This window comes from Lithobates pipiens, unplaced genomic scaffold, assembly GCF_037356315.1.
Source record: "Lithobates pipiens isolate NorthernLeopardFrog02 unplaced genomic scaffold, aLitPip1_a1.2 Scaffold_18, whole genome shotgun sequence".
Lineage (NCBI taxonomy): Eukaryota > Metazoa > Chordata > Amphibia > Anura > Ranidae > Lithobates > Lithobates pipiens.
Window position 1 is genome coordinate 190,337,801 of NW_027507758.1, and position 288,358 is coordinate 190,626,158.

The 288,358-nt window shown below is 45.0% G+C and overlaps 1 protein-coding gene and 1 long non-coding RNA gene across 4 annotated transcripts; one reads left to right on the forward strand and one right to left on the reverse strand.

Annotated features, from left to right (window-relative positions):
- The first annotated feature begins 67,882 nt into the window (after window positions 1-67,882).
- Window positions 67,883-223,479, forward strand: GALM (galactose mutarotase). Of its 3 annotated transcripts, none has more exons than XM_077486464.1 (8): window positions 67,883-67,984; window positions 109,160-109,364; window positions 140,724-140,878; window positions 171,978-172,184; window positions 181,668-181,749; window positions 220,385-220,526; window positions 220,634-220,808; window positions 222,318-223,479. In XM_077486464.1, the coding sequence occupies exons 2-8, from the start codon at window positions 109,178-109,180 to the stop codon at window positions 222,393-222,395; spliced, it is 1,026 nt and encodes a 341-aa protein (XP_077342590.1). In that variant the 5' UTR covers window positions 67,883-67,984; window positions 109,160-109,177; the 3' UTR covers window positions 222,396-223,479. The 3 variants fall into 3 exon arrangements, with proteins under 3 accessions (XP_077342590.1, XP_077342591.1, XP_077342592.1); XM_077486465.1 differs by having other exon boundaries at window positions 67,884-67,984; window positions 109,174-109,364; XM_077486466.1 differs by lacking the exon at window positions 109,160-109,364 and having other exon boundaries at window positions 67,899-67,984.
- Window positions 212,985-218,609, reverse strand: LOC143987605 (uncharacterized). The gene is made up of 3 exons (XR_013276668.1): window positions 218,544-218,609; window positions 213,200-213,798; window positions 212,985-213,096 (listed from the first exon to the last, which is right to left on the reverse strand). It is a non-coding gene; the product is annotated as an uncharacterized LOC143987605 (long non-coding RNA).
- Window positions 223,480-288,358: the final 64,879 nt, after the last annotated feature.

Here is a 288,358-nt window from a genome sequence, read left to right on the forward strand (position 1 = left end):
GCTGTGCTGACTTCCTCCTGGGGCTGCTTATTATGAGGGGCTCCCACCATCCCTGTGCTATGCTGACATCCTCCTGGGGCTGCTTATTATGAGGGGCTCCCACCATCCCTGTGCTGTGCTGACTTCCTCCTGGGGCTGTACCTCTGCTGTGCATATTATGAGGGGCTCCCACCATCCCTGTGCTATGCTCATTATGAGGGGCTCCCACCATCCCTGTGCTATGCTGACTTCCTCCTGGGGCTGCTTACGGTGCAGGTGTCAGTGCTTTATATCACGGTGCTGGTGTCAGTGCTGTATATCACGGTGCTGGTGTCGATGCTTTATGTCACGCTGCTGATGTCAGTGCTCTCTATCACGGTGCTGGTGTCAGATCACTCTATCACGGTGCAGGTGTCATTGCTGTATGTCACGCTGCTGATGTCAGTGCTGTATATCACGGTGCTGGTGTCAGTGCTGTATATCACGGTGCTGGTGTCAGTGCTGTATATCACGGTGCTGGTGTGAGTGCTTTATGTCACGCTGCTGATGTCAGTGCTCTCTATCACGGTGCTGGTGTCAGATCACTCTATCACGGTGCAGGTGTCATTGCTGTATGTCACGCTGCTGATGTCAGTGCTGTATATCACGGTGCTGGTGTGAGTGCTTTATGTCACGCTGCTGATGTCAGTGCTCTCTATCATGGTGCTGGTGTCAGATCACTCTATCACGGTGCAGGTGTCATTTCTGTATGTCACGCTGCTGATGTCAGTGCTCTCTATCACGGTGCTGGTGTCAGATCACTCTATCAAGGTGCAGGTGTCATTGCTGTATGTCACGCTGCTGGTGATCATCTCCTGCACCCTCTTCTTTGCCTACCCTGACCTTCCCTCTCCTCCATTGCCTTCATGCGCTCCACAGTCCTGAATTGTCACAACAATTTCACATATAAAAAAAGAATGCCTGTAGTTGTCGATCCCAGATTCACCTCATACATGTGTTATGTCATAGGCCATGTGGTGGGACTATGTTTGCACAGCTAGCAATTATTTTGTGGCTGCAAATTTGACCTGTAGGTTTGCAAAGTTTGCCTCCCATTGAAGTCAATGGGGCCCGCCGCGAACGTTACGGTTCGCGAACTATTGGCCGCGTTCACGGTCCGCGTTCGAGAAACGTCCCGTCGGAAGTTCGTCCATCACTACTAATCAATCCTCAGATGCATCACTGAGACCCTCTTTAGCCAGAGACAGGATCACCCTTGCGCGCTTCATGGCCTCAGAAAGTTTGTTCGATGTGTGGCGATGCCAGCACTCTACAGAACGTGATTACTCCTACTACTCAAATGTCCACAAAACGTATTCTAGAATCGATATCTTTCTGGTTGATAAATTTTTACTTCAAAAAGTCAGCATGTCATCTATTCACAACATCACGTGGTCGGACCATGCTCCGGTTTCCATTGTGGTGGAGGGGTGGTGCACAGAAACTAGGGCCAATAGATGGAAAAATGATACCTATCTCTTTTCACATCCAAAATTCAATAAGGTAATTATGGCTGAACTGAAAAATTTCTTTGACATTAATGCCCAGTCTGTGTCCGACCCCTTCACCCTTTGGAACTCACATAAGGCCTTTATGAGAGGGATACTCATAAAAATGAGCAGTACGGCCAAAAAGCAGACTAATCTGAAAGTACAAACTCTTACTTCACAAATCGAGCACTTAGAATCCATGAATAAAAAAGCTCCTGACCCAACTAGAAGTTCTAAATTAGATAACATAAGACACGAGCTCAGATTATTACTGATTGCACATCAAGAACGAACGTTTAAAAAATGGAAAGCTCGCTTCTATCAGCAAGGCAACCATGCAGGGAAACTCTTAGGTAGACAAATTAAAGAAAGAACAATTCAGCAGAAAATCCCGTTTATATACCAACTAATGGTTCCAAACTATCTAACCCGAAGGATATCGCTAACGCATTCAAGGATTATTATAATGCCCTTTACAATTTAAAAGATGATTCATCAACTCCACAACCGACCCCGGCTCTGATCCGTGAGTTTCTTGAGAAAATATTGCTTCCTAAAATTAATCAATCACAACTTGACACTCTAAATGACCCCATAAGATTAAGCAAACTATATAAAACAATATTAGCCATGCCATTAAACAAATCACCTGGCCCTGATGGTTTCTCGTCGGAATATTACATTCTACCCCATTTTAGGCCAACATTTACTCAAAACTTTTGAGAAAACTACCGCAGACTCATCTTTCCCTTCAGAAATGTTGACCGCCACAATTATAACGCTACCAAAACCCCGGAAGTCTCCAGATAAGCCACAGAACTTCAGGCCTATCTCTTTATTGAATGTAGACCTGAAGATTTTTGCAAAAATCCTGGCTAACAGATTGTCGAACATTTTACCATCACTGATCAGAAATGATCAGGTGGGCTTTATTCCGGGGCGTCAGGCGCCGGATGCGACTAGGAGGATTATTAACCTGATTCATGCGGCAGAGGCCTCTGGAGCTCCTTCTCTGCTTCTTACATTAGATGCAGAGAAGGCATTTGATAGGGTCCACTGGGGATACCTAAGCCAAGTACTCAACAAATTCGGAATACTGGGGACTATTAACTCAGCTATATCAGCTTTATACACCAATCCCTCGGCCATGGTATATACGGAAGGCATGTTTTCAGACTCTTTTCACATCACTAATGGAACTTGTCAAGGGTGTCCGTTATCTCCCTTGATTTTTGCCCTTCTGATGGAATCCTTAGCGGAAACGATCCATACCCACCCGCATATTTTAGGCATCTCAACACCTAAGCACACCCATTCTATCACATTATTTGCAGATAATGTAATCTTAACCCTAACGCACCCTTCCTCCTCCCTACCGGCAGTACATGACACCCTGGAAAATTTTAATAAGATATCTTACTATAAAGTAAATTCTTCCAAATCTAATTTACTTGCGATCAATGTAAAAGAAAAAACACAATCGATATTGGCCACACGATTCCCATACCCATGGTTGAACCGGCTCATTCAATATTTGGGTATTCACCTAATGTCACCAAGTTCCAATCTTTTCAAAATCAACTCTCTGTCTCTTCTTTCCTCCCTGCAACAGGAGTTAAATAGGCTAAAGAAGTTTTACTTGTCTTGGATGGGAAGACTGGCAGCCTACAAATTATAATCCTCCTGAAGTTTTTATATTATTTTAGGGCCTTACCAATTGCCATTCCTAAGTCGTTCTTTAAATCAGCGCAAGCTCAACTCAATAAATTTGTATGGGGTGATAAAAAGCCAAGATGCTCCCAATCCCTTCTATATAGAAAAAGAGAAATTGGTGGTATGGGGTTGCCTATCTTGAGGGATTACTATATGGCGAGCTTATTAGACCAAATGAAGTACTGGCTTTGCCCTCCGGCGGAGAAGCAGTGGGCTCTGATTGAGATCTCATGGCTTCTACCTACCTTCTACCTCTGTTAGCGTCTTCCTTTGCCAACACGACCTTCAAATCTGAACACCCCATTATACAATTGGTGGTGGACACATGGAGAAATTTTCTCAATACTCTAGAAGTATCTCATACCCTAACTGATATTTCTACTCCTATTTCATCCATGGGTACATATATCGAAAATCTAGATTTGTTCGCATGGGAACAAAAAGGTATCTCAGTGGTTTCAGATTTAATGGAGCATGATAAGTTTATTCCATTTGAATCCTTAGCGCATAAATTCTGCCTTCCCAGGTCAGACTACTATACATATCTAAGACTCGTGTCATTCTTAAAACAACATCGTGGCACCTCCGTTAAAATTCCACATCAAGCATGGGTGTTCTGGTCTGACGTACCTAAAGTTAAAGGGGGAATATAACTTTTCTACAACTTACTACAAGGCAAGAGCCAATTTGTGAAAACATCCCCCTTCCATAAATGGGAGAAAGATTTTTTCTGTGACGTTTATGGACGATCAGTGGAAAACGGCTATAAAAAGTAATTGTAGATACATCAGATCGGTAACGCACTGGGAAGTTTCACAGAAAATATTGCTTAGGTGGTATTATACCCCATTCATCACAGCGAAATTTTTGAAGGGCACCACCAATGACTGTTGGCATGGTTGTGGAAAAGTTGGTACTCTTCTACACATGCTCTGGGAAGGCCCCCACCTCAGGAGTTTCTGGAGGGGGGTATTTACATTGATTTCCAAAGTTACTGGCATCCTTAAGTTAGGATCCCCTGAACTAGCAATATTTTTTTTGAAAATTTATGTTTATTGAAAATTTTGTAACACACATATAACATACAAACGTACAAAAGGGTCCCCAAAACAAAAACCCCAAACCCCCACCCAACAAACTCCTCCTTGTGCAGCCCTCCGCTCAACTTCTTAGCTCATTTTATGAACACAACTGTATCTCCCATACAACAAAAATAACTCATACCGTATCTGATGATTTTAATACCCAAAATAAAGATGTAGACCAACCCAAATATAGCAGCACCCGCCCCACCCCTCCCCCACCCCTCAGGAGGTGCACCTCCCGCCTAGCAATTCATTTACAGTATCTGCAGCATCAAGCCAGCATCTCCACACCCTCTCAAACTTAGTAGGACACCCTCTACTGAGATAAGTGGCTTTGTATAACGGCAAAGCTTTATTAATTAAACCCTTCCAGTAGGAAATCGTAGGAGGTGCAGGTTTCTTCCAGCATAACAGGATAGCTTTACGTGCATAAAATAACGCCAGAGAAATCAGAGTCCTCTGCGCCTTTCGAGGTGCCAACTCCTCCACCAGCCCGAGCAAACACGTCGCGACCGTGACCGGAATCGGCACCGAAAGTACAGACTGTAAGACCTGCGTCACACCCTTCCAGAACTCAACAATCTGCGGACACAGCCAAAACACATGATCAAAGTCAGCTCGGTCAGCTGTGCAACGCCAGCATCCCTCCGCACCCGTACCATAAATTCTGGCCAGTCTAGCCGGGGTGTAATATATTCTATGCAGTATTTTAAACTGAATAAGTCTGTCCCTAGCCGAGACTAGGGTCTGAAACGGGTAGCCCCACATGTCATCCCAATCCTCCCCGTCAAAGTCAGGTACCAAGGCACTCCAAATGTCTCTACATTTTTGGACAGGCTTCGGTCTGTCATGGAACAACAGTCTGTACACTACGGAAAGAGGCTGTCACGTACCTGGTTGGAGAGCCCAAGCGTGCAGGGAGCGGCGCCTCGTAAGCCCCGGCTCGAGAGCCCCTGGAGATGGGAACAGGGATTCAGGAGTCCGGAGGGCACAAGTGCCAGACTGGTCAGCTGGTAGAAGAGACCGGAGCAGAAGGTGGACCGGAGCGGAAGGTGCAACCAGCGCAGGATGCCGGACAAGAACTGCTGGACGGCTGGCACAGGCGAACAGGCAGGAGCTGCGGAAGTAGTAGTCAGTGCAGGTCCGTAGGCAGACTGGCAGAAGTAGTCAGGGACGAGCTGGGTCGGCAACAATCGGGCAGCAGAGGTACAAGGCAGAAGGCAGAAGCGTGGTCAATCAGGCAAAGGGTCGGAGGCAGGCGGCAAACAGGCAAAGTCCAGGAACAGGCCGGGTACAGAATCAGGAACACACACACAGGAACAGATAGCAGGAGTCACAGGAACGCTGCAGACGGGACAGCACAGAGGAGCAGGAGCAGGTCCCTTAAGTAGGCAACTGGGCGCCAAGAACGGTCGCACGGTACGTCTACGTACCCCCGCGGGTGACCGTGCTCCCGTTCGTGACCCCGCGTACCCGCGTACGCCCGTTCGGCTCGTCGCGCACCCGCGTGCGCCCGCTCGTGTCAACGCGCACCCGCGTGCGCCTGTTGGGGACTATGTGCACTCGCGTGCGTTCGTTAGCGCCAACCCGCGTCCGAAGGCACCGACGATCCCCTCGTACAGGGAACCTGCGGGTAAGTCTTACTTGGGTGACCGGGGTGGTGGAACGACCGTGACATTGCCCCCCCCCCCAAGGGGCAACCTCCGGATGCCCAACTGTGCCATCTTATCCGGGTGAGTTCTTTTGAAGGCATGGATTAGTCTTTCAGCATGCAGGTTGGACTCCGGTTCCCATGAATTCTCCTCCGGGCCATATCCCCTCCATTTAACCAGAAACTGGGTCTGGTTACCTCTCCTCCTGCAATCCAAGATAGCTTCAACCTCAAACTCCAATTCCCCATCAATCATCACGGGTTCTGGGGGGTTGGTACTCCGGTCGGCAAAGGGGTCCGTAACCGCAGGCTTGAGCAATGAAACATGAAAAACCGGGTGGATCCGGAATGACCCCGGGAGTTTCAGCTCAAAGGCTACTTCATTTAGTTTCCTCAGAATGGGGAATGGACCCACGAACTTCGGACCCAGCTTCCTGGAAGGGCAGGCCAACTTCAAGTTTAACGTAGACAGCCAGACCTGGTCCCCAACCTGGAGGTTAAGTTCGCCCCTTCTCTTCCTATCGAAGACTTCCTTATAGTGTTCCTGAGTTTTAGCCAGCGTTTCTTGAAGGATCCTGTTGTTATTCCTGAAGAAGTTAAGGTCCTCCTGGACCGCCGGTACTGAACACTCAGGAAGATTACCGGGCAGAAAAAGTGGGTGGAAACCGAAGTTTGCATAGAAGGGGGACTGCTTGGTGGCCGAATGGACGGAATTATTATATGCAAATTCTGCTAAAGGTAGAAGCGATACCCAATCGTCCTGGGAGAAGGAAGAGAAGCAACGCAGATACTGCTCCAGCGTTTGGTTAGTTCTCTCGGTCTGGCCGTTAGTTTGAGGGTGATAGGCCGAAGATAGGCGAAGCTCAATTTTCAGGGCCCCACAGAGAGCCTTCCAAAACCTGGACGTGAATTGAACTCCCCTGTCAGAGGTGATGTCAGCAGGAATGCCGTGGAGCCTTACTACTTCTTTAATAAAAGTCCTGGCCATCTCTGTGGCCGATGGAGTCCCCTTCATGGGTAAGAAGTGAGCCATTTTAGTAAATCTGTCCACCACCACCAGGATCGAGGAAAAGTCTTCAGAGGGGGGCAGTTCCACGATAAAATCCATGGATATCATCTTCCACGGCCTATCCGGGATGGGTAATGGCCTCAGCAAGCCCCAAACCTTCGACTTACTCCCCTTATTCCTAATGCAGGTGGTACACGCTTCTACATATTCCCTGCAGTGTTTCTTCATCTGGGGCCACCAAAACGTGCGTTGAAGTAAGTCTGAGGTTTTGAATGCCCCAAAGTGACCGGCCAATGGGTGGTCGTGGCAGGAGCTGAGGACCGCAGTACGTAACTCCTGGGGGACAAAGATTCTATCCTGGTGCCAGAGAAGACCGTCCTTGGAGGTTAAAGAGGTGTCAGAAGATAGAGCCGGATCACTGGAGGCCTGTTTAATTCGGGACAAGAGATCTTCTTGGAGCAGGAGAAAGTTTCCTGGGGGAAGAATGGTGTCTGGCGTAGGAGATAACACTGGCTCATTGTACATCCGGGAAAGAGCATCGGGCTTCACGTTCTTCGACCCGGGCCTGTACGTGATATGGAACACGAACCTGGAAAAGAAAAGTGCCCACCGGGCCTGTCTTGGCCTCAGTCGCTTGGCAGATTTAAGATACTCCAGGTTCTTGTGGTCCGTATAAACCAGGATCGGGTGGGAAGCACCTTCAAGGAGGTAGCGCCATTCCTCCAACGCCGCCTTGATTGCCAGTAATTCCCGGTCTCCGACGTCGTAGTTCCGCTCAGCTTCTGAGAGTTTACGGGAGAAAAAGGCCACCGGGTACAAAAGTGACTTAGGCCCCTGTCTCTGGGATAATACCGCCCCAACGGCTACTTCCGAAGCATCTACCTCCAGGATATAGGGCAGCGTGGCGTCGGGGTGTCTCAGGATCGAAGCTGAAACAAATAGATTCTTCAGGGTTTCAAAGGCTTCTTGCGCCTTGGGAGTCCACAGGAATCTTTGACCCTGTTTGGTCAGCTCCGTGATGGGGGAGATAATGGATGAAAATCCTCTGATAAACTTTCTATAGAAATTGGCAAATCCCACGAACCGTTGGACCCCTTTCCGGTCCGAGGGAGCGGGCCAGTCTAGGATGGCTGAGACTTTCTGGGGATCCATTTCTATTCCATTTACCGAAATGATCAAGCCCAAGAATTGAATGCTCTGTTGCTCGAAGACGCACTTCTCCGGTTTGGCGTACAGGCCATGGAGACGGAGACGAGCCAGGACAATCTTCACATGCTCCCGGTGTTCGACTAAGGAGGAAGAAAAGATTAGTATATCGTCAAGGTATATAACAACAAACAGGTCTAGGTACTCTCTGAAGACATCATTGACGAAATGCTGGAATGTAGCAGGGGCATTACAGAGTCCAAAGGGCATGACGAGATACTCATAATGCCCGAAGCGGGTACGAAAGGCGGTCTTCCACTCATCGCCTTTGCGGATACGGACCAGGTTGTAGGCGCCCCGCAGATCCAGCTTGGAGAACACCCTAGCCGACCCCAGTCTCTGGAACAATTCAGGCACCAACGGTAGAGGGTAGCGGTTTTTCACAGTAACCTTATTGAGTGCCCGGTAGTCTACACATGGTCGTAGGGAGTGGTCCTTCTTCTGGACGAAGAAAATCCCTGCACCTGCCGGGGAAGTGGAAGGTTGGATAAAGCCCTTCTTTAAATTATCGTCCAGGTAGGTCTTTAGAGCTCCCAGCTCGGTCTCAGATAGGGGAAAGATTCTCCCGAAGGGAATCTCCGCTCCCGGAAGCAAGTCTATCGGGCAATCATATAGTCTGTGGGGAGGTAGAGTCTCTGCGCCCTTCTTACTAAAAACATCCAAAAATTGGTGATAGACTTCGGGCACTGCCAGTCGGATCTCGGTGTCTGTCTCCAAGCAGAGCAGGGAAGGAGGGTCCGTCTTGATGGCTGGAAGGCAATACTGATGACAATAGGCAGATGGAAACTCGATCTTTCCAGTGAACCAATTTATCAGGGGATTGTGGGCCTTCAACCAGGGTATGCCAAGAATTATGGGAAAGAGAGGAGACTCGATAATGTCCAGACACAGGTGCTCCTGGTGGTCCCCCGTGATGGTGACAAGAAGGGGAGATGTTTCCTGGGTTACAGGTCCGGATCTCAGAGAGGAACCGTCGGCCAAATAGATTGGAAGTTCTTTGGCCCTGGGCCGAAGGGGAATGTTGTTTCTCAGGGCGAAGGATAGGTCCATAAAACCGCTACAGGCCCCAGAGTCAATGATCGCGTTGACGCTGATAGTCTTGCCGGAGAACTGTAAAAGAAGAGGCACAGCCAGGTGAGAGATGGTACTGGTACTAGGCGGAGTAGGAGGAGAGGCGGGAGGTATAAGCAGGCACTTACGCGACTTGGCGGGGCAAGTGCGAACATAATGTCCAGATCCTCCGCAGTAGAGGCACAGGTTACCAGATCTTCGGCGTTGGCGCTCTTCGGGGGTCAGAGGTGAACGTAGTAATCCCAGCTGCATGGGTTCCGATAAATCCGGAGAAGAAGGACCAGGAAGAACCGGTGGATTGGCACTTGGAACCCGTGGCATCATCCAGACTGGGCGAGAGGTGGAAGAAGAGCGCTCCAGACGACGCTCTCTTAACCGCCTATCGATCTGGACAGAGAGGTCGATGAGCGCTTCCAGGGTCTCAGGAGTTCCTACACGGGCCAGTTCGTCCTTCAAAGCCTCCGAGAGTCCCATGCGGAACTGGTAACGGAGAGCTGAGCTGTTCCACTCTGTGTCGGCGCTCCAGCGCCTGAACTCAGACACATAGTCCTCTACTGGCCTGCGACCTTGCTGGAGTGCATGCAAAGCCGCTTCTGCGGTGGCTGCGAGCTGGGGGTCCTCATATAGACGAGACATGGCTTGGAAGAAGACATCTAAGGAATCCAGAGAGGGGTCTTTTCGTTCAAGGAGGCGATGTGCCCAGGCCTGGGGTTCGTCGGTAAGCAAGGAGATAACGAACCCTACTTTCGTAGCCTCAAGAGAAAAGGTCCGGGGCTGAAGGGCGAAGAAGAGCTCGCAGGAATTCCGGAAGGCCCTAAACTTATTCCGGTTACCGGAAAAACGGTCTGGTGTAGGGACCCTTGGCTCTGGCGGCAACATGACCACTGAAGGAGGACCTGGAGATCCGGAGGCAACTGGAGCTGCGGCAGATAGGGCTTGAACCCGTTCCTCCAAACGACCGTAACCCTCTTGCAGGTTCTTCACGGCCTGGGTGAGGCCGGCTAGATGGTGGCACAGTTCATCCATCGGAGACGCTCCCTGCGAGGGCTCGGACATGGCTGTCCCGTACTGTCACGTACCTGGTTGGAGAGCCCAAGCGTGCAGGGAGCGGCGCCTCGTAAGCCCCGGCTCGAGAGCCCCTGGAGATGGGAACAGGGATTCAGGAGTCCGGAGGGCACAAGTGCCAGACTGGTCAGCTGGTAGAAGAGACCGGAGCAGAAGGTGGACCGGAGCGGAAGGTGCAACCAGCGCAGGATGCCGGACAAGAACTGCTGGACGGCTGGCACAGGCGAACAGGCAGGAGCTGCGGAAGTAGTAGTCAGTGCAGGTCCGTAGGCAGACTGGCAGAAGTAGTCAGGGACGAGCTGGGTCGGCAACAATCGGGCAGCAGAGGTACAAGGCAGAAGGCAGAAGCGTGGTCAATCAGGCAAAGGGTCGGAGGCAGGCGGCAAACAGGCAAAGTCCAGGAACAGGCCGGGTACAGAATCAGGAACACACACACAGGAACAGATAGCAGGAGTCACAGGAACGCTGCAGACGGGACAGCACAGAGGAGCAGGAGCAGGTCCCTTAAGTAGGCAACTGGGCGCCAAGAACGGTCGCACGGTACGTCTACGTACCCCCGCGGGTGACCGTGCTCCCGTTCGTGACCCCGCGTACCCGCGTACGCCCGTTCGGCTCGTCGCGCACCCGCGTGCGCCCGCTCGTGTCAACGCGCACCCGCGCGCGCCTGTTGGGGACTATGTGCACTCGCGTGCGTTCGTTAGCGCCAACCCGCGTCCGAAGGCACCGACGATCCCCTCGTACAGGGAACCTGCGGGTAAGTCTTACTTGGGTGACCGGGGTGGTGGAACGACCGTGACAGAGGCTTTTTCAGGTCCTCCGTCCGCAGCGTCTTCTCCAGAGGCGACACTCCCATCTCCACAGCCCCAGTACCGAACTGAGAGAGAAAAGCGTGCCGCAACTGCAGGTACCGAAAGAAATACCAATTTGGAAGATCATATTGAACCTTAAGCTGATCAAACGTTAAAAGTTTTCCCCGTCCTACCACATGTTTCAATTGTTTAACACCAACTTTGGCCCATATAATCGGATCTGGGATTTCTCCAAAGTGCGGCAATTTAGGATTAAACCACAGAGGAGTGTCAGGAGACCAACTCCCCTCTGGTTGTTTCAGCAAGGCCTGCACCTTGTCCCAGGCCCGTATTGTTGCTCTCATCGAGGCCGTCAGCTCCAATGAAGCCTTCGGACCTCTATACACCAAATAAGACAGGCTTTCGTACGAGCCCAACAGAGCCGCCTCCAGCACATTTGCCGAATCCCCGTCCTCCCGCGTCAGCCAGCGGCCAGCAACCACCATTTGCCCAGCTAGATAATATTTAAAAAGATCCGGCAGTGCCAAACCACCTTGACCCCATGGCTCCTGCAAAACCCTAAGGCTTATTCTGGGGTGCGTAGTGGCCCATAAAAAGGAGCCAAAAAGACTGTTGACCCGCCGAAAAAACGAACAGGGAACCCAAATTGGAGAATTACGCAGAAAATAGAGAAATACTGGCAGAACCTTCATTTTAAGCAAATTAACCCTACCAATGAGGGACAGTGGCAGATGCTTCCAAGCTTCCAACTGAACCTTAGCCCTGGTCAACAAGGGGGAGAGATTCAGAGACATATAATCGCCCACTCTCGGTGAAACTTTCACTCCCAAGTACTTAAATTCTTGCACCCAGGCAATGGGAACTCTCGTGGTTGCCAGCTCTCGCGCCCCCCCATCTATATCCATCAAGTTGGACTTCTCCCAATTGACCCGGAGTCCAGAGAACTCAGCAAATTTGTCGAGCACCCCGAACACTGCCTCCAAGGAGGGCCCTGCGTCCTTCAAGAAGAGGAGCATGTCATCCGCATAGAGCGCAATGCACTCCCTAATACCCCCCACCTCCAGGGCACCCACCCCAGGCGATTGCCTCAAGGCTATAGCCAGTGGTTCTATAGCCAATGCAAGCAAAAATGGGGATAGTGGACACCCCTGACGCGTGCCCCTACTAACGCTAAACTGCGGCGAGACTGAGTTAGCTATTTTAATACCCGCCTGTGGCGAACTATACAACAAAGTAATCCAGGTGACATAGATCTCCCCAAAGCCCATGCTCCGCAGAACCCTCAACAGGTATTGCCAGTCCACCGAATCAAAGGCCTTGGCCATATCCAGGGAAACCACTACTCTAGATCCTTTTTCAGTGGGTGCAAGTTGTAGGTGGGTAAACAATCTGCGTAAATTAGTGTCAGTAGACTTCTGCGGTATGAACCCCGTCTGATCAATATCCACCAAAGTCGTGATAACCTTAGAGAGTCTTGTAGCCAGCACCTTCGTGAGAATTTTTAAATATTGGTTCAGCAACGAAATTGGTCTATACGAAGAGCACTCAAGAGGGTCCTTGCCCGGCTTCGGTAGCAGGATCACCTGCGCCTCCAGCAGAGATGCTGGGAGACACCTGTGTTCCAAGCAGTAGTCATATAATTGTTTAAGTCTAGGAACCAATGCTTCCATATGTTGTCTATACCACTCGATGCAGAAGCCGTCCGACCCAGGGGATTTACGGGCAGGAAAGGACCTAATAGCCCTTTCAATTTCTTCCGTCGTAATATCAGCCTCCAGATAATCCATATCCGTCTCGGTCAGCCTCGGGATCTGCAATGATGCCAACACCCCGTCCAACTCCGCTATGTCATAGGTCGGTATGGGTGCATATAATGTCTTGTAGTATTCCACAAATGCGTCCAGTATGTCAGTTGGGATCGTCAGTAGGTCACCCTGAGCATTTTTTATACAAGGGATATTAGTCGGGACCCTTTGCTCCGCCACCAGCATGGCTAACAGTTTACCATTCTTGTCCCCTTGTTCAAAAATTGATTCCGCCATTTTCGTCCTAGACGTGTGTGTCAGGTCAGAATAATGGAGTGCTAACACACGCCTTGCCTCCAACAGGCTACCATAAGTGACATCAGACTGATTAGTCGCGTAGTCCATGGCACACACCCTCTCCCTGTCCTGTAATTCTTGCTCTACCTGATTATGGGACCTACGGGCCTGTTTAATGGCTGAAATATAGTGCCCCCGCATACAAGCTTTAAAGGCGTCCCACACAACATCGGGGTCCGCAGACCCCTCGTTGTCTTCTCAATACTGCACCAGAAGTGGTGCCACTTGAGAGGACACCTCTTCCACCTCCAACCACCCCGGGTTTTGAACTAGCAATATTAAGTTTACATATAGACCAATACCCGCCACCCCTCAGAATGATAGTCGTCCAGATACTGTCAATGGCTAGACTTTTGATAGCCAAGAAGTGGAAAACCTCTTGTCCCCCCAATATGGGAGAACTAATTAAAAGAGTAGACGAGACCTTTAAATATGAGCAGATACTAGCCACAATGGAAAGAAAGTCTTAGTTTAGAAAGTTTATATGCACAATGGTCACCTTGGATCGATACCAGGAAAATTGTTTGAGTAGTTGAACTAATTATCTGTCTTATTGGTTATGTTGTTGTAGGAACAATGTTATTTGGCTGAATCTATATGTAACCTAAAAAAAAAAACGTGAGGCTTGAAATCCCTCTGTTACACAGAGGATGGGTATACAAACCATTATTGTTATATTATAGACTAAAACCCACTGTATAAATTTATTTGTCATACGATTGATTGTCTGATGATTTTTGTATCATTTAAGCCTTTCAATAAAAATTATTTTTGAAAAAAAAAAATATATATATATATTTTACTACTAAAAGTTTTGCCAGTTTTCCTTTGATAATAAAAATAAATCAAGAGATATCCATAACCATTTACCACCAAATGAAAGCCCAATTTATCCTTAAATAAACAAGGTATAATTCACCTGGGTCTACAAATAATTTTGATGTATGGTTGTACTAACACATGTCAAAGTTGCAAAATTGTGCTTATAGTGGACCTTCAGTAATTTTTTCAACTTTCCACTATCAAACCGAGTTTCCCCATAAGAAATAATGGAAACTCAGTAATGTATGTGGCCAGAGGTGCAGGGGTGCTGGTGGCTTCCAGCACTTCCTGGAATACTCGGAGACACTTGGGAACTGTTGGCACGTTATGCACGCCCCATCCAGCTTGGAGTGTCAACAAGAATCTCAGAGTTCTCCAGGAAGCACTGGAGCTCCCAGCGCCCCCGGACCACTGGCCACATACAGTAATATATACACCAGCGGCTTTCCTACATGGATGAGTACCAAAGTCCTGCTTGTCTTGCAAGACAGCGCTCGCATATTAAGTCAAAATTTGAAAAAAAATGTAGCTCTTCTTGCAAAACGCTTGCATAGCGCGTTACTCGCAAACTGAGGTATTACTGTACAGCTCACTTCCCGATTCTTGTCTGGTTATTAGCCTAGGTTTATGACATCATGCACAGCTCTCTCTCTCTTACTTCTGTGAGAGTTTCCCAGGAAGGGAGGGAGGTTGAGTCAATGAAAGCTGCAGGGCTGCAGAGCTGGAGGTGTGCCTCTGTGTATTTGTGTAAATCCAGGATGTGAACAGGCAGCAGCTTCAGCTGCCCACAGTTAAAATGGATGCAGCCAGACTTAGTGGAGGGAGATTTCTGCAGCATATTTGGCAAGTACAGAATCACAGTATATATATAAAATAATATGCAAAGTGGTTGGAGGGAAGCTTCAGAATGGCAAAGATGTTTTTATTACAAATTATGTGAGCAGACTGCAGTTCCACTTTAAACATTAAGATTTGTTTTACCCTTAGGCGTGAAGGGGTTAACATACAATGCAGGAGGATGGTTTCTAAATGTTTAATCCTTTATTGGGACAGATGGTGTTTAAAATTAACTTTCAGCTAAAAGTAATGCAAACACAGTACAGACAGGGTTATTTAAGTTAAACATTACACCACGGGGGCGTGTCCAAGATGGCCATCTGAGTGGCTGCTTACTTCAGAGCTCCGATGGCAGGTTCTACTAATATACTTTTCTTGGGCAGAATTACCACCTGCGGATGGGGGATTTTGGCCGGATGAGACGCCGTTCCTCCTGAGCTATGTCTGGTTTCCACAGACTGAGAAGATTAAACCTTCCTCTCCTCCCACACATGTGGAGCCTTGTGCGGCACAGAAATCTAACATGCTGTCGCAGACGGAGCCACCAGAGATGGAAGATTCTCCTCACCTGAGCTTTGTGGCTGATCTACGCTAACTACAAAGATTGACACGGTGCAGCTGGAAATGGGAGTCATGTGGTAGGACGTTGGCAAACTCTGGTCCTGTGTCACCGAGATGGAGCACTGAGTAGGTCTCACGGAGGACACCATCACAGAGAAATCCTCGGCTTTCCGCACCCTACAGACCAAGCTCAAAGCTCTGGAGTATAAGGCGGATGACACAGAGAACTGCAACAGGAGAAACAATCTCCACATTGTGGGGCTGGCGGAGGGGGTCAAAGGTAATAACCCTACAATGTTTGCGCCTAGGCCTGGGCCCCTGGGATCTCCTCCCCGCACCCTCATACCAAGACTCCTCAATTTCTGGGGCAGGGATGAGGTGCTTCGTGCCGCCCAGCCCTAGAAGGACATGGCCTACTCTATTGAAACTCAGAAGCTTAGGAAATCCTTTAACCAGGTGAAGGCGGTGTTGAGGGCTCGCAACATAAAGTATAGTGTCATGTTCCCTGCCTGCCTGCGGGTTCATGATGGGGAATCGTTTTTTTTTTTTAAGTCCCCACGGGAAGCATCAGCCTGGATTGACACCCTGCCTCCACATCGCCGATCCATACATTCCAAATTATTATTCAAATTCTATTTCAGTGTCACAAAGATGAAATATTTTGTTTTTCAGTTTAACTCATGGATGGCATTGTGTCTCAGGGCTCTTTTGATCACTGAAAACAATCTTGGACACCTGTGATAAATAGATTGCCAAGTGAGCCCAATTAAAGGAAAAACTACTAAAGGAGGGTGTTCCACCTTATTAAGCAGAGCACCATTTTCAAGCAGTATGGGGAAGAAAAAGGAAAGGATCTCTCTGCTGCTAAAAAGAGTGAAACAGTTCAATGCCTTGGACGAGGTATGAAAACATTAGATATTTCATGAAAACTTAAGCGTGATCATCGCACTATTAAGAGATTTGTGGCTGATTCAGAGTTTGACGGGATAAAGGCATGTTGAGGAAGATTTCTGCCAGATCCATGCATCTGATCAAGAGAGCAGCTGCTAAAACACCATTACATAGCAGCAAAGAGATATTTGAAGCTGCTGGTGCCTCTGGAGTGCCACGGACATTAAGGTGTAGAGTCCTTCAGTGTCTTGCAACTGTGCATAAACCTTCCATTTGGCCACCACTAAGCAATGTTAACAAGCAGAAACGGCTGCATTGGGCAGAAAAATACATGAAGATTAATTTTCAAACAGTCCTGTTCACTGATGAGTGCCGTGCAACCCTGGTTGGTCCAGATGGATGGAGTAGTGGATGATTGGTGGACGGCAACCCTGTTCCAACAAGGCTGCAACGTCATCAAGGTGGTGGTGGAGTCATGTTTTGGGCCGGAATCATGGGTAGAGAACTGGTCGGCCCCTTTAGAGTCCCTGAAGGTGTAAAGCTGACCTCTGCAAGGTATGTGGAGTTCCTGACTAACCACTTCCTTCCCTGATACAGAAGGAAGAACTATGCTTTCTGTAATAAAATCATCTTCATGCATGACAATGCGCCATCTTATGCTGCAAAGAATACCTCTGCATCAATGGCTGCTATGGTGATAAAAGGAGAGAAAGTCATGGTGTGGCCTCCATCCTCCCCTGACCTCAATCCTATTGAGAACCTTCCTCAAGCAAAAGATCTATGAGGGTGAGAGGCAGTTTACATTCAAATCGCAGCTCTGGGAGGCTATTTTGACATCTTGCAAATAAATTCAAGCAGAAACTGTCCAAAAACTCATAAGTTCAATGGATGCAATACTTGTGAAGCTGCTATCAAATAAGGGGTCCTATGTTAAAATGTAACGTGGCCTGTTAAAATGTTTAAAAAGTTAAAATGTTGTTCAAAGTTTGATTGAAATAGCTTTTGATTTCAGTAAATAAACACAGCAAATGACAATTTTCAGTTCTTTACATAAAGTGTTTTGAAACTTACTGTGCATAATAATTTGGAACAGTGCATTGTAAGTTTTTTATTTAGAAAAAAAACTGTTATCATTAGGAGGTTTGTTCAATAAAATTTGAATTCTACTCTTAATAGTTGAGAATTATCAGGGGTCAAGTCCTGGGGAAAAAAGTGTGGGAACTCCACCCCAGATCCATTCGCCCACCCAAAAAAAAATTATACGCCCATATGCACAAACACTTCAAAAGTGGTATTTTTCATCCAATTTTCGTATTGTGTGTATGAAGCTTAACTGTTGGTACATAAAAAATAAATAAATTGATCCTCAATAAACATAAATACGGTAATTCTCTGGATAATCAGCATTCATTCAATTGTGCTTCTGTGCAAATGTGAACATCATGTTCTGATCTTTATTGGGGAATGTTATTTTGTATATAGAGTGTTTATGTGGTGAGTTTACACTTTTCATTGAACAGAGTTTGGATAACACAGGGTTAAATGGAAAGGTCATAATTAAATGAACTGCACATTATCTGGACAGATTGCTTAGGGAGATAGTGATGTGTTCCTGCTTAGGAGATGTATGTTAGCTTGGGGGGCTGCAAACTTTGCAGGGCTCCAACACACACTCGCTGCTATTCCAACCCTTCACATATTTCCACATAAACTGGCATTAAACTTTGCAAAGTATTGTGCTCATCTTACCACCCCAAAGTGATGTTCCTCCCTCAGCTCACCTCTCTCCCTGCATTTCTTGTGAGCAGAATTGCTGTGCTCCTCCTCTGGGTTCTCTCATCATATGGCACTGAAGATAGAGGAGGGCGGATTCAGCAGGACACACAGAGCTAGTATGCAGTAGACTGGGGGGGAGGATGAGGAGACAGAAAATCAGGAGGGGTCGGCAGGGAGGAGAGTATCACGAGAGGTCTGACTAAATACAATCTCTTAGTAGCAGGGACCTGATCTACCCATCTGCTAGCTGTGATTGACAGGTAGATCGAAGAGGAAGCTGTCATGGGGCCCCCTACTGCCAATGCCTGCCAGTCCACCCCTGGTGTGCGGCACTTACTATTGCGAGCTGTGCTGACGGCTGCTGGTGTAGCACCTGGCACAGAACTCGCATACTTCAAAGTCTTGCAGGACGCGGCTGCTAATGGGAACTGAGTTCCTGTTGTGGAAAAAGTTCAGGAACTCCGTTCCCATGCGTTCCCGCAGGACTTGAGCCCTGAGAATTATGCTGACTGTTGTTTACATCAATTATTTAGGTAAATGAGAAAAATATCATTGGCATAATAATTTGGAACAGGATGCATGTAAGTCTATTTAACCGATTTTAACCCCTTCCTGTCGACAGTACGCTTATATGTGGCCTCACTGGACTAGGCTTTTTTCCGTGGGACCACATATATCCCTATCTGTCTGTGCTGGGAGCGTGCAGACAGTTCCCTGGTCACCTGATCGTTGGGATAGCCTCTGATTGATCAGTGATCAGTGATCAGTCACTGTGAAGCCTGCCCCATGTTTCTCTCTCTGCGAATGGATAGGAAAGATAAATTGTATCTCCCTCTCCATGCAGAGAAATAACAATAAAAAATAAAGAAAAAAATACATAAATCAAGGATTAATCTAGGTCAGTGCCAGGGTTAGTGTTTGGGTCAGGTAAGGGTTGAAGATCAGGGTCAAAGGTCCTGGTCAGTATATTTTTGGCAGGATTTATTTAAAAAAAAACAAAATAATATTTTGTAAATTAGTATAAGGCTCGGTTCACACAGGACGCGGCACGACTTGCAGCGCCGCGACCTGCCGCGACCTCAGCGGCGACTTGCAAAACTACTTCTGTATAGAAGTCAATGCAAGTCGCCCGAAGTCGCCGCAAAAGTAGTACAGGAACCTTTTTTCTAAGTCGGAGCGACTCGAGTCGCTCCTATTAGAACGGTTCCGTAGTACAGAACGGGGGCGACTTGTCAGGCGGCGAAGTCGCCTGGACAAGTCGCCCCTGTGTGAACCGAGCCTTAGTGTCAGTGTGTTTTAGGTAGGATAAATATAGCAAAATGCGCACTACTGTTTCTGGGCTGTACTACAGGTACCACACATATGTGGTATCGCTGCAATTTTTGGGAGCAGGACAATTTATTTTGGGTTGTTCTTTGGTGTCTGGTGTTATAGTAGTAACAAGAAATATACCTAAATTTAAAAATATATATATTTTTTTAGATTTTGGGCCAGTTTACCTTTGATAATAAAAAAAATCAGGAGCTATCAATTACCATTTACCACCATTTACCACCATTTACCACCAAATAAAAACCAAACTTGTCCTGAAAAAAACAATCCACCTTGATGCACAAAGTATTTGTGAAGATATGTACGGTTTTACTAACACACGTCAAAGTTGCAAAATTGTGCTTAGGTAGTCAAATTTGTTTTAGCCTTAGGTGCAAAGAGGTTAATAAATATACCTGTTGCAGTTACACTATTCGGAGCAGTGTTTTGGGTCTTTTACATGTATTATGCCCTAACTTCGACTGAGATGCAGGAGCAAAAAGCTATAGTAACAGCCGAGTCCAGTGGGGATTTACTGCAACAAGCATTGTTTGGCTTTTCTTGCAAGAGTCAAGCCGCTTACACACGGGCGGATGGCCTACTTAGTCCGTCATACAATCCGACGGACAGTCCGTCCTACTTTCGAATGAACGGACTTGACCACACACGGATGCACAAACAGTCCGTCGAAAGCTTGCGCGATGACGTGTACAGCACGTACGACGGGACTAGAAATAGGAAGTCCAATACACAGCAATGCAACCTTTCGCCGTGTAAATCCTTTCTGAGCATGTGCCATTCTTAGTCCGTCGAACTAGCCTACTGACGAGCGGATTGTCCGCTGAAACCAAAGTATGACGGACAGTATTTTGAAAAATCCGAAATACTTAGTACGCCAGACTGCATGCTGAAAAAGTCCGCTGAAGCCCACACACGAGCGGACTGTCCGCTGAAATGTGTTTCGACGGACTAAGTAGGCCATACAGTCCACCCGTGTGTACGCGGCTTCACACACTCTCTGGTAGAGGCATAGCTTGACAATTGTGGGCCCCGATGCAAAAGCTGACCTGGCCCCTCCCCCCGCATTCCTGCTAAATCTAAAAGATAAACCTGTATTGGGGCTCATTCACGTTTGTGTTGTGTCCTGTACAGTGCAAAGAAGATTTTTTTTTCCCCCTAATGTGACTGGAGCTGTGTGTAGGCAGCCTATGTTACGCTATGGGGACGCAGCAGCTGTACGAACAAAGCTACAGGTCTTAATTAGAGAGGTGTGTGCATGCAGATGTATGGCCCCTAAACACAGACAGGGTGCATTCAGGGTCTCTCAGTCACACCTGCTAACTTGTCAAATTAGGATCTGCGGCTGTTTGCGAGCAGCTGCTGCATCCCCATAGACTAACTGGTGGCTCCAGCAGCATGACCAAACTGCTCATTCACACAGCCTGAGTACCTGTGTGAATGAGTCCTTGTTTTTTTTTTTTTTCTTACATTTGATTGATGTTTTTTTTCCGAAAAATAATTTTTTTATTGTTTTCAAAAAACACATATAGAGGGGGCGTGGTTAGCCGGCGCAGAAGATGGATGCATAGATCTATAGCTCCGCTGTGAGGGAGAACACAGGAACGACACAGGCCCGTCCGTCGCAACACAGCTCCGCCATCCACACTCCACAACATTCCCTGGAGTCAGCAGCAATGTCCCGTAAGAGGATGGGAGAGTTCAAACCTAGGAAACTGACATCCTTGATGTTTTCTTCTGAGGACAAGGTCAGTGCTCCCCAAGCGGTGGCCTAGCCACACCGCACAAGGCCTACACGGGCCTTCCCGATGACACCCAGGAAGAAATGGGCCTCTCAGCTCATCCTCCTTTCCCCACACTTGACCCAGGGACAGATCCCCTCATGGGCAGCCCCACTAATGCCCGGATGCGGATGGATGCACCGTACCTGTGGCCGCCATTACCGCTACTCAAGGCCTAGGCCTTCAATCCACTGAGCTCCAACCAGGCCCTGCACAGCTCCATGGCATCCTTTCCCACCACAGGGCAGCCAGTCATAGACACTACCCTCAAAGACATTCTCATGTCCCTGCAGACATCACTGATGACAGATCTGTTCTCCCTCTTCCATAAAATCTCCACTGACATGCTTCACATGGAAAATAGGGTCACTAACATTGAAGCGGGCAAGACTGAATGTACATCTACTGTGAATGTCCTGATTGATACATATGAGGAGGTAGGGGAAGAGCAGGATTGGGTACGGGCCAAGCTAGCTGAATTGGAAGACTGCTCGAAACACAACAACGTCAAATTGCAGGGGGTCCCTGAATCAGTCCCCCCAACAGACCTGCCTAAATATACAAGGGACCTTATGCACGCTATCCTGCCTGACGCATCTCTTAGAGACATTATCATTGACAGGATATACAGAATCGCAAAGCCATCCCATCTAGTGGCGGCTGTCCCAAGAGGTGTCCTCATGCGAGTTCATTTCTTTCAAAGAGAGAATGATGTCAGAAGCTAGGTCTAAAGCACCCCTACCCGACCATATGAGGGAGTCCAGATTTTTCCAGATCTTTCAAAATATACTCTGCAACTCAGGAGAAACCTGAACCCCATCATGAAAGGAGTACACAACAACAAGATTCAGTATAAATGCAGATATCCAGCAACCCTCCTCATCACCAGGAATGGCACCACACATACTGTGAACGTATTACAAAAAGGAATGCACCTACTACATGAATGGGGGATCATCCTAGAACCCCCTAAAGGGGCAGATCCACCATTACAGCAACGCAGAACCTCGCAATCTTGTCGCTCCAAAGGACTGAAGAGTTCCTGAGTGCAGTCTACAACTGCCTGGCCGGGCCCAACACCACAACCAACCTTTCTCCCTCACTGTTTCCCCCCACAGCAGCATAGCTGATCTCAGCTTCTTGTTTTCATACGCCGCCAGGAACTATTTCCTGTTACTTAGGTTCCAATCCTTTTATGCATAGATCCAGCAACAAACAGAACAGTTTGTATACGTTTTTCCTGTATCAATCTAACCTGACTTATTGTTTACACAGCTGCTCCAGCAATACAGCATAGTACCACAACCTTCGACTCCACCGGACCCAAGCTTCTGACGCCATCCACCCAGCCCACTTCGGGACTCTCAGCATGTAACCATAAGTGTTTACCTTTTACTCCACATCCTACTACACATCTGAAAACCAGTCATGCCCACCACAGTCCTATCTCTAAACGCTAAGGGCTTAAATCAAACAGCTAAATGCCACTCGCAAAAAAAAAAAGCGACATTCTATGTGTCCAAGAGACACACTTGCTACCCTCCTCAACAGCCCCCTGTTCCAACACCAAGTACCCCCACATTTATCATGCCACCTTCTGCGCCAAAAAGAGGGGTCTTCTAATTGCCATAAAGAAAGAAGTGGACTTCCACCCACTTTAGGTCATAATTGACCCAAATGGTCGCTACATTATTCTGATATGCACCATTAACAAACTTACCTACACAATACTAAATGTGTACGCCCCCAACACGCAACAGATGAGCTTCCTCAAGAAAGTGCTACACACAACTCAAGAACTTCTCAAAGGCCATCTACTGATCTGCGGGGACTTTAACTGAGTTGCGAACATACACATGGATACCACATTGGCAGCAAAACGAAAAGAATCCCCCTTGAAACATCTCATCACAGCGCAGGACCTCTATGATGTGTGGAGATGTCACCATAGTTCTGAAAAGGAATTCACTTATTTCTCACCACATCATAAGTCATATTCGAGAATAGACATGTTCCTCACTGACAAATGGTTGTTGCAAAAAATTCTGTAATCTACACCATGACGTGGTCTGACCACGTCCCCTCACAATTTCTATTAACGACACTGGGCACCAAAGGACACGTTCCTCTGGAGGGCCAACAATTATGTACTACAATGCCCAAAATACTTTCAATAAATTAGAGACCATCTAAATGAATACTTTGACCTTAATATGGGATCAGTGGTTGACCCCAACATGGTGTGGAACGCGCACAAATCCATTATTAGAGGTATCATAATGAGACTAAGTTCTATATGCAAAAAAAAAAAAAGAGGACGCAGCGTATTGACGATCTTACCTCACAAATAGCTAGCATTGAAACCCAACATAAAAATGGCCCGACCCCTACACAGACGTCACAACTATTGACATTGAGACAGAAATTAAGATCACTTCTCCTTCATTCCTTTGAACATGTACAACGCAAGATGAAGGCCACCTCCTACTCCACATCTAATGCCGCGTACACACGAGCGGACTGTATGGCGTACTTAGTCCGTCATACAATCCGACGGACAGTCCGTCATACTTTCGACTGAACGGACTTGACCACACACGGATACCCAAACAGTCCGTCGAAAGCTTGCGCGATGACGTGTACAGCACGTACGACGGGACTAGAAATAGGAAGTCCAATACACAGCAAAGCACCCTTCCGCCGTGTAAATCCTTTCTGGGCATGCGCCATTCTTAGTCCGTCGAACTAGCCTACTGACGAGCGGATTGTCCGCTGAAACCAAAGTACGACGGACAGAATTTCGAAAAATCCGAAATACTTAGTACGCCAGACTGCACGCTGAAAAAGTCCGCTGAAGCCCACACACGAGCGGACTGTCCGCTGAAATGTGTTTCGACGGACTAAGTACGCCATACAGTCCGCCCGTGTGTACGCGGCATTACAAAGCGGGGAAAAAATTAGCACAACGCCTTAAAGGACAAAGGACCAAAGCCGAAATAAACCACTTACTCCATCCACACACCAAGGCACGCCTGACCAATCCGCAAAACATAGCAAACGCATTTAGTGACCACTACAGTGACTTATATAACATCCACAAAGACCCTTCCACATTCCACCCCACAGATGAGGAAATCCACGCTTTTTTATAACACATTACACTCCCTACTCTGACAGGAACACAACTACAACAACTAAATGAGCCCTTCACAGACCTAGAAATCCTCGCCACAATAAACTCCCTACCCTCGGGGAAAGCATCAGGTCCCGATGGACTAACGGGGGATTCCTATAAAAATGTTGCCACTCAATTGTCCCCACACTTAGCACACCTTTTCAACACTGCTGCCTTCTCGTTTAGCTTTGCTAAGGAATCCTTAAATGCAATAATCATAACTCTCACAAAACAAGACAATGCCTCAACCTCTCCCCAAAATTTTCACCCCATATCCCTGCTGAACTTAGATGTAAAGATCTATGCCAAGACTATTGCCAGACGTCTACTAGACATTATGCCAGACCTCATCCACATGGACCAATCAGGGTTTACCAAAGGGAGACAAGCGCCTGACGCTACCAGATGTATGATTAATTTAATCCACCACACAGAACACCTTCTCTGCTGCTCTCTTTAGACGCAGAGAAGGGGCTCGACAGGGTGCATTGAAACTATCTACAAAAGGTCCTCAAAAAATTTGGTTTCAGGGACCACATCTACAGGGCCATTATGGCACTTTACTCTACACCATTAGCACAAGTTTACTCCACGGACCTGTTACACCAATCATTCAACATTGCGAATGGCACCCGCCAAGGGTGCCCTCTCTCACCAATCATTTTCAACCTACTGATGGAACGCTTGGCTGAACATATATGCTCAATCCCTCTAATCTCGGGCCTAACAATAGGCAGAACCCCACACAAAATCAGCCTCTTTGTGGATGATGTGATCCTGATCCTCACAAACCCAACCTCCTCTCTAGCAGAAGTCCAAAAAACACTGGACTGGTTTAGTAAAGTATCATACTATCGACTGAATATGTCCAAATCACACATACTAGACCTTAAACTTGACGCCACTACTAAACCTAATACAGATCCAGTACCCATTTGCATTATCTGACCACAGTGTATCCTATCTTGGGGTTCAATTTACAAAATCGGTCAAACAACTTTTTATAGCCAACTTTAAACCCCGTCTTGCCAAACTGCATACTGACATCCAGAATATAACACAGCATGAACTATCCTGGTCTGGTAGACTCGCAGCATTTAAAATACTTTACCTCCTGCAAATCCTCTACTTCAGAGATATGCAATTAGCGGACCTCCAGCTGTTGCGAAACTACAAGTCCCATCATGCATCTGCCTCTGGGTGTCAAGCTTGTGGCTGTCAGTGTCTAGCTGTGCCTCATGGGACTTGTAGTTCTGCAACATCTGGAGGTCCGCTAATTGCATATCCCTGCTCTACTTCTTCAGAACACTACCCATCCCCATACCTAGCCATTTCTTCAAATCCCTACAAACCTTACTTAACAGATGTATTTGGAAAGGAGCCAAATCTCGCTTAGGAAACAAAAACTAGCAGGCGGAGCAAGAACCATTGAATTTGAGGACTACCACTTGGTGTACGTAATGGACCAATTGACCGACTGGTTCCAATCCTCTCTGAGCCACATAAACTGTGGGGCAAAATTGAAAGCTAATCGTTACTATGCCCAAGCCTGATGTGGTGGCTGATGAGCGCCCCCTAAGCCTATAAATACTGGCGACATTACCTCCCCCATAAAATCATCAGCGTATGCATGGAAAACATTAGCCCAATCCAACCATAGCTCACCCACCACCCCCTCGATCCCTATCCCGATCGAAACACTACACCACCTCTCACATCTATCTCTGTCCAATTGGTTACACCAGGGGATCAAATCCGTTCAAAACCTACTTCAAGGTTCTCGCCCAAAACCCTTTCCCCTCCTACAACGCAAATTTACGCTTCCACCCATGGAATTGTTCACTTACATTAGGGTCTAACACTGTCTGGAATCACTGCGCCTTCCTCTATACACAATACCCTCAAAAGCATGGAAATTTCTCTCTGGATCATCCCTCAAGCCTAAAGCGATATCATTATTCTACAACTTACTGCATCAAAAACTCAGATTTACAAAAACGCAGATTTACAAAAAAGATCTAGGCCACACTTACACTGAACAACTATGGCAATGGGCACTATAATCCGTATACAAAGCAACTAAATGCTCCACTTTATGGGAACTCACTCAAAAATTCACTCATCCAGGGGATGCTGGGACTGTGACATCATAATGAGCGGGGACATCACCTGGTGATGTCCCTATATAAGTTGCCACACACCGCATCCCTGTCATTGCGGCCAGAGAGAGCTGCAATGACAGGGATGCGGTTCTTTGTTTCAGTTAATGATTTGTATAGGGCCAAGATTATGTCTAATGCCATGTACACATAATCAGACTATCCGGCGGACAACCCGCCGGACTTTGCAGCGGAGGTCCGCCAGACTTTCCGAACAAGCGGACTTGCCCACACACGCCCAGACTTTTCCACTGGACTAGTTGCTGGGACTGTGACATCATAAGGGGTGGGGTCACCATGTGACATCACCCGGTGACCCCTCCCCTTATGCCTATATAAGTCGCCGCACAACACGTCCCTGCCATTATGGCCAGAGAAAGCGTTGTGTCAACATCGGAAGGAAGAAGAAGAAGAAGAAGAGAAGAAGAAAGAAGAAGAAGAAGAAGGCGACAGTGACAAGACCGGGCCAGCGCTAGTAAAAGAGCTGTAAGAAGATAGCGGAGGCCGGCAAGAAGAACCGAAGAGCGGGAGAAGACCCCCAAAATCGGAAGAAGACCCCCGGACGGCTGCGACAACGAAGAAGAAAGCCCGGCGAGAAGACCCCCGGAGCTGTCTAATAAAGTACTTTAAAAACCTGTGTTGTGCTTTTTTATTAACACTTTTTTTCCCCCAGGTGAATGGGTAGGGGTACATAGTACCCCATACTCATTCACATAGGGTGGGGGGCCGGAATCTGGAGGCCCCCTTATTAAAGGGGCTCCCGGATTCCAATAAGTCCCTCGCCGCAGACCCCGACAACCATCGGCCAGGGTTGTGGGGAAGAGGCCCTTGTTCTCATCAACATGGGGACAAGGTGCTTTGGGGTGGGGGGGCACAGGGCCCCCCTTCCCCAAAGCACCCACAATGTTGAGGGCACGCGGCCTGGTATGGCTCAGGAGGGGGGGGTGCTCGCTCGTCCCCACCCCCTTTCCTGACCGGCCAGGCTGCGTGCTCGGATAAGGATCTGGTATGGACTTTGGGGGGACCCCCACACCGTTTTTTCGGCATAGGGGTTCACCTTTAAATCCATACCAGGTGACGGTGCTAGCGTGGTGTCAATCTTGCCGATGGACGAGGCGACATTGACATCCTTCGCTAGTTCCATTTACCTGGAGCCACATTCAAAATGAACGGACTTTACTCCGTGTGTGGGCAAGTCCGTTCATTTCAAAAGTCCGGCAGACTAGCACACAGACGGGCAGATTGTCTGCCGGACTGCCGAGTCCGGCGGACAATTTTGGATCAAGACTTCTTTCTAAGTCCGCCAGACTTTTGGGAAGAAAAAGTCAGCCGGAGCCCACACACGAGCGGATTGTCCAGCGGGCTATAGTCCGATCGTGTGTACACAGCATTACTCTCTTTAGTCTATGCAAAAAAGTATATTGCTTGGTTCAGAGCTGCAGATACATATTGTGTGCTGTTAATATATTTATTATCTAACAGGATTCCTAGTCCCTTCGCCATCATTAATTATGCCAATTTTATTGCCCCTAGATTGTATAATGAAAGCATGTTTTAGCTCTACACATGTTTAACATTACAATTATTAACAATAATTCTCATTATAGTTGCCCAATCAAGCAGTGCATACAGTTCAGCTTGTAAGTATGACTGTGTTCCCTTTTACTTTCAAACTCTCTAGTCCCAAACTGAACCTTGAGGCTTACCGTTATTAACAACCCTAGTCCGTTCAGAGTAAAAACCAACTCTCTAAATGTGATCTTACACAATAACTGTCTGTAAAGAACCACTTCAAAGGCTTCAGCAAAGTACAAAAAAGGCAAATCCACAGCCACTTCTTAGTTACTGCTTACTTTATCATAAAAACTCCAACCCGAGAAACTCTCCAACTTGAACGTGGAGTTGACAACATCAACTTTTGGCTTTACATGACTATGTGACTTCTTGAAAAATCCCAGGCAAAAACATGCTTTTTCCAGACCTCTCACACACTTCGAAAAGACATGCATATTAGGTCAACCCATTCAAAAGGTGACTTCTTTGTCCTATTCACATTTAAACATAGCTGAAACCAAATTGAACTACAAGAACACGTGGGAAACTGACGCACAAATAAACATTTCTGACAAACATTGGAAAAAAGCGTGTGATTTCACACAAAAATGCTCCCTATGCATCCACATGCAGGAAACCTCATTTCAAGTCCTTACAGAATGGTAAGTCACACCAATTAAAGTAAAAAAAGGTTCCTCCACATATCACATTTATGCTGGAGATGTAATCGGGACAAAGGTACCTTTTTACCCATATGGTGGCACTGTCCAGATTAAGAAATCGATAACAAACATTACGGCATCCAAATTGATTCTAGACCCAGCATGCTGTTTATTTTATGTTAACCCATTATCTTTCAAGGAATATATTAAAGGAATTACTAAATGCTGCTAAATCACTTATACCATGCCACTGGAAATCTACCCAAGAAGCAAATGTGAAAGAATGGTTAACAGTAGGTTAACTGTAAAGTTCGGGTTCGTACGGGACTTTTGGGGTTTTGGTACCCAGACCCGAATCCAAACAATTGACTGTATGTTCGGGTTCGAGTTCTGTGTACGGCAATGTAATGGCGCATTTTAAAAAGCTGCAGGGCTACTAATGGCATGGCTGTGATTGGCCAGTGCAGCATGTGACCCAGCCTCTATATAAGTTAGAGAATTGAAACAGGTTTTTTCCTCTCTAGGGGGGACTTTCAAGTAGGATGAATCACCAATGAAATAGAAAGCATATATTAAAAAGTATAATTTTTAATAATAATGTTTCTATATAAGCTAGAGGCACATAGCACAGCACGTCACTCTGCTTTAGGTGTGTAGGGAAAAGTTGCTGTTGCTGCTTTGAGGGAGAGAATTAGATAGGCGTCCTGATTCAGAAATCAAATTACTCAGCGATCGACCTTGATTTTGTTGTGTGGGTGCAGTGCACATTGTTTTTACCCTGCCCTGAGCCCAGTGCCAGAAAAAAGATAACTTTTATCCGTCTGTTAGACACCCTTTAGATACTTTGCACTATTCAGTTATTCTAAAACCACCCATTTAGGGCAAAAACAAATATTTTGCACATGTTTCCTGCATATCTGTACATGTGAGATACACATTTTAGATACTGTTCTATTCTGCTATTCAAAAAACATCCATTTAGAGCAAGATCCTAAATTTGAGAAATACGAGGAGAACGTCAAATAAGGGACGTGGCCCCGGTCATGGTGCTGCTGGCGGAGCTCCTGTTGCAGGGAGAGGACGTGGTCGATCTGTGCCAGCTACACGCACAAGTGGAACACCTTCCTCAGGTGAGAGTAGGCGACAGAGCCTGCAACGGTATTTGGTTGGGCCTAATGCGGCTCTACGAATGTTGAGGCCAGGACAAGTACAGGCGATAGTAGATTGGGTTACTGACAGTGCCTCCAGTTTCTTCACATTGTCTCCCACCCAGTCTCCTGCTGAAAGATCAGAGTTGGCACCTGCAGCTGATGTCCATTAGTCTTTCACCTCACCCCCTTGCAAATCAGCCAAGTAGTCTGAGCCCCAAATCATGCAGCAGTCTCTTCTGCTTTTTGATGACTCTGTTAGCAGGGTTTCCCAGGGCCATCCACCTAGCCCTGCCCCAGAAGTGGAAGAGATTGAGTGCACCGATGTCCAACCACTTATGTTTGAAGATGAGTACATGGGAGGACCATTGCAGCACGTCTCGGATGATGACGAAACACAGGTGCCAACTGCTGCTGCTTTCGCAATTGTACAGACCGACAAGGAGGGCAGGTGTGAAAACTGGGTGGAAGATGATGTAGAGGACGATGAGACCCCACATGGAATAAACGTCATGCAGGTGACCTGTGTAGTTCGGAGGAAGAGGCGGTGGTCTCACAAAGCCACCAGCACAGCAGAAGGGAGAAGGGTGCAAAAGCGTAGCGTCCCTCCCCTAGACAGTACGCCTTCTACTGCCCAACGCAGCAAGGGACCGAGCACACCAAAGCCAGGTCCAAGGAGTTCCCTAGCGTGGCAGTTCTTCAGACAATGTGCTGATGACAAGTCACGAGTGGTTTGCACGCTGTGCAATCAGAGCCTGAAGCGAGGCATAAACGTTCTCAACCTGAGCACAACCTGCATGACCAGGCATCTAAGTGCAAAGCACGAGCTGCAGTGGAGTAGACACCTCAAAAACCAAGAAAGGTCTCTGGCCTCCTGCTTCCTCTTCTGCTGCAGTCTCAGCCTCTTCATCCACCTCTGTAGTGACAGTGGCACCTGCCACCCCGCAAACACAGGATCTGCAAGCAACACTACCACCTGGGTCACCAACCATCTCCACAATGTCCCATGGAAGCGTTCAGCTCTCTATCTCCCAAACACTGGAGCAGAAGAGGAAGTACCCCCCTACCCGCCCGTGATCCCTGGCCCTGAATGACAGCATTTCAAAATCCCTAGCCTTTGAAATACTCTCATTCCATCTGGTGGCGACTCAGAGTTTTAAAAGCCTGATGGCATTGGCTGTCCCACAGTACGCCGTGCCCGGCCACCACTACTTTTAGAGGTGAGCCATCCCTTCCCTGCACAACCAAGTGGGGGACAAAATCAGGTGTGCACTGCGCAACGCCATCTGTGGCAAGGTCCACCTAACTATGGATACATGGACCAGTAAGCATGGTCAGGGACATTATATCTCCCTAACGGCACACTGGGTAAATGCAGTGGCGGCTGGGCCTGAGGTGGATAGTCGTTTGGCGAATGTCCTTCCACCACCGAGGATTGCAGAGCGCTTCAGTTTGCCTCCTGTTGCTAACTCCTCCTACTCCACTTCCTCATCCTCTACCGCCTCCTCATCCGGTCAGCGTAACACCTTCACCACCAACTTCAGCACAGCCAGGGGTAAACGACAGCAGGCAGTTTTAAAACTTTCCTGTTTTTCGGAAAAAAAAACACACCACGCAGGAGTTGTGGAGGGACATGGAACAACAGACTGATGAGTGGTTGGTGGCAGTGAGCCTCAAGCCCTGCCTGGTGGTGTGTGATAATGGGCAAAATCTCATAGCAGCTCTAGGCCTAGCTGGTTTGATGCACATCCCTTGCCTGGCGCATGTGCTGAATTTGGTAGTACAGAGGTTCCTTAAAAATTACCCCCCATATGCCAGAGCTGCTGCAGAAAGTGCGGGCCGTCTGTACGCACTTTCAGCGTTCTCGCCCTGCTGCTGCTTGCCTGTCAGAGCTGCAGCGTAACTTTGGCCTTCCCGCTCACCGCCTCATATGTGACATGCCCACAAGGTGGAACTCCACCTTGCACATGCTGGCCAGACTGTGCGAGCAGCAGCAGGCAATAGTGGAGCTTCAGCTGCAGCACGCACGCGTGAGACGCTCCGTGGAACAGCACCACTTCACCACCAATAACTGGGCCATGCAAGACCTGTGTGCCTTGTTGCGCTGTTTTGGGTACTCCACCAACATGGCCAGTGCCGGTGAAGCCATTCTCAGCGTTACTATCGCAGTTCTATGCCTCCTTGAAAAAACGCTTTGGGTGATGATGGGTGATGATGGAAGAGGATGTGGCACAGGAGGAGGAAGTGGAAGAGGGATTATTTCCAAGGCTTTCAAGGAAGTCATTTACAAGTGGCTCTGAGGGTGGGTTCCTGCACCAACAAACACCAGGTACACAATTGTCCAGCAAGGGCACAGTTCTGGAGGATGACGAGGTAGAGGAGGAGGAACCATGTTCACAGCAGCATGGCACCCAGACCAGCTCATGGCCATCACTGGTGCGTAGCTGGGGGGGATGCAGAGGACACAGACAATACACCTCCTACAGAGGACAGCTTTTCGTTGCCTCTGGGCAGCCTGGCACACATGAGCGATTACATGCTGCAGTGTCTCTGCAACGACCGCCTAGTTGCCCACATTCTAATTGGTGCTGATTACTGGGTGGCCATGCTGCTGGATCCCTGTTAAAAGGACAACGAGTACAAGCATATGCTGGTAGACGCGCTGCTGGTGGCATTCCCACCTGACAGCGGGGGCACAGTGGAAGCACAAGGCAAAGGTGGAGGAAGAGGTCGCCAAGGGGGCGTTATCACAGACAAGCGCTGCCGCCTGTCCAGAGCCAATGTGGACAAGCTCACGTTCATTAAAATGAACAAGGCATGGATCCCACAGGACTTGTCCGTACCTTGTGCAGAATAGACATGTATACCAGCCTTACCCAGCCATTGTTGTATTTTTGATCTTTCTCACTCTTTTGGGGTGTACCCTAATTAAAAAAAAAAAAAAATTTAAAACAAATACTAGTGTTGGCTACGTCGTCCTCCTCTGCCTCCGCTTTCACCTACACCACCACATCCACCGCCACCTCAACCTCCTACTCCATATGGACCTCGTCCTCCTAGGTCAAGATTATTATTTTTTATTTTTATGTTATTTTAAGTTATTTCCCTATCCACATTTGTTTGCAGAGCACTTGCCATGCTCTTAACAACATTTTGCTGTCATTTGCAGCCCTCTAGGCCTTTCCATTACCTTTTTAGAGACATTTTAGTCCTCAAAAGTTCGGGTCCCCATTGACTTCAATGGGGTTCGGGTTAGGGGTCAAGTTCGGGTCCCGAACTCAAACTTTTTTGCAAAGTTCGGCTGAACCCATCGAACTCAAACATCCAGGTGTCCGCTCAACTCTAGTTAACAGAAGTAAACTCCATTTATAGAATGTAAGTACAACCGAAAAGGACCAGATATCAGTCCTGGGTACTTACATGATAAAACTAATTATGGTGTATGTGGGGCCAGGGCCAGAAAGAACGAAGCACGATCTTCTATGTACACATTAAGGTAAATATTATGCAACTCCAGTACATGTTTCTTAGTCCTTCACTCTCCTCTCTACTGTCCTTATTGGTCTTGGTGATTTGGTACTGTGTCACGGTGTTTCTTATGCATTTCACTTACCACTTTCATTCAGTATGGTGTGTGATTCATTATTATTTTTTCACTTCTCACGCTTTCACCAAACTTTACTGGATTTATTTATCCATTACAGACTCCATTGACCAGTCATCACCTCTGTTCATCACTTTGATACACTATGGAGATTGGCAACCTGTGCTTTGGGAATGATGCGCATGCGCCCTGCTTGGTATGGGGCTTTGTACACTTCATGTAAGTGCCCAGGACTGATATTTGGTCCTTTTCGTTTGTACTTAATCAAACATCTGACTTAATTACATTCTGTTTTTTCAGATACACTATATCATCCGCCCCTTGTCAGTAAATCAGGATGTATCTATATGCCCTAATACAGGGATGTCCAAACTTTTTTCAAAGAGGGCCAGATTTGATGAACTGAACATGCGCGAGGGCCGACCATTTTGCCTGACATTCTTTGAACCATTAAAATTCGGTCTAAGTGTGTCCATCCGAGCACTAATACACTTCCCCACAAGAATTCTCTTGATTAGTGATGGACGAACTTCCGACGGGACGTTTCGCGAACGCGAAACGCGAACGGACACAAACGTTCGCGAAAACGACCGTTCGCCGCGGGCTCCATTGACTTCAATGGGAGGCGAATTTCGCAAACCTTTAGGTCGAATTTGCGGCCACGGGGTAATTATTAGGGGGTAGCACGTAGTCCCACCACCTGGACAATAGCATAATACATGTATGAGGTGAATTTGGGATCGATAACTACAAGCATTTTTTTTTTATTTGGGAAATTGTTCTGACAATTCAGGACTATGGAGCTAATGAAGGCAATGGAGGAGAGGGAAGGTCAGGGACCAGGGTAGGCAAACAAGAGGGTGCAGGAGATACAGAGCACTGACAGCAGCACCGTAATACAGAGCACTGACATCAGCACCGTGACATACAGCGCTGACAGCAGCTCCGTGACATACAGCGCTGACAGCAGCTCCGTGACATACAGCGCTGACAGCAGCTCCGTGACATACAGCGCTGACAGCAGCTCCGTGACATACAGCGCTGACAGCAGCTCCGTGACATACAGCGCTGACAGCAGCACCGTGACATACAGCGCTGACAGCAGCTCCGTGACATACAGCGCTGACAGCAGCTCCGTGACATACAGCGCTGACAGCAGCTCCGTGACATACAGCACTGACAGCAGCTCCGTGACATACAGCGCTGACAGCAGCTCCGTGACATACAGCGCTGACAGCAGCACCGTGACATACAGCGCTGACAGCAGCTCCGTGACATACAGCGCTGACAGCAGCTCCGTGACATACAGCGCTGACAGCAGCTCCGTGACATACAGCGCTGACAGCAGCTCCGTGACATACAGCGCTGACAGCAGCTCCGTGACATACAGCGCTGACAGCAGCTCCGTGACATACAGCGCTGACAGCAGCTCCGTGACATACAGCGCTGACAGCAGCTCCGTGACATACAGCGCTGACAGCAGCTCCGTGACATACAGCGCTGACAGCAGCACCGTAAGCAGCCCCAGGAGGAAGTCAGCACAGCACAGGGATGGTGTGATCCCCTCATAATAAGAACCCCCAGGAGGAAGTCAGCACAGCACAGGGATGGTGGGAGCCCCTCATAATAAGAACACCCAGGAGGAAGTCAGCACAGCACAGGGATGGTGGGAACCCCTCATAATAAGCAGCCCCAGTAGAAATATGACACCGCTCAACCTCTTCAAAGAGGAGGGTAGGGGCATATAGTACGGTGTGCTTTTTTGGGTCAGGGAAGTGAGCCAAATGAATTAAGAAGGTCTGTGTGCTTGATTCCAAAAATTGTTTATAGACATATACATGGTCTACTGATCACATGTGTTGAATTCCTCCGAGATCCATGCCTCATTCATTTTTAGAAATGTGAGGTAGTTAACACTGTGGTGAGCTAGGCGAGTACGCTTATCGGTCACAATCCCCCCTGCTGCGCTGAACGTCCTTTCGGACAGGACACTGGATGAGGGGCAAGCCAACAGTTCGATTGCAAATTGGGCAAGCTCTGGCCAGAGGTCAAGCCTGCCCACCCAGTAGTCTAGGGGTTCATCACTCCTCAGAGCGTCCACATCGGCCGTTAACCCAATGTAGTCGGACACCTGACGGTCTAGGCGTTCCCTGATGCTGGATCCGGATGACACCTGTCGATGGGTCGGCTGAAAGAATGACCTCATATCCGAAGTCACCAACACATCTTCAAACCGGCCTCTTCTTGCAGGCGCTGTTGGATTGGTACCCGCAAATCCTTCTCTGGGAGTGGGAATTGCTCCTCTGCCAGCGCACGCAAAAGCAGAATGCAGCATTTCTCGAAGCAAGGCCTGGAAGTGCTGCATTCTGACAGCCCTCTGCGACGGCGGTAACATTTCCGCCATTTTGTGTTTGTACCGGGGGTCTAAGTACGTTGCCACCCAGTACTGGTCCTTGACCCTCATGCTTTTTATACGGGGGTCCCTATTAAAACACTGGAGCATGAAGGCCCCCATTTGCACTAAAGTGGAAGCGGTGTGGTGGCCTGGCTCCTGCTCATCATCCAGGATAATGTCGTCCTCTTCATTCTCCTCTCCCCATCCTCGCACAACAGGGATCCCAGAAAGGTTTAAAGCATGCTCTTCTTGCTCCTGCTCATCCGCCCCGGCACCATCCTCCTCTGACTCCTCATCAGACTCCTGTTGTTGACTTGTCTCAGATAGAGTAGCCCCCCCTGGGAATTCATCCAGCATTGCGACTTCCTCATCTTCCCGCTCCTGCTCCTCCACAGCCTGATCAATGACACGACGCAATGCACGCTCCAGAAAGAAGGCATAAGGTACCATGTCACTGATGGCGCCATGGCTGCGACTGACCAGTTTGGTGATCTCCTCAAATGGCCGCAGAAGTCTGCATGTGTCGCGCATGAGCAGCCACTGGCGCGGTGAAAAAAAACCCAGCTCCCCAGAACCGTTTCTTTCGCAGAGTTCATACAGGTAGACGTTAACTGCACGTTTCTGCTGGAGCAGCCTATCAAGCATATAGAAGGTTGAGTTCCATCGCGTCGGGCAATCGCAAATAAGACGTCTGACCGGCAGATGGTGTCGCCGCTGAATGTCAGCAAGGCGAGCCATGGCCGTGTAAGATCTTCTGAAATGGGCCGAGATTTTCCTTGCCTGCCGCAAGATGTCCTGGACCCCAGGGTATTTGACAAGGAATCGCTGCACGACCAAGTTTAAGACGTGTGCCATGCACGGCACGTGCGTGATTTTGCCCTGTTTCAATGCGCTAAGCAGATTGGCACCGTTGTCACACACCACTTTACCAACTGTCAAATTGAGCGGTGTTAGCCACTCATCTGCCTGTGAACGCAAAGCTGAAAGGAGTGCCGGGCCAGTGTGGCTCTTTGCTTCCAGGCACAACAGACGCAGCACGGCATGGCAACGTCTCACCTGGCATGTGGAATAGGTTCTGGGGAGCTTGGGCGGTGCAGTGGAAGAGACGCTAGCAGCGGAAAAGGAGGAGGCAGCTGAGGAGGAGAGGGAGGAGGATGGAGTAGGAGGAGGAGAAGAAGAGTCAGGCCTGCATGCAATCCGTGGCGGTAAAACCAAATCTACACGGGTGCCACGGGTTACATGCTTGACGGCCGTCAGAAGGTTCACCCAGTGGGCAGTAAAACTGATATACCTTCCCTGCCCGTGTTTGCTAGACCACGTGTCTGTGGTCAGATGTATCTTGGCACCGACACTGTGTGCCAGAGATACATTCACTTGCCGCTGAACATGGCCATATAGCTCTGGGATGCCCTTCTCTGAGAAATACTTCCTTCCTGGGACCTTCCATTGTGGTGTTCCAATGGCCACAAATTTGCGAAAGGCCTCCGAGTCCACCAGTTTATATGGCAGTAGTTGGCGGGCTATGAGTTCTGACAAGCCAGCCGCCAACCGTTGGGCAAGAGGGTTATCCGGCGTCATCATTTTTTTACGCTCAAACATTAGGCCCACGGAAGCCTGCCTTTTTGCAGAAAAATGTGAGCTTGGCGTGATGGAAGGTGGAGTGGAGGACAATTGTGAGGAGAGAGGAGAAGGAGAAGTAGAAGACGAGGCTGGACGGTGAGAGCCTGCAGTGTGGCTTTGTGTGTTCCGTTGCTCCCACTGGGCTCGGTGATGGCTGCTCATGTGCCTTCTTAAGGCGGTCGTCCCTAGGTGAGTATTGGGCTTACCGCGACTAACGCGTTGACTGCAAAGATTGCAGATGGCAACGCTATTGTCAGCAGCGGACACGTTAAAAAAAGCCCACACTGCGGAGCCATGTGCCGGTGTCCTGGGAGCGCCAGATGTGACCGTACATGGTCGATGACTCGCTCCTGATACATTTGCAGTCTGCTTTGTCCCTGCTGTGCAATGTAAGTCATTGCTGCTTCTCCTCCCTATCTGCTGGTCCATATCTCCCTCTGAACTCCCCTCCTCTTCCTCTCTTGTGGGCACCCACGTGACATCACTAGACACGTCATCATCAACGTCACCTTCCCCACCGCTATAAGTAGAGTAGGCAGCAACACCGGGGACCAACCTCCTCCTTGGGCTGATCTGGGTACTGGCGTCAGACTGCTGAGTAGCGCTTGTTGCTACCTCCTCTTCCTGATCCAATACCAAGAGTGGCTGCGCATCAGAAATGTCCTCTTGATATGGATCGGAAAATAATTCCAGTGACTCAAGCGGAAGGTATGTGGTGGTGGTGGTGGTGGTCGTGTTGTTGGTGGTAGTGTCTTTGGGGGTGCACATAGCAGAGAGTGAAGAAGAGGGTGCAGATCGAGAGGATGAGGAGGGTGCAGAAGAGTAAGGCTGAGCGAGCCACTCAACCAAGTCTGGTGCATCCTTTAAAGTAATTGAACGCACCTTCTGCAACTTCCCACTTTGGCTCAAGCCTGTTGCTCCTGCCCTACCCCTACCACCCCTGCGGAAGGGCCTGCCTCTTCCTCTGCATGTCATTTTTTAAATGACCCTGTGACAAAACTCTTAGTCCCTATACCGCTGAAGGACTGCTGCAGTATAGGTGAGCGGTCAGCAGTGGTGCACGTCAACCCTATCTATTGTGGACCGATAGCGGTCCTTACAGAACAGCAGACTGTACCGCACTCAAGCCTATGTACCGTAGCACCCTATACCAAGTTACCAGTCCTTATAAGAACTTTTGTGGACCAAGCAGGTTGTGTATTAGTGTTTAGCAGACTGTACGTCAGTCCCTATACCGCTGAAGGACTGCTGCAGTATAGGGCAGCGGTCAGCAGTGGTGCACGTCAACCCTATCTATTGTGGACCGATAGCGGTCCTTACAGAACAGCAGACTGTACCGCACTCAAGCCTATGTACCGTAGCACCCTATACCAAGTTACCAGTCCTTATAAGAACTTTTGTGGACCAAGCAGGTTGTGTATTAGTGTTTAGCAGACTGTACGTCAGTCCCTATACCGCTGAAGGACTGCTGCAGTATAGGGCAGCGGTCAGCAGTGGTGCACGTCAACCCTATCTATTGTGGACCGATAGCGGTCCTTACAGAACAGCAGACTGTACCGCACTCAAGCCTATGTACCGTAGCACCCTATACCAAGTTACCAGTCCTTATAAGAACTTTTGTGGAACAAGCAGGTTGTGTGTTAGTGATTAGCAGACTGTACGTCAGTCCCTATACCGCTGAAGGACTGCTGCAGTATAGGTGAGCGGTCAGCAGTGGTGCACGTCAACCCTATCTATTGTGGACCGATAGCGGTCCTTACAGAACAGCAGACTGTACCGCACTCAAGCCTATGTACCGTAGCACCCTATACCAAGTTACCAGTCCTTATAAGAACTTTTGTGGACCAAGCAGGTTGTGTATTAGTGTTTAGCAGACTGTACGTCAGTCCCTATACCGCTGAAGGACTGCTGCAGTATAGGGCAGCGGTCAGCAGTGGTGCACGTCAACCCTATCTATTGTGGACCGATAGCGGTCCTTACAGAACAGCAGACTGTACCGCACTCAAGCCTATGTACCGTAGCACCCTATACCAAGTTACCAGTCCTTATAAGAACTTTTGTGGACCAAGCAGGTTGTGTATTAGTGTTTAGCAGACTGTACGTCAGTCCCTATACCGCTGAAGGACTGCTGCAGTATAGGGCAGCGGTCAGCAGTGGTGCACGTCAACCCTATCTATTGTGGACCGATAGCGGTCCTTACAGAACAGCAGACTGTACCGCACTCAAGCCTATGTACCGTAGCACCCTATACCAAGTTACCAGTCCTTATAAGAACTTTTGTGGACCAAGCAGGTTGTGTATTAGTGTTTAGCAGACTGTACGTCAGTCCCTATACCGCTGAAGGACTGCTGCAGTATAGGGCAGCGGTCAGCAGTGGTGCACGTCAACCCTATCTATTGTGGACCGATAGCGGTCCTTACAGAACAGCAGACTGTACCGCACTCAAGCCTATGTACCGTAGCACCCTATACCAAGTTACCAGTCCTTATAAGAACTTTTGTGGAACAAGCAGGTTGTGTGTTAGTGATTAGCAGACTGTACGTCAGTCCCTATACCAATGAAGGACTGCTGCAGTATAGGGCAGCGGTCAGCAGTAGTGCACGGCAACCCTATGTATTGTGGACCGATAGCGGTCCTTACAGAACAGCAGACTGTAACGCACTCAGGCCTATGTACCGTAGCACCCTATACCAAGTTACCAGTCCTTATAAGAACTTTTGTGGACCAAGCAGGTTGTGTGTTAGTGATTAGCAGACTGTACGTCAGTCCCTATACCAATGAAGGACTGCTGCAGTATAGGGCAGCGGTCAGCAGTAGTGCACGGCAACCCTATGTATTGTGGACCGATAGCGGTCCTTACAGAACAGCAGACTGTACTGCACTCAGGCCTATGTACCGTAGCACCCTATACCAAGTTACCAGTCCTTATAAAAACTTTTGTGGACCAAGCAGGTTGTGTGTTAGTGTTTAGCAGACTGTGCGTCAGTCCCTATACCGCTGAAGGACTGCTGCAGTATAGGGCAGCGGTCAGCAGTAGTGCACGGCAACCCTATGTATTGTGGACCGATAGCGGTCCTTACAGAACAGCAGACTGTAACGCACTCAGGCCTATGTACCGTAGCACCCTATACCAAGTTACCAGTCCTTATAAGAACTTTTGTGGACCAAGCAGGTTGTGTGTTAGTGATTAGCAGACTGTACGTCAGTCCCTATACCAATGAAGGACTGCTGCAGTATAGGGCAGCGGTCAGCAGTAGTGCACGGCAACCCTATGTATTGTGGACCGATAGCGGTCCTTACAGAACAGCAGACTGTACTGCACTCAGGCCTATGTACCGTAGCACCCTATACCAAGTTACCAGTCCTTATAAGAACTTTTGTGGACCAAGCAGGTTGTGTGTTAGTGATTAGCAGACTGTACGTCAGTCCCTATACCAATGAAGGACTGCTGCAGTATAGGGCAGCGGTCAGCAGTAGTGCACGGCAACCCTATGTATTGTGGACCGATAGCGGTCCTTACAGAACAGCAGACTGTACTGCACTCAGGCCTATGTACCGTAGCACCCTATACCAAGTTACCAGTCCTTATAAGAACTTTTGTGGACCAAGCAGGTTGTGTATTAGTGTTTAGCAGACTGTGCGTCAGTCCCTATACCGCTGAAGGACTGCTGCAGTATAGGGCAGCGGTCAGCAGTAGTGCACGGCAACCCTATGTATTGTGGACCGATAGCGGTCCTTACAGAACAGCAGACTGTACCGCACCCAAGCCTATGTACCGTAGCACCCTAGACAGACCAAGTTACCAGTCCTGATAAAGAGCTTTGTGGAACAAGTGAGTTGTGAATGATTAGCAGACTGCAGCAGAAGGGCAGCAGTCAAGTATAATATTCTTTCTATATTTGGAAGAAAGAATATTATACGTGTACAAGCCTATTACCGTACCACTGATACCAGTCCTGAAAAGAACCTTTGTGGAACTAATAGTAACAGCAAGTCTTTAAAATTATCCTCACTGCCTGACACACTGCTTCCTGCCTGTCCCTATACAAATTGGCAAAAAAGAGTAGGCTGGAACGATTAGCTGGAACAGCTCTTTTGTGGACCTGATAGTAACAGCTAATGATGATGATGATGATGATGATGAAGAAAGACTAATCTGGCTGAGCTGTCCCTAAAATAGCAGCATACAGCGCTCTGTCCCTTTATCTAAACTGACAAAAGAAACTCAGGCTGCTGACCTAACACCTATACCAGTCCTGAAAAGAACTTTTGTGTACCAAATAGCTAGCGTTTTCTCTGTCCCTACTCCACACAGGATCCTTTCCCTACAGTGACAGAAGAAAGAATGTAAAATGGCCACCGGATCGGGTGTATTTATAGGTTAGGGGGAATGTCCAAGTGTCCATGAGCTGTCATGTCTCAATTGGTTGTCCTGTAACACATGATAAACGTGTCACGAAAGGTTAAAGTTCTTGTATACATTAAACACGTAAGTCCGCCGGGGCGAACGACGGAAAAAGGCGTTCGAACCCGCGGACGGCGAAAGTCGGAAATTCGCCGCGAAACGACCGCCGGGCGAACCGTTCGGCCATCACTACTCTTGATTTGTGGCTGTGTGTGGTGAATAGATGAGCTCAAGTGTCTTATTTGGATACACCATATTTATTGACGTATAACACGCACCTTCACTTTAAGAAAACTTCAGGAAAAAAAAACGTAACATTTTAAATAAAGAACTGTGAAGCAAAACAAGGATCAGTGTCTATCTGCAGACCTACAATTGCTAGGAATGCAGCGCTCACCATTGCTAGGAATGCAGCGGCCACCATTGCCAGGGATGCACCCACCATTGCCAGGGAATTCACCCACCATTGCCGGGAATTCACTCACCATTGCCGGGAATTCACTCACCATTGCAGGGAATGCTGCCACCATTGCCAGGAATGCAGCCACCATTGCCAGGGATTCACCCGCCATTGCCAGGGATTCACTCACCATTGCCGCTAATGCAGCCACCATTGCCGGGAATGCAGCCACCATTGCCAGGAATGCAGCCACCATTGCCAGGAATGCAACCACCATTGCCAGAGAATTCACTCACCATTGCCGGGAATGCAGCCACCATTGCCGGGAATGCAGCCACCATTGCCGGGAATGCAGCCACCATTGCCAGGGATTCACCCGCCATTGCCAGGGATTCACTCACCATTGCCGGGAATGCAGCCACCATTGCCGGGAATGCAGCCACCATTGCCGGGAATGCAGCCACCATTGCCAGGAATGCAGCCACCATTGCCGGGAATGCAGCCACCATTGCCGGGAATGCAGCCACCATTGCCGGGAATGCAGCCACCATTGCCGGGAATGCAGCCACCATTGCCAGGAATGCACCCACCATTGCCAGGAATGCACCCACCATTGCCAGGGATTCACCCGCCATTGCCAGGGATTCACTCCCCATTGCCGGGAATGCAGCCACCATTGCCAGGAATGCAGGCACCATTGCCAGGAATGCACCCACCATTGATAGGAATGCACCCACCATTGCCAGGAATGCACCCACCATTGCCAGGGATTCACCCGCCATTGCCAGGGATTCACTCCCCATTGCCGGGAATGCAGCCACCATTGCCAGGAATGCAGGCACCATTGCCAGGAATGCACCCACCATTGATAGGAATGCACCCACCATTGCCAGGAATGCACCCACCATTGCCAGGGATTCACCCGCCAATGCCAGGAATTCACTCACCATTGCCGGGAATGCTGCCACCATTGCCGGGAATGCTGCCACCATTGCCGGGAATGCTGCCACCATTGCCAGGAATGCATCCACCAATGCCAGAAATGCGGCCACCATTGCTAGGAATGCAGCCACCATTGCCAGGAATTTCACCCACCATTGCCAGGAATTTCACCCACCATTGCCAGGAATGCAGCCACCATTGCCAGGAATTTCACCCACCATTGCCAGGAATTTCACCCACCATTGCCAGGAATTTCACCCACCATTGCCAGGAATGCAGCCACCATTGCTAGTAATTCACTCACCATTGCCAGGAATGCAGCTCCACAATTGCAATTGCCAGGAATGCAGCCACCATTACCATCAGTGCAGCCATGGAGGGCAGGACGAGCGCCAAAGACATCTTACAGGAGAATCTCCTGTTTACACAATGGCCTCTTAAAGAGAAAGTCCCGCCTCCTTTGATGGACAGCACAGTCGTCCAATGGCAGAGACGGGACTTCCTATTACAGCTGCCGTGTAAACAGGAAGTTCTCCTCCTGTGTGCACAGCACTCGTTCCGCCTCCTCCCTCCGAGGCAGCTGGACTATACATCTTTTGTGGCCCCGGCGCTGGGAGATCGCCGGGGGCCACAAAAGATATATATGTTTAAACAACCAGGCGGGCCGTTCAAAACTGGACCGTGGGCCGCAATTGGCCCGCGGGCCGGACTTTGGACATGCCTGCCCTAATAGGATCAATTCTGACACACTATCTGTATTTATTAGATTTTATATCCATTCTTACTATGTTGTTATGTGCCGCTCAGTTTACATGTGTACCCATATGATCTTACACTTGTTAGATAAACATTTTTTCATTTTATATTGCCATGTGTTGCCAAGTTGACATGTATATATATATATATATATATATATATATATATATATATATATATATATACTGTATATATAAATATATAAATATATATAAATATATATATATATATATATATATATATATATATATATATATATAAATAATGTCAGGTCATCTGAGGCCAGGTGACAGATGCACAACGTTGGGGTCAGGAGTGCCCCGCAAAGGTAGTGGATCTTATGGCTGACTGCTGCAGATGGAACTCTGGGTGGTCCAGAAAAGCAGGTCCATTGGAGCACCAACACAGATCCCAGTGGGAGCTAGAGCATAGGATTCCCCAGGGCACAGAGTCTAAGAGCCAGCAGGTGTACAGCAGAGTCTCTAATGGTGAGGATGGACTGCGTTGTAACTGGCTCCAGGTCGTGGCCCACAGAATCTCCCAGATCACGCTCACAGTAGGCTATAGTAGGATAGAGAGGAAGCAGCAGCCCAAGACAACAAGGGATAGTCAAGAGATAAGCCAAAGGTCGGGGCAACTAGCAGACAAGGATAAACGGAGAACACGCCAAAGGTCAGTGTAAAAAGAAGGCAGGGATAGTCAAAGAACAAGCCAAGATTGGTAACAGAAACAGATGTAGAGCACATGGCAAGCAGGAGACAGGAAAGCAAACACACAATATTGCTCGGGTAAGGTAGGCTTGGACAGCACAGTGTTAAATAGTGTATTTTGTAGAGGCTAGGGTGGAGCCACGCTGAGGGAAGATTACTTAACCATGCAGATGTGAAAGTGTAGGCCCAAGGCAGACACACAGACCAGGTAAGCAGACAGACAGGGCATGAAGGTTTGCTGCCGATTCATGACTATATATATATATATATATATATATATATATATATGATATGATGTTGTTTATGCCATGTGTGCATGTATATGATTCAAGTATTATACATGCAACATTTTTATTGTAATGTATTTTTATGCCAATAAGTTTGTTTACATAGTACTTAACCCCAACTTGTCAAAAGCCTCATTTAAAGTCCCAAATCTCCCCTTTATGTACACTTGGCAATGGCCAAACAATCTACTACAAACTTTCACAAAACCTGGTATGCATGGAACCTCTTTTGTACTTTCCAATGAATATAAACAAATTGCTGATACGTAATTTCACGTTACGTTCCTCCCCATATACTCCAATACCCTCATTGACAGTTCTGTACAATCTTCAGAAATGAAAGGGGACTTTTTTTTAAATAACCATATATTTGTTCCATGTACACCGTGCTTTATTCTCTTTTAGATCCGCTTTTGATTCTTATTCCAACATCTCAATAAAACTTGTGTATACTGTATAACTAATGTTGACTTTCAACAATGCTATTGTATACTTATGCTTTTGTAAACACTGCTTTCTTAAGAATTTTTATTATTGTACAAATTATATTACATATCTTTTTGTACATTTTACAATATTGTTCCTTAATAAAAGCTATTGTAAAAAAACAAAACAAACGTGCAATCAGTTGTTAACTGTGGAATTATAATGTTTTATAATGTCCTGGGGAGGGGAAGAGACATCATCCCAAACCAAATAGACTACAAATTGTAAATATAAAGAACTTTGAATATGCAAGAAATTTATAAACAGAAAATGCATTCATAAAAGTAATAGTTTTATATTGTACAATAACATAAAATGTAATACTGGATGTATCCAGCTCCAAAAACATGATTAAAATCAACTACTCATTTAGAGCAAAGGTGAAAGTCAGCGTCCTAACATGAGTGTGCCATATCAACACATTTCGCAGAAGTCGCTTCATCAGGACATTGATGCATGATATAGATGATAATTGGATTCTATAAAAATTTGTAAATGAAGTGAGGATATCATTTTATACAAAATAGATTATATGCAGCATGTACAAATAGTGTACCATTCACCATACACCGTAACAAAATGAAAAACTTTTTAACAAATAAAGGAAAGAATTTAATATGTCCCAGCTCAAACTCTTGAAAAAAACTGTAAATAAAATAAGTCAGTCTACCACACATACCCTCAAACATAAAATACTTGCCTATACATAAGACTCACTACACCAGGGGTATTAAATTAAAAATCACGGAGGTCCAGTCTGTACAATTTTTTTCCAGTAGAGGCTGCATGTTTGTGCTATGAGTGAGATCCTTCACATCACAGCCCTCTGCTCTTAGGCTAGGTTCACATCTCTGTAACTGGGGAAGATGTGTGAAATTGCATGAGCATTAAAATTAATGGGCTGCCTTACCAGCGACATGCACACACATATCTGAATTAGGTCTTATATCAGAATCCCATTCTTATATCAGCATCCTCAGTCCCCCCTTCACATCACAGTCACTCCCCTTCACATCACAATCCCCCCTTCAAATTACTGTCCTCAGCTCCCCCAAATTACTTTCTTCAGCCCCCATTAATGTTATAAACCCCCGCCCATTACTGTCCTCAATTACCCCATTACTGTTGTGAGCCCCTCCTGTTGACTGTTCTCAATGACCCTTTTAATGTCCTCAGCCCCTCATTACTGTCCTGAGCCTTCCATTATGGTCCTCAGTCCCCTCATTACTATCCTGAGCCCATCCATTACTGTCCTCAGCTCCACAATATTGCCCTGAGCCCATCCATTACTGTCCTTCAATCCCTGTATTATTGCCCTGAGCTCCCCCATTACTGTCCTCAATGACCCCATTAATGTCCTCAGCCCCTCATGACTTTCCACCATAAATCGTTGATCACCGCCATTACTAATATAAATAAATAAAAATTCCAGTATATATATTGTGACGTGTGCGAGGTGAGGTCATCGATAATCAATATATTTCACCTCACATTTGTTCTATTGTCAAAGACTGAACCGGAATCCGGCCCAGATTTTTCCAGCCTCTGTGGCAGGCTTGGTTTCGGTCCGGGTTTTGTGGTCCACTTGAGTTCATGCTCAGGTGGACTTTAAATGACCAGGAAGAGAGCACAGCAGTGCTCTGACCTGAAACTCAGAGTCCTGTTTGTTTGGACTGAAAATGAAGGTTTGATTTACCTTATGTTTTGTGGGTGACAGGGATCAGCCCTACACCGTGTAGAGCAGTGTACTGTTTTGTTTAGCGCTGGATTGCACGGATTTGTTTTAGCGTTTTGTTTATTTTTATGACTTTGCAAACCACCTGTTAAAGAAACTGCCTGTACGCTGACCTTCATTCTGAGAAAAGGTGATCCCCCACGACCTAATCCCCACACACGTGGTGAATTCAGCAGGCAATTTCTGAAGATGGAGGAAATGATAAAGGCCCTGCTACAGGCTAACGCAGCTCAGCGGGAAACCACCCGCCAAGTCGCAGAGACCACTGCAGCACAACAGGTGGCCCAGCAAGAGATGCACCGCCAAATTGCAGAGGCCGCTGCAGCACAACAGTCGGTCCTTGCAGCAAAACAGGCAGCCCAGCAGGAGATGAAATGGCAGTTCGCAGAGGCTCTAATGGAACTGTAAAAGGGGTCCGCACCTCCTGTGCCAATGGAACCAAAGATGGTACGTGCCTACTACCACCTACAGAAAATGCTTATGTTGAGGCATATCTTGCGACTTTTGAGAAAGTTGCTGTCTGCGAAGGATGGCCAAAAGAACAGTAGGTGGGTCCGTTGGCTCCATTTCTGACAGGAGAACCACAATAGGACTATTTTGATCTGGATAAGGCCCAGGAATTTGAGACAGAGATACTTGCACGCTTGGGTGTCACTATGGCAGTCTGCGTGCATCAGTGGACCTACTTCAGCAACCAGCCACCCCGGTCTCAAATGTTTGACCTGGTCCACCTCACCACTAAGTGGTTGCAGCCGGAGACCTTGACAGTCCCTCAGATCGTAGCACGTGTGTTAATGGACCGGTACCTGCATGTGCTCCTGCTGCTCTGAGGAAGTGGGTCGGACAGGGGGACCCCAAAACTGCAACCCAGTTGGTGGGCCTAGTGACGAGGTACATTGCTACTGAGAACTTGGTGAACCCATCTACACCCCACTTCAGTATGTTTGGGGTACAAGATTGCCCTGCCATTCTGGTAAGACTGTTCCGGGGTTCAAGAGCATGGGTAAGTTAAATAAGACTGTTGTTACAGCTGATTTGATTGTGGCTTCTAGACCTGGAGACTGACCAAAGAAGCCAGGAAGGTCTTTGAGACTGTTAAGAGGACTGGGGGTAGAGCATATACAGTGTTTTTTTTTTTTTTTTTTTTTGCATTAGGGCATATTGCTGCAAACTGTCCTATAAATGATTAACCTATGCAATGCGATTATGCTTCTATGAAAAGATGCATGTCTCTGTTTGCACAGGTCGCATGTACTGCATCATGTTAGACTCGCATTGAAAAACAAATGTGTGTCATTTCAGTGGATGGGAAGCCACTCACAGCCCTGTTAGACTGTAGTGTGGTAGTGTGGTGACCCTAGTCAGGGATGATTGGGACGATTGTGTAAACCCCACAAAATTACACCCCAGTACTATTGGGGTAATTTGCATCCATGGGGACACTCGGGACTACCAGACAGCGGTGGTTGAGGTTGATATCCCCTGGGGTAGTGTAACACATTCAGTGGGGATGCTACCTTCGCTGCTTCATGCAGCTTTAGCGGGGAGAGATTTTCCCCATATGTGGAATTTTTGGGAGAGCAAGGGGAGGCTGGTAGAAAGTGCTCCCCCTGCTGGGGAAGCACGGAAACTCTCACCAGACCCTTTTTGCCAAAAGGAAGGGGATGCTGTTTGTGGGATCAAGGAAGCCGGAGATCCTCTTCCTTTCCCTGCCATGACTGGGGAGCCAGAGGACCTGGAAGCTAGCTCCCAGCCTGGGGATAATTAACAGAACACCTCTGACCCTGACAATGAGAGAAGCCAGAATGTGGTACCCAACTTAGAGGTCAGGAGAGAGGATTTCTGTACTGATTGATCGACTCCAAGATGCCACCCTAATGAGAGCCAGAGGAAATGTTAAGATGGTGGGTTGGGAACTGGTGGACCCTAATTGGAGGGTGTCTTTCCCCTACATGGCCCTTAAAAAGCATTTACTATCAGGTGGTAAAACGGGGAGAGGACGTGGTAGAACAGCTACTGGTTCCCAAACCCTTCCATAGTGTGATGCTAGACCTGGCCCATAGTCATGTAATGGGGGGACATCTTGGTATCGAAGACCAAGGAGAGAATCGCCAAGGGATTTTTCTGGCCCGGGTTGTATGTAGATGTCAGGAAGTACTGTGAATCATGCCCCGAGTGCCAAATCTCGGCACCGTAACATTTTTGCAGTCCCCTTGTTCCTCTACCAATAATCGAGGCCGCAAATAATGGGGCCAGTAGTGAAGTCTGCCCGGTGTCACCAGCATATTTTGGTCCTGGACTATGGAATATTTTGGTCCTATTCCTGGACTATGCAACTTGCCATTCCCTTGCGTAACACCTCGGCTAAAGGTATTGCCAAGGAGCTAGTCCAGGTGTTTAGTTGAATGGGGATCCCAAAAGAGATCTCAACCAGTCAGGGCACCCAGTTTATGTCCAGGGTTGCCAAGGAACTGTGTAAGCTATACAAAATCTCCCATCTCCGTACCTCTGTCTACCACCCCCAAACAGATGGTCTTGTCAAAAGATATAATAAAACTTTGAAAAGTATACCTAAAAAGGTGGTAGACAAAGATGGGAGAAACTGGGATTTTTTGCAACCTGATCTCATGTTTGCCATACGTGAGGTTCCGCAGGCATCCACAGGCTATTCCCCCTTTGAGCTCTTATATGGTAGACATCCCAAGGGGCTACTAGATGTCGACAAAGAAATGCGGGAAGGAGAGGCCACCCCATATAGAAGCATCATAGAGCATGTCTCCTTGATGCAGGATCGAATCGCAGCTGTCCTTCCCCTGGTACAAGAACATACGGAGCGAGCCCAGGAGGTTTAGGGGAGGGTCTATGATGGGGGTGCCAAGGTCCATACTTTCAGCCCAGGGGACAGAGTGTTGGTACTAGTGCTCAAGGTGGAAAGCAAGTTCTTAGCCAAGTGGCAGGATACCTTTTGAGGTTGTCGAAAGGGTGGGGGAGGTCAACTACAAAGTCTACCAGCCAGGGAAAAGGAAACCACACAGAATTTTTAATGTGAATCTCCTAAAGCCCTGGAAGGACAGAGACTTTACTGGCCACATCCCCGCATCCCTCCTACCGGTGACACCTGACGTCCCCATAACGGATTCCGTATCCGCGGCACAACAAAGTGACGTTAGGGCGTGTGTGCAAAAATAGAGACTTTTTCTCCCCCTTGCCCAGACTGACCAACGTGATCCAGTATGACATAGTGATGGAACCCAGGGTTCGTGTAAATGTAAAGCAATATAAAATCCCAGAGGCCAGGTGAGAGGCAATCGCGAAGGAAGTCAAAAATATGTTCGCATTAGACGTGATTGGACAGTGAGTGGTCGACCCCATAGTACTGGTCCCAAAACCTGATGGCACAGTGTGTTTAAGTTCGATGCATACCCAATGCCCCTAGACCTAACGAAGGGCTATTGGCAAATACAGCGAATGCTGCGTACACACGATCGGATTATCTGGAGGACAATCTGCCCGTGTGTGGGCTCCGGCTGACTTTTTCAGGGTCTGCGGGGGGGGGGCATATCAGAATCTGGGAGCCCCCTTTAATAAGGGGCCCCCCTACCCTATGTGAATGAGTATGGGGTACATTGTACCCCTACCCATTCACCTGGGGTAAAAAAGTGTACATAAAAATAACACAACACAGGTTTTTAAAATACTTTATTAGACAGCTCTGGGGGTCTTCTCTTCTTCCGTCTTCGGGGGTCTTCTTGCCAGGCTCCTCTGCTATCCTCTGCTCTTTTATTAGCTCTTTTACTAGCGGAGGAGCCTGGCTTTCTCCTTCGCCACCTTCCGGGGGTCTTCTTCCGACTTCGGGGGTCTTCTTCCGACTTCGGGGGTCTTGTCCCGCTCTTTGGGGGTCTTGTCCCGCTCTTTGGTTCTTCTTACCGGGCCTCCGCTTTCTTCTTCCAGCTCTTTTACTAGCATTGGTCCGGTCTTCTGTCACCGCCGTCATCGTCGCCACCTCCTTCTGCTTCTTCTTTCTTCCTTCTTCCAATGTTGACACTCTCTCTGGCCTTAATGGCAGGGGCGCGTTGTGTGGCGACTTATATAGGGACAAGAGGCGGGGGTCCCTGGGTGATGTCACATGATGACCCCGCCCCTTATGATGTCACAGTCCTGGAGGATGCCTCGACTGTGACATCATAGGGGGCGTGGTCACCATGGAGGAAGAATAGGAAGAAGACCCGGCAAGAAGAACCGAAGAACGGAATAAGCCCCCGAAGTCGGAAGAAGACCCCTGGGCGACGGCGGAGGAGAAAGCCGGGTTCCTCCGCTAGGAAAAGAGCAGAAGATAGTGGAGGAGTCCGGCACGAAGACCCCCGGATATGACTAATAAAGTATTTTAAAAACCTGTGTTGTGTTTTTTTTTTTTATGTACACTTTTTTTTTTCCCCATGTACCCCATACTCATTCACATAGGGTGGGGGGCTGGGATCTGGGGATCTTATTAAAGGAGGTTCTCGGATTCTGATAAGCCCCCCCGCAGACCCCGACAACCAACGGCCAGGGTTGGCGGGAAGAGGCCCTTGTCCTCATCAACATCGGGACTAGGTGCTTTGGGGTCCATGCTGAGGGCACACCGCCTGGTACGGCTCAGGAGGGGAGGGGGCGCTCGCTCATCCACACCCCCTTTCCTGACCGGCTGGTCTGCGTGCTCGGATAAGGGTCTGCTATGGATATTGGGGGGTGTAGGGGTTTGCCCTTTAAATCCATACCAGGTGACGGGGCTAGCGAGGTGTCAATCTCGCCGATGGAGGTGGCGAAATTCACTTCCTTCGCTAGTCCTGTCTACCTGGAGTCACATTCAAAATGAACAGACTTTTCTCGGTGTGTGGGCAAGTCCGTTCATTTCAAAAGTCCGACAGACTCCCACCATAGTCCGGCGGATTGTCTGCCGGAAAAGTCCGGGCGTGTGTGGGCAGGTCCGCTTGTTCGGAAAGTCCGGCGGGTTGTCCGCCGGATAGACTGATCGTGTGTACGTGGCATAACTGCATTGACCAAGGAAAAGACTGCCTTTTCCACTCCTGAGGGCTCGTTTCAGTACAAGAGGATGCCTTTTGGTCTGCATGGCGCCCAGGGGCAGACTGACAACTCATGGGGCCCCAGGGCAATAGAAGATGATGGGGGGGGGCCCCCCCGTGTCCCTGCCACACTACCCACATTACATACATTGCTCTCTACCCCCTTTAGCTGCAGAGGCAGCAGCTGAGGATGTACACATGCTGCGACAGGAATTATACCCCATGTTGCTTTTGGTGGGTAATCGTGACCCAATCAAGTAAATGGGGCCACTCTGCAAACACCCACAACCATGCTAGTGTGGGATCCAAGGGGTTAAAGCAGGTTATGTTATGAGGCAATACAACGCCTCCTTATAGCCTGCTTTAGCCACTTGGTCACTGTACTGCATAAGATTGCACAACCTTTGCAGAGCAGCCCCATGCCAAGCGTGACAGGGTGTATAATTTCTGCTGAGGCTGCAACACTGTGTACACCCCTGGACCTCTGGGATGGGAGCAGAGAGGGACCCATGGGATGGAAGCAGAAAGGAGCCCCTGGGATGGGGCAGAGAGGGGAAAGTGGCAACTCTTTGCTTTGGGGAAGGGGGGTCGGTTTTGAAATGCCCCCCCCCCCCACTAGCACATGTTCTCGTCCCTCAAAGACCCCCTTCTCCATGTATTAACTGCCCCCAACCCCCCTCCCCTATCCACAAACGATACACAGACCTTAGAATGCGGCTCCTGCAGTGTAAGATCTCTTCTCCCGGCTCCTTCCCCTCTTGTCTGTGTAGTGGGGAGCCGAGGAGGAGGATACTCAGTGAGCTGTGTTTAGGGTCAGAAAGGAGAGAGTTCAGCTCAGCTGCTACAGTGGGGAATCACTGCGGGAGGGAGCCCAGGCACATAAGATATCCTGACTCACTGCCAGACACTAGCGAGCCCCTGTCAGCCTAGTTACTGGAGCTCAGTGCTGGGACTTGTTCCGACACTGGGCTCTGGGATAAGCAGGGATTTTGACAGACAAGGGGAGTCTTATGGGTCCCCCTGCTGGCCCACCGTGCCTTCGGGCCTGCACCCGAGTGCCCTAATGGTCAGTCCGCCCCTGATGGAGAATCGCACCTGCTCTGAGTACAAGCAGTAGTAGATTCCCTTAGAAAAGCAGGTCTCACGGCCAACCCAAAAGTGTTCCATAGGCCTGAAGGAGACCAAATACCTTGGGTACGTTATTGGCTGGGGACTGGTCAAGCCTCAGACCAATAAGGTTGAGGCAATTCAAAAATGGGCACAACCGGTAAACAAAAAACAAGTTCAGGCCTTCCTGGGCATTACGGGGTATTACAGACAGTTTATACTCAACTTTGACACCATTGCCGACCCTCTGACAGACCTGACGAAGGGTAGAGGGTCAGTCATGGTTATATGGAATCCTGAAGCCGAGGAGTCATTCCAGAAATTAAACCAGGCCCTTTGTGTATTACCGGAGCCCGTGACCCCGGACTTCACAAAGGAGTTTGTGGTGCAGAAGGACGCCTCTGATTTGGGACTAGGGGCTGTACTATCCCAGAACAGAGGTAGGGAGGAACACCCGGTTGTATACCTGAGCCGGAAACTGAACAAGCCTGAAAAAAACTATGCCATTGTCCAAAAAGGAGTGTCTCACTATTAAATGGACCTTAGACTCCCTGAAATATTACTTGTTGGGGAGGTCATTTAGGCTGGTCACTGACCATGCTCCCCCTGAAGGGGATGTGTGACAACAGAGAGAAAAATGGCCGTGTGACAAGGTGGTTCCTGGCTTTACAGCCCAATAAATTTACAGTAGAGCATAGGCCGGGCAAGTTCCAAAACAATGCAGATGCCCCCTCCCGCATGCACTGTATGTTTGGGACAATTGCTCAGCCACAGGGGCTTAAGCAGAGGGGGAGGATATGTGACGGTATGCGAGGTGAGGTCATTGGTAATCAATATATTTCACATCGCATTTGTTCTATTGTCAAAGACTGAAACGGAATCCGGCCCAGATTTTTCCATGCTCTGTGGCAGGCTTGGTTCCAGTCCAGGTCTTGTGGTCCACTTGAGTCCATGCTCAGGTGGACTTTAACCACTTCCCGACCAGCGCACGACGATGTACGTTGACAGAATGGCACGGGCAGGCATATTGGCGTACAGGTACGTCCAATATTCAATGCCGCCCTGCCACCGAGAGCGTGCCGCCGGCGGCGCGCTCCCGCGCTGGTCGGGACCCCCGTGAGTCCAGTCGCTGGACCCGCGGACTCGATCGCCGCGGGCATCCCCGCGATCGTCTCACGGAGCGGCCGAATGGAGGAAATGCTGTGTAAACAACATTTCTCCATTCTGCCTAGCAACTAGTGACGCTGATCTCTGCTCCATGTGATTGGAGCAGAGATCAGTGTTCACTAAATGAAAGCCCAACCCCCCCACAGTTAGTAACACACCCCTAGGAACACTTAACCCCTACACTGCCACCCACTGGTTAACCCTTTCACTGCCAGTGTCATTTACACAGGAATCACTGCATTTATATAGCAGTGATTACTGTATAAATGACAATGGTCCCAAAAATGTGTCAAAAATGTCCGATGGGTCCCCCACAATGTCGCAGTCACAATAAAAATCGCTGATCGCCGCCATTACTAGTAAAAAAATAAATAATAAAAAATGATTAATAAAAATGCTATAAAACTATCCCTATTTTGTAAACGCTATAACTTTTGCGCAAACCAATCAATAATCGCTTATTGCGATTTTATTTTATTTTTTTTTACCAAAAATATGTAGAAGAATACGTATCGGCCTAAACTGAGGGAAAAAAATGTTTTTTTATATATTTTTGAGGGATATTTATTATAACAAAAAGTAAAAAATAATGCGTTTTTTTTCAAAATCTATTTTTGGTTATAGCGCAAAAAATAAAAACCGCAGGGGTGATCAAATACCACCAAAAGAAAGCTCTATTTGTGGGAAAAAAAGGACGTAAATTTTGTTTGGGAGCCACGTCGCACGACCGCGCAATTGTCAGTTAAAACGACGCAGTGCCGAATCGCAAAAAGTGGTCTGGTCTTTGACCAGCAAAATGGTCCGGTCTGCAAGTGGTTAAATGACCAGGAAGAGAGCACAGCAGTGCTCTGGCCTGAGACTCAGAAGGGAATCTGAGAGAGAGGAGCCGGGTTTTTGGAATGAAAATGAAGGTTTGCTTTACCTCATGTTTTGTGGGTGACAGGGGCCAGTACTACACTGTATAGAGCAGTGTACTGTTTTGTTTAGCGCTGGACGGCAAGAATTTGTTTTACTGTTTTGTTTATTTTTATTACTTTGCAAACCACCTGTAAATAAAGCTGGCAACCCTCCAGATTTTAACCACTTACCTACTGGGCACTTAAACACCCCTCCTGCTTAGACCAATTTTCAGCTTTCGGTGCTCTCACACTTTGAATGATAATTACTCAGTCAGGCAGCACTGTACCCAAATACATTTTTTGTCCCTTTTTTCCCACAAATAGAGCTTTCTTTTGGTGGTATTTAATCACAGCTGGGTTTTTTATTTTTTTGCTTTATAAATGAAAGAAAATTTTGAAAAAAAAACCACAAATTTTTCTTTGTTTCTGTGATAAAATTATGCAAATTATTTTTCTTCATAAATTTTGGCCATAATATATACTGCTACATGTCTTTGGTAAAAATAACCCAAATTAGTGGATATTATTTGGTCTTTGTGAAAGTTAGTCTACAAACTGTGGTGTGAATCGCACAAAATTGATCACATCTGATGTACTGGTGGCCTCATCTCATTTCTTGCGACCCGAACAAGCCAGGAAAGTAAAAATACCCCCCAAATGACCCCTTTTTGGAAAGTAGACATTCCAAGGAATTTAGTAAGAGGCATAGTGAGGTTTTTGGTGTTGTCATTTTTTTCCCACAATTCTTTGCAAAATGAAGATTTTTTTTTTTTGTGTTTTATTTTTTTCCCCACAAAATTGTCATTGTGATAGGTTATTTCTTTCACATGGCATGTGTATACCACAAATGACACCCCAAATTAAATTCTGCTACTCCTCCTGAGTATTACGATACCACATTTGTGGGACTTTTTCACAGCCTGGCCACTTAGAGACGCCCAACATGCAGGGAGCGCCGTCACGTGTTCTAGGAGCATAAATTGCACATCTAAATTGTTGACTACCTATTACACATTTAATGGCCCTGGAGCACCAGGACAATGGCACGTGACACTGACGACAGATGGCACTAATACTTGGCACTGACACGTGACACTGATGTGGCACTGATGACAGATGGCACTAATACGTGGCACTGATGACACATGACACTGACAGGTGGCACTGCTACGTGGCACTGATGACATGTGACACTGACACGTAGCACTGGGGACACGTGGCACAGGGGACAGGTGACATGGATAGGTGGCACTAGGGTCAGGTGGTACTGGGTACAGATGACACTGTTAGGTGGCACTGGGGACAGGTGGCACTGATAGGTGGCACTGGGGACAGTACGCACTGGGGACAGATGGCACTGATAGGTGGCACTGGGGACAGGTGGGCATGTGTGTGTGTTTTACTGTGTGTGTGTGTGTGTGTGTGTGTGTGTGTGTGTGTACACTCACTGTCAGTCGCTGCAGCTGCCGCCGTTCATCTCTCCCTCCTCACACGCTGTCTCTGTGTGAGGAGGGGAGCCGGCGATGAGAGATGATCTCATATGTTTACATATGAGATCACCGCTCATGGATAACCCGATCGAGTGCTAAATGGCCACTGTGATTGGCCATTTAGCACGATCTGTGATTGGCTGTGTCCGAGGGACACGGCCAACACAGAACTTCCCCGATGCGCGCCCGTGGCAGCACGCATTAGGGAAGTAAACAGGAGAACGTCCCGGGATGGCCTCCCGGCAGATAGCGTCCGCTCTGTGTCCGCTCACACACACACACACACACACACACACACACACACACACACACACACACACACACACACACACACACACACACGACATGTTTCAGAATTCATTTTAGATTTTTCTGTTTATATAATAAAAAAAAAACACAGTAGCGATCAAATACCACCAAAAGAAAGCTTGATTTGTGTAAAAGGACAAAAAAAAAACAATTATATAAATTCTATTTGCGTACAGTGTTGCATGACAATTGTCAGTCAACCACTTAAGGACCGCCGCATGCCATTGTACGTCATCACAATGGCATGTACAGGCACAAGCGTGTACATGTACATGCTTGCCTTCCAGCGGGTGGGGGGTCTGATCGGACCCCCTCCCGCTGGATGCGGCGGTCCGTTTCGCTGCAGGAGCGATGCGGGATGAGGGGAGGGCCGTTGGTTTCTGGCCATCCCCTCTCGATCACTCCTGGCGAATGAGAAGCTTCCTCCCTCTGTGTATAGTAAACACAGGCAGGGAGGAAGTGATGTCATTCTCCTCGGGGCGGTCTTATTGACCGGACTACGAGGAGAAGTGAAAGTAAGTGTGCACCAACACTACATTAACACATAGGCACACATAGGTACACAACCCCCCCCCCCCCGATCGCCCCCCCAGTCACAGTGTCACTGATTGCAGTGATCATTTATTTACTGATCACTGCATTCAGTGTCAGTTGTAAAAGTAAAAACTGTCAGGGCAGTTAGTGTTAGGTCCAGGGTAGCCCCCTACCACCCCCCAATAAAGGTTTAACCCCCTGATTGCCCCTAGAGTTAACCCTTTCACCCCCTTTTGCCAGTATCACTAAGCGATCATTTTTCTGATCGCTGCATTAGTGTCGCTAGTGACGCTAGGTAGCTAGTTATTTTTTTAGGTTCACCGCCAGGTTTTTATAGCGCTAGGTACCCCGATATACTACCCAATAATGGTTTTAACCCCCTGATTGCCCCTAGTTAACCCTTTCACCAGCGATCACCGTATAAGTGTCACTGGTGACGCTGGTTAGTTATTTAGGTTCCCCCTCAGGTTTTTATATAGCGCCAGGGACCCCCATATACTACCTAATAAAATTTTGAACCCCCTGATTGCCCCTAGTTAACCCTTTCACCAGTGATCACTGTATAAGTGTTACGGGTGACTCTGGTTAGTTTGCTTTTTATAGCATCAGGGCACCCACCATTTATTACCCAATAAAGGTTTAACCCCCTGATCACCCGGCGGGTGATATCAATTAGGTTTTAGGGTCAGGGTCTGCGTTGCCCCAGGCAGCGCTAGGTTAGTGCCAGTACCGCTAACACCCACGCGCAAAGCATATACGTAGTGGTATAGAATCTGAACAGATTAATATCTGATCAGATCTATACTAGCGTCCCCAGCAGTTTAGGGTTCCAAAAAAACGCATTGTTAGCAGGATCAGCCCAGATACCTGCTAGCACCTGCGTTGTGCCCCTCCGCCCAGCCCACCCAAGTGCAGTATCGATTGATCACTGTCACTTACAAAACACTAAACACATAACTGCAGCGATCGCAGAGTCAGGCCTGATCCCTGCGATCGCTAACAGGTTTTTTTGGTAGCGTTTTATATTTAAATCCGGAAGGCGGTGCTTGGTTTTCGGGGTCCCGTACGTGGCTAGGCTCCCAAAAAGTCCCCCACATGTGGTATCCCCATACTCGGGAGAAGCAGCAAAATTTATTTTGGGGTGTAATTTGACTTGTGCCCATAGCATGTGTGAGCAATATATCATTTAGTGACAACTTTGTGCAAAAAAAAAAAAAAAATTTTTAATATTCCTGCAACTTGTGGCAAAATATAAAATATTTCATGGACTCAAAATGCCTCTCAGTAATTATCTTGGGGTGTCTACTTCCAAAATGGGGTCATTTGGGGGGGTTTTGTGCTATTTTGGCACTTTATGGCCTTAGAAACTGTGATAGGTAGTGAGGAGTGAAATCAAAAATTTGCACCCTTAGAAACCCTGAAGGCAGTGATTGGTTTTCGGGGTGCGGTACGCAGCTAAACTCCCAAAAAGTCCCACATATGTAGTATCCCCGTACTCAGGAGAAGCAGCAGAATATATTTTGGGGTGCAATTCCACATATAACTATGGCATGTGTGAGCAATATATCATTTAGTGACCACTTTTTGTAAACTTTTTTTTTTTTTGTGTCATTATTCAATCGCTTGGGACAAAAAAAAAATATTCAATGGGTTCAACATGCCCCTTTGCAATTTCCTTGGGGTGTCTACTTTCCAAAATGGGGTCATTTAGGGGGGGGGGTTTGTACTGCCCTGCCATTTTAGCACCTCAAGAAATGAGATGGGCAGTCGTAAATTAAAAGCTGTGTAAATTCCAGAAAATGTACTCTAGTTTGTAGACGCTATAACTTTTGCGCAAACCAATAAATATACGCTTATTGACATTTTTTTTTTTACTAAAGACATGTGGCTGAATACATTTTGCCCTAAATGTATGACTAAAATTGAGTTTATTCGATTTTTCTTATAACAAAAAGTAGAAAATATCTTTTTTTTTTTTTTCTCAAAATTTTCGGTCTTTTTAAATTTATATCGCAAAAAATTAAAATCGCAGAGGCAATCAAATACCATCAAAAGAAAGCTCTATTTGTGGGAAGAAAAGGACGCAAATTTAGTTTGGGTACAACATTGCATGACCGCGCAATTACCAGTTAAAGCAGTGCACTGTGAAATTGTAAAAAGACCTCTGGTCCTTAGGCTGAAAATTGGTCCGGGGCTGAAGTGGTTAAAGTAGCCCAGTCCCAAATAGTAAAACATGGGCCTGGTCAAACTGGTCAAAGGTAAAAGCTAATGTAGGCCAAGTGGTAAAACTATACGTTTGACTACTTACTGCTCCACTGGAACATTTTTTGAGCTAAGGGGGTTTTCCTTCTTGGTTTTTCCCATTACCTAGCTGTATGTTGTTCCACTGTCCTGAAACTGGGTCCTATGACAGTTAAGTTCGCTACTCCTGATCTTACTCTATTAATACCTGAATGTCTAGAATAACCAGCATTATGTCATGGAATGTATGGGGCCCGAACAACCCGGTTAAACGGTTGGCTGTGCTATGCACAATCAAGCGTTTAAATGCAGACGTGATTTATTTTCAGGAGACTCATCTTCCCCTGATCTCTACCCCTTCCTTCACACAAAGGCTATTTTGTAATCAACTCAACACCGCCTATTCACTGTACTCGAGGGGAGTGAGTGTCCTGACCTGAAGGGGAACCCAGTTATCCTGTAATGAAGGTTGACATCGACCCAGATGGTCGCTATGTATTTTTATTGTGCTCCCTTTATGGGACAAAGTATATACTTGCAGGGATATACATTCCTCCACCATTTGAGCCCATCTCCTTACAACGTTAGCTTTTGCATGTCTTCTCTCGGAGATGGGCCTTACTGATGTGTGGAGAATGGACAACCCTGATGCCTGGGTATACTCCTGTCAGTCTGCTTTCATTGGGGGCTGGCTCTAATTGACCTAGGATTAGGGAACAAGCTAATGCTGCCAATGATAGTCTTCGCATTACTCTGCAAGGCATGTATCTGATCACTTCCCACTCTTAGTAGATATCTGAGCTAAGGCGCAATGGAGTCAAGCGTTATGGAAGTTACACCCTTTCTGGCTGTCTTTCCTACCGGACCCTGATCCGATACCGGCACTATTGGCCTCCATTTTTAGATACAACACAGGAACAGATCTAGCCAAATGTATGGGATACAGCTAAGGTCTACTTATGTGGTCAGTTTATCAGATTAATATCTCGCATAAAAACGAAGAATGGGAAATGTTTGTTATATCGGAGGAGCAGAGAACAGAAACAACATAAGTTGCTGATCCCTCTGACTCCAAGAGCGTGGTTGGCTTCACAATCGATGCTCAGTCAATTATCTTTACAACTGGTTGAAAATAAATGGTTCTTTCATTGCAATGACTCAAACATGTTACCCTGGGATCCTCCCATGATCACTTAATAATAAACAAAATACAGGAAGAGAATACACTAATGGGAACTGGAGGGTGTCTCCCTAATGGACACAGAGAGGGCTTCTGTTAGAGAGTCTGTTAGAAAGTGTCCCCAGACATGATACAGGAGATGGTCAGAGACTGCAGACATGATACAGGAGATGGTCAGAGACTGCAGACATGATACAGGAGATGGTCAGAGACTGCAGACATGATACAAGGGATCAATGCATCAAACAGGCCCTCTTACCAGACCTAGCAAAACTGCAACAGTGATCCCTCACTCTGGGTTGCCAGGGTGACTCTGGTCAGTAATGTAGCATGTCTGTACCCTGGCAGTGGCTCAATCTTTCTCTCTCTGGTGGTGCTAGGCAGCAGTGTGGCTCTCTGGTGGAGCAGGTACAGCCTCTCCCTCCCTCTCTCCTAGACAGCATGACGCTCTCTCTCCGGTGATGCAGTTACATCGTTGTGCTCTCTCTGGCACAGTCCTCTTTTCCTGTAGCACTCACTCACACAGCTTCTTCCTGGGTTTCAGGCTCAAAACTTTCCCCCAGCAAAGTGCATGCTGGGGGCTGAAGTCTGCTGCCTGTGGCCGACAATGGGGCTGACAATGATCTGGGACTACATGTCCCATGATGCTCCACTCGCTTCTTTTGATTGGCCCTCCTCTGTGGACAATGGAGAGGGAAGCAAACCGGGCACCAAGCTGGGCGAACAAGATGAGAGCTGCTCTTTTCACTGCTGACAGGAGAAAGGGGGGCAAGCGGGGGAGATACGCTGACATCCCTCAGCTCCCCTCTCTCTTGTCTCAGCGTGGCACCTTGTGTTCACCGGCAGACTTCACCCCCAACCCCCCCATAGTGATGCCCAGGGCTGCTGTTATAAATCCCAGGGCCCCGTATAGCCTACCTGACAGCCCCCCTCCCCCCCCCAAAAAAAAACAAAATAACAATATTTTCGCTAAAAATACATGACAATCATTATTGGAAGACACAGACACAACAAAACTTCCAAATTTAGGGTGGAACAGGAGGGTACAGTACAGGAGGGGGGGGGTATGGTGTGCAGGAGGGCACAGTACAGCGGTTGGAAGGTACAATACAGGGGGAACAGTACGGGGGCAGGAAGGGACAGTACAGAGGGGGGAAGGAAGGTACAGAATGGGGGGCAGGAGGACACAGTATGGTGGTTAGGAGGGTACAGTACAGGGGGCGCAAGTGTGCACAGTACAGGCGTAGGGGCACAGTATGGGGGGCAGGAGGGTACAGTACAAGGATAGGGGCACAATATGGGGGGGAGGCTGGAGGGTACAGTACAGGTGGAGCAACAGGGCACAGTACAGTGGTGGGAGGTACAGTACAGAGGGGAGCAGAAGGGCACAGTACAGGGGGAGGGTAAGCGGACACAGTACAGGGGGCAGGAGAGTATAGTATAGTATAGGGGCAGTAATGTATACTACAGATATGGTCTCCTCAAGCAGAGCTGCTCAGGGAAGTTGCTGTTACAGATTCCACCTATTCTGGCAGGCTTTCACTGGGCTAAATCAAAACTGGAAGGACATCTTCCCCTGCAGAGATTCTGGCTCTCTTCTGGCACTTTGCAGGGGTTAAGGAAGAACCCTGAGGTGGAGCATCTTATTACTGCTGCTGCTTGTGTGAGCGAGATGTGTCCTGCGCCAATCACTGCTGACCCTCCCCTCCTATTCATCCCACGTAATTGGCGCAGTACAAATCCCACCCACACAAGCAGCAGTAATAAGATGCTCCACCCCAGGGTTCTTCCTTAGCCAATTAAAAAAGTGGGGGTGGGGCAGTGGGTAAGAGATGGGGGTGGGTAGAGGAGAACTGGAGTGAAACTGGGGGATCCTGGTCTGTATAGGGATACAGAAGGAGGATTTCTGCTGGCATGAGGGAAGGAGGTAGGAGAGGCAAACAGATTGAGGTCAAGGGGCTGAAGAGGAATAGATTCTGGACATGTGCAATGTTTGTGTATTGGGGTGAGGGCACACACCTGTGCGAAGATGGAGTGCCGCCAGAGAAGAAGACTGGGAGGGGGAGGGGAGTGAGGGAACTAGTGAGGGAATATTGTTGGGCAGGTGTCAGGAAAAGAATACCAGTCAGCTGGGGAAGAGGCTAAATTTTGGCAAACCGGCTGTCTGGGAGAAGGCAGCAAGGGTGTACAAGGACCTGAGAGGGAAGCAGTGTGACCAGCAGAGACAGAGCTGTGCGAGGATGAAAGGAAATGAGATAGTGGCTGAGGCGCGGAGGAAGAGATAGACTATAGATAGCTTTAGTCTGGAGATATAAGAAATAGATAAGGTGACTGACCTGACATGCAAAAGAGCCGACCACGGCGTGGGGAACTGTTGGCAGTACAGTGACTGCTGGGAGGAAATTTCAAGACCCCTTCATGCACCTAGGACCCATGGGCAGTTTCTAGATGCGCCTGTACATTAAGACAGCCCCTCACTCCAGACATATCGACCGGGACAGAAAAGCGATGGGGTGCCCAGGCACACACGGGGGGAATCATATATGACCCAAACAGGGACAGTGTGGTGTGCCAAGTACAGGAACGATGCTCTGTGGGTCTCTCCTGCCCACATTCCGCTGCCGGAGGGAGAGACACAGGGCATCGTTCCTGTACTTGTCGCACACGCACCACACTGATCTACTTCCCTGTTTGGGCCCCCCTGTGCTTCCAGGTCCCCCCCTATCAGCGGCCCTGGTGACGCCACTGGACACAAGGAGAGGAGGAGGGAGCACTCTGGAACTTCGGCGGCCCCCCTCTGCTGCGCCTGGGCACCTGCCCAGCATTGGCCCTGGTTAGATGCATCCCCCTCTGCGAGGATGTGGGTCAATTGAGACCGGAACCTATCGGAACCTTTCCGGCTGTTCAGGGGCACTCAGCAGGGGTGCCCACTTTCGCCCCTGCTGTTTGCCATGACCCTGGAACCTTGGACCATTCATGTACGAGCCTCGCAGAATAAAGCACCCACTTCCACAACCTATACCTGATTGTGCAGCAGCTGTCCAAGTGGTCTCTCTCTCTCTCTCTCTCTCTCTCATTTTTATTTGCAAAAATGTAGTTAACGAATAGTCTCTCGGTATAAGATCAAAGGGTTAGGTGAAAAATTCCGACCACAAAATCCGTCTGATTTTTTTTTTTTTCCGTAACTAGTGTTGCATACACATGGTTCGACAAAGTTGTTGGAAAATCCGATCGTGATGACATTTGTACATTAGGACAGAAATACGTTGAGACTAGTAGCCAATAGCTGTGGTCGCGTAATTTGATCTGAGCATGCGTGGCACTTTGTCCGATTGGAATTCTCTACAAACGATCGGACAAAGTCTGATTGGATCATGTTGTCGGAAAATTTTATATCCAGCTCTCAAACTTTGTTGGCCGGACATCCCGATGGAAAAAGTCAGATGGAGCGTGTGGTGTAGTGGTTAGCACTCTTGCCTAGCAGTAAAAAGGGTCGCTGGTTCTAATCCCAACCACGACACTACCTGCCTGGAGTATGCATGTTCACCCTGTGCCTGCGTGGGTTTCCTCCTTGTACTCCGGTTTCCCCCCACACTCCAAAGACATGCAGGTAGGTAAATTGGCCCTAGTATATGAATGGGGACCTTGGATTGTGGGCTCCTTGAGGGTAGGGACTGGTGTGAGTGTGCAATGTACAGGGATAGGGACAATTGCAGATGCTCACATTAAGGTTGAACTGGATGGACTGGTGTCTTTATTCAACCTTACTAACTATGTAACTATGTAAAGTCAATAATAAAGAACTTGCTTACTTTGAATAAATCCAGAGAATAGCCATTCACAGCTGGATGTTCACTCTAGTTGGATAGTTCCTCTCTCACAAGGCCTAGCAGCCAACAGGGTACTTAAAGGGGAGGGCCACCCTGAAAAACAAAAAAATGTAAAAAATTACAAAAAATCTAAAAATGAAAAAATTATTTTTTTTTTACTTACCAGAAATGCCTGTTGCTAGGCACTTTATCCTAATCTTCCTCTTCCTCCTCCGCGGAGATCTTCTGTCTTCTCTCTTCGTCGCGGCGTCTTCTGGGTAATGAGTCGCGCTGTGTTCTGGGAACTGTGTGTTCCAGAACACAGCGCGTCCCATTCAGAAAGCGCTGCGGGACTCGCGCATGCGCAGTAGGAAACGGGCAGTGAAGCCGTAAGGCTCCGCTGCCTGTTTCCCTTACAAGGGATGGCGGCGCCGGGACCCGAGAGCCGAGGGACGGGTCGGCCTCGGGCGGCCGACATCGCGGGCGCCCTGGACAGGTGAGTGTGTTTATTAAGTCAGCAGCTGCAGTGTTTGCAGCTGCTGACTTTTTTTTTTTTTTTTTTTTTATAACCGGCCCTCCGCTTTAAATCACAAACAAGTCTCTGCCACAGACTTTGTTGTAGAACATGAACAAGGAAACTTGAATACTTGTAGAACACTTGCGTGGTACCAGTATCTTTCAGCCGGTTCGGCGATACCTCACAAAATTTTGATTCACTTAGGTCCCTCAGCCTCACCAGGCTCTTACTAAGAAGCCAACCCGTGCGTGGTCTTCTTCTGAAGAGTCCTCCCCTGGATAGCTACGAAGTTGCTGGGCCTTTCCACAAACGGAGACAGCAGAGGACCACCTCCGAATCCTTTCCTTAGTTTCCTTGCCTCGCGCTAGCCAGCCCCGAGACATAAAGTCATAGCCTTCCTGGGGGCTGGTCAGGAGGACCAAGACCATGGAGTCAGAACATACTTCTGGACCGGAACCCCAAATCACGTGACATCCACATCTTAAGTACCCTCTCCCAGAAATCACAGCAAGAGTGACACTCCCACTGGGCTGGCTCCGAGAGAAAGTAACCCTAAAGCATCCAACCAGACTGTGTTTCCATGCCTGCCAGAAGAGACAGTGCCCCCTATGGCCAGGCTGAACACCCTATAGTCCAGTCAGACTAATGCTGAGGTCAAAATTTAGAATAATTATACCCAAACCAAACTACAGTTCAGGTGTAACATTACATTTCAAAAACGTAGCGTGTGCTCTTCAGGAGCTGGCGCTACACAAGTTAACAACGTATTGTCTCTTTATAAGGAAACTTATCAAAATAGAGGTTGCCCAAAAAAATGATGGCTAAAACCTCCACAGCAACAGCTGACTGACTTGCTGCCCCACCGCCTGATGAGGAGGTCTATTGTTATTCTAGGGGCCATTTTTTATTTATCTTTTGTTTGTTTTGATTGGAAGCCATAATTTCCTTGTTCTTATCCCTGAGCAAGAGTCAATGTAGCAATAAGGTTTTACCATGCCACAGGTGTTCGACATTAATGAATGTTGCATTACATTGTGCGGGCTGGCACTGACCCCTGCGTGGGTCTTGTTCCTATGCTGTGGCAGGTTAATGGTTTGTTTGTCTGCCTGTATATGTGGTATGTTTTATACTCCATAAAAAGATTTTCAAGAAAAAAAGAAGCACTTATCAGCCTATCTATGCCGCAATTTGCCAAAGACCAGGGTGGTCTGGCAGTCCCCCATTCTAGGTTCTACTTTGTAACCTCCCAAGTTCAACAATTAGGAGATTGGGGACATGAGAATGTGGCAGACCCCATTAGGAACTTACTAATACCAAGCGGCTCTCCAACCCCTGCGTTATCCCATTTACAAGCAGGATTCTCACATCTGTCCCAAAAACTCCCCACATTTACTCCTCTTAAACACTTTATGGAAATAGATCAGAACTATTCTGCATATCCTTGGTTTCTGTCCACATACCCCCATATGGCATAATTTATATTCTAAAGAATTTTGGTCAACTTTTGCATCGGGGCCCACAAGCTTCAAGCTACACCTCTGATTGGTATTATGTCCTCTCTACTATCTCACGAGTTTTTCAATTCCCGTTAACACATGACCCAATTATTTGCCTGCTAGGTGCTCTGAAAATACCCTCCCTTTCTCCGAATGGTCATACTGCAGTGTTGCGTCTACTGTACATAGCTCGCAAATTGATTGCTCTGTACTGGATATCTCTACAAGTACCAAAGGGAAAGCAATGGATGAACACAGTAAATAGTACAATTATACGTGAAAAATTCACTTATCAACCTAGGAATGTTCTTAAAAAATTATATTTCTTGTGGCAACCGTGGCTAGATACACCTGGATTAGGACCACACCAATTGGTGTAGGACAAACTACTACAAATGTAAATTGGAGGATGATGGGGAGGGAATATAACAACCTGTTAGAATATAACCACCACTATTCTTTGTTATGTGATGTTTTACCTCTTTAAATATGTAGAGTTATGTATCTACAGCTCTAAGTGGTAATGCTATGCGGCACCAATATAGAGATGATTCAGAAGATACTCCATGTTGATTTATACAAACTACGTCCTCTTCTATATTTGATATATTGTTGCATAGGAGTTATGAATGTAAATCTGCTTTGTACTTTAATAAACTTTTTTTTTATGATTAAAAAAAATTAAAAACTTTACATTTGAATATGTTGCAAAATTGAATCTGTCATGGTCAGAGGTGTAAATGAAATGCTATTTTCTACATTCCTTCCAATCTGTCCTGCTGTCCCTGATGCAAGTGATTCTGGTGAATAAAGTTTTGTCTTTCAATACTCACAGGGGGTGTGTCTTGTGTCTGCAGCCACAGAGGGTCATTGAGGAAGAACCAACAAAGAGCAGCTCTGATCTCTGAATGTTTTCAGGTTTAGTATTTCCTGTTTCTCTCAGTCTATAATGGTGCAGATGTTGTGATTTTTATTTAGAGTTAATAGAAATAGACAATTAAACGCTATTTTTCCAGGAATTGGTACAAAGGTTCCATTATGTAATCTTCAGCAGAATGAAGAGCCTGTTTGTGTAGTTCCTTTGCATGACATTCAGTTCCTGGATCACTTTCATATGTTATTCGGACACAATATAATATTGCTAAACTGTAATGTTCAATAAAAATGCATCAGTGTTCTTTTGCAGACAAGGGCTTGCTGAGTGAATGTGCTTAGTAGTCACACACACACCTTTTACCTACTGATTAGTTCTTTTATATAGAATACCATTTCATAAATAAAAATAAAATCTGCCACTAACAAACAGAAAAGTGAAATCTCCCATTTTTCATTAAGTTTGATTTCCAGGCAAGGCATGCAGGTTTTGCTGGAAAATATCTCCTTGTACCCAAATACACTCAGCCCTCCCCGTAATGTACCCCACAAACACTTTGACCACTGTAACATATATAAAATACACCGAGCAGTGCACTCCATATCAAACACCTTGTTACTCTCAGGACTCTGACTCATTCAACCTATTACACTCGATACACTACAGCGAGCTTCCCAATTATACTGAGCATGCAATATCATGCAACGTGTTGCAACTAGCACAATGCACCCCATCAGCGAATACCATATTGCATTCAGCACTCTGCAGCATGTACATTATAAGCTAAGCACACAATAGTATGAACACCGTTACACTTAGCAGTTCACAGCATACACCTCTTTAAACTCAACACCTTGTAGAAGGCACATTATGCTAAGTACTTTGCAGCATACATCCTGTTACACTTTGCTGCATGTATCCCATTACGCTCTGCAGCCTGCACCCCATCACACTAAGCAGCATACATCCTGTACCCCTATTACACTACGCACCATACATCCTGTTAAACTCTGCACTTGGCAGCATACACCCTATTACATTAATGCCACGTACACCCGACTGGACTTTCCGGCAGACAAGGCCCGATCGTGTGTGGTCTAGTCCGATTGATTTTCGTGAAAAAAATCTGACGGACCTAGAAATAGAAATTATTTCAAATCTATGCGACGGACTCCATTCCGACAGACTAAAAATCGGGAAAACCGTTCGTCTCTATGCTGGTCCGACGGACCAAATACGACGCAAGGGCAGCTATTGGCTACTGGTTATTGAACTTCCTTGTTTAGTCCCGCTTACGTCAACACATTCAAAACGAACGGACTTAGTCCATTCGTGTGTGGCCAAGTCCATTCATTCGGAAAGCCCGTCGGAACTCCACCGAAAGTCTGTCGGACCTAGTCTGCCGGAAAGGCCAGTCGTGTGTACGTGGCATAAGCCAGTCTTTCTCAACTCCAGTCCTCAAGGTGCCCCAACAGGTCATGTTTTCCATTATTTTGCACGGGTGATTTGATCAGTTTCACTGCCTTAGTAATTACCACAGCCGTTTCATCTAAAGGAAAACATGACCTGGTGGGGCGCCTTGAGGACTGTAATTGAGAAACACTGCACTAAGCACTTCACAGCATGCATTTCAATACACCCTGCAGTTTGCAGCATTCACATCATTACATTAAGCACTTTTTAGCATGCCCCTCATTACACTAAGCACTTTCCAGCATGCACCCCATTACACTAAGTACTTTACAGGAAGAACTCCACTACAATCTGCAGCATGCATCCTGTTAAACTCTGCACTTTGCAGAAGGCATATTTTACCATAAACACTTTGCATCAAGCACCATTACACTTAGCACACTATTAGCATACTGCAACAGTCACAGCATTACTCAGCATTTTGCAGCAGGCACCATGTTACACTTAGCATGTTGTCCACCTCTGCACATCACAGCAGGCAGCCAAATACATATGGCTTATCTTATCAGGCACTCTGTTAAGCTGGCCGTACACTATACAATCTGACTGCACAATCTCCTTTTTAGATCTACTAAGAACTATGTAATAGTACAAATACAGCTCACTTTACACTTAAAGCGGGAGTCCGCCGGGAGTTCCGCCGTTTTTTTTTTTTTAAAAGCCAGCAGCTACAAATACTGCAGCTGCTGACTTTTAAAATAAGGATACTTACCCGCCCAGCGCGCCCGCGATGTCTGCACCCGAAGCCGATCTCTCGATCGTCTCTCGGGGGCTGCCGCCGCCATCTTGGGTATGGGAGTCAGGAAGTGGAGCCTTTCGGCTTCATTTCCCGGTTCCCTATTGCGCATGCGCGAGTCGCGCTGCGCAATAAGGATGGTCCCCGCTGTCTCTGGGATCCGTGTGTTTCCCAGCAGGCAGCGGGGGACTTTCAGAAAGGTGCGTAGATTCTGCGGAAAGGGGCATACCTTCTGCAGAATCTACGCTGGAAGTGGGTGCAGATACCTGTACTGTACAGGTACCTGCACCCCCCTCCCCCCTGAAAGGTGCCAATTGTGGCGCCGGAGGGCGCCGGAGGGGGGAAGGATTCCAATGAGCGGAAGGTCCACTTTAGGGTGGACCTCCGCTTTAATACCGTATGTAATGTATAGGTCTGTGCGATTGGATAGAAATTTATTGATTGTATAGGTTTGTCCTGATATTACAGTTTAGGTAAATGTGTATGAAATTGAACAGGGATTGTCCTGCAAAAAAAACAAAAAAGCATATAGTGAAGCACTCTAAAATACATTTTCAAAATTCTTCAATGTATACACAAAAAGCAAGTAATAAATTGGTATTGTGGGAAAAAAATAGTGTATGTATGTATGTATTCTCAAAAGTGAGTACACCCCTCCACATTTTTGTAAATATTTTATTATATCTTTTTCATGTGACAACACTGAAGAAATTACACTTTTTGCTACAATGTAAAGTAGTGAGTGTACAGCTTGTATAACAGTGTAAATTTGCTGTCCCCTCAAAATAACTCAACACACAACCATTAATGTGTAAACCTCTGGCAACAAAAGTGAGTACACACCTAAGTGAAAAATGTCCAAATTGGGCCCAATTAGCCATTTTCCCTCCCCGGTGTAATGTGACTCTGGTCTCAGGTGTGAAAGGGGAGCAGGTATGTTACATTTTGTGTTATTGCTCTCACTCATACTGGTCACTGGAAGTTCAACATGGCACCTCATGGCAAAGAACCCTGTGAGGATCTGAAAAAAAAATAATTGTTGCTCTACATAAAGATAGCCTAGGCTATAAGAAGATTGCCAAGACCCTGAAACTGAGCTGCAGCAAGGTGACCAAGACCATACAGCGATTTAACAGGACAGGTTCTACTCAGAACAGGCCTCGCCATGGTCGACTAAAGATGTTGAGTGCACGTGCTCAGTGTCATATTCAGAGGTTGACTTTGGGAAATAGACATATGAACGCTGCTAGCATTGCTGCAGAGGTTGAAGGAGTAGGGGTCTGCCTGTCGGTGCTCAGACCATACCCGCACACTGCATTAAATTGGTCTGCACGGCTGTTGTCCCAGAAGGAAGCCTCTTCTAAAGATCATGCACAAGAAAGCCTGCAAACAGTTTTCTGAAGACAAGCAGACTAAGGACATGGATTTCTCGAACCATGTCCTGTGGTCTGATTAGACCAAGATAAACTCATTTGGTTCAAATGGTGTCAAGCGTGTGTGCCGGCAACCAGGTGAGGAGTACAAAGACAAGTGTGTTTTGCCTACAGTCAAGCATGGTGGTGGGAATGTCATGGTCTGGGGCTGCCTGAGTGCTGCTGACATTGGGAAGCTACCATTCATTGAGGGAACCATGAATTCCAACATGTACCGTGACCTCCAAGGGAATAACCAAGCTTAACTGCGGACTTGTGGTAAGTTAAACTTGTTTTTTCCCTTGGATTTATCCTTGGCCTTGTTTGTACCTGTTGTTGCCTTCCAATGCTTCTTACTGAGATAGCCCGCTATAGATGGGAGCAAGTGGCATCTTTTTTGTATCATGTCGTGTTTTTTTTGGTCAGGCAACGCATTGACATCTTTGCAGCCATTGTGATATGTGCTGGGTGTTCAGTGTGCCCCTGTACCTTTTTAAGAAGGAGTGTCTCCCCTTCAGTCCACCTGCTTTCATCTATCCATCAGAATGCATGTGCCTCCACTGTGGGGACACTTATAAATTAATGTTAGGTACCACAGATACCGGGGTGCCTTGACAAGGCTCTGTGGCATATGCATGCATGCATTTGCAAATGTGTGCAGACTAAACCCCTGCTTTTAATGCATACTGTTAGACAGGTTATTTGGTTGTCTGCGGGCTGGTGGTAAGTTGAGCTTGGTTTTTCCCTTGTATTTATTCTTGGCCTTGTTTGTACCTGTTGTTAGCCTTCCAGTGCTTTTTACTGTGATAGCCAGCTATTGATGGAAGCACGTGGTGTCTTTTTTTTTTTTTTTTTTTGTATCGATATACTGAAGCAGAGCATGATCCCCTTCCTTTAGAGACTGGGCTGCAGGACAGTATTCCAACATAAGGACCCCAAACGCCTACAAGGTGAACACTGCCTTGCTAAAGAAGCTGAGGGTAAAGGCGATGGACTGACCAAGCATGTCTCCAGACCTAAACCTTATTGAGCATCTGTGGGGCATGGCAAAGAGCGCAAGGTCTCAAACATCCACCAGCTCTGTGATGTAATCATGGAGGAGTGGAAGAGGACTCCAGTGGAAACCTGTGACGCTCTGGTGAACTCCATGCCCAAGAGGCAGGGCCACCATCAGGGGGGTACAGCCGGTACACATGTAAGGGGCCCCTACCACAGGTCACAAGCCGGACTATCCTTAACATGAGGCAGCTGCCGTAAGAGCGGACCGGCTGCCAGAATACAGGGGAGTCTGGAGAGGTGGGCGGATCCCACGTGTGTGCAGGTTGAGGCCCACTGTCAGACACTGTGCAGGGTGGGGTGACGTCAGGTGCCAGGTCGGAGGGCCCCATGGAGGAGGACATCAGGGGTGAGGAGCCCCTCCCCGCTCTTTTGTGTGCAGGTCAGAGGGACCCATGGAGGAGGAGGTTGGGTGGAGGAACCCCCCTCTTTTGTGCATGCAAGCTCTGCTTTGGTCAGGTACCAGTGTGTGCCGGGGTGGGTGGGACCAGTTGTGCCAGTGGAGGGCTCCATGAAGGAGGAGGTCAGGGGGAAGAACCCCCTCCCCTTTCTTGCAGCTACCGTTGAAGATCCTGGTGGAGATGGGACACAGGCTCAGCTACCCCTCCTGGCACTGCTGGACTTGTGAGAGGAAGGTCTGGTGCTTCCCTAGGTGTGTGCAACACTCCCTCCCACCTGTTCCGTTGCCCCCCTACCTGTCCTGCTGCCCCCTACCTGTGACGCTGCCCCCCCCCCCACCTGTCTCGCTGCCCCCTAACTCTGACTCCCACCTGTCCCACTCTCTCCAACCTGTCCCCCTACTTGTGATATTCCCTCCCACCTGTCCCTCTGCCCCCCACCTGTGACACTGCCTTTCACCTGCCCCACTGTCCCCACCTGAGACACTGCCTCTAATCTGTGATGCTGCCCCCTCCCCCCCTTTTCCTGCTGGCCCCCTCCTGTCCCGCTGACCTCCTCCCATGATACTTCCCCTTCCAGTTCCACTTCCCCCTCACCTGCGCCCTCCTGTCACGCTGGTCTTCTCCTGTGACACTTCCCCCTCCTGTCCCACTTCCCCCCCCTGTGGTAGGAGGACATGGGACTGGAGGAGGAGGACATGGGGTGGAGGAGATGGGATTGCAGAAGGACGAAAAGGACATGGGATAGAGAACATGGGATGGAGAAGGAGGGTGTGGGATGCACAGTGGGTGGATTTGATGGAACAGCAAGTGGACGGGCCCTGGGGACTGTTGGCAGTCAGGCCCAGTGTGGGGGGGGGGGATGGTCCAGGCCTAAAGCTGTGTAAGAGGCCTCACCATTTCTGGTGGCTGCCCTGCCTAGAGAGTTAAGGCAGTGCTGGAAAATAATGGTAGCCCCACAAAATATTGACACGTTTGGCCCCATTTGGACATTTTCACTTAGGGGTGTACTCACTTTTGTTGCCAACGGTTTAGACATTAATGGCTGTGTGTTGAGTTAATTTGAGGGGACAGCAAATTGACACTGTTAACCACTTAAGCCCCGGACCATTTTCCAGCCAAAGGAGCAAGCCTCTTTTTGCGATTCGGCACTGCGTCGCTTTAACTGACAATTGCATGGTCGTGCGACGTGGCTCCCAAACAAAATTGGCGTCTTTTTTCCCCCACAAATAGAGCTTTCTTTTGGTGGTATTTGATCACCTCTGCGGTTTTAATTTTTTGCCCTATAAACAAAAATAGAGCACCAATTTTGAAAAAAATTCAATATTTTTTTACTTTTTGCTATATAAAAAAACATATTTTTTTTCCTCCGTTTAGTCCGATATGTATTCTACATATTTTTGGTTAAAAAAAATCGCAATAAACGTTTATTGATTGGTTTACGCAAAAGTTATAGGGTCTACAAAATAGGGGATAGTTTTATGGCATTTTTATTATTTTTTTTTTAACTAGTAATGGCAGCGATCAGCGATTTTTCTTGTGACTGCGACATTATGGCAGACACGTCGGACAATTTTGTCACATTTTTGGGACCATTGGCATAAAATACAGCAGTGCAATTAAAAATGCACAGATTACTCTACTCTAAAAAATGTCACTGGCAGTGAAGGGGTTAACCATTAGGGGGGCAGTGTAGGGGTTAAGTGTGTGTATGTGTGTTTTTTTTTTTCTATAACTGTAGGGGGGCGTGGCTTGGCGTCTGACGTCACTGATCGTCTTGCCCTATAACAGGGAACAGACGATCAGTGACAGCGTCAGTAGGAAGCACAAGGAGAGGTTTGTTTACACTTACCTCTCCTCGTTCTTCAGCTCTGTGACTCGATCGTGGGACACCGGCGGCGATCAGGTCCGCGGGTCCCGCGTCCACGGTCACGGAGCTCAAGACCGGGTCGCGAGTGCGCCACCAACTGCGGCGCACGCGACCCACGGCTGGGCACTTAAAGGCAATGTGCAGGTACGTGATTGTGCCCAGCCGTGCCATTCTGCCGACGTACATCGGCGTGAGGCAGTCCTTAAGCGGTTATAAAAGCTGTAGACTCATTACTTTACATTATAGAAAAATTTAATTTCTTTAGAGTTATTTCATGAAAAGATATAATAAAATATTTACAAAAAATGTGAGCGTTGTACTAATTTTGTGAGATTATGTATGTATGTGCTCCATAGGTTTATATACTCTACCCTATGATTTCTTGGCCATTTTTCAGAGAATATGAATAACACAAAAACATTTTTCACTCGTGGTTAGTGTTTAATTTAAGCCATTTAGTATCAACTGTGTTTACTCTTTTTAAATCATAATCACAGCAGAAACTACCCAAATGACCCTGATCAAATGTTTACATACCCTGGTGATTTTGGCCTGATAACATGCACACAAGTTGTCACAAAGGAGTTTGAATGGCTATTAAAGGTAACCATCCTCATCTGTGATCTGTTTGCTTGTAATTAGTGTGTGTGTATAAAAGGTAAATGAGTTTCTGGACTCCTGACAGATCCTTGCATCTTTCATCCAGTGCTGCACTGACGTTTCAGTCATGGGGAAAGCAAAAGAATTGTCAAAGGATCTGCGGGAGAAGGTTGTTGAACTGTAAAACACAGGAAAGGGATATAAAAAGATATCCAAGGAATTGAGAATGCCAATCAGCAGTGTTCAAACTCTAATCAATAAGTGGAAAACGAGGGGTTCTGTGGAAACCAAACCACGGTCAGGTAGACCAACTAAAATTTCAGCCACAACTGCCAGGAAAATTGTTCGGGATGCAAAGAAAAACCCACAAATAACTTCAGGTGAAATATAGGACTCTCTGAAATCGTGGTGTGGCTGTTTCAAGATGCACAATAGAGAGGCACTTGAAGAAAGATGGGCTGCATGGTCAAGTTGCCAGTAGAAAGCCATTACTACACAAATGGAAAACGAAAAAGAAACTGCGCTAAGTTGAATGTAAATAAACAGATATATCTATCTAGCATCAACTGTCTAAATAAAATACAAAATTAGGAATCAGTAATTATCCTGCATAGCATTAATACAGTGATTGGAAAAAATGTGAATCGCGCTAAACCCGTGAATTCAATTTGTGAATCATTAAACAAACTAGAGCTGCCACGACAAGTGGAACCCAATTAAATGAATCCAAGATGAATGTGAAAAAGGTCTATATGTGTTATATACCAGAGTTATCAGGCTCATATTCACAAACACACATAGAGTGGTATAATGGAATGCTAGATGACTAGCCAAAAAATTCAACTAAACCAAGTGACTGAATGTGCAAAACTTATAAAAAGAAAATACATAAATAATGTCCAAACATATATGTGACATCCACCCATGCAAATTCATAGAGTAAGAAAAAGTTCATCTACAGGTAAATGGATCTTCAATGCTAATATGAAGAAAGATGTGATGAGTCCACCATCACTGCGTAAAGAATTACTTCTTACCAGAAGCCCGTGATCCCCCGTTACAGAGGATCTGGGAAAGCCTATAACAATGGTAAACCTTCCAGAGCATATCAAGTAGAACTACTGCACTTCAAATCGCTTATGACACTGCTGCGATCTCCAATATAAGCCAAGCGGGGCTGTTATTCTTCAAACCGCCTCACAGAAATTCCAACCCATAGATAGATAGATGTATATGGCATGTAAAACATATTACAGTAGTGTAAAACCTTAAAATTAATTGAATGCATAAAACAAAAAAAATCCCACTTACAATAGTGGTATCAGAATGAACGCCTAAAGTCTGGTGCGCCGGCGGGCTCACACACAGACAAACCTGTCGTTCTGGGAACATGAACGGCAACACAAGGTGACGTCATCTCGTCGCTCCACCCTACGCATTTTGTAAGGGGCACCCTGGACAACGTAATTCTCTTACAAAACACGTACGGCAGAGCGAAGCACTGACGTCACCTCGTGTTGCCATTCGTGTTCCCAGGATGGGTTTGTCTTTGTGTGAGCCAGCTGGCGCACCAGACTTCAGGCGTTCATTCTGATACCACTATTGTAAGTGTGAATAAAAGTGTATATATATATATATATATATATATATATATATATATATATATATATATATATATTCTTTTTTATTTTCGGTTCAGAAGTTCATGTATGTTTATAATTTATTTTTTTACAATGCTTTCTTTTTTTAAGGGGGAGGGTGTGTGGGGACAATGTCAGTGTGTTTTTTTTTTTTTATTCTTTTGAAAAAAATATTTTTTTATTATTTATTGCAATTTTTTTTTATTAGCCCTGTTGGGGGGGCTATGGTGAGATTGGTGAGATATCAGGGGTCTTCTCTGACATCTCCCATTTGAGACAGGGAAAGGGACTAGGGACACAGATTCCCCAGTCCCTTTCTCTGCAGCCTTTGCTGCACTGATAATGAATGGAGAGAAGACAGCAGATTCTCTCCATTCATTAACTGAGACATCGTAATCACAGGATGTTACAATGTTTCTGTTATGTGAATGGACAGTCAGTGGTCACTGACTCTATCCATTCTGAAAACCTAAGGAGCCGGTTTACCGGCTCCTACCTCCGCTCTCCATCCTGAGATTACGAGGGGGGGCGGCAGTACGAAGGGGGAGAAGAGAGGGTGACAGATGCACAGAGGGGGAGAAGAGAGGGGGACAGATGCACTGAGGGGGATACAGAAGAGAGAGGGGGACGGATGCACGGAGGGGGATACAGAAGAGAGAGGGGGACGGATGCACGGAGGGGGAGAAGAGAGGGGGGCGGCAGAGACACAGAGCAGGATGAGAGAAGCACCGTGCTGAAAGCCGCCATGGGGGTGTGGACCTGCAACTCACTGTGTGACGCATCGACGCCTTGCACGCACGTCAACGTATTTTTGTAGTCATCGTAATTGATTACGTTGACTCGTCGTGGCAGCTCTAGTTTGTTTAATGATTCACAAATTTAATTCACGGGTTTAGCGGATTCTAATTTTTTTCCATTACTACGCACTACTATAATTAATGCCACAAAGTACCTGCTTACAATACGCCAAACAGCACAGAGACAAGCCTCAAACCTTCTGGCACAAAGTCATTTGAAATGATGAGACCAAAATGTAGCTTTTTGGCCACAACCATAAACACTACACTTGGAGAGAAGTCAACAAGGCCTATGATGAAAGGGACAGCGGTGGATCGCTGATGTTTTGGGGATGTATGAACTACAAAGGCAAAGGAAATTTTGGTCAAAATTGTTGGCAAGATCAGTGCAGTATGTTATCAAAAAAATACTGTAGGAACATTTGCATCCAGGAAGCTGCACATGAGACATACTTGGACATGACAATGATCCAAAACACAAGGCCAAGTCGACCTGTCATTGGCTACAGCAGAATAAAGTGAAGGTTCTGGAGTGGCCATCTCAGTCTCCTGACCCCAATATCATTGAGCCACTCTGGGGCGATCTCAAACGTTTGCAGTTCATGCAAGACAGCCCAATAATTTAAAGGAACTGGATGCTTTTTGCCAAGAGGAATGGGCAGCTTTACCATCTGAGAAGATAAAGATCCTCATCCACAAATACCACAAAAGAGTTCAAGCTGTCATTGATGTTAAAGGGGGTAATACACAATATAAAGAACTGGGGTATGTAAGCTTTTCATCAAGGTCATTTGGGAATTTTCTGTTGCCATTATGATTTAAAAAGAGTAAACAGAGTTTATTGATAATAATAAAAGGCTTCAGCCAAACACTAACCATGAGTGAAAGAAACATTTTGTGTTATCATTCGTATTTAAAAAAAGGCCAAGAAATCATAAATTCTGCCGGGGTATGTAAACTTATGAGCACAACTGTGTATATATGTATGTATGTGTAATATAAATATAAAGTATTCATTCCCCTTGAATTTTTCTACATTTTGTCATGTTACAACTAAAAACATATATTTTATTGGGATTTTATGTGATAGACCAACACAAAGTGGCACATAATTGTGAAGTGGAAGGAAAATGACAAATGGCTTTACAAATATGTGAAAAGTGTGGTGTACATTTGTATTCAGCCCCCCTGAATCAATACTTTGTAGAACCACCTTTCCGCTGCAATTACAGCTGCAAGTCTTTTTGGTTATGTCTCTACCAGCCTTGCACATTTAGAGTGACATTTTTGCCCATTCTTCTTTGCAAAATAGTTCAAGCTCAGTCAGATTGGATGGAGAGCATCTGTGAACAGCAATTTTCAAGGCTTGCAACAGATTCTCAATTGGATTTAGGTCTGGATTTTAAGGCCCCATACACACTATTCGACTTTCTGCAGATTTTTGTCTTCGGATTTACCAAAAGCATGTAATGCAAGGGCCTGCCTGATAGAAATTGAAACTCTTAAGGTTTGACCTCATATTATAAGGTTTTGGTAAATCTGAAGACAAAAAAAATGCAGAAAATCTAATAGTGTGTATGGGGTCTAACACTTAAATATGCTTTCATCTAAACCATTCCATTGTAGCTCTGGCTGTATGTTTAAGGTCATTGTCCTGCTGGAAGGTGAATCTTCACCCCAGTCTCAAGTCTTTTGCAAACTCTGCCAGAATTTATTCTAAGATTGCCCTGTATTTGGCTCCATCTACGTTTCCATCAACTTTGACGAGCTTCCCTGTCCCTGCAGAAGAAAAGCATCCCCACAACATGATGCTGCCTCTGCTATGTTTCACGGTGGGGATGGTGTGTTCAGGGTGATGTGCAGTGTTCGATTTCTGCCACACATAGCGTTTTGCTTTTAGGCCAAAAAGTTACATTTTGGTCTGATCTGACCACAGCACCTTCTCCCACATCTTTGCTGTGTCTCCCACATGGCTTCCTGAAAACTGCACACATGACTTCTCATGGCTTTCTTTCAACAATGGCTTACTTCTTGCCATTCTTCTATTAAGGTCAGATTTGTGGAGTGCACAACTAAAGCCTTGTACACATGATTAGATTTTCGGATGACCGTTCGTCCATTTTTTTGTTGCATGCTAATCTCATGTCAAAAGTGAAGAGGTTACTCACTATATGAAAAATTTCATATAGTTCTGTATGTACTCTTTTGTTTCTGAGCATGTGTAATCTTGCTCTTACGTTTTTTTTTCGTACGTAAACCGTACTAATTAAACGAAAATCGGATCTTGAGTTCCTGTAGGACAAAAATTTTATAGTCTGCACATCCATCTTTCGTCTGACGAAAAACCAACATTGGCTATCGAAAGCACCATACTAACGAACCGAAAATTGTCAGATCGTTCGTCGGATGAAATTTTACATCAGATTTTCGTATCGAGTGTACAGGCCTTTATAGTTGTTCTATAGACAGATTCTCCCACCTAAGCTGTGGATCTCTTCAGCTCCTCCAGAGTTACCATAGGCCTCTTGGCTGCTTCTCTGATTAATGCTTTCCTTGCCCGGCCTGTCAGTTTAGGTGGTCGACCATGTCTTGGTAGGTTTGCAGTTTAGCCATACTCTTTCCGTTTTTGGATGATGGATTGAGCAGTGCTCTGTGAGATGTTAAAAGCTTGGGATATTTTTTTAAACATAACCCTGCTTAAGGCTGGGTTCACACTGAAGCAATGCGGGAACGCCGCGAATCCGCGGCGGGTTCCCGCATCGCATGCCCCCCGGCGGCAGTTCACACTGCCCTATGCGAACTGCTGGGAGTGTCATGACACCCCCAGATCAGTTCGCATATCACAGTGCGATCTGCAAACCCTGACAGGAATTGGATCGCATGGTGTGAACACCCATGCGATCCGATTCTGCTGCGGACCAAAAAAAGGGTCCTGTGCGAGTTTGGGGTGGGTGCGATGCGAATTCAGCCATACTATCTGTATGGCTGAACTCGCATCGCACAGAGATCAGATGTGATTTGCACTGCAGTGCGGTGCGAATCACATCCGGGTCTCCTAGCCGCAGCAGTGTGAACCCAGCCTTAAACTTCACAACTTTATCCCTGACCTGTCTGGTGTGTTCCTTGGCTTCATGAAGCTGTTTGTTCATGAAGGTTCTCTAACAAACTCCTGAGGGCTTCATAGAACAGCTGTATTTATACTGAGATTAAATTACACACAGGTGGACTCTATTTACTAATTAGGTAACTTCTGAAGGCTTGATTACACTAGATTTTAGTTAGGGGTATCAGAGTAAACGGGACTGTATACAAATGCACGCTACACTTTTTACATGTTTATTTGGAAAACCATTTATCATTTTCCTTCCCCTTCGCAGTTATGTGCCACTTTGTGTTGGTCTATCACATAAAATCCCAATAAAATACATTTAAGTTTTTGCTTGTAACATGACAAAAGTTGGAAAATGTCAAGGGGTATGGTATACTTTTTGAAGGCTGTGTGTGTATCTATCACAAATAAAATTACTTCTAGTCAAAGTTCACGTGTCATCACTGTAGCTTGTAACTAAATCACACTTGTTCAGGCAAATAGTAATCGAAGTCCACATGTCACCAGTCTAGCAATAGTAGGAAAGGTGTCCACTCTATAAAACATATCCCATATGCCGCTAAAGAATGTATCATAAGCATTTTGATTTCTTATTTTCCACACACTTTTTACCGTCAGCGTGCCCAACACCAGGACCCCTTTTGGGTGTCTTCCACCTTAATGTATGGACCCTAATGTTGCCATAAGGGTCAAACAAGCTTTGCATATAAATGTATGCCAGCAAGGTTCCTGGTTGTTTAAATGTCTCCTCCAGCAGATATAACCATATAAAGGCATAAGGGAAATAAAGGCCTAATAGTGTAGATTGCCACAAACAATATTTATTTTAAAAGAAAAATTCACTCAGATGTGCATAAGTAAAAACCGCATAAATCTCCATGAGGTATACATGAGACACCATCAGGTTTGTACATACACAAAAACTCCGGCAAAATGGCATCCTATTCTCGCCCTGCGTGATGACATTAATGCCCCACCTAGCAATTGTATAGGGTTGCCCTGATATTACATAGTTTTGGTAAATGTATAGGAGGTTGAACAGGGCTTGTACAGTCGGAGTGTATGGCAACCATTAGGCTGGGTTCACACCTCCGATGGATGCGGCTCACAGCAGAGGTCCGGTGCTTCCCTGTTCTCCATTTCAGGGATGAATTGGGGTCACATTTTTGCCAGAATTTGGCCCTGAAACGAAACCAAAGACGTTCCTGTGCAAGCAGCTCTGCTGCCACAACAGATATATGTGAACCGGCTCCGCAGAGAGCCGGTCACAATCTCCTGTCATGCGAATTGGATGAGGAGAAATCCGAATCCAATTCACATAGATGTGAGAAAAAAGATATTAAACCGCGCTGAGAATAGAAAAAAAGGGAGATTTTCTTTTTTCTACTTATCAGGCAAGAAAAAATATATTATCAAATGAATATCCAAAAAATGTATTCTAGAATTGAACACAACTAAAGAACAATTTTTTTCTTACAAATGAATATACAAAAAATGTGTAAGGCTGCTGCTCTACTGTGGGATACACACACAAAAAAAGAGACAAAAAATTGAAAAAAGAGCTGCGCCAAATAATAAAAACACATCAATAAACTAAAACTATAAAGTAAAGTCCATGAAGAGTATATTGTTATTCAAGAAGGGAAAGCAGTCGCACCACGGTGATCCACACTTCCTTATTACTATTGTGCCCAGCCACCGACAAAAGAGTGCGCTTACCAGACGGTAAAAGCACAGGAGCGTTTATGATCCCAAACCACTGGCAGCTCCTCGCCTTCACCAAACACTTTAACATTCGGGAACAGATGATCCATATAGTGAAGAGTCACATGCCGCTCCGCATTTCCATTAATACCCAAAATCCACGCTCATGATATAAAAAGAAAAGAAGCTTCCCATAGTGTAAAAAACGTCCAAACTTTTTTAATTGTAATAGAAATACACTTGCATAAAAACATCAAATATTCGCATAAAAAAACAAGCCGGCCAGCTAAACGAGAGCCCGTCCTCCTCTCGCAACATGTGGTGACGTCACAGCGTGCCCCCCCATACGCGTTTCGTCATACGTGACGTTTTCATACAGTGGTGTAGTGGTTAGCACTCTCGCCTAGCAGTAAGAAGGGTCGCTGGTTCGAATCCCAACCACGACACTACCTGCCTGGAGTTTGCATGTTCTCCCTGTGCCTGTGTGGGTTTCCCCTGGGTACTCCGGTTTCCTCCCACACTCCAAAGACATGCAGGTAGGTTAATTGGCTTCTGTCCAAAATTGGCCCTAGTATATGAATGGGGACCTTGGATTGTGGGCTCCTTGAGGGCAGGGACCAATGTGAGTGTGCAATGTACAGGTATAGGGACAATTGTAGACACTCAGGTTGAACTGGATGGACTGGTGTCTTTATTCAACCTTACTAACTATAACTGTAAGATAGGGATCTCTCCTCATTGTACGATTTATGACAGATCCAATTCAAACTCTGGATAATACTAAAACACTGTTACCCATAAATGCAGTAACATTGACAGAGAAACTCAAGAAATATGACATTAGACCATGTTGCTATCCAACAATGCCCATAAGCGGTTCTAAAGCCTAAACATTTTTTACCTTAATGCACCCCCTGCATTAAAGTGAAAATGTTCCAGTATCTGTATCACCCCCCTTATATTTACCTGAACCTTCACTCAATCCAGTGCTCTATTGGCTCCCACGGGCTTTGCTAAGGCACCAAGCTTAGGGAAACTAAGGTCTTCTTATTTCATAACTAAACAGTGAGTCTACATGCCAGTTCTTCCAGAAAGGGTTGAACTATAGACATGTCAGCCTCTGATGACATAGGAAACTGCATGCCGACCAAGCTTTTGCATAGAAAAGAGTTTGGGTTTGATTCAAACACGGTTTAGACCAAACTCAGCAGGAAGCTGTTACTCCTGCCCAATCAACCCAGACCAGGGCTTTCCCCATCCCTCAACTGCATGTACACAAAGGGGCAGGGTTGCTAATGACATCATTTACCTAATATGGCCACATGACCGTTTCAAGGAAATGTCATTCACCTGCGCCTTTATTTATATGCTTCTCTGGGTGGAGAATGCCTTGGCCTCAGTTGATTGGGTGGGAGTGACAACTTCGTTCTTGGATTGGTCAGCACCCAAGTTCAGGTCAAACCCACGCCCACTCCCACTTTTACACAGCATCCTACTGTTCACCATTAAAGCTTAACTGCACATCTGTCCACGCTATCACAGGTCTAAACCCAAAGATAGTGATCACAAAATAGAGTAGGAAGCTGAGGAAGAAGGGTGGTACAGGTAATATCGGCCAGTATTTCAGCATGTTTTAACCACTTCAGCCCCAGAAGAATTTTTTTTGCGATATGGCACCTGACAACTGTGCGGTCATGCGACGACGTACGCAAACAAAATTTAGGGCCTTTTTTTCCCCACAAATAGAGCTTTCTTTTGGTGGTATTTGAACAACTTTTGTGGTTTTTATTTTTTGCGCTATAAACAAAAAGAGCGTAAATTTTGAAAAAACCCAGTACTTTTTTTACTTTTTGGTATAATAAATATCCCAAAAAAAAATTTTCTTCATCAGTTTAGGCCAATATTTATTCTTCGACATATTTGTGGTAATTTGTGCAGTAAGCGTATATTGATAGGTTTGCGCAAAATTTATAGCGTTTATAAATTTGGGGATATATTTATGGCATTTTTATTATATTTTTTTAATGACGGTAATCAGTGATTTTTAGGGGGACTGCGACATTGCAGCGCATAGATCGTACACTTTTGACACTTTTTTGGGACCATTTACATTTATACGGCGTTCAGAGCTAAATATAGCCACTGATTACTGTATAAATGTCACTGGCAGGGAACACTAGGGGGTGATCAAGGGGTTAAGTGTTCCCTAGGGAGGTGTTTCTAAATGTGGGGGGAGTGGACTGACGGGAGTAGGGAGAGATCGCTGTTCTGATCAATAGGAACAACAAATCTTCCTCTACTTCCCTGACAGAATGGGGATCTGTCTATTTACATTAACAGATCCCCGTTCTGACTCTCTGAGGAGCAATCGTGGGTTGCCGGCAGACATTCCGGCCATGTGCATTGGCTCCAGCATTGCGCCGTGGGCATGTGTGCCCTCCCTATAGCTCTTAAAGTGGCCGCCATACACCTACGCTGATTCGCGCAGCCGTGCCAACCTGGCGGCTAGTTGGCAAGCAGTTAAGCAAGAGAGGAACCTAGCTTTTCAATGAATAGTCATTTTTATTTTTTGCTTTCACATACACTTTAAAGTGGAACTTTCCCCTTAAAAAAATTATAAAAAATGTTATTTAGCAAGGAACATACATTCCACATTAATATTTATGCTATCAAAATTGGCGTGCGCTGAAAATTGCCTCCAGCATTGCTCCTGCTGCTTCTTCCCGGGAGCTGCCATTTTGCTGAAGCCCAGAGCCCCTGCAGTAAATCATAAAGCGTAACTAAACCCATTGGTTTTAAAAAAAAGTTACATTCCTGGAATGCTGGGATTGTTAACTGTCACAATTGCTTGTGTCTTCAACCAAACTGGCAAACCATGGAATGGCTGATGTCATAACTGACCACATGGGCAGCACCATGGCAGTTGCAAGTCAAACAGTAGCAGCTTCCTTGGCTGTAATGATAGGAGGGTTTAATTTTGTTTTAAGGCTGTCAGCAGATCGGCCTCTACAGACACAACAGAGCCTGTAATTAGAGTGCAACTGAGCATGGTGAAACAGAGTATTACTGGATTTTAACCACTTCAATACCAGGCACTTACCCCCTTCCTGCCCAAGCCAATTTTCAGCTTACTGTGCTGTCGCTGTTTAAATGACAATTGCACGGTCATGCTACACTCTACCCAAACAGAATTTTTATCATTTTGTTCCCACAAATAGAGCTTTCTTTTGATGGTATTTGATCACCTCTGCCATAGCTCCCAACTGTCCCTGATTTCGAACAATGCCCCTCTGTCCCTCATTCCTCCTGATTTGTCCCTCATTTTGGTCTGATTCATATAGCTTTATATAAAATGCACTTTTTATTTTCAAAAAGTGTTTCCAGTGCTAAACCTTTCATCCAATTTCTAAATTGCTGCATTTGTACATTTTAAAAGCCAGTATAAAGGAATAGTAGTGGTAAAAAAAAACACCTGTGGATTTGATAAACCTTTTTTTGGAGGTTAATTCTCCTTTAAGGGGTTGTGGCAGGGGGGCATGTTCTATGCCTACAAACATTTGTTAGTAGGTGTCCCTCATTCCCATCTCAAAATGTTGGGAGGTATGCCTCTGAGGTTTTTATTTTTTGCTAAACAAATAAAGACTGAAAATTTTGAAAGAAAATGTTTTTTGTTTCTGTTATGAAATTTTGCACGTTTTCACCTTCACTGATGGGCACTGATAAGGTGGCACCGATGAGGTGGCACCAATGAATGGGCACTGACAGGCACTGATGATGGGCACTGATATGCGGCACTGGTAGGCGGCACTGATATGCAGCACTGATGGGTGGCACTGATAGGCGACACTGGACACTGCGAAGCTGCAAAGATGGGTACTTATGGATGGCACTGCTGGGCACTGATGGGCATTGATGAGCAGTGATACGCGGCACTGATATACGGCACTGATGGGCATTCCTGGTGGCAGTGGTAGGCATTGTGAGTGGGCACTGATTGGCAGCTGCCTTGGCACATATTTGCATTTCCCTGGTGATCTGGGGGGCATACCTGGTGGTCCAGTGTGGATGGCCATTCTGGTGGTCCTGAGGGTCCCGAGGGGGGGGGGGGGCTGCGCTGATAAACAATCAGCACAGACCCCCCCCCCCCCCCGGTTAGGAGAGCCGCCGATCTGCTCTCCTCTACTCGTGTCTGTCTGACCTTAGGGAGAAAAAGCCGATCAATGGCTCTTCCTGTTTACATCGTGATTAGCCGTGATTGGACACAGCTGATCATGTGGTAAAGAACCTCCATTGGACGCCCGGCGGCTATTATCCTGCAGGACGTCATATGCGCCCAGTCAGGATAACTGAACCACCGCCGGGCCATCATTCTGCTATAGGCTGGGCGGGAAGTGGTTAACCACTTGAGATCCACGCTGTAGCCGTCATTTGACTATAGCTCCTTTTCCGGGACTACGTCTATTGACGTCGTCCCGTGTCCCGTGCCCTAAGGGACGCGCACGGCGCGCTCTTTGATCGGCGAGTCCACGAGACTCGCCTGATCACCGATCCGTACAAGGGGTCGATCCCGACCCCTTATCACGTGATCAGCTGTCAGCCAATGACAGCTGATCATGTGATATAACGGAGCCGGTAATCGGCTATTATTCCTCCTCGCGCTGACAGCGCGAGGAGAAAACAAAAGAGCCGATCACCGGCGGCCGTGATCGGGACATGAGTCCCGATCACGGCCAGCCCTGCTAGTGCCCACCTGCCCCCTGCAAGTGCCACATTAAAAAAAGTAAGTGCCCACAGTGCCACCCAGCAGTGCCCACAATCTGCCTTAACAAAGGTGCTGCACCCCAGTGCCACATATCCGTGCCCATCAGTGTCATCTACCAGTGCCCAGCAGTGCCACCTATCAGTCCCATCTATCAGTGGTACCTATCAGTGCCTATCCGTGCCACCCATCTGTGCCATCCATCCGTGCCATCTTATGTGCCCATCTTTGCCCATCAGTGCTGCCTTATTTGTGCCGCCTTAACTATGCCCACCAGTGCAGCCCATCAGTGCCCACCAGTGCAGCCCATCAGTGCCCACCAATGCAGCCCACCAGTGCCCACCAGTGCAGCCTATCAGTGCCGCCTCATCAGCGCACTTCAATGAAGGAGAAAAATGACCCGTTTGCAAAATTTTATAACAAACTATTAAACATGATTTATTTATTTATTTATTTTTTTGTTTGTTTAGCAAAAAAATAAAACTCCCAGCTGTAATTAAATACCACCAAAAGAAAGCTCTATTTGTGGGAAAAAAATGATAAAAATTTCATTTGGGTACGGTGTTGTATGCCTGTGCAATTGTCATTCAAAGTGCATCAGCGCTGAAAGCTGAAAATTGGTCTGGGACTGAGGGGGGTTTAAGTGCCCAGTAAGCAAGTGGTTAAACAGTAGAGGCACTTATTTTTAATGTTTAATCCCCCTTTCACACGGGGCTGTCTGTGTACGGAATCCCCTTGATCAGCGGGGATTGATCCATTGATCCCTGCTGAGCCGGCGAATGGTAGGTCTGTCTCCACTGACTGTGCAAGGATGGACCTGTCAGAGCTCTGCTCTCCTTTATGGGGGATCATATGAAAAATGGACCGCCTGTCCATTTTTCATCCGATCCGCCAGACGGATGGAAAATGGGGTTTCCATCCATCTGGATTCATGTCAGTGGACATGTCACGGCTGATATCCGTTGCTCCACAGAACTGTATGGAGCGTCCGTTCAGGTCCGCCTAAAAAACTGAAAGGGGCTTTACATAGCTATACCTGCAAAAGGGGCCAGCCATAAGTGATCTAGCATGAATAGTACTGAAAGTTCCTACAAAATGCTGTAAGGGTAGGTTCACACACATGCAAATTGGATTTGAACCGCATCCAATTCACATGAAATGTGAAAGAACATTGTTTTTTTTGTGCCTGTTCACATATGTCTGGTGGAGCCGGAGTACAGATTCAGTGCGAATTGAAAGAGAGTCCAGTTTTCTGAGCAGTTTGGTCCGGCTCAGGTGTGAATTCGGGCCCATTGCCGTCCACGGGAATGCTTCTGAATAGCACGTCATTCAGTTGTGAACAGGATAAAATACTGACCTAATGCAAACCTGGCCTGATCCTAATCAAAAACTGACCTGAAAACGCTAAGACCCCTTTCACACTGAATCGCTTTACAGGTGTTTTAGCGCTAAAAATAGTGCCTGTAAACCGTCTCCCCAGTGTGAAAGCCCGAGTGCTTTCACACTGGGGCGGTTCGTTTGCAGAACGTAAGAAAAAGTCCTGCAAGCAGCGTCTTTGGGGCGGTGGGGGGGCGGTGTATACACCACTCCTCCACCGCCCCTGCCCATTGAAATCAATGGGCAGCACTGCCAAAGCGCCTGCAAAAGCTAAATCGAACAACACTTTACCACTAACTCGGCCCTAGCCCAGTGTGAAAGGGCACTAGACAACTACTTTGTCAATGAGCTATGAAAACGGAGCTTCAATTCACACTGCACATGTGTGAACCCAGCCTAAATCTATTTAGAGAGCATAAAAACAATCAGTCTGCAAATTCTTATTGTTGGATTTACTTGTAAAATCGCTATTAGCAGGAACTGTTAGCGTTGCTGATTGCAAAACTGTAGGACTAAATTAGCTGGAGGATTTGTTGAATCACTGCTCTCACGCAGAGAGCAGCAGGATTTTATCTGCAAGCCAGTGATGGAGTACTGACAAATCCAATGCCAAGGCTTCGTTCGCACTGACACTTATGCCATGTACACACGAGTGGAATGTCCGACAGAAAAGGTCAGACGGGAGCTTTTCATAGTATATTCCAATCGCGTGTATGCCCCATCTGACTTTTTACATCGAAAATTCTGATGGACCTAGAAATAGAACATGTTCTAAATATTTCCAACAGAACCAATTCCTATCGGGAAAAACGCTCGTCTGTATGCTGTTCCGACGGACCAAAAACGACGCATGCTTTGAAGCAAGTATGAGACGGAAGCTACTGGCTACTAAACTTCCTTTTTCTAGTCCCGTCGTATGTGTTATACGTCACCGCGTTCTTGATGGTCGGACTTTGATGTGATTGTGTGTATGCAAGACAGTTTCAGCGGAATTCCATCGTAACTCCGTCAGGAAAAACCTTCAGAGTTTATTCCGATGGGAAAACTGGTCGTGTGTACAGGGTATTAGAAACAAAAATGCATACAAATGCATTTAATGAATGCTCAATGGTGCCATTCACACTAAGCATTTACTTGAGTTTAGGTGCGGTCAGTTTAGCTGCATTTAGAGAAAATAGAATTCTGCGAGTCCCAGGATCTGATTGGTTACCCTAAACTTTTGCCAGTATGAATGAAGTCTAGGAATGGGCACACGGATTGTTTTTATGTTCCTTAACCACTTCAGGACCGCCGTATTGCCAATGTACGTCAGCACAATGGCACAGGCAGGCAGAATCACGTACATCTACGTGATTGCCTTCCAGCGGGTGGGGGGTCCCATCGGACCCCCTCCCGCTGGTTACGGCGGTCCGATTCGGTGCAGGAGCGCTCCGTGATGAGGGGATGGCCGTTCGTTTTCGGCCACCCCCTCTGGATCGCTCCTGGCCAATGAGAAGCTTCCTCCCCTGTGTATTGTTTACACAGGAAGGAGGAAGTGATGTCATTCTCCTCGGGGCGGTCTTTTTGACCGGACTACGAGGAGAAGAGTAAAAGTAAGTCTGCACGAACACTACACTGACATGTAGGTACACACAGGCACACAAACCCCCCCCGATCCCCCCCCCCGATCGCCCCCCGATCCCCCCCCGCCCCCCCTCCCCCCCCAGTCACAGTGTCACTGATTGCATTGATCATTTCTTTACTGATCAATGCATTCAGTGTCAGTTGTGACAGTAAAAACTGTCAGGACAGTTAGTGTTAGGTCCAGGGTAGCCCCCTATCACCCCCCAATAAAGATTTAACCCCCTGATTGCCCCTAGAGTTAACCCTTTCACCCCCTTTTGCCAGTGTCACTAAGCGATCATTTTTCTGATCGCTGCATGTGTCGCTAGGTAGCTAGTTATTTTTTTAGGTTCACCGCCAGGTTTTTATATCGCTAGGTACCCCGATATACTACCCAATAATGTTTTTAACCCCCTGATTGCCGCTAGTTAACCCTTTCACCCCCTTTTGCCAGTGTCACTAAGCGATCGTTTTTCTGATCGCTGCATTAGTGTCGCTACAGTCGCTAGGTAGCTAGTTATTTTTTTAGGTTCACCGCCAGGTTTTTATAGCGCTAGGTACCCCGATATACTACCCAATAATGTTTTTAACCCCCTGATTGCCGCTAGTTAACCCTTTCACCCCCTTTTGCCAGTGTCACTAAGCGATCATTTTTCTGATCGCTGCATGTGTCGCTAGGTAGCTAGTTATTTTTTTAGGTTCACCGCCAGGTTTTTATATCGCTAGGTACCCCGATATACTACCCAATAATGTTTTTAACCCCCTGATTGCCGCTAGTTAACCCTTTCACCCCCTTTTGCCAGTGTCACTAAGCGATCGTTTTTCTGATCGCTGCATTAGTGTCGCTACAGTCGCTAGGTAGCTAGTTATTTTTTTAGGTTCACCGCCAGGTTTTTATAGCGCTAGGTACCCCGATATACTACCCAATAATGGTTTTAACCCCCTGATTTCCGCTAGTTAACCCTTTCACCCCCTTTTGCCAGTGTCACTAAGCGATAATTTTTCTGAACGCTGCATCAGTGTCGCTAGTGTCGCTAGGTAGCTAGTTAACTAGGCTCCCAAAAAGTCCCCCACATGTGGTATCCCCGTACTCGGGAGAAGCAGCAGAATTTATTTTGGGGTGTAATTTGACTTCTGCCCATAGCATGTGTGAGCAATATATCATTTAGTGACAACTTTGTGCAAAAAAAAAAAAGTTTGTAATATTCCCGCAACTTTTGGCAAAATATAAAATATTCCATGGACTCAACATGCCTCTCAGTAAATAGCTTGGGGTGTCTACTTTCCAAAATGGGGTCATTTGGGGGGGTTTTGTGCTATTTTGGCATTTTATGGCCTTCGAAACTGTGATAGGTAGTGAGGAGTTAAATCAAAAATTTGCACCCTTAGAAATCCTGAAGGTGGTGATTGGTTTTCGGGGTGCCGTGCGCGACTAGACTCCCAAAAAGTCCCACACATGTGGTATCCCCGTACTCGGGAGAAGCAGCAGAATGTATTTTGGGGTGTCATTTCACATATAACCATGGCATGTGTGAGCAATATATCATTTAGTGACAACTTTTTGTAAAAAAAAATTTTTTTTTTTTTTTTTGTCATTATTCAATCCCTTAGGACAAAAAAAATAAATATTCAATGGGCTCAACATACCCATCAGCAATTTCCTTGGGGTGTCTACTTTCCAAAATGGGGTCATTTGGGGGGGATTTGTACTGCCCTGCCATTTTAGCACCTCAAGAAATGAGATCGGCAGTCATAAATTAAAAGCTGTGTAAATTCCAGAAAATGTACTCTAGTTTGTAGACGCTATAACTTTTGCGCAAACCAAAAAATATACGCTTATTGACATTTTTTTTACTAAAGACATGTGGCTGAATAAATTTTGCCCTCAATGTATGACTAAAATTTAGTTTATTCGATTTTTCTTATAACAAAAAGAAGAAAATATCTTTTTTTTTCAAAATTTTCGCTCTTTTTCCATTTATATCGCAAAAAAAAAAAATCGCAGAGGCAATCAAATACCATCAAAAGAAAGCTCTATTTGTGGGAAGAAAAGGACGCAAATTTCGTTTGGGTGCAATATTGCATGACCGCGCAATTACCAGTTAAAGCAGCGCAGTGCGAAATTGCAAAAAGACCTCTGGTCCTTAAGGTGTTTATTGGTCCGGAGCTGAAGTGGTTAAGTATGTCTGTGATGTAGCCCTGGATACGGCCCCCCTGCTCTCTAGAGCATCAGTATCAGCAGTGGTGCTAGGGCACCTGATTTGCCAGAAATGTTGGTCTGCGGACCAGGCATCTAAAAAAAGCACTGGCGGATTTGCCCTTCTAAAGGGAGAGGCTTTTTGGAGCTTCGCTGGATGACATTATCAAAAATGATACCGGTGGGAAGAGCACGTTGCTCCCACAGTCCAGGAAGGGTAAGGAGCCATGCCGTAGGCAAGGGCCCTCTTTTTCCGCTCAAAAATGGCTTTTTCACCTGCCCGGGTCGGCAGGTAAGCGTTCCCAGTCTGACAAGGCACCTGCTGAAGGACAAAATCGTAAACCAAACAAGTCTGCGAGCAAAAATGTTACCGCATGAAGGTTTGCCCCCAGCCCAACTCTCGGGTTGGGGGTTGCCTTCGGGAGTTGGCAGCTCTGTGGACCTCTCTACTGTCCGACCAATGGGTCTCCGAATTGTTTTCATCGAGATACAAGATAGTTTCTTTCTTGTCCACCAAGCTGATTTTTTCCCTCCAACCTACCTCTACTTCCATCTCGTCGGGAAGCCATGTTTGGGACAGTACGGGACCTGCTACTGTGTGGGGTGGTAGTACCTGTACCGACACTGGAATGGTTTCAGGGATTCTACTGCAATCTGTCGTTCCCAAAAAGGAAGAGGTACGGCCAATCCTGGACATGGTGGCACAGTGGTGTAGTGGTTAGCACTCTCACCTAGCAGTAAAAAGGGTCGCTGGTTCGAATCCCAACCATGACACTACCTGCTTGGAGATTGCATGTTCTCCCTGTGCCTGCGTGGGTTTCCTCCAGATACTCCGGTTTCCTCCCACACTTGACCCTAGTATATGAAGGGGGACCTTGGATTGTGAGCTCCTTGAGGGTAGGGACCGAAGTGAGTGTGCAATTTACAGGGATAGGGACAATTGTAGACACTCACTCAGGTTGAACTGGATGGACTGGTGTCTTTATTCAACCTAACTGACTGTGAGACTGTGACGGCCCTCAACAGCTTTGTGAAAGTGCAAAGATTCAGGATGGAATCGGTTCACTCCGTGGTCTCTGCACTCCATCAGGGCGACTTCCTGGCATCCCTGGATATGCACGAAACATACTTGCATGTACCCATATGCTTCAGGCATCAGAGGTTTCTGTGATTTGCAGTCGGAGGAACACTACTAGTTTGTGGCTCTCCCTTTTGGCCTGGCATCAGCACTCCGAGTCTTTACCAAAGTGTTGGCTCCAATTCTGGTGCTGTTAAGGCAACGTGGGATCGCAATCATGGGTTACCTAGACGACCTCCTTCTGAGGGCAGCTTCTGCCTCAGACAAGCTGCAGACTCTTCAAACTGCGGTGAGGTTATTGGTGAACTGCAGGTGGTCGTCGCTGCGCTTCTGCATACAAGTTCTGGGCCTCATGGTAGCCACTTTTGAAGCAGTACCATATGCTCAATTTCACATTTGAGTCCTACAAAAGGAGATTTTGTCAAAATGGGACAAATCTCCATTATCCCTGGATGGTCAAACTTGGGTGAGCCAGCTAGTCCGGGATTCCCTTCTCTGGTGGCTGAGGTCTCCGAACCTTTGGTCCGGGAGATCGTTCCTTCCTCTCCATTGGACGGTGATCACAACGGAAGAATCCCAACTGCTGATCAATGTGCTCGAGCTTCGGGCAATCAGGCTGTGCCTCTCCACATGGTCAATGAGGCTACAAGGGCGTCTGATCAGGATCCAGTCGGACAATGCCACGGCTGATCAACCATCAAGGTGGAACAAGGAGCTGAGCTGCAGCATGGGAGGTTGCTCTCATCCTCCAGTGGGCAGAACGACACATGCCGGCTATGTCGGCCATATATATCCTGGGCGCGTTGGTGGCTCCATGGGGGCATTATCGGCTGATTTATGCCTCCCCCCCCACTCAAACTTCTACTACGTCTGCTGTGCAGAGTGGAGGCCGAGGGGATTCCAGTAATTCTGATTGCCCCAGATTGGCCTTGGCGTCCTTGGTATGCCAACCTAGTACGACTGATGGCGGATGTTCCTTGGTGGCTACTTCTGCGAGAGGACCTTCTATCGCAAGGTCTGATACTTCATCCAGCTTTACCATCGCTGGTTTTAATGGCATGGCTGTTGAAAACCAGGTGCTAAGGGACCGAGGTCTGCCAGACTCTGTAATTTCCACTAAACTGAGGGCATGGAAGTCTTCTTCTCAGAAGATTTACCATCGTACGTGGAAGGATTACATCTCCATGTCTGAGGAGATGGGGTGGCGTCCGAACACTTATTCAGTTTCCAGGATCCTGCTGTTTTTGCAGCGAGGAGTGGATCAGAAACTTGCCTTAAACACCATCAAGGGACAGATATCAGCCTTGGCTGTCTTTTTCCAACGTCCCTTGGTGACTCAGGCATTGGTGGGTACTTTTTTGCAGGGGGATCGACACGTAGTCCCTCCGGATCAACCTCCACTACCTCCGTGGGATCTGAATCTGGTGCTATCGGCGCTCCAAAAACCGCAGTTTGAAAACATTAGGGAGATTCCCTTGTTGACTTTCTCAGAAAATATCTTCCTAGGGGCTATTACATCTGCCAGGAGGGTTTCTGAGTTGGCGGCCTTCATCCGCAAGGATAAGGCGGTGCTACGTCCGCAGCCCTCTTTCCTTCCAAAGGTAGCTTCTGCATTTCATCTAAATGAGGACATCGTATTACCATCCCTTTGTCCTAAGCCGACACACCCGAAAGAAGTTGCCTTACATTCCCTGGATGTGGTCCGGGCTCTACGGGTGTATCTGTCTGCTACGGCTCCCTTCCAGAAGTCAGACTCTCTATTTGTTTTGGTGGCTGGTCAGAAAAAAGGTCTGGCGGCCTCGTCGTCAACCATTTATAGCTGGATCAGACAGATCGTGGTTCAGGTCTATGCCTTTAAAGGGGCGGGTGCCCACTTTTCCTGTCACGGCTCATTTCACCAGGGCAATTGGAACCTCCTGGGCTTTCCGACATCAAGCGTCTGTCTCCCAGGTGTGTAAGGCGACGACTTGGTCGTCCATTCACACTTTCACAAAATTTTACAAAGTTGATGTATCGGTAAGTGCTTCGTCGGATGCTTGTTTTGGCCGCAAGGTTTTGCAGGCGGCTGTGTAAGGTTGCAAGTTATGCTTTCTTAAGTTACAAGCTTTGTTGTGAACGCATCTTTTGATGCATAAGTTGGCTGCAGATTTTGGTGGCGGCCATTTAAGACAGCAACTTCTCTGTTGAGGTGTTCCTTTTGTTGTGGGTGTAGTTATGTTTTGCTGTTTCCACCCCTCGTCTTTTTACACTGCTTGGGGATGTCCCTAAGCTCAAGAATTAAAGGAGCTGTGTCTGTCAATGAACGAAAGAGAAAATGGGATTTTTTTGTAAAATCCTTTTCTCTGAAGTTCATTGACGAACACCGCACCCACCCCTCCTATTTATGTTTGTACTGCTTTTTGACGAACTGAGTTTCTGGAAGCAGGATGAGGGGTTATAGCCAGAGGGACCGCCCCCTGGGTGGTGCTGTGCAGTCTTGCTGTTTTTACGTGTTACTTGTTCTGCCTAGTCCTCTCCTGAAGGTGGCGTGATAACCCTAAGGTCAAAAATTAAAGGAGCTGTGTCTGTCCATTAACTTCAAAGAAAAGGATTTTACGGTGAGTACAAAAATCCATTTTTTTGATGCATGCTAATATTCTGTTGGCTTTGCTTGAAGCAGCTTGGCATTGCATGCTTTTGCTAAGCCTGGCATTTACTAGGACCCCCAGATCTTTTTCCATCTCGGATTCCCCCAGAGGTTCTCCCCCTAGCGAGTAACTTGCATTCGTATTTTTTGCACCCAAATGCATTACTTTGCATTTTCAACATTAAACCTCATTTGCCATGTAGTTGCCCAATCCATTATTTTATTAAGGCCTTCTTGTAAGGTTTCTGCATCTTAATGGGAAGTTATTGCTTTGCTTAGGTTTGTATCATCAGCAAATATTGAGATTGAGCTATTTATCCCATCCTCTATATCGTTTATAAGTATTTTAAACAGAATTGGTCCTACGACAGATCCTCGGAGGACCCCACTTACCACACTGGGCCATTCTGATTACTCGCTGTTTATCACCACCCTTTGGACCCACCTCCATTGCCAGTTCTCTATCCCGGTACATACCCTATGGTCCATGCTGGCAGACCTCAGTTGGTAAATTAAACATTTGTGGGGAACTGTATCAAATGCTTCTGCAAAATCCAGATACACCACATCAACAGGCCTTCCTTTATCTAGATGGCAGCTAGCTTCCTCATAGAATGATAATAGATTGATCTGGCAAGAACAATCCTTCATAAATCCATGCGGATTACTACTAATGATACTTTTTTTTTTATCAGCAAATTCTAGAATATAATCCCTTATCATCCCCTCAATTATCTTACAAACTATTAATGTTCGACTTGCTGGCGTGTAGTTTACAGGAATATACAGTATCTCTGCTCTTTTTTTTTTTTAAATATTGGTACCACGTTGGATTTCTTCCAATCAGCTGGTACCATTCCAGTCAGTAAACTGTCCATAAAAATTAGCACTAATGGTCTACCCATCACCTGACTGAGTTCCTTAACCACTTTCAGACCGGACCATTTTGCTGGTAAATGACCAGAGGTCTTTTTACAATTTGGCACTGCGCTGCTTTAACTGGTAATTGCGCGGTCATGCAATGTTGTACCCAAACAAAATTTGCGTCCTTTTCTTCCCACAAATAGAGCTTTCTTTTAAAGGTATTTGACTGACTCTGCGATTTTTATTTTTTGCGATATAAACGTAAAAAGACTGCAAATTTTGAAAAAAAATGATATTTTCTACTTTTTGTTATTAGAAAAATCCAATAAACTCAATTTTAGTCATACATTTAGGCCAAATGTATTCAGCCACATGTCTTTGGTAAAAAAAAAGTCAATAACTGTATATTTATTGGTTTGCGCAAAAGTTGTCACATCTACAAACTAAGGTACATTTTCTGGAATTTACGCAGCTTTTAGTTTATGACTGCCTATCTTATTTCTTGAGGTGCTAAAATGGCAGGGCAGTACAAACCCCCCCAAATGACCCCATTTTGGAAAGTAGACACCCTAAGGAAATTGATAAGCGGCATGTTGAGCCCATTGAATATTTTATTTTTTTGCCGCAAGCGATTGAATAATGACAAAAAAAAAATTTTTTTTTTTTTTACACAAAGTTGTCACTAAATGATATATTGCTCACACATGCCATGGGCATATGTGAAATGACACCCCAAAATAAATTCTGCTGCTTCTCCTGAGTACGGGGATACCACATGTGTGGGATTTTTTGGGAGCCTAGCTGCGTACGGGGGCCCCGAAAGCCAAGAACCGCCTTCAGGCTTTCTAAGGGCGTAAATTTTTGATTTTACGCCTCACTACCTATTACAGTTTTGAAGGCCATAAAATGCCAAGATGGCACAAAACCCCCACAAATGACCCCATTTTAGAAAGTAGACACCCCAAGCTATTTGCTGAGAGGCATGTTGAGTCCATGGAATATTTTATATTTTGCCACAAGTTGCGGGAAAATTACAAACTTTTTTTTTTTTTTTTTTTTTTTTTTTTCACAAAGTTGTCACTAAATGATATATTGCTCACACATGCCAGGGGCATATGTGAAATGACACCCCAAAATAAATTCTGCTGCTTCTTCTGAGTACGGGGATACCACATGTGTGGGACTTTTTGGGAGCCTATTCGCGTACGGGGCCCCGAAAACCAAGAACCGCCTTCAGGATTTCTAAGGGTGTAAATTTTTGATTTCACACCCCACTACCTATCACAGTTTTGAAGGCCATAAAATGCCAAAATAGCACAAAACCCCCCAAAATGACCCCATTTTGGAAAGTAGACACCCCAAGCTATTTGCCGAGAGGCATGGTGAGTATTTTGCAGCTCTCATTTGTTTTTGAAAATGAAGAAAAAAAAAATAATGTATATTTTTTTTCTTTTTTTCAATTTTCAAAACTTTGTGACAAAAATGAAGGTCTGCAAAATACTCACCATACCTCTCGGCAAATAGCTTGGGGTGTCTCCTTTCCAAAATGGGGTCACTTGGGGGGATTTTGTGCTATCTGGGCATTCCATGGCCTCCGAAACTGTGATAGGCAGTGAGGAATGAAATCAAAAATTTACACCCTTAGAAATCCTGAAGGTGGTGCTTGGATTTTGGGGTACCGTACGCGGCTAGGCTCCCAAAAGGTCTCACACTTGTGGTATCCCCGTACTCAGGAGAAGCAACAGAATGTATTTTGGGGTGTAATTTTACATATAACTATGGCATGTTTGAGCAATATATCATTTAATGACAACTTTGTGCAAAAAAAAAAAAAATAATAATAATGTATTTTTTCCAAAACTTTTGTCAAAATATAAAATATTCCATGGACTCGACATGCCTCTCAGCAAATAGCTTGGGGTGTCTACTTTCTAAAATGGGGTCATTTGGGGAGGTTTTGAACTGTCCTGGCATTTTATGCACAACATTCAGAAGCTTATGTCACACATCACCCACTCTTCTAACCACTTGAAGAAAAAGCCCTTTCTGACACTTTTTGTTTACATGAAAAAATATTTTTTTTTGCAAGAAAATTATTTTGAACCCCCAAACATGAAGTGTTTTTTTTTAAAGCAAAAGCCCTACCGATTAAAATGGTGGGTGTTTCATTTTTTTTTTTCACACGGTATTTGCGCAGCGATTTTTCAAACGCATTTTTTGGGGAAAAATCACACTTTTTTTTTTGTTTAATGCACTAAAAATCACTATATTGCCCAAATGTTTGATGAAATAAAAAATATGATCTTAGGCCGAGTACATGGATACCAAACATGACATGCTTTAAAATTGCGCAGAAACGTGCAGCGGCGACAAACTACGTACATTTTTAAAAGCCTTTAAATGCCTTTACAGGTGACCACTTTAGATTTACGGAGGAGGTCTACTGCTAAAATTAGTACCCTCGATCTGACCTTCGTGGTGATACCTCACATGCATGGTGCAATTGCTGTTTACATATGACACCAGACCAACGCTTGCGTTCGACGTTGCGCCTTAGCAGGGGGGGGACAGGGGTGTTTTTTTTTTTTTTATTTATTTTGCTTTTTTATTTTATTTTTAAACTGTTCCTTTCATTTATATATATTTTTTTATGATTTTTTATTGTTATCTCAGGGAATGTAAATATCCCCTATGATTGCAATAGGTAGTGACAGGTACTCTTTTTTTGAAAAAATTAGGGTCTATCAGACCCTAGATCTCTCCTCTGTCCTCAAAGCATCTGACCACACCAAGATCGGTGTGATAAAATGCTTTCCCAATTTCCCAATGGCGCTGTTTACATCCCGCAAAATCTAAGTCATGAAATGCTCGTAGCTTCCGGTGTCTTAGGCCATAGAGATGATTGGAGCCATTCTGGTCTCTGATCAGCTCTATGGTCAGCTGGCGGAACCACCGGCTGCATTCTCAGGTTCCCTGTTGGGACAGGAGAGTCTGAGAAAACCATGGAAGATGGTGCGGGGGGGGGACATTCCCTCCCACTGCTTGTAAAAGTAGTCTAGAGGCTAATTAGCCGCTAGGATTGCTTTTACATAAAAGCCGACCGCTGGCTGAAAAGAATGATACCAAGATGATACCTAAACCTGCAGGCATCATTCTGGTATAAGCACTCAAAGTCCGGCAACATACCAGTATGTTGCTGGAACTGGTTGGGCATATATTGTAATTTTTTTTTCATGCAGCCTGTGGGCTGAACGAAAAAAAAATATTGATCGGTGGGTATGCCCACCATTAGATACCTCCCTTCATCCACCCACTTCTAATGGTGGGCATACATGCACCATTTATATATGCCGAAGCATGGGGGCATCCTCCCGCAAAGGTAGGAGCAGATCGCTCCTCCACCCCTTATGCTTCGGCATATATGCTCTTTTTTAACTGTGGTGGTGAAATCACCCCCGACAGTGCTGGAGTCGCGGCTTTATGTATCGTGGGAGCAAACGCTGTTGCTGTCAAGATAAATAAATCCGCGCTGCAACTGAATGGCGTACCTGCTAAGCAAATGATGGTTAACAATAAAACAAAGTAACATTACAGTATAACAGTAAGACGTACCATACCTGCAAAGCAAATACAAAAAAAAAATAGCAAAAAATAACACATTTAACACAATCTGTGCCTAAAATATATATATGCCGAAGCATGGGGGCATCCTCCTGCAAAAGGTAGGAGCAGATTGCTCCTCCACCCCGTATGCCCCCATGCTTCGGCATATATGCTCTTTTTTAACTGTGGTGGTGAAATCACCTCCGACAGCGCTGGAGTCGTGGCTTTACGTATCGTGGGAGCAAACGCTGTTGCTGTCAAGATAAATAAATCCACGCTACAGCTGAATGGCGTACCTGAAAACAAAAAATGGTTAACAATAAAACATTGCAGAATAGAATACAGTACAAAGGAGCAGAACAATAGAGAGAGAATCGAGAGAGAGAGAACAATAAAACGACAACTATTTCTTTTTTTTTTTACTTTTTTTTTTTTAAACACTTTTTTATGTAACTTTAACACTTCTGTTGTAACGGTTCCAGCGGTTTTGGTCTCTCAAAATGCGATGGCATCTTGGGAGACCCTGTGAACGTGTGCCTAGCCTGTGCAATGCTGTACCCTACTCTAAAACTCAACTAGTTCATGGTAGCGTTCAAAACATTCACCAATGCAAAGACCAGGATTGTCAGGACAGCGGGGACAATAATGACGGGTGTCACGCCTATATCCGCGTTTTCTGCAGACACGACATTTTCTTTGGGGGGCTCGTTGGGTAGGGGTACTCTGGAGGACATAAGGATAATGCCTCTCATGCAGCCGGCATACTGCATCTGGTTGGGGAACGTGAGGTGGATCACCGCCTGGATACAGAAGGGCTCTGACGATACCCTCCTGGAATTTAAGGAAGGATCCAGTCCGTCCTGAAGCTTTGTGTAGTACATAAGCATTCAGTATAGCCAATTGGAATAAATAAACAGACACTTTTTTGTACCAGCGTCTGGCCTTACGGGCAACTAGATACGGCGCCAACAACTGGTCATTGAGGTCCACCCCTCCCATGTTAAGGTTATATTTGTGGACACAGAGGGGTTTCTCCACAATACCAGTCGCCGTAGGAATTTGGACCGTCGTGTCTGCATGAAGGGAGGTAAGAACGAAAACATTCTTATTATCCCTCCACTTCATAGCGAGCAAATTATTACTGCGCACGCAGGCTCCCTCCCCCAGCCTAAGACGGGACTCTACAAGCCGCTGGGGAAAGCCCCGGCGATTAGGTCGCACGGTGCCACATGCTCCAATCTGCTGATCAAACAAGTGACTAAACAGTGGCACGCTTGTGTAATAATTGTCCACGTACAAGTGGTACCCCTTTCCGAATAAGGGTGACACCATGTCCCACACTATCTTGCCAGCCCTTCCTATGTGGTCAGGGCAGTTCTCCGGCTCTACGTGACTATCTTTACCCTCATAAACCATGAAACTACGTGTATAGCCTGTGGCCCTGTCACAGAGCTTATACATCTTGACCCCGTATCTGGAACGCTTGTTGGGGACGTATTGTTTGAATGACAAGCGACCAGAAAACTTAATCAGGGACTCATCAACACAGACAACTTGATGGGGAGTAAACAAGTCTGCAAAACGTTGGTTGAAGTGGTTTACCGAATTTTGTAGAGCCGATCGTATTCAGGGTCTCCACGAGGACGACAGAGTTCATTGTCGCTGAAGTGCATGAACCGCAAAATCTGCTCGTATCGTGCCCTGGACATGGAAGCAGAGAACACGCGCATATGGTGAATTGGGTCAGTGGACCAATATGACCGCAACTCACTCTTTTTGGTTATACCCATGTTGAGGGAGAGGCCCAGAAAGATTTTAAATTCGGAAACCGTAACTGGTTTCCATTGTCTGGCAAGGGCGGACTGGGGAATAGTGGCGATGTGTTGACCAGCGTACAAATTGGTTTGGTCCACAATAGATCTATAGAGATCTTCGGTGAAAAACAGTGAGTAAAAGTCAAGTGTCGTAAAATCAACTGTTTCCACGTTAATGCCAGGTTGGCCAGTGAATAGGGGAAGTACGGGTTCTGCAGAAGTGGTGGGCACCCAAATAGGATTGGCGAATTCTGCAGGAAGGGCACTATGGGTACGACGGGCCTGTCTTTGTCTTCTTCTTGGTGGCAGCGGGACACTACTTGTGCTTGCCACCTCGCCAGCTTGAACTGCACTTATGGGACTCGCCACGTCACCACGTGTTACTGCAGTGCTGGATGTAGGTCCAGGGTGTACTAGGCCGCTGGTGCTTGCCAGTTCACCAGAAAGATGAGCGGCTCTAGTACGTCTCTGCTCCATACGAGTGACCTGCGGTTCCTGCACCTGAACAACAGAATACATTCGGGATCGGGCACACCTGTCCTTAACAGGGACCTCATCTCCGTCGTCAGAGCTATCTGTCATGGAGCCGCTGTCCTCTACAGGATCGTATTCTGAGCCTGAATCTGACAGATGAGTGACGTCCTCTTCACTATCTGTCATGCTCAGAAACGTGTAGGCCTCTTCACTAGTGTACCTTCGCTTTGCCATTTTGGGCTCTAAATTTAGGGGTACACTAGTGAGACTCACAGGTAAAAAAGCACCTAGCCTGTCAGCGACTGTTTCAAAACGCTACAAAAAAAACTGTTAGTGATCGCAGGGATCAAGCCTGACTCTGCGAACGCTGCAGTTATGTGTGTTGTGTTTTGTAAGTGACAGTGATCGATCGATACTGCACTTGGGTGGGCTGGGCTGGGCTTGGCGGAGGGGCTAAACGCAGGTGCTAGCAGGTATCTGGGCTGATCCCGCTAACAATGCGTTTTGGGAAACCTAAAATGCTGGCAACGCTAATATAGATCTGATCAGATACTATATTACTAAGGGAGGTGTATGCTTTGCGCGTGGGTGTTAGCAGGACTGGCACTAACCTGACGCTGGGGCGACGCAGACCTTATCTGACCCTCAAACTTATATCACCCGCCGGGTGATCAGGGGGTTAAACCTTTATTAGGTAATAAATGGCGGGTGCCCTGAAACAAAAAAAAAATAACTAACCAACCAGCGTCACCTGTAACAGTTATATGGTGATCACTGGTGAAAGGGTTAACTGGGGGGCAATCAGGGGGCTTTATGCGGTAGTATATGGGGGTCCCTGACGCTATAAAAAGCTGCGGCGAACCTAAATACTTACCTGCCTAACTAGCGTCACCTGTGACACTAATACAGCGATCAGAAAAACGATCGCTTATTAGTGACACTGGCGACGGGGGGTGATCACGGGGTTAAACCTTTATTGGGGGGGGTTAGGGGGGCACCCTAGAGCTAAAGGGGGCTAACCCTAACTGCCCTAACAGTTATTACAGTCACAAATGACACCAATGCAAAAAAATAAAAAAAAAATGCAATTGGTGTCACTGTGACTGGGGGGGCAGGGGTGATTGGGGGGTGATCGGGGGGTGAAAAGTGTGCCTGGCGTGTTCTACTGTAAGTGTAGTGTTGGGTGCAACTCACCGATCCTCTCTCCTCGGTGCCGGAACGAAAAAGACCGACACGAGGAGAGATTACATCACTTCCTCTGCCTGTGTTTACATTACAGGAGAGGAAGTGATGTCACGCTGCCATTTCATTCGTCGGGAGCGATCGCGAGGGGGTGGCCATGAATGAATGGCCGCCCCCTCATCCCGGATCGCTCCCGAACGATTACCGACCGCCGCAGGCACCGGGGGGGGCCCGATCGGGCCCCCCACCCGCGGGAAGGCAGGGACGTAAAGGTACGCCCATATGCCTGCCCGTGCCATTCTGTCGACGTACATCGTCGTGCGGCGGTCGGAAAGTGGTTAAGGACCCTTGGGTGTAAGCCATCTGGTGCTGGTGATTTATTTGGGTTAGGTTTTTCAAGTCTGTTTCTGACACTGGCCTCTGTTAGCCACACGGGTACTTTCTATGACGTGTTGTTAACAATACTGTCTTGGTTACTATATTCCCCTTATTCCTTTGTGAAAACTCAGGAGAAGAATGAATTTAAAACCATTTCCTTCTCTTTGTCTTTTGTAATGAATTCCCTTCATTATCCCTTATGGCGCCAATATGCTCTGGCCTCACTTTCTTACTGTTAATGTATTTAACCACTTAAGGACCGCCGCATGTAAATATACATCGGCACATGGACATGCACAATCACGTACCCGTACGTGCCTGCCTTCCAGCGGGTGGGGGGTCCGATCAGACCCCCTCCCGCTGACTGCGGCAGTCCGTTTCGCTTCAGGAGTGAAGTTAGCCAGTTAGTTATTTAGGTTCCCCGTCAGGATTTATATATAGCATCAGGTAACCCCATATACTACCTAAAAAAGGTTTTAACCCCCTGATTGCCCCTAGTTAACCCTTTCACCAGTGATCACCGTATAAGTGTTACGGGTGACGCTGGTTAGTTAGTTTGCTTTTTATAGCATCAGGGCACCCACCATTTATTACCCAATAAAGGTTTAACCCTCTGATCACCCGGCGGGTGATATCAATTAGGTTTTAGGATCAGATAGGGTCTGCGTCGCCCCAGGCAGCGCCAGGTTAGTGCCAGTACCGCTAACACCCACGCGCAAAGCATACACCTCCCTTAGTCGTATAGTATCTGAACAGATCAATATCTGATCTGATCAGATCTATACTAGCGTCCCCAGCAGTTTAGGGTTCCAAAAAAACGCATTGTTAGCGGGATTAGCCCAGATACCTGCTAACACATGCGTTTTGCCCCTCCGCCCAGCCCACCCAAGTGCAATATCGATCGATCACTGTCACAAAACACTAAACGCATAACTGCAGCGCTCATAGAGTCGGGCCTGATCCCTGTGATCGCTAACAGTTTTTTTTGGTAGCATTTTATATTTAAATCCTGAAGGCAGTGCTTGGTTTTCGGGGTCCCGTACGCGGCTACGCTCCCAAAAAGTCCCCCACATGTGGTATGCCCGTACTCAGGAGAAGCAGCAGAATTTATTTTGGGGTGTAATTCCACATATGCCCATAGCATGTGTGAGCAATCTATCATTTAGTGACAACTTTGTGCAAAAAAAAAAAAAGTTTGTAATATTCCCGCAACTTGTGGCAAAATATAAAATATTCCATGGACTCAACATGCCTCTCAGTAAATAGCTTGGGGTGTCTACTTTCCAAAATGGAGTCATTTGTGGGGGGAGGGGGTTGTGCTATTTTGGCATTTTATGACCTTCGAAACTGTAATAGATAGTGAGGAGTGAAATCAAAAATGTGCACCCTTAGAAATCTTGAAGGCGGTGATTGGTTTTCGGGGTGCCGCACGCAGCTAGGCTCCCAAAAAGTCCCCCACATGTGGTATCCCCGTACTCGGGAGAAGCAGCAGAATATATTTTGGGGTGCATTTCCACATATAACTATGGCATGTGTGAGCAATACATCATTTAGTGACAACTTTTTGTAAACATTTTTTTTTTTTCATTATTCAATCACTTGGGACAAAAAAAAATATTCAATGGGCTCAACATGGCTCTTAGCAATTTCCTTGGGGTGTCTACTTTCCAAAATGGGGTCATTTGGGGGGGTTTTGTATAGGGATGCACCGAATGGGTTTTTTGGTGCCGAAACCGATACCGAAAATGAAAAATACACTAGGCCGAAAACCGATACCGAAACAGCACCGATACCGAAAATGACTGTTTTAAAAAAATATTTTCATACAGCAGATGGTCAGAGACTGGGGACATATTACAGGAGATGGTCAGAGACTGCAGGCATGGTACAGGAGATGGTCAGAGACTGCAGGCATGGTACAGGAGATGGTCAGAGACTGCAGGCATGGTACAGGAGATCAAAGCAGCCTCACCAGTTCCCCTCAGATGCAGCCTGCCTGATAAAAATACATGCACAGTGTTTTTCATGTATTCCAATGGCTTTAGTTCACACCATGCAGTCAGTTTCCGGTGCGGAAACTGACTGCATGGTGTGAACTAGAGCCATTGGAATACATGGAAAACACTGTGCATGCATTTTGTGCAAAAAAAAAAAGCACACAGAACTGCATCTGGTGTGAACTGGCCCCAAGCAAGCTACCTGGTTCCGTTCCAACAGACTTCTATTGGGAATGCTCATATCGTTACCTCTTCTAGCAATAACTTCACCCTTCCCCATTCTATCACATGGCGATAAAAACCTAGCTGGGTCAAAATCAAGATTATTATTTTATTTTTTTATATGGCCAATAAAGGGAGTACAGCCTTTGTCCTGTGACCTGGTTTATATAGCATGGCTACATTCACACAAGTGGCCAGAGGTAGATAGTTTCAGAGGCAAACAAATGACTTTTGGATGCAGCAGCACTGTGGGCACAAAAAACTTGATTTAGCTGCGGAAAAAACTGTGCAATGCTTGCCCTGGGCACACTCTTTCCCCCCTCATGCAGCTTGCCAGTGTCTAAATGCAGCCTTACCCATGCCCGGATCAGAGCGGTGAGCTCCGTGTGTCACGGAGCTGTGCATTGAATTGCCTGGGTGGCTGCAGTAACAATGTTCCGCCTCCTGTAATCACGTCACGCTGATTCAATGTCCCGCCATTGGATCAGTGTACCGTCTGTCACAGGAGGCGGGACATTGTTACTGCAGCCGCCCAGGCACAGCTCCGTGACACACGGAGATCACCGCACTGTCAGGCGGGAGGAAAGGAGGAGGGAGGACAGAGGACTGGGGATGAGCCAGGAAAACACCCGTGCAATGGGCGGCACCAGGGGGCGGAGCCCCGCAAGGCCCACCCCCATTTTCGGCCCCATTATCGGCAAGATTTTCCTTTCGGCAATTTGCCGAAAACACCATTTTCGGCTGATATGTTTCAGCGGCCGAAATTTCGGTGCATCCCTAGTTTTGTACTGCCCTGCCATTTTAGCACCTCAAGAAATGAGTTAGGCAGTCATAAATTAAAAGCTGTGTAAATTCCAGAAAATGTACTCTAGTTTGTACACGCTATAACTTTTGCGCAAACCAATAAATATACGCTTATTGACTTTTTTTTTTTTTTTACTAAAGACATGTGGCTGAATACATTTTGGCCTAAATGTATGACTAAAATTGAGTTTATTCAATTTTTCTTATAACAAAAAGAAAATACCTTTTTTTTTTTTTTCAAAATTTTCGGTCTTTTTCCATTTATATCGTAAAAAATTAAAATCACAGAGGCAATCAAATACCATCAAAAGAAAGCTCTATTTGTGGGAAGAAAACTACGCAAATTTAATTTGGGTACAACATTGCATGACCGCGCAATTACCAGTTAAAGCAGTGCATTGCGAAATTGTAAAAAGACCTCTGGTCCTTAGGCTGACAATTGGTCCGGGGCTGAAGTGGTTAAAACATGTCTTGGGATTATTATTTTTTTTTTTACTTTCCTCCGCTATGGACCTTTCATGGTCTATTTTAGCTACCCTGATTGTGTTCTTAAACCCCATGCACAGTATCAGATTTTCCGATTTTTTTTTTTTTTTTCAGATTTACCAAAACCATATAATATGAGGTCAAACCTTAGGAGTTTCAATTTGTATGCAATCAGGCAGGCCCTTCTACTGCATGGTTTAGGTAAATCTGAAGGAAAATGTCAGCAGAAAATCTGATATTATGTGGGGCTTTACACTTTTTATTGCTTTCCTTGTATTTATTGTTGGATACGTGTGTAAACATAGGACGCTGGCTGTGTCCAAGGTCAGTCGAATACATGTAACCGCTCATATATAAAGATGTTTGTTATTTAAAAAAATAAAAACTGTAAGGCCATCAGAGTCTCTGGAATGCATTGAGCTTATCTTTCTAGCAGTCTTTTGGCCATTTGATGTAATAAAACGGTTATTTGCACAATCTAGTCATACATAGGTTGTGTTTGAAGAGGATACAGAAGGTGCATCTGTGCTATGTTGCCAACACCTTCATTTACCTACCACATGGTCATCCAAATCTATACAGAACAAAGTACCGTTTTATTTCCTTCACTTTTTGTTATGGTTGGTGGTGTTATTGAGATCCCCTGGAACTTTTTTGAATGAACGGAAGGAGTCCCTGGATCACTTTTTGCTGCAGGGCCCAGTGGCTCTTGTAGAAACTTTACAGAGAAGCGAGGGAACCATTTGCCACAAAGCAGAAGAGGTCTTTCACCATATATACTGTCACAAATATGTTGTACTTTAATAGAATAAACACTTGGGTCATAGTTGATAAATGTTGAGCTGCTGCTTTAAAAGTCAGAACAGAAAGTCGACTTTAGCATCAACTGTCTAATTTATAGAAACAGAACAAATTGTAAATGCTAGACTCGCTTTATTTGTATATTTATTTCAAATTGCAGTCTGATTTTGGCAGAGCAATGACATCTGTAACAAGTGATGTGTTTGGGTCCCTGCCCGGAGGACAAACCGTGAAAAGGTTTCATCTTCAGTCAGAGTTCGTCAAGGTGGAAATCATATCCTTTGGCTGTATAATAACTTGCTTAGAAACCAAAGACAGACATGGAAATTTCTCAGACATTGTACTCGGCTTTGATGATTTAGAAGGTGAGTTCCAAATAATATGATCTTTATTTTTTTAGTTGTAAAGTTTTTGAAATCTTAGACCGTCAAATAAAATGCAAATCTATGAGTCTTGTATCTTGGTGGCATCGTTAATGGGTGACTATTGAGGCTGGAGCCCCCCAAATCTGAGGCCTATAGCCCCAAGTCCAGAGCCAGCCCTACAGTGAGTGTCCCGGGCTGTCTGGCACAGCGCTTCCTGCACAGCCGCTGCACTCTCACTGAGTACTTTGCACTCTGTGGTTCACTAATGCCGTGTACACACGATCGGACTATCCGGCGGACTCAGTCAGTTTTAGTCCGCCAGACTAGCACACAGACGAACGGCTTGTTCTCTAAAAGCCGAGTCCAGTGGACAATTTTAAAGCAAGTCTTATTTCTAAGCCCACCGGACTTTTGAAGCCCACACGTTCGAATTGTCCGGCGGACCAGTCCGATCTTGTGTATGCGGCATTACAGCCAGAGAAGGGAGATCAGTGTGAGAGAGTGAGTCTCTTCCCTTGCTCTTCCCATATCATGTAGTTGGAAGGAACTTTTTCTTACAGAGCTCCTGAGTGCAGATCGAGGGAGAGGGGGGGAAACACTGTATACCCAGCCTTTCCCCTCTCTGTATACCCAGAATCTCCTCTCTGTATACACTAGCCTGTCTTCTATATACACTAGCCTCTCTGTATTTAACAATCTGCATCTTGTGGCAGGTAACATGACAAGCTCTCTGGTGACCCTGATGTAAAGGGGGGCATTCTGGGGACCCTGATGTAATGAGAGGGGGCTTTGGGTACCCTGATTTAATGATAATATATAATGTTACACACACACACACATTATATACATGTGTCTGCTCACCCAAGCATATGACTTTCTTTACTTCGCTGCTATGGGCTCTAGCCCTAGATCTTTTGTAGACATAGGTTGAACTAGATGGACTTGTGTCTTTTTTCAACCTAACTATGTAACCTAGCAATGCCCCTGCTTATATCTAAACACATACACCATGCAAACTTTTTTATGGTTTTATTTAACCACTTGACATCCGTGCTATGACCGACAGCCACAGCGCGGATCTGAATTCCCGGGAGGCCGTCACAGGTCGTGTGCGGAGCGCGCTGTGATCACCGAGTCACTGAGACTCGGTTGATCACCGATCCGAGTAAGGGGTCAGTCCAGGCCCCCTACCATGTGATCAGCTGTCAGCCATTGACAGCTGATCACCTGATCAAAACAAAAGCTTGTGATCCTTTTTTTTTTCTCCTCACGCTGACAGCAGAGGAGGAAAAAAAAAGCCAATCACCGATTCATCCTAAAGGGATATCAGTCCCGAAAAGGAAGAGGCAATTATGCCTCATTTATGCCATCTGACAGTGCCCACAAGTGCCACCTATCTGCCCACCAGTGGTGCCCATCACTGCCACCCATCAGTGCCCATCACTGCCACCTATTGGTGCCCATCAGTGCTGCCTCATCAGCGTACATCAACAACGGACAAAAACTACCCATTTTTAAAATTTTATAACAAAATAAAAAATATATATATCTTTTTTTTTTTAATTTGTCTTTTTACATTTTGTTAAAAAAAAAAAATTGCACAGGTGATCAAATACCACCAAAAGAAAGCTCTATTTGGGGGGGAAAAATTATAAAAATTTCATTTGGTTACAGTGTTGTATGACCGTGCAATTGTCATTCAAAGTGCATCAGCACTGAAAGCTCAAAATTGGTCTGGATAGGAGGGGGGTTTAAGTGCCCAGTAAGCAAGTGGTTAAGAAACTGTGGAGTAGGATATATCAGACTCTCTTCCTAGTGTAACACAACTGGCACCTTTTTAAATCTGATCTTCATGTTTCATTTAACGCTCCCTTCACATCTAGGCATTTTTGGGAGTTTTTCAGCTCTAAGCCTCAGTTCTAAAAACACCCAACAAGACAAATCCCATTAATTTTAATGGCTCCTGTTCATATCTGAGCGTTCTGCTGCTTAACCACTTCCTGAACGGCGCACGCCGATGTACATCGGCAGAATGGCAGGGGCAGGCATATTGATGTACAGGTACGTCCTGTTTTAAATGCCGCCCCGCCATCACAGACACATGAATCACTGCATTTGTATAGCGGCGACTGCTCTATAAATGACAATGGTCCCAAAAATGTCCGTGGTGTCCGCCATAATGTCGCAGTCACAATAAAAATCGCTGATTGCTGCCATTACTAGTAACAAAAAAATTATTAATAAAAATGCCATAAAACTATTCCCTATTTAGTAAGCGCTATAACTTTTGCGCAAACCAATCAATAATTTTTTGCACAATTTTTTTTTTTTTTACCAAAAATATGTAGAAGAATACGTATTGGCCTAAACTGAGGGAAAAAAAAAGTTTTTTTTATATATTTTTGGGGGATATTTATTATAACAAAAAGTAAAACATAATGCGTTTTTTCAAAATTGTCGCTCTATTTTTGTTTATAGCGCAAAAAAAAAAAAACGCAGGGGTGATCAAATACCACCAAAAGAAAGCTCTATTTGTGGGAAAAAAAGGACGTCAACGTCACGTCGCACGAGCAAGCAATTGTCAGTTAAAGCGACGCAGTGCCGAATCGCAGAAAGTGGTCTGGTCTTAAGCCAGCAAAATGTTCCGGTCTGTAAGTGATTAAAGTAAAACGCCCAATGCTCAAAAAAGTACATCTGCTTATTTTTTGGCAGATTACAGGCATTTTACTGCTTTTACATTGGTGACCTTTTGAACTTCAAAACGCCCATACAAATGCCTGTAAAATAGCAACGCCTAGATGTGAATGGAGCATGAAGGCGGTTTTATTTAACATTAACCACTTCACCCCCGGAAGATTTTAACCCCTTCCTGATCAGAGCACTTTTTGTGATACGGTACTGCGTCAATTTAACTGACAATTGCACGGTCGTGCGCCGTTGCACCCAAACAAAATTGACATACTTTTTTTCCCACAAGTAGAGCTTTTTTTGGTGGTATTTTATCACCTCTGCGGTTTTTATTTTTAACAAAAAACGAGCTACAATTTAGAAAAAAAAGCAATATTTTTTACTTTTTGCTATAATAAATATCCCCCCCAAAAAAAAAAAATATATATATATATATATATATAAAATTCTTTCTCAGTTTAAAGTTTAAAGGTCTTGCAGGCGGCCGTTTGAGTTTGCGACGACTGAGGAGGAGTTCTTTTTTGTTATGGGTGGAGTTTGTTTTCTTGCTGTCCCCCCCCCCCCCTCATTTTTTGACACTGCTTGGGGACGTCCCTAAGGTCAAGATTAAAGTGCTGTCTCCATCAATTAATGACAGAGAAAAGGATTTTTGTACTCCCTGTAAAATTCTTTTCTCTGATGTTCATTGATGGACTCAGCACCCACCCTCCTGTTTATGTTTGCTTTTTGACGAACTGAGCTGCTGGAAGCAGAGTGAGGGGCTATAGCCAATAGCACCGTCCCTGGGCGGTGCTGTGTTTTTTGTTTTGTTTTTATGTGTTCTGCCTAGTCCTCTCCTAACCACTTGCTTACAGGGCACTTAAACACCTTCCTGCCCAGACCAATTTTCAGCTTTTGGTGCTCTCACACTTTGAACGACAATTACTCAGTCATGCAACACTGTACCCAAATGAATTTTGTGTCCTTTTTTTCCCACAAATAGAGCTTTCTTTTGGTGGTATTTGATCACCTCTGGGGTTTTTATTTTTTGCGCTATAAAAGAAAAAAGACCAAAAATTTTGAAAAAAAACGCATTTTTCTTTGTTTCTGTGATAAAATTTTGCAAATTATATTTTTTTTTTCATAAATTTTGGCCACAATTTATACTGCTACATATCTTTGGTAAAAATAACCCAAATTAGTGGATATTATTTGGTCTTTGTGAAAGTTAGAGAGTCTCCAAGCTGTGGTGCGAATCGCACAAAATTGATCACACCTGATGTACTGGTGGCCTATCTCATTTCTTGCGACCCGAACAAGTCAGGAAAGTACAAATACCCCCCAAATGACCCCTTTTTTGAAAGTAGACATTCCAAGGTATTTACTAAGATGCATGGTGAGGTTTTTGATGTTGTCATCTTTTTCCCACAATTCTTTGCAAAATGAAGATTTTTTTTTTTTTTTTTTTTCCTCACAAAATTTTCAATATAATAGGTTATTTCTCTCACGTGGCATGTGTATACCACAAATGACAACCCAAAATACGTTCTGCTACTCCTTCTGAGTATTACGATACCAAATGTGTGAGACTTTTACACAGCCTGGCCACATACAGAGGCCCAATATTGAAATAGCACCATCAGGCGTTATAGGAGCATAAATTACACATCTTATTTCTCAACCACCTATTACAGTTTTGAAGGCCCTGGAGCACCAGGACAATGGAAATGCCCACAAAGTGACCCCATTTTGGAAAGCTAACACCCCAACGTATAATCTATGAGGCATAATGAGTCATTTGAATGGTTCATTTTTTTCCAGAAGTTTTGGGAAAATGTGGAAAAAAAATGAAAACGCATTTTTTTTACGCAAAGTTGTCCATTTATAAGATATTTCCAACACATAGCATGTACATAGCAAAAATGACACCCCAAAATACGTTCTACTACTCCTCCTGAGTATAACGATACCAAATGTGTGAGACTTTTACACAGCCTGGCCACATACAGAGGCCCAATATTGAAATAGCACCATCAGGCGTTCTAGGAGCATAAATTACACATTTCATTTCTCAACCACCTATTACAGTTTTGAAGGCCCTGGAGCACCAGGACAATGGAAATGCCCACAAAGTGACCCCATTTCGGAAAGCTAACACCCCAACGTATAATCTATGAGGCATAATGAGTCGTTTGAATGGTTCATTTTTTTCCAGAAGTTTTGGGAAAATGTGGAAAAAAAATGAAAACGCATTTTTTTTACGCAAAGTTGTCCATTTATAAGATATTTCCAACACATAGCATGTACATAGCAAAAATGACACCCCAAAATACGTTCTACTACTCCTCCTGAGTATAACGATACCAAATGTGTGAGACTTTTACACAGCCTGGCCACATACAGAGGCCCAATATTGAAATAGCACCATCAGGCGTTCTAGGAGCATAAATTACACATTTCATTTCTCAACCACCTATTACAGTTTTGAAGGCCCTGGAGCACCAGGACAATGGAAATGCCCACAAAGTGACCCCATTTCGGAAAGCTAACACCCCAACGTATAATCTATGAGGCATAATGAGTCGTTTGAATGGTTCATTTTTTTCCAGAAGTTTTGGGAAAATGTGGAAAAAAAATGAAAACGCATTTTTTTTACGCAAAGTTGTCCATTTATAAGATATTTCCAACACATAGCATGTACATAGCAAAAATGACACCCCAAAATACGTTCTACTACTCCTCCTGAGTATAACGATACCAAATGTGTGAGACTTTTACACAGCCTGGCCACATACAGAGGCCCAATATTGAAATAGCACCATCAGGCGTTCTAGGAGCATAAATTACACATTTCATTTCTCAACCACCTATTACAGTTTTGAAGGCCCTGGAGCACCAGGACAAAGGAAATGCCCACAAAGTGACCCCATTTTGGAAAGCTAACACCCCAACGTATAATCTATGAGGCATAATGAGTCGTTTGAATGGTTCATTTTTTGTCCAGAAGTTTTGGGAAAATGTGGAAAAAAATGAAAACGCATTTTTTTTACGCAAAGTTGTCCATTTATAAGATATTTCCAACACATAGCATATACATAGCAAAAATGACACCCCAAAATACGTTCTACTACTCCTCCTGAGTATAACGATACCAAATGTGTGAGACTTTTACACAGCCTGGCCACATACAGAGGCCCAATATTGAAATAGCACCATCAGGCGTTCTAGGAGCATAAATTACACATCTTATTTCTCAACCACCTATTACAGTTTTGAAGGCCCTGGAGCACCAGGACAATGGAAATGGCCACAAAGTGACCCCATTTTGGAAAGCTAACACCCCAACGTATAATCTATGAGGCATAATGAGTCGTTTGATGGTTCATTTTTTTTCCAGAAGTTTTGGGAAAATGTGGAAAAAAAATGAAAACGCATTTTTTTTACGCAAAGTTGTAAATTTATAAGATATTTCCAACACATAACATTTACATAGCAAAAATGACACCCCAAAATACGTTCTACTACTCCTCCTGAGTATAACGATACCAAATGTGTGAGACTTTTACACAGCTTGGCCACATACAGAGGCCCAACATGCAAGGAACACCATCAGGTGTTCCAGGGACACATAGCATGCACATACCAAGAATTACACCCCAAAATACATTCTGCCGAGAAAAGAGTAAACAAAAGATTACCTGTGGTTTTAGCAGCACAGTTGTCCACAGGATGTTAGCACTGGTCCAGGCAGCAGACAGGGACTTGGTCAGCAAAAATGAACACAATTTTCCAGGCAACAGGCAGGTATACTGTCCATAGTCAATATTGGCAGCAGGCAGGGATACTGTCCATATACAGTCCAAGGTCAGTGCAGGCAGAGATCGTCAGCATTGCCAAAATATTGGTCCTGGTAGTAGGCAGGAACATGGTCCATCCATGTTGTGTGGTCAGTTCATGCGACAGGCAGAGGCATGATGGTATAGGTCCTACAGGCAGCAGGCAGAAGTAGGGCCTTGTTCAGGACAGAATGGGGATAGGGGTAGAGGCTTCTCCCACCCAAATCTCTTTGAAGCCTCCGAGTCTCCAGACCCTAGGAATGAGAAAACAAAGGAAATTGTCTTCTTCATCCAAAAAATCTATTCTGGAGCCCCTCACATATGTGAGACCCCTGTTATGAATCCCACTAGTCCACAGAGGGTACAAGATCAGTCCAAGAGGCAGGCAAAAGGCATGGTCAAATAGTCCAGGGTCAGTTCCAGATCAGGCAGAGGTATGTACAGAATCAGTAGGCAGAAGCATGGTCGAATAATAGTCCAGGGTCAGTTCCAGATCAGGCAGAGGCATAAACAGAATCAGTAGGCAGAAGCGTGGTCGAATAACAAGCCAGGGTCAGTTCCAGATCAGGCAGAGCTTTGTACAAAATCAGTAGGCAGAAGCGTGGTCGAATAACAAGCCAGGGTCAGTTACAGAGCAAGCAGAGGCATAAGGGGTTTGAAGGTAAATGGCAGGAAGTGAGGGTTAGGGTTACCATACTTCACTAATAATTCACTAAAGTATGGTAACGGCGGAAACAGTCACCTATGCAGAGGCCTGGTTGGGAAGGGCATTCGGCACAATGATAAGTGGTGTCTCTTCTCACTCCTCGTTTGCTGCACACCCGACATTTTTTCTGATGTTTTCGGCCTGTTGGTTTGGGAGGGATTTTGTCAGGAAAGTGGCGTTCAGAGAGTCTGCTAATTACATCGGATCGAATGTTTTGTGGCGGGCCGTTGGGGTATATAAGGGCAATGGTGATTTCCTCCTGGTAGCCAAGGAAGGGTATGGGTCTTTCTGTGGACTTACGATAAATGACATATGTATTGTATATGGCCAAATTAAAGAAATAAATTGCAATTTTTTTATACCACTTGTATGTTCTTCTCATGGCAAGATAGGGTTCGAGCATCTGGTCGTTCAAGTCGACACCCCCCATGAACATGTTGTACTCATGGATACAAGTGGGTTTTTGTATTGGGCCATCCCTCCTGGTGATCTCAACAAAAGTGTTGTTGTGGATCGAAGAAAGCATATAGACATCCCTTCTGTCCCTCCACTTCACAGCCAAAATTTCCTCGTTCCGTAAGCTCGCCGCTTCGCCTTTTCTTAGCCTTTTGTTGACGAGGCTTTGAGGAAAGCCCTTCCGGTTTGTTCGTACGGTGCCACATGCTGGAGTTTGCTTTCTATGGAGATTGCGGAACAGGGGTAAACTTGTATAAAAATTGTCCACATAGAGATGGTAGCCTTTCTCCAGGAGTGGGTTTATGAGTTCCCAAACAACTTTTCCACTCGATCCGATGTATTCGGGGCAATTAGGGGGATGTAGCTGGGTGTCCTTCCCTTCGTATACCATGAAGGAATATGTATACGCTGTGGCTCGGTCACACAACTTATACATCTTCACTCCATAGCGGGCCCTTTTGGAGGGAATAAATTGCTTTAGGCCCAGCCTGCCAGAAAATTTTATCAGGGACTCATCCACACATATGTGTTGGTCTGGGGTAAACAACTGGGGGAAAATCTGAGAAAAATAATTTATTAGTGGCCGAATTTTGTAAAGTTTATCAAAATTTGGGTCATTCCGGGGAAGGCACTGGGTATTGTCGTTAAAGTGTAGGAATCTCATTATCGTTAGATATCTGGTCCGGGACATTATTGAGGAAAAGATGGGCATGTGATAGATGGGGAGGGTTGACCAATATGCACGTATTTCATTTTTATTGTTTAGTCCCATACAAAATGTGAGGCCCAAAAAAATTTTAAACTCCTCCACTGTTAGGGCTCTCCACTCGTAGGGACGGGCATAAGAGGACGTTGGGTTACTTTGAATAAATTGTTGGGCATATAGGTTGCACTGGACCACAATGGATTCAAGCAAGTCCTCTGTAAAAATTAGGTGGAAAAAGTCCATCAGGGAAAAATTTTGTGTGTCCACCTGGACTCCTGGGTTGGCAGTGAAAGGGGGAACGTTGGCTTCTCCTGAGTTAGGAGGAAGCCACAAGGGGTTCTGGAGGGAATAGGGAAGGCTGGCATGGGACCTAACCCTTTGGGGCCGAGTTGACACCCCACTGGTACGTGGCCTTTGCCGAGGTACTGTGGTGCCGGTGGATGGCACTGGGTTGCCGGTGGATGGCTCTGCGGTGCTGGTGGATGGTACCGCCTCCTCACCAGTGCGCCTTCGTCTGACGGGCGGACTATCATCTTCCTCCTCTGAGGCTGTCATGGTACCACTGCTGAGGACAGGCTCGTAGTCCACGTCAGAGTCACAATCTGAATATGAGGAGGAATCCGAAGCGGAAACCTCCCCGTTGCTCTCGTCGGCTGCAAGGATATCATATGCCTCCTCCGCTGAATACAATCTTTGTGACATCTTTATTGATCACAAATGGCACTGACAGGCGACGCTGATGTGGCAGGTGACACTGACAGCACTGATCACAGGTGACACTGACGACACGTGGCACTGACAACACGTGGCACTGGAGGCAGATGGCACTGGAGGCAGATGGGGCTGACAGATGTGGCTGACAGATGTGGCTGACAGATGTGGCTGACAGATGTGGCTGACAGATGGGGCTGACAGATGTGGCTGACAGATGGGGCTGGCAGATGTGGCTGGCTGGCAGATGTGGCTGGCTGGCAGATGTGGCTGGCTGACAGATGTGGCTGACAGATGTAGCTGGCAGATGTGGCTGGCAGATGTGGCTGGCTGACAGATGTGGCTGACAGATGTGGCTGGCAGATGTGGCTGGCAGATGTGGCTGGCAGATGTCACTGGGGCTGGCACTGGCAGATGGCACTGGCTATTTGCTCTGGCAAATGGGGCTGGCAGATGGCACTGCGGCTGGCAGATGGCACTGGCACTGGCAGGTGGCACTGGCACTGGCGGCACTGGCGCTGACGGCACTGGGGCTGACGGCACTGGGGCTGACGGCACTGGCGCTGACGGCACTGGGGCTGACTGATGGCACTGGCGCTGGCAGGTGGCACTGGCACTGGCGGCACTGGCGCTGGCGGCAGTGGGGCTGACGGCAGTGGGGCTGACGGCAGTGGGGCTGACGGCAGTGGGGCTGACGGCACTGGCAAGTGGCACTGGCGCTGGCAGGTGGCACTGGCGCTGGCAGGTGGCACTGGCACTGGCACTGGCGGCACTGGCACTGGCGGCACTGGCGCTGGCGGCACTGGGGCTGACGGCACTGAGGCTGACGGCACTGAGGCTGACGGCACTGAGGCTGACGGCACTGGGGCTGACGGCACTGGGGCTGGCAGGTGGCACGTGGCACTGGCAGGTGGTAGGTGGCACTGGTGCTGGCACTGGCGGCACTGCTGACAGATGGCACTGGGCTGACAGATGGCACTGGGCTGACAGATGGCACTAGGCTGACAGATGGCAGATGGCAGTGGGCTGACAGATGGCAGTGGGCTGACAGTTGGCACTGGGCTGACAGTTGGCACTGGGCTGACAGTTGGCACTGGCACTGGCACTGGGGCTGACAGATCTTAGCACAGTAATTCACAACTCACACAGATCCGCTCTCTCTCCTCACACGCTGTCTCTGTGTGAGGAGAGAGAGACAGGCAACGGGAGATGATCTCATTTGTTTACATTTGAGATCATCTCCTATTGGCAGCTGTGATCGCTCTGTGAACGGCCGCTTTGATTGGCCGTTCACGGCGATCTGTATTCGCCTGTCTCCCGGAGACACGGCGGATACAAAACTTCCGCGATGCGCGCCGCCGGGCGCGCGCATTGCGGAAGTAAACACAAAGCCGTCCAGGGACGACCGCCCGGACGAACCCGCCTGCCCCACGGCCGTATTTCGGCTATAGGGCGGGCGGGAGGAGGCTAAAGGTGGCGATATAACCCCAAGGTCAAGATTAAAGTGCTGTGTCCGTCAATGAACATCAGAGAAAGGGATTTTACGGGGAGTATAAAAATCCTATTTTTTTTAGGTGGACATCTCTTTAAGTTGACCTCTGGGAACAGATACTATTATTCACAGTAAATATATTCAATAATTACAAAGGATAAAAATCCACTTTGTAACCAAAGGCTTTGGAAAAACCCAGTTATTACCTTGTAAATAAAGCTGTAATATCAGACCTAGTTAACCCAACCACTACAGGCTGTCTGCAGAAAACTACAGGATACAATACTAGTCACTATACACAATAAAAAAAGTGCAGCAGTGATATCTTTTTTTTTTTTTTTTTTTTTACAAGAAGCTTCTGTGCAGCAACAAAGTTTCACACTGAATTACAGCACAGATCTCAAAAAATACACAAGGCACACAAAGATTTAAGTAAGAATACGCATGCCCCTTGTAATTGGATAATACTTGCTTTTCCCAGGGTTCAGCTTTAAGGCCTACTCCTAGCATTGCTTTTCTACTTTTCCAGGCAAGCAAATTACCCTTTGGAAGTTTTTTTTACATGTGACTCAACATCTAGTCAGCGCTCCAAAACTTAAAGGAGAAGTAGGACCAAAGCTCTTATTTCTCCTGTGGGTCACAGGAACAACTAAAGATCCCCTGCAGTGGGCAAAAGGCTTATTTGGACCAATTCTGTGGTCATATCCCCCAAATGAGGGCACATCTGGTGGTAGGTTATTTACTATTGCATGGAGGTTTTGTCTGCACAGAGTGGAAGATTTTAGAAGAAATCACTTTTTACTCTTTTCTTTGGGAATTCTCAGGACTGTATTGCATATTACATCTGTTGGATTTTGTTACTTATAATCCACTATAAGGGACATTTAGAAGGTGTTGGTTCACTTTTTGTTTTTGTTTAGCTTGCTGTGGGGTTACACTCGGGCCTGCCCCTTGATTGGTATGCTGGCTGTGATTGACAGCAGTGGGAGCAAATGGCTGCCGCTACTGCCAATCAGGAGTGTGATTCCCTGGAGAGGCAAGGCTCCCACGGACATCGCTGGATTGAGAGGGGCCTCAGGTAAGTATTGTGGGGGCTGCTGTGCACCAACATTTTTTTTTTATACAAAACTGGTGACTGACACCGGCTCTCTGCTCACTGAGGACCGAGAATGGGTCTTGGTCTTAGAGGCACATAATTGGTTTTGCTCCATCTGCATTGTACTGCAGCTTTCTGTGTGCCATTTGAAAAAAAATAGGATTAAAAAGGAAAAACAAAGGCATTGCCTATTATAGTACTTATTCTTTTTCAAAACTGCAGGTACATAACCTTTTTTGGGTAGTGCAGAATATCCACTTAAATCGCTCATTCATTTTATAAACAACAAAACATATTTGTTTTGAGTGATTACTACGGGTTACTGCATTTTTCACAATATGTAATTGTATGAAATTTAGTCTAAGATAAGATAGGAAGACCCATGCCCCTACACGTCCACCGAACTGGATGGTTATGAGATTTACAGTGGGTGAAAATGGCAATTAAATAGGTAAAATTCTTAAAGCAGTTTTCCTTTGTGATTTCTCAATGGCAAGCTTCTGGGCACAGTAATAACTTTTTTACAGCATTGACAGCCATAATGTCCTTTTTAATCTGATGATCATTTTTAGACATTAGAAAAAAATTCAGCTAATTGAGACTTTTGTAGGTTGTTTACCTGAAGTGATCTGTTGCTTATATGTGAAGGGTTTCAGTCCTGTAACGTATCAAGCAAGGGAGTACCATCTCTGCAAAATTAAATTGTGTGTAGTGTTTCACTCTCTGCAGTAGCCGATTCATCACACTTTCACTGCGTAGAACTAAAGGCAAAACTTTCTCTTTCATTTTGATTGGGGTAAGAAAGGGTTAAAACCCCTGGCAATTTTGTTTTTCACTATCTGTGTCCCATTGCAGAGCTTTTTCTTCTCTTCCTCTCCCAAAGTCCAAATAGAAAGCGTCTGAAAGTTAAGGAATGCCTGGTTGACACCAAAGTCACCAGAACTAGTCTGCCCATTACAAGATTTTCCCTATATCCCTCTTTCGCTAATTCAAAAAGTATTTTCATATTCTGAATAAGCTGTAACAAACCCTTATTTACCTTTTGTAGCTATAGGCATTGTGAAGAAATTCATCTTCAAATTTACAACAGACACCCTAAAATCTTAGCTTTTTCCTATTAGAGCTGATCTTGGTAGCCTACCAGCCTTGTAAACATTCAATAGGTGTTTCTATGCTGTTAGAAACTATTTGAATCCTGCATTAGTCTTTGCTGTGATCTTTTAGAATTAATTATGTCACAGTATATTCAGCTAGAGAGTGCCTGTTTCAAAACTTTTACACTTGTTCCCCCTGACAACTGTCTTAGCCCACGTACACACGGTCGGAGATTTTGCCAACCAAATCCGTCGGATTTTGCCCGACGGATTGTGTCCGAAACTGTTGCATACACACGGTTGGGCCAAGTTGGCGAAAAATCCGATCTTTCAGAACGTGATGATGTAATTTCGTTACGATGGGACTACATTCAGGCTAGTAGCCAATAGCTTTGATGTAGGAATTTGATCTGAGCATGCGTGGCACTTGGTCCAATCAAAATGCTCTACACATGGTCCGTCTGGCCCAGTTGGTCGGGAAATATGTCCAACATGTTGGAGAATTGGGTCGGACGGAGATTCGGATGGAATCAGTCCGATGCATACCACATGCAGTCGGATTATCTAAAGACATGGTCCGATAAGACTATTTCCGACAGATTCTCCGACCGTGTGTACAAGGGCTTAGAGGGCATCACCATAGAGTAAGGAATACAGTATATCCTCTCACTTTCCAAGGCTATCCAAAATGAAAAAAAAAAATTTTTTTACTTTTAGATATACTATTCTATTTTAATAGTTTAATGGCCATAGTCTTGGCACATGTGCACTTTAACATTGCATTATGAGTAGTGTAACTGTTGTTTAAAAGACAAGTAAAGGATTTTCAATTTTCACTAAGAAATAGGAACTCCATTCAAACCACAAGTCATGTACACTGGTGTCATCACTCTTAAGACACTTGACCTTCCATTGATGAAAGGAAACTCGGCTTGAGTAATTTTCATGCCCAGATACTTAAATACGCCCATCCTCCAACTTATATTTCAATTCTATGATTAACACATTCAATACTCAGTCATAAGACATAATTAAGCAGATTCTGATTTCACATGCTGCATGATTGTTTTGGAAGAGATATTCAGAAGGAGGCTAGTAATGGTATTGAATTTAATGTCTATCAACCACTGTTTACCTTTCACAGTCTGCAGACAATTTTCTATCTCACCAACTCTTCCTGTTGTCTTTTTTCTGGTTAGGAGAGCTTGATTAGCTTCAGTGTGCACTGGCAAGTATTTACTGCTGCAGTACATAGCTAACATCAGTCACTGCTAGGCTTAAAGGGGTTGTAAAGGTTCACATTTTTTTAAATAAAAATAACAAACATGTCATGAAATAAATCCTTACCTGCTCTGTGCAAGGGTTTTGCATAGAGCAGCCCTGATCCTCCTCCTCTTGGGTGCCCCACTGAAGCTCCTGGCCTCTCCCCTTATCGGGTGCCCCCACGGAGAGACTCTTTCCATGGCCACACAGACAGCAGGACTCAGCATTGACCCCCCCCCCCCGCTCCTGTGTCACTGGATTTGATTGACAGCTGCGGGAGCCAATGATTTCTGCTGCTATCAATCTATCCAGTGAGGACAGAGACGGCAGCTGGAGCTGCTGGGATCGTGCTCGTCGCTGGAATGGCAGGTTCAGGTAAGAAGGGGGGTCTCTGGGTGCAGCCACAGCAAAGAAGGTTTATTAGAACACCTGTCAGCTTCGTATTGCTCTTTGTACTGCTGTTTGGGGGAATAGGGGGAATAACTTCCAATCAGAACATTAGTTCTGGTGACAACCAAATCCTTCCTCATTTTAGTGTTTTAGCTATGGGACTGGACGTGAAGGGTAAGCTCCCCAATGGGACACAGATCGCAAAAATCAACCTCAGGGCTTGTTCACAATTGACTAAATTTCTAACGCTTAACATGCTCCTATAGTGTTAGTATGGGCATTAGACTCACATTAATGAGTTTTAGTATGGGCATTTTTGAAGCTTTTGATGAGCGTTAATGCACGTTAAAGGCTGATGGGTTGAATGTTTTTGTAGGTGGTAAAAAATCCTGTGTAATAAAACTAGTTAAGACTTTGTTGGAATGCAATGCAGTGATCTGGAGTATAACATACAAAGTAGCATATAAAGTGCAAGGGACAGGAATATAATGTACAAAATAGCTTATAGTGTACAGTGCAAGAGACAACATAATGGTGTATAACATAAGTTAATGCAGTGCTATGGTCAAGGATATAACGCACAACAAAGTATACAGGTAAGGGGTGAGGAGTATAATGTACCACAGATGTATAGAGTGCAGGTGGATGGTGTGGGTGCATAGTGCAGGTAATGAGCGTGCAGGGAATGTTAGAAATGTTAAGCAGCAGAAACCCCACAGGTGCGCAGTGGGGATTGTGTGGCTGCACAATGAGGATAGAGTGGATGTGCAATGTAATGCCAGCCATAGATGGAGCTATTTTCTTTCCTGCAAGAAAATCGCTTGATTTCCACATCAACTCAGTCCCTCCCGTGGAGCCATTGTGTTCTTCCCGGGGGGGAGCCGTCCTCGCTGTGAGAACACAGTGATTACTGTTAGCGGCTATAACAGTCGCTAGCAAAAGTTGCATGTAAAATCAGACAGGCAGGTTGTACGCAAGTTGATCGAGCAATCAACTAGGGTACAATCAGCCCGTGCATACATGTTTTGAATCCCTATGGGTCCCTGCTGAATTGGACAAGATTCAAACCGTCTATGGCTGGCCTAAGTGAGCAGCATCTCGCATATCTCCCCTCTTATCAACACCTTCACTACTACTCTAGTGACAGACCAGGACCTGGCTTCCCACCCAAGGTTGTACTGTCCTGCCCCCTCCTCTTCTCTCTTCTACCCCACTGAATTGCATTGGAATGGGGGGGAAAGATTTTCATATTATTGAGCCATCTGGATCATTCATATGCAAATTATACATAAGTTCACACAGTAGTAATGAGCTGTGGGCAGAGTCTCTGTACACAGGACAGTATGACTTAGAAGTTATTGCAAAATCCAGGACAGTCCTGCATAATCCAGGACTGTTGAGAGGCACCCACACATCAGCCAGTGCTCATACTTACCTGCTCCCAGCATCACACTCTCTCTGTTCCAACTCCGCAACACCACTCTCTGCACAGCTGCTGTTTGGCTACTATTGACTGGTCTGGCTTCCAGCTGTGCTATAACTCAGCGCTGCCCAGCAGAGGGCGGGTCTCAGGAAGTGCCGGTCTGAAGTACCAGCACGTTTCGGCAGGTGAAAGCCCTAGATGTTATATTATATCTGATATGCTGTGCTTTTAAATTGCGACTGTTATATTGGTACTTTTTGCCAGAGGCTGTTGAATTTGTATTTGATAGATTATATTGTGTGATATATATCAAGACACTGATTTTTTTCCTTGGAATACTTGATAATTATAAGGACTATACACATAAAAACTCAAAATACATTTGGACAAATGTATGGATTTTTAAAAAATCTAAACTAAAATGCATCATGAAATATTTTGGCTTATATAGAGGACCCTGCAATTATGTGGCTTTCTCTACATGCACAAAAGACCTGCCAGCTGAGATAGAAACTGGGGATCACTGAAGAGGTGAGTACTGCTTACTCTTGTCTGATACTTCATTTTGAGCTCTTGCACCCACTAGTATGTACTTCTGATCTTCTGTTTTCAACTCTGCTTGTCTTCTGATTTGAGCCAGGTTTCTATGTTGCTTGCCCTGACCTTTTACCCGGTGTGCGGACTGCCCTTACAGTGAATGTGACAAAGACTATAGATCTGTCTTACTTCTGGACAGGGGCGTAACTAGAATTTACAGGGCCCCAAAAATGAACTAATGCCATTGAACAACAGATTACCACACTCATGTAGCACAGTACCCAGGCAACAGCTTATATTAATTTCAACCAACAAAGTATGCAGTATACTGTATGCAGCCCCTGAAGGATACACATCCATATTCCCCTCAGTACAGGCCCCCCCTCAGTGCAGACACCACCCTCAGTGCAGGACACCCCCCCAGCAGTGCAAACCCAACCCTCTCAGTGCAGACCCCCTCAGTAGTACTGACCCCCCCAGCAGTGCAGACACCCCCCTTAGTACATACACCCCACTTAGTGCAGACCCCCCGAGCATTACAGACCCCCCCCCCCATCAGTACAGACACCCCCCACCTCAGTGCAGACCCCCCCAGCAGTACAGACACCCCCTATTACAGACCCTCCTCAGTGCAGACACCCCCATCAGTACAGACCCCCCACCCAAGTGCAGACCCCCATCAGTACAAACACCCCCCACCTCAGTGCAGACCCCCATCAGTACAGATACCCCCCAGCAATGCAGATATCCCCCTTAGTACCCACACCCCCCATTACAGACCCCCCTCAGTGCAGGACCCCCCAGCAGTACAGACCCCCCCCCCAGCTTTGCAGACAACCCCCTCAGTGCAGGACCCCCTCAGTACAGACTCGCCCTCAGTAGTGCAGACCCTCCCTCAGTAGTGCAGACCCCCCAGCAGTGCAGACTCCCCCCCCCAGCAGTGCAGACTCCCCCCTCAGTAGTGCAGACTCCCCCCTCAGTAGTGCAGACTCCCCCCTCAGTAGTGCAGACTCCCCCCTCAGTAGTGCAGACTCCCCCCTCAGTAGTGCAGACTCCCCCCTCAGTAGTGCAGACTCCCCCCTCAGTAGTGCAGACTCCCCCCTCAGTAGTGCAAGACCCTCCCTCAGTAGTGCAAGACCCTCCCTCAGTAGTGCAAGACCCTCCCTCAGTAGTGCAGACTCCCCCTCAGTAGTGCAGACTCCCCCTCAGTAGTGCAGACTCCCCCTCAGTAGTGCAGACTCCCCCTCAGTAGTGCAGACTCCCCCTCAGTAGTGTAGACCCCCCTCAGTGGTGCAGACTCCCCCTCAGTGGTGCAGAATCCTCCTCAGTACAGACCCTCCCTCAGTAGTATAGACCCCCCTCAGTAGTGCAGACCCCCCTCAGTGCAGACTCCCCCTCAGTAGTGCAGACCCCCCATCAGTACAGAACCCCCTATGTAATGCAGCCCCCCTCAGTAGTGCAGACCCCCCTCAGTGCAGACTCCCCCTCAGTAGTGCAGACCCCCCATCAGTACAGAACCCCCTATGTAATGCAGCCTCCCCACAGTAGTGCAGCCCCCCCTCAGCAGTGCAAACCCCCCCACCCTCCCTTACATACCTCACAACAGCGCTGACATTCTCCCCATACAGCGGTGTGTTCCTCGAGGCTCGAGCGCAGGCTCCTCCTCCTCTGTGGATGTAAACAGAGAGGAGGGAGGTGGCTTACGTCTGCGACGCCGTGTCCCTCAGCCTGCGCTCGAGCACAGGCACAGGTGTTAGTGGTGCGGCTGCCGCTACCCAAGGATGTCACCCCGCTGGCGGGTGTCACCTGGTGCGGCCCGCACACGCTTAGCAACGCCACTCACCGGGCCCTAGAATGGCTGCGGGCCCCATAGCGCCCGCATGGCTCGCTATGGCGGTAGTTCCGCCACTGCTTCTGGAAGTTTCTTATTATTCGGTATCCTATGATTAATACACATCCAATAATGGATGAGTGACTGTGCTTATGTTGCCACAGTTTGCAGCAACAGACTACAAAATTTTGTTGAAATCTGGATGCTGTATTTCTCATTTATAAATTATTTTATGTACATTTTTCTTCAGGGTAATGGCAGGGGAACTTTTTTCTGCATCTCATATTTTATCCCATTCTTATTTGTGATCATACAATGTTTTTGAATAAATGACTGCATTAATTGGTGATATGTCAGAAGGCTGGCCAGGGGCCAGCCTGGATTTGTAGGAGGAGTCTGAGGGAGTATATATCCCTTCTCCTCCTACCGGACCCTCGTCGTCTTGTCTTCTGGTTTGCAGGGAAACAGCTGACGCTCGTCGCTTCCGGTGCGACTCTGACGTCATTTCCCTCTGTGCAGCAAAATCATCTGGCGGTAGGATTGCTGTGAGGAAGCCTCTGTTCGACTCGTGGTTCAGGTTTCACGGCTGCGGGGGCAGCTGAATCATCTGGGGGAAGCCTCTGTACACCCGTTCGCCTCGTGGTTCAGTTTTTGCTGGCCATATTGCCATACGATGGTTGGGGGGGGGGGGGAGCGGTGCTGTGGTGCATGAGCCTGTGGGGGTATTTCACGGAGATAGTATTCAGGGAGTCTAGATATACTTGTATGCTGTGTTTATATCCCAGGGTTGGAACGTTGGTGTATCATTGCTGTATGCTGTCTGTTCCCTGTCTGACAGCTGCACAAGCACTACAGGTTACTAGCTCCCATTTTCAATCTGTGTGGTATGTAAATTGGCGGGGGGGGGTCATTGCACATTACATTAGTGTTAGCTTGATCTTCTGTCATGGGTTGGGGGAGGGGGCGGCAGGTATCCGCTGGGGGGGGGGGGTGGATGCAACTTATCAGGGGGGTCATTGCTGGGTTTGCATCTGTCATCATGGGTCCACATCACTTGTGCAATTTTGATTGGCAAGGGTCCGATCGGCGATCTCTGTCATTTGACCGATCGTGTGGTCGATCTACTTTGGCAGGCAGTCGGATGTGTTTCATCATTCGCGATTCATCGTGTCACGGTTGTGTGATCGATCATGTGATTGGATCTTGCGATCCTTCGCCGATCGATTTTTGCGATCTGTTGCACGATCAGTCTTGCGATCTGTCTGATATCTGTCTGCGATTGTTATGCGATCGATCTTGCGATTTGTTGTACGTTCGATCTTATGATCTGTCAATTGTATGTCGTTTGTATGTCAATTATTGTATATAATTGTATGTAATTGTATGTCACACAGTCGGTCATTTGTTGCCATGTTTTCTGTCATTTTCATTTTCATAAGGGTTCATTTCTGTTCTGGCCTATCAGGCCACGGGCTGTTCTTTGGGGGGGGGTGGTCAGTCACCATTCGGTTGCTGTGCCTCGCTGACTATCACAGGTTTGCTGTAGCCATGCTGTTGCGTGTTCTTGAACTCCATCATGGGAGTACGGCACTGTTCGTCTGGTTTTTAATTTATTCACATTCTTTTCTGTTCATGATTGTTACGTCCGGTGGGTTAATTACAGTTACTTGTGATATTATTTAAGGTCAGGATTTTTCAGCGTTTGGTTACATCAGCAAGGTGCGTGTGTATGCTCTTCATCACGGGTGTTAGGCAGTTTTAGGTACATTTCAGGGTCTGTCATGTCTAGATCCGTACAGGCTGAGCTTATGTTTTTAAGTGATTGATTGGACCACAATCTTCTCGTCTGTACATCACGCATCATACGTCGCACTATCACTCATTTCATTCATATCTGCCCACCACAGTCTGTGGGTATCGTAGCCCTGAGTGTTCGTTGTTTAATTGCCTGTATTTGCGCTGCAGGTTTTCTTTGGCTTACTCATTCCATACACCTTAAGATGGTTGGTCACTTATTTCATTTCACGCGCTGTTGGTCTGTCACTATTTCACACACGTGTGTATTTAGCGAGGCATGTAGGGGTGTTCTTGGTGGTACTGTTTCCTTCTTATTTCTCTCAGTTCATTTCTTCTTAGATATCGTTATGTCTCATGTGTCAGAGAGTGACAAATTCGGGTTCATCCCACCTACCCCTCGTAGGGGTTCAGAGCAAGACAGCTCACGATCATTTAGAAGTTGGACTGTACCTAGGCTGGTAACGGAGCTTCGTCGGAAGGGTATTCCTTTCCCTGCTACGGCTAGGAAAGCGGAACTCTTCAGGTTGTTTCCATCTCCTTCTCAACCGCTGTCATCTACCAGCGCGGAACATGCTTCGGTGCACAACTCTTTGACGCAGATACATGCGGTATTAAAGTGGTGTTCCCACCAAAAAATAAAAAAGTGACTAAAAATCTGCATGCGCAGTGGGTGCCCGGCTGTAAAGCCACAGCCGGGTGCCCACAGTACGAATGATGGCGCCGCGAGCGGAGCGGGGAACGAGGGGGTGCTTCGTCCCCCCGCATCGCTAGACCCTGGGACAGGTAAGTGTCCGATTATTAAAAGTCAGCAGATGCAGTATTTATAGCTGCTGACTTTTAATTTTTTTTTTTTATTTTTCTAGGGGCACCCCACTTTAAATACACTCTCTGCCTCCATGCTGCAGTTGCAGGATAGGATGGAGGTAATTGAAGCCCGCTCAGTCAGTGCAGCAGTGACAGCCAGCGCTGGGGTGTCTGCTGCGCCCCCAGCTCCGGCTCTTCCAAGCCCGGCTACAGGTAATGTCCTATCTTTACCTTCGGCAGCTCCGTCACCGTTGGCAGTATTGCCTTCTGTGTCCCCTGCCAATTTCATTCCTGCTAATATCAAAAAGGATATTTTAGAAGGGAAGGATGTCAACTTAGCCTCGCTACTAATAGCGGCCCAAGATGCTACAAAGAACAAGTCTTTTGCTTGTGGAGAAGTGTCGGTGGTGCTCAAGACCAAGGATCCCAGGCTTAGTCCCAAACTCAGTGTGCCAGAATTTGTAAAATTTTCAGAGACATTATCTGTTCGGTCAGTCCGGGTAGGAGGGAAGAGTTGGACCTATACCTTCATAAGGTGGTGGATTTGGCACACAAGTACGGTGGTTTCACGTTTTACGACTATCATCGTTCCTTTTTTTAATGTTTTAATTTTAATGTTTGCTCCCCATGTGCCCCCCCAAGTACTGTACTATCTGTTTGTATAACCAAAACTATGGCCGCCGGCTGGCGCCGCGGCTGTCTGAGTTTCCGCCCGCTGAATCACGACTCACTATTGACTGGCTGTCAGTCTGTCAGGTGACTTTGCGTGAGACGGCCGCTGCTGTTGCTTATGGGAGTTGTAGTCCACGGTGGAGGCGGCTGCGTACTCAAGCTTCCTGCTCCCCTGGGATGGAGTCAGTCACTCTGAGGAGAGCAGAGCAGCCAGCCTACCGCCTGCAACAACTTCCATTGCCGCCACGGTCAGATATTTTGCCTGCCTCTGCCACAGGAAATGGTATTTGAATCAAGAAATAAAGGAGTTGTTTTACTGGGCAAATAGTGTGGCAGTGGCAAGAGTGGGTAAGTTACAAAGAAAAAACCCTGATACTTGACATTTCTGTTCTTCTGTCTAGTAATCCAGCCTCCAGGCTTTTTTCCCGCAAACAGCCTCCTGGTCACAGCAGCCTCCTTCTCCATCCCAATCCCCACTATTGGTTTATTACATTGATGGGATGCTCAATAAATTTTTGCAATCCGACTGTACTGTTCTTCTTTTTTTTTTTTTTTTTTTACAGTTTTAGATCAATCAATCTGTATCAAACATGCCCTATATAAATTTATAGTTGTTAGTAGGTCTAAAGTAGATTGTGCTCAGATTATAATTTGTATGGTTATTCTGGTCCTAAGGCACTGTTTTTTTTTTTTTTCTTTTTCTTTTTTATATTTCACAGGTCCTAGGGTACTGATTTTTTTTATTATTATTACCTTTGCCAGCTCCTTGTTTAAACACTGATTTTGTTGGAAGTACCAATAAATATAGCCTTATTGATAATTTGCATTTTTATTCTCGTGCGTGATTGTGTAGACGGGGCCTCAGTGCACTGTATTGCCCGGGTCCTATAATGCTCTTAAGATGACACTGCCTGACTGATGCCTTTTTAAAGTGAAGTTCCACTCTAAAGTGAAACTTCCGCTCATCGGATTCCCCCCCCACCGGTGCCACAATTGCCACCTTTCGGGGGGGGGGGGAGGGGTGCAGATACCTGTTTAATCCAGGTATCTGCACCCACTTCCAGGAATAGCTAGCCGCAGATGCCCTACTAAATAGTAGTGAACCGGGCAGTGAAACCGCAACCCTTCACTTCCTGATTCCCTGACCAAGGATGGCTGCGGGGGCAACCGAGAGACGAGCGATTGCTCGTCGTCTGCTGCCGACATTGCGGGCACCCCGGACTGGTAAGGGTTCATTTATTTAAAGTCAGCAACTGCAGTATTTGTAGCTGCTGACTTTTAATATTTATTTTTTTTAAAGTGGAGCTCCGCTTTAACAATGAGATCCCTCTAATGTGTTGAAAGCTCTTTGGGGACCATGGCTTTTGCTGTAGGATGTGACTAAGAAAATGTCAGGAAAGACCCACTAGAGCAGCTGAAGTTTATTTTGGTTTAATCAGAGGCACTTTAAATGATGGCAGGTGTGTACTGACTCCTATGAGTTTGAATGTAATTGCTGCTTAATTCTGAAAGCAGCTACATCCCAGTTATAAGAGGGCGTGCACACTTATGCAACCACATTATTTTAGTTTTTTTTATCTTTACTCCCCCCACCCACCCCTAAAATATTTTAGTTTATTTTTCAATTGAGTTGTACAGTTTATGGGTCACAATAAAAGTGGAAAAAGTTCTGAATTGCCAAAATTTGCCTAAATTTTTTACATCACAGAAACCTGACATTTTAACAGGGGTGTGTAGACTTTTTTTATGTGCACTGCAGGTTGAAACAGTCAATAACTGAAACAGGAAACAGCTGTATAAGAGGCTTAAAATTGGGTGAGGAACAGACAAACTCTGCTACTAAGATGAGGTTGTGGAAAACAGTTTTATGTCATATGTCATACACCATGGCAAGACTGAGCACATCATCAAGGCACAAGGTAGAAATACCGCATCAGCAAAGTCTCTAAAGATTTCAAAGCAGACTGGGGTTTCAAGAAGTGCTATTAAAGCTCTTTTGAAGAAGCACAAAGAAACTGGAAACTTTGAGAACTGTAGATGCAGTGGTTGGTCAAGGAATCTTAATGCAGCAAATGAAAGACTCATCATGCTTACTTCCCTTCAACATTGAAAGATGTCCAGCAGTGCCATCAGCACAGTACTGGTGGAAACCAGTGGGACTCAGGCAGGCCCGGACTGGGACAAAAAATAGGCCCGGGCATTTTGCATTGAGCAGCCCATAACATGTTAACTGGCCCCTTCCCCACTGTCCTCCCTGACAGATCCCCTGAGAGGGGGAGGGGGTGAGGTGGGACCAGGGAAGAGCATGGGGGGATGGCGGAGAGCATGGGGGGATGGCGGAGAGCATGGGGGGAGGTGGAGAGTAAGGGGTTATGGCAGAGAGCATGGGGGGAGGTGGAGAGCATGGGGGGAGGTGGAGAGTATGGGAGGGATGGCGGAGAGCATGGAGGGATGGTGGAGAGCATGGGGGGATGGCGGAGAGCATGGGGGGATGGCGGAGAGCATGGGGGGATGGCGGAGAGCATGGGGGGATGGCGGAGAGTATGGGGGGAGGTGGAGATTATGGGGGGAGGTGGAGAGTAAGGGGGTATGGCGGAGAGTAAGGGGGTATGGCGGAGAGCATGGGGGGGTGGCGGAGAGCATGGGGGGAAAGCATGGGGGGTGGCAGAGAGCATGGGGGGGAGGTGGAGAGCATGGGGGTGGCAGTAAGCATGGGGGGAGGTGGAGAGCATGGGGGGAGAGCATGGGGGGTGGCAGTGAGCATGGGGGGTGGCAGTGAGCATGGGGGGTGGCGGAGAGCATGGGGGGGTGGCAGAGAGCATGGGGGGGTGGCAGAGAGCATGGGGGGGTGGCAGAGAGCATGGGGGGGTGGCAGAGAGCATGGGGGGGTGGCCGAGAGCATGGGGGGAGGTGGAGAATATGGGGGGATGGAAGAGAGTATGGGTGCCTTGGAGAACATGGGGGAGGTGGAGAGCACGGGATGGCAGAGAGTATGGGTGCGGTGGAGAGCCCAGGGGGGAGCAGCAGAGAGAAGCAGGATATGAGGAGCAGTGGGGGCGGCTGCATATAGAAGAATAATTCTCTCCATCCTCCTCCTGCAGTCTCTGAATGCTTCTCCTCTCCCTCTCGTAGGCATTCCACTACTGCAGGAGGAAGATGGAGAGAATTATTCTTCTATATGCAGCCGCCCCCAGCCCTCCTTCTATGCAGTTTACGGGGGGGGGGGGGCGCTGAACTCATTTTCACCGGCTCCAAGGTGTCTGCTCTGGCTCCTCCTCCCGGCACCAACGGCTGACCTGTACAGGCGGCCGCGCAGAGGCCGAAGGAGTCTCATCTAGCTCCTCCTCCCGGCGCCGATGGCTAAGCAGCCGCGCGGCCGAGGAGAGGCTGGATGAACGGCGCCAGCTCAAGCCCCGCAAGGACTTGCAGCCTGGCGGCCGCGGCCCACCGGGCAAGTGCCCGGTTTGCCCTATGGCCAATCTGGGCCTGGACTCAGGTACACCCATCTACTGTCCAGAGAATAAACAAAATGTATATAGTGTATTGCAACCAAAAACTCATAAATCAAGTGTAAATATTGACAAAATTCCACCATAGTGCAATTTTCATTGACAGTTCCTAGAGATTCAGTGACTTCAACGACCACCACCTCTAGCTGGAATGCCTGCTCACCTCCCAATGTTGATCAAACTACAGAGTCACACACGCCTGTAGTAATATCTCTCAGGATGCCTCAGGGAAACCCTTCTTCCTCCTGGTGTTCCTGGAGAAGACAGACCTCCTCCCGGGTTCTCACGATATGGACCCCACTACAGAGTCACACATGCCTGGTGAATTAACTCTCAGGATACCTCGAACACGAAACCTAGACAGCTCAGACCTCCTTCCGGGATCTCAGTCAGGCATGTGTAGCCATATAAAACAAAGGCAAACCATAATACTCTGTGCAAAATAATAAAACTTAACTCTGGGATAAGATGCTAACATATAAATGTGAAAAACATGCATATCATCAATAATGATGAAAACGGAGAAAAACTTCCTGAATGGCGGCACCTCCCATTTGTACGCGTTACGTTCTCTAAGCCCCTGTACACACGGTCGGACATTCTGCCAACCAAATCCGTTGGATTTTGTCCGACGGATTGTGTCCGAAACTGTTGCATACACACGGTCGGACCAAGTTGTCGGAAAATCCGATCATTCAGAACGTGATGACGTTATTTCGTTACGACGGGACTAAGTTCAGGCTAGTAGCCAATAGCTTTGGTGTAGGAATTTGATCTGAGCATGCGTGGCACTTTGTCCGATCGGAATTCTCTACACATGATCGGAGTATGTCCCATCGGACCAGTTTGTCTGAAAATATTTCCAACAAGTTGGAAAATTGGGTCCGACGGATATTCCGACGGAATCAGTCCGATGCATACCACACACAGTCGTATTATCCGACAACACGGTCCGATAGCACACATTCCGACGGATTCTCCGACCGCGTTTACAAGGGCTGATGAGCTTCTTCAGCAGGAAAATGTTTGGAACGATCTACTTAATGAGTTCCTTCAAAAACCGTGTGCAAGTGTACCTAGAAGAATTGAAAAAATGATGCTGTTCTGAAGGGTGGTCACACCAAATATTGATTTGATTTGGATTTATCTTCTGTACGTTTACTTTCCATTTAGGTAATTTAAAAAAGTCAACTTTTAACACTTCTATTTCTGAAAGCATTCTTAATTTACAGCATTTTTCACACCCACCTAAAACTTTTGCACAGTAGTGTATATTATCTGACTGAAATTTAGCTCTAAAAAGTCATCCTGATATGAAACAGATATCATTTGCCAGGATTTACAAGTGTCGACACCTGCATTTGCACAGTGTGCTGGCACCTCACAGGAAGTTGCTTGCATGCTGTGATGAAATCTTTCACAGAGAATATGTTAGAGCAACAGAATTGCTGACACAGAGAAAAATGATAAGTTACTAGCTGGAAAAATAACTTGCAGTGGTTCTAAAGTCTTCTAGTTCTTCTCTGCTAGTAAAGAAGATCAAAGGCAATGGCTATTAAATTGCAGGAGTATACAGCAAGGGCTGACCATAGATTTAGTGTTTTCTCTCTCTTAGGCATAAATTAGCAAAGAGAATAATGAATCACGCAAACATTTCCTGGACCCTAAACCTCTGTAATGATATTTTTCTAAAACAACCCAACATCAGCTTTAAAACACAGGGCAATTGTTGCACTGAGTTATTTTTATATAGCTCAATAATTCTTTCCTATCCATAGGCAGCCTTTCACTAGTTATAGAATAATAACCTTTTCATCTGGCATAACTGCATGCTTTGGCTTGTGTAATGTTGTTTTCTTTTAAATGTGTCCTGGACTGTGGTGGAAATAGCAAAAAGGCAGGGTTTACCTGAACAGTGGTAGCTGAACACCCAGGCAGAACCCAACATTGTAAAGAATCGTTAAGCAGGAACAGAATCGGTCAGGCTGGTGGTCAGAGCAGGTTGCAGAAAAGAGCGATCTTGAAACTGGCTGAGCATAAGAGAAGGAAACTGGCAGAAGCAGTTAGGTTGAGTGGAGGTTGAGATAGGGTTGCCACCATTTCTTCATGCCAAACCCGCACACTTTAGAGGTGCATGGCAATTTTTTTGTAGTATACACTATAGCAGTGGTCCCCAACCTTTTTGGCACCGGGGACCGGTGTTGTTGAAGAAAATTGTGCCAAGGACCGGGGTGTATGCGGATTTTTGTGGGCAATTTATCAGGGCAATGGCTGGTGTTGGTACTTCAATCATCCCGGCACCATCATTGAAGCGCATTATTTCTATTATTACATTGTAATATATAATGAAATAGTTCAACTCACCATAACGCAGAATGTGCCAGAGTGTCACTTGCCACATCGCCTGTCACCAGATGCAGATTGTCACTTTCCACGTCGCCTGTCTTCAGATTGCAGCTTGTCACTTGCCACGTCGCTTGTTACCAGATGCATTTTGTCCCTTGCCACGTCGCCTGCCACCAGATGCTTTTTTGTCCCTTGCCACGTAACCTGCCACCAGATGTAGCTTGTTTATTGCCACATCACTTGTCCCCAGATGCAATTTGTCCCTTGCCACGTCACCTACCACCAGATGCAGATTGCCACTTGCCATGTTGCCTGCATTCATATGCAGCTTGTCACTTGCCACGTCTGCCACCCAATGCATTTTGTCCCTTGCCACGTCACCTGCCACATTTTTGGATTGTCACTTGCCACTTCACCTGCCATCAGATGTAGCTTGTCATGAATGAATGAAATACTTGTATAGCGCACAATGCGAACTGAATCGCCTCTTTTGCCATGTCGCCTGCCACCAGATATGGATTGTCACCTGCCACCACATGAAGGTCATCACTGCAGTGGTGGCAGCACAGGTGTGCACATTGGTTCAGATGCAAGCCTGGAGTAGTGGGTAGTAAGGGAAAACAGAGGTAAGGGGGGGGTGCTGATAGTGAGAGATGATCTCATCTCTCTGCTCCCCTGCCTCACCTCCAGCAGTGTATCTGTGTTCTGCCGCGCTGTGTCAGCAGAGGAACAGTGAAGTGGGCAGGCAGTGAGAGATGATCTCATCTCTCTGCTCCCCGCCTCACCTCCAGCATTATAGCAGCCCCGCCGTGAGCGTGGAAGAGCGGCGATGCAGATGGGCGGTTAGAGATGATCTCATCTCTGCCCGCTCACCTCAGTATAGTGGCCCCTCTGTGAGCACTGAACAGCAGTGATGCGGGTGGGCAGTGAGAGATGATGTCATCGCTCTGCCACCGCTCATCAGACAGTGCAGCCTTCACGGCCCAGCTGCAAACAGGCTACGGCCCGGCAGCGGGCCGCGGCCTGGGGGTTGATGACCCCTGCACTATAGGATTGTAAAGACCTGGGACACCTTTGGGTGCACTAAAGAGAGCAATAATGCGGTACGCTTTATTGGTCAGTGTTACCCCCATGACACGGGTCAGTGTCACCTCCCTTCATAATATAGGGGTCAGTGTTAACCCCTCCACAATTTAGGGGACCCCCCATTAGATCCGAGTTTCCTTATATCAGTGCTCCTCTTAGAGACCCCAAAAAAATTTGAAAAAATGCAGCACAACCTCCCCCTATAATTAATTATATTCTTAGGTGAAAAAAGAATTGTGAATGATGGTGGAAATCCCCAAGGGTAATCCAAGTATTATTACACGCCAATCTTATTTAAACACATACTGTGCAATACATACACATATAATACTGTATAAATAGTGGTGTAAACCTCCAATCCATTCCAAAATGTGCTTTTGCGTTGGATATGTTGGATGTTAGCACAACACATTTTGGAATGTATTTACACCTCTATTCGTACATTTTTTATATGTGTATGGCTTGGATTGTATAAATTCTTTGATTATCCTTTGCATCTTCCACCATCATTCACAATTCTTTCTTCACATGTTTCACATTGCACTGCAGTTTAATTTATTTTTGCATAGTTTTTTCGAGGCGTTTTTAGTTTTTATTTATGCTATAGAAATGCACTGATTACTGTATATATGTCTCTGGCAGGGAAGGGGTTAAAACTAGGGAGCGATCAAGAGGTTAACTGTGCTTGCTAGGTGTGTTCTACCTGGGGGGGGGGGGGGGGTGGGATGGGACTGGTGGTGTTCGTACTAGTATGAATACACAGTCTGTCTCCTCTCCCCTGACAGAACCGGGATTTGTGTGTTTACATACACAGATCCTGATTCTCGCTCTGTCACAAGTGATCACAGGTGACCAGCGGTCATCAGCTTCGGGGACACGCTGCGGGCATGCGCACGCCTCCTGCAGCGTCTTAAAGAGCTGATGTGCAGCTACAATGGCTCGCCCAGGGGAGCCAACCTGCCACAGTATAACTGCGGCGGCTGGGTGCTGATCTAATAGGGGGTCTCTAAGGGGGGTGCTGACTGCTGATATAATATGTCACCAGCAGTCAGCACCCCCCTTCTACATTAGCTCAAAGTCCTTTTATAACAGTGCTCCCCTTAGAGATCTCTATTAGATCAGGGAATTCCCCACCCCCATCAGTGTCCCCTGCCCCTAAAGACCCCCAATAGAGTGCCTCACCGAGAGCCATTTTGAGCCAAAAAGTGTGTGAGCCGGAGTTTGGGGAAGGAGCGAAGCTACTCTACTATAGTGCTAATTTCCTTCCTTCTTTCCACTGTATGGGGGCCCTGTGCCCAGTGTGTCGGCAAGACACAGGAATCAAGACACATGTGAACTGATACACACAATCACAAGTCCACTGTAAGGAACCATGGGGCCCCTGCCCCCTGAGGGGGGAAAAGAGCTGGGGGGAGGGAGGTGAGTAAGGGGTACGTAAGAGAGGGTAAGACGAGGAGGTAAGGGGGTGAGAGAATGGGGGGAGGAGGCAGGAGAAAGAGGGGGGGCTGACAGAGAGGGGGGGTGGGCTGATGGGGGGGGTGGCTGACAGAGAGGGCGTGGGCTGAGGCTGACGGGAGGGTGGGGCTTACAGAGGGGGGCGAGCTGACAGAGAGGGGCAGGCTGATAGAGGGGGTGGCTTACACAGAGGGGCGTGGAAGGACAGATGACAGAGAGACCTCAGGACACACACAGCGCACGCTAGGCAGGGAGGCGGGACCCTGGGTAGTCACGATCACCCACATTCCAGCTCCGCCCCGACACTACCCCACACCACCCCGCACCTCATGTCCACCGCCCGTATACAACCCATTCAGCCAATCACAGGGCACCCCCTGCCCAGCGCTCACACAGGCAGTATGTGACAGTGTAATATTGATGGGCACGGGAATTGGGATGCGCCGCTCTAAATGTTGCACCAAGGCAACTGGTCACAGGGCAGTTGAACTGTTGCTATATGTGTCCGGGTTTCAGGCGGGTTAAAACCCGGGCACATGTGTCAGAAATCCAGACTGTCTGGGTCAAACCCGGACAGATGGCAACCCTTACCAAAGACCAATTTGAAAGCAATGGAGATTCATCAAAGACAGACTGAATACTCTGGGGGGTGGTTTGGGGGTAATCCATCTTTCTGTCAGAACACAATAGCACTGAAGCGGAGATCGCTGTACTAACATCGGATTATTAGTACAGCCGCCCAAACCCGAGCTGTCCATTTTTTTTTTTTTTTGTTCAACCTGCTGGGCTGAACAAAAAACTAGTAGTGTGTACAAGGCTTAAGGATCCCCTTCTGCCCTTACTTAAGCAGTTGTGGACTTCCTGTTTGGCTTTTCTCTAAATATTTTTTTTTGGAAAGGGTTTTTTTCTGACAGAACTTTCACGCCATTATCTTGAGAGACAGTGGCATTAAAATGGTTCTAAAGGCATAAGGTTGCCATTCTATGCATTAAAGTGGTTGTATGCCCTGGAAAAAAAAAACCTGTAAGGCAAAGGCATAATGAGTTAATATGCACTGCATACTCACTCATTATGAAACATGCACCACATACTCGCTCATTATGAAATACTTCGCTTAGAACGAAGCACCCGCACCACCTCCCAATCAGAGCTGAGGGAGCCGACATGTTCCATCGATGTGATGACTCCCATGCGCATGTAGATTTACAAGCACCCCCAGGGTTTTTTTTTTTTTTTTTTTAGCACTGATTCTCCCAGAGAAGCCATTCCTAATGTGCATTTGTATTTTTGGCACACAAGTGCATAACTTTTAATTTCACAATATTGAACCTCCTAGGGCTCACTCAGAACTAATCCACCGAAGAGACACAGAATATGTAGGGAGACAAACCTGTGCCAGAGTCTGATCTCAGCTGTAAATGATCGTGTGTGCAGTTCTAATCACAGCACATTTGTTGAAAATATTTTATTTTATTTTTGCAGGCTACATAGACAAACATCCCTATTTTGGAGCAGTGATTGGTCGCGTTGCAAACAGGATTGACAAAGGGAGCTTCACTGTGGATGGTAAGGATTACCTTCTTCCGATCAACAATGGGCCGAATAGCATCCATGGAGGACTTAAGGGCTTTGACAAGGTAAATAAGGGGTTTCTTTAGAAGATACAAGTACACTGTAATAATCATGTATTCAGTTCAGTACCATTTTTTGCCGCGTACACACGTAGCCGACTATCCGACGGACTTAGTCTGGCGGACTTCCCGTCGGACTGTCCGTCCGACTTTCCGAACGGGCTACTTGACCACACATGGCACTTTTTCAGCGGACTAATACGGCGTACTAAGTCCGCCGTACTATCCACCGTACTTTTGAAATGAACGGACTCGCCCACACACGCGGAGGAAAGTCCGCTAATTTCGAGCGCGTCTCCAGGTAGGCGGGGCCTGCGAAGGTGACGTCGCTGGCCCCGCCACCTGGTATGGACTTAAAGGGGAACCCCAAAGCCGAAAAAAATCGGCGTGGGGGTCCCCCCCCCAGGTCCACATCAGACCCTTGTCCGAGCACGCTACCCGGCTGGCCAGGAAAGGGGGGATGAGCGAACGGCTCCCCCTCCTGAGCCGTACCAGGCCCCCCCACCCCAAAGCACCTTGTCCCCATGTTGATGAGGACAAGGGCCTCTTCCTGACAACCCTGGCCGTTGGTTGTCGGGGTCTGTGGGCGGGGGGCTTATCGGAATCCGTGAGCCTTCATTTAATAAGGGGGCCCCCGGATACCGCCCCCCCCACCCTATGTGAATGAGTATGGGGTACAATGTACCCCTACCCATTCACCTGTGAAAAAAAGTACAAAAAAAACAAAAAGGGGTCTTCTCCCCGGACTCCTCCACTATCTTCTGCTAGCTCTTTTACTAGCGGAGGAGCCCGGCTTTCTTCCTCGCCGCCCCCTCTTCTTCCGACTTCGGGGGTCTTGTCCCCCTCTTCGGTTCTTCTGCCGGGCCACGGCGCCTTCTTATAGCTCTTTTACAGCCGGTGGCCCGGTCTTCTGTCGCCGCTGTCGTCGCCGCCTTCTGTTCTTCTTCTCTTCAGATGTTGACTCGTCGCTCCCCTCCGCTCACAATGGCTCCGACGCGATGTGCGGCGACTTATATAGGGACATCGCCGGATGATGTCCCCGCCTATTATGATGTCACAGTCCCAGCATCCTCTGGGAGGAGTCCGGCGAGAAGACCCCCGAAGACGGAAGACCCCCGGAGCTGTGCAATAAATTATTTTTACCCTGTGTTGTGTTTTTTTTGTACTTTTTTTTTTTTCACAGGTGAATGGGTAGGGGTACATTGTACCCCATACTCATTCACATAGGGTGGGGGGGCTGGTATCCGGGGGCCCCCTTATTAAATGGATTCCGATAAGCCCCCCGCCCGCAGACCCCGACAACCAACGGCCAGGGTTGTCAGGAAGAGGCCCTTATCCTCATCAACATGGGGACAAGGTGCTTTGGGGTGGTGCGCGGCGCCCCCTTCCCCAAGGCACCCCCCATGTTGAGGGCAAGCGGCCTGGTACGGCTCGGGGGGGGGTTGCTCGCTCGTCCCCCCCTTTCCTGGCCGGCCGGGTAGCGTGCTCGGACAAGGGTCTGATGTAGACCTGGGGGGACCCCCACACCGATTTTTTTCGGTGTTGGGTTCCCTTTTAAGTCCATACCAAGTGGCGGGGTCAGCGACGTCTCCTTCGCGGGCGCCGCCTACCTGGAGACCCGCTCGAAATGAGCGGACTTTTATCCGGGCGGAAAAAGTATGCTCAATTCAAAAGTACGGCGGACTGGCATACGCACGGCCGGATTGTCCGCCGAAATACAAGTCTGGCGGGAAGATTGGAGTGCAAAACTACTTTCTAAGTCCGCCGTACTTTCGGGTCAAAAAAGTACGCCGGAGGCTACACACGGGGGGATTGTCCGGCGGACTTGAGTTTGCCGGACTTTTCCACCCGATTGTTTGATCGTGTGTACGCGGCATTAGATTAAAGTGGTGTTGCCACCAAAAAATTAAAACTACTTAAAATTCGTAAAAAAAATAAAAAAAAAATAATTGGCAAAAAAAATTTTTTACTCACCTCTAAATACCGGTTGCTAGGGGGTCCCTCGTAATCTGCCTTCTTCATTGCCCGGGCTGGTGACATCACTTCCCCTCGCGCTGCACATTCACCTGGGACCTGTCATGTGTCCCAGGTGACTGTACGGCGTATCACGGCGCCCTGCGCCGCTCGCGCATGCGCAGTGGGTGCCCGGCTGTGAAGCCACAGCCGGGTGCCCACAGTATGCATGACGGCGCCGCGAGCGGAGCGGGGAGCGAGGGGGGGCTTCGTTCCCCCGCATCGCTGGACCCTGGGGCAGGTAAGTGTCCGATTATTAAAAGCCAGCAGCTGCAGTATTTGTAGCTGCTGACTTTTAATTTTTTTTTTTTAGGGGGTACCCCACTTTAACTTATTTGCATGTATATTTACCCAAGTTTTTTTTTTTTTTTAATGTATGATTGTTTTTTAGTCCGTTGCTCTCCTGGTTTTTATTCCTGCTTATTATACTATCCAGGTATATAGTTTTCTGATGGTTCTGGAGTATGATACAGTATAATTTTTTTTAAGTCACAACATACACTTTAATTTATGACATTAGCATTCTATTAGCAATAAAAATCAATAAAAAAAATCTCCTTTCCTGTTGTGCCTTTCTGCCTGTTTGCTGGCCATCTCTTTCCACAACTTCCTGGATTCCCTGCATGCATTGCAACTTCTTCTCTGTGCAATCTTTTAGTTTACTTTCAATTTCTAAGGACTACATTTTTAAACTAGGCGATGGGGGAGGGGGGGGGGATCCAGAGGTAGAGATAGTCAGTGCGGAACATATTCCAGAGGGTAGTATTGGGGGCATTAGTGGTAGGTTGACCAAAGCACATAAACCCAAGGTAAGTATAGTAGCAAGTCCTAGTTGCAATCTCGGAACACCCGATAAGAGGATAATATGCGACCAGTCTAAACTACTTGGCATGTTCAACAATGCCAGGAACCTGGCGGACAAGATGGGTGAACTAGAGATACTGTTGTACGAGGAGGATTTGGATTTTGTGGGAATTTCAGAGACCTGGTTTAGCTCTTCTGTTTGGCTGGCAAACATTCAAGGGTATACCCTTTATCACAAGGATAGAGAGGGTAAAAAAGGGGGAGGGGTATGCCTATATATCAAGAATAATGTAAAAGTGAATGTGAGAGATGACATCACTAAGGGAGCTAGTGGGGCTGAGCAGCTGGGCATTCCCTGGGAGGTCGATCTGGGGGTCCCTCACCTCCCTCTCTTCCCTCCCTACCCCTCCCTGTGGGGGTAGCTGCGTGTGGCAGCTTAGCGGTGTGTGTGTCATGTGTAGGTATGGGCAAGGGAAAGCATGCTCTCCTGTGTCTCGGCGGCCATTTTCCCTGTGATTTGTCCTAATGCTGGACGCCGGGGGCTATTTTCTAGAAGCCTGAGCACGTTTTTTCAGCTTCTCTAGAGACAGCATGTCCCTGTACTCCGGCTGCCATTTTCTCAGTGTTTTATGTCCTTATGCTTGACGCTGGGTGGCCATTTCCTTTGAGCCTGAGCACATTGCAGAGCGGTTTCAGCACCATTAGCAGCAGCTTTAACTGACACAGAGTGGATTCCTCTGCACCTGGGAGCCAACAGAGGCCACGGGGACTGCTTGCTGGACAGCGCAGAACCTTTCAGAGTGGTAAGCCCTGCGGGAAAGAGTCCCTCAGCCAGCAGCAGTAAGGAGGGTGGGACCATAACTCTCCTAAGTCCCCTTCAGGTGGCAGACAGGGTAGGGTCAGCATGGCTTCAGAAACTGGTGTTTCTTCCCCCGAAATCCAGGCAATTGCAACTGGTTCGCCTGCGGAATGTGCAGTGCCTTTGGACACCTTGTCGGCGGTCCTCAATTCATTTGTTGCCAAGATGGAGGTGGTGGGTTTGCGCAAAGGTGCCAAAAACTGGCCCCTGCCCCCCCCCCCCCCCCCCCGTCCTCTGGGAGAGCTCTGACGCAGACTCGGCCCTGCTGAGGCTGGTGACCCCTGCTCTGTCATTTCAAATGACGCTGACGAGGAACGTTCAGACAGTGAGGATGAGTCCCCGCCCGGGTCTGTGCGTGACAAAGCGCTTGTTGGAGCACTTATCACAGCAGTGCGTGATACCCTGAAGATTCAGGAGCCAGCAGATCCCTCTGCTGATGTAGCGGTCACTTTTTGGTCCCGTAAGCCAGCTCGTTCACCTAAGGTGTTCCCGTATCTGACTTATTTTGACAAGTTAATTTACAAGGAATGGGGTCGACCGCAACGGACCTTTTCAGTCCCCAAGTACATGGCGGTGCCTTACCCCTTTGAGGAGAGCCTTCTCAAAAAGTAGTCGGCTCCTCCAATTGTGGACCCCCCAGTATCCAGGTTAAACAAAGTAACCACGATCCCAGTAGAGGGGACTCTTGCATTTAAGGACCCCACGGACAGGAAGGCCAAGGCAGTGGCTTGTTCCTTGTTTACGGTTGTGGGGTCAGCCATGCGACCAGTACTGGCATCTGCACTTGTGTCGCAGACACTGAGTGGGTAAAACTGTTGCACCACGAATTGGGAGAACAGCAGGCTTCTCCTGTCTGTGGAATTAGCAGACCAGCTAGTGTAAGGCCTTAAGTACGTTTGTGACGCGGCCCTGGATACTCTTCCCCTGTTACCCAGGGCTTCAGTGTCAGCAGTGGTGCTGAGGCGCCTGATTTGGTTGAAATGCTGGTCTGCTGACCAGGCATGCAAAAAAGCCCTGACGGATCTTCCTTTCCTTGGCGACCGGCTCTTTGGAGCCTCTTTGGATGACATTATTAAAAATGCCACAGGTGGTAAGAGTACACTACTCCCACAGGCCAGGAAGGCTAAGGAGCCATGCCGTAGGCAAGGGCCCTCCTTTTTCTGCTCACAAATGGCTTTTTCCTCTGCCCGGAGCTTTGGCAAAACGTCCCCAGCCCGACAGGATGACCACGGAAGGACAGAAACGTCCCTGGAACCGCAAGCCTAACAAGCCTGCGAATAAAAGTTCTACCGCATGAAGGTTTGCCTCCACCCATGACTCGGGCGGGGGGGTCGCCTTCGGGAGTTTGCAGCCCGGTGGTCCTCTCGGCTGTGCGATCTGATTTCGTACGGCTACAAGATAGAGTTCCTCTCTTGGCTGCAAAACAGATTCTTCCCCTCCAGCATACCCGTACTCCCGACTCGCCGGGAGGCCCTATTGGGGAAGATAAGGGACCTGCTGAATCGCAGGGGTGATTTTACCTGTTCCGGAATCGGAACGTTTCCAGGGGTTCTACTCAAACCTGTTTGTAGTTCCCAAGAAGGAAGGGGTACATCCAATTTTGGATCTAAAGGCCCTTAATCACTTTGCGAAAGTGCAGAGGTTCAAAATGGAATCAGTTCGCTCATTAGTCGCTGCACTCCATCAAGGTGGACTCCCTGGCGTCCTTAGACATCCAGGATGCGTACCTGCACATACCCATATCCCTCTGGCATCAAAAGTTTCTGCGATTTGCAGTCGGTGAAGCCTACTACCAGTTTGTGGCTCTCCCTTTTGGTTTGGCATCAGCCCCTTGAGTCTTTACCAAGGTATTGGCTCCTGTGTTGGCGTTGCTATGGCAACACGGGATCGTGATCGTGGGTTACCTAGACGATCTCCTCCTGAGAGCTTCTTCCGCCTCAGAATTAGAAGAGGATGTGGCGATCACCATGCAGACCCTGCAAGAATTTGGGTGGCTGTTGAACCTAAAAAAGTCGGTGGTAGTACCGACTCAGCGTTTTGGAGTACCTAGGCTTGCTGCTGGACTCCAGGGAAGCGAGAGTGTTTCTCCCTTCAGGCAAGCTGCAGATTCTCAGAGCCGGGGTAAAACTGCCGATGAACCGCAAGTGGTCGTCGCTTCACTTCTGCATGCGAGTCCTGGGACTCATGGTGGCCTCCTTCGAGGCAGTACCATATGCCCAGTTCTACACCAGAATTCTGCAGAAGGAGATTTTGACAAAGTGGGACAAATCTCTATTGTCCCTGGATCGACAGCAGACCAACTAGTGTAGCAGACCTGGATCAACAGCCAATTAGTCAAGGATTCCCTGATCTGGTGGCTGAGGTCCCCGGTGCTTCTGTCCGGGAAGTCGTTCCTACCTGTAAATTGGACAGTGATCACAACGGACTCCAGCCTATCTGGTTGGGATGGAGTAATGGGAGGTCAGTCGACTCAGGGCCTCTGGTCGAAGGAGGAATCCAAGTTGCCGATCAATCTGCTCAAACTGAGAGCGATCAGGCTATACCTCTCCACATGGTCAATAAGACTGCGAGGGCGTCCGATCAGGATCCAGTCAGACAACACCACTGCAGTGGCATACGTCAATCACCAAGGAGGAACAAGAAGCTCGGCCGCTGCACAGGAGGTCGCTCACATACTTCAGTGGGCTGAGTGACATGTACCGGCCCTGACGGCCATTTACATCACGAGAGTGGAGAATTGGCAGGCGGACCAGTTGCTGGACCCAGGAGAATGGGCGTTGCATCCGGAGGGTCTCAGGCTTCTGTGCCTGCGGTGGGGCACACCAGATGTGGATCTTCTGGCCTCCGGAAGGTACCAAGATTCATGTCCAGGACAAGAGATCCGTGGGCAGACGCACTAGTGGCTCCGTGGGATCAGTGTCAGCTGATCTATGCCTTTCCTCCACTAAAACTGTAACCACGTCTGCTTCGCAGAGAGGGGATCCCAGTAATGCTGATTGCCCCAGATTGGCCCCAGTGCCCCTGGTACGCAGACCTAGTGCGCCTAGTGGCAGACGCTCCCTGGCGATGCGGGAGGACCTTCTGTCTCAAAGTCCGATTCTCCATCCTGCTTTACCATCGCTGGCTTTAACGGCATGGCCAGGTGTTGAGGAATCAGGGTCTGTCGGACTCGGTGATCCCAACTATGTTGAGAGCACCTAAATCTTCTTCTCTGAAGATATATCATCGTACCTGGAAGGCCTACATCTCCATGTGTGAAGAGAAAGGATGGCGTCCACGCTCCTTTTCTATATCCAGGATCCTGCTGTTTCTACAGCAAGGAGTAGACCAGAAACTGGCCTTAAGAAACATTAAAAGATAAATATCAGCTTTGGCTGTTTTATTCCAGGGACCCCTGGCGTCTCACTCTTTAGTGAGTACTTTTGTCCAAGGGATCCGGCATGTTGTTCCTCCGGTGCGTCCACCCTTACCTCTGTGGGATCTGAATCTGGTGTTGTCGGCGTTGCAAAAGCCGCCATTTGAAAATATCAGAGAGATCCCTCTGTTGACCCTTTCCCAGAAGGTGGTCTTTCTAGTGGCCATCACATGGGCCAGGAGGATTTCGGAACTGACGGCCTTGTCCTGCCAGTGGCCCTATCTGGTTATCCACAAGGATAAGGTGGTGTTGTGTCCACAACCGTCTTTTCTGCCAAAGGTGGTCTAGGCGTTTCACATCAATGAGGACATTGTGTTACCATCTCTGTGTCCTAAGCCGACACATCCTAAGGAGGTGGCTCTTCATGCTCTGGACGTGGTTCGAGCTCTGAAGGTGTATTTGTCTGGCACGGCTCCCTTCCAGAAGTCAGACTCGCTGTTTGTTTCCGTGGCTGGTCCAAAGAAAGGCATGGCGATCCCGTCGGCCACCATTTCCAGGTGGATCAGACAGATTGTAGTACAGGCCTACGCTTTGAAGGGGCAGGTGCCCCCCTTTCCGGTCACAGCCCACTCCACAAGGGCAATCGTAAAGTCTTGGGCCTTCCGACATCAAGCATCTGTCGCTCAAGTGCGTAAAGCGGCGACCTGGTTGCCCACACGTTTACCAAGTTCTACAAGGTAGATGTCAGTGCATCGGCTGATGCCTGCTTTGGCCGCAAAGTTTTGCAGGCGGCTGTATAGTTGCAATTTTGTATGCAATTTTTCCTTTTTTCTAGTTTTTTGGGGTAAAAACACAGCACCTTTAAGTTAATGCACTATTGCATTAGTTACTGCAGTTTTTGGTGTGGTTGAGGGTAGGGCTTCCTGTTGAGGTGTACCCTGTTTTTGTGTTTTTTTCCACACACTGTTGTTTTTTGTGGGTAAAGTTGCACTAGTTCCCACTTGCCATAGTGGATGAAGTTTTATGCTGTTTTACCACCCCTGCTTGGGGACGTCCTAATGACTAAGAGAGAAGCTGTGTCAGTCTGTGAATATAAGAGAAAATAGGATTTTTTTGATACCATAAAATCCTTTTCTATCTAATTTGCCGACTGACACAGCACCCGCCCTCCTGTTTTTCCTTTACATTATACTGCTTGTTGACCTACTGATGGCTACATGGCAGGCTGGGGGGTTGTTACCTAAGGGACCACCCCTTGGGCGGAACTGGAAAGTTCTGCGTTTTACATAACATGTAATGCCTAGTATTCTCCTAAAGTTGGCATAACAACCCAATGACTAAGAGAGGAGCTGTGTCAGTCGGTGAATTACAGAGAAAAGGATTTTACGGTGAGTACAAAAAAATCCTATTTTTTCAACCTCACCAAATATGTAATATATTTCATGGTACCTTGTTGCTTGTAGGCAATGATTCCTGTACTGACTGCACCTCCAGAAACTCCCCCTCTAAGCACCTCTGTAGTTCAGAAGATAAAGATCTTGGGCTGGACGCTACTTTAATTGTTCAGGCGACTTGAAAAAAGGAACTCTGGCTATACTAATGGACACTTCAGTACACTTTGATCTCAAGGACTTCTAGTAGGATGGCAGATATACAGTATCTCACAAAAGTGAGTACACCCCTCACATTTATATAATTATTTTATTATATATTTTCATATGACAACACTGAAGAAATTACACTTTGCTTCAATGTAAAGTAGTGAGTGTACAGCTTGTATAACAGTGTCAATTTGCTATCCCCTCAAAATAACTCAACACACAGCCATTAATGTCTAAGCCGCTGGCAACAAAAGTGAGTACACTCCTAAGTGAAAATGTCCAAACTGGGTCCAAATAGCCATTTTCCCTCCCCGGTGTCATGTGACTCGTTAGTGTTACAAGGTCTCAGGTATGAATGGGGAGCAGGTGTGTTAAATTTTGTGTTATCGCTCTCACTCTCTCATACTGGTCACTGAAAGTTCAACATGGCACCTCATGGCAAAGAACTCTCTGAGGATCAGAAAAAAACTGTTGTTGCTCTACATAAAGATGGCCTAGGCTATAAGAAGATTGCCCTGAAACTGAGCTGCAGCATGGTGGCCAAGACCATACAGTGGTTTAACAGGACAGGTTCCACTCAGAATAGGCCTTGTCATGGTCGACCAAAGAAGTTGAGTGCATGTGCTCAGCATCATATCCAGAGGTTGTCTTTGGGAAATGAGTGCTGCCAGCATTGTTGCAGAGGTTGAAGGGGTGGGGGGTCAGCCCGTCAGTGCTCAGACCATATGCCGCACACTGCATCAAATTGGTCTGCATGGCTATCATCCCGGAAGGAAGCCTCTTCTAAAGATGATTCACAAGAAAGCCCACAGTTGGCTGAAGACAAGCAGACTAAGGACATGGATTACTGGAACCATGTCCTATGTTCTGGGATCATGATAATCTTATTTGTACTCTACACCTGGTTGCCTCTACACACGCTTGACATCATCTGAACCAAAGACAAGTGTGTCTTGCCTACTGAAAGACATTCTGTGCTCTAAAAACTATTACTACCTTGTCTCTTCCCATAATGATCTAATTTATAAAACCCTACTAAGCACACTGATATAAAGTTACTTATGAAAACACACACATTGCTGCTAGTAAAACACTATCTTATTTATTTCCCAAGAAATTAGGAAAGCTAACATAAAGTAGTAAAAGGACATTACAATATCACGCAGCTTACAATCAGAACATATAATACAAGAATATGAAAGATACTTATCACACGGTCCTCCTTGAGGCTTTGCTGCATCGGCTAGGCTCAGACCAGGAGAGGGCCTTCACCATGAGGTTTAGGCCGGAGCCATCTCCCAAAGTAGGCCGAGTCACCACATGGCATGGTCTTACAGCAAACAGAAAACATTGTCTGTGTGTGAGCCTTTTCATACCAACATACACACCCACTCGTAGCCACCCCCATTTGCCTTCCATCCAATAGATTTCGCCAAGAGGCATTCCTTCACATGTATGTCCATTCTTCAGGAAGCATGCTGTATTGTCCACTATTGATCAGTGTCTCCAACGATGAGCCACCCAGCTTGCTTTTACTCCCTTTGAAGCCTGCAACCACACACACATCACAGCAGGGGGGGTTCGAGTCCAGCTATTGTTCTTCTGATTACAAAGCTTTTATGTGCTTCATTTATTTGAGGCTAAGTGGCTACCTCAACCATGATCAAATACCAGAAGTATTATATGAATTCAATCCAACATATGCCGCTTTGCGCCTGAAAGGCGCATACCACCCCTCTTCAGACACGGTTCCTATTAAACAGTCCATAACTGTCCTAACGTGTGTGGCTCCCCAACATGTGTTTCTGAACCAGTACCTATGGAACAGTCCTTAGCTGTGTAATGTGTTGTGGTTTTCAACATGTGCTTCAGAAACAGCTCCCGTGGAACAGTCCATAATGGTCTTACCGTATTGTGTTTTTCAACATGTGCAGAAACAGGTTCTATGGAGCAGTCCATAATTGTTTTACCGTGTGGTGCTTCCCAACACGTGCCGCTTTGCCACTGAGTGATACACCACCATCATTCTTCAGCGACAGCTTCCATGCCACCATTCTGGATCTTCGGTATCTTCAGGACGGCAATACGGGCAGGGGGTGTCCATTCACTCACCAGCACACATTCAGAGTAACAGATCAACCAGCTTTCAAATACCGAGTCTTGGGGAGGGCCTTTCTTGCCCATATTACTAGCCTACAATACCCATAGGTCACACTCTACCACAAAAATAAATCAACTTATTACCATAATATATACATATGTATTACGCACCCCGCTCCCAACCTCCTATAGCCCTATACTGTAAATACGGGTCGGGATTCGGCAGGCTTGCTCGCAGCGGCGTTGCAGGGCTCTGACTTAGCAGCAACGTCTCCAATTTGTACACAGAGAGCTCACCGTCAAATCGTCCCTCAACTTGCATAGACAAATGGGAGACCCTTCTAGATAAATATCGTTTAACTACACATATTTAAGTTTACAACAATTACCAAACCCACACAATTCCACCCCTGTGCCTGGATTTCAGAGATCATGCCCATTGTATACCATGCACCTCTACCTACGGTTAGGTTCAAGGAATCCTCTAGTTCCATGACTAACACTACACCGGTATTCTTTAGGACAAAGAAACAAACTCGCCTATGTCCTAAATAATTCCTGGGTGCCTTCTTCTCAGCAATGATCTCTCCATCCAGAACACAGAGAGAAATAACTTCCCAACATTACTAGTTCATCCCTGGCATACAACGGACATCGTGGTCACGCTTCCGACAAAGGGAAATATCCACCTGCCCCCAGCGTTCATCTTCTCTGATCACATGTGTGATATAGCCTCAAATGCAACAAGATAGAATCCCCAGTCAGTAAGCCCATTGATGCCTCCAAATATACAGACCGAGTCTGCACTTCTGTATATGGGAACATACAGCATAACACCTTTCACAATCCAACTTAGTACAGCCCATACAGGCATTCGACCACTACTTTGGATTAGTGTAAGCAACGTGTTTTGGCAAAATCTTACTGAGCGGTGATGCTAACTCATCAGGCCACTGCCCCTCATACAGAGACGGTACAACCAGCTTGATGTTGGCTGATATTTCCACCTGCCACAGAGTGCGCGCCAGAGCCAATGACAGGTTTCTGTCCTCCCTACCAACCTCTCAACATGGTTGACAAAATCCGGAGCCACTCTAACCTGAGTGTTTCTGTGACTTCATTGAATGTTATCAAGGATGCCACCAATCTCCCGGGGTAACAAAGTCACGCTCCTTCTCTGAAGCTATGGCTGCGAGTTTGTTCCTCAGGAGGCTGATGTCCACTCCATTACCAACACCCATCCCAGCTATTGTTCCCCCCCAATATATTGCTGAATACATCACTCCTCTTTCGGGTTACTCCTCAGAAATACGCATCCTGCATGGACTTGATCGCATCTCTGGGAGTAAGTCACTGGTACAATAACCGCACTTGATTCAGTGTATACTCAGCACATATAGGGTGATAGGTTTTTGTCAACCACCGTGAGATGTTGCAGCACCATGTGGTGAAGTCCTACGGTACCCTGGTAGCCAGCGTTTGTTCCCTTTATTTTAACGGAGCATGCTCCTGTGTGTATTCACTGGCATTATCTGTGCAGGGTTTCAACCTCTCAGGTGAGACACCAACCGGGCGTATCTTCCTCATGTCTAGTTCTGGTGTCCCGCATGTCCTGTAACTGAAAGCTTCTCTCTAGGACCACTAGGATTGAGACACCACCCCTACGAGGATGTTTTCACCCCATTGATGTGTCACCTGGCACCCTTTAGTCTGACCAACAGCTACCTTATTATGCATAAGCGCCAGTATGCCTCCTGGGTACCTGCACCATATTAACTCCGTTACATCAATACATGTAATACATTAAAACCTTTCTTCTTTCAATTCCTCCTTCCAACAAAAAAACACATATTTTACATTTTCATGTTTTGACGGATTGGATGTGTCATAATTCTTCCCCAACCTCCAACCCATTGCACATGTATAAATAACATGTTTGCATTCATCAGGAGAGACTTCAGCAAAAATATTTCACAAGTTCTCTTGCTAGGCACAGTCTTTCAGATTCAGCATTAGCACCAAATTGTCCATACGAAAAAAACAGGTATTAATCTGAATCTTTCAGTTTTCCTTCTCTCCTGATGTTTATCGGAACTAATTTGTGGTATGGTGTGGGACAGACAAACTGCCAACCAGATGATCATCTGTGATCCATGTTCCAGAAGCCTCTCCAATTCTCGCTCCACTAGGATTCTGGAAGTGAAAAACAAGAGCAGTATCAAATTCTTATCCACAATATCTGCTCGCTTACCATGTTTACTTATAGTTCCCTCCTTGGAGCCCAGGACCTCAGTATTCCTGGCTTCTGCAACTCTGACCAAACTATCCAAACAACCATGACCTCTTTAGGCTAAACCCACTGTAAAATGGATCCCCATGGTATGTTAAAAAAAAATTTAAAACTGAACGTCAGTGTTGCTTCTCAAAAACTTCAAATTTTACAAGCTACAAAGACAATGCATCTATCTGAATCTTTACGATGTATGCACTACCCCCTTTCAGGTGACTGGTTCTAACTGAGGGCATTGTCAATTCCCCCCCTTTCAGGTGGACTAGACCTACTATTTTTCCACCTGAATAAAAATATAACTAAAATAGACGACTAAACCAATATCAAACAAAAAAAATTTAGAGAAAAAAAAATAAAAAAAATGTAGAAAAAATTAAAAATCTGGCCATGATCACACAAATAGCATGACAAGACAACCATCATACGACAAGACAACCATCATACAACAATGACGAACACTCAACTTTAAGTTGACAAAATCCATAGACTTTTCTCCTGAGGAGCGTGCTCATTCCAATCTGAAATACAATTAGTTAATGGGGAAAACGAAAAACAAAAACAAAACAAAGCATATGTATCTCATCACAACACTGTAGCTTCATTTATATCCTTTTTAGTACTATTTATTTTTCATTGTTTGCAAACAATTACTAACTAATGAGCTCATGGTACCATATGATAATCGATTATGCATTTACAATAACCTAACCCATGTTCTGCTATATTTTACCACTGTTGTTCTCACTTTGACAGACCTGCAAACAAACGCAAATGTTAGTATCTAAAGCCGTTTAACTTCTTCCTTGGTCTGTGGAAAAAAAACACGACAGTGATTACACACAATTATCATGACAATTGACTTTTTAAGTCCCCAAAGCCTTTCCCATTAATGCAATATAGTTGCCATACCTTTCTATACTACGCAGTGGTATTGGAAATCTTTGCCATATTACTCAAGAAAAATGTCAATGCCATTTGCGTCCAATTACATACAAGCCAAAATGGTAGATTAGCCCAGGGCGCAAATATTGGAATGTTCATCCAGTCTTGTTGCTGGCTGTGCTTAGGGTGTGAACTGTCATTTCTTATCTCTCCTTCAGGACTGTGTAATCTGATCTGGCTGCTATCTTTCATATCAGGCCTTTGAGTTACGCTGTCCCTGTCCTGGGTGGGGGTTTTCATTGTAGGTACCTGTATTTCTGGGGTTTCCTGTTCCATGCTAGCAATTTTAAGGACTTTATGAAATACATGTCTATGCCTATTCCATTTACTATGTCTGAACTTTCTCTGCCTTCCTGTACCTCTGCTTATTACGGATACATCTGCCTTTGACCCATACTCCCTTTCCCTGGACTCTTGACAGAAGTCTCTGAGAATATTGACAAAATTTTGGTAGGATCTAGCATTCCTCAGAGCCATTCTAGTGGGATAGCTTACATAACACTTATTGGCCATTGAGTATATGAAACTTGCATCGTCCTCCAATAAGTCAGGACAGTTGAACACTTTCATATACAATGCAAGATACTCACTGCAGAACAAAATTGGGTCATCTCCTCTCCTAAATTTCATTTGTTGCAAATCACTCATACCATCATCACGACTGTCCACAATACGCTGCAACTCTTTCCTCCGCACCTCTGCATCTGCTACGTTATCATTAACTTGTGCCGATAACTGACCTACCAAAGGTCCTGGTAGCCATGCTTTCAGAAGAGAGCATGCATCCTCATTACTCAAATGGAATTTAACTACTAGAGCTTCAAATTTATTGGACAGACTCATTGGTGATTCCAGGGCATTAAATTCACCCAAAATCTGGCACAAAGTAAGTCTCTCTTGGATTGTAATAAAACTCTCATTCTGTCTTGAAGCTATAGGTGCCATAGCAGACTGTGTTTCATCACGGCCCTTCTCCTCATTGATCGTGCAGATATCGGCCAATTGGCATGTTCCCTTGTGCTCATTGAGCGATACCATAACTTTCTCTGTAGTAAGAAGCTGGGAGCGTACATTTGCTAATTCTCTTTCTAAAGACATAACCAACTCTTCCATCTCTGACAACTTCATTCGCAATGACTCTAAAACTTTGCTCTTCATAACACATTCCATGCTGTAACTGTGGAGCTGTTCTTGTAGTTCACTGTTTCTCTCTGACAAATCTCCTGCTTTTGCCCGCAATTCATCCATCTCATTACTGGAGGCTGTTGCAATCTTTAGAAGGTTTTCACTGACTTTCGCTATGTCCTCACCCTGACGCCTCCTCTCTACTTCCCACTTCCCCCCCATTTGCTCAGATATAACTTTAATTCTGAGCAAAACTGAAATTTCATTAGCCAACTTTTCTTTCTTAACTTTTTTTAGCTGTTTGCCCGATAATCTGCTATTATGTTGCTGATACTGAGATAATAGAACCTTATACTGGCTTTCAAGAGTTTCATCTGCACATGAATGGTAACTGGCAGAGGCATACTTTTTAACATATGTATACACAAGTTCCATTTCACAACCATACAATCCACACAATACACACTTCTATTTGTACTAACGTACCAACACTGCATTGAGTACTAAATCAAACTCAATTATCGTTAGCTCTTACAACTCACAAAAAACAAAAACAAATCGCTCTTCTAGCATTCACTATTCTTAATTCGTTACCACTTTTACCTGATATCATTCAAAACAATTCAATTTTTGCCTATCCATAGTACAGACTCACCACACTTAATGTGGCATTATCAGTTGCCTTGTACCTGAGCACTTCTGTCCTGTAAGTTCTATGCAGCTTTTAGGATTGCCACATGTTATCTGGGGTGCCAAATGAAAGACATTCTGTGCTCTAAAAACTATTACTACCTTGTCTCTTCCCATAATTATCTAATTTATAAAACCCTACTAAGCACACTGATATAAAGTTACTTATGAAAACACACACATTGCTGCTAGTAACACACTATCTTATTTATTTCCCAAGAAATTAGGAAAGCTAACATAAAGTAGTAAAAGGACATTACAATATCACGCAGCTTACAATCAGAACATATAATACAAGAATATGAAAGATACTTATCACACGGTCCTCCTTGAGGCTTTGCTGCATCGGCTAGGCTCAGACCAGGAGAGGGCCTTCACCATGAGGTTTAGGCCGGAGCCATCTCCCAAAGTAGGCCGAGTCACCACATGGCATGGTCTTACAGCAAACAGAAAACATTGTCTGTGTGTGAGCCTTTTCATACCAACATACACACCCACTCGTAGCCACCCCCATTTGCCTTCCATCCAATAGATTTCGCCAAGAGGCATTCCTTCACATGTATGTCCATTCTTCAGGAAGCATGCTGTATTGTCCACTATTGATCAGTGTCTCCAACGATGAGCCACCCAGCTTGCTTTTACTCCCTTTGAAGCCTGCAACCACACACACATCACAGCAGGGGGGGTCCGAGTCCAGCTATTGTTCTTCTGATTACAAAGCTTTCATGTGCTTCATTCATTTGAGGCTAAGTGGCTAAGTGGCTACCTCAACCATGAACAAATACCAGAAGTATTATATGAATTCAATCCAACACCTACAGTCAAGCATGTTATGGTCTGGGGCTGCATGAGTGCTGCCAAAGACTGGGGAGCTACAGTTCATCGAGGGAACCATAAATGCCAACATGTACTGTGGCATTCTGAAGCAGAGCATGATCCCCTGCCTTCTGAGACTGGGCCGCAGAGCAGTACTCCAACATAACGACCCCAAACACACCTCCAAGATGACCACTGCCTTACTAAAGAAACTGAGGGTAAAGGTGATGGACTGGCCAAGCATGTCTGTTTCCAGACCTAAACCCTATTGATCATCTGTAGCACATTCTCAAACGGAAAGATGGAGGAGTGCAAGGTCTCTAACATCCCCCAGCTCACTGATGTTGTCATGGAGGAGTGGAAGAGGACTTCAGTGGCAACCTGTGAAGCTCTGGTGAACTCCATGCCCAAGAGGGTTAAGGCAGTGCTGGAATATAATGGTGGCCATACAAAATATTGACACCTTGAGACCAATTTGGACATTTTCACTTAGGGGTGTACTCGCTTTTGTTGCAAGTGGTTTAGACAATAATGTCTTTGTGTTGAGTTATTTTGAGGAGACAGCAAATTTACAGCATTATACAAGCTGTACAAGCAAAGTTTCATTTCTTCAGTGTTGTCACATGAAAAGATATAATAAAATGGTTACAAAAATGTGAGGGGTGTAGTCCCTTTTGTGAGATACTGTAGTTACATAGGTTGAAAAGAGGCACAAATTCATCTAATTCAACCAATAGAAAAAAAATATATAGAAAATTCCATATGATTTGTATTTGCATAACTTTAAGCAGAGTCCATAAAGCATTGCAGTAGGTCTAGAATTTTGAAAATATGGTGGAGATCGAAAAACCACACGGCTGTACAAATGACAGTTTGCAACATACCACACAATGCATCTGTGGCGTCATCAGAGTGTACAACGGTTTACATGAAGTGATTAAAAGTCTAAAAAGGCAGGAACATTCACTGTATTAAGATGAAATGTTGTGTGAGAGGTACCTTTTAAGTGTAATAAGTGTTAATGTGATAGTTTCTATGTAAGGATAACCTAGCAGATCTTCAAAGTTTTTATGGGAGACCACACTCCAGGCATAGATTCAGGCAATTTAAAATCATGTATTGCTCATAATGTACTTTATAAAAAACAAAACACCAAGAGACTTTGCTTAATGACACTGAATAAAATACATTCTAGTCCGAGGGGTGAAAAGTTTGATACATTTTTGTTGCATCATTAAAGTAGAAGTCCACCCAAACTAAAACCCTGCATCTGCAGACATCAACAATCTAACACTAACCTATCTAACCCTGTGGAAAAAAAAAAATCGGTATACATACCTTTTCGGCAGGCGATCCAACCTGATCCCACGCTGAGCCATTGTCAGCTGTGTCCTCTGCAGAGCTTCAGCCACTGGAGATCGGGTCGGATCGCCTTTAGAAAAATATACTAATTTCTTTATCGTACATCACGGGACCCCATTGTAATCACTATGTGGGTATATAGGCACCTTCAGGTGATGGACACTGGTATACTCAATACAGGAAGTTCACTCCCTATGAAACCTCTCCTCCTATCAGGAGTACATCAGTTTTTTTCTCCAGTGTCTTGGTCATGAGTGAAGATGTGCTCTGAGGAACTCCACTGGAGGGATCGCTGCTGGATTTAAATAGCCTCCACAGACCAGATCCATCCAAAGGGCCGCTGAGGCCAAGGTGGCTAGGACCCGGGCCTCGCGTAAGAACAACAAGGTTTTGCCTGTAACGCCTTTCCTTGCAGGGCCGGACCCCGGGACCCAGGGCTTTGGTCATGCTTACATTACCTTAAGTTTTTCCTGGTGGGGTGCTATTACAGGTCCAAGGGAGTGGAACTCCGATAAAAAGGGACCCGATCATTGAAGGTTTGCTAACGCAGCCCGCCGTGATGTGTGAAGGTTGGATCTGTCTGTTAATTCAGCAGAAGCCTGCGACGAAGATAAGGTAAGGGAAGAAGCCTAGGAACTATAAAAGTCCACCTATGGTTTTCTTCTTTAGGGAAAATTTTTTGTCATGACTTAATTCTCCACTAGAGGGAGTATATGCATGTACCTTAATTTGTCTTCACTTCAGCTCGGTGTCGGTCTGTGTTTGGCAGCAGCAGCAGCTTGCACATAGGGGATTCCTCTTGAGGTAAGAGATCTTGTAGAAATGCTATCTTGTAGAAATGCTATCCTGCATTTCTCCCCCCTGGAGGGACCAGGGTTAGGGAATCAACAATTGTTACTAGCCCCCTTGCAATAACACCCCCCCCCCCCACCTGGGGGTCGTGGAGATCCCGGTTTTTGGCTCCAGAGGTTTTTTTCTCCTGCTTGGGGTCATTAGGCTGCAACCCCCCCCCCCCCCAGTAATAGGTCTGCGGACCCGAGGGCTGCCCATGCTCGAGGGAACCGTTTTTGAAATTTCAAACAAAAAGGGTGGGGCACGGATTGATGGGGGCGGGGCCTAGGTGTGGCACCGTGTGTAGGACGTATTGTCCATGAGGATGCACAGTGCAAGCGCAGGGATAAGACGTTAACTGGAGCAGTCTCTCCTCGGCTGTATGGTGAGGAGAAGCAAGCCTGGCTACACTTGGGACACAGGAGCGGTGGGGCACGTAAGGGCTGCAAATGGCCATTCCTAATATGGAAAGGACATTTTTCTCAGCACTAGGCTGAACTTATACAGCGGCATTACACTGTCAGACTATGTTCAGTGATTAGTGCATTTAAATAGTGCCTCTGCTTTTTTGTGCTTAGGACTATGCCTGCCAAAAAAGACACCACAAAGACCAAAAAGCTACCAAAGATTTCACGCCCAGGCGCTAGGAACTCCAGTCGTGCCTCCACACTGTCATCCTCGCCTGAAATACCAGATATGGCAAGCCAAGGTGAGTCATTGGAACAAATTGGTGGTGCAGCTGTTTCTCACATCTCGGCCCCTGTATACATGACTGAAGGTGCCCTTTCCTCCGCTCTGCTGGGCCTAGATGGAAGATTAGCAGCTTTAATTGCATCCTCCATCCAAAAGGATAGGGAATCAGTTATATCCCCCACCTTAGACCCTTTGCCAAGGGGACAGTGGGTAGAGGATGAGGTGTTAGCCTCAGGCGATCAGAAGGAAAGACAAACCAATTACTCCTCTGCAGAGGAAACAATGGTGGATGAACCCTTTTCAGCCTCGCAATTTGAGAAATTGCTGGTACAGTCCCTTACGGAAATGATCCGTTCCACTTTCAAGCTACCCCCAACGGAGTCAGCTGAATGTTCGGTTTCTTCCCTCGGTTCCTTAAAACCTTCACAGCCTTTGCATGTGTTTACCGTCCATGCATTACTAGAACATCTTATTTATGCTGAATAGGATCACCCGGATAAGCATTTTCTCCCTCCAACGAGATTCTCAGTTCTCTATCCCATGGAGGAGAAATTCACCAAAAGATGGAATGTACCAGCAGTTGTTATCCAGTAGACAATGCTTAAATGCTTAAGGATCCAAGAGGTAAAAGGTTGGAATTTATGTTAAAATACTCTTTTTCTTTAGCAGGTGCCATTACTCAGCCTGCAGTCACTGCAATAGGCATCTGTCAATCCTTAAAGGACCAGTTTAGACAGGCCCTTAAAGAGGTTCCTGTACAGCAAGCCTGGGATTTGGCTGAACTACCAAGAGCATTATGTTTTGCCATAGACGCCATTAAAGATTCTGTACAGCAAGTGTCCCGCCTTGTGCTTGTGCTAGTACACACACGTAGAATCCTGTGGTTAAAAAATTGGTCAGCCAAAGCACCATGCAAAAAGCTCCTGACTGCTTTTCCTTTTCATGGGGATCGGCTATTTGGGGATGATTTGGACAAACACATCCAAACTATTTCAAGTGGGAAAAGTACACTTTTGCTAGTTAATAGGAGAAATAAACGCCCTTCATTCAAGTGGACTCTTTCTCCTGCGCAGGGGGCATCCGCCTCTAGGCAGTGGCGACAACCTTCCCCGTCAGACTCTAGGGGAAAGCCTCAGGGTCAGGCCCAGACACAAAAGAAGTCCTGTGGCAGAAACCTGCAAAACAGAAAAACAAACAATTCTAAAGCCTCATTATGAAAGGGGTGCCAGAGTGGGGGGAAGACTTCTGCAATACTCAGAAGTCTGACAAGAGAAAATAAAGGACAGATGGGTCATCTCCACTGTGTCTCTAGGGTACAAATTAGAATTTCTGGACTTTCCACCATCTCGTTTTTCAAACGTTCCCAACGATCCAGGGAAAATCTGTTTCGGGCACTAGACCGATTACTGGCTCAGGGGGTGATCATACAAATGCCCACACAAGGTCGAAAGGCAACCCCCCCCCCATTCGCCTTTGCATGAGGTTGTTAGGAAAGATAGTGGCTTCATTTTAAGTGGTTCCCTGTGCCCAGTTTCATTCACTCCAAGGGCAAGGATCACTCCATCATGGTCCCAGAGTAACGTCATCCAGGCCGTGTTCAACCCAGAAGATAAACTCAGAGGAGTATCGGAACACGGACCATGAATTCCAGGTGAGAGAAAACTGTTCGTTTTTACCATATTCCTCAGCCAACAGAGATTCCAGGTCCCTTATGTGGTCCACTTCAGTAGCCCAATCCCCCAGGGAAGGCATGGTTGTCGATCTCCAATGACGGGGAATCACTACTATGGCCGCCCGCAGAAAGTGTCATAATACATCTTTTTTGATGGATTTGAATGTACCAGGGAGGTATAGATAAAGAGAGCCATCTCAGGTGAAGGGCGAATAGAGGTCGCCATCAGTTTGCAGTATAGTTTGAAGATCTGTTGTCAATACCACTGCACTGGAGGGCATGGTTCCTTGGGAGCTAAGACACCGCCAGCAGGTATCTGATACTGCTGAGTTGAAATGGTTTATAGTCGATGGGCATCTGGGCTAGGGATAGTTTGTGCGTCAGGACAAAACATTTTTCAGTAAGGGAGATGGAGTGTGTAAAATGGACCCTCGCGCCACTATGTGCTAGACGTGAAATAAATCTACGTGCATAACAAAGTATAATGTAACAATCTGTGGAATAACAAAAGTGCAAGTGCTACTAAATGAAACAGAAAATGCAGCGGGACAAAATAGTAAACACAAACTATCACTTGAATAATTAAAAAAGAGTCCTGCGCAAATAAGGCCACAAAAAATAAATAATGTATAAAAATGTGAAGAAAAACAAGAGTCAATGTAAATATTTCAAAAATAAACACACCAATAGTGTAAGTGTGTAGTGAAAAAGCACTGGAGAAAGAACAGGACCAAATGTTCCAAAAGATCAGGCTCCCAGAACTCTCACCTCAGAGATGGAATAATAAGGCAAAAGAAAGTAATTCCAATGGACTTCTCCTTCACTTCTCTGTGCACAATCATCAAATGGTATAAACTTCTACCACTAGAGGGCCGATTCAATCTCTTATGAGTAATGCTGCAGCATATGTATCCTCGTGGTATGAAACTTAAAGAAAACACAGAGGGGAAGGGGGAAGGGAGAGAGAAAGGGGACTCCAATAGTGTAGTGGTTTCCAAAACTGAATAAATTTATTTAAGAGAAAGCAAATGGACTCTCACATTTAAAAAGAAAATATCAAACAGAAAGAGATCTGGCGTGTACAGCCAGTCTTACGCTCGTTCCGGTATTCCTACGACCACTCCCTACGCGTTACGTCACCACGTGACTTCCCCATGAAGAAGTCACGTGGTGACGTAACGCGTAGGGAGTGGTCGTAGGAATACCGGAACGAGCGTAAGACTGGCTGTACACGCCAGATCTCTTTCTGTTTGATATTTTCTTTTTAAATGTGAGAGTCCATTTGCTTTCTCTTAAATAAATTTATTCAGTTTTGGAAACCACTACCTTATTGGAGTCCCCTTTCTCTCTCCCTTCCCCCTTCCCCTCTGTGTTTTCTTTAAGTTTCATACCACGAGGATACATATGCTGCAGCATTACTCATAAGAGATTGAATCGGCCCTCTAGTGGTAGAAGTTTATACCATTTGATGATTGTGCACAGAGAAGTGAAGGAGAAGTCCATTGGAATTACTTTCTTTTGCCTTATTATTCCATCTCTGAGGTGAGAGTTCTGGGAGCCTGATCTTTTGGAACATTTGGTCCTGTTCTTTCTCCAGTGCTTTTTCACTACACACTTACACTATTGGTGTGTTTATTTTTGAAATATTTACATTGACTCTTGTTTTTCTTCACATTTTTATACATTATTTATTTTTTGTGGCCTTATTTGCGCAGGACTCTTTTTTAATTATTTAAGGGAGATGGAGTGTTGTAGTTCTGTCTCCCAGGCCACCGTAAATGGTGGGAGGTCAGGGGAGGAGATATTGAGCAAGAGGGAGTAAAGTTGAGATACCACATGTGTTGGAGGTTCCGCCTGCATGAGCACTTCCTCAAATCCTGTCTGTTCAGCAAGGATGTCTGGAATGGATGGGAAAGTCAGGATGTAGGAGGTAGTCTGTTGTCTCTGAAGCCACTACATGGGGTGTCGGGTGGTCAGACTGGTAGAGGTATCTGACCTTAAAGTGGGATCTGCTCGAAGGACCTGGGCAAGTCTCCTATGATCTTCTTTTTTCCATGGTCCGAATCTTGTTACATAGATAGCTGGTGGAAAGGCCGGGTCCCAAAGAAGGGAGTCATAGGCTCTATGTGGTTCGATAAACCCCTTCTGGTCAGCATGAAATCCCAAATCTGGATTGTTTGACGGTTAAGGTCATTGAGGGGGCCCGAACCCCACGGACCATGGGCAAGGTCCATCGGAGAGCAGAGAGTTCTATTGGATTCATGTGACTTTCCAACTGAACCCAAAGCTTAGTTGAAGAGTGGTGAAACCAATCTAGTATGTGAGTGATCACTGTTGCCTTATGGTACAGGGAGGCGTCCGGGGCTCCGCTCCCCCCCAAACCCTTGGAAGAGATAATGTTTCATACCGTATTCTGGGACGGGCAGCATTCAAAATAAATTTGGAAAACAGCTGGCATAGTTTCTTGAAATAAGAAATAAGGTATGTGTATAGGAATGGTTTGAAACAAATACAGGAACCAAGGGAGAACATCCATTTTCAGGGAATTCACTCTACCAAGCCATGAGAGCCGTTTAGACGCATAAATAGATAAATCTGCTTGGGTCCTAAGGAGTAGGTGGGCAAAGTTCTGGGAAAAGAGCTGGGATGCATCTGCCGGTATTTGCATTCCGAGCTACCTAATGGAAGTGGAACCAGTTTTGAAGGAGAAGGCAGTCGAGAGTCTTTGTAGAAAAGAAAAATGTATTGCTCTAACCTATAATAAATAAATGAATTATACATAGAAAGGTGCCTCACTACTGGAGTCAGACTTAAGCTGCCCACAAAAATGACTCGAAGGACACACTACTCTTAAAAACCTTTGATGGTGATCAAACCAGAGTTAATGTGTGGGTGTCTAATATAAAAACCTGTAAAAAATCTAATCTCAGGTGACTGAAATATACATCCGATCCAAAATAAATACAGATTAGATATCCAGTGGTTAACATGTATGCCACATAAATCGTGAGCAAAATAAATGTGCAAATAAATGAAGATATTAGATAAAATAATGGAAAAATCTATCTGAAATTAATAAATCGAGAATAATACCCACAGAATAGTCCAGCAATTAAAAATTTGCACCCATGTGTGAAATGGGTGTAAAGAAATGAAGTCCATCCACAAATATCTTCAAAAATGTGAGCCGTGTCAAATCCACCACCACCACCACCACCTATGTGAAGATTGGCTCCTTACCAGAAATTTCTGACCCCCAATCCAGAAGGTCACAAACAGCATAAAAATAATATAGCAGCTTCTCCAGCCATCACATTCCTCCACTGGTACGTATGACCTCCACCGCATAAAACATGGACTACTGGCCTCCGAATTATCTCCAATCAATCCAAACTCATGGGTAAGTATTGATGTATATAAAAAATAAGGCTCCAAATAGTGTAAAACCCTAATTTTTAATCATGTTAAAATAAATAAAAAAACACACTTACAAGCGCAGAATAAGTCAGGCCTTAAGTTGGTTGCGCCGGACGGACACACATCACAACAAACCCGTCCTCCCTGGATCATACACAAACACGAGGTGACATCAGTGCGTCTTTGTAGTTCCGACTTAGGACTCCAAATTTCTGGAACTCCTGCAATACTGAGGGCAAGGATGTGTGTGGGTGTGTCACAAACAGGAACAGATCATCTGCGAAGAGGGCGAGTTTAATATGGGTGGGCCCGACTGTTATGACTTGGATAGAGGAATTGTTACGTAGAGCAATAGCCAAATGTTCCATAGTTAGAACATAGAGGAGGGGGGACAATAGGCATCCCTGTCATGTCCCGTTAGAGATGGAAAAGGCTGGAGATAATGAACCATTCAGTCTAATCCTAGCAGATGGAGAGGAGTACAGGGACATTATTCTCGCTATCATATTAATTCCCAAGCCTATTTGTTGCAGGAATAGTCGGAGGAACTGCCAGTCTACTCGGTCGAATGCCTTTTCCGCATCAACTGTTAAGAGGCATAATGGGATATTATGGGATCGGGCATAATTAGTTAAAAGGAGGGTCTTTAGGGTATTGTCCCTAGCCTCAGGGCCACTCACAAAGCCGACCTGATGTAAGTGTATTATCCCAGGCAATAATGGTTGTAATCTATTGGCTAGGATTTTAGCAAAGACTTTCAAATCGACACCAATCAAAGATATCAGCCTATAGTTTGTGCAAAGAGTAGGGTCTTTGTCTGGCTTTAGGATAAAGGATATGTGGGCCTTGAGTGTTTGTGGAGGAAACATGGAGCCTTCTGTCAAAGAGTTGAACATCTTAGTTAGAAAGGGTGTGAGAAGGGTGGCGAAAAGTTTATAAAACTTAGGAGTGAAGCCGTTGGGGCCTGGGGTCTTTCTACTTGGAGTACCCGCTATAGTTTTGGCAACTTCATTCTCTGTGATAGGTGTTTCCAGATCAGCAATGGTGTCACCATCTAATCTAGGAAGTGCGGTTTCCGAGACATAGGATAATAGGTCTTCCATCCTGGTAGAAGGGGAACCTGTCAGCCGAGTCGTAGGGATATTGTACAGGGATTGATAGAAGTCCCTGAATTCCTCAGCCATCTTAGAGGGTGAGGAGACCAACTCTCCCTGTGCCCCCCAAATATGGGGCACAAAAGTGGAAGATACCTTCCGATGTAGGGAGCGAGCCAGTGACCTACCACATTTATCTTGAAACTTGTATTGATGAAAAGCAAGCTTATCTGAATATGTGCATGCGGAGGTCTCATATAGTTCTGAGTTGTGATCGAGCCTTAGAAGCGTCAGCCAGCGTTGTCACTGTCGGAGATTGTTTGTGTTCAGTTTCTAAGTTTCTAAGTGTTTGAATTGCAGCCTTTATGGTGCTTGAACTTCCTTTTTTAGACGTGCACCCATTTGGATAAAGGTTCCACGTAGAACTGCTTTTAATGCCTCCCATTGAAAGGGCAATGATGTATCCAAGGTGTGGTCAACAAAATAATTAGATATTGTAACCGTAACCCTCGTTAAACACTCCAAATGTGTAAGCAACGAATGGTTCAAGCGCCATGTCCACTCCCTAATCGGAGTGGAGGGGAGCAAGAACGTCATGTGTATAGGAGTGTGGTCAGACCAGACCATAGGGTCTGGTCTGGATATAGCAGTGCCATACATCAACAAAAATAAAGTAAAGCTTATTTTACACCACAACACCTGTATGTGCCTGCTTACAGGGATAATCCAGTAGAGATTTTTCTCAGGATTATTAGGTCCTGAGATGGGTCTTGAATATCGGAGGCTCAGTGAAATCTTAGGTGGGAAAGCGCCTTAAATCCTGACTACTTGATCCTGAAAGGGCTAACCCACCTGTGGAAGAGAGTTGAAAATAGCAGGAAGCATCCAGTAGGTGTCCATTTAGTGTTGTGTGGCGCAGGCTATGTGCTATTTGGTTACTGGGACACTGCTGAGCGGCGACCTTTTTTTTGGACCCATGGAGCATACAGGGACTTTAAAATCCTGTTAAGGGACAAGTTTATGCTGGTGGTGAGCCAAAATGTTGCTTTGTTTGGGAGATTGGAGGACTGTTTTGTTGTTTCCATGCTGACAAATAAGCTGTTTTTTGTTTGCCTTTTTAAAAAATTAAGAAGACTTTTTGTGTAGTAGATTAGTGATCCAGAACAAATATCACAATAGATATATGTTTTTCTGTCCTGGGGCAAATGAAGTCACAATATACAAAAATAAGTAACATTTGTTATGATTTGTTTATATGTGTGTGTATATACACAGTATATATGTATATGTATATATATATATATATATATATATATATATATATATATATATATATATATATATATATATATATAATTTTCTTTTGTTCATTGATTATACGAGTAGGGCTCCTTTACACTGATGGACCGATCGGGTCTGTCTGTCCGTTTTTGAGGCGGACCCGACTGGATCACCCATAGCTCTCTATAGAGCAGTTATGGAGCGGCGGACGGAATTTGATCTGGGCCACAGACCTATTGATATATACAGTGCCTTGGGAAAGTATTCGGCCCCCTTGAACTTTTGCCACATTTCAGGCTTCAAACATGAAGATATAAAATTTTAATTTTTTGTGAAGAATCACCAACAAGTGGGTCACAATTGTGAAGTGGAACGAAATCTATTGGATATTTTAAACTTTTTTAGCAAATAAAAAACAGAAAAGTGGTGCGTGCAAAATTATTCGGCCCCTTTACTTTCAGTGCAGCAAACTCACTCCAGAAGTTCAGCGAGGATCTCTGAATGATCCAATGTTGTCCTAAATGACTGATGGTGATAAATAGAATCCACCTGTGTGTAATCAAGTCTCTGTATAAATGCACCTGCTCTGTGGTAGTCTCAGGGTTCTGTTGAAAGCGCAGAGAGCATCATGAAGACCAAGGAACACACCAGGCAGATCCGTAATACTGTTGTGGAGAAGTTTAAAGCCGGATTTGGATACAAAAAGATTTCCCAAGCTTTAAACATCCCAAGGAGCACTGTGCAAGCGATCATTTTGAAATAGCAGTATCAGACCACTGCAAATCTACCAAGACCTGGCCGTCCCTCTAAACTTTCAGCTCAGACAAGGAGAAGACTGATCAGAGATGCAGCCAAGAGGCCCATGATCACTCTGGATGAACTGCAGAGAACTACAGCTGAGGTGGGAGAGTCTGTCCATAGGACAACAATCAGTCGTACACTGCACAAATCTGGCCTTTATGGAAGAGTGGCAAGAAGAAAGCCATTTCTCAAAGATATCCATAAAAAGTCTTGTCTAAAGTTTGCCACAAGCCACCTGGGAGACACACCAAACATGTGGAAGAAGGTGCTCTGGTCAGATGAAACCAAAATCAAACTTTTTGCCCACAATGCAAAACGATATGTTTAGCGTAAAAGCAACACAGCTCATCACCCTCAACACACCACCCCCACTGTCAAACATGGTGGTGGCAGCATCATGGTTTGGGCCTGCTTTTCTTCAGCAGGGACAGGGAAGATGGTTAAAATTGAGGGGAAGATGGATGCAGCCAAATACAGGACCATTCTGGATGAAAACCTGTTGGAGTCTGCAAAAGACCTGAAACTGGGACGGAGATTTATCTTCCAACAAGACAATGATCCCAAACATACAGCAAAATCTACAAAGGAATGGTTCACAAATAAACGTATCCAGGTGTTAGAATGGCCAAGTCAAAGTCCAGACCTGAATCCAATTGAGAATCTGTGGAAAGAGCTGAAAACTGCTGTTCACAAATGCTCTCCATCCAACCTCACTGAGCTCGAGCTGTTTTGCAAGGAAGAATGGGCAAGAATTTCAGTCTCTCGATGTGCAAAACTGATAGAGACATACCCCAAGCGACTTGCAGCTGTAATCGCAGCAAAAGGTGGCTCTACAAAGTATTAACGCAAGGGGGCCGAATAATTTTGCACGCCCCACTTATCATTTTTTTATTAGTTAAAAAAGTTTCAAAAATCCAATAGATTTCGTTCCACTTCACAATTGTGTCCCACTTGTTGGTGATTCTTCACAAAAAATAAAAATGTTATATCTTTATGTTTGAAGCCTGAAATGTGGCAAAAGGTTGAAAAGTTCAAGGGGGCCGAATACTTTCGCAAGGCACTGTATGTATGTATGTGTATATATATATATATATATATATATATATATATATTCCAAAGACATGCTGGTAGGTTAATTGGATCCTGTCTAAATTGTCCCTAGTATGTATGAATGTAAGTTAGGGACCTTAGATTGTAAGCTCCTTGAGGGTAGGGACTGATGTGAATGCACAATGTATATGTAAAGCGATGCGTAAATTGACGGCGCTATATAAGTACCTGAAATAATAATAATATATATATATATATATATATATATATATATATATATATTTTAATTTTATTTTTTATTCTCTAACAATTCCCATAGCCCTGTATATTCTGCATTCTGTGGAAAACGTATAATTATTTTTAAAGTTGTCGACACTCTTAGCTAGTATCACTTCCTTGGGGTGGTCCACATTTTCACTGTCTATCAGTAAAGAACCGTAAATAATTCTTTCTGCAATCTTCCCTTCTTCCAACCTTGATCATGGCCACGTGTCCTCTTCAGGGACCTTAGAGTACATAGAGTACTGAAGTCACCTTTGATATATTTGTACATAGTAATCATATCTCCTCTTAGGCTACTTTCAGACTGGGGCGTTGGGGGCATCGACGGTAAAACGCCGCTATTTTTAGCGGCGATTTACCGTAGTTTTTGCAGAGGTTCTCGGCCGCTAACGGCCACTGTTAACCCTGCTTGCAGCTGAAAAAGAGTTAAAACCACCCGCAAAGCGCTGCTGCAGTGGTGCTTTGCCAGCAGTTCGGTGGCGCTTCCCATTGATTTCAATGGACAGGGGTGCTTTAGGAGCGGTGTATACACTGCTCCTATAGTGCTGCAAAGATGCTGCTTGCAGGACTTTTTTTGGTGTCCTGCCAGCACACCGCTCCAGTATGAAAGCACTCGGCTATTGGACTTCCTTTTTTAGTCTCGTCCTGTGTCATCACGTTCAAAACGAACGGCCTTTCGAATGGACTTAGTCAGTTTGTGTGTGGCCAAGTCCATTCGGTCGGAAAGTCTGTCAGAACGCCGCCGAAAGTCCGTCGGGAAGACCGTCGGACCTAGTCTGCTGGAAAGTCTGGTCATGTGTTCGCGGCATCACAGTAAAGAACCCATCTAGAACCTCAGGCGCTAATTTTAGCGCTATAGCGCCTGTAAAGCGCCTCAGTGTGAATTTCATCCAAAATCTGGAAAGCATAGAGCACAACCACCGCACATGGAGTACATCCCCTGGGATGGAGCATCCCCGAAAACAGGGGCCATAGGAACTCTGGTAAAGGTGTGCGAAGTGAGTTGGAACCATATAGCAACTGGAGACAAAATTAAAGGCAATTCAAGTGTGAACGTGTTGATAGAGCAAGAGGCAATTCTGTTCCTTTTTTTGTATATTTCATAAACAAAAAATAAAGTGACCTAAATGTGCAATGGTCCAGAGCATAATCCAGAATGATGTGACAATTATACTTGTCATTACACCCCCAACTCTCCTCAAGGGAAAATTATCAGAAATGGTAATTATATGGTAGAGCAGAGAACTGCTTTCTGTGCTGCAGCTGCACTAAATCCATACTAAAAACATATAAAGGAACGTAATCGTACATAACTTGAATTTTGAACACAGTGCTAAAATAACACTTATGTAAAGCACTGACATTTCTCCCACTGACACCCATATTTTAGATAACTTTTCTGTAATATCATCCTAAAATTGCAAGTCAGACAATTTTTTTAAATTTAACATAATGCCTTCCAGCAGGTATTAATCAGCAAAGGGTGCGTACAAGTTTAGACACAATCGTGAAAGATTAGGCACCAGAGGAAAAGTGTAAAGGTAGTGGATGAGGTAAAGGTGCTTTATAGAAAAAACTGATATTTGATAGCAATGAGGAGCAAAATAAGCCAAGCAGAAAATACAAGCGAGAGACAAGGCAAGCATGGCCTGGAGCGACTGTGAAATGGAGAGTTACAAAGGCAAAAGCATTACAAAAAAACACAATAGTGATTGGGGATGGATGAGAGGAGAGACAGTTCCAGGGTGAAGGGAGAAATGAGAGATTTGAGTGTAAAAAGGTCCATCAAATGAGGTCAGGACAATCTGGAAAATTTGCACTTTATTTGTGGAGTAAATATCAAGCAGAAGGCTGATCAAAAGCATGTTTGTATTCAATATAGAATCATAACAACAATTTTTGAAAAGGCACATAGTTCAGTCATAGTTCTCTATTTCTTTTATTTTATTTTTTTTTAATTTTTTGTGTTATCTTTAATGTTCCTTGCAACTGGGGATATTGGTTTTGTAATAAATCCTTTATTGCAGGTGCTCTGGACTCCAGAGGAGGTGGAACATGGTGTCCAATTCACTTACACAAGTGACGATGGAGAGGAGGGATACCCTGGGGAGTTAAAAATCTGGGTGACTTATACACTTGTTGGCAATGAACTTGCAGTAAATTATAAGGCCAAGACCAGTAAGACAACACCTGTAAATGTAACAAATCACTCCTATTTCAATTTGGCAGGACAGGTAAGAAATCTTCAATATCCAGTCACATGTATTGACTTGCATGTAAAATGAGCTTGACTTTCGTAACACAAATTAATCAAAACCCAATAATTTTTATATCTGTAAGACTTCTTTCACACTGGGGCATTTTTCTGGCGCTTTCGGGCTAAAAATAGTGCCCGTAAAGAGCCTGAAAAATGCCTCCCCTGCAGCAGTCCCAGTGTGAAAGCCAGAGTGCTTTCACACTGGGGCACTGTGCTGGCAGTTAGGCTCACCAATGCCAAGCTGCTGCTATCTACTAGGACCCCCAGGTCCTTTTCCATCCTAGATTCCCCCAGAGGTTCTCCTCCCAGTTCATAGATTGCATTCCTATTTTTGCCACCCAAATGCATTATTTTACATTTTTCTACATTGAACCTCATTTGCCATGTAGTTGCCCACCCCATTAATTTGTTCAGATCTTTTTGCAAGGTTTCCACATCCTGTGGACAAGTTATTGCCCTGCTTAGCTGAGTATCATCCGCAAATACAGAGATTGAACTGTTTACCCCATCCTCCAGGTCATTTATGAACAAATTAAATAAGATTGGTCCCAGCACAGAACCCTGGGGGACCCCACGACCCACCCCTGACCATTCTGAGTACTCCCTATTTATCACCACCCTCTGAACTCGCCATTGTAGTCTGTTTTCAATCCATGTACTCACTCTATGGTCCATGCCAAAGGACCTTATTTTGTACAGCAAATGTTTATGGGGAACAGTGTTAAATGTTTTTGCATAATCCAGATACACCATGTCTATGGGCCTTCCTTTATCTAGCTGGCAACTCTCCTCCTGTGGGGGTGACCGCCGCAGGCCTGAGCTCGGGGTGAAGTGTGGGGTGGTTGCCATGGTGTTGGCACACCACCCATTTACACCTGAGAGCTAGTGTGGTGGGACTGGGAGGAGTGTATATCTCTAGCATCCTGTGCTGGTCTGATAACTGGGGGGGGGGGGGGGTTGGGAGCTAGACTCATATGTATAATATATATCCTGTGGGCGCTATGGGAAGGGGGGCTATAAGCACAAGTGGAAAGGGGGGTCTGCACTGTGGGGTGTCTATGCTTATGGAGCAGGGGTCTATGCTGATGGAGCAGGGGTCTATGCTGATGGGGTCTGCACCGAGAGGGGTCTATGCTGATGGGGCCTGCACTGAGGGGGGTCTATGCTAATGGGGGGTCCATGCTGATAGGGGGGGGGGGGTCTGCACTGAGGGGGAGTATAGTTGGCGGAGAGGGGGTTACGCCAATTTTTTTCGCACCAGGTGACACCAACCCTAGTGATGCCACTGACCTGTGACCAGGGCATCCTAAAGGGATCCTAGAGACTGGCATTTCTAAATCCCGCTTTGGGTGCTAGAAGTTAGTTGCTGGGTGTAAGCTAAAGGGGACACCAGCTGGTGTCTTGAAGAGCAGGGTCCACTCAATTCCTTTTCTTAGAAAGGAACATTGCTCCATTCTTTACAGTCTGCTACACAGTTCTACTGATAAAAATTTGAGTATGCTACTATTCCCCTTCTATCCAAGTTCCTCAACTGAAACAAAACCACAAAAAAACACATTACAACCCCTAGACTGGTCATTGGAGTAACAAGCGGAAATTGTGCACCTGGCTGTGGGAAATGCTGTGTGCCTGGCTGTGGGGCTGAAACAAGGGAAGACCTGGGAAAATATCAGTGGCTCCTACATGGGTAGCGATACATTTACAAGACATACCACAGTGCTATGCATACAAGCGGCTCTTAAAGCACAGTTGTATGAGGACTTGCACTTCTAATGTTTTTCCAGACTTTATTATCTCACATTTTGGCTTTTAATGGGTTACGTTCTTATAACGTTTATCTATTTGAATCTGGTGTTTCTTTTTTCCACCTCCCGACTGGATGTTCCTCTCCAGCTAATGTTGTAGTGTTTATAGGACTCCTAGCTTTTCAGCTGCCATTTTATGTCAACAACACAAGCTGATCATTTCCCACCTGTTGCCTGATTCTGAAAACAAAAAGCTATTGTAACTCGGTTAGCGCCTGGGTTGCCATGACACCCTCATACATGACATGCTAAGCCCCCATAATCCACTTTCATTCTGTGAGTACCCCGCAGGGCAAGACCGTCACTTAGCAATGGCGGATTATGCACTTGGGAGTGGGAAAACATGGGACAGATAGTGGCTTATCTGCTGCAGGCCCTGAGGAAACGCTAAATTCCTCGCAAGTTGATAGCGGCTCTCTCGATCCAGAGCAATGTCTAACACTGACACTTCTCCAGTGCCAAGACTTAAATACCTTACATGGGTGCTACATACAACCTTTTTGACTAAATTCACAGTCACTATGTCTGACCTATTCTAGAGACTAGCTCCACTTCTGTATTCAGAGGGGGCTGTCAACTGCATGCACTCTTCTGCCTGACCTCCCCCTGATTATAATTCTTGCCATAAACCAGAATTGCCTGATACACTTTCTGTGGCACAAACCAAGGGTAATTTGGACTCTCTGGCAGAGGCGCCTTAAGATTTTTCTCCACCACTATATATAGAAATTACTTCTCTACCCTTTTGCTTTGGTGGATTCATTAATTGAGGTAGTGCGTACAAGTGTCTAGATCTAAATGTCTAGTGCTATACAGCCCCCATATTACCAAAAATGTCCTGAGAAGAGGGCCTTCTGTAGAAAGCCCTTTCTTTCTCTGGATCAGGCAAGCTGGGCCTGATACAATGATTGGCCAAACATGGAAAGGTTTTTCCCTCCCTCCTGAAAACTTTGAAGCCTTGTATCCTTTTGACGCAGAATTTAACAAACAATGGCCCATCCCCACTTGCATGAATCAAATATATCTATTGGGGGTACATCCTCCTTTAAAGTGGTTGTAAACCCTTACAACCAACTTTGACCTACAGGTAAGCCTAGATTAAGGCTTACCTGTAGGTCCAAGAAATATCTCCTAAACCTACATGGTTTAGGAGATATTTGCAGAAAGACAGGCACGCAGGCGCACTGAGCGCGCCGCGGTCAATGGCGTAATGCCGCGAGTGGCGGCTCCCGTGCGAATGCGCGGGAGTGACGGCTTCGCCGAATGACGGCGGCGGAGGAGCGAGACCCACTGAGAAGATGGATGCGCCGGACTACAGGGGACATCGGTGACTTCGCTGGCTCCTGTGTCAGGTAAGTGACACATAATGGGCTACTATGCGATGCATAGTAGTCCATTATGCTTTACCTTTGCAGGGAATGAAAGAGGAAGTAAACTCATCAGGGTTTACTTCCTCTTTAAAGATTCAGTATATAGGCCAGTGATTCTCAACTAGGGTTCCTCCAGAGGTTGGTAGGGGTTCCTTCAGCATTGGGCAACTTCTGCCTCTAAGGTAAGTTCCCACTGACACCATTGATCTTTTTAAATATCTGTAAGGATGTAGGTCTTCCCAATAACCACAAGTGTAAGGGCCATTCTTCCTACTGACCATCACACTAATGGATCACGGGTTGTAGATTTATCATTTTTAGCAGGGGTTCCCTCAGACCGCAGAACTATTTCAAGGGTTCCTCTGTGTTGAAAAGGTTGAGAAAGGCTGATATAGGCATTTGGAGGCTCTTCTCAAAACCTTGTTTGTGATTGCATGCCCTGCCCTACAGCTGGCCAATTAGACATGTGCAGAATGGAGAAATTTAGTTTTAATTTGTTATTTAAATTCTCTTTTTTAGTTATTCATTTAATCTGTTTTTCAAATTTGTTCTGTTAATTTTCGAAGTTTGAATTTTGGAAAAGACTGTTCTTTAGAATATTCTTTCTATTTTGTTCTATTCTGTTGTTTTTTCTATTCAATTATTTTCTATTTTATTGTAATCTATTTTGTTTCATCTATTCGTTTTCAAACTGTTCAAAATAAAATTTGGCATTCGAATTTGATTCAAAGTTACCATTCAAATTTATTCTATTCAAAATTCGGATTTCAGAAGACTGTTATACTCTCTTTTTCTGTTGTCCATGGCCGTAGGGGCTTTTCACCATAAGATAATCCAATTCCAAGTAATTTTCTCACCAGGTTTCCACTGGTTATTGGTTATCCTTGGTTACAGAGGCACAACAGAGGCTCTTTTGATTGGCTCCGTGCTGAAGTTCTCTTCTGGTCACCACAATGCAGTGAGACATGCTTCCTGAAGGTATCCAAGGTCCTGTGCACCTCTTCACTCCCCTCCCTGCCGGAGGAGTACCGTGATTTTAGTGATGTCTTTGATAAAGGTCAAGCTGGTAGTTTGCCTCCACACCGGTCGTATGATTGCGCAATTGACCTTCAACCTGGTGCCATACCTCCTCGTGGCCGGGTTTACCCTTTGTCGGTCTTGGAGGATAAGGCCATGGAGGAGTATGTTGCTGACGCACTTTCTCGAGGTTTCATCTGCAAATCCTCCTCTCCTGCTGGTGCTGGTTTCTTCTTTGTGAAGAAGAGTGGTGGTGAACTGAGACCTTGTATAGATTATAGGGGTCTCAATCGTGTCCTGATTAAGAATGCCTACCCAATTCCATTGATTACAGAGTTATTTGACCACCTCAAGGGAGCAACGGTTTTCATGAAGTTTGACTTGAGAGGGGCATACAATCTCGTGCACATTAAGGAGGGTGACGAGTGGAAAACTGTGTTTAATACCAGAACAGACCATTTTGAATACCTGGTAATGCCTTTTGGTCTTTGTAACTCCCCGGCAGTTTTCCAGGAATTTATTAACGATGTCCTCCGAGATTTGTTGCAATTATGTGTGGTGGTTTATCTCAATGATGTCCTCATATTTTCCAAGTCCCTGGAGAGCCACCACACAGATGTATGTCGTGTGCTTCAGAAACTAAGAGAGAACAATCTCTATTGTAAACTGGAGAAGTGCGAGTTCCATCGTGAACAGGTTACATTCCTGGGCTGTGTCATTTCCACTGCTGGTTTTTCGATGGACCCAGAGAAACTTTCGTCAGTCCTACAGTGTCCTCAACCCGTGGGTTTACGTCCTCTGCAGCGTTTCCTGGCTTTTGCCAACTACTGTTGGAAGTTTATTCGTAACTTCTCGTCTCTGGTCAAGCCCCTTACTGATATGACCAGAAAGGATGGTAACCCACAGAGTTGGTCTCCGGAGTCCATTAAGGCCTTTGAAACTCTCAAGGCTGCCTTTGTTTCGGCTCCTGTGTTGGCACATCCTGATCCTATGTTGCCTTTTATCCTAGAAGTTGATGCTTCTGAGACTGGAGTTGGCGCCCTTCTGTCTCAATGTCCTAACTCTGAGAGCGCTATGCATCCATGTGGCTACTTTTCCATGAAATTGTCACCTGCTGAGTGCAATTATGAGATTGGTGACAGAGAGCTGTTGGCGATCATTTTAGCCCTGAGAGAATGGAGACATCTCCTTGAAGGTTCCACTGTGCCTGTTCTTATTCTTACTGACCATAAGAATCTTACATTCTTGTCTGAGGCTAAGCGACTCTCTCCCAGAAGGGCGCGATGGGCTCTTTTCTTGTCGAGCTTTAATTACATTGTCTCATTCTTCCCCAGTACTAAGAATGTAAGGGCTGATGCCTTGTCACAACAATTTTCCTCCACTTCCAAGTTGGAGTTGGTTCCGGTTCCTATGATTCCTCCTGATCGTATCTTGGCTATGGTTCGCATCAGTCTTCTCCTTTGGGTGACAAAATTCTTGCTGCTCAGGTCCATGCTCCTCCTGAGAAACCTTGTGACCGCTGCTTTGTCCCAGAGAGTCTCCGTACTGCTGTGCTCCAGACTTACCATTCTCCTAAGGCAGCTGGCCATCCTGGGAAGAATCAACTCATTTGGGCCATGTCCCAACAATTCTGGTGGCCTAGTCTACGGGCTGATGTTACTGCCTTTGTAGCTGCCTTTGTAGCTGCCTGTCCCGTGTGTGCTCAGAGTAAGATACCACGACACCTTCCAGTGGGCCTCCTAAAACCCATACCCAATGGAGAGAGGCTCTGGACTCACCTGTCAATAGATTTTATTGTGGAGTTGCCCAACTCCCAAGGCAACACTGTTATTCTAATGGTGGTTGACCAGTTCTCAAAGATGTGTCCTTGTATTCCACTTAAGTTGCCTACCTCTAAGGAACTGGCTTCCATTTTTGCTCGGGAGATCTTTCGCTTACATGGGCTACCCAAGGTGATTGTCTCGGACAGAGGCAGTCAGTTTGTCTCCCGGTTCTGGCGAGCATTTTGTGCACAGTTGGGAATCCAGCTTGCGTTCTCTTCTGTGTATCACCTGCAGTCTAATTTCTGACCACCATAACAACTGATCAGACCTATTACCATGGGCAGAGTTTGCTCACAACAGTGCCTTGAATTCTGCCTCCCGATCGTCTCCATTTATGGCGAATTATGGTTTCCAACCTTCCATGTTGCCTGACTTGTTTGTTCCGCAGAGCATTCCTGCATTAGAGGAGCATCTCCGTGGTCTTCGTTCCACTTGGGTACAAGTCCAGGAGGCTTTGCGTCATGCTAATAATAGGTACAGACTCCATGCTGACCGTAGATGCCATCCTGCACCTTCCTACCAGGTTGGGGACAGGGTCTGGCTGTCCTCTTGCAACCTCCGGCTTCGTGTTCCCTCACTGAATTTTGCACCTCTGTTTATTGGGCCTTTCCGTATCCTTCGCAGGATTAACCCAGTGGCTTACGCGTTGGACCTTCCTCCTAGTATGCGCATCTCAAATGTGTTTCATGTCTCCTTATTGAAACCGTTGGTCTGTAACTGATTTACCCCCTCGGTGCCACACCCTCACCCTATTCAGGTTGAGAACCATGAGGAGTATGAGGTATAATCCATTGTTGACTCCCGTAGGTTCCCGTGGGCACATACAGTACCTGGTGCATTGCAAGGGGTACGGTCCGGAGGAACACTCCTGGGTTTCATCCTCGGACGTATATGCCCTTGTCCTCCTCCGTGTGTTCCATAGACGGTTTCCCCTCAAGCCCAGTGGCCCTCCGAGGGAGAGGGGTCATTGAGGAGGGGGTACTGTCAGGGCTGGCTTAGCCCTTCCTTTTCTGCGCTGGCTGCTCAGCTGTCGGCTAATTGCCAGCTCTCATCTCTCTCCACAGTTGCTAGCTGTTCCTGATCATGCTCATCTGACCTGCCTACTTAAAGTCCAGCTCACTTCACCTCTGCCTTCGCCTTGGTCACATCACAAGAAACCATCTCCTGCGGTTCTGTTTAAGGACTGGCTTGCTGATATCTCTTCTGGCTTCTTATCCTGCTCTACTTGGATCCCTGACTTCTGGCCTGGCTGTTTACCTGATCTGGTTATTGAACTCTGGCCTGGCTTACTACTCGATCCAGTTACTGGACTCTGGCTATGCTTTGACTACGCTTTTTCTTTAATTTAATTGTAATTTAATTGTACTTCTGTCTCAGTCTGATTCATGGTTTCTGACATATTATATTCTTTCTATTTTATTGTGTTCTATTGTTTTTTTTTTTTTTTATATTCCTTTCTTTTTTTTCTACTCTATTCTTTTCTATTCAAATGTATTCTATTAGAATTTCAGAAGGTTGTTATATTCTGTTCTATTGAATTCTTTTCTATTATCTATTCTATTCAAATTCTAATTGGCATTCAGATTTATTTGAATTTCTGAAGACGGTTATAGTCTTTATATTTTATTCTATTCCATTCTATTGTCTTTTTTTTTTTTTTTATTCAATTCTGTTCTTTTCTTTTCTATTCTAATCTATTTCATTTTGTTTATTCACGTTCAAATTTGGATACATCTGAATTATGAAAAATTCATCTGAACGGCCAATGTCACCTTATCAATTGCCCAAACTGTGCCTACTTGCGTTATAAGAATTCATGATAAACTTTCTCCTAAAGAAAGACAATCCAGATTAAAATTCAAAGTTACAACTTTTGCCACTAACCCTAATATTCTGTGTAGATTCCATACAGAACGTAAACTGCAAGATCTCCATATTGTCTTTACTTTCAATGCATATGCGCAGAATCCTATGGCTTAACGTTTGGGTAACCGAACTTGTGAAGGAAAGATGCTTTTTGCTCATGCCCTTTTGAGGGTAAACTTCTCTTTGGCAATTCCCTTGATGAATATATTGCAGCAGTTACTGAGGTGGGGGGAAGTTCAGATCCCATTATCCAGTTTCACAATTTCCTCTGGAATTTTTATCTCCTCCTGTATGGATATATCTGTTTGTCCCCTTCAGGTGCAGTCATCGACTACAGTGGTGTAATCAAAAGCAATCAGCGCAGTCAAACACTATTAAAATAAATAGATGAACCTTATATCCCCAATACAAATAATCATATTGCAGCTAAACACCATTCACTCCACCCCTATACCAGAACAATATTACATAATGATGTAGCGCAATGTCATCAATATCAACATAGATTGTACTTCCAGCCACCAAAGTGTATAAAACAAATATCTTCCTGTTGATCACATGCCATCTGTGCTCCGCATGCTGCGCCTTATGTGAAAAATGAATGCTCACCTCTAATATTTGACCTTAATGATTATTCAAGGTCAATTGCACTTTATGCCCTCTCCTGGGCTATGCTCGGAGTCGTTCCTGATTCACACATCCCACGCTTTTCCGCATATATACATTAATACCATGCAAGATAAATAGGAGCCTAATAATGATCTCCGTATAAAAGCTTAATGAAGCTAATAAATGCAAATACACTCACAAAAAAAAGGTACACAAAGCGCTATGAAACACTCATTGCTTTTATTAGTTTACATGGCAACATCCACCTCTCACCATAGACTCACCTGACGCAAAGATTGCCATGGTGTGATTTCCCTGACTTAGCTCCACCCCTATACACATTACGCCTAGAATCAGGCTTCCTCAGTAGCAGTAACCTTTTATAGTAGTAGTAAACTTTTATACAGAGAGCACTATTGGTCCCATTTTTATCTTGCATGGTATATGGTACAAGCGATGGATGTGTGTAGTTGATCCAAGAACAACCTTGTCAGTTGCTTGGATGCCTGTCTATTTTTTTTTTTTTTTTTATCCCAGTAAGGGTTTTAAAGAGGTTGATTTGTTTTATTACTCAAAATAAACTTTACATCATCCAGCTAGGAAAGCTGTTATTTCCATTAAATCAAATTACATAAACATTATTAGGACAATATTAAATCTAAGCTATATCTCCTACTGCACCTGCAATACAAAACTATTATAACTTTACTGGAACTAAGATTATAAGATTACGTTATTTTACTGTTAAAGCTAACTGTGTGTAAGACAATATTAAAACATGTGTACATCATGTACAATCATATTCTTTAGTTGGGTATTGTATAATTTCTTTGTATGAAAAAATTTGGTTTTCTTAAAGGTCGATAGCTGAAATAACATGAGAAAATAATTAACATGCAGTATAACTTATCTGATGTTGTGTTTGTAACATCACTGCTACCTTTTAATCCTTAACTTCTGCATTTTTAAGGGTTCAAAAGATATATATGACCATGAAATCTCTATTGATGCTGAGCACTACCTTCCTGTAGATGAGACAATGATACCCACAGGTAATATTCTATTTACTCTAGTCAATATGCTGTAGAGAAAGAAAGTAGGCAAGGATAGGTAGTGTATACCCATTATTTGCTGTGCTGGGAGATATTAGTGAACTGGCAAAATCTGGTACAAAAGGCTGTTTTATAGTTAGTTATGATTATTTAGTTAAAAAATATACCTCTTCCTAGTCTTCCTGCTAACAAAGATGCAGTTTAAAGGCCCTATCCCTAAAGCTTATATAAAAAGCAATTCAACAATACTTGTCCTCCTTGCTTGAATCCACATTTACAAAATGAATGTTGCTTTCTTGCACAGAAGGTTGCTTTTTACTACCAGGAGAAAGGAAAAGGAAAATAAGTTCTGTATTGGTATACATGAACAGCGAATCTCAAGTGTGGTGTTCTCATGCATAAAATAAAAAATGAAGCTGACCAAAGCAGCTGCAGGCCTCAATGTGATACCTGAATAAAAGATATAAACTAACATTTGTTTTTTACATAAGCTGCAAGAACAAGGCAAACAAAAAAACAAAAGGATCTATCATAAATACAGGTACTACAGTCGTTTTCAGTCCATTTTCTATTTTACTTTTTAAGTTTAAAAATGTATTTCTTTTCTTACATCAGGGGACACAGAACCATAGTAATAACTATGTGGGTTATATCGGCATATCAGGTGCTGGACACTGGCACGCCCCTTAAGGCGTGAACTTCCCCCATATAACCCCTCCCATTTCTGGGAGTCCTCAGTTTTTTCGCCAGTGTCTAAGGTGTGGGGCACGAGTAAGGATGTGTGTACTGAGCTCCACAGGCAGTAATCCTTTGATGTGAGCCAGCCATCCTGACCGGATCCATTCTGATCTCTCTGTAATGGACTAAATGAACAGTACCCGGGCCTCGTCATCCAAAGACACAAGGTTTTGCTTGCGAATGCTTTTAAGCTGGGCCCTGTGATCCAGTACTTTTTGGTAGTAAGGCCAATAAAAGTTTACTGGCAGGGTCTTCTCACAGGTCCAGGATTGCGGGATTACCAGAGTGTACCCCTGTTCCTGAAGGTTTCCTTTCAAGGTCTCGGAGCCTACCGTGAAGGGCGAAGATTGGGCTTTTTTTATCTCTGATAAAGCCCTGTGGCGGAAAGGTAGGGGAGATTTTCTGCAAGGAATCTCTCCTTCCATGTATTGTGTTGTCATGTATATGTGTCACCACTGGAGGCTGTATTGAGCACTCACCATTCTGATGCTGGAAACAGCAGAAGCTTTCACTCTCCTCTCCTTTCAAGCCAGCTCAGGCCCTCAGTTATGAAGGGGGGTCTGATCACTTCCTGGGTCCCCAGAGTGGCGGTTTTTGTTCCTTTGGATGCCAGCCCGTTGCCTCTTTTTAAAAAACAAAAAAACAACATTGTATTGTATAGCTAGTATTAATAGCAGTTATTGTACTGTACTATAGCGTAGCAAGTGAAACATTCTTTTTCTGGTACTGCCTCTGCTTTGTACTGTAAGCTATGAGTGACAAAGGGACCAGGAACCCCTCTAAGGGTTCTAAGGGGTTAATGGTATACAACAAACTAAAAACCCTTCCAAAAGAGTGCCTTCATCCCCGGGAGGTAAAAAGAAAAATACGGTCAGTTAGATGAAGCCGTCAAGGGTAGAACACTTCTGTCCCTGTATTTCATACAAACAGGTTTTTCTTCTACCATTTAAAAGATTATTGCTATGATGTCTCTCTATAGTAGGACTAAACATAGCAGATTCCCATCTAGTCCTCTGGGCCCTTTTGTTGAGGTACAGGAGGCTGGGAATCGGGTAGATCTTCCCAAATATTGGAAAATACTTATTTTTCCTCTTCAGGGGATCCTAACAGGGAGGGAGTAGCCGCACAAGTCAGGTGTTAGTCTACTCCCTTACTTAACCCTTTTGTTGCCCGTCGCAGGCTCTTGATGTAATAGGGTTCATTTGAACCTCCCCCACCTGGGAGTCCATTTAACATGGTGTCCTATGGAACAAGTTCTGTAGTGCAAATCTGCAAGAAGCAAAAAGTACTAAAAATGCATAGCTATGTATTCTGAATGGGAACATTTTTATGAAAGAAATGTCCAGCTATTAATGCTACAATTACCTCAGTGAGCAGAGTCTCACATGTCCAGTGGATAATGCACTGATGTTAAAGGATCCGGCAAGTTAAGATTTTCCTTTTAAAGACAAGATGTCTTTTGCAGTTCTGGCTGCAATTGGAGTAGCTGAGTCCATTAACCCCTTAACGTCTGCTCCACTATTGTGGTGGAGCACATTTTGAGTCACGCCAATGCATTGGAATGTGGACTCCAAGGGGTTAAGGAACAGGTGTGAGATACCTGAAAGTTCTGCCTGATCAGCAGGCCTGGCAAGGGGCTGGTGTATTTGAAGCACTGTGTCTCACAGCTGCTATGAAGGACTCGATCATTTAAGCCCTATGGCTTATACTTGGACTAGTGCATTTTTGCAGAGGTCTTGGGCTGAGATATTGGTCAGCCGAAGCACCAGGTGAAAACCCTTAGCCAGTCTGTGTCCCTTTCTGGGGTATGACTATTTAGAGTGGATAAGTACATCCAAAAGGGGTAAAGCTCTCTTTACAAGTACAAGGAGGTTCAAACAGTTCTCCTTTAATCATGCAGCCTCTCCTATGCCTGGGGTATCTGCCTTTAGGCAGTCTCAACGGTCTCAATCGTCAGGTTCAGGAGAAAGTTCCCAGGGGCAGCACCAGGATCTTGGAGGCAGAAAGCCCATGAAGCAAAATGCTAAGGCCTTCTCGTGAAGGAGCACCCCCACTTGTTTGAGTGAGGGGAAAGGTCCTGCGATTCTCAAAGTCTGGCAGGAACAATGTTAAGAGCAGAGTGATTTCTGTGATTTTTTTTTGATTTTTTTTTTCCTCTAGGTTACATCTAGAGTTTCAAGAGCCCAGATGGTCGGCTTTCGATCTGAGGGTCCAGGGTTCGGGTGCTGTTTGGGTGCTGTATGTGAGGTTCTTGGGGCTGCTGATGCGGCAGTCTTATGCAAGAGTGTCCGTCTCCTTAAAGAATGCTCCTAAGGTTCCAGAGAAAAAAAAAGGGAGAAAGAAGAGTAGTGTCTCTTTCTGGTCTCTGGATCATCTGTTATCCCAGTCGGTGATATCAGAGAGTCCCTTAGTGGAACGGGGGTTTTTGGCTCAAACCTTTTAAGGTCCCATAGCCAAGCAGAGAGGTAAGACCCACTCTAGATCTCGGAGATCTGAATCGGCACTTAAGCATCTGATCCTTTTATAATGCGATCGGCTGTGTCCATCCTGCAAGGAGGGGAGTTGTATATCTCAAAATGTGCCAACATTTCCCGCTTACCAGAAATCTCTTTTGAAATATATAAAAATATAAAATTATTTTTATCAATCGTGACACTGCCATTCGGCTTAGCCACAGCACTACGAGTGTTCTGAAAGATTCTGGCACCTCCTTTAGCCAGGTTAAAGGCTCAAGGCATAGCAGTCCTAGCCTATTAGAATATCTACTTTGAATAGATCATTCAGTCTCAGGTCTAAAACCAGAGTCTGATCTCAGCTGCAGATAGCTGAAATCTCTAGCTTGGATTCTCAACCTAGGAAGAGTCTCCTTAAAACCATCAAGGAGGTTGGGGGCTGGTTATAGATACCATACAGAAGAAGGTATTCTTACCCCAAACGTGAATCAGTTCCATTGTAGGACTAATTCAACTTGTCAGGAAAGGAAAATTCCTGCATTTTGGCTGCAGGAGATTTTTAGGGGAAATGGTGGCCTCCTTCAAGGCCGTCCCTTACGCGCAGTTTTATTCAAAGACTGCTTCAAGACACCATCCTGTTGGTCTGGAATAAAGAGGATTCAGGCTTTTGTTTCCAATACGCTTGGCTCCCGACATAGGTCAGAGCCTAAATTGGTGGTTGTTATCCAGCAGGAGGGAAAATCTTTATCCTGCAAGGTGTTAACAACAGATGCCAGCCTTCTAGGCTGGGGAGCAGCCCTGGAAGAAGATTCTGTCCAGGGGAGATGGTCCAGGTTAGAGGACCTCGCCTATCAACTTTGTTGTAAGTTTCAGGCAGTACATCTGGCCATAGAATCTTGGTGGTCAGATTACAGGACTGTCCTGACAGGATTCAGTCTGACAGAGCCATGGCAGTGGCTTACATCAAAAAATAAATAAATAAAAAAGGAGGTGAATAATGTTCTAGCGTTGGCAGAACACAACACTCCTTGCCTATGGGCAATTTTAATATTTCTGGAGTACTACTTGAGACGCTAACAATTATTTCCGGGAGAATGATCTCTTCACCCTGACATCTTCCTAGCAATATGTCAGATGGGGTACTCCGGACATGGACCTATTCCCGTCCACATTCATTAGTAAGGTTGACAACTTTATGTCAAACAAGGGGTCCACTAGCAGGGGGAACAGACGCATTAGTCTTCCCAGGGGATCAGTTCTCACTGATCTATGCATTTCCTCCAGCTCTGCTACTTCTGCTCCTTCTCCGCAGGATTAAGCAGGAACAGAAGAGGGTGATTCTGGTGGCCCCAGCCGGGTCCCAGAAGATCTGAATTTATTGAGATCATAAGGAGGGCAGTTGAAGTCCTTTGGACTCTGCCATTATAGCCAGACCTTCTTGCATAGGGTCCGGTATTTCATCCTACTTTACGGACAAGGAGTTTAACAGGTTTGACTCCCACTCTATAAAAGATCATGGGTGATCTCCTTCAGTAGTGTCTACTTTGACTAATGCCAGGAAGCCGGCTTCCAGAATCACTTACTATAGAATCTGGAAGGCATAGGTTTCTTGGTATGGATCCAGGGGTTGGCACCCCAGGAGGTATGTCAATAGACAGGATTCCTGATATGAAGCTAACCTTGACTTTTATCAAGAGCCAGATCCAGGCTGACGTCGATGTCTTTTCCTACAGCCTCTTGCTTCCCACTCTTGGTGCATAGCTTATTCAGGGGGTAACACAGTTTATTCCCCCTATCAAGGCACCTCTAAATCCTTAGGATTTAAGATTGGTCTTGTCGGCTTTGTTAAATCAGCCGTTTGAACCATAAAAGAAATTGTCTTGGTTCTTTGACAAGAAAGATAATCTTTTTGCTTGCCATTTCTTCTGCTAGTAGAGTATTGGAACTAACGGCTCTGTCTTGTAAGAGCCATATTTCATCATTTATAAGGACAAGGTGATTTGATGTGGTAACAGGTTTTCATTTAAACCAAGATATTATTCTTCCTTCTTTCTCCCCAGAAGCCTTAATCTGGGGAAGAGAAAGCACTACAGGCTCTTGATGTAGTAAGAGAGATCAGAATCTATTTAAGGGCAACCACTCAGGTTCAAACAGGTTTTGTTTGTACTGCCAGAGGGTCCAAGATATGGACGGGCAGTGTCAGGATCCACTATTTTCCAAATGGATTTGTCAGGTAGTTGATCAAGCTTCAGCTTAAAGAAGAAAATTCTTCCTTCTCATATTAAGAGCACACACATCCAGGGCAATTAGTGCCTCTTGGGTGGTGCATCATCAGGGCTCTATGGCTCAGATCTGTAAGAATGCAACATTGGTCTGGTTCAGACATTTATCCGATTTTTATTTTTTATTTTTTTCAAATTGATATTAAAGGTCATGAGGAGATTGTCTTTGGGCACAGCATACACTGCAGGCTGCAGTATGAGTCCTCTGGCCTCCTGTTTCCTTGATTCTGTCTCCCCCCCTTCAGTTGCCATTGCTATGGGACATCCCACATAGTTATTACTATGGTTCTGTGTCCCCTGAGTTAGAAAAGAAAATAGGATTTTTAAAACCGCTTACCCTTTGATGTACATCAGGGGACGCAGAGGTCCCTCCCTTCTTATACACTTTGATTGCTTGGCTACAAAACTGAGGACTCCCACTAATGGGAGGGGTTTTATGGGGGAAGTTCACGCCTTAAGGGGCGTGCCAGTGTCCAGCACCTCTTAACCCACATAGTTATTACTATGGTTTTGTGTCCCCCGATGTACATCAAAGAAAAGGATTTTACAAGTAAGCTGTTTTAAAAATCCTATTTTTTTGTACTGTATGAAATATTTATATTTAATGTGTCATATTTATTGACTTAAAATATTTTTTTTTAATCAAATATAAATTTTGAGTCTTGAACCTAATAAATAGACTTGAAGTGTAAAAAGGAGCAGAAAACAAAACCAATGTGTGATGCTGCAAAACGGGAAGCATATCCAGAATATATAATAAGCAAATAAATCTGTCCAATGTACATATATACACAATTTAAAAAAAATAACACACATTGATAAATTTATGCCGATTTGTTTTACAGAAACAGTCAAATGCTTTATGGTCACTTTAAGAGAGAATTGCAGCATATAGCATTTTTTTTTCTATTTCAAAATGACCTTATGTTAATCTATGGAGACAAATAATGAAGCTGCAATGCAATACAAGATTTGCTACTTGTCTCGGTAGCAATTTTTATTATTGTGGCATCTGCAAGTTTGGGACCCTACGTCTTTATACCTGTTTAAACTATTCAAGCTCTGTAGATTGGTGTAGTTTAGTGAACAATTACATCAACACATCAAGCAAATCCACCAATCTGCAGCATAAACTGAACTGAGGTTCATGCATGGTAATAACACAAGACTTTCAAGAATTTGACACTTATCTTTAGCTGTCAAGAGATTTATAATGAAGAAGTTAAAAAATTCAATGGGTAAACTTGTTAATCTGACCATAATCATCATAGAACTACAAATCTACACATTCGGTAATGTTATATACAATAGACAAATATAATTATGACCTATTAATGCATTATGATACTGCAATAACAGCAGTAGAAGTTTTGCAGTTAGTTGGTACTAAAAAAACAGGTGTGTTTTCCTTCCGTTCAACAAACTGCTTTATTCAGGTGTGTGCAGATGAAACCATCAGTTTTTTTTAAATCTTGTGTTAATGCTTTCATGTGTTCTCAACTCATAACTTAAATTTAGGTCACATGATTTAATCAGCTTCCCTTTGGTTTGTGACCTTATTTAGAGCATATCTTTTAGCTTAACTAATATTGTACTCACATGTGTGTATATATAGTATATTAGCTTGTGCATCTACAGTATCGCACAGTATAAAAATGAGTACGCCCCTCACATTTTTGTCAATATTTTATATCTTTTTATGTGACAACACTTAAGAAATTACACTTTGCTAAAATGGAAAGTAGTGAGTGTACAGCATGTATAACAGCGTAAATTTGCTGTCCCCTCAAAATAACTCAACACACATCCATTAACTGAACTGCTGGCAACAAAAGTGAGTACACCCCTAAGTGAAAATTTCCAAATTGAGCCCAATTAGCCATTTTCCCTCCCCGGTGTCATATGTCTCATTAATGTTACAAGGTCTCAGGTGTGAATGGGGAGCAGGTGTGTTAAATTTGGCGTTATCGCTCTCAGTCTCTCATACTGGTCACTGGAAGTTCAACATGGCACCTCCATGGCGAAGAACTCTCTGAGGATCTAAAAAAAAAGAATTGTAACTCTACATAAAGATGGCCTAGGCTATAAGAAGATTGCCAAGACCCTCCAACTTAGCTGCAGCACGGTGGCCAAGGCCATACAGTGTTTTAACAGGACAGGTTCCACTCAGAACAGGCCTTGCCATGGTTGACCAAAGCAGTTGAATGCACGTGCTCAGCGTCCTATCCAGAGGTTTCCTATAGTAAATAGACCATACCATACGCTCAGACCATACACTGTACACTGCATCAAATTGATCTGCATGGGAACCATGAATACCAACATGTACTGTGAAATACTGAAGCAGAGAATAACCCCCCTCCCTTCGGAGACTGGGCCGCAGGGCAGTGTTCCAACATAACGACCCCAAACACACCTCCAAGACGACCACTGCCTTGCTAAAGAAGCTAAGGGTTAAAGGTAATGGACTGGCCAAGCATGTCTCAAGACCAAACCCTATTGAGCTTCTGTGGGGCATCTTCAAACGAAAGATAAAGGAGCGCAAGGTCTCCAACATCCACCAGCTCTTTGTCATCATTCAGGAGTGGAAGAGGACTCCAGTGGCAATCTGTGACACTCTGGGGAACTCTATGCCCAAGAGGGTTAAGGCAGTGCTGGAAAATAATCGTGGCCAAACAAAATATTGCCACTTTGTGTCATGGGGCGGATACCTAACACAGGCATCCAGCACAGAGTAAACCGATCATTGGGCTGCACTAAAGGAATCAGGCTCAAAGGTAAGTGAAAATATATATATATTTATTAAGGATAAAGACACACATGCAAACCAAACACAGCAAACCATGAACAAGCAAGAATGCAAATAATACACAGCAACCCCAAAACCCTAACCTAATTATATACACACGGAAAGGGAACACGTATATAACAACAAGGCAGGGATGAGAGACAAGGGGAACAGGAGGCCAGGTGGATGAAGCAGAAGCAAGGGGAGCCAAGGCAGGAATCAGGGGACAAACAGAGTCCAGGACAGGGCAGGAAGCAGATCAGGAACAGGTTTCTGGCAACAGATCAGATCAGGCAGGGACAAGGCTTGCAGGAAGGAATTCTGAAGCACTGAGCCTCAGTGAAGGGCAGGCTTATATACTTCTAGCAATTCCACATCAGGTGGAGCTTGATCACTAGAATGCCCATTTGCTGGGAGACACCCGCTGGTGGCCACCAGATCCCGAAAAGAAACCGTGACACCAGCAGGCAATCCAAGCAATAACACTGTTCCTGACAGTTCCCTCCCCCCCCCCCCCCAAGGAGTGGCCTCCAGACACTCCATTCTGCCCTTGACCTGGCAGTGCATGTAAATGTGGAAAAGTCCCGGAAAGTCTCCCATGTGACTGCGGACTTCTTTGCGCTCTCCATCCGGGAGGCAGGAACACCTCTGGCTGGGAAGCCGGCACATTGGACTGGAAGGCCGGGACATCAGACTGGAAGGCATCGGACAGGAAGGCCAGGACATCGGACTGGAAGGCATCAGACTGGAAGGTCAGGACATCAGACTGGAAGGCATCTGACTGGAAGGCCGGGACATCAGACTGGAAGGCCGGGACATCAGACTGGAAGGCATCAGACTGGAAGGCCGGGACATCAGACTGGAAGGCATCTGACTGGAAGGCCGGGACATTAGACTGGAAGGCATCGGACTGGAAGGCCGGGACATCAGACTGAAAGGCATCGGACTGGAAGGCCGGGACATCAGACTGGAAGGCATCGAACTGGAAGGCCAGGACATCAGACTGGAAGGCATCGGACTGGAAGGCCAGGACATCAGACTGGAAGACATCGGACTGGAAGGCCGGGACATCAGACTGGAAGGCATCGGACTGGAAGGCCGGGACATCAGACTGGAAGGCTGGGACATCAGACTGGACAACAAGCAGAGACACTGGCACAACAGGCTGAACAGCAGGCATTGGAACATCAGGCGTGGAGGCAGGAGTGGGTGATGACAGAATGTTATGGGTTGGAAAAAACGTCCGTTTCTTTTTGGTTTTAGCAACTGAAGATTTGTATGTGGGTACAGGGCTGTAGGTAGTGGATGCAGCTGGTAAGAGCGAAGAGCGGAAGGATGGTAAAACAGAGGGAGCAGATTTTGAGGGGAGATTTAGTGGAACTGATGGAGGCAACCGAGAAGTAGCAGAGGGGTTAAAGGCTGAGTAGGTACAGCAGGAGGAAACAGGGTACTGGTACTTCATTGGTAGCAGGGTATATTGGTCGGAAATTGTGGTTGTTGGGGGGTAATAGAGAGGAAGATATCCTAGCAGGCTGGTATCTAGACACAGAAATGAATGGTTGGGAGCTGACAGAAGCTGAGTACAACAAGCTTGACCAGGCCTGTAATAATGGTTGCACAAAATCAGGTTTGCACACTGTTTGTCTGACCAGAGACTGCACTGAATCAATACATGCTGCAAGCACCTGTTGAGGACAAGCTGAGTATTGCTCAAAGAAAAAGGCAGAGTCATCTTCCAACAGCCACACCAAAGACTCTACCTGAGCTGCACTAAAAGGTGTATAGTCATCACCTCCACTAGAGGCATCAGACAGGGCCAACTCTGTACCGATCCGAATCAATGGCTGCACGTCCTCAAACAGAAAACTGCCCTGATCAACAAAAACATGGCCTATACTGATACATTCCAGCAGTTGCTCACCAGCAGGCGATCCAAGCAATAACACTGTTCCTGACACTTTGGCCCAATTTTGACATTTTCACTTAGGGGTGTACTTGCGTTTGTTGCCAGTGTTTTAGACAATGAATGGCTGTTAATGGCTGTGTGCTGAGTTCATTTGAAGGGGCAGCAAATTTACACTGTTAGGCCCACGAGGCGCCGGTGCAAACTCTGCTGAACGCATGTTTTTAAAAGCTGAAACCGGTGTTTACAAACCTGTTTTGCCACGTTTGAATGCAGCGTTTAGCTGCTCAAAAAACAGTATTATTTAACTATTTCAGCCATTTTGTGAGACCAGAGTGAGTAGCAGCAGCTGTGAGAGCAGCAGTGTACAGGTATTTAGCATGTCACTTGCCACATAGTTACATAGTTAGTAAGGTTGAATAAAGACACCAGTCCATCCAGTTCAACCTGAGTGATTGTCTACAATTGTCCCTATCCCTGTTCATTGCACACTCACATTGGTCCCTACCCTCAAGGAGCCCACAATCCAAGTTCCCCATATACTAGGGCCTTGGATTGTGGGCTCAGACAGAAGCCAATTAACCTACCTGCATGTCTTTGGAGTGTGGGAGAAAAACAGAGTACCCAGAGGAAACCCACGCAAGCACAGGAAGAACATGCAAACTCCAGGCAAGTAGTGTCGTGGGTAGGATTCAAACCAGTGACCCTTTTTACTGCTAGCCGAGAGTGCTAACCACTACACCACTGTGCCGCCCATCACCTGTCACAAGTTGTGGATTGTCCACTTGCCACAAGCTGTGGATTGTCCACTTGCCACAAACTGTGGCTTGTCCACTTGCCACAAGCTGTGGATTGTCCACTTGCCACAAGCTGTGGATTGTCCACTTGCCACAAGCTGTGGATTGTCCACTTGCCACAAGCTGTGGATTGTCCACTTGCCACAAGCTGTGGATTGTCCACTTGCCACGCCACTTGCCACAAGTTGTGGCTTGTCCACGTGCCACGTCATCTGCCACAAGTTGTGAATTGTCCACTGGCCACGTCACCTGCCACAAGTTGCTTGTTCAACTCTAACAATATATGGGTCAAATTCCAATTATACTTCGGATAACAGCAATGCTAGTAGTGTATTGGATTGGATCAAGGGCTCATTAGGGTATATAAATGGTTTATGAATCATTGCAAGCAATTACAATTGTTTAAAATATTTTTTTTATGTTTTTTCATCATTTGCCATAATTTTTGTGATTTTTAATGTAAAAAAATAGGGCACCTTTAAATGCGGTACAGGCGTTTTGCCGCATTTAGCAGCGTTTAGCATCTGAAACGTGGAACGCTTTTGCGTCTGAACCCATATTTTTGCTTCTGGAAAAACGAGGTTAAACACAACTGTCTAAAAACGCCAAAAAACAAGACTGTACATGGACACAAAGGATAACATTGAATGAGTTCAGGGGCAGTTGAAAAAAGTGTCCAACTGCCTCTGAATGTGCGTTTAACAGCGTCTCGTGTGCATGGGGCCTTATACAAGCTGTACATTTCTTCAGTGTTACATAGTTACATAGTAGGCGAGGTCGAAAAAAAGACGCAAGTCCATCAAGTCCAACCTATGTATATAATTATTTGTCAGTATTACATTGTATATACCTGTATGTTGTGGTCATTCAGGTGCTTATCTAATAGTTTCTTGAATTTATCGATGCTCCCCACTGAGACCACCGCCTATGGAAGGGAATTCCACATCCTTGCTGCTCTCACAGTAATGAACCCTCTACATAGTTTACAGTTAAACCTCTTTTCTTCTAATTTTAATGAGTCACCACGTGTCTTGTTAACCACTTGCTTACTGGCCACTTAAACCCCCCTCCTGCCCAGACCAATTTTCAGCTTTCAGCGCTGATGCACTTTGAATGACTATTGCGTGGCCATATAACACTGTACCCAAATGAAATTTTTATAATTTTTTTCCCACAAATAGAGCTTTCTTTTGGTGGTATTTAATTACAGCTGGGAGTTTTATTTTTTTAAACAAACAAAAAAAAATAAAAAATCATGTTTAACCACTTGCCGACCGGCGCACGACGATGTACGTCGACAGAATGGCACGGGCAGGCATAAGGGCTTACATGTACGTCCTTGCCTGCCCGCGGGTCGGGGGCCCGATCGGGCCCCCGCCCGGTGCCTGCGGCGGTTGGTATTCATTCGGGAGCGATCCCGGACGAGGGGACGGCCATTCATTCATGGCCACCCCCTCGCGATCGCTCCCGACGAATGAAAATGTCCCGTGACATCACTTCCTCTCCTGTAATGTAAACACAGGAGAGGAAGTGATGTATTCTCTCCTCTGTGTCTTTATTTTTCGTTCCGGCACCGAGGAGAGAGCATCGGTGAGTTGCACAAGCACTACACTACACAGTAGAACATGCCAGGCACACTCACACCCCCCCCTTTACCCCCCGATCACCCCCCAATTACCCCTGCCCCCCCAGTCACAGTGACACCAATTGCTTTTTTTTTTATTTATTTTTTTTGCATTGGTGTCATTTGTGACTGTAATAACTGTTAGGGCAGTTAGGGTTAGCCCCCTTTAGTTCTAATGTGCCCCCCTAACCCCCCCAATAAAGGTTTAACCCCGTGATCACCCCCCCTCGCCAGTGTCACTAAGGCTGGGTTCACATTGCAGCGGTTTATGAGAACGAATGTGATTCGCACCGCACTGCAGTGCAAATCACATCCGATCTCTGTGCGATTCGAGTTCAGCCATACAGATAGTATGGCTGAATTCGTGTCGCACCCGCCGCACCCGCCGCAAATTCGCACGGGACCCTTTTTTTGGCCCGCAGCAGAATCGGATCGCATTGGTGTTCACACCATGCGATCCGAGTTTGCAGATCGCACTGCGATATGCGAACTGATCTGGGGGTGTCATTAACATTTCACTGACACTCCCAGCAGTTCGCATAGGGCAGTGTGAACTGCCGCCGGGAGGCATGCGATGCGGGAACCCGCCGCGGATTCGTGGCGTTCCCGCATCGCTCCAGTGTGAACCCAGCCTAATAAGCGATCATTTTTCTGATCGCTGTATTAGTGTCACAGGTGACGCTAGTTAGGCAGGTAGGTATTTAGGTTCACCGCAGCTTTTTATAGCGCCAGCGACCCCCATATACTACCGCATAAAGCCCCCTGATTTCCCTCTAGTTAACCCTTTCACCAGTGATCACCATATAACTGTTACAGGTGACGCTGGTTGGTTAGTTATTTTTTTATAGTTTCAGGGCACCCGCCATTTATTACCTAATAAAGGTTTAACCCCCTGATCACCCGGCGGGTGTCATTTGTGACTGTAATAACTGTTAGGGCAGTTAGGGTTAGCTCCCTTTAGTTCTAAGGTACCCCCCTAACCCCCCCAATAAAGGTTTAACCCCGTGATCACCCCCCGTCGCCAGTGTCACTAAGGCTGGGTTCACATTGCAGCGGTTTATGAGAACGGATGTGATTCGCACCGCACTGCAGTGCAAATCACATCCGATCTCTGTGCGATTCGAGTTCAGCCATACAGATAGTATGGCTGAATTCGTGTCGCACCCGCCGCAAACTCACACGGGACCCTTTTTTTGGTCCGCAGCAGAATCGGATCGCATGGGTGTTCACACCATGCGATCCGAGTTTGCAGATCGCACTGCGATATGCGAACTGATCTGGGGGTGTCATTAACATTTCACTGACACTCCCAGCAGTTCGCATAGGGCGGTGTGAACTGCCGCCGGGAGGCATGCGATGCGGGAACCCGCCGCGCATTCGTGGCGTTCCCACATCGCTCCAGTGTGAACCCAGCCTAATAAGCGATCATTTTTCTGATCACTGTATTAGTGTCACAGGTGACGCTAGTTAGGCAGGTAGGTATTTAGGTTCGCCGCAGCTTTTTATAGCGCCAGGGACCCCCATATACTACCGCATAAAGCCCCCTGATTGCCCCCTAGTTAACCCTTTCACCAGTGATCACCATATAACTGTTACAGGTGACGCTGGTTGGTTAGTTATTTTTTTTATAGTTTCAGGGCACCCGCCATTTATTACCTAGTCTCACTAGTGTACCCCTAAATTTAGGGGTGTCTACTTTCCAAAATGGGGTCATTTGGGGGGGGTTTGTGCCATCTTGGCATTTTATGGCCTTCAAAACTGTAACGCCCTTAGAAAGCCTGAAGGCGGTGCTTGGTTTTCGGGGCCCCGTACGTGGCTAGGCTCCCAAAAAGTCCCACATATGTGGTATCCCCGTACTCAGGAGAAGCAGCAGAATTTATTTTGGGGTGTCATTTCACATATGCCCATGGCATGCGTGAGCAATATATCATTTAGTGACAACTTTGTGAAAAAAATAAAAAAAGTTTGTAAATTTCCCGCAACTTGTGGCAAAATATAAAATATTCCATGGACTCAACATGCCTCTCAGCAAATAGCTTGGGGTGTCTACTTTCTAAAATGGGGTCATTTGTGGGGGTTTTGTGCCATCTTGGCATTTTATGGCCTTCAAAACTGTAATAGGTAGTGAGGAGTGAAGTCAAATATTTACGCCCTTAGAAAACCTGAAGGCGGTTCTTGGTTTTCGGGGCCCCGTACGTGGCTAGGCTCCCAAAAAGTCCCACATATGTGGTATCCCCGTACTCAGGAGAAGCAGCAGAATTTAAAATTCTAATACTAAAATTGAGTTTATTGGATTTTTCTAATAACAAAAAGTAGAAAATATCATTTTTTTTCAAAATTTGCGGTCTTTTTACGTTTATATCGCAAAAAATAAAAATCGCAGAGGCAATCAAATACCATCAAAAGAAAGCTCTATTTGTGGGAAGAAAAGGACGCAAATTTTGTTTGGGTACAACATTGCATGACCGCGCAATTACCAGTTAAAGCAGCGCAGTGCCAAATTGTAAAAAGACCTCTGGTCATTTACCAGCAAAATGGTCCGGTCTGAAGGTGGTTAATAGTTTGTTATAAAATTTTGCAAACAGGCTATTTTTCTCTTCATTGAAATGCGCTGATGAGGCGGCACTGGTGGGCACTAATAGGCACAGATAAGGTGGCACTGATAGGCACAGATAAGGCAGTACTGATGGGCACAGATAAGGCGGCACTGATGGGCAAAGATGGGCACAGATAAGATGGCACTGATAGGTGGCATGGATGGGTGGCACTAAGGGGCACTGATAGGTACCACTGCTGGGCACTGATGGGCACTGGCAGATTACACTAATGGGCACGGATATGTGGCACTGAGGTGCAGCACTGTTGTTGAGGCAGATTGTGGGCACTGATAGGTGGCACTGTGGGCACTTATGGGTGGCACTGTGGGCACTGATTGGTGGCACTATGGGCACTGATGGGTGGCACTATGGGCACTGATGGGTGACACTTTTTTAATATCTAGGTGGCACTGGCAAGGGGCAGGTGGGCACTGATGAGCTGGCCGTGATCGGGACTGAAGTCCTTCTCACGGCCGCCAGTGATCGCCTTTTTTTTCTTTTCCTTGCGCTATCAGCGCGAGGAGGAAAAATAGCAGATTACCGGCTCTGTTGTGTCACATGATCAGCTGTCATTGGCTGACAGCTGATCATGTGGTAAGGGGTCGGGATCGACCCCTTGCTCCGATCCATGATCAGGCGAGTCTCATAGACTCGCTGATCCTCAGGGGGCGCGCAGGCCGCTCGTGCACGGGACGACGTCAATAGATAGTAGTAGTCCCGGCAAAGCAGGTCCGCGCTGTATCCGTCATTCGGCTATAGCGCGGATCTCTAGTGATTAAACTCCCTTCCTTGAAAAAGTTTTTTCATTTGTGGGCTCACCAGTATGGTATTTGTAAATTGAAATCGTATCCCCTCTTAAGCGTCTCCTCTCCAGCGAGAATAAGTTCAGTGCTCGCAACCTTTCCTCATAACTAATATCCTCCAGACCCTTTATTAGCTTTGTTGCCCTTCTTTGTACTCGCTCCATTTCCAGTACATCCCTTTTGAGGGATGGTGCCCAGAACTGGACAGCATACTCTAGGTGCGGCCGGACCAGAGTCCTGTAGAGCGGGAGAATTTATTTTTTTATCTCTGGAATTAATCCCCATTTTAATGCATGCCAATGTTCTGTTTGCTTTGTTAGCAGCAGCTTGGCATTGCATGCCATTGCTGAGCCTATCATCTACTAGGGCCCTAATAGAATGTGTTGTCACATGAAAAGATATAATAAAATATTTACAAAAATGTGAGGGGTGTACTCACTTTTGGGAAATACAGTGTGTGTGTGTGTGTGTGTGTGTGTGTGTATATATATATATATATCTCTCTATCATGTGTCTGTTTAAATTTCCTTGTTAACCACTTGAGTTACTGAGCATAAGGCCGCGTACACACGCGGGGACTGTTCGCCCAACTTTGTTCGTCAAACAGTTTGAGCGGACAGTCCGCTCAAAATTAGCATGGACGGACTTGGCCACACACGACGAACGAACAGTCCGCTGAAACTTGCGCGATGACGTGAACGGCACGTACGACGGGACTAGAAATACGACGTCCTATACACTGCAATGCAACCTTCGCCGTGTAAATCCTTTCTGAGCATGCGCGGAACTTAGTTTGACGAACAAGCCTACACACGGGCGGACTGTCCGCTCAAACTAAGTTTCAGCGGACAGTTTTACGGAATTTCCGAAAAACTTTGTTCGTCAGACTGTCCGCTGAAACTGTCCGCTGAAGCCCACACACGAGCGGACTGTCCGCCGAAACACTGTTCAGCGGACAAAGTTGAGCGAACAGTCCCCGCGTGTGTACGCGGCCTTATTGTTCCTAAATCCCCTGGGGTCCCCAAGCAATTCTTCTTTTTGGTGAAGTCTCTGTTCTGCACATTATATCTTTATATCTATATGTTTGTAGTGTAGCCTAACGAATTATAATTTTTTTATTTTTTTTGGGGAAGAATTGGGTTTTATTTTGATGGCAAATTTGTACACATATATTTTGCTTTGCTTTTATTAGAGAAAAATTTGGAAAGATGCATTTACCTGTAATTTTGTCCAATGCAGTGTTAACCTAATGTGTGCACTACAATATATTTACCACAACATTAGTGCAACAAAAATGACAGGTACCACTCAAGGCTCTTGCATCAGAAACCGCTAGCAGTGCCAACAAGCACAGAACTGGTCCCAGCTAAAAACATCCAATAGGGAAAAAAACATCCTAAAAGTCACACATCAGAGCAAAGCCCTGTGAGAAGGTATATGCCTCAGCCTGGGTTCCAACCATGAACCCTATGCCATGGCCCAATGCATTTTACTTTTCCCTGGAGTTCATGGAAGTCCCCATGATTAATCTCCAGGGGGCGGGGTAAAATGTGTTGGGGGCATGACCTGGTTGGAGCCTGAGGCTGTGCTACTTTTAGGACTTTCTTTCCCTACCACGTTAGTACAACTTTTATTGCAACATGGTTCTTTACCAAGCTGTGCTGCTGCTGCTACTGTTTTACATAGTGTAGTTAGTCTGGCTGAAATAGGACACAAGTTCATCTAGTTCAACCAAGAAAAAGGGGAAAACAAACAAAACATGTTTTTTACAATCCAAATACACAATTCCTTACCAACAGTTGATCCAGAGGAATGCAAAAAAAAAAAAAAAAACAGCATGATCCAATTTGCTCCAGCAGGAGAAAAAATTCCTTCCTGATCCCCAAGAGGCAATCAAATGTTCCTTGGATCAACTTTACCGATAAATGTTAGTATCCAGTTATAATATGTACATTTAGGAAAGAATCCAGACCTTTTTTTAAAACTACTTGCTTGTTTATCACCCGCTCTGCTCGATCCTGGATGGAACCTCCGGGTCACGGATTATCGCTGAAGTGCCTCACTTGGCGCAGCAATCCTGAGAGTAGGGGGAGCATACTAGCGCCCCCTACATATGGGAATAGGGACAAGGGAATTTCAGTTAGATTTTATAACAGTAATTAATTGGTTACTTACCTGGTCACCTGATCAATCCTCCAGAATATTCTACAGTTACATCAGGTGATCCAACGAACCTATGAAAATAAACAGAAGGTTATAAAAGGAAAACAACCAACGAATTTCTTCAGAACGACGGTTGCAACAGAAGAAAAAGGCGCCCCTACGTCGTTCTCTTACCTGCCTTGCATTCTTTGCTGCGTCAGCTAATGGAGAGGGCCTCTGCTCCGGATGGTGATGCCTGGATGAAGTTCTGTTTGTCTTCCGGCCCATCTACGGCTTCTTCACCTCCTTTGTCTACCCCTTTCCAGGCTGTAGTTCCAGGTCTTCCTCCTTCTTCATCCGCTCTGCCCTCCGCAGTTCTGATGCGATTATGCGATTCTGCTTGTCCTCAGGTCAGTCTTCAGCTTTTTCTCCGGCGTTGCCTCCTCCCTTCCATGCCATAATTCCGGGCCTTTCTCCTGTTTCCTCGGCTCTCCCCTCCGCCGTTCTGCCGCCATCTTTTTCAATTTCAGAGGATACAGTTGCTCAGCTGTCCTCTCTTCCTTCACAGTCCCTTCCTCCTATGGCTCCTCCTCCTGTGCATCAAATTATTCCCCCCTCCGGAAACTCAGAAGCTGGCTTCTTGGTTCCTCTGCCAATGAGTGATTCCTCCACTGCAGCGTCATCTGTTGCTAGGCAGACTTCGGAAAGCGATGCTGGAGCATGCGCAGTTGCCACTGGACGTCCACAGAGGAATAGACAGAGGCCGGTTCGCTGGATCGAATCCAGGTACCAGCCTGTGAAGAAGAAAGCAAAAGTTAAAGGTAACAATAATAGCTCCCAATTTCCTTGTAATTCTTCTTTTAATAATGACTTTTATATGCATTCTTTGAGAGTAAATGAGCAAGTTGCTGAAGGGATGGAAAATGTTATTTCGTCAGCTGTTCAGCTTACTAATAATTCATTCGCTGATAAAGATGATTTATTGCCGTCTGCTAATCTGATTGGTACTACACCTTTACCGAATAATTCTGTGCATAATGTTCCATCTCCTTCATTTTGCAATATATTGCCTTCTGTTTCTTTACCCTTACCTGATACTTTATCTGCTGTTTCTCATTCCACTCCTTCTGTTACAGAATCGCATAACTTATTAGCAAATTCTGCATCGCTTGCTGATGTACAGCCAGGAAGTTCTGCACAAGTTTCGTCTTTGACGACTGCATCTTCTCAGGCTGGTGTACAGCCTGGGGATAGAGGTGAGTCTGGACAATTACGTTCGTTGTTGTCTTTGTTTAATTCCTTTACGGATTATTTCAAGCGTTGCATTAACAATTTATCGGTTAATTCTGACTCTCCATTGTTGCAAGCTTGAAAGGATGTTGCTCCACCTATTTCAAATGTTATGCATTCAGAAGTTTTGCCTTTGGCGTTTTCTGCGCCGGCTATTACTCAGTTATCGGTTCCTTCAATCCCTGAGAGTTGCTTTAAAGAAGCATTGGTTTGCGAGTTGTCACCTCTTGGTTTTCATTTGTCAGCAACTGTTAAAGAGAAAATCTGGAAAGGTGATTATGTTGATATTCTTTCCCTTCTCCCTTCTTTTAAAGAGAACCGTTTAGAAAAAGAATCTGAAGATGACGGACGCAAATCGGCTCCTCGTTCTTTTAATAACTGGCTTCAAGCCTTTTGCATTTTTGCGAGCGTTATGGGTGAAAAACAACCTGAATTGTGTTGTGGAATGTTTCAACATGTTGAGATTATTCTTGAAGCTTTTAAAAAAATTTCTGGTCTTGCATGGTTCTATTATGATGGTTCCGTCAAAAGTTGGCAATCCATAAAAATTTGAAATGGGGTTCCAAGGATGTTGGTTTGTGGCTCAATCTCTTGATTCCTAAGAAACAATTGCTTCCTTCTCCATCTTTGCAACCGGCTCCTTTCAAGAAAGGTCTCTGTTTCGGATTTAATGAAGGACAATGTAAATGGCCTAATTCTTGCCGTTACAAACACGAATGTGCCATATGTTCTGGTAATCACCCGTCTTTTCGTTGTTTTAAAAAATCGGCTACTAATGTCCCATCTAATGTGCAGGATAATTTTCGTACTGGCGGCAACTCCAGTGAAGCTAGTCGAAATGTTGCCATTTCTGCAAATTTGGCCAGATCGTCTGACAGCGGATCTCATAATTGATGGTTTTTCACACGGTTTTCGATTGCCAATTTTTGACGGCTCAGGTTGCATCTGTCATGAAAATCTTAATTCTGTCAAGCGTTTTCAAGGGGTAGTTGCGAATAAATAAGTAAAGAAGTCAGCGAAGGCCGTGTGGCAGGGCCGTTTTCTTCCCCGCCTTTTATGAATTTTAGAGTGTCCCCTCTTGGTTTAATACATAAAAAAGATAAGGGTAGTTTTCGTTTGATACATCATCTTTCGTACCCTCTGGGCGCTTCGTTGAATGATAGTATCGATCCTCTTGATAGTTCTGTTACGTATTCTTCATTTGACGATGCGGTTTCTAGGATTCGTCTGTTTTCAATCCGCTTTGCTAGCAAAGGCGGACATCAAGTCAGCTTTTCGTTTACTGCCTATTCATCGCTCTGCATACAGCTCCTTGGGTTTTTGCTTTGAGGGTGCGTTTTATTTCGATAAAAGCCTTCCGATGGGTTGTTCATTGTCTTGTAAATATTTTGAAGCTTTTGCTTCTTTCCTTGAATGGGCGGTTTCGTTTCAAGCTAATTCCACTAATATTATTCATTACTTGGACGATTTTTTATTTTGGTCCTGCTGATTCTTTACATTGTTTTTATTTGTTTAGTGAATTCCGTGTTTTATGTGCACGTTTTGGTATTCCCCTGGCGATGGAAAAGACTGTGTGGCCCACTACCTGTCTGGAATTTTTGGGGATTACTATTGATACTTCTTTGATGGAATGTCGCCTCCCTTCTGAAAAACTTGTTAAGTTGCGTCAGTTGGTTTCCTTGGTTGTATCTAAACGAAAGGTCACAGTGAAAACGTTGCAATCTCTGTTGGGAATGCTTGCCTTCGCCACTCGCATAATTCCTATGGGTCGTGTTTTTTCTAAAAGGCTCTACAAAGTCTTAGCGGATTATAAGTCGCCGTTTCATTTTTTTCGTCTCTCCTCTGAGCTGATCTCGGATCTATTGGTTTGGGATCGATTTTTATCTACCTATAATGGTTGTTCAATTTGGCAAGCCCCGTTTTGTGACTCTTCAGCTATTTCACTATGTACTGATGCGGCTGGTTCGATTGGTTATGGCGCATTTTGGCAGTGTCACTGGTCTATGGCTTTTTGGCCTACTTCTTGGGTCGAGCAGGGTCTTACCAAAAATATAGTTTTGCTTGAAATTTTTCCTATTTTGGTGGCCCTTGATCTTTGGGGCGATCGACTTAGGAATTGTCGCATTCTCTTTCACTCTGATAACAAGGGCGTTGAATATGCAGTAAATTGTTTGACATCTAAATCGTTACCAGTGTTAGCAGTTTTGAGGAAGTTAGTTTTTTATTGTTTGAATTTCAATTTATGGATTAAGGTCAAGTATATTCCAGGTAATATTAATTTAATTGCTGATTCTTTGTCACGTTTTCAGCTCGATCGATTTCGCAGTTTGGTACCCGAAGCGGATCCAATTGGTTGTCCTTGCCCAGAAGCGTTGTGGTCAGTGGTTTGCCCTCCGTAGTTTCGTCCATTTCCAATTCTTTGGCACCTTCCACGCGGGCGCAATACAACGCCGCGTGGTCACTTTGGTGTTCCTTTTTAAACTCTAAACTCCTTGATGTGAATCAATTTTCTGAAGCCTTGGTTTTAGCCTTTGTTGAATTTATGATGCTTCATTCTTATTCATATTCTCATATCGTTAAAATTTTAGCAGGCGTTTCCTTTTTTAATAAGATGAGAGGGTGGCCTCCTTGCACTCATTATTTTTCAGTCGTTCAGGCTCTTAAAGGATATCGCAAGTTGCACTTCCGAGTTGATGATAGAGTTCCTATTACTTCGATCATTTTGCAACGTCTCTTGGTTGCGTCCTCTGTCATTTGTTTTTCGGATTATGAATCCATTCTTCTGCAAGTTTCCTTTTGCCTTTGTTTTTTCGGTGCATTTCGCATTTCCGAATTGTTGCCTAAATCTTCTTCTGCTTCAGGAGGTTTGTTGTTGTCCGATGTTTTTATGAAGGAGGATCACGTAAAAATTTTATTACGCTTCAGCAAAACTGACCAGTTGGGGAAGGGTCGCTGGATTGTAATTCATAAAATGAGCGATTCCCCTCTTTGCGTCTTTTCTTTGTTGTCAAAATTTTTATTGTTACGTCCACTACACGGTAGCCTTCTTTTGGTACATGCTTCTGGCATCCCACTTGCACAATACCAGTTCAGGGTTATTTTGAAAAAATGCCTGATAATTTTGGGATTGCAGCATTTGAAAATCACCACCCATTCCTTTCGCATCGGAGCGGCAACTCAAGCAGCTGTGCTGGGTTTTTCTTCCACTGAAATTAAAAGTTTGGGTGGTTGGCAGTCTAACTGTTTCAAATCTTATGTGAGACCTAATTTATGTTTTTCTGCTTTGTAGGGGCTCCTTGTGTGGTGTGGATAATTGGACATTCGTTCGTTTTCTGGGCTGAAACCAGAGCTTCATTGCGCTACTACGGCCTCATCCTAGGTCTTGATGATTCCTCCTATAAAGTACTTTGGTTTGGATGCAGAGGAATGTCGTGGTTTGAACTTCAGTCATCGATTCGTGCTCGGCTTTCTTCTCACCCTCAACCTTCTATTATTATTTTACATGTAGCTGGTGATGATTTAGGTTTTGTTAAAACTTTAGATCTGGTTGCGCAAATGAAAACAGATCTTACTCATCTTCACGATATTCTGCCATCGACTGTTTTAGTTTTTCTGAAATTATTCCTCGGTTAAAATGGTTGGTTGATCCAACGCATTTCTTTTTAGAAAAAATTCGTAGACGTGTAAATAGATTTCTTGAGAAATTTATGCCTTTGATAAATGGACTGTGCTTCCGTCATGTCGATTTGGAGGGTGGTTTGCCTGGTTTATATCGTTCAGATCAGGTGCATTTATCTGATATTGGCAATGATATTTTAAATTTGGATTTTATTGCTTGTATTGAATTGGCCGTGGCCCGGGTGGGGTGCCAGGCTCCTTGAGTTTAAGGAGCCTGGCGTGTGGTATAGTGTTTTGTTATTACTTTATGGGTTCGAGCTTTCAAAGCTGAACCTTTTTTTGGTATTTTATAATCTAAAGATGATTATAAAGGTTATATCGTCAATGTGTGCATATTTTCAATGTTAAGTTGGCTAATATGTATATCGTCATGCCAATAAAATAAAGGGCCGCGGCCATTCATACCACAGATGTGAGTTATTAGCTTTGATTTATTTAAAGTCATTAAGAAATTAAATTTGTCCTCTAGTCCCATGAGAGTAGGGGGAGCATACTAGCGCCCCCTACATATGGGAATAGGGACAAGGGAATTTCAGTTAGATTTTATAACAGTAATTAATTGGTTACTTACCTGGTCACCTGATCAATCCTCCAGAATATTCTACAGTTACATCAGGTGATCCAACGAACCTATGAAAATAAACAGAAGGTTATAAAAGGAAAACAACCAACGAATTTCTTCAGAACGACGGTTGCAACAGAAGAAAAAGGCGCCCCTACGTCGTTCTCTTACCTGCCTTGCATTCTTTGCTGCGTCAGCTAATGGAGAGGGCCTCTGCTCCGGATGGTGATGCCTGGATGAAGTTCTGTTTGTCTTCCGGCCCATCTACGGCTTCTTCACCTCCTTTGTCTACCCCTTTCCAGGCTGTAGTTCCAGGTCTTCCTCCTTCTTCATCCGCTCTGCCCTCCGCAGTTCTGATGCGATTATGCGATTCTGCTTGTCCTCAGGTCAGTCTTCAGCTTTTTCTCCGGCGTTGCCTCCTCCCTTCCATGCCATAATTCCGGGCCTTTCTCCTGTTTCCTCGGCTCTCCCCTCCGCCGTTCTGCCGCCATCTTTTTCAATTTCAGAGGATACAGTTGCTCAGCTGTCCTCTCTTCCTTCACAGTCCCTTCCTCCTATGGCTCCTCCTCCTGTGCATCAAATTATTCCCCCCTCCGGAAACTCAGAAGCTGGCTTCTTGGTTCCTCTGCCAATGAGTGATTCCTCCACTGCAGCGTCATCTGTTGCTAGGCAGACTTCGGAAAGCGATGCTGGAGCATGCGCAGTTGCCACTGGACGTCCACAGAGGAATAGACAGAGGCCGGTTCGCTGGATCGAATCCAGGTACCAGCCTGTGAAGAAGAAAGCAAAAGTTAAAGGTAACAATAATAGCTCCCAATTTCCTTGTAATTCTTCTTTTAATAATGACTTTTATATGCATTCTTTGAGAGTAAATGAGCAAGTTGCTGAAGGGATGGAAAATGTTATTTCGTCAGCTGTTCAGCTTACTAATAATTCATTCGCTGATAAAGATGATTTATTGCCGTCTGCTAATCTGATTGGTACTACACCTTTACCGAATAATTCTGTGCATAATGTTCCATCTCCTTCATTTTGCAATATATTGCCTTCTGTTTCTTTACCCTTACCTGATACTTTATCTGCTGTTTCTCATTCCACTCCTTCTGTTACAGAATCGCATAACTTATTAGCAAATTCTGCATCGCTTGCTGATGTACAGCCAGGAAGTTCTGCACAAGTTTCGTCTTTGACGACTGCATCTTCTCAGGCTGGTGTACAGCCTGGGGATAGAGGTGAGTCTGGACAATTACGTTCGTTGTTGTCTTCGTTTAATTCCTTTACGGATTATTTCAAGCGTTGCATTAACAATTTATCGGTTAATTCTGACTCTCCATTGTTGCAAGCTTGAAAGGATGTTGCTCCAACTATTTCAAATGTTATGCATTCAGAAGTTTTGCCTTTGGCGTTTTCTGCGCCGGCTATTACTCAGTTATCGGTTCCTTCAATCCCTGAGAGACGATATTCTGCCATCGACTGTTTTAGTTTTTCTGAAATTATTCCTCGGTTAAAATGGTTGGTTGATCCAACGCATTTCTTTTTAGAAAAAATTCGTAGACGTGTAAATAGATTTCTTGAGAAATTTATGCCTTTGATAAATGGACTGTGCTTCCGTCATGTCGATTTGGAGGGTGGTTTGCCTGGTTTATATCGTTCAGATCAGGTGCATTTATCTGATATTGGCAATGATATTTTAAATTTGGATTTTATTGCTTGTATTGAATTGGCCGTGGCCCGGGTGGGGTGCCAGGCTCCTTGAGTTTAAGGAGCCTGGCGTGTGGTATAGTGTTTTGTTATTACTTTATGGGTTCGAGCTTTCAAAGCTGAACCTTTTTTTGGTATTTTATAATCTAAAGATGATTATAAAGGTTATATCGTCAATGTGTGCATATTTTCAATGTTAAGTTGGCTAATATGTATATCGTCATGCCAATAAAAAAAAAGGGCCGCGGCCATTCATACCACAGATGTGAGTTATTAGCTTTGATTTATTTAAAGTCATTAAGAAATTAAATTTGTCCTCTAGTCCCATGAGAGTAGGGGGAGCATACTAGCGCCCCCTACATATGGGAATAGGGACAAGGGAATTTCAGTTAGATTTTATAACAGTAATTAATTGGTTACTTACCTGGTCACCTGATCAATCCTCCAGAATATTCTACAGTTACATCAGGTGATCCAACGAACCTATGAAAATAAACAGAAGGTTATAAAAGGAAAACAACCAACGAATTTCTTCAGAACGACGGTTGCAACAGAAGAAAAAGGCGCCCCTACGTCGTTCTCTTACCTGCCTTGCATTCTTTGCTGCGTCAGCTAATGGAGAGGGCCTCTGCTCCGGATGGTGATGCCTGGATGAAGTTCTGTTTGTCTTCCGGCCCATCTACGGCTTCTTCACCTCCTTTGTCTACCCCTTTCCAGGCTGTAGTTCCAGGTCTTCCTCCTTCTTCATCCGCTCTGCCCTCCGCAGTTCTGATGCGATTATGCGATTCTGCTTGTCCTCAGGTCAGTCTTCAGCTTTTTCTCCGGCGTTGCCTCCTCCCTTCCATGCCATAATTCCGGGCCTTTCTCCTGTTTCCTCGGCTCTCCCCTCCGCCGTTCTGCCGCCATCTTTTTCAATTTCAGAGGATACAGTTGCTCAGCTGTCCTCTCTTCCTTCACAGTCCCTTCCTCCTATGGCTCCTCCTCCTGTGCATCAAATTATTCCCCCCTCCGGAAACTCAGAAGCTGGCTTCTTGGTTCCTCTGCCAATGAGTGATTCCTCCACTGCAGCGTCATCTGTTGCTAGGCAGACTTCGGAAAGCGATGCTGGAGCATGCGCAGTTGCCACTGGACGTCCACAGAGGAATAGACAGAGGCCGGTTCGCTGGATCGAATCCAGGTACCAGCCTGTGAAGAAGAAAGCAAAAGTTAAAGGTAACAATAATAGCTCCCAATTTCCTTGTAATTCTTCTTTTAATAATGACTTTTATATGCATTCTTTGAGAGTAAATGAGCAAGTTGCTGAAGGGATGGAAAATGTTATTTCGTCAGCTGTTCAGCTTACTAATAATTCATTCGCTGATAAAGATGATTTATTGCCGTCTGCTAATCTGATTGGTACTACACCTTTACCGAATAATTCTGTGCATAATGTTCCATCTCCTTCATTTTGCAATATATTGCCTTCTGTTTCTTTACCCTTACCTGATACTTTATCTGCTGTTTCTCATTCCACTCCTTCTGTTACAGAATCGCATAACTTATTAGCAAATTCTGCATCGCTTGCTGATGTACAGCCAGGAAGTTCTGCACAAGTTTCGTCTTTGACGACTGCATCTTCTCAGGCTGGTGTACAGCCTGGGGATAGAGGTGAGTCTGGACAATTACGTTCGTTGTTGTCTTCGTTTAATTCCTTTACGGATTATTTCAAGCGTTGCATTAACAATTTATCGGTTAATTCTGACTCTCCATTGTTGCAAGCTTGAAAGGATGTTGCTCCACCTATTTCAAATGTTATGCATTCAGAAGTTTTGCCTTTGGCGTTTTCTGCGCCGGCTATTACTCAGTTATCGGTTCCTTCAATCCCTGAGAGTTGCTTTAAAGAAGCATTGGTTTGCGAGTTGTCACCTCTTGGTTTTCATTTGTCAGCAACTGTTAAAGAGAAAATCTGGAAAGGTGATTATGTTGATATTCTTTCCCTTCTCCCTTCTTTTAAAGAGAACCGTTTAGAAAAAGAATCTGAAGATGACGGACGCAAATCGGCTCCTCGTTCTTTTAATAACTGGCTTCAAGCCTTTTGCATTTTTGCGAGCGTTATGGGTGAAAAACAACCTGAATTGTGTTGTGGAATGTTTCAACATGTTGAGATTATTCTTGAAGCTTTTAAAAAAATTTCTGGTCTTGCATGGTTCTATTATGATGGTTCCGTCAAAAGTTGGCAATCCATAAAAATTTGAAATGGGGTTCCAAGGATGTTGGTTTGTGGCTCAATCTCTTGATTCCTAAGAAACAATTGCTTCCTTCTCCATCTTTGCAACCGGCTCCTTTCAAGAAAGGTCTCTGTTTCGGATTTAATGAAGGACAATGTAAATGGCCTAATTCTTGCCGTTACAAACACGAATGTGCCATATGTTCTGGTAATCACCCGTCTTTTCGTTGTTTTAAAAAATCGGCTACTAATGTCCCATCTAATGTGCAGGATAATTTTCGTACTGGCGGCAACTCCAGTGAAGCTAGTCGAAATGTTGCCATTTCTGCAAATTTGGCCAGATCGTCTGACAGCGGATCTCATAATTGATGGTTTTTCACACGGTTTTCGATTGCCAATTTTTGACGGCTCAGGTTGCATCTGTCATGAAAATCTTAATTCTGTCAAGCGTTTTCAAGGGGTAGTTGCGAATAAATAAGTAAAGAAGTCAGCGAAGGCCGTGTGGCAGGGCCGTTTTCTTCCCCGCCTTTTATGAATTTTAGAGTGTCCCCTCTTGGTTTAATACATAAAAAAGATAAGGGTAGTTTTCGTTTGATACATCATCTTTCGTACCCTCTGGGCGCTTCGTTGAATGATAGTATCGATCCTCTTGATAGTTCTGTTACGTATTCTTCATTTGACGATGCGGTTTCTAGGATTCGTCTGTTTTCAATCCGCTTTGCTAGCAAAGGCGGACATCAAGTCAGCTTTTCGTTTACTGCCTATTCATCGCTCTGCATACAGCTCCTTGGGTTTTTGCTTTGAGGGTGCGTTTTATTTCGATAAAAGCCTTCCGATGGGTTGTTCATTGTCTTGTAAATATTTTGAAGCTTTTGCTTCTTTCCTTGAATGGGCGGTTTCGTTTCAAGCTAATTCCACTAATATTATTAATTACTTGGACGATTTTTTATTTTGGTCCTGCTGATTCTTTACATTGTTTTTATTTGTTTAGTGAATTCCGTGTTTTATGTGCACGTTTTGGTATTCCCCTGGCGATGGAAAAGACTGTGTGGCCCACTACCTGTCTGGAATTTTTGGGGATTACTATTGATACTTCTTTGATGGAATGTCGCCTCCCTTCTGAAAAACTTGTTAAGTTGCGTCAGTTGGTTTCCTTGGTTGTATCTAAACGAAAGGTCACAGTGAAAACGTTGCAATCTCTGTTGGGAATGCTTGCCTTCGCCACTCGCATAATTCCTATGGGTCGTGTTTTTTCTAAAAGGCTCTACAAAGTCTTAGCGGATTATAAGTCGCCGTTTCATTTTTTTCGTCTCTCCTCTGAGCTGATCTCGGATCTATTGGTTTGGGATCGATTTTTATCTACCTATAATGGTTGTTCAATTTGGCAAGCCCCGTTTTGTGACTCTTCAGCTATTTCACTATGTACTGATGCGGCTGGTTCGATTGGTTATGGCGCATTTTGGCAGTGTCACTGGTCTATGGCTTTTTGGCCTACTTCTTGGGTCGAGCAGGGTCTTACCAAAAATATAGTTTTGCTTGAAATTTTTCCTATTTTGGTGGCCCTTGATCTTTGGGGCGATCGACTTAGGAATTGTCGCATTCTCTTTCACTCTGATAACAAGGGCGTTGAATATGCAGTAAATTGTTTGACATCTAAATCGTTACCAGTGTTAGCAGTTTTGAGGAAGTTAGTTTTTTATTGTTTGAATTTCAATTTATGGATTAAGGTCAAGTATATTCCAGGTAATATTAATTTAATTGCTGATTCTTTGTCACGTTTTCAGCTCGATCGATTTCGCAGTTTGGTACCCGAAGCGGATCCAATTGGTTGTCCTTGCCCAGAAGCGTTGTGGTCAGTGGTTTGCCCTCCGTAGTTTCGTCCATTTCCAATTCTTTGGCACCTTCCACGCGGGCGCAATACAACGCCGCGTGGTCACTTTGGTGTTCCTTTTTAAACTCTAAACTCCTTGATGTGAATCAATTTTCTGAAGCCTTGGTTTTAGCCTTTGTTGAATTTATGATGCTTCATTCTTATTCATATTCTCATATCGTTAAAATTTTAGCAGGCGTTTCCTTTTTTAATAAGATGAGAGGGTGGCCTCCTTGCACTCATTATTTTTCAGTCGTTCAGGCTCTTAAAGGATATCGCAAGTTGCACTTCCGAGTTGATGATAGAGTTCCTATTACTTCGATCATTTTGCAACGTCTCTTGGTTGCGTCCTCTGTCATTTGTTTTTCGGATTATGAATCCATTCTTCTGCAAGTTTCCTTTTGCCTTTGTTTTTTCGGTGCATTTCGCATTTCCGAATTGTTGCCTAAATCTTCTTCTGCTTCAGGAGGTTTGTTGTTGTCCGATGTTTTTATGAAGGAGGATCACGTAAAAATTTTATTACGCTTCAGCAAAACTGACCAGTTGGGGAAGGGTCGCTGGATTGTAATTCATAAAATGAGCGATTCCCCTCTTTGCGTCTTTTCTTTGTTGTCAAAATTTTTATTGTTACGTCCACTACACGGTAGCCTTCTTTTGGTACATGCTTCTGGCATCCCACTTGCACAATACCAGTTCAGGGTTATTTTGAAAAAATGCCTGATAATTTTGGGATTGCAGCATTTGAAAATCACCACCCATTCCTTTCGCATCGGAGCGGCAACTCAAGCAGCTGTGCTGGGTTTTTCTTCCACTGAAATTAAAAGTTTGGGTGGTTGGCAGTCTAACTGTTTCAAATCTTATGTGAGACCTAATTTATGTTTTTCTGCTTTGTAGGGGCTCCTTGTGTGGTGTGGATAATTGGACATTCGTTCGTTTTCTGGGCTGAAACCAGAGCTTCATTGCGCTACTACGGCCTCATCCTAGGTCTTGATGATTCCTCCTATAAAGTACTTTGGTTTGGATGCAGAGGAATGTCGTGGTTTGAACTTCAGTCATCGATTCGTGCTCGGCTTTCTTCTCACCCTCAACCTTCTATTATTATTTTACATGTAGCTGGTGATGATTTAGGTTTTGTTAAAACTTTAGATCTGGTTGCGCAAATGAAAACAGATCTTACTCATCTTCACGATATTCTGCCATCGACTGTTTTAGTTTTTCTGAAATTATTCCTCGGTTAAAATGGTTGGTTGATCCAACGCATTTCTTTTTAGAAAAAATTCGTAGACGTGTAAATAGATTTCTTGAGAAATTTATGCCTTTGATAAATGGACTGTGCTTCCGTCATGTCGATTTGGAGGGTGGTTTGCCTGGTTTATATCGTTCAGATCAGGTGCATTTATCTGATATTGGCAATGATATTTTAAATTTGGATTTTATTGCTTGTATTGAATTGGCCGTGGCCCGGGTGGGGTGCCAGGCTCCTTGAGTTTAAGGAGCCTGGCGTGTGGTATAGTGTTTTGTTATTACTTTATGGGTTCGAGCTTTCAAAGCTGAACCTTTTTTTGGTATTTTATAATCTAAAGATGATTATAAAGGTTATATCGTCAATGTGTGCATATTTTCAATGTTAAGTTGGCTAATATGTATATCGTCATGCCAATAAAATAAAGGGCCGCGGCCATTCATACCACAGATGTGAGTTATTAGCTTTGATTTATTTAAAGTCATTAAGAAATTAAATTTGTCCTCTAGTCCCATGAGAGTAGGGGGAGCATACTAGCGCCCCCTACATATGGGAATAGGGACAAGGGAATTTCAGTTAGATTTTATAACAGTAATTAATTGGTTACTTACCTGGTCACCTGATCAATCCTCCAGAATATTCTACAGTTACATCAGGTGATCCAACGAACCTATGAAAATAAACAGAAGGTTATAAAAGGAAAACAACCAACGAATTTCTTCAGAACGACGGTTGCAACAGAAGAAAAAGGCGCCCCTACGTCGTTCTCTTACCTGCCTTGCATTCTTTGCTGCGTCAGCTAATGGAGAGGGCCTCTGCTCCGGATGGTGATGCCTGGATGAAGTTCTGTTTGTCTTCCGGCCCATCTACGGCTTCTTCACCTCCTTTGTCTACCCCTTTCCAGGCTGTAGTTCCAGGTCTTCCTCCTTCTTCATCCGCTCTGCCCTCCGCAGTTCTGATGCGATTATGCGATTCTGCTTGTCCTCAGGTCAGTCTTCAGCTTTTTCTCCGGCGTTGCCTCCTCCCTTCCATGCCATAATTCCGGGCCTTTCTCCTGTTTCCTCGGCTCTCCCCTCCGCCGTTCTGCCGCCATCTTTTTCAATTTCAGAGGATACAGTTGCTCAGCTGTCCTCTCTTCCTTCACAGTCCCTTCCTCCTATGGCTCCTCCTCCTGTGCATCAAATTATTCCCCCCTCCGGAAACTCAGAAGCTGGCTTCTTGGTTCCTCTGCCAATGAGTGATTCCTCCACTGCAGCGTCATCTGTTGCTAGGCAGACTTCGGAAAGCGATGCTGGAGCATGCGCAGTTGCCACTGGACGTCCACAGAGGAATAGACAGAGGCCGGTTCGCTGGATCGAATCCAGGTACCAGCCTGTGAAGAAGAAAGCAAAAGTTAAAGGTAACAATAATAGCTCCCAATTTCCTTGTAATTCTTCTTTTAATAATGACTTTTATATGCATTCTTTGAGAGTAAATGAGCAAGTTGCTGAAGGGATGGAAAATGTTATTTCGTCAGCTGTTCAGCTTACTAATAATTCATTCGCTGATAAAGATGATTTATTGCCGTCTGCTAATCTGATTGGTACTACACCTTTACCGAATAATTCTGTGCATAATGTTCCATCTCCTTCATTTTGCAATATATTGCCTTCTGTTTCTTTACCCTTACCTGATACTTTATCTGCTGTTTCTCATTCCACTCCTTCTGTTACAGAATCGCATAACTTATTAGCAAATTCTGCATCGCTTGCTGATGTACAGCCAGGAAGTTCTGCACAAGTTTCGTCTTTGACGACTGCATCTTCTCAGGCTGGTGTACAGCCTGGGGATAGAGGTGAGTCTGGACAATTACGTTCGTTGTTGTCTTCGTTTAATTCCTTTACGGATTATTTCAAGCGTTGCATTAACAATTTATCGGTTAATTCTGACTCTCCATTGTTGCAAGCTTGAAAGGATGTTGCTCCACCTATTTCAAATGTTATGCATTCAGAAGTTTTGCCTTTGGCGTTTTCTGCGCCGGCTATTACTCAGTTATCGGTTCCTTCAATCCCTGAGAGTTGCTTTAAAGAAGCATTGGTTTGCGAGTTGTCACCTCTTGGTTTTCATTTGTCAGCAACTGTTAAAGAGAAAATCTGGAAAGGTGATTATGTTGATATTCTTTCCCTTCTCCCTTCTTTTAAAGAGAACCGTTTAGAAAAAGAATCTGAAGATGACGGACGCAAATCGGCTCCTCGTTCTTTTAATAACTGGCTTCAAGCCTTTTGCATTTTTGCGAGCGTTATGGGTGAAAAACAACCTGAATTGTGTTGTGGAATGTTTCAACATGTTGAGATTATTCTTGAAGCTTTTAAAAAAAATTCTGGTCTTGCATGGTTCTATTATGATGGTTCCGTCAAAAGTTGGCAATCCATAAAAATTTGAAATGGGGTTCCAAGGATGTTGGTTTGTGGCTCAATCTCTTGATTCCTAAGAAACAATTGCTTCCTTCTCCATCTTTGCAACCGGCTCCTTTCAAGAAAGGTCTCTGTTTCGGATTTAATGAAGGACAATGTAAATGGCCTAATTCTTGCCGTTACAAACACGAATGTGCCATATGTTCTGGTAATCACCCGTCTTTTCGTTGTTTTAAAAAATCGGCTACTAATGTCCCATCTAATGTGCAGGATAATTTTCGTACTGGCGGCAACTCCAGTGAAGCTAGTCGAAATGTTGCCATTTCTGCAAATTTGGCCAGATCGTCTGACAGCGGATCTCATAATTGATGGTTTTTCACACGGTTTTCGATTGCCAATTTTTGACGGCTCAGGTTGCATCTGTCATGAAAATCTTAATTCTGTCAAGCGTTTTCAAGGGGTAGTTGCGAATAAATAAGTAAAGAAGTCAGCGAAGGCCGTGTGGCAGGGCCGTTTTCTTCCCCGCCTTTTATGAATTTTAGAGTGTCCCCTCTTGGTTTAATACATAAAAAAGATAAGGGTAGTTTTCGTTTGATACATCATCTTTCGTACCCTCTGGGCGCTTCGTTGAATGATAGTATCGATCCTCTTGATAGTTCTGTTACGTATTCTTCATTTGACGATGCGGTTTCTAGGATTCGTCTGTTTTCAATCCGCTTTGCTAGCAAAGGCGGACATCAAGTCAGCTTTTCGTTTACTGCCTATTCATCGCTCTGCATACAGCTCCTTGGGTTTTTGCTTTGAGGGTGCGTTTTATTTCGATAAAAGCCTTCCGATGGGTTGTTCATTGTCTTGTAAATATTTTGAAGCTTTTGCTTCTTTCCTTGAATGGGCGGTTTCGTTTCAAGCTAATTCCACTAATATTATTCATTACTTGGACGATTTTTTATTTTGGTCCTGCTGATTCTTTACATTGTTTTTATTTGTTTAGTGAATTCCGTGTTTTATGTGCACGTTTTGGTATTCCCCTGGCGATGGAAAAGACTGTGTGGCCCACTACCTGTCTGGAATTTTTGGGGATTACTATTGATACTTCTTTGATGGAATGTCGCCTCCCTTCTGAAAAACTTGTTAAGTTGCGTCAGTTGGTTTCCTTGGTTGTATCTAAACGAAAGGTCACAGTGAAAACGTTGCAATCTCTGTTGGGAATGCTTGCCTTCGCCACTCGCATAATTCCTATGGGTCGTGTTTTTTCTAAAAGGCTCTACAAAGTCTTAGCGGATTATAAGTCGCCGTTTCATTTTTTTCGTCTCTCCTCTGAGCTGATCTCGGATCTATTGGTTTGGGATCGATTTTTATCTACCTATAATGGTTGTTCAATTTGGCAAGCCCCGTTTTGTGACTCTTCAGCTATTTCACTATGTACTGATGCGGCTGGTTCGATTGGTTATGGCGCATTTTGGCAGTGTCACTGGTCTATGGCTTTTTGGCCTACTTCTTGGGTCGAGCAGGGTCTTACCAAAAATATAGTTTTGCTTGAAATTTTTCCTATTTTGGTGGCCCTTGATCTTTGGGGCGATCGACTTAGGAATTGTCGCATTCTCTTTCACTCTGATAACAAGGGCGTTGAATATGCAGTAAATTGTTTGACATCTAAATCGTTACCAGTGTTAGCAGTTTTGAGGAAGTTAGTTTTTTATTGTTTGAATTTCAATTTATGGATTAAGGTCAAGTATATTCCAGGTAATATTAATTTAATTGCTGATTCTTTGTCACGTTTTCAGCTCGATCGATTTCGCAGTTTGGTACCCGAAGCGGATCCAATTGGTTGTCCTTGCCCAGAAGCGTTGTGGTCAGTGGTTTGCCCTCCGTAGTTTCGTCCATTTCCAATTCTTTGGCACCTTCCACGCGGGCGCAATACAACGCCGCGTGGTCACTTTGGTGTTCCTTTTTAAACTCTAAACTCCTTGATGTGAATCAATTTTCTGAAGCCTTGGTTTTAGCCTTTGTTGAATTTATGATGCTTCATTCTTATTCATATTCTCATATCGTTAAAATTTTAGCAGGCGTTTCCTTTTTTAATAAGATGAGAGGGTGGCCTCCTTGCACTCATTATTTTTCAGTCGTTCAGGCTCTTAAAGGATATCGCAAGTTGCACTTCCGAGTTGATGATAGAGTTCCTATTACTTCGATCATTTTGCAACGTCTCTTGGTTGCGTCCTCTGTCATTTGTTTTTCGGATTATGAATCCATTCTTCTGCAAGTTTCCTTTTGCCTTTGTTTTTTCGGTGCATTTCGCATTTCCGAATTGTTGCCTAAATCTTCTTCTGCTTCAGGAGGTTTGTTGTTGTCCGATGTTTTTATGAAGGAGGATCACGTAAAAATTTTATTACGCTTCAGCAAAACTGACCAGTTGGGGAAGGGTCGCTGGATTGTAATTCATAAAATGAGCGATTCCCCTCTTTGCGTCTTTTCTTTGTTGTCAAAATTTTTATTGTTACGTCCACTACACGGTAGCCTTCTTTTGGTACATGCTTCTGGCATCCCACTTGCACAATACCAGTTCAGGGTTATTTTGAAAAAATGCCTGATAATTTTGGGATTGCAGCATTTGAAAATCACCACCCATTCCTTTAGCATCGGAGCGGCAACTCAAGCAGCTGTGCTGGGTTTTTCTTCCACTGAAATTAAAAGTTTGGGTGGTTGGCAGTCTAACTGTTTCAAATCTTATGTGAGACCTAATTTATGTTTTTCTGCTTTGTAGGGGCTCCTTGTGTGGTGTGGATAATTGGACATTCGTTCGTTTTCTGGGCTGAAACCAGAGCTTCATTGCGCTACTACGGCCTCATCCTAGGTCTTGATGATTCCTCCTATAAAGTACTTTGGTTTGGATGCAGAGGAATGTCGTGGTTTGAACTTCAGTCATCGATTCGTGCTCGGCTTTCTTCTCACCCTCAACCTTCTATTATTATTTTACATGTAGCTGGTGATGATTTAGGTTTTGTTAAAACTTTAGATCTGGTTGCGCAAATGAAAACAGATCTTACTCATCTTCACGATATTCTGCCATCGACTGTTTTAGTTTTTCTGAAATTATTCCTCGGTTAAAATGGTTGGTTGATCCAACGCATTTCTTTTTAGAAAAAATTCGTAGACGTGTAAATAGATTTCTTGAGAAATTTATGCCTTTGATAAATGGACTGTGCTTCCGTCATGTCGATTTGGAGGGTGGTTTGCCTGGTTTATATCGTTCAGATCAGGTGCATTTATCTGATATTGGCAATGATATTTTAAATTTGGATTTTATTGCTTGTATTGAATTGGCCGTGGCCCGGGTGGGGTGCCAGGCTCCTTGAGTTTAAGGAGCCTGGCGTGTGGTATAGTGTTTTGTTATTACTTTATGGGTTCGAGCTTTCAAAGCTGAACCTTTTTTTGGTATTTTATAATCTAAAGATGATTATAAAGGTTATATCGTCAATGTGTGCATATTTTCAATGTTAAGTTGGCTAATATGTATATCGTCATGCCAATAAAATAAAGGGCCGCGGCCATTCATACCACAGATGTGAGTTATTAGCTTTGATTTATTTAAAGTCATTAAGAAATTAAATTTGTCCTCTAGTCCCATGAGAGTAGGGGGAGCATACTAGCGCCCCCTACATATGGGAATAGGGACAAGGGAATTTCAGTTAGATTTTATAACAGTAATTAATTGGTTACTTACCTGGTCACCTGATCAATCCTCCAGAATATTCTACAGTTACATCAGGTGATCCAACGAACCTATGAAAATAAACAGAAGGTTATAAGAGGAAAACAACCAACGAATTTCTTCAGAACGACGGTTACAGCAGAAGAAAAAGGCGCCCGCCCTCCCCTCCCAATGTCGCGGTCCTTCCCTTCCCTCCCCTGTTTTTACTTGGTAGCCATCTTTTAATTTTCATTGTTGGTATAGTGTTTTGTTATTACTTTATGGGTTCGAGCTTTCAAAGCTGAACCTTTTTTGGTATTTTATAATCTAAAGATGATTATAAAGGTTATATCGTCAATGTGTGCATATTTTCAATGTTAAGTTGGCTAATATGTATATCGTCATGCCAATAAAATAAAGGGCCGCGGCCATTCATACCACAGATGTGAGTTATTAGCTTTGATTTATTTAAAGTCATTAAGAAATTAAATTTGTCCTCTAGTCCCATGCGTGCACTCGTGCCTCAGTGCCGGCATTGGAAAACTCCTGGGCAGGTCCATACTTCCCGTGGTCTATTACCGTCAGCTCACAGCTTCATGGGGGATCCCCTCAGCTGCAATCGCAGCATGACGTCCGGGCGGACGTGACGCAGGATTGCTGCGCCAAGTGAGGTACTTCAGAGATAATCCGTGACCCGGAGGTTCCATCCAGGATCGAGCAGAGCGGGTGATAAACATGCAAGTAGTTTTATACTCACGGCCAACTCACCTGTGTTACCGCTGGGATAAGCGGATGCCATGGACAGGCATGCAGTAATGGCTTGGTAATGTGTTAAGAGACTGCACCCCTCTGATTCCAAAGCATGAATCTTCTTAATGGGAAATCTTAAAGTGATCACACAGCGGCACTGTTTTATGACTTTCACATGCATACAAGCTCCAATTGCTATTGATCAGTCTACATAAACTGAGGATATTATTAGCAGCATATATGTGAATTTAAGACTATGTCAGATATATCAGAGGAGTCTAGGCTGATATTGTGAGGCCTATAGTAGTATTTAATTTTTCCTGGCCAGGTCTTTACTCTGTTCTTTACTTTTTCCTTTGTCGGCTCGAGCCACCGGGGGGATTCGATACTGGCCCCATATTGCTATACTGTAAGATTTATGCTGTTTTTTCAGCTTTTTTGGCGTAATTTTGTTACTATAATGGTTTATTAGCATTCATGCAATCTTTGGGGCCATAGTCTGATCCTACTGGCGTCCGGACGTTGTCTATACGTTATATGTTGTCTATTAACACAAGTTGTTTGTGTATATATGTCCCCCCCTAGGTCAGTGCTTGCCCGGATTGGAGAGATTCTTCCAATCCTGGATATACACCTTTTTATAGTTTTTTTTCAAGGTTGTCCTTTCATGTAACATGTTTTATGTGTCTTAGTGATATATTTATTAACCTTCACTTGGCAATGCTAGATGGCTAATATTTTGGTATAAAATACATTTTTGAATTGGTTATACATTGGTGGTTGGTGTCCCTCAGTGATCCTCGCTTTTCTTAGGGGTTACCCATCTGTGGGAACCCATACTACTCTCTTTGTTGATACTGTGTTGGAGGCTAGAGGACAATCCCACCTATCTCACTACAAGACTATATTGACCATTTTTCTTTCTCTTTTTGTATACCAATTATATGGAACTTACATTTTTTATAATAATGAAAGCTGCGAGCTAGGTAAACACTATTCCAAACAAACATCCCCCCCAAACAGAAACAACATCCCCTAATAGTTTAGGAAACATTGGAACAGTTTTTAATTGTCAGCATGTCACAAGGCATAGAATTAATTGTTTGATATGGCAATTCTTACAGGAGACATAAACCCAGTTGAAGGAACAAACTTTGATTTGCGGAAACCAGTTAATCTTGGAAGTCAGATTGCCAAGTTGCAAGAAAGTGGGTTTGACCATAACTTTTGCATGAAGGAGTCACAAAAACAACAGACTTGTGCATGGTGGGACAGCTTTTCTTTTTTTTTCTCATGCCATTTTCCTTGTAGATGTTTTCCATCCTCTTTCAACTAACCTTTATTTTTTAACTAATATGATCAATATTTTACAGGGTATACCATAAGCCTAGCGGCAGAGTGCTTAGTGTGCGGACAACTCAACCGGGTATCCAGTTTTACACAGCTAATTTCTTGGATGGATCACTGAAAGGGAAAGGAGGTGCTGTATATCCAAAGCATTCAGCATTTTGCCTTGAAACTCAAGCATGGCCAGATGCTGTAAATAAGGTAATTTTTTTTTATTTTAAAGGACATATTCCACCAAAATTGTCACCAAAATTGTCACCTACTTCCTTACAACTAGATTGTATCCTTTCTGACTGGAGCTATATATTTTTATTTATTTATTTCAGGTACCTGTATGGTGCTGTCAATTTTACGCAGCACTTTACATATGTATTGTACATTCACATCAGTCCCTGCCCTCAAAGAGCTTACAATCAAAGGATATATAGATCAGATTGATTGTACATAGTTTATTTGGGTCTGTTCTAAACTTGACTGTGTTTTGCATTTCCCACTGTTGCCAGTAGGTGTCCCTGGTACCACAGGACAGTGTGAGAATAACTACTAGGTTGAGCTGTAATGAATATTATTTTTCCAGAAAAGGCCCAGTAGGAGGTTCATAGCCGCTGTGCATTCTGGGAAGGGGTATTTATTGGACAGATGCCATGTGCTCTAGTCAGTCCTCACCTCGTGGCTTTTCTGGCCTGAGGCTATGTTACTGCAAGCTCTGCAAGTGGGCCCAGAAGCCTGTCTGGGGCCTACTACTCCTGAGGTGGCTATCTTGCCTGAATAGAAAAAGCCGAGCCAAGCTGAGAAGATCCAGAGGTGGACCCTTGCTGGAGAGAGCCAGGATGAAGGCTGGTCTCTCAGAAGGGCCTGGTAACTCACTTGTAGGAGGCACCTGTATCTGACTACCCTTACAGTACCGCTGGGTTGGCTTAAAGGTTCTGGTACTGTCAAGCTGCTTTACAATCTAATCAAGGTAATACGCTCCTGGCTGCTAAGTTTGTGAGAGAGACTTATCCAGGCATCTACTGGCTGCTAAGTCTGTGAGAGGTCTGTGAGAGGCTTATCCAGACATCTTACTGGTTGCTAAGTCTGTGTGCGTGACCTACCAAGATATTCAAGATCTGCTGAAAGAAAGTTTTGTCCTTTAATTCAAGGAGTCTGTAAGTGATCTGCTAAAAGGGGGTATCTGAAACCTCCCCTCAACCTCTTTTCTTTAACCTTTCTCAAGTTATAATGAAAGCATTGAAAAATACCTAAAGTGACTGGCGCCCACATTTGTTCCATTATAGCCATGGACTCAGCCCTGGGGTGAATGTAAGCCCACTCCCTATATCTGGAGGTAACAGCACAAACAGTGCAGATGGACAAATCCCCCTACTGGGTTATTCTATTCTGACAGCCGCAGGTAGCAAATCTCAGACTACCAAACAGCGGCTCCACCTGATTGGATTCAGCTGCTGTTCTTCTGAAAAATTTACAGCAGGTTCTTTTTGTAAAGCGCTGCATAAACTGTCGGCGCTATATAAATCCAATAATAATAGTTGAACAGATGGAGTGGGGCTGGCAGGGCCGGCTGAGCAACCCACTGCGTAAATATCACTTGGCTCATCAGGAATCGGACAAAGGTCTCTCACTGTAAGGCCAGATTTTAAGAAAAAGAGATCAAGAAAACAAAACAGCTGTTCTTACTTCTGTTTTTTCTTTTTTTTTTTTTTATTCTAGCCTCAGTTCCCAAACATTCTGCTACACTGTGGGGAAGAGTACAACCAAACAACTTGGTTTCAGTTTTCCGTGAAATAAATGGCTTTAAACAAAGCAGGCACGCATCTGCTGCACCTCCTGCGAAATTTCATTGGTTCTGACGATAGAGCATCAATCGGGAATTTGGAATCTCACGTGTGGTGGATACATGTTGTTGAGGTCTGCGCTAAATGCATGATGTTGCAGTACACATTTGAATAACACAACTTTACAATGTTAATCAGATTGTTATCTTTTTCATAGAATACCATGTTAGTCACTATTGTTGGTAACATAAATTTTACAAGGCACGTTATATAAATTGATGCTAGATATTCATATTTTCATACTTGAATTTGTAACTGCAATGTATAAAGCTGAACTCTCATACTTTTACACAAAAACACACCACAGTGGGCTACTGCAAAAGTGCTTGTAAAAATCTAGAGGTAGGGGAATAAGCTGTAATACTTATCTTTTCCTTTTATCAGGTTTTGTGCATTCATATCTTCTCACTGATGCCTTGAGAGGTTGGTAGGCCCTTACTGTCCTAGCATGCAATAGGAAGTGTGTGTGTGTGTGTGTGTGTGTGTGTGTGTGTGTGTGTGTGTGTGTGTGTGTGTGTGTGCGCGTGCGTGTGCCACTCAGGCGCGGTGGTAAAGGGCTATGTAACTAATGCATCCAAAGCTGCTGCTAGAGTGCTGACAGTGGATGGAACCCGTCCTGGTTCCTGTCAGGCTTCAGAGAACAATGGTGTTGCTCCTAAAAGTCACAGATCTAAGTGTCGTGGGGACTAAGCTTTGGGGGTGGCGTGAAACACGTTGGGGGTGGCCTGGTTGAAGTCAAGGCTGAGGTTGTCACTCTACTCATCACTTCAGGACATTTAGATTTGTGAATTTTAGGGGCCACCCCATTGTTCTCTGATGCAATGCTCCTGCATTGTACTTGATGATGTTAGCATGCAATCATTGGCCAGAGTATTTTAGAGAAGAAGCATTGGTTGACCAGTATCACAGCACAGAGGAAGACTCCCAGACCTTGGAATAAGGCTGTGCAGGGGCGCCCTACTACAGGGGTTTTTTTGTGTAAATATTTCAGCTTTAAAACATAAAAGATGGAATTAATAAAATATAAAAGCAGAATATGTTATGTTTTCAGTTTCAGTTGTTTTTATTAAATTTTTTTGAGGAATAAGGCAGGAACATTACAAATCAGATTGGCAAACAATCCTCGCCAAGCTCTCTATATTCAACAACATAAATACATAGCAAAAAAAGGAAAAGGGCCATAGCAAATAGGATGAACCAACTATGGTGCCCCTTATAGTCCCTAACAAATAGGAAGATCAAACATATGATGAATAGCTACATAATATAAACCCATGATGCTATGAGGAATGGAAGAAAGCCATCACATAGACAACTTATTGGGATCGCCTGTGATATACATAAAGATTATGAGATTTAAAAAATCAACAATGCGTAACCTCTATGAAGTGATCTTCAAAATGATAGAGCTTTCAACTTATGTTATAAGATTCAAATGCTCTCCCCATTGTCATACAACATTTTAGTCATTTATGGGGGATACAAGTCCTGGGGGACCACATTTTATTGTGGTACAGTATTGTTTTGTTTAACATAATCCACGTGAGTTTACGTTTCATTAAAGCTATGTCTATGATTGGACTTTTCCAAGCAGTTGCAATAGCAATTTTGTCTTCTAAAAACATAAAGTATATTAGGTCTTTGTGTGTCTCGGGACATTCTCGACTGGTTTGTTCAGTTGGGCAATGCTTGCATCTTTGGTAACATTGACCAGCTCAACCGAAAAGATAAAGGAATGTACCCACTTCCAGAAATGGTGAATTTGGGACCACCGTACGCGCATAAACGTACCTATCTGGCCACATCCCCCGAGGCAGGAGGCAGACGAGCCCAGATACATTTTCGAAAGACGGCATCTGGCATGCACTTTGTAGCCAGCCTCCATCAGAGCAACATTTAAAATGCCTTTGTGAATTTATGTGTTCCATTTGTGCCAGTCCTTCGCCTCAGGAGCTATGTTCAGATCTCTCTCGCATGCTGTCCGGTAAGTTAAACTACCTGAGGGATTGGAAAATAATATATACAGCATGGAATCACCTCTCCCCCTTCCCGCACGGAGGCATCCTGAGTGCACCTATTCTCAAACATGGTATGTACTGCTAGGTCTGAGCTGCTTTTCTCTGTTTATAGAAAATGGTAAATTTGCTGTAAAAAAAAATTATCTGTGGGGACATCTCCAGGTTGTTCATGAGGTATGATAATAGGCTTATGCCTCTATGATCAAGATTGTTCCCTATAAGGTAAAGTCCCTTACTCAACCACCAGCCAAAGCTGGATTGCACACTGGATGGAAATAGGGGGTCACTGTATATGAATACAGGTGAATAGTGCTCAATGAAAAACGCCCAAACAGTTCTTCTGCTAAAAAGCACGTAAAATGAAATACAAGAAAAAAAAGCTGTTTCCACGTGCTTCACTGCTCTACCAGCAACAGTGCTCCCACCACCGCGTACAATGCTTGATCACCTCACTGCAAGACCCGTCAGGGGATCATACACACTTTTGCACACAGTGCACCTCTCCTATGGGGAATGCTCCACAGTTGTCCTGGGCAGCTCCTTATGGTCCCTCTAGATAGGTAAAGCTCCAGAGCAAATGGAAATGTAATGTAAAGACAGAGGTAATGGCGCAACCTGTAGATTGAAGTGAGATCTAGCAATTCACTCTTTAAAGGCTGTAAGGACCTCCTCGTGCAATATAATTGTGAAAAAAAAAAAATATATATATGTGAGAAAGATAATAATAATAAATCCCAACCGCCTGTATCTTGTAGGGTCAATAAAGTGTCAAAAGACCTCATAAAACCGACCCCTCACGGATACCAGAGGGAGTTATGTCCTCAGAGTGGTCTGGTACCTGGTGCTAAACCAACAATGGTAAAAAGTGAGTAAATCCCATAGATAATTATAACATGACATAAAAAATAATAATTATAACGTAAATCCAAAAGAAATCCATAAGTGAACTCCCATGTGTAGGCAATAAACCTGTGAAACATGTGAAAGTTCCACGGTAAATGGAGTCCCACAATGCTGTGCAAAAAACAAAAACGAAAAATCGCAAAAAAAAGTGACAAAATCGCATAAAAAACAAAACCACAAAATGTCAGCAGTTGCTAGAGTCACATATGTGCATCCATTCTGATATAGATAGTTGTTTGTGCTATTGAAAAATAGTTGCAGGTGACTTGCGTGCTCCCCCTTATGGGTCCCCACTCACCAACTCCTATGACCCCTGCAGGGGTAATATGCCTGTAACTCCATAGTACGGTTCAATGGTCTCAAGCTGCAGCATTCACAGTTCCTCAAAGCGATTTTGGATGTCCAGTCGGTGGCAAATATATGCAGTAATATTCCTCATAAAAAAAAGAGAGATTGGCTCCCATGGTGTAGTATCCAAGAAAGTAAATTTATTTAAAAATTTCGTTTAAAAAATCAAACATAAAATAAAATAAACCCAAACAGATCAAGGGCAAAATCTGTATGCCTAAAGTGCCTATCCTGGAGAGTCAACTCTATAACAAATATAGCATAGCAAAACAGAAATGCTTCTGATAGTGCAGCACCAAGGGGATTAAAAACAGAACCTCACCACCCCAGCTAATATTCAACTCACATTTATTTAAGAATATAAAAACATTGATATAAACTCCATCAGGTGTATCTCACTTGTTGCGACAGGTTCCACCGCCCGGCTTCCCCTGTACTAGTTACGCCACATCCCTCGTGGCTTCATCTGGAGGATATGAGCCGAGCGGCTAAGGCCGGGTGTGTATGTGTGTGTATATATATATGTGTGTGTGTGTGTGTGTGTGTGTGTGTGTGTGTGTGTGTATGTATGTATATATATATATATATATATATATATATATATATATATATATATATATATATATAATTTTTTTTTTTTTTTTATAAAGTGGAAGTAAACCCTCTGATAATTTTTTGCCAAGAAAGCTGCCATCTTGGCCTATGTTTATTCTGTAACTGCCATGATGCTGCACATGTAAGACTTTATGATACCAGCCATTGGATGGTTTGACAGTTTGGTTGAGAGCACAAGCAGATGTGACAGCTAGAATTTCTGGCATGCCGGGAATGTTAACTGTTTTTTGAAACTATCAAATCGTTGGGTTTACTTACGCTTTAAATATATTATCTGGGGTTGTGAGGTTCTGTTTTTAATCCCCTTGGTACTGCTCCGAAGCATTTCTGTATATGTCACTGTGGAACTACCAGCAAACACTGAGGAGCCTATGTTGAATCAGCTCACTGGGAGGTCATTTCAGTTGCTGTGGAGCTTTATCTATCTAGAGGGACAATAAGGAGCTTGTGGAGAATTCCCTATAGGAGAGGTGTGTGCAAAAGTGTGTTTGACCCCCAGCCGGGTCTTGCAGTGAGGTGAGTGAGCATTGCAAGCGCTGGTGGGAGCACTGTTGTTAGTAGAGCAGTGAAGCACGTGGAAACAGCTTTTTTTTTTATTTTACTTGCTTTTTAGCAGAAGAAATGTCACACATATTTTTACACTTTTCATTTAATTTTTCATACATGAATTCACCTGTATTCATATATGGTCCTTTTTCATTGAGCATTATTCATCTGTATTTATATATGGACGTTTTTCATTGATTACTATTTTTCCTATGTTGCTTTTTATATTTATTATCTGAGCTTACTATATATGCATAACATTCACTTTATTATCTTATTTCTTGTGGGAACACTTAGGTGACAGCAGCATTCATTCGCTTTCACAGTAGTTTCTTTTTAGTGTTTATTGATTAGCAGCGCACAACTACCTTTCTATTGTATTAAATCCATTACAAGTGGGGAATGTGTTATATTTTACAGATGTAAAAGACACAAATTACTGCAGCGCTGTAATCATAAATAAATCAACAAATGTATTGTGTTAAATGAAAGCAGTGTAAGCACATGAATCCAACTTGGTTTCAGCCTAATGCAGTATACAGTCTATACAGCAGAGCTTAAGGGGGGAGGAAGAAGCAGTACAGTGAGCTGATCACTTGTGCTGCAGTGCAATGAAACATGCTGATAGGAGAAAGCAAAGTAATAAAGAGCCCCCCTAGGTTATTCCTTGCCCTCCTGTGTGCCCCTCTGCTAAATTAGACTGCCGGGCAGTGGCAGAACTACAAGGCAGTGGCGTTGCTTTGGAGTGCAGGCCACACTCGGGGGACACTTGCCAGAGGGGTGACAGCCATGGCCAGCTGCTGGATTGCCTTAATTGCTGTCACTAACACACACAGCGGGAGACATAGCAGCTCTGAATAGAGGGATCTACCGGGGTTATCTTTCCTAGTTATCAGTGGGTGATTGGTTGCTAGGTGGTCCTAGCAACCAATCACTAGCTTGTTTATATGAAAAATTCTCCAGCAGCTCCCGCTCACTGTTCAGCTCTGCTGTGCCTCCCGCTCAGAGTTGCGATGGCTGTGTAATGTGAAGGAGGGGGAATAGCTGCAAGGGGCTGTGTAATGTAAAGGGGCCAGAGGTGCAAGGGGCTGTGTAATATAAGGGGGGGCAGAGATACAGGGGCTGTGTAATGTAAAGGAAGCCAGAGGTACAGGGGCTGTGTATTGTAAAGGGTGTTTTCCTGCATTTTACCCGCAGTTATAGCCTCAGTCCTATAGATTAGGTTGTGCGTTTTTTCTGCATTTTCTGAAAGTCCTGCATGCTGCATTGTATTGGGGGGGGGGGGGGGTTGACATCATCTTTTACAGCATCAGGTGACACCAACCCTAATGACGCCATTGCTAAAAAGCTTGCCTTTTAAGTCTTGGTTAGTACAATAGAAAAGGTATCATTGCATACTACATTACGCTTGTATTTTGTAATCTTATTTATATATACTTATTTTGTTTTCTAAATGCATATAAAAAGGGAAGTTTGGGACTTTAAATGAAGCACTTGGATAGTAAACGACAAAATTATTTCATTGGACCATATTAATTTATTTAATTTAATGTTCAAAGGAACTACTCATTATAAATAAGTCCAATTGAAGATATATATAAATAATGATACAGAAGAAACATAGTATATGACATAATGTATAGTATCCACAAATAATCATACATAACAGTAATAAATAGGTTGGTTAGGTAATATGGCAAAATAATGCCCATGACAGCATATCCGACATCAACACATGTATGCACATGATAGAAAAGCATCCCATAATTATAAACAAAATTTGTAATAAATGGTCAAGGACTTCTAAATAAGTAGTTCGAAACTTATAAATGTGGTTTCGTATACAGGTATAACCCGAGCATCAAAGTACAAAGCTCGACGCGTTTCGTGGGTATCTCCCCACTCATCAGGAGCAGATGCTACCACAGAGTTTCTATAAAAAAATAAAATAAAATAAAAATTATACAAATAATATACTGACCAATAAATTAAGATAGTAAGTACGTAGAACTATATTATGGATAGATATTTTGGTTAGGGCAGACTCACCAGTCCAGGCGTCAAATGCAACGCACAGCGATGGGCGCCAGGCGGGCCAGGGACAAAACCCACTATGCGGGCACTGAGGCGGCAAATAAATGGATACGATATCTGGCACAGAAGAAGTGTATGAGCAACGAGTTAACCCTAAGGTTAACGTGCCTGTCGCTGGTTGATGACCGGGGCTGGGCGCGGCCCCTCCCACCCGGTCTCACGCACATGGCGTTGGCGGCATATTTAAACCCCCCTCATGGATGGCTGCTTGTCTGGCCATTCTCTGTATGGGGCTCGAACACACCAGTTGGCTGGTCAGCCGGCTGTTGTTCCAGGATCGTTATCATGGTACATACTTGTCCACTTTTTTCACTTGTTTCTCTTTCTTTCTTTTTATCCTTACTGACACATCCTGTGTTTATCGTCTATTAATTATTCCTCTTTGGTTATTATTACCTACACTTACCTTACTCTTCATTATCACATTTATCATATCCCCTGCACTCATACTCCCACACATTCCTACACACTCATTCTTTTCCATACTTTTTCTGTTTCCAATATGTCAGCTAATTTTTGTATAACCCCTACTCATCTTCACTCTGCTTTGTGTGCATCATCTTGCGAAGCTTGCTGTGGACTGATTTATTTATTTTTCACTTTTACTTTTCCTAGTATTAACACCATTTCAGCACACTCTCCCATGCTGATACACTTCTTCTGTGCCAGATATCGTATCCATTTATTTGCCGCCTCAGTGCCCGCATAGTGGGTTTTGTCCCTGGCCCGCCTGGCGCCCATCGCTGTGCGTTGCATTTGACGCCTGGACTGGTGAGTCTGCCCTAACCAAAATATCTATCCATAATATAGTTCTACGTACTTACTATCTTAATTTATTGGTCAGTATATTATTTGTATAATTTTTATTTTATTTTATTTTTTTATAGAAACTCTGTGGTAGCATCTGCTCCTGATGAGTGGGGAGATACCCACGAAACGCGTTGAGCTTTGTACTTTGATGCTCGGGTTATACCTGTATACGAAACCACATTTATAAGTTTCGAACTACTTATTTAGAAGTCCTTGACCATTTATTACAAATTTTGTTTATAATTATGGGATGCTTTTCTATCATGTGCATACATGTGTTGATGTCGGATATGCTGTCATGGGCATTATTTTGCCATATTACCTAACCAACCTATTTATTACTGTTATGTATGATTATTTGTGGATACTATACATTATGTCATATACTATGTTTCTTCTGTATCATTATTTATATATATCTTCAATTGGACTTATTTATAATGAGTAGTTCCTTTGAACATTCAATTAAATAAATTAATATGGTCCAATGAAATAATTTTGTCGTTTACTATCCAAGTGCTTCATTTAAAGTCCCAAACTTCCCTTTTTATATGCGTATTAATTACCGGGATGGAGGTACTTAATTGTACTTCATTTAAAGTCCCAAATCTCCCCCTCCGTTGTCTTGTTTTCTAAATGTTATGATCTAGTGGTGAAAATGATTAGTGGCCCCCCAGTTTTGATTGTGATATCTTATGTGCCCCCCCCCCCCTTATATATTGTTCCTAGAGTCACCACTGGGCACCTGTAAGTGAAAGTAAATCTACAGTAGAGAAACACAAGATTTTATGCCCTGCAAGACAGGGTTGTATGGTGTGCCAGAGCTGTGTAAATCTCAAAAATGGAAGGACAGAAATGGAAATTATTACCAAGGTACACTGCTCCCTTATATGGATTTTATCTGTGTATGTTTGCCTGCAGTCAAGCTTCCAAGAGTTCCAAATGTTAGCAAGAAAATGCCAGTTCTTTGGAATGCGTTTTGATCATTCTATGTAATATCAGCTTAACAAATATGCCCCATCAACATCCCTTTTAAAGTTGATCAAAACCCAATCACTAAAAACTCATATAAGCTTTAACAAGCGCTGTGCAAACTGTTGGTGCTATATAAACTGTATAATAATAATAACATGTAAAAGGTTAAGTCCACCTTTTGCAAAAAAATAATTCATGCACCCACACTTGTGGAAAAAAAATTAGGCTGCAAAGCATTGCAAACATGATCAGAGGATTGCGATGCAATGCACAGGCTCCTAAAAACTCTTCCTCCAGATCTATGTCTGCACTGAGGCACCATGTTACATCCAAAATATGGGTGTAACTTGCTCTAAAAGGTTGAATTAGCCTTTTAAGTAATTATTCAAAAGGTTTTTATTGTCTCTTTAAATCTGCAACTTTCAAAAAAATATATAATAATAATACCCAGGGATCCTGCCATGAATGCCCTCGTTCAGGTACTTTCTGCTATGGCCTGAAAGCCTTCTTCAATAGGGATGGCCGAACGGTGACCCCGGCGGTTGGTTCGCGGCGAATTTCGGCTGTTCGCGGGTCACCCGATCGGTGGACTATTGCCGCTGTGTAAAAGGACTTTGACCTATGATGACACATCCATCATGTGGTACAGGACAGCCAATTGAGACATTACAGCACATGGACACTTGGACATTCCCCCTAACTTATAAATAGACCCGATCCGGCGGCCATTTTACATTCTTTCGTATGTCACTATAGGGAGAGGTTGCTGTGTGGAGCAGGCAGAAACTGCAGTGACCCAAATTGCTAGCTATTAGATCCACAAAAGTTCTTTTAAGGACTGGTATGGTATAGGTGTAGTTCAGGATATAGGTTTGAGGCACTGCTATTCAAGTCATTGTTGCAACAGCCTGTCTTTTGTCAGTGCTGAGAGAGGGACAGGACGCTGTGTGCAGCAGGGACAGTCAGTTTGATCATTAGCTGTTACTATTGGGTCCACAAAAGTCCTTTTCAGGACTGGTATGGTAAAGTAGTACAGGATATAGTATTGAGTGCTATTCAAGTTATTGTTGCAGCAGCCTGTGTTTTGTCACTTTAAATAGGGACAGACAGGAATCTGTGTGTGGCAGTGAGGGACAGTCAGTTTAATCAGTAGCTGTTACTATTAGGTGCACAAAGGTTCTTTTCAGGACTGGTATGGTAATAGGCTTGTACACGTATAATATTCTTTCTTCCAAATATAGAAAGAATATTATACTTGACTGCTGCCCTTCTGCTGCAGTAGTCCTTTATGAGTATAGGGACTGAGGTACAGTCTGCTAATCCTTAAGGACTGGTATAGGTCCACAATATATAGGGTTGAGATGCACTACTGCTGACTGCTGCCCAATTCTGCAGCAGTCCTTTATCAGTATAGGGACTGAGGCACAGTCTGCTAATCACAACCTACTAGTTGCACAAAGGTCCTTATAAGGACTGGTAAGTTATAGAGTACTAGAGTATATAGGGTTGAGTGAGGTACAGTCTGCTAATCCTTAAGGACTGGTATAGGTCCACAATATATAGGGTTGAGGTGCACTACTGCTGACTGCTGCCCTATTCTGCAGCAGTCCTTTATAAGTATAGGGACTGAGGTACAGTCTGCTAATCACAACATACTAGTTGCACAAAGGTCCTTACAAGGACTGGTAAGGTATAGAGTACTAGAGTATATAGGGTTGAGTGAGGTACAGTCTGCTAATCCTTAAAGTGGTGCTCCGGCCAAAATTACACTTTTTAAATAAAAATATCCCTATAAAACCCCAGCAGAGCATGCTCCAATTTGCTACAGCAGGGGAAAAAAATTCCTTCCTGATCCCCCAAGAGGCGATTGGATTTTCCCTGGATCAACTTTACCTATGTTAGTACCCAGTTATATTATGTACATTCAGAAAAGTATCCAGGCCTTTCTTAAAGCAATCTACTGAGCTGGCCAGAACCACCTCTGGCGGGAGTCTATTCCACATTTTCACAGCTCTAACTGTGAAGAAACCTTTCCGTACTTGAAGATGAAATCTCTTTTCCTCTAGACGTAAAGAGTGCCCCCTTGTCCTCTGGGTTGACCATACAGAGAACAACTCAACACCAAGTTCACTATATGGACCCCTAATATATTTGAACATGTTGATCATATCCCCCCTTATTCTCCTCTTCTCAAGAGTCAATAAATTCAGTTCCTCTAATCTTTCCTCATAGCTGAGTTCCTTCATGCCTCTTATCAGTTTGGTTGCCCTTCTCTGCACTTTCTCCAGTTCCCCGATATCCTTTTTGAGAACTGGTGCCCAAAACTGAACTGCATATTCCAGATGAGGTCTTACTAATGATTTGAACAGGGGCAAAATGATATCTCTCTCTGGAGTCCATACCTCTCTTAATATAAGAAAGGACTTTGCTTGCTTTGGAAACAGCTTGGCATTGCATGCTATTATTGAGCTTATGATCTACCAAAACCCCCAGATCCTTCTCCACTATGGATCCCCCCAGTTGTACTCCCCCTAGCATGTATGATGCATGCATATTCTTAGCCCCCAAGTGCATAACTTTACATTTATCAACATTAAACCTCATCTGCCACATAGTCGCCCAATTAGACAGTGTATTGAGGTCGGCTTGTAAATTGGAGACATCCTGTAAGGACGTTATTCCACTGCATATCTTGGTGTCATCTGCAAAGACAGAAATGTTACTTTTGATCCCAGATTCAATATAATTTATAAAGATGTTAAAAAGTAAGGGTCCCAGCACTGAACCTTGGGGTACACCACTGATAACCTTAGACCATTCAGAGTAAGAATCATTACTCACTACTCTCTGAATTCTGTCTTTTAGACAATTTTCTATCCATTTACAAACTGATATTTCCAAACCTGTAGACTTTACCTTACACATGAGCCGTGTGTGGGGAACTGTATCGAACGCTTTTGCAAAATCCAAGTATACCACGTCCACCGCCACCCCTCTGTCCAAGGTTTTACTTACTACCTCATAAAAAGAAATCAGATTTGTCTGACAACTTCTGTCTTTCATGAATCCATGTTGTCTGTTGCTTAAAGTGTTTTTGTTCAGCAAGAACTCATCGATGTGGTCTTTTATTAAACGCTCCAGTATCTTCCCAGCTATAGAAGTTAAGCTAACAGGTCTATAGTTACTTGGTAAAGACTTTGATCCCTTTTTAAATATAGGCACCACGTTCGCCCTGCGCCAATCCAGTGGGACTATTCCCATCATTAATGAGTCCCTAAAAATTAGATACAATGTCTCTGAAATTACAGAGCTCAATTCTTTTAGGATCCGTGGGTGGATGCCATCAGGGCCAGGTGCTTTATCCACCTTTATTCTGTCTAAATATTTCTGGACCATATCACTTTTGAGCCATTGTGGATCATTTGGGGCTGTGTCACTATCACCCCCATTATGGACATGTGCTCCCCCATGCTCATTTGTGTACACAGAGCTGAAGAAAGTATTTAATAAATTAGCCTTCTCTTTGTCCCCAGTCACCCACTCTAGATTATTTTGTAAAGGGCCTACATGCTCAGACTTGACCTTTTTACTATTAATATATTTGAAGAATTTTTTGGGGTTTGTCCTACTATCTTTTGCAATCTGGCGTTCGTTTTGAATTTTTGCATCCTTGATTTCCTTTTTACATATTCTGTTAAATTCTTTGTATCATTTAAATGACTTTATGAAGTTCAAACTGTGCATATTAATTTTGAAAAATGGTGCTTGTGTTTTGGTGTTAGGCCCCTTTCACACGGGACGGATCAGTAATGAATCCAGAACATCAAATTGCAACACCCAAGCACATCGCATCTCCCCCAGAACATCGAATCGCATCACCCCCAACACTTCGAATTGCATCAGCACATCAAATCGCATCGCACATTGCATCTCCCCAGCACATTGCATCTCCCCAGCACATCGAATCGCCCAAAGCACATTGCATCACCCCCAAAACATCGAATCACATCAGCACATCGAATCGCTTTGCCTCACCACATTGCATCGAAACGCATCACCCAAGCACATCGCATCGCCCCAGCACATCGAATCGCATAACCCCCAGCACATTGCATCACCCCAGCACATCAAATTGCATCAGCACATCGAATCGTCCCCAGCACATCACATTGCCCCCAGCACATCGCATCGCCCAAAGCACATTGCATCACCCCCAAAACAGCGAATCGCATCAGCACATCTAATCGCTTCGCCCCAACACATCGAATCCCATCGCCCAATCGCATTGCATCTCCCCAGAACATCTAATCGCCCCAAAGCACATTGCATCACCCGCAACACATCAGATCGCATCGCCCCCAGCACATCGCATCGCCCCCAGCACATCACATCACATTGCCCCCAGCACACAGAATCGCATCTCCCCCAGCACATCAAAACGCATCTCCCCCAGCACATCGAATCAAATCACCCCCAGCACAACGCATCGCCCAAAGCACATTGCATTGCCCAAAGCACATTGCATCGCCCCCAACACATCGAATCGCATCAGCACCTCGAATCCCATCGCCCAATCGCATCTCCCAGAACATCGAATCGCCCCCAGCACATTGCATCGCCCCCAGCACATTGCATCGCCCCCAGCACATCGCAGCACATCACATTGCATCGCATCAGCACATCGAATCGCTTCGCCCCAACACATCGAATCCCATCGCCCAATCACATCTCCTCAGAACATCGAATCGCCCCAAAGCACATTGCATCACCCGCAACACATCAAATCGCATCGCCCTCAGCACATCACATCGCCCCCAGCACATGGCATCACATCGAATCGCATCTCCCAGCACATCAAATCGCATCTCCCCCCAGCACATCGAATCGCATCTCCCCAGCACATCGAATCGCATCTCCCCAGCACATCGAATCGCATCTCCCCAGCACATCGAATCGCATCTCCCCAGCACATCGAATCGCATCTCCCCAGCACATCGAATCTCATCTCCCCAGCACATCGAATCTCATCTCCCCAGCACATCGAATCTCATCTCCCCAGCACATCGAATCTCATCTCCCCAGCACATCGAATCTCATCTCCCCAGCACATCGAATCTCATCTCCCCAGCACATCGCATCTCCCAAAGCACATTGAATCGCATCAGCACATCGAATCGCTTCGCCCCAACACATCGAATCCCATCGCCCAATCGCATCGCATCTCACCAGAACATCGAATCGCCCCAAAGCACATTGCATCACCCGCAACACATCAAATCGCATCGCCCCCAGCACATCGCATTGCTCCAGCTCATCGCATCTCCCCCAGCACATCAAATCGCATCACACCCAGCACATTGCATCACCCCCAGCACATCGAATCGCATCGCCCAAAGCACATGAGATGAGGTGGGAGGAGATGGGATGGGATGAGGTGAGGTAGGATAGGATGAGGTGGGATGGGATGGCGTGGGATGGGATGGCATGAGGTGGGGTGGGGTGGCATGAGGTGGGGTGGGATGGGATGGCATGAGGTGGAGTGGGATGAGGTGAGGTGGGGTGGGATGGGATGAGGTAGGATGGGATGAGGTGGAGTGGGATGAGATGGGATGGGATGGCATGAGATAAGGTGGGATGGGATGTCATGAGGTGGGGTGGGGTGGCATGAGGTGGGATTGGATGAGGTGGAGTGGGATGGGATGAGGTGAAGTGGGGTGGGATGAGATGGGATGGGATGAGGTGGAGTGGGATGGGATGAGGTGGGGTGGGATGAGATGGGATGGGATGAGGTGGGGTGGGATGGGATGGCATGAGGGGGGGTGGGGTGGCATGAGGTGGGGTGGGATGGGATGGGATGAGGTGAGGTGGGGTGGAATGAGATGGGATGGGATGAGATGGGATGAGGTGAGGTAGGATGGAATGAGGTGGAGTGGGATGAGGTGGGGTGGGATGGGATGGCATGAGGTGAGGAAGGGATGGGATGAGGTGGGGTGGGATGGGATGAGGTGGGGTGGGATGGGATGGGATGAGGTGGGGTGGGATGGGATGAGGTGGGGTGGGATGGGGTGGGATGGGATGGCATGAGGTGGGGTGGGATGGGATGGGATGGCATGAGGTGTGGTGGGGTGGAATGGGATGGGATTGGTGTGTGTGGAAGTCCTGCAGATCTCACTCATGGCCAATAGAGTAAGTGTCCCTGCTCCAACCCCTGTATCCATCTGTTACTACATGTGTTCTTTCACAGACCTGCTCGGTGATAAGACTCTCCACTGCTAACCTCCTGTTAACTGCATCGCCAGATGCTTCTTTCTTTGCAGTGTACGAGGGGCGCTTGTACCTGCAAGGGAAGCTTGGGTAACAATGGCAACAAAAGCCTGGTTGCCCTTGTGTAAAATGGCGCCCGGCATCGCCGTGCATCGCGTCATTTCCGGTTCTGAAATAACGCGATGCTGTGGCCCAGCCCACACCTATTGCCTCCTGGGATTGATAAAAAACATCTCCCAGGAGGCATAGCGGATGGGGATGACGCGCTCAGGCCATGGCCGGAAGCAGGAAGTGAAGAAGAAATTTATCAATAAAACGATGAGTTTAAAAAAAAGAAAAAAAATATATGCCAAATGTGTTTAAGGGGACAGAGAAGCAGGGGATGCAAAGGACTTCAAAAAGAGGGTGGAGCTCCACTTTAAGGACTGGTATAGGTCCACAATATATAGGGTTGAGGTGCACTACTGCTGACTGCTGCCCTATTCTGCAGCAGTCCTTTATCAGTATAGGGACTGAGGTACAGTCTGCTAATCACAACCTACTAGTTGCACAAAGGTCCTTCTAAGGACTGGTAAGGTATAGCGTACTAGAGTATATAGGGTTGAGTGAGGTACAGTCTGCTAATCCTTAAGGACTAGTATAGGTCCACAATATATAGAGTTGAGGTGCACTACTGCTGACTAAAGATATGTTGGTATTGCGCTGTCCCTATATTAAATAACCCTCCGAGGGTGATAAGTATAATGCTTAATTACATAAACCAATAGTGTAATATAAAAATATATATCTATAAATGTCTACTGAATAGTATCAAAAAGTGCAAAGTGCTACATTAAATTAAATAAAATAAACACACCACAAAGGTGATAGAATCCAAATAAATGAAAATCAAGTGAACAAAGGTAAGTAACTAAAAACAGTCTCTTAGAAAATTACTATTTTGATAAAGTGCAGAAAAAATGCAAAAAAAAAAATATATATATATAAATAAAAAAATAAAAAAAAAAGGAAACGCACTACAGAGTCAATTGAAAACCTCCACAGAAACACAACTGCTTCAATTGAGTGCAAAGCCAAAAAACAGTGAATTGATCATAAAGTGCCAAGTGCGTCTTATAAATGTGCAAATAAGTAAACACTCTCCAGAGGTGATATAAGTGAACCACCCTAATAATAAACAAATATACAAGAAAATAAGAGAGTATACCTAGACCAAAAAGAGGGTACCCTCTCCTGATCACATAGGAATAAACTTTAGAATAAACAAAAAAAAAAAAATATATATATATATATATATAATAGTAAACGCACTACAGAGCCGGCTGCAACATATGTTATATCAGAATGAATCCGGCCTCTATAGATTAAATATACATATTGAAATCCATCAAAAATAAAAAGATATAAAAATTCAAGTCCATAAATAAACAACAGTCTCCTTTAAGTGCAAGTGCTTTGTGCAAACTTGTGCAAATTCAACTGAGGTGCGGATCTCCCAGTGCTTAATCCCGCTGTGATCACACTTTAGTGGGCAGTGGCCCCTTACCTATAGCAAGGAGGGATTCGCATAGAGGTATATAGATTTCTTTATATGTCTTCTCTCCTGGTAAATTCGGTCACCTTCTCCTTTGAATTTTATTCTTATTGCTCCAGAGGACCCAATAGATTAATAGAGAGGGAATACCATAGTGTAGTATCTCACAAATAGCATTTATTAAAAATTTACATACACAGGGTCCTCACACATTAATAGATAGAAAAAAGCCTTTTTCTAGCAATCAGCAGCAAGTGCATCCACAGTCAGCTTCCTGGGACGGGAAGGAAGCTGACTGTGGATGCACTTGCTGCTGATTGCTAGAAAAAGGCTTTTTTCTATCTATTAATGTGTGAGGACCCTGTGTATGTAAATTTTTAATAAATGCTATTTGTGAGATACTACACTATGGTATTCCCTCTCTATTAATCTATTGGGTCCTCTGGAGCAATAAGAATAAAATTCAAAGGAGAAGGTGACCGAATTTACCAGGAGAGAAGACATATAAAGAAATCTATATACCTCTATGCGAATCCCTCCTTGCTATAGGTAAGGGGCCACTGCCCACTAAAGTGTGATCACAGCGGGATTAAGCACTGGGAGATCCGCACCTCAGTTGAATTTGCACAAGTTTGCACAAAGCACTTGCACTTAAAGGAGACTGTTGTTTATTTATGGACTTGAATTTTTATATCTTTTTATTTTTGATGGATTTCAATATGTATATTTAATCTATAGAGGCCGGATTCATTCTGATATAACATATGTTGCAGCCGGCTCTGTAGTGCGTTTACTATTATATATATATATATTTTTTTTTTTGTTTATTCTAAAGTTTATTCCTATGTGATCAGGAGAGGGTACCCTCTTTTTGGTCTAGGTATACTCTCTTATTTTCTTGTATATCATTTGTTTATTATTAGGGTGGTTCACTTGTATCACCTCTGGAGAGTGTTTACTTATTTGCACATTTATAAGACGCACTTGGCACTTTATGATCAATTCACTTTTTTTTGGCTTTGCACTCAATTGAAGCAGTTGTGTTTCTGTGGAGGTTTTCAATTGACTCTGTAGTGCGTTTACTTTTTTTTTTATTTATATATATTTTTTTTTTTTTTGCATTTTTTCTGCACTTTATCAAAATAGTAATTTTCTAAGAGACTGTTTTTAGTTACTTACCTTTGTTCACTTGATTTTCATTTATTTGGATTCTATCACCTTTGTGGTGTGTTTATTTAATTTAATTTAATGTAGCACTTTGCACTTTTTGATACTATTCAGTAGACATTTATAGATATATATTTTTATATTACACTATTGGTTTATGTAATTAAGCATTATACTTATCACCCTCGGAGGGTTATTTAATATAGGGACAGCGCAATACCAACATATCTTTAGTTTCATATTAAGTGGATACGGTGTCATCCATTCCGGTAGTAGCAGCAGCCCCTGACATTTGATAGATCACCAGTGGTAGCGCAGGAATAAAACACTATCATTTACACTACTGCTGACTGCTGCCCAATTCTGCAGCAGTCCTTTATCAGTATAGGGACTGAGGTACAGTCTGCTAATCACAACCTTCTAGTTGCACAAAGGTCCTTCTAAGGACTGGTAAGGTATAGTGTACTACAGTATATAGGGTTGAATGAGGTACAGTCTGCTAATCCTTAAGGACTGGTATAGGTCCACAATATATAGGGTTGAGGTGCACTACTGCTGACAAATTCTGCAGCAGTTCTTTATAAGTATAGGGACTGAGGTACAGTCTGCTAATCACAACCTACTAGTTGCACAAAGGTCCTTCTAAGGACTGGTAAGGTATAGAGTACTAAAGTATATAGGGTTGAGTGAGGTACAGTCTGCTAATCCTTAAGGACTGGTATAGGTCCACAATATATAGGGTTGAGGTGCACTACTGCTGACTGCTGCCCTATTCTGCAGCAGTCCTTTATGAGCATAGGGACTGGGGTACTGTCTACTAATCACAACCTACTAGTTCCACAAAGGTCCTTACAAGGACTGGTAAGGTATAGTGTACTACAGTATATAGGGTTGAGTGAGGTACAGTCTGCTAATCCTTAAGGACTGGTATAGGTCCACAATATATAGGGTTGAGGTGTACTACTGCTGACTGCTGCCCTATTCTGCAGCAGTCCTTTATCAGTATAGGGACTGAGAGTTTTGTCACAGGGTCATTTAAAAAATGACAGAGGAAGAGGCAGGCCCTTCCGCAGAGGTGGTAGGGGTAGGGCAGGAGCAACAGGCTTGAGCCAAAGTGGGAAATTGCAGAAGGTGCGTGCGATTACATCAAAGGAAGCACCAGAATTGGTTGACTGGCTCACTCAGCCTTACTCTTCTGCACCCTCCTAATCCTCTCGATCTGCACCCTCTTCTTCACTCTCTGCTATGTGCACCCCCAAAGACACTACCACCAACAACACCACCACCACCACCACATACCTTCCGCTTGAGTCACAGGAATTATTTTCCGATCCATATCAAGACATTTCTGATGCGCAGCCACTCTTGGCATTGAATCAGGAAGAGGAGGTAGCAAGAACCGCCACTCAGCAGTCTGACGACAGTACCCAGATCAGCCCAAGGAGGAGGTTGGTCACTGGTGTTGCTGCCTACTCCGAGATCTCTACTTATAGCGGTGGGGAAGGTGACGTCGATGATGACGTGTCTAGTGATGTCACGTGGGTGCCCACAAGAGAGGAAGAGGAGGGGAGTTCAGAGGGAGATATGCAGCAGATAGGGAGGAGAAGCAGGAATAACTTACATTGCACAGGAGGGACAAAGCAGACTGCTAATGTATAAGGAGCGAGTCGTCGACCATGTACGGTCACATCTGGTGCTCCCAGGACACCGGCATATGGCTCCGCAGTGTGGGCTTTTTTTAACGTGTCCGCTGCAGTCAACGCATTAGTCGCGGTAAGCCCAACACTCACCTAGCGACGACCGCCTTAAAAAGGCACATGAGCTGCCATCACCGAGCCCAGTGGGAGCAACAGAACACACAAAGCCACACTCCAGGCTCTCACCGTCCAGCCTCGTCTTCTACTTCTCCTTCTCTCTCCTCACAATTGTCCTCCACTCCACCTTCCATCACGCCAAGCTCACGTTTTTCTGCAAAAAGGCAGGCTTCCATGGGCCTAATGTTCGAGCGTAAAAAAATTTTGACGCCGGATAACCCTCTTGCCCAACGGTTGACGGCTGGCTTGTCAGAACTGATAGCCCGCCAACCACTGCCATATAAACTGGTGGACTTGGAGGCCTTTAGAAAATTTGTGGCCATTGGAACACCACAATGGAAGGTCCCAGGAAGGAAGTATTTCTCACAGAAGGGCATCCCAGAGCTATATGGCCATGTTCAGCGGCAAGTGAATGTATCTCTGGCACACAGTGTCGGTGCCAAGATACATCTGACCACAGACACATGGTCTAGCAAACACGGGCAGGGAAGGTATATCACTTTTACTGCCCACTGGGTGAACCTTCTGACGGCCGTCAAGCATGTAACCCGTGGGAACCGGGGAAGATTTGGTTTTACCGCCACGGATTGCATGCAGGCCTGGCTCTTCTTCTCCTCCTCTTACTACATCCTCCTCCCTCTCCTCCTCGGCTGACTCCTCCTTTTCCGCTGCTAGCGTCTCTTCCGCTGCGCCGCCCAAGCTCCCCAGAACCTATTCGACATGCCAGTGAGACGTTGCCATGCCGTGCTACGTCTGTTGTGCCTGGAAGCCAAGAGCCACACTGGCCCAGCACTCCTTTCAGCTTTATGTTCACAGGCAGATCAGTGGCTAACACCGCTCAATTTGACAGTTGGTAAAGTGGTGTGTGACAACGGTGCCAATCTGCTTAGTGCATTTTAACAGGGCAAAATCACGCACGTGCCATGCATGGCACACGTCTTAAACTTGGTCGTGCAGCGATTCGTTGTCAAATACCCTGGGGTCCAGGACATCTTGCGGCAGGCAAGGAAAATCTCGGCCCATTTCAGAAGATCTTACACGGCCATGGCTCGCCTTGCTGACCTTCAGCGGCGACACAATCTGCCGGTCAGACGTCTTATTTACGATTGCCCGACGCGATGGAACTCAACCTTCTATATGCTTGATAGGCTGCTCCAGCAGAAACGTGCAGTTAACGTCTACCTGTATGAACTCTGTGGCAGAACAGGTTCCCGGGAGCTGGGTTTTTTTTCACCGCGCCAGTGGCTGCTCATGCGCGACGCATGCAGACTTCTGCGGCCATTTGAGGAGATCACCAAACTGGTAGGTCGCAGCCATGGCGCCATCAGTGACATGGTACCTTATGCCTTCTTTATGGAGCGTGCATTGCGGCGTGTCATTGATCAAGCTGTGGAGGAGCAGGAGCGGGAAGATGAGGAAGTTGCAATGCTGGATGAATTCCCAGGGGGGGGCTACTCTATCTGAGACAAGTCAACAACAGGAGTCTGAAGAGGAGTCAGAGGAGGATGGTGCCGGGGCGGATGAGGAGGAGCAAGAAGAGCATGCTTTAAACCTTTCTGGGACCCCTGTTGTGCGTGGATGGGGAGAGGAGAATGAAGAGGATGACATTATCCTGGATGATGAGCAGGAGCCAGGCCACCACACCGCTTCCACTTTAGTGCAAATGGGGGCATTCATGCTCCAGTGTTTTAATAGGGACCCCGTATAAAAAGCATAAGGGTCAAAGACCAGTACTGGGTGGCAACGTACTTAGACCCCCGGTACAAACACAAAATGGCGGAAATGTTACCGCCGTCACAGAGGGCTGTCAGAATGCAGCACTTCCAGGCCTTGCTTCGAGAAATGCTGCATTCTGCTTTTGCGTGCGCTGGCAGGGGAGCAATTCCCACTCCCAGAGAAGGAGTTGCGGGTACCAATCCAAAAGCACCTGCAAGAAGAGGCCGTTTTGAAGATGTGTTGGTGACTTCTGATATGAGGTCATTCTTTCAGCCGACCCATCGACAGGTGTCATCCGGATCCAGCATCAGGGACGCCTAGACCGTCAGGTGTCCGACTACATCGGGTTAACGGCCGATGTGGACGCTCTGAGGAGTGATGAACCCCTGGACTACTGGGTGGGCAGGATTGACCTCTGGCCAGAGCTTGCCCAATTTGCAATCGAACTGTTGGCTTGCCCCTTGTCCAGTGTCCTTTCCGAAAGGACGTTCAGCGCAGCAGGGGGGATCGTGACCGATAAGCGTACTCGCCTAGCTCACGACAGTGTTAACTACCTCACATTTCTAAAAATTAATAAGGCATGGATCTCGGAGGAATTCAACACATGTGACCAGTAGACCATGTATATGTCTATAAACGATTTTTTTAATCGAGCACACAGACTTTCTTTCTTCATTTGGCTCACTTCCTTGTCCAAAAAAAGCACACCGTACTATATGCCCGTACCCTCCTGTTTGAAGAGGTTGAGCAGTGTCATATTTTTGGGGCCCAGCAGCAAGTTGCTGGTATCAGTGCTGCTGTTAGTGCTCTCTATCTCGGTGCTGGTGTCAATGTTGTATATCACGGTGCTGGTGCTGGTGATCATCTCCTGCACCCTCTTCTTTGCCTACCCTGACCTTCCCTCGCCTCCATTGTCTCAAGAGTCCTGAATTGTCAGAATTTCATATATAAAAAAAGAATGCTTGTAGTTGTCGATCCCAGATTCACCTCATACATGTGTTATGTCACGGTGCTGGTGTCAGATCACTCTATCACGGTGCAGGTGTCAGTGCTCTATATCACGGTGCTGGTGATCATCTCCTGCACCCTCTTCTTTGCCTACCCTGACCTTCCCTCACCTCCATTGTCTCAAGAGTCCTGAATTGTCAGAATTTCACATATAAAAAAAGAATGCTTGTAGTTGTCGATCCCAGATTCACCTCATACATGTGTTATGTCATTGGCAATGTGGTGGGACTATGTGTGCACAGCTAGTAATTATTTTGTGGCTGCAAATATGACCTGTAGGTTTGTAAAGTTCACCATCCCTGTGCTGTGCTGACTTCCTCCTGGGGCTGTACCTCTGCTGTGCATATTATGAGGGGCTCCCACCATCCCTGTGCTTCGCCACCTGATAAATTAAAGGGGGACATATTACTTAATTTTACTCAATTTCCTCGTTTAATTTATCAGGTGGCGAAGCCAGCCCAGCAGGGGTTATCAGGTGACCCTAAGTATCCGAAACGAGGAGTTTGAGACGATCCGGGAATTTCTGATAATCAGCCGGCTGAGGTAAGCCTTTTGCTTACATTTTGAGTTATCAGACTTCCTTGATCGGTAAGGCATTTTCGGGACAAAGGGTACCTATTTTACTCCCCTTAATCGAACTGTATTGATTAGTGGTTATATGCTATGTTGTCAGGTGGCGAAGCCAGCCCAGCAGGGGTTATCAGGTGACCCTGAGTATCCGAAACGAGGAGCTTGAGACGATCCGGGAATTTCTGATAATCAGCCGGCTGAGGTAAGCCTTTTGCTTACATTTGAGTTATCAGACTTCCTTGATCGGTAGGGCATTTTCGGGACAAAGGGTACCTATTTTACTCCCCTTAATCGAATTGTATTGATTAGTGGTTATATGTTATGTTGTCACTGTCTACTGTCCATCAGAGTGTTATAGAGAAAGGGAAGAATAGTGCTGTTCACAGGTATATGTAGTACATCTGCTAGATAAAGTAGTTTAGAGGCAAAAGGGTATAGGCACACGTAGAGAAGACTGGCCAGTCATTATGGGCATTAAATTAAGTAAGGGAATGACGGGTAAGAGACCCTCAAAAATGTCCAGCGCAAGAGGAGCGCTATATATGAACCGAAGGTGCGGTTCCGCCTATACTGAGCCCCTAGATTAATGGTTAAAGTGGACAGGGATCCACAAAGGGTAACTGGGTTACCACCAAAGTCCACAGGGACAAAGAATCACGCAGAGTATACAGCTAGAGAAACGGCTATTAATGTGAGCAGGATGGATCAAGAGTGACATTAACACTAGACAGAAAGGGACTTTTTGATGTTAAGTTGTGGGCTGAATTTGGGGTCAGGCACTACAACTAGTAAAGTCAAGTAACAGTAATGAGAGTTAAAGCAGAATCCTTTATATGTTGTCAGAGAGGGAAGATGGGATGAGCACTATGGCTGCCCATCTGATCATAGAAGGTACAGTATGTGAAGTATGGAATTACAATACATTGGATGCAACGGATATCAGAACAAAATAAAGAAAGCAGAAATTTAAGCAAGAAAGTATTAAAAAGCGTTAAAAGAAAGTGAGAGAATGATAGGCATGTGTTGTGTACAAATGGGAATAATGTAAGCGATTTTAGAGATATATTTGAGTAGGTTTGTGAATGCTGGAACCTTTAGTTCTATCGCTTGTGTCATGTACGCAGATGTGACCCCCTCCTTTGTGCTCTCCTGAAAGAATGTGGCTGACATGAGAGATTGGGGATAAGCTGGAAGGACACCATGCCAATTTCAGTTTATTAGACAAAACATTTATAACAAAATGTGCCGGGTTAACGAATCTAATGATAAACAATGTGATCACAATTATTTTTTAATCTGTTTTCCAAACATGGTAAAATGAAGGTTACAAATTAACCGTGTCTTACACAAATTTAATATCCTGTGATAGTGGAAACAGTGCATTAAAAAAAAAAGAGAGAGAAATTGAGTAAAATGAAGTAATATGTCCCCCTTTAAGGACATTTATCTGTGCATATATATTAGTGTGTGATATTGAAATGATCATATGAGTATTAATTTCTAATATGAGTTTAACAATTTTATTAATAAATCTAGATATATTGAAACTGGTTTAGACAACCTTTGGTTGGAAATGAAATCCAGGTTAATGGGGAAATTGGTAAAAATGGAATTAGTTTAGTTTAAGATAACAATTTTGTAATTTTACATTTATTGAGTGCAAAGAAAAAAAAGATTAAGATGAGGTTGTTAATTTGAATACAGCTGCAATAATGTTTAACAAAGCCAAGATGAATGGGATACATAAGGAAGTTTTTCTACAGAAATAAAATCTTAAAGTCTGATAATAACTTAATGTGCGGTCCATGATGTGAGAGTAATAATAACATTTAAATATAACAGACCCATCACATCAAGTCCACACACCCTGTTAGGATAGCTGCTGCCTGCAGCCAGTTGGTTTATAGTTTTTGATGGCCAAGTGCTTTCTGGTCCGTCATACATATTGTTGGTCTTTTTGTTTTTATTGGATAATGGTTGTGGGCTGCTGGCGCTACCTCAAACTGATATTACATCAAAACCTACACTACCTTTTATCTTCCCTACAGACTCTGTGCAAACCAAGTCCGTGTTTACTATAATATCCCAATTTCTGTATTTATGTACAACAGATTTTTACTTATTAACCTAAAATCAACCACGTGCAACTACACAACATTTGTATTGATTATCCTACATGGATAACCTCAAAGGAGTGAAAGAGTTCACTTTTTCACCAGAAATAATCAATTAATCAAAAACCCAAAGAGATAATTAATTAATTAAACCCTAAAGCACCCAAAACCAGATGTGAAGACCATCAAAAGTTCAAAGGAACCAAGCAATATTCAAGATAATTTTGTGATACTAAAAAAATTTTTTTGTGATACTAGAAAAAATTATTTTGTGATACTAACAAAAGGCAAACACACTCTGTGTTATTAAAAAAGCCCCTTTTAGGGGAAATATAACACCTATAATTCCACTGCACATGCGCAGTTCCTGTGCTGATGATTGTTTTTACTGTGCACAGTTTTTAACTAATTATTTATTTATTTATACTATAAGACCCCAATAGGTAAAAAGGGTGTTACAGTATAAAAATCAACAAAAAAAACCCAGAAAAAAACAGAAAAAAATGGAGAAAAACAGAAAAAATCAGAAAAAATATATTATAAGTAATTATAACCCCCTTAAAAAAATGTAGAAATTGCAAAAAACCTAGGAAAAATAAATGTGAATAAAGTCAAAAAATTATATAAATATGTGTATATAGTCCACAAAAAAGTCTCTTATCAGGTATTTCCAACTGTGCGATTATTCTGTTTCAGATAACAGGAAGGTGACTTTTGTGATTAAGCCTGCTTATTGGTGACTTCCGTGCTCGTTCCCCCTCAAGGGGCTTTTTGTTTTTATGTATTTTTATTTTTGAAATCCAAAGCAGAATGTGTGGATTGTGAAATGATGTGCCCCTTTTCCTTGTAAGTGCAGTGGGTATAAGTAGAAGAATATTTTGGATTTATGGACATCCCTGCATGACTGCAGGGTATTTTTATCATTTATTATAATATTGCCAGGAAAAAGTTGTCTTTTTGAAACATGAAACTAGAGTTCTTTCACAAACAGCATGATAGAAAACAAGCCATTGTTATATTTATGCAAGCTGGACCCAGTAATGAAGGGTTCACTCCGATGTATCAGAGCTGTAGCTTTATGCAAAGTTGCTATTAGACAAAGTTACAGATATTATTTTGGTTGAATATTTAATTTTTAATAGTCCGACATTCTGCACAGCAAATATATAGCTAAGTGTTTGTCTAATGAAAGGTTCAAAATATGAATTTGTTTTGTGTTTATGTACAAATCTAACAATGAAAAATGTGTACATTTGAATCCAGCCACCTTATTGCCTCTATTGGAGGAGGCTGGAGACAAAGAAAAAGCACATGTGTTAAATTGATGATGTGGGAATCAGCTGCTGTGAGCCCAGTGCAGGACACATTCCCTGGAGACCCGAGTATTTACTTTTTTGTAGTGTTATTCCTGGTTTTATACCGAGGATGAAGTTTATCATGCAGAAGGATTCCCTGTATTCAGAGTCATTGGATCCTTTTTCCCCAGCTCAAGAAGCAGAGCTCCATGTTTAAGTAAAGCCTGTGAGCTATAAAAAGAGTATATATTTATATAGATAGTCGAGATATAGAGAGCTTTTGGTTCCATTTGAAGGGCCAGAAGTTTGTTTTTACTTTGGCTGGTAAACCAATCAAGCATGCCAAGTTAATTTGATTGGCTGTTTTCAGCCTTCCAGGTTCTTACTGAGGTAGCCATACTAACAGTAAAACTCACATATGGAAGCAGACCAGGCGACTCTAAGGATGCTGCATTTACAGCCCCGGACACTTGCTGGGTCTGTGCAACTCACAGATTCCACCCTAGTTCTGGCCCAGTATAGCTGGGATTAATAATTCAACTTTAAGGACCCCAGAACGAGAAGCACAAGTGGTCCACAGAGGGCAACTTCTTACGAAACAAGACTTTGGAAAAGGTGATCATTTATGTTTGCCTGACACTCTTTTCCCTTCAGCTTGACACATGGACCGTGTCATCAGTCACAAGTAGTTATGGCTGCCTTAGTAAATGAGCGTGGGATAGAGCCAGGGTTCTCCACAGTTGTTTTTATAACATACCACTTCTTGTTTTACCTGTTACCAAAGGTGTTACCAAAAGCTGAACATCCCTTCCAGAGATAACAAAAAGATATATCCAGATACCCAAGTCAGGATCTTACGAGTATGTATTTTGTTTGTATGGACATGTTTTATGGATGTCCAGTGGCAAATGCTACTGTAAAGGCCACAGTAAAAAGGTGTTCTCAGAAGTAGTTTTTAAGTGCAGAGTGCAGAATCTACAGAGAGTAACAGAGGAAATCATTTTTCTAGGAGAGTCCTTATTAGAAGTTTTGAGGTTTTATTTTTTACACCCCCTGCTGTCTACAATATAGCGGACAAATTAGAGTAAGAAACTAGAAAACGTTTGCCTGAATGTTTTATTATATTTTATCAAGCCCGTAGGGGGATGTTGGACTCTCTCCCTATGGGATTTGGTTTGGGAGTGTGTTACTCACTTGCTTATATTTTGTCTCAGCAGCTGAAGTCCTCCATTCGGATCTCACAGAGAATGTTGCTGATTTTTTAAGGTTTTTGACAAACTCATTTATGTGTTTTCTCCCCAATTCCAGATCCTAAAAGTTTGGAAGGATCTAAAACTAAAGCCAGGTGACTTGTGGATTGTTAAGAGACATTTATATATAAGGAAATGTTTGGAGACTCAATACAGCATCTATTTCATGTACAGTTTTGCAAAACTTGAAGGAAAACTCACCTGGATCCACACCAGACACTGCAAAAATGACTAAATGAAAGAAATCTCTGTGTTTGATTTGTTTCCCTCTTGCGATCACAGTCTAGGGTACTTTTTGATTCAATTACTTTAATTGTAAGGGATATATATATATTTGAAAAGTAGTTTAGCCATGTTGAAGTCATATTTGTCTTTTGTACCTCCATTTTATGTAGAATTGTCTGTGTTTACATATGCTGATAAGTCAGCATACCAGCAATTAAGCTAGAAGGCCATTCTGGCCACAGGAGTGTACAGCCAGTACTCTGTAAATATGTCTTATCAATCATTTGTTTTTCACAGTGAAAAGTCATTTTGTAATGAAAAAAGCTGCTGAGCTATTATTTTCTCCACAATGGAGTTTTTGCCTCTTTGGCCAGGACTACCTCCACCTAAGCGTGTGGAGGTTCCAGGTTAAAGGTGATAGCAGGTATGGTTAGTGATCAAAATATTGATCAAAAGAGAGGAGACTATAATGGAAATTTGTAGGTTCTGTATATAATTGTATTCTATTTTATATGTATTGCACAATGCCCTCACTGTGCACACGGCACTAATAATGTTTTCAGTACATGTTTTGCATTCTTTCAAGTCATGATTAGAATTAGCCTGCCTATGTAACGCCCCTTGTTACCATAAACGTACAATTTGTAATATTAATGTGATACCTACGTAATCATGTGTATAAAAACCTTCACATGCGTCATAATAAAGGAGAACGGTTATTTGGAAAGATGCTGAGTGTATCTTTTGTGTCTGTTCCCTACTGCAGTAGTTATTAATTTGGAACCACTAATCAATATGAGGATAGGAGTTGCCTATCATCAAAATATCCATTTCATGGGAAATGTAGTTCCAAAACATCTGGGGTGCCAAGGTTCGCCATCTCTGCCCTAGGGTCTCTGCTAAAAAATATATATAATTTTTGGGGCTTCTGAGTGATTTTCTAGCAGAAAATACTGGATTTTTACTTGTAAGCAACAAGTGTCAGAAAAGATTTCGTCTTTAAATGGTTAAACCGAGAACTTCTACACAGGGAGTTCAACCCATTGAAGAAGAAACCTTTGATCTTTTCTTGGCAGCCTGCCCAGAGAGGAGGAAAGTCCTTCACTGATGTCTTCAGGCAACTTACATTGACTTCTATTACAGAAGTCTTTTGCAAGTCACGCTGAACATGTAATCGGCTTTTTTATCAGCACAATCGGCTGATGCCGATTAATTAAAAAATGCCAAATACCGGCCGATATATCGGTCGACCTCTAGTGCTCTCTATCACGGTGCTGGTGTCAGATCACGGTGCAGGTGTCATTGCTGTATGTCACGCTGCTGATGTCGGTGCTCTCTATCACGGTGCTGGTGTCAGATCACTCTATAACGGTGCAGGTGTCATTGCTGTATGTCACGCTGCTGGTGATCATCTCCTGCACCCTCTTCTTTGCCTACCCTGACCTTCCCTCTCCTCCATTGCCTTCATGCGCTCCACAGTCCTGAATTGTCACAATTTCACATATAAAAAAAGAATGCTTGTAGTTGTTGATCCCAGATTCACCTCATACATGTGTTATGTCATTGGCCATGTGGTGGGACTATGTTTGCACAGCTAGTAATTATTTTGTGGCTGCAAATTTGACCTGTAGGTTTGCAAAGTTCGCCTCCCATTGAAGTCAGTGGGACCCGCCGCGAACGTTACGGTTCGTGAACTATCGGCCGCGTTCGCGAAACGTCCCATCGGAAGTTCGTCCATCACTATTCTTCAAATTATTCTCCTGCATTGTCACCTCTGAGCCTCAACAAAGGCCATGCCAATACTCATTCTGCAGCTATGGTCCACCGTTGTCGGTAGAGAACAATTTTGTGCATCCAACACTGGAATGAGTTCATGTAGAATGTAAGTAGCTAAAGGAGGAGATCAGCAATACTATGATAAAAAGGTTTTACAAAGGGGGAAATTAGTATTTAATGGAACACATGGAAGTTGTGCACAGAGCAAACAGATCACATCCTTTTACAGTTTAGATCTACTTTAACCACTTGTATATCACCATATGTATTACACAATGAAGTAAGGGTAGGAAGGAGAAAGCATCCAGTCATTAGTTGCAGATCAAAACTCCTGTAAATCTCTGCTCCATCTTGTCTGTGCAGTGATCTTTATTAACCCTCCCTGACTTCTTTGCATAGAGGCTTACTCTTCTATTTGTAGCAAAAGAAGGTTATACTCTGATATACTTCAGCAGAATGGCACGGACAGGCATATTAACGTACCTGTACGTCGCCTTTAAGATGCGGCATTTTGGCCGCAAGTTCCGTAAGTGGGATCGTGGGTCGAACTCTATGTCTGCGGGGATACCCGCGATCGTCTCCCGGAGAGGAAGAACAGGGAAATGCTGATGTAAACAAGCATTTCCCCATTCTTTCTAGTGACAGGACACTGATTACAGCTCCCTGTGATCGGGAGCGGTAATCAGTGTCGTGACAAATGTAAGCCCACCCCCCACTGTTAGAACACACCCCTAGGACACATGGCTTCCTGTGCCCCAGCAAAGCCAGGAATGGAAGTGAAGGGATATATTTCCAATGAGTATGTAGCCAGAATTAAAAGCCAGGGCAGACTGAGTAGGGGAGGTTTAATGTAATGGCTTAAAGAATATATAAACCCATCATTTCATATTCCTGATATGTGCCTGCTGTACCACGTACTTGTATGAAAAAGTATCCTATTCTCTTTGTATTGCTTCCTTTGTGTAAAATCCCCGGAGTTCCTGCCAGTCCCTCTGCTTTCCTATTAAAAACTGACCATACATTGAAAAATTTAACCTGCTCTCCTCCAATGATCAGACTTGTCCTGACAAACCCCCCCTCCATGCACACCCTTTCACTGGGAAGATCAGTTTGCTGCTGTTTCTCCTCCTATAACTCTTATGCAGCTGGGAACAGAGGGATTGTGATTGCTTATAGAAAAGGGAAAAACTGTATCCATCTTTATCCATTTTTCTTCTTTCTATCTCCAACAATGTTTTGCCTTTCATTTCTATTTTAAACAGAATTTACAAGGGGAGGGTTTACATACACTTTTTAATATTGCTTTGGTCAGGCACTAGATTTAGAGGTGGCAGTAGATACAGCATGCTCTGAAACCATAGGTACCTGGGAGCCATTTGGAGAGCTTGGGTGAACTTTTGATATAAAGGGCAACCAAAACGATTAGTCAGTATGTTAGTATAAAGTAATTATGTATTTGTGAGACTGAATTCCAGCCCTTTCTTTAGAAGTACCCTGTCTAGAACTGTGGCTAGATTATGGTAAATGGCAAAAATCATGGCAAAAATCAGCAGCACTCTGGTGCCTGGCATTTGCAATGTAAGAGATCTTATGTGGAGATCTCTCTTTTAGAATTCCAAAATGACGCATGAAGCGGTTGGGGTATTCAAAACATCAGTATCTTTCCAAACTAATGTTTTTGGTTAAAACTAGGCTATCAAGTTGTAGAATATAGTGAACACAGACATCGTATGCGATTCCCACCCACACTGCTGTGTCGATCATATGCAATGTCTGTGCAATGTGAGTTCAGCCATACAGTTGTATGGCTGAACTTGCATTGGATTTGCAGAAAAAAAAGGTGCAGGGACTTTTTTTTTCTTTCCTCGCACTGGAATCGGATTGCATGGGTGTTCTCTAATTCTTGTCCAAATCCACAGTTAGCACTGCGACCCAGGAACCGTCATTAACTTGAAATGGATATTTTGAGTGATAGGCAACTTCTATCCTCATATTGATTAGTGGTTCCAAATTAATAACTACTGCAGTAGGGAACAGACACAAAAGATACGCTCAGCATCTTTCCAAATAACCGTTCTCCTTTATTATGACGCATGTGAAGGTTTTTATACACATGATTACGTAGGTATCACATTAATATTACAATTGTACGTTTATGGTAAAAAGGGGCGTTACATAGGCAGGGTAATTCTAATCAGGACTTGAAAGAATGCAAAACATATACTGAAAACATTATTAGTGCCGTGTGCACAGTGAGGGCATTATGCAATACATATAAAATAGAATACAATTACATACAGAACCTACAAATTTCCATTACAGTCTCCTCTCTTTTGATCAATATTTTGATCACTAACCATACCTGCTGTCACCTTTAACCTGGAACCTCCACACGCTTAGGTGGAGGTAGTCCTGGCCAAAGAGGCAAAAACTCCATTGTGGAGAAAATTAATAGCCGAGCAGCTTTTTTCATTACAAAATGACTTTTCACTGTGAAAAACAAATGATTGATAAGACATATTTACAGAGTACTGGCTGTACACTCCTGTGGCCAGAATGGCCTTCTAGCTTAATTGCTGGTATGCTGACTTATCAGCATATGTAAACACAGACAATTCTACATAAAATGGAAGAGGTACAAAAGACAAATATGACTTCAACATGGCTAAACTACTTTTCAAATATATATATCCCTTATAATTAAAGTAATTGAATCAAAAAGTACCCTAGACTGTTATCGCAAGAGGGAAACAAATCAAACACAGAGATTTCTTTAATTTAGACATTTTTGCAGTGTCTGGTGTGGATCCAGGTGACTTTTCTTTCAAGTTTTGCAAAACTGTACATGAAATAGATGCTGTATTGAGTCTCCAAACATTTCCTTGTATACAAATGTCTCTTAACAATCCACAAGTCACCTGGCTTTAGTTTTAGATCCTTCCAAACTTTTAGGATCTGTAATTGGGGAGAAAACACATAAATAAGTTTGTCAAAAACCTTAAAAGATCAGCAACATTCTCTGTGAGATCCGAATGGAGGACTTCAGCTGCTGAGACAAAATATAAGCAAGTGAGTAACACACTCCCAACCCAAATCCCAAAGGGAGAGAGTCCAACATCCACTTAGGGGATTGATAAAATATAATAAAACATTCAGGCAAAAGTTTTCTAGTTTCTTACTCTACTTTGTCCGCTACATTGTAGACAGTAGGGGGTGTAAAAATAAAACTTCAAAACTTCTAGTAAGGACTCTCCTATAAAAATGATTTCCTCTATTACTCTCTGTAGATTCTGCACTCTGTACTTACAAACTACTTCTGATAACACTTTTTTTTACTGTGGCCTTTGCAGTAGCATTTGCCACTGGACATCCAGAAAACATGCCCATACAAACAAAATACATACTAAGATCCTGACTTGGGCATCTGGATATATCTTTTTGCTATCTCTGGAAGGGATGTTCTGCTTTTGGTAACACCTTTGGTAACAGGTAAAACCAGCAAGTGTCCGGGGCTGTAAATGCAGCATCCTTAGAGTCGCCTGGTCTGCTTCCATATGTGAGTTTTACTGTTAGTATGGCTACCTCAGCAAGAACCTGGAAGGCTGAAAACAGCCGATCAAATTAACTTAGCATGCTTGATTGGTTTACCCGCCGAAGTAAAAACAAACTTCTGGCCCTTCAAATGGAACCAAAAGCTCTCTATATCTCGACTATCTATATAAATATATACTCTTTTTATAGCTCACAGGCTTTTCTAAAACATGGAGCTCTGCTTCTTGAGCTGGGGAAAAAGGATCCAATGACTCTGAATACAGGGAATCCTTCTGGGTGATAAACTTCATCCTTGGTATAAAACTGGGAATAACACTACAAAAAAGTAAATACTCGGGTCTTCAGGGGGTGTGTCCTGCACTGGGCTGACAGCAGCTGATTCCCAAGTCATCAATTTAACACATGTGGTTTTTCTTTGTCTCCAGCCTCCTCCAATAGAGGCAATAAGGTGGCTGGATTCAAATGTACACATTTTTCATTGTTGGATTTGTACATAAACACACAAAACAAATTCATATTTTGAACCTTTCATTAGACAAACACTTAGCTATATATTTGCTGTGCAGAATGTTGGACTATTAAAAATTTAATATTCAACCAAAATAATATCTGTAACTTTGTCTAATAGCAACTTTGCATAAAGCTACAGCTCTGATATATCGGGGTGAACCCTTGATTACTGTGTCCAGCTTGAAAAAATATAACAATGGCTTTTTTCTATCATGCTGTTTGTGTAAGAACTCCAGTTTCATGTTTCAAAAAGACAACTTTTTCCTGGCAATATTATAATAAATGATAAGAATACCCTGCAGTCATGCAGAGATGTCCATAAATCCAAAATATTCTTCTACTTATACCCACTGCACTTACAAGGAGAAGGAGCACATCATTTCACAATCCACACATTCTGCTTTGGATTTCAAAAATAAAAATACATAAAAACAAAAGGACCAACAATATGTATGACAGACCAGAAAGCACTTGGCCATCAAAAACTATAAACCAACTGGCTGCAGGCAGCAGCTATCCTAACAGGGTGTGTGGACTTGATGTGATGGGTCTGTTATATTTACATTTTATTTTATGCAGGTGCATGTAAAATTACAAAATTGTTATCTTAATCTAAACTAATTCAATTTTTACCAATTTCCCCATTAACCTGGATTTCATTTCCAACCAAAGGTTGTCTAAACCAGTTTCAATATATCTATATTTATTAATAAAATTGTTAAACTCATATTAGAAATTAATACTCATATGATAATTTCAATATCACACACTAATATATATATACACAGATAAATGTCCTAAAAGGGGGACATATTACTTAATTTTACTCAATTTCTCTCTTTTTTTTTTAATGCACTGTTTCCACTATCACAGGATATTAAATTTGTGTAAGACACGGTTAATTTGTAACCTTCATTTTACCATGTTTGGAAAACAGATTCAAAAATAATTGTGATCACATTGTTTATCATTAGATTAGTTAACCCGGCACATTTTGTTATAAATGTTTTGTCTAAAAAAAATGAAATTGGCATGGTGTCCTTCCAGCTTATCACCAAACTCTGATCGCAGCTACATTCTTTCAGGAGAGCACAAAGGAGGGGGGGTCACATCTGCGTACACGACACAAGCGATAGAACTAAAGGTTCCAGCATTCACAAACATACACAAGTATCGCTCTAAAATCGCTTACATTATTCCCATTTGTACACAACACATGCATATCATTCTCTCACTTTCTTTTAATGCTTTTTAATACTTCCTTGCTTAAATTTCTGCTTTCTTTATTTTGTTCTGATATCCTTTGCATCCAATGTATTGTAATACCATACCTCACATACTGTACCTTCTATGATCAGACGGGCTGCCATAGTGCTCATCCCATCTTCCCTCTCTGACAACATATAAATAATTCTGTTTTAACTCTCATTACTGTTTCTTGACTTTACTAGTTGTAATGCCTGACCCCAAATTCATCCCACAACTTAAAGCGGGAGTCCGCCGGGACTCCGCGTTTTTTTTTTTTTTTTAAAAGCCAGCAGCTACAAATACTGCAGCTGCTGACTTTTAAAATAGTGACACTTACCTGTCCAGCGCGCCTGCGATGTCGGCACCCGAAGCCAATCTCTAGATCGTCTGTCGGGTGCTGCTGCCGCCGCCATCTTGGGTATGGGAATCAGGAAATGGAGCCTTTCGGCTTCATTTCCCGGTTCCCTACTGCGCATGCGCGAATCGCGCTGCGCAATAAGGACGGTCCCCGCTGCCTCTGGGATCTGTGTGTTTCCCAGCAGGCAGCGGGGCACTTGCGGAAAGGGGTGTAATCTACGCCCCTTTCCGCAGAGAGCTATCCCGGAAGTGGGTGCAGAATACCTGTACTGTACAGGTATCTGCACCCCCCTCCCCCCTGAAAGGTGCCAATTGTGGCGCCGGAGGGGGGGAGGGTTCCGATGAGCGGAGGTCCACTTTAGGGTGGACCTCCGCTTTAACATCAAAAAGTCCCTTTCTGTCTAGTGTTAATGTCACTCTTGATCCATCCTGCTCACATAAATAGCTGTTTCTCTAGCTGTATACTCTGCATAATTCTTTGTCCCTGTGGACTTTGGTGGTAACCCAATTACCCTTTGTGGATCCCTGTCCACTTTAACCATTAATCTAGGGGCTCAGTATAGGCGGAACCGCACCTTCGGTTCATATATAGCGCTCCTCTTGCGCTGGGCATTTTTGAGGGTCTCTTACCCATCATTCCCTTACTTAATTTAATGCCCATAATGACTGGCCAGTCTTCTCTACGTGTGCCTATACCCTTTTGCCTCTAAACTACTTTATCTAGCAGATGTACTACATATACCTGTAAACAGCACTATTCTTCCCTTTCTCTATAACACTCTGATGGACAATAGACAGTGACAACATAACATATAACCACCAATCAATACAGTTCGATTAAGGGGAGTAAAATAGGTACCCTTTGTCCCGAAATTGCCTTACCGATCAAGGAAGTCTGATAACTCAAAATGTAAGCAAAAGGCTTACCTCAGCCGGCTGATTATCAGAAATTCCCGGATCGTCTCAAGCTCCTCGTTTCGGATACTCAGGGTCACCTGATAACCCCTGCTGGGCTGGCTTTGCCACCTGAAATGGATATTTTGATGATAGGCAACTCCTATCCTCATATTGATTAGTGGTTCCAAATTAATAACTACTGCAGTAGGGAACAGACACAAAAGATACGCTCAGCATCTTTCCAAATAACCGTTCTCCTTTATTATGACGCATGTGAAGGTTTTTATACACATGATTACGTAGGTATCACATTAATATTACAATTGTACATTTATGGTAACAAGGGGCGTTACATAGGCAGGGTAATTCTAATCAGGACTTGAAAGAATGCAAAACATGTACTGAAAACATTATTAGTGCCGTGTGCACAGTGAGGGCATTATGCAATACATATAAAATAGAATACAATTACATACAGAACCTCCAAATTTCCATTACAAACTCTATGGGTGTCATTAACATCGTATTGACCCGCAGCTTTTTCGCAGAGGTCAGTGTGAACTGCCTGCAGGAGAGATGCGATGCGGGAACTGGCGCTGCAATTGTGCTGGTTCCCATATCGCTACAGTGTGAACCCAGGCTTATTCTCTACAATTCACTTTTTTCACAAGTAAACCTAATTCGAAAAGCTTGTTCAGGGATCTTGCTCATCAGTGCCATTCAATATGTTTGAAAATTTGTATTTTTCAAAAGAAGCCATAAGTTGTAAATATCTCACAAACTAGATCAACCAGGTTCTTTTTTTTGACTGCTGAGAAGCACCATAGACTAACAATTTTTCCTCAGATACATTTATAAATGAGCCGAATAGGCTTCTACAAAAAGCAACTCAAAATTTTGCTAGTTGACTTTTTCAATATAGAATAGGCAAACTGATTTAACCGAGTCTTTAGTGCACATTCCTTTCTGTCAGGCTTTTTAGTTACTTTTATACCCCTTTCACACCAGGGCGTTTTGCAGGCGCTATAGCGTTAGAAATAGCGCCTGCAATCCGCCCTAAAGAAGCTGCACCATTGTGTGTAGTGTGAAAGCCCGAGGGCTTTCACACTACAGCGGTGCGCTGGCAGGACGTCAGAAAAAAATCCTGCCAGCAGCTTCTTTGGAGCGGTGAAGGAGCGGTGTGTTTACCGCTCTTCCACCGCTGCTCCCCATTGAAATTAATGGGGCAGCGCTGTAATACCGCCGGCAAAACGCCGCTATTGCGGCGTTTTACCACCGACGCAAAGGGCGGTGTGGTGTGAAAGGGGTCTTATATGTAACTAAATCAATGCCTTAGATGCTGTTCCCCTATGTCAGGGGTAGGGAACCTTTTTGGCTGAGAGAGCCATGAACGCCACATATTTTAAAATGTAATTCCACGAGAGCCATACAACTATTTTTTTTTAATCGATTAATCGACTAATTTCAATTATAACTGTAATATCCACATCTATCCTATGATTGTCTGCTTGCTTACCACTAGAGTCCCTGACAAAAGTCTTGTCGCTTCTTTATTTTGTAGAAACTCCTGCTATTAACCTGACTTTTAATTAATCAATTGGTGTTATAAATGGCTCATATGAAAAGCTAAAGCCCTCCTAAATGATGTTTAATGCACTGAAATAAATTAGTTTCACTGAAAAAAGATTTATAATTTAATCAAGACAGACAGGTCAAATTTTGGCAAGACAAAAGTTTTGTCGCCTATACAGAAATTGAACAACTTTACTGAAAATCCAAAAATATGTCAGCAAATTAAGTAATGGTGCTATGAGATCCAAATTTAATATCTTGTATGACTTCCATGAGCTTGAAGGAGAGCATCCATGCGGTTTGGCAAGGATTCATACAATTTATTGATTAAGTCATCAGGAATATCAAAGAAAACAGTCTTGCATGCCTCCCAGAGTTCATCAATATTCTTTTTTTTCATCTTCCATGCTTCATCTTTCATCCTACACCACATATGCTCAATGATGTTCATGTCTGGTGACTGGGCTGGCCAATCCTGGAGCATCTTGATCTTCTTTGCCTTAAGGAACTTTGATGTGGAGATGGAAGTATGCGATGGAGAACCATCCTGCTGCAAAATTTGGCCTTTTTTATGGTTGGAAATATAAGGGGTAGCTAAGATTTCTTGGTATTTTAGACTATTGATGTTGCCTTCCACCTTGCAGATCCCTTGCATACCCCCATACTCGATGTAACCCCAGACCATGATTTTGCCTCCACCAAACTTCACTGTTTTCTGGGTAAATCTCTGCTTCATGCGGGTTCCAGTAGGTCTCCTGCAATATTTGCGGTGACTGTGGTGTAATTCAACAGAAGATTCATCTGAAAAATTCACCTTCTGACACTTTTCCAGAGTCCATCCTTTTAGCAGGCTGTGGCCCTTGGCAAATGCCACATGGTTTTTCAATTGTCTTTTGTTTAGTGCTGGCTTATGAACACTAATTCGACCATGGGGGCCATTTTGAGACAGAATCCGACAAACTGTTCTTGTTGACACAGGGACTGCAGGTGACCAGGTCTCGTGGAGCTCTGCTGCAGTGGAAAATGGGCTGGCCTTGGATTTTTGAGCCAACAAATGGTCCTCTCGAGCAGTTGTCTTGCGTGGTCGGCCTGACCTGGCCTTGTCCAAAACGTCTCCAGTCTCTTCAAAGCTTTTTTTTATCCTCTGAACTTGACGCTGAGACACATTGAAGGTGTCTGCCACATCAGCAGTGGATCTGGTCTTCAGCCTCTTGATAATCAACACTTTAGTCTCTGGGTGAATCTTAGGCATGTTTGCAGAGGTCTAGTTGCAGCTGAGAAGGTCTAGTGTACTGGTGTTCTTTTTATACACACCTGAGACCTAATTGATCCATTATTAGTCACAGGTGAAGCTCATATAACAAGGCGACAACACTTATGTCTTAGCAAAAATTTACTCAATGGGCTTTACCAAGCTGTGAATATTAGAATACTTTTTGTCAGTTTCATTTTTCACTGAAACATTATTACAAAAGCTATTGGGATTAAAATGACCCATTTCTTGTAACAAAATCTTGATTAGAAATATATTTTAGCGCCACTTCAGGTCAATTTGTACACAAGCGACAAGACTTTTGTCAGGGACTGTACACAGGCAGGCAGATCCACGAGCAGTTGAGGCGGGTGATGATGACATCAGTGCACCGCTCACCTAGGCCACCCGGTGTACCAAGATGGATGCAGCTCCGGAGCTAGGCCAAAGCTGCAGCCTTTCCTATGGGCTCAATCCACGGATCGGCACACCACGCAATCCACGGATTGAGAGGTGAGAGCCAGATGCAGCCATCAAAAGAGCCACATCTGGCTTGCGAGCCATATGTACCCTACCCCTGCCCTATGTGGATACTGGTCAGATGGACAAAGGCTAGATAGGAGATTTCCAATAGCTTAATGCTACAGGAGAGATGTCTTTGGTTATGTGAACGGCCCCGTCCTCTCTTCCACCAAGGAAGCAGGGGAAGCAGTTTGCCATCTTCACCTTAGTCAATGCATGGCCTTGTACCAGCATTTACTGAATGATCAAGAAAAGATAAGCATTCCTCTGCTTTAATCATTTGTTTGGCATTTTTGTGCACACATTAAAATCTGCATTTTTTTGATAAAAAACTACTTTAAACCCGCCAAACATACAGTGCCTTGCGAAAGTATTCGGCCCCCTTGAACTTTTCAACCTTTTGCCACATTTCAGGCTTCAAACATAAAGATATAACATTTTAATTTTTTTGTGAAGAATCACCAACAAGTGGGACACAATTGTGAAGTGGAACGAAATCTATTGGATATTTTAAACTTTTTTAGCAAATAAAAAACTGAAAAGTGGTTTGTGCAAAATTATTCGGCCCCTTTACTTTCAGTGCAGCAAACTCACTCCAGAAGTTCAGCGAGGATCTCTGAATGATCCAATGTTGTCCTAAATGACTGATGGTGATAAATAGAATCCACCTGTGTGTAATCAAGTCTCTGTATAAATGCACCTGCTCTGTGATAGTCTCAGGGTTCTGTTGAAAGCGCAGAGAGCATCATGAAGACCAAAGAACACACCAGGCAGGTCCGTAATACTGTTGTGGAGAAGTTTAAAGCTGGATTTGGATACAAAAAGATTTCCCAAGCTTTAAACATCCCAAGGAGCACTGTGCAAGCGATCATTTTGAAATGGAAGGAGTATCAGACCACTGCAAATCTACCAAGACCTGGCCGTCCCTCTAAACTTTCAGCTCAGACAAGGTGAAGACTGATCAGAGATGCAGCCAAGAGGCCCATGATCACTCTGGATGAACTGCAGAGAACTACAGCTGAGGTGGGAGAGTCTGTCCATAGGACAACAATCAGTCGGACACTGCACAAATCTGGCCTTTATGGAAGAGTGGCAAGAAGAAAGCCATTTCTCAAAGATATCCATAAAAAGTCTCGTCTAAAGTTTGCCACAAGCCACCTGGGAGACACACCAAACATGTGGAAGAAGGTGCTCTGGTCAGATGAAACCAAAATCGAACTTTTTGCCCACAATGCAAAACGATATGTTTGGCGTAAAAGCAACACAGCTCATCACCCTCAACACACCATCCCCACTGTCAAACATGGTGGTGGCAGCATCATGGTTTGGGCCTGCTTTTCTTCAGCAGGGACAGGGAAGATGGTTAAAATTGAGGGGAAGATGGATGCAGCCAAATACAGGACCATTCTGGATTAAAACCTGTTGGAGTCTGCAAAAGACCTGAAACTGGGACGGAGATTTATCTTCCAACAAGACAATGATCCCAAACATACAGCAAAATCTACAAAGGAATGGTTCACAAATAAACGTATCCAGGTGTTAGAATGGCCAAGTCAAAGTCCAGACCTGAATCCAATCGAGAATCTGTGGAAAGAGCTGAAAACTGCTGTTCACAAACGCTCTCCATCCAACCTCACTGAGCTCGAGCTGTTTTGCAAGGAAGAATGGGCAAGAATTTCAGTCTCTCGATGTGCAAAACTGATAGAGACATACCCCAAACGGCTTGCAGCTGTAATCGCAGCAAAAGGTGTCTCTACAAAGTATTAACGCAAGGGGGCCGAATAATTTTGAACGCCCCACTTTTCATTTTTTTATTAGTTAAAAAAGCTTCAAAAATCCAATAGATTTCGTTCCACTTCACAATTGTGTCCCACTTGTTGGTGATTCTTCACAAAAAATAAAAATTTTATATCTTTGTTTGAAGCCTGAAATGTGGCAAAAGGTTGAAAAGTTCAAGGGGGCCGAATACTTTCGCAAGGCACTGTATATTTTCTTAAAGCAAACGCCCTGTAGAATAAAATGGCGTCAGGTGCATTTTTTTTATGTCACACCATATTTGTAAAACTGTTTATCAAACACATATGTTTAGGAAAAAATGTACCAAAATGAATTATGGTACACGGAAACACAATTTTTTACCCATTTTTGGTCAAATATATGTTGTTGCATCAAGTAAATGGATACCAAATATGTCAAGCTTAAAACTGTATGCACCCATGACATGACAAAAATTACTCTACCCAAAACTGTCCATAGGCAATGTTTTAAAAGCCTTTACAGGTTATCAATTTAGAGTTAACCATATATTACGGCCCTAAAGTTTTTGCTCTCACTCTGCCAGTTGTAGCGATACCTCACGTATAGCGCAACTGCAGTTTACATACATGTGTGTGCCCCAAGTGCCCATTTATATTCGCTTGTATGTGCGGGATGATAATACATTTTGTATTATTATTTTTACTTATTTTTTTACATATTTTTTTTGTTACCTTTATTCCTATCGCAAGGGGGTTAACAAGGTGGGAATATCACTTTCCCAGTACTGTAAAACATACCTTGGTAGAGAAGGGTTTAAGCCTCCCATAAATGAGCATTAACCCTATTCTGGATAGAGTAAGGGAGGGTTATAACTCCTGCACATTTTGTTTATTGCCATCTATGCCCCATAGCAAAAACAGAAAGTGAGAGATAAAACCTTCAAAATAAGGGAATCCCTGATTGTCACCAGAATTAGTGTCCCCATTGGAATATTTCACCTCTATTCCTGCTCTGGTGACAGTTGGGATTTTTCTTTTTTTTCACTTTTGGTGATCACGGTAAACATGACAAATAGTGAGGGTAAATCTCCCTAACAGAGGCACAGACAACAATATATAAAACAGGCAGGGGTGTTGATCCTTCTTCACTCTAAGCCCTTGTACACACGGTTGGACATTCCTGGTACTACGTTCAGGCTAGTAGCCATAGCTTTGGTCTCGCAATTTGATCTGAGCACTTTGTCAGATCGGAATTCTCTGCAAACGATCAGATTGTAAGCTCTAACGAGCAGGGCCCTCTGATTCCCCTTGTCTTGAATTGTATTGTATTGTACTGTTTACCCCAATGTTGTAAAGAGCTGCGTAAACTGTCAGCGCTATATAAATCCTGTATAATAATAATAAAGTCCTATTGGATCATGTTGTCGGAAAATTTTATATCCAGCTCTAAAACTTTGTTGGTCGGACATTCCGACGGAAAAACTCAGATGCAGCCCATACACTGTCGGATTATCCGCCAACATGGTCCGATTGGACGTTTTCCGTTGGAATGTCCGACCGTGTGTACAAGGACTAAAACTGAACAAAAAGTTTGCTTTAGTTATATTGTCTTTACATTTGTAGAAGGGGGCGCTTTAAAAAAAATAAAGTTTATTCAAGTGACAGATTTGCTTTAACCACTTGCCTACTGGGCACTTAAACTCCCCTCCTCCCCCTCCTGCCCAAACCAATTTTCAGCTTTCAGTGCTCTCACCCTTTGAATGACAATTAGTTATGTAATACTGTACCCAAATGAATTTTTTGTCCTTTTTTCATACAAATAGAGCTTTCTTTTGGTGGTATTTGATCATCTCTTTTTTTTTTTTCACTATAAATGAAAAAAGACCAATTTTTTTTTTTATGCATTTTTTTTTTTATGCATTTTTCTTTTTCTGTGATAACATTTTCCTAATTATTTCTTCATAAATTTTGGCCACAATTTATACTGCTACATATATTTAGTAAAAATAACCCAAATTGGTGCATATTATTTGATCTTTGTGAAAGTTAGAGAGTCTACAAGCTGTGGTGCAAATCATAAAAAATTGATCACACCTGATGTACTGGTGGCCTATCTCATTTCTTGTGACTCAAACAATCCAGGAAAGTACAAATACCCCCCAAATGACCCCTTTTTTGAAGGTATACATTCCAAGGTATTTAGTAAGATGCATGGTGAGGTTTTTGATGTTGTCATTTTTTTCCCACAATTCTTTGCAAAATTCATATTTTTTTTCCACATTATTGTCATTGTAATAGGTTATTTCTCTCACATGGCATGTGTATACCACAAATAATGCCCCAAAATATATTCTGCTACTCCTCCTGAGTATTAAGATAACACGTGTTGGACTTTTACACAACCTGGCCACATAGAGAGGCCCAACATGCAGGGAGCACCGTAAGGTGTTCTAGGAGCATAAATTACACATCCTGACTACCTATTACATGTTTGAAGGCCCTGGAGCACCAGGACAGTGACACTGATGACACGTGACATTGATGTGGCACTGATAAAAGATGACACTGATGACGTGTCACTGATGGCATGTGACACTGACAGATGGCACTAATACGTGTCACTGATAACACGTGACACTGATAACAGGTAGCACTGTTGACAGATGGCACTGATAGGTACTGTGGGTATGTGTTTTTTGTGTGTGGCACTGTGTTAGTGTTCAAACACTCACGCTGCAGCCGCAGGTCGTTCTCCCTCCTCACATGCAGTCTCTTGTGTGAGGAGGGAGAGCCGGCAATGAAAGATGATCTCATATGTTTACATATGAGATTATCTCTCATTGGGCACTCCGATCGAGTGCCAAATGCCCGCTGTGATTGGCCATTTAGCACGATCTGTGATTAACTGTCCAAGGGACACAGCCATCACAGATTTTCCCCCCTGTGCACCCGCGGAGGAGTGCGGGGTACTAGTAAACAGGAGGACGTTGAGGGACGTCCTCCCGGCAATTCAGCACCGCGCTGTAGCTGTCTTTTGGCTATAATGTGGGCGCATAGTGGTTAAGAACTGTTCTTTCACATAATGAACCGGTTCTTCAATATCTTTGTCTATACTGCACCAGAAACATGAATAGAAAAATCTGGATACCCTTCCACTCAAAACAGATCAGCCACGGGTATTGCTTGGCACCCAAAACAGCAACTATCATTCATCTTATGATTAAAGCTACTGTGGAGTGTAAAGTTCAAAGCCATTCAGCACTAAAAATTTTAGTGCTAGTTAAAATAATTTTTACAAGAATCAATAAATCCACATTAAGTCCTTATTGAAAAAAATAGGATTTTTAATAACGGCTTACCTGTAAAATCCTTTTCTTTTGCGGTACATCAAGGGACACAGAGTCTCAGTAATTACTGATTGGTTATATAGGGTATCACTAGGTGATTGGAAACTGGCAGACTCTAGACAGGAAGTTCAACCCCCTATATAACCCCTCCCTAGAAGTACCTCAGTTTTGTAGCAAAGCAATTTTATTTATTTTTTAAAGTTATCTTTATTGACATTTCAAAATGTGAACAAAACACTACAGAGCCTATTGGGCATACCCAGGCTCAATCACTACAACTACCAAACTAAGAGAAAAAAAAAAAAGGGTAAGGCATTACATATAACATGCATACCTACCTAAGCCACTGTACGATCAGCCACCTGTGTAGAATATCCCTATCAATCTGCCGATTCTACATATACCCTACAAAGCTTACTGTAGATACTTATGAGATAAAGTGTACATTATAATTACATATTTGCATTCACGCTCCCCCCCTCCCCATGACTATTGACTGAGCAACCCAGGGGTGTTTATGAAGCCAGAGATGCCACTTGGACAATTGCGGTACTTAGTGGAACGATACTAATCGTCCATCGAGTCTGCATTAGTGGACAGGGAGTCCATCCAAATATCCCATACTTTATGGAATTTTTTGGCACAACCGCAGGACAGGTAGGTAGCCTTGTATAGTGGTAGAGCCGCATTCACTAACCTCTTCCAAAAATGTAATGAGGGTGCAGATGATGCCTTCCATCTGAGTACTATAGACTTGCGGGCATAATAAAGTAATAATCGTAGCAGGGTTCTGATTGCCTGGCGTGGGGCCAAGGGTTCCACAAGTCCTAGCAGACATACCTCTACAGACAGTGGCACTGGAACCGTGGTGATGGTCAGAATAGAGTTGGTCACCTCAGACCAAAAAATTTCGATCTGAGGACAGCTCCAAAATATGTGAATAAAATCCGCTGAGGACGAGTTGCATCTCCAGCAGGAGGCGGGTATAGACGGATACATTTTGTGCAGACCCACGGGTGTGTAATAAACCCTATGTACTATTTTTAAATTGCACTAATTTATCTCTAGCTGATACTAGCTGTGAAAAGGGACACTCCCAGATTTCTTCCCAATCTTCAGCGTCTAGTGAGGGGAAATCGACCACCCACTTTGCCTGAAGGTTTTCTAGTCCCGTGTGTATGTTAGGAAGTATCGCTTTATATATGGTGGATAAGAGCTTTGGTAGAGCTTCGTCCCTGAGCAGTCTCCAGAGTCGATGTGTAAAAGGCAACCTGAGCATTATCAAACTGAGTGTTAAAGACGTGCCTAAGCTGCAGGAATCTAAACAAGTGTGAGTTGGGTAAATCATATTGTTGTTTCAACCAGTCAAATGACAGTAGTCGGCCTTCCAAACAGATCTGATTTATATATTTAATGCCCTTGCATGCCCAGACACTAGGGTCGGGAATGGACCCAAATTCTGGCAATTGTGGGTTAAACCAGAGAGGGCTGTGTGGTGATATATGTCCAGAAGGCATGGGTCGCATGGAGTTTGCCACCAACCACGCTCGTATGACCGCTCTCATTGCCATTGTAAGAGGGAAGGGAGCTCTTGTACCCCGGTAAAGTAGGTTCCTTAGCGCCTCATATGATCCCAGATGTGCTGCTTCCAGAGCCACTGCTGCATTGGACTCATCAGAGACCAGCCAGTTGTGGGCGTGGGATAACAGAGCCGCCACAAAAATAGGAGTGGAGGTCGGGACAAGCCAGGCCTCCCTCCCCCCAAGGTCTCGGCTGACCGGTTCCCCAGAGGAAAGATAATAAAATAGAGTTTATCAGACGAAATACTTTTTTGGGGATCCAGACAGGGGTGTGTCTGAGGACATGAAAGTCAGGTAAGAGCTTCATCTTGAATAAATTGATCCTGCTGATTAGAGAGAGGGGCAAATTCGCCCACGCCTTTAATCTAGTCCTCGTCAACTGTATCAATGGCTCCAAGTTAAGGGTATAATAGTGGTAGATGTGGAGATCTGAATGCCTAGATATTTAATTTTGTCTGTCCATAACAAGGGGAGGTTGGGGTCTGCTATGGCCTTTGCGGCTTTATCAATTGGTAAAATTTGGGATTTATCCCAGTTTACCTTGAGACCCGAGCAACTACTGAAGTTTGAAAGAATGGTCAGCGTCTTTTGGAGGGACTGAGCAGGGTCATTCAAGAAAAGGATGAGATCATTTTCGTATAAAGCTACTTTTTCATGTATGGCTCCCAACTGTATGCCCCTAGCCCGATCCGCCTGCCTAAGGGCCGACGCAAGGGGTTCCATCACCAGGGAAAACAGAGCCGGCGATAGTGGGCAACCCTGCCTCGTCTCTCTTCCAACCAAAAAGGGTGCTGACCGAGCACCATTGAGTTTTATCTGCGCTGTCGCGTCCTTATACAAAAGAGCAATCCACCTACAAAATTCTTCACCAAAACACATAACCTCTAGAACCGAAGACATAAAAGGTCATGCCACCGAATCAAACGCCTTTTCAATGTCTAGTGTAACCATTACCCTCGTGGAGGACTCATTGGAAGGTAGCTGAAGATGTGTGAATACTCTATGTAAATTTATATCTGTTGACTTCCCAGGCATGAATCCTGTCTGGTCTATATTGATCAGGGATGGAAGAATCGCCTATTATATAAATATTATAAATATTTTTGTCAAGATTTTGAGATCATAGTTTAGCAAGGAGATCGGCCTATAGGAAGTACAGAGGGATTTATCTTTGCCAGGCTTAGGAATGAGGACTATGTGTGCCTGGGTACATAGAGGGGGGCAAGAATATCTGTTTTTTACTTTCAGAGAAGACCTTCAGCAGTTTTGGTGCAATTAATGAGGCATACATTCTGTACTACTCACCAGGTAGTCCATCTGGACCTGGTGTTTTGCCACTGGGGAACGAGCAAATTGCCCCCTCTATCTCCTCGGTGGTAAAATCTTTGTCTAAGAATTTGAGATCCTCCTGCGAAAGAGTGGGTAGGTGCAGAGTGTAAAAACTCCCTACGCCGGTCCTCAGGCCAGCCAGGGACTGCTTCATATCGTTTTTCATAGAAGGATCTGAATGCATCCAAAATTAGCTCAGGAGTAGAGATCGTCTGACCATCAGAACCACAGATCTCTGACACCACTGTCTGTAATCTAGAGTCCGCAACTAAATTTGCTAAGAGTTTGCTATTTTTGTCTCCGGACTCAAAGATCCTCCCGGTCAGAGAGTTCAAATCCAGATATGTGGCTGCGGCAAGATCCAGAGACAAAGCTCTTCTTGCCTCAGCTAGCTGACTGAAGTGATCCCGAGTCGGTGAGCCAGAAAAAGCCTCTGCCGCCCTGACCTCCCCCTCCTCAAGTGCCTGAACCTGACAAGACATCTCAGAACTGCTGGGTTGCATTTTTAGGTTCTTTTGGGGCTTTTTCTTGTAGCTTTTATACCCTTTTCTGTCACTTTTTAAATAGTGTTTTTTTGGTTTTTTTTCTTCCTTTCCTTCCTTCAGCCTACTAATTAAGGGGAGGGTTTAATTGGGCACAGGTGCTTGAGGTCTATATAAGCTTGGGTTGAACTCATTTGAGCCTGCTCATCTTGAGTTTGTGAGAACTCTGTGTAAGTGGAACTGGTCAAAGTGGTGAGTTAAAACCCAGAGTTGAAAACAGGAGGTTATAACAGGGGTCATAGTACCTGTGTAGTGTGAGTACCTGAGTGTTGTCTGAGTAGTGTGTGTGTATCATTAGTAATTGTGTATTGTGGGTGCACAGTGGTCTGTGAGTACCTGTGTACTGTCTTGTTGAGTATTAGTGTCAGGAAGCTAGTTGTTATGTAATTTGGACTGGGTATAATCTCTAATCCTCATTAAATTAATAGGTACGATGACTGGCGGGTGTGGAGAGGCGACTCGGTGTACATCTTGCGGCATGTATGCGTTCCTTGATCATCTGATCGAGGGTGAATACTGCTGTGCAAAATGTAAGCACATTGTTTCCCTGGAAGCCCAGGTTCTGAATCTGGGGAAGCAACTGTCAGCACTGAGAGGCCCCTCCACCCTAAATGAAAACCAGGATAGTACACGGCAGGGGCCAGCACAGAGGTGGGTGGAGACAAGGAGGTGCAGGCAGTAGCAGAGAGTAGATGGGTGACAGTCAGGAAGGGTAGAGGGGCAAGTGCCAGGGAGGCCGATCCAGGGCTGGAGCATCCCAATAAGTACGCTCCATTGAGTGACATTGGTGATCCCAGTCAGGGACCAGCACTGCTGGAGCTGAGGGATTCTCCTAGCTGCCAGGAGAAGAACTCCTCCAGTGAGAGTGGGGGGGGGAAGAGAAGGGAAAGGAAAGACAGATTCTGGTGGTAGGGGACTCAATTCTTAGGAGGACAGAGAGGCCAATCTGTAACAACAACCTGAAGTGCCGAACTGTATGTTGTCTGCCGGGCGCTCGGGTTCGGCACATCACGGATCTGGTGAACAGATTACTGAGAGGGGCTGGGGAGGACCCAGCTGTCATGGTGCACGTTGGCACCAATGACAAAGTCAGAGGCAGATGGAGTGTCCTAAAGAATGATTTTAGGGACTTGGGAGCTAAGTTGAGGAAAAGGACCTCCAAGGTAGTATTCTCAGGAATACTACCAGTACATCGAGCCACACCAGAAAGGAAGAGGGAGATTAGGGAAGTAAACAAGTGGCTCAAAAGCTGGTGTAGTAAGGAGGGGTTTGGGTTCCTGGAGGACTGGGACGACTTCTCAGTCGACAACCGGTACTATAGAAGGGATGGACTGCACCTAAATGAGGAGGGTGCAGATCAGCTGGGATTGAGGATGGGCAAAAAGTTAGAGGGTTTTTTAAACTAGGTGATGGGGGGGTGGGTTCAGAGATAGAGATAGTCAGCGTGGAGCATATTCTAGAGGGTAATATTAGGGGCATTAGTGGTGGGGTAACCGAAGCACATAAACCCAAGGTAAATATAGTAGCAAGTCCTAGTTGTAATCTTGGAACACCCAAGAGGATAGTGTGTGACCGGTCAAAATATATTAATACATTAAAATGTTTGTTTGCCAATGCCAGAAGTCTGCCAAGCAAAATAGGCGAGTTGGAAGCTCTGGTGCATCAGGAGAGCTATGATGTAATCGGTATTGCTGAAACTTGGCTTCATTCCTCACATGACTGGGCTATTAATATTCCTGGCTATGCACTCTTTCGGAAAGACAGAGTAAAAAGGAAAGGTGGAGGGGTCTGTCTGTATGTGAGAAATAATCTCAAAGCAAGTGAGAAAGAGGACCTGGTGGGCGGAGAGAGTGATGAGTCTGAGGCATTATGGGTAGAACTGCATACAGATGCGCGTAGTTCAAAGTTAATCATTGGAGTTTGTTATAGACCACCCAATGTTAATGAGGAGGTGGAGACTCAGCTCCTTGCACAGATAGAAAGGGCTGCAAGGGCTGGGACAGTGATAATAATGGGGGATTTTAACTACCCAGAAATTGACTGGGGTAATGGCACTGCTGGGACAGTTAAAGGGCAAAAATTTGTAAACCTATTACAGGACAATTTTATGGTACAGTTTATTGAGGCCCCAACTAGGAATGATGCTCTGTTGGACCTGGTAATCTCAAACCATGCAGAACGTATTACTAATGTTCAGATAAGGGAACATCTGGGTAGCAGTGACCATAACATGATTTCATTTGATGTTAGCTGTAAGCAAAAATCACATACGGGAAAGATAAAAACACTTAATTTCAAGAGAGCAAATTTTCCAAGGATGAGGGCTGCTCTCCAGGACTTAGACTGGGAGAGAATATTGGCACCAATGGGCACAGAACAGAAATGGGAATTCTTCAAAAAGCTTGTTTGTGATCTCACGGCAAAGTATATTCCCATGGGCAATAAGTTTAAAAGGTTAAAAATAAAGCCGATGTGGCTCACGGCCAAAGTTAAAAAAGCTATAAACTATAAAAAAAGAGCTTTCAAAAAATATAAAAATGAAGGAACACTAGTGTCATTTAAATGTTACAAGGAATTTAACAGAATATGTAAAAAGGAAATCAAGGATGCAAAAATTCAAAATGAAAGACAAATTGCAAAAGACAGTAGGACAAACCCCAAAAAATTCTTCAAATATATTAATAGTAAAAAGGTTAAGTCTGAGCATGTAGGCCCTTTGCAAAATAATCTGGAGTGGGTGACTGGGGACAAAGAGAAGGCTAACTTATTAAATACTTTCTTCAGCTCTGTGTATACAAAGGAGCATGGGGGAGCTCATGTCCACAATGGGGGTGGTACTGACGCAGCCCCTAATCCACAATGGCTCATAAGTGATATGGTCCAGAAATATTTGGACAGAATAAAGGTGGAGAAAGCACCTGGACCTGATGGCATCCACCCACGGATCCTAAAAGAATTGAGCTCTGTAATTTCAAAGCCATTGTATCTAATTTTTAGGGACTCATTAATGACAGGAATAGTACCACTGGATTGGTGCAGGGCCAATGTGGTGCCTATATTTAAAAGGGGAACAAAGTCTTTACCAAGTAATTATAGACCCGTTAGTTTAACTTCTATAGTTGGGAAGATACTGGAGGGATTAATAAAAGACCACATAGATGAGTTCTTGCAGGAAAAAAATATTTTGAGCAACAGACAGCATGGATTCATGAAAGACAGGAGTTGTCAGACAAACCTGATTTCTTTTTATGAGGTGGTAAGTAAAACCTTGGACAGAGGGGTGGCGGTGGACGTGATATATTTGGATTTTGCAAAAGCATTCGATACTGTTCCGCACACACGGCTCATGTGTAAGGTAAAGTCTACAGGTTTGGAAACATCAGTTTGTAGATGGATAGAAAACTGGCTAAAAGACAGAATTCAGAGAGTAGTGGTTAATGATTCTTATTCTGAATGGTCTAAGGTTATGAGTGGTGTACCCCAAGGTTCAGTGCTGGGACCCTTACTTTTTAATATCTTTATAAATGATATTGGGTCTGGGATCAAGAGTAACATTTCCGTCTTTGCAGATGACACCAAGCTATGTGGTGCAATAACGTCCTTACAGGATGTCACCAATTTACAAGCAGACCTCAATGCTCTGTCTAATTGGGCGACTATGTGGCAGATGAGGTTTAATGTTGAGAAATGTAAGGTTATGCACTTGGGGGCTAAGAATATGCATACATCATACACGCTAGGTGGAGTACAACTGGGGGAATCCATAGTGGAGAAGGATCTGGGGGTTTTGGTAGATCATAAGCTCAATAATAGCATGCAATGCCAAGCTGCGGTTTCCAAAGCGAGCAAAGTCCTTTCTTGTATTAAGAGAGGTATGTACTCCAGAGAGAGAGATATCATTTTGCCCCTGTTCAAATCATTAGTAAGACCTCATCTGGAATATGCCGTTCAGTTTTGGGCACCAGTTCTCAAAAAGGATATCGGGGAACTGGAGAAAGTGCAGAGAAGGGCAACCAAACTGATAAGAGGCATGGAGCAACTCAGCTATGAGGAAAGATTAGAGGAACTGAATTTATTCACTCTTGATAAGAGGAGATTAAGGGGGGATTTGATCAACATGTACAAATATATAAGGGGTCCATATAGGGAACTTGGTGTCGAGTTATTCACTTTAAAGTCAACAAAGAGGACAAGGGGGCACTCTTTACGTCTAGAGGAGAGGAGATTTCATCTCCAAATACGGAAAGGTTTCTTCACAGTAAGAGCTGTGAAAATGTGGAATAGACTCCCTGCAGAGGTGGTTATGGCCAGCTCAGTGGATTGCTTTAAGAAAGGCCTGGATTATTTCCTAAGTGTACGTAATATAACTGGGTACTAAAATTTATAGGTAAAGTTGATCTGGGGAAAATCCGATTGCCTCTCGGGGGATCAGGAAGGAATTTTTTCCCCTGCTTTAGCAAATTGGATCATGCTCTGCTGGGGTTTTTTGCCTTCCTCTGGATCAACTGTGGGTATAGAATTGGGTATATGGGCTGGTATATGTATGTGTGTGTATATGTATATGTGTATATATATATATATATATATATATATATATATATATATATATATATATATATGTATGTATGTATGTATATGTGTATATATATATGTATAGTATATTTTATTTTATTTATTTTTATTTTATTTTTTTTGGTTGAACTGGATGGACTTGTGTCTTTTTTCAACCTGACTAACTATGTAACTATATGTAAGAACGAACCGCTTTGATCGCTGAGATGTATTCTCCCCTGGTGTTAGCCTTAGATGCGTCCCAGACTACCTGAGCTGATGTTGAGTCCTCATTGATCTGCCAGTATTGTTGTAGTTTAGGAGAAACTTCCTCCCCCATCCTCCAGTCCTGCAACCATTTAGGTGCCAAACGCCAGCAGTCTCGACTCCCGGCATCAGACAACCCCAAGGTGACCTCCAGGGGCGCATGATCAGAGAGGCCCGCAGGTAAGTACGAGACCCCCCTCACCGCCACCAGGGCACATGTGTTACCAAAAATCAGGTCAATCCTGGAGCCTGACCTATGAGTGGCAGAGTGAAAGGAGTATGCCCTAGTGGTTTGGTGCTTCCATCGCCAGATCTCATGGTAATTAAGTGTTTGTGCCCATTGAAGTAAGTCCGATGAAAACACCCTATTCGGATTGGATGTGTCCAGGGATGGATCCAAAATGGAATTAAAGTCTCCAGCTATATATAGTCTGGAGAATTGTAGTGCAGCTAAATGCTCAAACAACTTATAGAGGACCCATTGATTGAAGGGAGGAGATTCTAATCTCCAGCAAGAGGATTATGAATCGGCCCTCCTGATCAGTTTGTAGATGTAGGACCTTATAAGGAAGGGATTTGCTCAACAGGATGGCCACTCCCCTGGCATAACTGGAGTATGTCGCATGAAATGATTGCCGTACCCAGGGTCTACGTAGCGCCAGAATCTTATTTCCCAGGAGATGGGTCTCCTGTAGAAACAAGATATGGGGTCTGTGGCTGTTTAAGTATTTAAACATTAATGCCCTTTTTACCTTGTCGTTAAGACCCTGTACATTCCATGTTATTAATTTTAACTCCATGAAGGCAATAACAATTTATGAGACAGCATAATGATACCTACCTGTGAGAGATCAACCCCTGTGGGGCCGGGGGAGAATGCAAGGAGGAAAACAACTTTTACACCGGGCCTTGTGAGCACTGACAGAACACATGACATATAAGTATCAGACAGTGGATATAGAGCATACAAAAAAGAAAAAACAAAACAGTAAACTATAAACTCCCTACTGACCACGAAGTACCCCTAACAGAGAGAAAAAAGAGAAAGAAAAAAAAAACAACTATGGTCAGTTTGATACCCAAAACCTAAACTCAAAAAACTCTTAGAACTTCAGACTTCTGTGAAAAGTTCCAAAGTGCAGCAATTCAGTGCAGCGAGTGCCTCTCCACTTGGTGTGAAGAGAAACTGTGTAGGGGTTAGAACTTCAGTGAGTTGTGTCCAACGAGATAGCTCCAGGGGTAGAAGGATGTCGAGGAAATGCGTGTCCAATCCTGAACTAGGATCCCCAGTGAGCAGCGACTCTAGCAAGAGAAAAACTGCAATTTGGGGTATAGTAAACAAACCCTGTCCCGGAGTTAGATTAATCTCCCACCTAGAATTAATAGGAAAGACCTGCATTGGGGACTCAGGGGTCAACTAGCAACAACTTTGGCTGGTAAGACCCAAGGGGCTATATAACAGACTGATAACTGAACAATGACCCCTCCAAACCCAGATCCAAAAGAGAGAAAGAATCACCTCAGGCCGTCCAGCCAATCACTTGCATCCGCCGGAGAGTCGAAGAACCTGACCGAGCCGTTATGGGGGACCCGGAGACGGCTGGGGTACAACATGCTGTATGTAATGTCCTTTTCGTGTAGGCGCTTACTGACATCGTTGAAGGACTTCCTCTTGCGCTGCAGGTCGGCGGAGAAATCCAGAAACAATAGGATTGATGAGTTGCCGTACGGTAGTGAAGGATGTTTGCGAGCTGCGGAAAGGATCCTGTCACGATCCCTGAAGTTGAGGAAGCAAACTAAAAAGGGTCGGGGATTCGCACCACAAATAACATAGGTCGGAGAGATATCCGCGAGGCCCAGCAGTTTTTTGAAGAATTCCTCTGCAAACTCTGCCGATCGGCCACCCTCCTCCCCCTCCGGAAGACCCAGGACTCGAACATTGTTGCGTCTTGCCCTGTTTTCTGCGTCGTCGGCTTTAGCGACAAGCGACTGTACTGTGCGTTGCAAGTCCGCTATAGTATTGGAGTGGGTAGCTGTTAGATCTTCAGTGGCAGAAATTCTGGTTTCCGATTCAGTCAGCCTACCCCTGATCTTCTCCAGGTCATTTCTAATGAGGTTACATTCTTCGGCCAGGTGGTCTATTCTCACCAGCATAGAGGTCTTGCTTTGTCCAATGGCAGCCAGGATCACTGCAGTGCTGTCCTGAGATGGTGGGGCAGAGAGAGCCGCACTCGAGGAAGCTTCAGACTCTATGGCTAATTCGGTCAGCAGGACTTGCAGCCTCCCTATAAGAGAAGGGTCAGGCTGTGCAGCTGGCGCAGGGGCCAGGTGGCCTGGTGCTGATGCGTTTTTGGGCCAAGGCTTAGGGCCCATGAATCTGGGGATCAGTGGTGGGTAGTGCAGAGCAGAGGAATAGTCAGTCACAGGATAGGGGGCCCCCCACAACCGCACAGTTAGTCAGTCAAAAAAAAAAATGTGTTCCACAGGAGCACTCACCAGGGTATCAATGCAGCACTGGCCTCAGGGCTCCAGTCTCGACAGAGGGCAGCTTTCAGGCCCAGAGCAGTGGCCAGGAGGGTACCTGAGGTAAGCCACACTTGTCCAGTCCTGGAAGCTCACAGCCCGACAGGTGTGATGATGACAACTAGAAAGGTCAGCCGAGGGCACTATGCAGGAGAGGCCCAGGAAGCCAGAGTGAAGGCAGGAGGGCGATTGAGATGCTGGGCACCAGGCCTTCCCTGTCAGCCTGCACCTGTAGTCTCTACTGGCTGATCGAGCCTTTTTATTTTCAGGATGGTGGAGGTATGGTGGGAGGTGTGCGAATACAGCAATGTCCGCACCCCCGGTGCCAAATCAGGCCGGCCGCGGCGCTCCTCCACCGGCTGGCGATGTAGGAAAGTGCGGTGGGCTGGAGGCTTCACCAGGCCGCACTAGGCCGGACTAGGCCGCGGCCGCTGCGGATGAAGGAAAAAACGGCCCCGTGGATCAGCAGGCTCAGCTAAACACACCGATGGGCAGGCCGAGTGGTGATGGGACCCCCTACCTCTCTTCCAGGCCAGTAACAGCTCCCTCGCTGGCTGCAATGAAGTAAGATGATGACGGCCGCCCTCACGGAGGATCGGCGATTCCCTGGGAGAGCACAGGCCCGATCCTAGCAATATATGCACGGGGGAGCAGCAGATGATGCAGGCATAAACTGTAGGCAGGTAGTTAGGTAATATTTGGGTATTTTTGGCACGGATGGCAAAGGATTGTATGCAAGGATGCCCGGAGCTCCTCTCCTACATGTCCGCCGCCACTCACATTCGGACACACCCCTGTAGCAAAGCAATTTAAGTGTATCAGAAGAGGGGAGGGACCTCTGTGTCCCGTTGTTTTGGACCCGAACTGGAAAAGCTTGGTATTGTTTCACACCCCCTGGCCAAATTAATCCTTAATATAAAAGTGTGCACACTCTAGAAGTCAGACACTGACACGCAGTTCAGTATATAGATACTACTTCTTTCTTTTTATTTCCTGAACTCCGGCTGATATACAGTGAGCTGGATATCTTACTATCAAATCAAGAATTAGATAAAAGACAGCATGTACAAACCACAAATTATACATATTCATTATTGTGACGAAGGTTAAGCTTTTTAGCTGGGTCATGTCTTAAAAAGGTAAAGCGAACTACGGTAGCTGAAATAGAGTCTTGTTCCCAGCCCCCTTCCCCTTGGGTGTACTGTCACGGTGGCCGAGAACAGGCGCAATTCTTCTCTTTGACGTTGCTCTCTTTCTTTTAACTCTTGCAGTTTCACATGAAGGGAGAAGCTGGCAGACATCTTAAGTATGATTAAATAAGTATGATTAAGGTTGATAACTGATAATGAAAGATAAGCACTTATATCTATAAGAGTACCAGAAATAGGCATTTCACTTATAACACTTATGATCACATCCATTACAGTTCCCCCCTTGAAATGTTTCACTAAACTGTCCCTCACACTAAAAGACCACCTAAAACCACCAGCTTATCATTCCCCTCTGCAACTCTTATAAGCTGTACACAGGGAAAGGGCAGTGACTAGCTCAACACCCCCCCCCCCCCCCCCCCGATACAGCTGGTGAAATGTAGCCAGGTGCTGTCTGTCCCTATGGCCCTACAGTGTTGCATCTCGGGGGAGGGTGACTGTAATGGAGAGTAACACATAACTGTCATCATAGGCATCATCAAGTCTAACATAAACATCGTCGTCACCTTCTGGGGTTTCTTGGTTCACCAATGTAGGGGTAGCTTGATTAACTGCCTTTTCCACACATTTCCTGAGGCAGGGGAGAATGCAGCAGATTATAGCCGCCATTACCAGGATAGCTATTCCTATCTGGGTTAACAATCCCTGCCATCCCCCCTTTATCCAGGTAAAATACTGATCCCAGGGATTGGTGAGCCCTGAATTCTGTTTTAGCTCTCTGGACAAGTCCTCAAGTTTCTGGATGGCTAAGGTCTGAGAATCCGGTTTCTGCAGCCATAGTATCCTCAAAGGTAGGGTTCGCTATAGCTACCATGTCCCCTATTGTTTGCATATGGGGCTTCAGGAGGTTAGAGCTAGGTGTAAACTGGGAACCTGTCCACTCTGGATTGTTGAACATGTCTTTTAGTTGGAAAGGTTTCCTATTGCTGTGATACCCACTCCCCCACCATATACCGAAAACATAGGTCCCACTGTCTCCTGGGCTGGGGTTTTCAATGGTCAGTCTAAACTCCTTTTCAGCATACCGTCCTTGTTGTTTGTTAATTGGCATTCTGTCTAGAAGTGATTTCCCATTCTTGTCTTTCCTAGTTTTGGCAGTTTCGGGGTCGTATCCCCATTTTGTATCTCCAGTGTTCCAACCCACTGCTCCCCAATAATCACAGTTGTGACCCCAGTAAGTGTATCGGTGACACACACATACAAGGTTCCCGAATCCAGTGCTATGTCTCTGACTGAATAGTCTGTGCCTAGTATCTTACCATAAGGGGATATGAATGTAGCAACACGTGTGTTAGATGAGTTATACCAGAATTGAGTCATACCATCTTTTTGTTTTATGGCCACCTCTTGGGCCTGAGCATAAATCACAATAAAAAGGATAAACAGGATCATGGCTTGGTCCCCTCAGCCTCTCCTTCTTCTTCGGGCACGGGGACTTTCTTGCAATGGGAGGCGTGTATCCACGAGTTCTTTCCGGCCACTTTTACTGATGTGGAGGTTGTCAGAAGGACTTGGAAAGGACCGTCGTATCTGGGTTCAAGGGTGTGTTTCCTCACGATCTTCTTCACCAATACCCAATCTCCGGGGTTTAACCTGTGCGATCCCGTGTCTAATTCAGGATCTGGGATAGAGGAAAACACTTGCGCATGGATACAGTTTAATTCTCGAGATAAAGCAGTCACATAATCAGTTAATACATCAGATTGTAGTTGCAACTGTTGTGGAAAATAACAACCCAGTCTGGGGGCTAAACCAAACAATATCTCATAGGGTGACAAACCATGATTTCCCCTTGGGGTGTACCTGACACTGAACAGGGCAATGGGTAGGCTGTCTGGCCAACTCATTCCTGTTTCCTGAGACATTTTCAGCATCCTGGACTTTATTGTGCCATTTAGTCTTTCCACCCTCCCACTACTCTGAGGGTGGTATGGGGTGTGAAAGGCTAGTGTGACCCCCTAAGGCTGTCCATATTGCTTTGGTTACTGAGGCCGTGAAAGCCGGCTCCTGATCACTCTCTATAACCTCTGGGACACCATATCTGCACACTATTTCGGACAAGAGTCTTTTTGCGGTAGTCTTGGCGGTCATGTTGGCCACCGGATACGCTTCTGGCCATCCCGAAAACATGCAAATGACCGTTAAAGCGTAGTCATATCGGCCACTTCTTGGCATCTGGATGTGGTCGATCTGTATCCGCTGAAAGGGGTATTGGGCCTTTGCCAAGTGTTTCAAGGGTAGCTTTTCTGTTCTTCCAGGACTGCATTTGGCATAGATAGCACATGATCTGCAGAAGTTGTTGGTAAGCGGGGCTAGGTAGTATTTGTTGATTAAGGCATTCATCAGAGTTTTCGACAGATGAGAGGCACCATGGGCCCATTGTACCACTGCAGGGAACATTGTCCGCGGTAGGCACGGTCTCTTGTTCAACTCCATGATTCCTTCAACTTCTGTGGCTCCTTTCTTGATCCACACATCCTTTTCTTCTTTGTCCTGTTGTTCCCTGCTCACAGGAGGGTTTTGCAGAGTCATGACCGTTTGCACTGTCTCTTCGAGATCATCTATTGGATCGTCTAGGATGGGTGCTGCATTCACTCTGCTGACCACTTCTCCCGTCCCATCTGCTGCTTGCTTTGCGGCAGTATCTGCCAGGTGATTGCCTCGTGCTTCTCGGGAAACCATTTTGCCGTGCGCTTTTACTTTAAGTATGGCTACTTGTGTTGGGAGAAGTAAGGCATCCATCAAGTTCTTGATAGCTGTGCTGTGTTTCACAGGTGTTCCTGCAGCTGTCAGGAACCCTCTGATTTTCCAGATGATCCCAAAATCGCAGGCCACTCCCAGAGAATACCTCAAGTCTGTGTAAATGTTGGCTCGCTTGCCTTCAGACAATTTGCATGCCATAGTTAGAACTTGCAGTTCTGCTTCTTGGGCAGACATAGAGGGGGGGGGGGGGGTAACGCTGAGGCCTGGAGAACTGTGTCTTCAGTAGTGACTGCATATCCTGTGTGGTACCGTCCAGCCTCATCTGCATATCTGGAACCATCCACAAAAATTGTCAGGTCAGGGTTCTCAAGGGCTGTTTCACTGACTGTCGGTAGGTGTAATGTCTCCATCTTCATCACTTCAAAGCAGTCATGAGCAGTTTGGTGAGGATCATCTTCCAAAAAGGTTCCACCCTCAAGAATGGGAAGCAGAGTGGATGGGTTGAGAGTATTACATCGAAGGATGGTAATGTTGTCAGGGAGAGGCAAGGCACACTGAAGTCTGAGGTGCCTCTGTGAAGACAGGTGTCTGGGCTGGGTCTGGTTCAGTATGGCAGTGATGTCATGCGGGGCGAGGAGGGTTAAGAGATGGCCCAGAACAAGGTCTGCAGTCTTGTCTAGGAGAATTTGGGCCACAAAAACAGCTCTGAGGCAGGAGGGTCCCCCCCTCACCACTGAGTCCAATTGGCCAGAGTAATACCCAATGGGTCTGAGTCTACTGCCATGGTTTTGGGTTAGAACTCCTGTGGCATGTCCTTGTCTCTCTGAGACAAACAGTTTGAAAGTCTTTCCATAGTCAGGTAGGCCCAAAGCGGGGGCCGTCAAAAGGATTTTCTTCAGAATTTCAAAGTTGTTCACAGCTTCTGGTAAAAGCAGGAAGGGATCGGATTTCAAAGCTTCGTAGAGCGGTTGCATCAAAAGGGAGGCTTCTGGGATCCAAGCATGGCAGTAGTAGATTAGTCCTAGGAAAGCATGGAGCGGCTTCTGTCCTTGAGGCTGGAGGGTGGCCTTGATTGTAGCAACCCTTTCTTCAGTAAGGTGTCGGGTGCCTTGGGAGATGCAATGACCTAGGAAAATCACTTTTTCTCTACACCACTGGACTTTTTTCTTTGAAGCCTTACAACCTTGTTCAGCCAGGTAGTGGAGGAGGCTCTCTGAAAATATGGAGGCGTCGCCGAAGGTATTCGCACACAGCAGGAGGTCATCAACATACTGAAGGAGGACAATGTCCGGGTGGAGTTTCATCCACGTGTCCAGGATGAGTCCCATTGCTTTGTCAAACTGGGTAGGAGAGTTCTGTGCACCTTAGGGCATGACAGTCCAGGTGTAACAGAGGCGTGGCATTGGTCTTGGTGGGCAGTCCAAATATGCTGTACCGGAGGCCATCATGAGAGGAGTAATTCTTTTACTACCCTGTGCTGATTCTAAACCCTTTGCCACCAACAACAACTTATCACTTTCCATTGTCTTGTACTCTGGTCATGCTAGAAGCAGACCCTTTCGGATTGGTTCCCTAAGACCTGAGACAAAGGCAGCAGTCAGCATCTGCACGTGTGCTTTGATCTGCTTACTGAACCCCAGGTCATTGAACACTTGTGTAATGAAATTTCTCAACTGTTTCCCCCTTATCTTGTGTCATATCCTGTATACCTGTCGATTGATCTGTCAAGCAATCCTGAGCCCATGTTTTTAATTGGGCCATGAATTCAACCCCCAAATTCCAAGTATCGAGGTCATACCGTATATTCTCATTAAAGCATTTTCCATTACTGGCCAGTAGGCGTCCCCTGCTTTTATTTCACACAGACTTTTTAAATCCCGCCATGCACAACTATATGATTTCTGGATCTGCTCAATCCTTCTAGAAAAAGCCATGGACTGTTTTTCCGGGACCGGCAGGCCGGCAACCAGGCTGGTAGCGTTCTTGGGAGTGAAAGTTACATACATCAGGGGGGCCCCCCGTGCCACACTCAGGGGGGCCACAGGGGGTGGTCCATTGTGTGTGGGTGGTTGGCCAATGGGGGGTCGTGTTAGACCCCTTCCCCCAGGTACAGGCGGCCAGTGTGAATCAAGTCCTTGAAGCCAGTGTTGAGAAGGGTGAGGAGGTTGGGAAGGGTATTGTGGTGACACATATGAGTCGTTGAAAAGGGAATCCATGTTAGTCTTGGAATGTGGGTCATTTTGTGGGAATGTAACATTATGTCTTGGTGGGACTGTATTCGGGGGGGGGGGGGGGGGGGGCAGTGGGACCGTGGTTGCGCTGGTGTCTATGTTAGTTATACCCCCTGACACCACAATGTTCTGTGCACGGGGATTTGTCTGGTCAGGACTACGGTGGGAAGGACCGGCATGAACTGCCGACGTATCCGGGCTGTGCTGAGTGGGACTGGCATGAACTGCCGATGCTGCCTGATCCATCCCATCAATGTGGTTTGGCCCTGGCATCTCCACCATAAACTGGTCTCGTGTTTGGTCCATTGAATCAGTCACAGAATGGGCGGAAGAGCTAGCCAGGCTTGCCTTACCAACCCGGGAACCTGCCATCATCAGCGGGGTTGGTTGAGCAGAAATAGGGATAAGTCGGGCCTTGTAGTATGTTCTGGTCGATTGGTCTATCACCGGGTATATGTGTGTGGGCGCCAGTGCTGGTGGGTCAGGCGAGTGAGGTGTACTATAGTGACGGCAGTTGACTGAGGGGTACAAAGATAGGTGTGCCTTGCCAACCATCAAACATGGAGGAGGAGGTATTCCCTGTTGGTCTATGTCTTGCTGCGTAGAGGCAGTAAGGGGAAGTGCCGTCTGTGAAAGAGGGGCGGTAGATGAAGGGCGGTACTCATTTCCTGAAAGACAGCTGCCATCATAGGGCGGTGGCAGCCTACTCAACTTCCTCTTTCCTAATTTCTTGTACACGTACACAATACGGCCATTTTGGTTTGTTTCCTACTCAATCCATCCTTCTTCAGCAATAGCTTTCGCAACCTTAAACCAGGAGTCTGCTATACCTAGTAGGCCATGATCTTTTAACAGGCCTCTTTTCCTTCTCAAGAGAGAGCTCCATTCGTCTACTTGTAATCTCCCACCCAAATGCATGTCAATCTCACATACTTTTGCTAATTTCTTCCCCTTCCTAATGGCATATTCTCCCTCCTGTTCCAACACCAAGTCACAAGCTAAACGGCCCTCTGTGGGCCTAATCAGTTTATTCCCCATCCTTCACAATTCTCAAGTTAAATGAAAGATAGGAAGGGAGATTGAGAGAGAGAGAGAGAGAGAGATAAAATTAGAGACTTGAAGTTGATATAGACAATGAGGAAGTAAGAGATCTCTAGTAATAAGTCACTTAGTGAAGGCAGAGAGACCAGATAATAATTAAAAGATCTCTTGTAAGACAGTTATTGAGGGAACATACAATGAAAATCAACAACCATTATTCAATGGACCTTTCTAAACATTCCTAACACGTCCCAGTGCAATACCCAAATTCCTCACTCTATCTTTCTCTGCCTCCTCGTAGTTTTCTGGTTGCTGAGGTTACATAGTTACATAGTTAGTAAGGTTGAATAAAGACACCAGTCCATCCAGTTCAACCTGAGTGTCTACAATTGTCCCTATCCCTGTACACTGCACACTCACATAGGTCCCTACCCTCAAGGAGCCCACAATCCAAGGTCCCCATTCGTATACTAGGGCCAATTTGGGACAGAAGCCAATTAACCTACCTGCATGTCTTTGGAGTGTGGGAGGAAACCGGAGTACCCGGAGGAAACCCACACAGGCACAGGGAGAACATGCAAACTCCAGGCAGGTAGTGTCGTGGTTGGGATTCAAACCAGCGACCCTTTTTACTGCTAGGTGAGAGTGCTAACCACTACACCACTGTGCCGCCCGTTATAGGGGACACCTTTTGCTCCCCTGTCCTCTTAATCTAGCCTCAGTCTCAATGACTGCCAATGTCTTGCTGAGTAAAAATGTCACTGGATAGTGCACATTTAATCTGAATACCATCACATGCGAGGCTTCTGAGAACAAGGGTTTATAACCGAGGAGAGTTCTGTTATAACCAGGTTCTACCTTTTTAACCAGCCGTTCTCATTAATACCGAACAACAATCCACAAATACACTCAGGACATGACATCACCACAATCAATGTGGCAACTAAGGTGAAATATGGGATTGACTATTCTCACGGGATCCCCACGCCCTCACCTCGGGCATATGTGACGCCCCTCTTGGTCTCCCGTACTCTTGATACAATTATTTATTCCCCCAAGAGGAGTTTAACCACGTCACCTCCATCTGTGATGATATAATCAATCTCTCCTTCCCCAAAGGTTCCCACAAGACAAACAGACAAACTCCAACAAAACAAAACACTCCGAATACAGGAGGGCCAGAAACAATTGCAGGTTCATATAAATGGACTCGAGAGAAGACCTGTCTTTTAGGCCTCAGGAAGCCGATGTCAAGAAAGAAATTAACCAGATATGGATGCGGACTAAACAATAGACAAATTATTAAGGAAAATGTCTTACCGTTTTATCCAGTTGATCAGGCTCCGGCCCGTCCGTATTTGGTATTATTTCGGTCTCTTTCCGTTTCGGCCATCCTTTGGACCGACTCTCGAGTCCCACGTTGGGCGCAGCTGGAAAAGCTCAGTATTGTTTCTGACCCCCTGGCCAAATTAATCCTTAAAATAAAAGTGTGCACACTCTCGAAGTCAGACACTGACACGCAGTTCAGTATATAGATACTTCTTCTTTCTTTTTATTTCCTGAACTCCGACTGATATACAGTGAGCTGGATATCTTACTATCAAATCAAGAATTAGATAAAAGACAGCATGTACAAACCACAAATTATACATATTCATTATTGTGACGAAGGTTAAGCTTTTTAGCTGGGTCATGTCTTAAAAAGGTAAAGCGAACTACGGTAGCTAAAATAGAGTCTTGTTCCCAGCCCCCTTCCCCTTGGGTGTACTGTCACGGTGGCCGAGAACAGGCGCAATTCTTCTCTTTGACGTTGCTCTCTTTCTTTTAACTCTTGCAGTTTCACATGAAGGGAGAAGCTGGCAGACATCTTAATTATGATTAAATGAGTATGATTAAGGTTGATAACTGATAATGAAAGATAAGCACTTATATCTATAAGAGCACCAGAAATAGGCATTTCACTTATAACACTCATGATCACATGTATCTCAAAAGAAAAGGATTTTACAGGTAAGCTGTTATAAAAATCGTATTTTCTTTCTCATTACATCACGGGACACAGAGTCTCAATAATTACTGATGGTATGTCCCAGAGCAGAACCTCGGCTCTCCAGCTGTTTTGAAACTACAAGTCCCATGAGACATTGCAAGACCCTAACAATCACAGGCATGACTTCTAGAGGCAGGGGCATGATGGGATTTGTAGTTTCAAAACAGCTGGAGAGCCGAGGTTCCCTACCCCTGTCCCAGAGCAATGCTATCTGAGGGGAGGGGAACCACACCGCGCCCAAAGGTGATATCCTCATGCCCTCTCCCATCCACCTGATTAAATTTGGTGAATGTATGGACTGACGACCAGGTTGTGGCCTTGCAGATTTGAGCCATGGAGGCCTGGTGATGCACTACCCACAAAGCACTAATAGCCCTAGTGGAGTGTGCCTTGATCTGAAAAGTCAGAACTTTTTGCTTCAAACTTAAAATGGGATTCCACCAAAAAAAAATATTAAAAGCCAGCAGCTATAAATACTACAGCTGCTGACTTTTAATAAATGGACACTCACCTGTCCCGGGTTCCAGCGATGCCGGCAGCCGAGGCCGATCGATTGCTCGGCCCTCGGCTGCTGCCGCCACCATTCTAGGTGAGGGAATCAGGAAGTGAAGCGAATCGGCTTCACTTCCCGGTTCCCTACTGCGCATGCGCGAGTTGCGCCGCGCAATAGGAAATCTCCGCGCTGTCACTGGGACCCGTGTGTGTCCCAGCAGACAGCGCGGCAGGGCAGGAAATGGCGTAGACTCCCACGGGAGTCTATGCCCGGAAGTGGGTGTAAATACCTGTCTTTGACAGGTATCTCCACCCCCCTCCCCCCTGAAAGGTGTCAATTGTGACACCGGAGGGGGGGAGGGATCCGATCAGCGGAGGTTCCACTTTAGGGTGGAATCCCGCTTTAAGCTTGATCAATTACTTGTCAAATCCACTTAGCAATGGTAGATTTTGACGCTGCCTGTCCTCTATTAGGACCTTCTGGTAATGCAAACAAAACATCAGTTTTGTGAACTTGAGCAGTCGTTTCCAGATAGGTGTTGACTGCTCTCACTACATCCAAAGAATGTAGTGACATTTCTTCCGTAGAACAGGGATTGGGAAAAAAGGAAGGCAGAACAATATCTTGGTTTAGATGAAACCCTGAAACCACCTTCGGTAGAAAACTAGGATGGGCGGAACACCACTCTATCCTTGTGCATTATTAGATATGGCTCTTTACAAGAAAGGGCCGCTAATTCCTAGACTCTTCTGGCAGAAGAAATGGCCATTAGAAAAATGAATTTCCTTGTCAACAGAACTAAGGGAATTTGACATATTGGTTCAAAAGTCTGCTTCTGTAAAGCTGACAGAACTAAATTCAGGTCCCAGGGGTTTAGAGGTCGCCTTAACCGGAGGATTAAGGCACGTTACCCCCTGCATAAAGCTTCAGACCAAAGAATGCGAGGCAAGCGGTTGCTGAAACAACACTGGCAAGGCCGAGACCTGACTCTTGATGGTACTCAAGGCCAGCTTCATTTCTAACCCCATTTGCACAAAGTCTAGGATTCTACCTATGACATATTTTCTGGGATGCCAACCCCTGGATTTACACCAGGAGATATAAGCTTTCCAGACTCTATGATAAATCATTCTGGAAGCTGGCTTCCTTACATTAATCAAAGTAGAAATCACAGGGCCTGAAAGCCCACGACTCTTCAAAACGTGGGTTTCAATAGCCAAACCATCAAATTTAGCGTTTGTAAGGCAGGATGGAACACTGGACCTTGGGATAACAGGTCTGGACATGACGGTAGGGTCCACGGGGAATCTACTACCATTTTTACTATTTCTGCATACCA

Bases quoted from the DNA above. Each gene is read 5' to 3' on its own strand.
- GALM (XM_077486464.1), top strand. From the start codon at position 109,178: ATGACATCTGTAACAAGTGATGTGTTTGGGTCCCTGCCCGGAGGACAA. The intron at 181,750-220,384 runs GTAATATTCTAT...CAATTCTTACAG, and splicing joins TGAGACAATGATACCCACAG to GAGACATAAACCCAGTTGAA. The intron at 220,809-222,317 runs GTAATTTTTTTT...TTTTTATTCTAG, and splicing joins GGCCAGATGCTGTAAATAAG to CCTCAGTTCCCAAACATTCT.